The sequence below is a fragment of the Homo sapiens genome, chromosome X (genome assembly GCF_000001405.40).
Source record: "Homo sapiens chromosome X, GRCh38.p14 Primary Assembly".
NCBI lineage: Eukaryota > Metazoa > Chordata > Mammalia > Primates > Hominidae > Homo > Homo sapiens.
The window spans coordinates 100,877,811-101,166,168 of record NC_000023.11 but is presented as its reverse complement, the minus strand read 5'-3'; the positions used below and the strand labels follow the sequence as shown (position 1 = coordinate 101,166,168).

The window sequence follows — 288,358 nt, the reverse complement described above, 5'->3', positions numbered from 1 at the left end:
AAAAAAAAAAAGTTAAAAGAGAAATAGGCACAAAAAAAGGTATCCAGGTATGTCTAAGTATTTTATTTGTGGGGCAAAAAAAGATACCCAGGGAATCATTATTGAACAAAAAGACAAACCTAAGGGAAAAATTATTTTTCATAAATTTAAGTTTAGAAAAGTTTCTTTAATGATAAAATAATCAACTCCCTTCTCACAATGGAAAGTTCTACATGATCTTAAGGACCAAAATATCATGATCTGAAAAGCAATATGGAAAGTTATTTGCAGTACAAACTATCACATTTACTTAAAAAGCAGCTGAAGTTGCTTTTTTCCAGGTATATAGGTAACATTTCACACCATTCAATACTACCTTCCTTTTGTGAAACATTTTCTTCTGATGGCTTCCAGAATACCAGCCTCCTGATTTTTCTTCTAGGTCACTGGTGGGTCCTTCTCAGTCTTTTGCTGGTTCCTCTTCTCCTCTACTTCTCAATGCTGGCATACCTTAGGTCTCTGTCTTTTGCTACCTTCTCTTCTCTAGCTGTACTAGGTGATCTCATCCAAAGTCATGGTTATTCCCTAATGACTCCCAAATTAATTTTCTAGTCCCAAATTGTACTCTGAAGTCCAGACTTGGATATCCAATTGCCTACACAGCATTTCCAACCTAACATAGCCAAAACAGAATTTAATCTCAGAGTTCACCCAATTGACAGGTCAAAAATCTGAGTCATCCTTTACTCCTCTCCTTTTCCTCCTCATATCCAAGCTATCAGCAGACATTATCTTCTCTACTTACAAAACAGAGTCTGAATCCAACCTCTAACCCCTCCCACCTCAACATTTATCACACTTGTCCAAAACTGTTACCTAGGACACTATAATAACCTAACCAGTCTCTGCTTTCCTCTTTAATCTTCTTCAGTCTAACCTTGACATTGTAGCTCCATATTTCATAAAGGTAAATCAAATTATGTCACTCCTCTTCTCAATCTAATTGCTTCCCATTTACATATCCATGCCAGGCTATAAGGACCTGGCTTTCTTCCTTATGTCACTTCTTACCATTCTTCTCTCTTAATCACTATGCTGTAACCTTACTGGCCTCTTTGTTATTCCTCAAACATGCCAAGTAAGTTAACATTTTAGGGCCTTTTCACTTGTTTTTTACCTTTGTCCAGAATGCTCTTTCCCCAAATATTTATATGACTCATATGCTTACTTCACTGGGGCCTCTGCATATGTCATCTCTTCAAACAGGCTTTCCCAAACCATCTTATCTAAAGTTTCAACCCTCTCCACATTCTGTCCCAGTGGGATTCATCCCGGGATGCAAAGATGATTCAGTATACACAAATCAGTAAATGTGATATATCATGTTAACAGAATGAAGGACAAAAGCCATATGATAATCTCAAAAGATACAAAAAAAGCATTTGACAAAATTCAACACATTGTATCCCTATTCCCTGCCCTTTCTTTATAGCATTTGATATATGTTATTGTCTGTCTTCTCCATTGGAATGTAAACTCCATAAAAACAGGTACTTTGGGCTGGGTGCAATGGCTCACACCTCTAATCCCAACACTTTGGGAGGCCAAGGCGGGTTGATCACTTGAGATCAAGAGTTCAAGTCCAGCCTGGTCAACATGACGGAACCCTGTCTCTACTAAAAATACAAAAATTGGCTGGGCGTGGTGGTAGGTGCCTGTAATCCCAGCTATTCGTGAGGCTGAGGCAGGAGAATTGCTTGAACCAGAAAGTAGAGGTTGCAGTGAGCCAAGATCATGCCTCTGCACTCCAGCCTGGGCAACAGAGTGAGACTCCATCTCAAAAAACAAAAACAAAAACAAAAACCCGGGTACTTTGTATTGGTCACAACTGTATAACCAGCACACAGAAGAGTACCTGGCACAGAGAAAGGAGCTCAATAAATATTTATTGAATCAATTAATGAGTCAATGGACGAGTGGGATTTCTAGTCTGAACGCCATCCAATAATATAGTTTAGGGTTTGTTTTTTAAATGGGGAAAAAAAAGAACCCCAAGTATGCATCCTTAAAGACAAAAATTAATTCAGCTTGATTCTTCTCAAATGATACGAATTTTACTAGAAGGGAGAATTATTCAATAGCATTGAGGTAATTTTTTTTTTTTTTTTTGAGACAGAGTCTCGCTGGAGTGCAGTGGCGCGATCTTGGCTCACTGCAACCTCCGCCTCCCGGGTTCAAGCGATTCTCCTGCCCCAGCCTCCTGAGTAGCTGGGACTACAGGCACGTGCCGGCATGCCCGGCCAATTTTTTGTATTTTTAGTAGAGACAGGGTTTTACCATATTGGCCAGCCTCATCTCGAACTCCTGACCTCATGATCCACCCACCTTGGCCTCCCAAAGTGCTGGGATTACAGGCGTGAGCCACCACGCCCAGCAGGCAAAATTTTATAGTACATTTTCAGCAAGATATTCTAGCTATTATTAACTTTTTTAAAACTTCAGAATTCCTTCTGAAAGTAAAATTTCAGTTAGTTTATTTAGTCCTTACACTTAAAAACTGAAGCTACAGACACACACATACACGCACACATACACATATACATATACAATACACACAAACAAAATAGAGCAGTTCCATGAAATCAGACATATACGGGAATGTCTTGATTACCCAACAAATCCTCTCCCCTTCCTTCCCTCATCAAATTGCTATGATTGAAGGCCCAGGAAGTTACCAACTACTTAGGGCTTTTAGAGTCATACACATGTTGCATCCTGTTAACTTGGTGTTGGTGCTGTTGCTCACAGTAAGAAAAATGGCAATATCCCCAGAGACAGCAAAGTATTTTGCATGTTTATGTCTGTGAGTTAACTGTCACCACATATTGCCTGCTGTCTTCCATCAATGCAGCTCATAGTACCCAAAAATGTGAAAAAATCCTACCACAAAACAGATGTGTCTTTTTACATACAATTTGGTAGAACGCAGAGCCTGATGATGAAGGGGTCATTTTTCACTGGTAGGCTAAAAAAATCTAAATTTTGAAAAATCAGTTAGGCACACCAAGGCTCTCCTAAGCCATGAACAGAAGGCCAGTCTGAGTACTCCTTGAGGATGGCAGTCTGTCAGTGAAATGAAAATGGGAACTCAAGATGAGCCACTTTGCTCTAGCAATGAGGAGTGAGTTTAGTCCAGTGTGTTCAGTTTATGTCAACATTCATTTAATATTGATTGTTGCAGTTTATGCCCTCTGCTCTGGGAATGGAAGAATGATGAACACTACTTCTTATAAAAAGTTTCAAGCCTTGTAACCCCTGTGAAAATAAATAGTCCAAATACCAGCTCCATTTCTTTCCCTGCAGGCACAGAAAAAGGAAAATTACTTATCGAATATTTTACTATGCTTTTTCTCTATTTCCTCCTCTTTCCCTAGGAAGAGTTTGCAGCATCCCGCATGCACATATCAAAATTAGTTCGGGGGGGAAATGAGCTCAGTCACTAAGTAACATTTAAACCAGAAAGTACCCAATTCCAAGGGCTAAACGTCCATTTTATTATGTTGGCAAAAAAATTTAAGTACTGTGCAATGGAAATGTGTCATCATTCTCACACTCTAGGAGATAACATAGGAGCAGATATTATTATATTACTGCCTATATTAAATGTGTAAATAGCAGTTTTTGATAATGAGATAATTATATATATATATATATATTTTTTTTTTTTTTTTTTTGAGATACGGTTTTGCTCTGTTTGTTGCCCAAGCTGGAATGCAGCAGTGATCACAGCTCATTGTAGCCTCGACTTCCCAGCCTCAAGCAATCCTCCTGCCTCAGCCTCCCAAGTAGCTGGGACCACAGGCACGTGCCACTATGCCTGGCTAATTTTTTAAAATTTTAGTACAGGCATGGTCTTGCTATGTTGCCCAGGCTGGTCTCAAATTCCAGGCCTCCGGGTGCGGGGGCTCACATCTGTAATCCCAGCACTTTGGGAGGCCAAGGCGGGCAGATCACTTGAGGTCAGGAGTTCGAGACCAGCTGGCCAACAGGGAAAAACATCTTCTCTACTAAAAAATCAAAAATTAGCCAGGCGTGGTGGTACACACATGCAATCCCAGCTTCTCAGGAGGCTGAGGCAGGAGAATCACTTGAACCCGGGAGGCAGAGGTTGCAGTGAGCCGAGATTACACCACCGCACTCCAGCCTGGGGGACAGAGCAAGACTCCTTCTCAAAAAAAATAAAATAAAATAAAATCCAGGCCTCAAGAGATCCTCCTGCCTCAACCACTCCAAGTGCTGGGATTGCAGGCATGAGCCACAATGCCCAGCCTATGTATGGCTTTGTTACGCCAGTAACAAATCATACTTTATTTCATTACAATCATACTTTATATACATGCAACTGTAACTATCAAAAGTTATATCCTAGATAAGACTAGAAAGAATAAGTGCCAATAAATTCACATTAAAGTCACTGGAATGAATTTGGAAGGCAAACACTTCATTTTGACTTTGTGGAGGCAGCAGGCTTAAGGTTTGGAAAAAAGGAAAAGTATAAATTCTCTTGATGAAATTAAGCTGTATGAAATCCCTCAACACGATGAAAGTAAATTTATTTACCCGAATAGAGCTCACATTTACTGTCCTTTCTTCTGGGCTTTCCTTAAAAACAAACAAACAAAAAACAAAACAAAGCAAAACAAAAAAGAAGTGGGGAGATATGGTGATAGAAATACTTGGTTAGTACAAATCATCAGAAAATTAAGATGGCAATTCACTTGCTCATTTGCAAAGTTCTATTCCTACCATCACTCTTGGATTCCTTTCAAATATCCATCAGCTTTAAGAAATAACATTTTAAAAATTATTGCTAAGTGAAAACTCTTAAACTATGTAAAACAGGCCGGGTGCAGTGGCTCATGCCTGTAATCTCAACACTTTGGGAGGACAAGGCGGGCAGATCTCTTGAGACCAGGAGTTCAAGATCAGCCTGGTCAACATGAGACCTTGTCTCTATTTAAATAAATAAACTATGTATAACACAATGCCTTTTTAACAGAATTGTTATAATGATTAAAATAGTTGTTTCAGATGTAGGCAGGTTTTTATCATATATCATTTTTATAAACATAAGATAGTAAATATAAACAAAATAAACTGGTGAAAGTACTTCTAAAACTTCATATTCAGAGTAAACCCCTCTATTCAGAGTACAACTCCTCTGAGTTGTGGGATGTCTGTATTTTTTCACACATCATCCTCTGTGCCATAGAATGTTGGTTATGTACCATTTCTTTTTTCTTTTCACTGACACATAATAATTGTACATATCTATGTGGTACAGTGCAATGTTTCAATATGTGTATACTTTGTTTAATGATCAAATCATGGTAATTAGCATATCTATCACTGTAAACATTATTTCTTTGCTGTGGGAACATTCTAAGTCCTCTCTTGGCTATTGGAAATACACAATGCATTTCTTAAAGGAACTAAAAGCTAGGCTGGGCATGGTGGCTCACATCTGTAATCCCAGCACTTTGGGAGGCTGAGGCAGGTGGATTATAAGGTCAAAAGTTCGAGACCAGCCTGGCCAATGTGGTGAAGCCCCGTCTCTACTAAAACAAAAAAAAATACAAAAATTAGCCAGGCATGGTGGCGTGCACCTGTAATCCCAGCTACTTGGGAGGCTGAGGCAGGAGAAATGCTTGAACCTGGGAGGCAGAGGTTGCAGTGAGCCGAGATAGTGCCACTGCACTCCAGCCTGGGCAACAGAGCAAGACTCCATCAAAGAAAAAAAAAAAAAAAAAAAAAGAACTAAAAGCTAAGGGTGCTGGGGTCTCAATTATGTAAAGCTAACTACTTTTGGCTCCTGCTTCAGGAAAGTCCATTAACAAGTATGAATCACTGCTTCTGCCCTCCCTCCCTCCAAATCATTGGGTTTTTGAGGATTACAACAATGCTCCAATATTGTCTCCAGATTTTTTCCCCAAGCTGCTGACATCCATCCTGCAAAGTCTGATTCTGGCAGTCTGCCTGTGCACACTCCAATAGCAAATGACAAATATGCCATGACTCCTACCTGACTGACAATGATCACAACGATGTATCTGATCTCTTAGAAGCAGGAAAGTGAACAAAAAGTTTTTGAAATTGATGAATATACTACTCACTGATGAATTCCATATTCTATTTATTTCTCTAGCTTGAACATCTCTTCTGAACACCAAGCCCCAACTGACTACTTACATTTTTTTCTTGGATATCTAACAAGCATCTCAAATTTACGCAGGTCAAACAGAACTTGATTCTCAAATTGTCCTCCTCACAAAACAAAATAACCTCTCCTATTCTCTCATCAGTATTCCTCTTAATAATAAATGGAACCACCATCAACCCAACTGCTCAAGTCAAAAAACCAAAGAGTCAGCCAGGTGCGGTGGCTCATGCCTGTAATCCCAACATTTTGGGAGGCCGAGGCGGGTGGATCACCTGAGGTCAGGAGTTCGAGACCAGCCTGGTCAACATGGTGAAACCCCGTCTCTACTAAAAATACAAAAAAAATTAGCTGGGCACGGTGGCAGATGCACATAATTCCAGCTACTTGGGAGGCTGAGGCAGGAGAATCACTTGAACTCGGGAGGCGGAGGTTTCAGAGAGCCAAGATCATGCCATGGCACTTCAGCCTGGGCAACAAGAGCAAAACTCCGTCTCACAAAGAAAAAAAAGGCCAGGCGCGGTGGCTCACACCTGTAATCCCAGCACTTTGGGAGGCTGAGGTGGGCTGATCACGAGGTCAGGAGATCAAGACCGTCCTGGCTAACACGGTGAAACCCCCTCTCTACTAAAAAATACAAAAAATTAGCCAGGCGTGGTGGCGGGTGCCTGTAGTCCCAGCTACTCGGGAGGCTGAGGCAGGAGAATGGCGTGAACCTGGGAGGCGGAGCTTGCAGTGAGCCAAGATCGCACCACTGCACTCCAGCCTGGGCGACAGAGCGAGACTCTGTCTCAAAAAAAAGGGTCATTTTCTCATTCCCACTTCCAATCAAACTATCATCAAGTTCCATCTGTTCTACCACTGCAATATATCTCAAAGCAGTCCATTTCTGTCAATTTCCATTACTACCCCTTTCATACAAATCACTGTCAATATCTCTTGTCTAGACTTCAGCAGTAGCCACCTAATTGGTGTTCCTGTTTCCACTCGAGCCTCTTCTTATAACCCCATACTCCATAAAGAAGCCAAAGTGATCTCTATTGGCCAGGCATGGTGGCTCATGCCTATAATCCCAGCACTTTGGGAGGCCGAGGCGGGTGGATCGCTTGAGGTCAGGAGTTCAAGACCCGCCTGACCAACATGGCGAAACCCCGTCCCTACTAAAAATACAAATATTAGATGGGCTTGGTGGCGCAAGCCTGTAATCCCAGCTATTTGAGAGGTGAAGGCATGAGAATCACTTGAACCTGGAAGGCGGAGGTTGCAGTGAGCTGACATCATGCCACTGCACTCCAGCATGGGTGCCAGAGCGAGACACTGTCTCAAAAAAAAAAAAAAAAGTGATCTCTATCACATCAACTCAGACCACTTTACAACCCTACTTAAAAATCATTCCAGCCAGGCGCAGTAGCTCATGCCTGTAATCCCAGCACTTTGGGAGGTTGAGGCAGGTGGGTCACCTGTGGTCAGGAGTTCAAACCAGCCTGGTCAACATGGTGAAACTCCGTCTCTACTAAAAATACAAAAATTAGCCAGGCGTGGTGGTACGTGCCTGTAATCCCAGATATTCGGGAGGCTGAAACAGGAGAATCGCTTGAACCCAGGAGGCGGAGGTTGTGGTGAGCGGAGATTGCGCCATTGCACTCCAGCCTGGGCAACAAGAGCAAAACTCTGTCTCAAAAAAAAAAAAAAAAAAAAAAGCCATACTGCCCAAAGCAATTTACAGATTCAATGCTATTCTTGTTAAACTAACAATAACGTATCCATCAACAGATGAATGGATAAAGAAAATGTGGTAGATATACACAATGGGATATTATTCAACCATACAAAATAATGAAATTCTGTCATTTGTGGCTAGATGGATGGAAGTGGAGTACATTATGGTAAATGAAATAAGCCAAGCACAGAAAGACAAACATTGCATGTTCTCATGCATATGTGCGAGCTAAAAAAGTGGTTCTCATGGAGGTAGAGAGTAGAATGATGGTCATTGGAGGCTGGGAGAAGCGGGTGGGGGACAGGTATGAAGAGAGGTTGGTTAATGGGTCCAAAATACAGTCAGATAGACGGAATAAGTTCTAGTGTTTAATATCACAGTAGTGTGACTATAAGTAATAATTTATTGTATATTTCAAAGTGGCTAGAAGAGATTGGGGATGTTCTTAACATGAAAAAATGGTAAGTGTTTGAGTTGATAGATATCCCATTTACTCTAACTTGATCATTATATATTGTATGCTGTATCAAAATATCATGCGAATACCCCATATTAAAAAAATGAAACAACCAAAAAAAAGTCCTTTTTTTTTTTTTTTTTTTTGAGACAAGGTCTCACTCTGTCACCCAGGCTAGAGTTCAATGGAGCAATCACAGCTCACAGCAACCTTGACTTCCTAGGCTCATGTAATCCTCCCACCTCAACTTCCCAAGTAACTGAGAGCACAGGTGCATGCCACCAAACCCAGCTAAGTTTTTAAAATTTTATGTAAAGACAGCATCACACTATATTGCCAAGGCTGGTCTCAAACTCCTGGGCTCACGCAATCCTCCCACCTTGGCCTCCCAAAGTGCTGGGATTACAGGCATGCATCACAGTGCCCAGCCCCAGTGTCCTCTCTTGCTTGTTACTGATCTAGGGTCAATTTACTCCACCTCTTTGAGTTAAGCTTCTTCTCCTGTAAAACAGGGATAGTGATAACTAGTTTAGAGGCCTAACACATATATGTACATTATAGTCCAAGTCTGGTGAGTCATAAGTCTTCAATAATTGTTAATTCCTGGCCATAATAAAAAAAGTTAAAAAATAGATGTTGGCGTGGATGCGGTGAAAAGGGAACCCTTCTACACTGCTGATGGGAATGTAAAATAGTACAACTACTATGGAAAACAGTGTGGAGATTCCTTAAAGAACTAAAAGTAGAACCACCATTTGATCCAGCAATCCCACTACTGGATATCTACCCAGAGGAAAAGAAGTCATTATACAAAAAAAGGCACTTGTGCATGCATGTTTATAGCAGCAGAATTCGCAACTGCAAAAATATGGAACTAACCCAAACACCCATCAATCAATGAGTGGGTAAATAAACTGTGGCATATATATATACGATGAAATACTACTCAGCCATAAAAATGAATGAATTAATGGCATTTGCAGCAATCTAGGTGGGACTGGAGACTATTATTCTAAGTGAAGTAACTCAGGAATGAAAAAAAAAACATCGTATATTCTCACTCATAAGTGGGAGCTAAGCTGTGAGGATGCAAGGGCATAAGAATGACACAATGGACTCTGGGGACTCGGGGAAAGGGTGGGAAGGGGGTGAGGGATAAAAGACTACAAATTGGGTACAGTGTATACTGCTCGGGTGATGGGTGCACCAAAATCTCACAAATCACCACCAAAGAACTTACTCATGTAACCAAATAGCACCTGTTCCCCAAAAACCTATGGAAATAAAACATTGAAAATAATAAATAAATAAACAAATAAATAAATAATTGTTAATTATTTTTCCCTTTTAGCAATAAATCAATCTTCCTGAGGCTATTCCTTTCACCTTCCAGATGGGAATAATGGTGCCTAACCTTACAACCTCACAGGACTGCTTTGATAATCAAAGAGTCAATGTATATTGTGGTACTTAAAGAAAGAGGATAAGGCGGGAGCAGTGGCTCACACCTGTAATCCCAGCACTTAGGGAGGCCAGAGGGAGGATCACCTGAGGTCAGGAGTTCAAGACCAGCCTAACCAACATGGTGAAACCCATCTCTACTAAAAACACAAAAATTAGCTGGGTGTGGTGGCGGGTGCCTGTAATCCCAGCTACTCAGGAGGCTGAAACAGGAGAATTACTTGAACCCAGGAGGCAGAGGTTGCAGTGAGCCAAGATCATGCCATTGCACTCCAGCCTGGGTGACGAGAGTGAAACTCTGTCTCAAAAAAAAAGAAAAAAAAAAGAGGATAAGTTATTAAACAAAGGCAAGGCAAAACATTAGCATCATCATAATAATTATTATCATTGCAAATATTTATGACTGCACTTGACTCACTTGTCTTCATGAAGTTCAACATTACATCATAAAAGTCTTACATGACAATCTAGCCTGAGCTATTTTCCAAACTAAACTGGTCACTTATATGCTTTAACATTTTTCTTCAATAGTCAAATCTGTTTGTTTCCAAGAATCTATAAGACTTGTAAAAAGAGTTTTTGGTTGCCTTTCCTGAATTTAGTAAGCCTGTGTGCTATAGAGGGTTACAAAACAAAAAAAGTACCCAGTAATGTGTAAAAGGGAATTTTTATCCATCACCAAACAGGATTTATTCTAAGAATGCAAGGTTGGTTAAACATATGAACCTCAATTAATGGAATATACCATATCAGCAGAATAGAGGACAAAAACCACAAAACCATGTTTATAGATGCAGAAAAATGGTTTCACAACATCTAACACCCATTCATAATAGAAAACATTCGGCCAGGTGTGGTGGCTCACATCTGTAATCCCAGCACTTTGGGAGGCCGAGGTGGGCGGATCACCTGAGGTCAGGAGTTTGAGACCAGCCTGGCCAACATGGTAAAACCCCATCTCTACTAAAAATACAAAAATTAGCCGGGCGTGGTGGCGGGTACCCATAATCCCAGCTACTTGGGAGGCTGAGGCAAGAGAATTGCTTGAAACCGGGAGGTGGAGGTTGCAGTGAGCCAAGACTGCACTACTGCACTCCAGCCTGGGCAAGAAGAGCAAGATTCCATCAAAAAACACCACTCAACAAACTGGAAATAGAAGGGCAGTTCCCCAACCTGACAAACGACAAAGTGAAATGTTTCTCCCTACGATTAAGTGGCCATTCTTGCCATTTTTTTTTGACATAGTACCTGAGGTTCTAGGCAGTACAATTAGCAAGACAAAGAAAAGGCATTCAAATTTAAAAGGAAAAAACAAAACTTCTCTATTTGCAGAAGACATAATCTTGTATATGGAAAATCCTAAGGAATATACCAAAAAGCTATAAAAACTAATAAATGAGTTCAACATTATGAGATATAAGATCAATATACGGGTGCAGATCAATTGCATTTCTATATAATAGCAATAAGCAATCCAAAACTGAAATTAAGAAAAATATTCCATTTACGATAACATCAAAAAACACAGTACTTAGGAATAAATTTAGCCAAAGAAGTATAAAATTTATGATCTGAAAACTGCAAAACATTGTTGAAAAAACTGAAGACCTACATAAATGGAATGACATATGATGTTCATGCATTGGAAGACTTAATATTATTAAGATGGCAATACTACCCAAATTTCTACAGATTACAAGCCATTATCTATCAGAATCGCAGCTGGATCCGTTTTTTGTTTTGTTTTGTTTTTTTAGACAGAGTTTTGCTCTTTCGCCCAGGCTGGAGTGAAGTGGCACGACCTCAGCTCACCGCAACCTCCGCCCCCCAGGTTCAAGCGATTCTCCTGCCTCAGCCTCTCGAGTAGCTGGTAGCTGGGATTACAGGTGCATGCCACCACGCCTGGCTAACTTTTGTATTTTTAGTAGAGAAATGCCCAACATTTCACCATGTTGGCCAGACTGGTCCTGAACTCTTGACCTCAGGTGATCCACCCATCTCAGCCTCTCAAAGTGCTAGGATTACAGGTGTGAGCCACCATGCCCGGCCTGGATTCTTTATAGAAATTAATAAGCTGGTCCTAAAATTCATATGGAATTTCAAAGAACCAACAATAGCCAAAACAATCTTGAAAAAGAAGAACAAGTTGGGGAACTCACATTTTCTGATTTCAAAGCTTACTACAAAGCTATACGGATCAAGACAGCATTTACTGGCATGAGGATAGACATATAGATCCATAAAATAGAATTAAGAGTCCATACATCTATGGTCCATTGATTTTAGACAAGGGTGCCAAGACATTTTAATGGGAAAGAGTAGCCTTTTCAACAAATGGTGTGGGTACATTTGTGTACTCACACACACAAAAATGAAGTTGTATACTTAAATCACAACATATACAAGAGATAAAATTGATTTAAAAAACCCAAATATAAGAGTTAAAACTATAAAATTCTCAGACAAAACAGAGGAGTAAATCTTTGTAACCTTGGGTTAGGCAGTGATTTCTTAAGCTCTGACAACAAAAGCATAAGCAATAGGAAAAAAAAGTGAAATTTCATTTCATCAAAATTAAAAACCTTTGTAAATCAAAAGACATTAACAAAAAAGTGAAGACAACCCACAAAATTGGAGAAAACTTTTGCAAATTACATATTTGATAAAGGATTTGTATCTAGAATATAAAAAGAACCATTATAACTTGATAATAAAATCACAAATAAACTCATTAAAAAATGAGCAAAGGGCCAGGCATGGTGGCTCACACCTGTAACCCCAGCACTCTGGGAGGCCAACCTGGATGGACCATTTGAGCCCAGGAGCTCCAGACCAGCCTGGGCAATTTGGTGAAACCCTGTCTACAAAAAACGGTCAGGAGTGGTGGCGTGCGCTTGTAGTCCCAGCTACTCAGGAGGCTGAAGTGGGAGAATCAATTGAGCTCTGGAGTTCAAGGCTTCAGTAAGTTGTGATTGTGCCACTGGCCACTGCCCTCCATCCTGAGCTACAGAACGACCGTCTCAAAAAAAAAAAAAGAACAAGAAATATAAAAACTTTTTAAAAAATTTAAAATGAGCAGAGTCTGATAGACATTTCTCCAAAGAAAATATATAAATGTTCAATAAGCACATGAAAAGATGCTAAACATCAATAGCTACCATGGAAATGCAAATCAATACCACAATGAAATACCATTTCACACTTCCAGGATGGCTAGAACCAAAAAAACAGATAAAAAGTGTTAGGAAAGAGGTGGAGAAAATGGAACCCTCACATACTGCTGATGGGAATGTGAAATGGTGCTGCTACTTTGGAAAACAGTCTGGAAGTTCTTCCAGTGGTTAAACATAGAGTTACCATATGATCTAGTATTCCCACTCTTAAGTATATATACCAAAGGTATATATACCCAAGAGAAATGAAAACATATGTCCACACAAAACCTTTTATAAGAATACTTATTCATAATCACCAAAAAGTGAAAATAACAAAAATGTCCATCAATTGATAAATGAATAAAATGTGTCATATATATATATAGGAATATTATTTATCAGTAAAAACAAATAAAGTACTGATACATGCCATAAGATAGCTGAATGTTGAAAACATTATGCTAAGTGAAAGAAGCCAGTCCGGGCACTGTGGCTCATGCCTGTAATCCCAGCACTATGGGAGGCCAAGCAGATTACCTGAGGTCAGGAGTTAGAGACCAACCAGCCTGGCCAACATGGTGAAACCCTGTCTCTACTAAAAATACAAAAAATTAGCGGGGCATGGTGACACATGCCTCAGGAGGCTGAGGCAGGAGAATCGCTTGAACCCAGGAGGCAGAGGTTGCAGTAAGCCGGGATGGCACCACTGCACTCCAGCCCAGGCGACAGAGCAAGACTGTCTCAAAAAAAGAAAAAGAAAGAAGCCAGTCACAGAAGACCACATATTGTGTGATTTCATTGATTTGAAACTTCTAGAGGCCAGGCCGGGTGGGTCACGCCTGTAATCCCAGCACTTTGGGAGGATGAGGCTGGTGGATCACGAGGTCAGGAGTTCGAGACCAGCCTGACCAACATGGTGAAACCCCGTCTCTACTAAAAATACAAAAAAATTAGCCAGGCATGGTGGCACGTGCCTGTAATCCCAGCTATCGGGGGCTGAGGCAGGAGAATAGCTTGAACCCGGGAGGCGGAGGTTGCAGTGAGCCAAGATCGCGCCATTGCACTCCAGCCTAGACAACAGAGCGAGACTCCATCTCAAAAAAAAAGAAACTTCTAGAATAGGCAAATACATAGATATGTAAAGTAGATTAGTGTTTGCTTAAGACTGGGAGGTGGGAGGCCCTGGGGAATGATGGCTAAGGGGTGTGATGTTTCTTTTGGGAATAATGAAAATGTTCTAAAATTGATGATGGTGATGGATGCACAGCTCTATGAATAAACTAAAAGCCTTTGAACTGTATATTTGTTTTTTGTTGTTCTTGTTTTTTTTTTTTTTTTCTTTTTTTGAGATGGAGTCTTGCTCTGTCACCTGGGCTGGAGTGCAGTGGTGCCATCTCGGCTCACTGCAACCTCTGCCTGCTGGGTTCAAGCGATTCTCATGCCTCAGCCTCCTGAGTAGCTGGGACTACAGGCACGTGCCACCACGCCCGGCTAATTTTTTTGTGCTTTTAGTAGAGACGGGCTTTCCCCATGTTGGCCAGGCTGGTCTCAAACTCCTGACCTCAAGTGATCTGCCCGCCTTGGCCTCCCAAAGTGCTGCGATTACAGGCGTGAGCCACCCCGTGCCTGGCTTCATCATACTATTCTACCTTTGTTATGTTTGACATTTTCCATAACAAAAGGTAGATTTTTTTTTAAAGTAACAAGGTGCTAATGCTACGGTAAGGAGTTACAAGGCCAAAATATAGAAGATGATAACCCAAAGAAGTAAGTCTAATACTCAAAATCACTTTTGGCCTGAGGGAATTTGCCAATCCAGAGGAATTTGCTACCAAAGTGAACTGTACTTCCACGGTCTCAAAGAACTAAGGTAATTAAATTCAGAGCACAGGGTTTTCCAAAATTGGGAACTCTTATAAATCATGCCCCACTTTAAACTTGGAAACCCAATGGGCTATACCTTCAAGATAAGACATAACCAGAAGTAAATTAGTCCTCTCACAAGCTTGCAGTCTAACCTCCTATAGTTCAGGGAATCTCAGACACAGAACTTGGATTAGGGTAGTACCAGACAAAGAACACCACTGGGTACCAGTGAGAAGCAAAGAAAAGTCCTCTGTGCAGAAATATATCATTTCAGTGTTCAAATTATTTCTATAAAATAATATTCCAAGTATCCAGCACATCGTCAAAGATAACCAGGCACACAAAGAAACTAAGCAGTATGAGGAAGAAGCACACACACACACACACACAAAAGCAGGCAACAGAAACAGACATTCAAAAACTTCAGACATTGGAATTATCAAATACAGATTATAAAACAATGCTTACTAAGTTTAAAGAAAGGAAAACACTGGATGGAAAAAACAAAAAGCAATAGAAATGGTTATCTCAAGGCAGAAGATGGTAAAAGATGGAAGAGGAAAGGACAGAAGTGAGATTTTCATAGTATAGAATTATGTAAATTTTTACATATTTCAAAATAAAATTAAATAAAAAAAAAAAGTAGCCAGGCACAGTGGCGCACACCTTTAATCCCAGCACTTTGGGAGACTGAGGCAGGCATCTCGCTTGAACTCAGGAGTTTGAGACCAGCCTGGACAACATGGCGAAACTCCATCCCTACAAATACAAAAAAACTAGCCAGGAGCGTTGGCGCACGCCTGTAGTCCCAGCTACTTGGGAGGCAGAGATGGGAGGATCACTTGAGCCCCCAAGGTCAAGGCTGTAGTGAGCCGAGATTGCGACACTGCACTCCATCCTGGGGGACAGAGAGTGAGAATGACAACTTGTCTTAAAAAAAAAAAATAATAAGGCAATCTGTAAAACATGAAAACAAACAGAAACAACAAATGTACCTAACTGCATGTAAAATACAGTATGTGCACCTTACGTTTGTAGAAGGATTTAGTGCAGGGGGAAAAAGACCTGCAAACATTTAAAATTTCATCTAGTAGCCTCATATTAGTAGTAACATTAATATTATTAATTTGACACAGGTTATTGTATATTGTATGATAAATCAAGTTATTATGAAGGTAAGAAAAGAGAAAAAGACAAGAAATATCAGAAAATCACTATAATGTCTCTGAAATTCTTCTACGTAGTTAAAAAATATAATTCTTATTCAAATATTCTAATCAATCAATATGGTTTCAGAGGCTTATGTATTATTTTCCTCAGCATCTAGTCCTTGACTACATTTCAAAACCTCATCTCCTATCATGTTATAGTCTAGCCCAGTGGCTCTCAACTCTTGTTGTATATCAGAACTATTTAAAAGGTGGGTCCTGAATGTCACCCTAGAGTTATTAAATCGGAGTCTCAGCATGGGAGCAGCCAAGGATGTACACTTTGAAAAAGCACCACTGGCCGGGCGCGGTGGCTCATGCCTATAATCTCAGCACTTTGGGAGGCCGAGGCAGGCAGATCACCTGAGGTCAGGAGTTCAAGACCACCCTGGCCAACATGGCAAAACCCTGTCTCTACTAAAAATATAAAAATTAGCCAGGCGTGGTGGTGGGCACTTGTAATCCCAGCTATTCGGGAGGCTGAGGCAGGAGAATTGCTTGATCTTGGGAGGCAGAGGTTGCAGTGAGCCAAGATCGCACCACTGCACTCTAGCCTGGGCGACAGAGCGAGACTCTATCTCAAAAAAAAAAAAAAAAAGAAGAAGCACCACTGACAATTCTGCTGCTCAGCCAGTGTAGAATCACTGCTCTAGCCCTACAATTCTGCCTCATGTTCCTCAAACATGACAGGCTCTAACACAGAGTTCAGCCAACCACGGCCCAAAGCCCAAACTCTAGCTCAACACCTGTTTTGTAAATAAATTTTTTACTGGAATACAACTATAGCCATCTGTTTATGCTTTGTCTACAGCTGCTTTCATGCTACAATGATAAAGTTGAGTACTCTTGACACAGACCACGTGGCCTGTAAAATCTAAAATATTTACAATCTGGCCCTCTACAAGAAAAGTCTGCTGACTTCTGTTCTATCTTTGCTCTGCATCTTTGTACTTTTCCTCAAACTCTGCTCCTATCTTGACAAGCTCATGTTCGTGCTTCAAAATTCCAATCAGCATCATTTCTGCAAATCCTGAACTTAGCGCCCCTTTATATTTTTTCATCATCCTCTATACTTTCCCCTATTACATCACTTATTATTGTTTTTTCTAAGATGTCTGTTTAATGACTGCCTCCCTGACTAGATGTTAAGCTCTCTGAGGACAACACTCAGAGTGTCTTATTCACTGTAGTGCCTGGTTCATTGTATACATATATTAAAATTTATTCAATGAATATCTCCCCCACCCTGCACACTTTTTTTTCATTTTGTTAGATTTCTCAATGTTCCCGTCTGTTAAGGGAATCCTGAGTCCAAATTCTTTCAGGGTATTTGTAATTCCACCCTGTTGTCTCATCCATGCATTTCAGATACCACCATTTGAGTTCTTCTCCATGTCACACACACATAATGTTGAAAGTGACAGGGCTGAGAATGAAGTCCTGAAAGGACACACACAAACATAAACCCTCCTCCACCTGCCTGCATATTGATATCAATCCATTAAATCAGCAGTCTTTGACTAAGACTCTAATTGTACTATTAACTAACCTACATATTCTATCTTGTCTAGAAGGATTTTATGAGAGCTTCCACATCTATGAAGCGTTTCCTTACATGGCACCACCTCTACCCAGGCAGGACTGGACTAATCACTCCCCCATCTTTCTTACAACTGAACCTTTTCTCATTTTGCCACACTGTATTATAGTAATTTGTTTACAAGTCTGTCTCTGTTACAAGCTCAAGCTCTCTTAGAGGACAGAAACTTACTTAAATTAACTGGAATCCCTGAGCCTAGCACAATGCCCAAAATTTAGTTGTTACTTAAAAAAAATTACTAAACACACGTCTTACAATTCAGACACATTAAATTTATGGCACTTCCTATTTCTGCCACCACAGTATTAAGATACAAAATCTAAAAATTCTTTAAATACCCTTACCTGTAGCAAAAAGGAAACAGCGTAACTCAAGAAAGAAGGATGATGGACTACATTTAAACTGTTTTTATATTCAGCCACTCCAGTTTTTTCTAGGATTTCAGGGTCAATATATATTCCTTTCCCAAAGGGTTTGGACGTCCACAGGCAACCAACCATTGATGTCAAATAGTGATTAAATTCTTGATAAGTCTTGCTGCTGAAATTGAACTCTGATTTTGTCTAATGGGAAAGAAATAAAAAATTGTCACTATCACCTATTCTCCCTTTCCTTCTTACTCCCATCAGGTCATATATATCTAGACTTAATTTTTAAACAACAGTGATTTAACACAGAGCTTTCTCATTCATACCTTTTGTACCAACTCATTTTTCTTTGCGGCAGTCAAATTTTTACGATATCTAACAGAAAAAACAAACAGAATGAAACATTTAACATGCCTTTGAATATAATGCCTTTGAAATGGTAAAATTTAAAAAAAACATACATTTTAAATGTAAATATATGCAAATGTGCATATACACAAATATCCAGTTGTCTAGTTAAGGATTTTATCCTTTTGTGATACATTCTCCTCAAGTGAAAATAGAGGCTCAATAAGTTGTACACTTAAGATGTGTAGTTGACTAAATAAAAAATAAGCAATGAAAAATGCTTTCAATGTTTCACTATTAAAAATGTAATAGAGTTCTCACTCATAAATGGGAGTTGAACAATGAGAACACATGGACACAGGGAGGAGAACATCACACACTGGGGCCTGTCGGGGGTCGGGGGTCAAGGGGAGGAAGAGCATTGAGACAAATACCTAATGCATGCAGGTCTTAAAACCTAGATGATGAGTTGATAGGTGCAGCAAACCACCATGGCACATGTATACCTATGTAACAAACCTGCACGTTCTGCACATGTATCCCAGAACTTAAAGTAAAATAATAAAAAAAAAATTAACAGAGGCTCAAAAGCAGTCAGTCACTGATATAGAACATGTTTTCCTAATGTAAAAAAAAGGTGCAGCAGAAAGGATAAACAGGAAATTCTTGTCTGAGAACTATTAACAACTAATTAGTTTTTAAACATTTTAACCTTGACATAGTCCTACAAGTTATGCCAAGAAGGTCTACACTAAGCTGAGCATGGTGGCTCACGCCTGTAATCCCAGCACTTTGGGAGGCCGAGGTGGGTGGATTACCTGAGGTCAGGAGTTCGAGACCAGCTTGGCCAACATGGTGAAACCCCATCTCTACTAAAAATACAAAAAATTAGCCAGGCGTGGTGGCGGGCGCCTGTAATCCCAGCTACTCGGGAGGCTGAGGGGGGAGAATCGCTTGAACCCGGGAGGCAGAGGTTGCAGTGAGCCGAGATCATGTCACTGCACTCCAGGGTGATAAGAGCAAAACTCCATCTCAAAAAAAAAGTCTACGCTTATGGACTGAAGAAAGTAATTTCAGTCCACAAGTGAAAGAATTAGAGGAGACCAGAAATAATACTTACAGTTTCATATAATTGGCAATAGCTCCCCTTATCGCCCAGAAAATGTTATTTTTACCAGAGAAGCTACAAACACTTCAAGCAATTATCACCAAATGACTAATTTTTCCTGAAGACACAGCAATTAGAATGAACAATGCTGAGTGCAACAGTACCATTGCACAACAAGTCCTTAACTATGAATTTTTTTTTATTCTGTAGCCACAGCAGTGGAGGATTTAAAAAACACAGCTACCATGGCCCCATATCGGAAGGTCATGTCCAAAAGCAAGCCACATTTCCTATTTCCAGAGGCCCTGGCAGAAGACGAGTAGGAATATTTATTGTATTATAGCTGAAAGAGGAAGAGAGAATTATAATACACTGTTTCATAAAATGGTAAAAAGGCTTTGTACCTGTGCATAATAAAACACAGCTGGTTCAGGATGCTGGTATCCAGGCTGAGGAGTGCAGAATAGAAGATCCCAGGAGGAAACAATACCACTAATGGAAGGTTATAATTTATATATATGTCACACACCTTGGAGGAAGAATGATAACATCAGTATACAGAGTATTCCCCAGAACTCCTCAACTAAGTTCACCCAAAGAATCATCAGTACAAGATAAGCAATAACATAACATTAGCTTTGGACATGCCTGACTCCTAAATAAACATCTACAAGCTGGCTTAAAATATACTTCACCAAACATCAGCCACACTATAGAGGATTATTTCCAGAAGGCCATTACTCAAATCTTTCATTTTTTGGGGGGAAAGGTCTTAAAGTTAGGGGGACAGGGTAGATTAAGGAAGTATTTCTTTATCCTTAAGTCCCATAATATTTACTTACCATGTGAGTTAGCTGTCAACCTAGAAAACAAAGGAGCATGCTTCTAAGCAAATGCATAACACAAGACAACTAGGTATTAGTAAAGAGAGGAAGCTGGGAAAAGTGAGACTATAATGGATACTTCATGGATAATATTAAATTGGTGCAAAAGTAACTGCAGTTTTTGCTATTGTTTTCAATGGCAAAAACTGCAATTACTTTTGCACCAACCTATAGTTCTGTCCAGGTCATATACTATAAAACAATAAAAGCGTACTAGGTAGCAAGAGAAGTAAGGCAGCTGAAAGGTAGAAATGGAGATCTGAAGAAACAACAAGATATTTTTGGTTTCTGCCAGGAGTTGGGAATGGGATGAACAAAAAATAATGCTAACAATAGACTTCTCTCTAGGGCCAGTATTAACACAGGTCAATGTAGTGGTACCTGGCCCTAAATAAAAGCAATTGTTTTTCCACTTTGTTTATGAAAGTCAGTTATTCTGGTGAGAAAATAATCATGAACTTCAAAATGTGAGGTTATTTTAATGATGCTAATAAGATCATAGCCCACCTTAATGGTTGTGCATGAAATTTAAATAATAAGCCAATAAAGTGGATAGCCTTCACATAAATCCAAATGGGGAAAATGTAATGTGTACTACCTTCTCATAGAAATCCAAAATAAAGTGCAGCAAGAAAGTATTGTTGCTCTCCAAGCGCATTGCAGTAGTGGATAGCCACCCTACATAGTGGATCAGTTTAGACACAGAGTTCATGGATCCACCCAAAGTTGTCTCTCTGCAATAAGAAACCATAACATTCAGATATAGAGTAGCAATAGTGTTCACAATTTCCAAGCTAAAGCTGAATAATATAAAGCAAAATGTTGGTGAGGATTTTAAAAACTATCAGTGCTCCAACGTATAATTCACTTTTTAAAAAATCACAGTGAGTAATCATAAAACTACACTTAGCCCTCCAGGGAACCATTAAGACGAATTCATAGAACATTCTAAGCAATCAGACTCTACTAGTAAATACCAGAGAAATAAAGTATTAAGCTCCAAGCAGATATGAAAATTCTCAAGTGAGATATATAAAAACCATTAAAAAATAGGTATTCCATTAAAAGTTAAGTGGAGAAAAAAAGTTCACATAAAAGTGACATGAAAAATTCAGGGCCGGGCAGAGTGGCTCACACCTGTAATTCCAGCACTTAGGGAGGCGAAGGTCGGGGGCTCTCTTGAATCCAGGAGTTTAAGACCATTCTGGGCAACATGGCAAAAGCCCGTCTTTACAAAAAATACAAAAATTAAGTGCGGTGGTGGCACATGCCTATAGTTCCAGCTACTCAAGACGCTGAGGTGGGAGGATCACTTGAGCCTGTGAGGCAAAGGTTGCAGTGAGCGAGAGTGCACCACCTCACTCTAGCCTGAGTGACAGAGCAAGACTGTTTCAAAAAAAAAAAAAAAAAATTCAGGCGAGGTGCAGTGGCTCACACCTGTAATCCCAGCACTTTGGGAGGCCAAGGCAGTCGGATCACTTGAGGTCAGGAGTTCGAGACCAGCCTGGCCAACATGGTGAAACCCTGTCTCTACTAAAAATACAAAAATTAGCCAGGTGTGATGGTGGGTGCCTATAATCCCAGCTGCTTGGGAAGCTGGGGCAGGAGAATTGCTTCAGGAGGTGGAGGTTGCAGTGAGCCAAGATCATGCCATTGCACTCCAGCCTGAGCAACAGAACAAGACCCTGTCTCAAAAAAAAAAAAAAAAAAGAAAAAGAAAATATTCAGGATAAAATGTGAAAACGGACAAAATGATACAGTAAACTAGAAAAAATGAGAACTAATTTATCCCAACCAAATCAAAAGTGATTTAAAGGAATAAACATTAAAATGACTTCAGGAATCGTTTCCTATACTGTTAGTAACATTGCAACACAGATTGAAGGAAACCTACAGTACACAAATCAAAACTCAGTTTTGCCTGAATTCCTGAGCTAAAATGCTGTTAAACATATTTTCACTTGAATTTGGCTGGGGGCAGTGGCTCACGCCTGTAATCCCAGCACTTTGGGAGGCTGAGGCAGGCGGATCACCTGAGGTCAAGAGTTTAAGACCAGCCTGGCCAAGATGGTGAAACCCCATCTCTACTAAAAATACAAAAATTAGCCAGGTGTGGTGGTGCACGCCTGTAATCCGTTACTTGGGAGGCTGAGGCAGGAGAATCCCTTGAACCCAGGAGGTGGAGGTTGCAATGAGCCAAGATCGTGCTATCGCACTTCAGCCTGGCCTGGGCGACAGAGTGAGACTCCATCTCAAAATATATATATGTATATTTTTTTTTCACTTGAATTCAATTCAACCCTAAAAGGGAATTAGCAAAATTTTTGGCATCTTTTATTCTTCTAGCAAAAAACAGATCTAGCTATTTTATATTCTCCCTGGATCAATGAATGGAGTCTCTTACAGTACCTATGGGTATTAGTTCAATCCATCCATCTACTCACCCCTGTCCTTCAATCCAATGTTAAATGGATTAGGAAAAGACTTACAAATTTGAATTCATAGCTTTGCCCTCCTATCTAGGTAGTCAACAATGGTTACGCATAAGGAAAAGAACATGTATAATCTTAGAGTTTCAGAGATGATGATGACTCTACTACTGCCCACCACCATGATACTTCAGTGCCAAGGCAATCAAGGAAGGATCAGGAGACCATTCAAATAGGCGAGCATCTACACATAGCCAGCTGGCTATTTGCAAAACTATATGCTTTTTTTTTTTTTTTTTGAGATGGAGTCTCACTCTGTCGCCCAGGCTGGAGTACAGTGGCGCAATCTCAGCTCACTGCAATCTCCTCCCAGGTTCAAGCAATTCTCGTGCCTCAGCCTCCTGAGTAGCTGGGATTACAGGCGTGCACCACCACACCCAGCTAACTTTTGTATTTTTACTAGAGACAAGGTTTCACCATGTTGGCCAGGCTGGTCTGGAATTCCTGACCTCAAGTGATCCGCTGGCCTCAGCCTCTCAAAGTGCTGGGATTACAGGCATAACTGTATCTTAACTATGATTTTTGGTAGCACTTGGCAACTGTGTCTGAAATAATTTGAAACAAAGACGATTGCTCAGAACAGCCTCTTTTGAAGTGTTTCTCCACAAGACACTATCGGCATTTTGGATGAAACAATTCACTGTTCAGGACTGCCTCCTACTTCCCACCCACTGAAGCACATTGAGCATCCCCATCTCCCACATACTAAATGATGGTTGCAACCTCTTCCCAGTCGCTGTGACAACCAGAAATGGCCCCCTTCGAGAACCACTGTTGAGAAGTTTTCTACCCTTCTCTTTTTATGATATATAACTACAATTTACTCCCTTTTTGACAGTGATATGGCATATGGTCACATGATAAAAATAGGGCATTATACCTACACTTAATAAAAAGAATTATTTAAAACTTGAGCTATACTATATAATGCCAAATATTGATATGGCAAGCAAAATTATCCACATGTATCACCATTTTTATAAGAATTTTAGAAAACAGAATTCCTTTTTAAATTGTCTGCCTTAACTTATGACACTAATAAAAGAGGAATCCGAAGATTTTTGAAAAGATAATACAGAAATTGTAAGGCAGCTATTTCAGGGGTATCAGAGACTTACACTGCAAGTTGGCCAAATATTATAGATGCAAACCTACTATTTTGTTAAATCTCCTGCTGATCCAGGGAATAGAGAACGAACAAATATGGGTCCAGGCTCAGCAGCCCACAGAAGGGAATGCAGGTTAGGGAGAACCACAAGTAAAAGAGAGGAATTTCAGACTGGATGTGGTGGCTCACACCTGTGATCCCAATATTTTGGAAGGTCAAGGCAGGAGGATAGCTTGAGCCTAGAAGTTGAAGACCAGCCTGGACAACACAGTGAGACCTTGTCTCTACAACAAATAAAAAAATTAGCCAAGCGTGGTGGTGCACGCTTGTGGTCAGAGCTACTCAGGGGCTGAGGTGGGAGGATTGCTTGAGCCTGGGAGGTCGAGGCTGCAGTGAGCAAAGACTGCGTCACTGTACTCCTGGGAGACAGAGCAAGACCCTGTCTCAATAAAAAAGGGGGGGGCAGGTGGAGGTAATTTCAAACGTACTATTCTTAATGTAATTTAGGTAGAAGAGATTAAATGTTTAAGTGGAATTTCTTTATAATAGTGGTTCTTGGCCAGGCGCAGTGGCTCACACCTGTAATCCCAGCACTTTGGAAAGCTGAGGCGGGCAGATCACAAGGTCAAGAGATCGAGACCATCCTGGCCAGCATGGTGGAACCCCATCTCTACTAAATAAACCCCATCTCTACTTAGCTGGATATGGTGGCACATGCCTGTAATCCCAGCTGCTTGGGAGGCTGAGGCAGAAGAATCATTTGAAGCTGGGAGGTGGAGGTTGAGGTGAGCCAATATTGTGCCACTGCACTCCAGCCTGGGTGACAGAGTAAGACTGTCTCAAAAAATATATATATATATGTAGGAGAAGGCAAAGATTTTAGGTAGAAAGAGTCAAAACAACCTGATTATGCAGTTCCTTGAAATTTAGTCTTTTACTTTTACTTTGAAGGTAAAGCACACATTTAACAATTTAGGGCTCTTATTTTAAACTCCAAAGTTAAGATAAATTAACACATATAACCAAAATACAGCACAGAAACATAAAAACAAAGTTGTACGCAAAATTACGTTAGAGATTTTTCTAGCCATCATGAAAATTGGCTTTAAATATAAGAATATAATTTATAAAATGAGTTAAACTGAATGGAAGTCAAAGTTGCAAATTCTAGTCTCATCTCTCTAGTGTTTTGTTATATTAACTCTTGAAAGAAGTCATTTAGCAGATAAGGGTTGCTTTCTGATTTACACAATAGGAACTTAGAGAATTAGCCTTCCTTTCAGGATTGTGGGGGAAGAAGAGTGAAAAGTCACAAAAAAGTCTTCCAAAAAAGTACTACTAAGCATTTACATGAAAAAAATTGTTTCACGCCACACTATTAAACATATGCAAACATTTGTATACAGATCGTCTCTTGTGGAAGACCGTTAGATAACTCACAGAGGACTGTTTGTAACAGGTTTCATGTGAATGTCCATAGAAAGCCACAACAGCCAATTCTGCAATAGCTCTTTCAGACTCTGAAGCACACTACACTGAGGGGGACAAAATGAAAAAAGATTTCATGAAATCATTCAGACATAACAGTGTTCAGAACTAACAGAGGCTTAGAGATGAAAAGGACCATGGAGATGACCACATCAAATTTTGAACCCAACAGCTGCTTCTACACCATGATTAGTCTCCAGAAGACAGACGAATGCCAAGTACAAGTTTATTTTGCCATTTTCTCTACAAGAAACATACCTCAACAGGACTGCCTAACTTATCAGCCTAGAACAGACCTTTCTCTAAATTACATCAATTTATAACAACTATTACATCATCAAATAAAAACAGCATCTTTATCATCCCCCCTCAGAGAACTTTTGAAGTTGCTACAGATATGAATTTCTCTCCCTTTTTACCTTGTGGTCTACAATTACAATTTGCCACCTTTTTGATGGTCATAAAAATTTATCTTATCTTCTGTGACTTTGAAAAAAAAAGCAATTCTAGTCTTTCTTTTCTCAGGCCTTGCCTTGATTTCCCAAGCCTCAATCACATACAAAAACATACAATGATGGGCTGGGTGCGGTGGCTCACGCCTGTAATCCCAGCACTTTGGGAGGCCGAGGCGGGCGGATCAGAAGGTCAGCAGATCGAGACCATCCTGGCTAACGCGGTGAAACCCCGTCTCTACTAAAAATACAAAAAAAATTAGCCAGGCGTGGTGGCGGGCGCCTGTAGTCCCAACTACTTGGGAGGCTGAGGCAGGAGAATGACGTGAACCCAGGAGAAGGAGCTTGCAGTGAGCCAAGATCGTGCCACTGCACTCCAGCCTGGGTGACAGAGTGAGACTCTTTCTCAAAAAAAAAAACAAAAAACAAAAAAAAAAAAACATACAATAATGACATAAATTCGTCCAGGGCATTTATGATGATAAACCGTAATATCTATAAATTTGAAAGCAATCCATACCATCCCAAAATCTAATACAGCAAACCTTTCTTAAAAATTCTTACTACATAATGGTCTACTAATCATTTGAGTGTTTCCAGTAATAGAGTGCTCACTGCTACTTCAGAGAAAAGTTCAATTAATATACTTTTTGACAACTCACATTCAGGTTAGAAGTATGTTCTAGTTGAAAGCAACTCTGGAATCATCTAAGACAATAGTCTACTTTGGTGTCAACCAAGGAATTTTATCATTTGAAGATATTCAACATTACAATGTTATATTATCTTTTTTTAATATTTTATTTTTAATTTTTGTGGGTACACGGTAGGTATATACAATGTTACATTTAGAAAACAAAAATCTTGGCCAGGCGTGGTGGTTCATGCCTGTAATCCCAGCACTTTGGGAGGCCGAGAAGGGCAGATTACCTGAGGTCAGGAGTTCGAGATCAGCCTGGCCAGCATGGTGAAACCCCATCTCTACTAAAAATACAAAAATTAGCCAGGCGTGGTGGCACGTGCCTGTAATCCCAGCTACTCGGGAGGCTGAGAGGCAGGAGAATTGCTTGAGCCCGGAAGGCGGAGTTTGCAGTGAGCCAAGATCATGCCACTGCACTACAGCCTGGCCGACAGAGTGAGACACTGTCTCAAAAAAAAAAAAAAAAAAAAAAGGTCGGGCGCGGTGGCTCACGTCTGTAATCCCAGCACTTTGGGAGGCCGAGGCGGGTGGATCACCTGAGGTCAGGAGTTCGAGACAAGCCTGGCCAACATGGTGAAACCCCGCCTCTACTAAAACTAAAAAAAAAAAAAAAAAAAGTAGAAAACAAAAATCTTGGCCATGCACAGTGGCTCACACCTGTAATCCTAGCACTTTGGGAGGCTGAGGTGGGCAGATCCCTTGAGTCCAGGAGTTCGAGACCAGCCTGGGCAACATGGCAAAACCCTGCCTCTACTAAAAATATAAAAATTAGCCAAGCATGGTGGCACGTGCCTGTAGTCCCAGCTACTCAGGAGGCTGAGCCGGGAGGATCACTTGAGCTCAGGAAGCAGAGGTTGCAGTGAGCCAAGATCGCACCACTGCACACCAGCCTGAGCAACAGAATGAGATCCCATCTCAGGAAAAAAAAAAATCTTGGCTGGGCGTGGTGGCTCACGCCTGTAATCCCAGCACTTTGTGAGGCTGAGGCAGGTGGATCACAAGGTCAGGAGATCAAGACTATCCTGGCCAACATGGAGAAACCCCATCTCTACTGAAAATACAAAAATTAGCTGGGCATGTCTGTAATCCCAGCTACTCAGGAGGCTGAGGCAGGAGAATTGCTTGAACCAGGGAGTCACAGGTTGCAGTGAGCCGAGATCACGCCACTGGACTCCATCCTGGCGACAGAGTGAGACTCCGTATCAAAAAAAAAAAAAATCTTTAATTCCCCACCTACCCTACCCCTGTCACCACATTAAAGAAAGGTATGAGGGGCCAGTTGCAGTGACCCACACTTGTAATCCCAGAACTTCGGGAGGCCGAGGCGGGCGGATCACTTGAGGCCAGGAGTTCGAGACCAGCCTGGCCAACATGGTGAAACGCCATCTCTACTAAAAATACAAAAAGTAGCCAGGCATGGTGGCGGGCACCTGTAATCTCAACTACTCGGGAGGCTGAGGCAGGAGAATCACTTGAACCTGGGAGGCAGAGGTTGCAGTGAGTGGAGATCCTGCCATTGCACTCCAGCCTGGGCAACAAGAGCAAAACTCTATCTTTAAAAAAAAAAAAAAAAAGAAAAAACACAAACAAACAAGGTTGAGAAACACAGCTCTACCCTACATGTGAACCTTTTCTACATAAATATCCTGAATAGACAGCCATTAAACCTCTGCCTGACCTACTCCACTGTCAAGAAATATATCACCTCTGAAAGTCCTTTATTCCGTCATGAGTCTGCTCTACCTGTTACGAGATACTGCCCTATATCTACCTCTGTTTCTTGAAGCCACACAGAGATCTCCTTTCATGTAACAATCCTTCAAATATTGGAAGGGAACCAGAAAATCTTAGCCTTTTTTCCTCCAGGCAAAATATCCCTAGTTCATTTACTATCTCAAGTTGGAAAGCTTCAAGTCATCTTGCATCCTTTACACTTTATCTTCAGTCACCATATTCTATCAATGTTTTTTCCTTCAAAATGTCTTACTTATTCATTTCCTTCCCAATCCCACTGTAACTGTGAAGACCAGGCCTTCATACCTTTGAGGTCATTTTATCCTCCTAGCTAGTCTCCCTTATTCTAGTATCATCTCCCAAACCCCAATTCTTTTCCCATGGCTGCTAGACTCTTGTTATTTAAGCACTCCATCCACTGCATCCTCCTTCTTTCCAAGAACTTGCAGTGAACATCCCATTAGCCAAGGAACAGCACCTTACTTTTCACCCAGTAATCTCACTCCTATAAATGTACGCCAAGGGAAGAGTTTAAGAAAAAAATCTATATCATGAAGATGCTCGAGACTGTTATCTATTCCGACAAAAGAAACAAATTAGAAATAAATAATAGAGGCCAGGTATAGTGGCTCGCGCCTGTAATCCCAACATTTTGGGAGGCTGAGGTGAAAGGATCATTTGAAGCCAGAAGTTCGAGACCAGCCTGGGCAACATAGTGAGACCTTGTCTCTACAAAAACTTTAAAAATTAGCCAGGTTTGGTGGCACATGCCTGTAGTCTCAGCTACTTGGGAGGCTGAGGTGGGAGAATCCCTTGAGACCAGGAGTTCAAGGTTACAGTGAGCTATGACCATGCCACTGCGCTCCAGCCTGGGCAACAGAACAAGATCCTGTCTCTAAAAAAAGAGAGAGAAATAATAATAAATTATTAAATAAATTATGGTACTAAGGACTACAGTGCCACTATTAACAACATTATGTCGACTATGTGGAAACATGAAAATTATTATGCAATGTTAATTACGTATTCTGATTTTTTATGTCCACTATGTTTGCAACTCTATGGAAAATGATAAATCAATAAGGACAGATATTGAAAAATTAACACTCTAAAACAAATATAACAACATTAGTGTGGATTTGTGGGGCCTTTCCCATGCAAAATTCTTCGGTGAAAATAAGTTGTTTGCTGATAGGCATAACTGACCAGGCCCAAACAAAACGCACTGAAAATGTGAAAATATTTTAATAGACTTTAAAAATACTATTCATTTATTAGACTAAGCTGGGTAATCAAGCTATACAATAACAAGGCAATAACTAGTTACTACAGGCCTCAGAAACTAACGTTTAGCTAATTCTACCATATTTCACATTCCTGTTATCCTTAGTCACCTCCCAATATGTAAGCCCCTTTAGTCACTTATTCTTCCTTGTCTCTATGCTTCTTGTCCTCTTTCATTGATCCTATCCTTTCCAAATCTCTCAACTGCAGTATCCAGAACCTCTGTTCTGTGGTAACCTAAACATACACCTTCATATTCTACAAAGTATGCTTTCTCTGTCTTCTTACCTTAATCATATCCTAGCTCTCCTTCACCACCAAACCAGGACACTGTTTCCTCTGAATACATTTCCATATCTATCCCGCCTTAACAACTAGAAGTAAGCAGTGTCCTATACTAAGCTTCCCACTGCTAATGTGGAACAGAATATAAGCCCCTTCTTTGAGAAGGTAAATATAAAATCAGAAATAAATCCTACTTTAAGAAGGGAATCAGATTTAATTTAAAAGATAATATACAGGTCGGGCACAGTGGCTCATGCCTATAATCCCAGCACTCTGGTAGGCCAAGGCAGGTGGATCACCTGAGGTCAGGAGTTCGTGACCAGCCTGGCCAACATGGTGAAACCCCGTCTCTACTAAAAAATACAAAACATTAGCCGAGTGTGGTGGTGGGCGCCTGTTATCCCAGCTACTGGGGAGGCTGAGTCAAGAGAATCGCTTGAACCCGCTAGGCGGAGGTTGCAGTAAGCCAAGATCACGCCACTGCACTCCAGCCTGGGCGACAGAGCGAGACTCCATCTAAGAAAAAAAAAACCATAATATACAAAAATCAAATGGATCTTCTATTTAATCAAGTGCCATGGAAAAAAATTGCCTTAAGATTGTTTACAAATAATTTGTGAGCTACAGAAAGAACCTCATTAGTCAAGCTACTGCTAAAAGCTGAATTTGTTAGGCTAAATATTTGATTGCATTTTGCTACAGTCAGTTTTTCTCATGAGTCTGACTATCCCTTGCTTTTCTGAACACAACACAAAAGGTATCTTCAACCCTATTTCCAAACCATTATTCCTCTTTCCTTGTGTAAAAAACCCTTTCTCCTTTGTTCATACTATCCAGCTATACTACCCTCTATTTTTTTATCTTCTCATATCTCTGCTATCACTTGGAATCTTATCCAGATTCATTGAGGACCTTAGAACTCTGCATCATGTCCTGCCATCAATACCTCAGTTACACCAGTGTCCATGCAAATTATCCCAACATTTCAGCTTCACAGTTCCTTGACTTTGAATCAAATAACCTTCACCTTCACTCCACCTTAGTTACCCACTCCCACAGCCACACACTAGATTCTGTCATAACCTGAACTGAACCACACCAAAATCTATTATTTTTTTCTTTGTTATAACTTCCTATTCCAGCTTTTTCACAGACTCAACTCCAACTATAGCTACTCGTTTTTCAACATCAGAGACATTCAATCCCTTAATTCCTTTTTTAAATTTTGTAAATTTTTTTTTTTTGAGATGGAATCTTGTTCTGTTGCCCAGACTGGAGTGCAGTGGTGCAACCTCGGCTCACTGCAACCTCCACCTCCCGGGTTCAAGCGATTCTCCTGCCTCAGCCTCCTGAGTAGTTGGAATTATGGGCACGCCCGGCTAATTTTTGTATTTTTAGTAGAGATGGGGTTTCACCACGTTGCCTAGGCTGGTCTCGAACTCCTGATCTCAAGTGATCCGCCCACCTCAGCCTCCCAAAGTGCTGGGATTACAGGCATGAGCCACCGCACCCAGCCAATTCCTTAATTTTTAACCTCCTTTTTCAGGTTTATCAGCCTTCTCCTGGCCTTATTTTCCTATCTAGACTAGACCACACAGCTGATCACAACTTTCTTGTACTCCATTCAACCAGCAAAACCCAAACTGATTCAATCTCATAATTTGCTTTCTCTTCTCCAACATCTAAGTGGAAGAAAACACAACTGCAAAGATTGGCATCATTCCAAATTGATGATTGCCAACTTCTGCTGGGCCCTTAATGACGCTCAATAATCCTTTTACTTGTCTTTAACCAGCTCTTTTTTTCTCCCTGGCTGTCCTAAGCAGCTAACACCCTCCTGGAGTGTCCTACTTAATTCTATTCTCTAAATCATGCTTCTTATTTTGAGAAATTTAACATTCTTAGGCACAAAGTATTTTAATGTCTTGCCCTTTCTTCTAACTTTACAAATAAATCTATATATCCACCTATCCATGCATCCTCTCCCCAGTCTTAGAGGATAAATGGTGCCTCCCAATTCCTAACCACCCATTCAAGTAAATCTCACTACCTAGTTTTAACCCAATACCTTCATATTTCTTCTGGAATCTTGTACCATCAATTATTCCCAATCTTTTCTCCATTTTCAACTTCTCCCTCTTCTCCACTGGCTCCTTCGACTCCATCTATAAACACACTCACGTTTCTCTCATTTTAGAGGCAAAACAAACAAACAAACAACTTCCCCTGGTTGCCAGTCCCCCTACAGCTCTCTCTACAACTTTTTATTGGTCAAACATTTTGAAACATATTCTATACTCATTGTCTTGACTTGACTTTTCACTCACTCCTCAACCCACACAATCTGACTTCTACCTCCCCTGAATATATTTCCATATTCCACCTTAACAACTAGAAGTTGTTCCACTGGAACTACTCACAAAGGAAGCCAAAACCTCTGTATTGTCAATTCTAAAAGAAACGTTTCTTGTCCGTATCCTTCTGAACCTTCCTGGGATACTTGGCAACATCATTCCTTCATTCTTTATTGATATCCTATATTCCCTTTGTTTCCTTGGAACTATTATTCTCCTGGTTGTTTTTATACTTCTGGCAATTTCTTAAGATTCCTTTAGACTGTCCTCCTTCTTGGCCTGAGAATTAAATACTGTGCATTCCCGAGTTCTGTTTTTAGCTTGCTGTCTGTTCCCTTCCTTCCTTCCTTCCTCTCCCCACCCCTCTCATTCTCAAATATACGTGTCTGAATGTGTATATGCATATTAGGTTGAACCACAGCCAACTGCCAATCATTAACCATCTCTGACGTACAAAAAATAGCAATTTCCTATGGTCCAGCCTAATGTTTAAACAGCTCTTTAGCGTGGAAGAATAAGAGAAGAAACAAAGAATAACCCAATTAGAAGATTGAGACAGAATTGCAAAAAAAAAAAAAAAAAAAAATTCAAACTGAAGTCTCTGAAAACTTATTAGCTGGGAGAATTGGTGTGGATGTCATGTGAATGATGATATTGGTCAGGATGTAAAAGTTACAATTAGCATAAATAGACCTCAAATCCAAGTTAATATGATAGGTAATTAATCAAGTGCCATTCAATTACGACAAACGCTAACCAGGACAACATGTTTCCTGTCAATGTGGCCAACAGTAAGTGATTTAAGGTTAAAAAAAAAAGTTATAAAAGAAAAATTACTTAATTGCCCCTCTTCTAGAATAGGAATAACCATTCTATAAGAAAGTGGCTCTCAAACTCATTCAGGTAGAACTTCTGGAAGCCATATTGGTCTTCTTGGAGACCACTCCAAAATAGTAACATATTATATATAAGGTTGGAACAATTTTACTAGCAGAAAACGACTATTACTATAAATATAAAATATGAATGTCACAGGGAGTTTTGTTTGCTTTGGTCACTACTATATTCCCAGTGTCAAGAAGGGTATTTAGTAGGTGCTCAAAAAATATTTGTGAAATGAATAAATGTATCTACAAAAATATAAACCACAACAATCAAACTAAGTATTTCTCAGTTTGTTTGTTTTTATTAATATGCATCTGCCACTTGTTCGTTCACTATGTCATTTGCTACAAGTGGAAACAGGTCAGGAAAACTGTATGCAACACAGCCTTAAAAAAGGAACATTCTATGCATTAACTTTGAGTTGAGTGATGCAGTACCTCAAAGCCCAGGTCCAAGAAAATCCTGTTATAAAACCATTGCTGTAATATCAGTTTGGAATTGTGTACCACTAGCAATAGAATAATACATCCTATTGAATCTAAGCAAGACAAGTTTTTGTTACCTTGAAATAAATGGTTGATGTAAAGAAGAGCTGCGCTAGATGGTCAAAAAGAAGTGGTTTCACCTCTAGGAATCAAAAAAAAGATTATTCAAAATCCTTTCAATCATAGTACGTTGAATCAAATGACTCCAAATTTTCATGATACATACCAGAGAAGCTACTAAAAGGAATCCAGCTCACAAGCTGAAGGAACTGTGACCGACAACAAAGGCCATCCCAGAGAGGAAGGCTCTTATACAGGAATGCTTCACAGGAATAAAACCCCTCCTGTAACACAAGTGAATAGTAAATCCTTATATGGAACTCTTCAGTCATAAAATTATGCTCTAAACAACCAGTTTATTTTGTGCTATAGTTGCTTCACTCTTAGACTAATTTTTTGTCATGAATATAATAAAAGCCTTAAGTTAGGTGCCAGACTTCCTCAGAAAAAGGATGAGATGATTAGTATTTGCATACATTACCATTTTTATCAATACAGTTCTCAAATACCATAAAACTTCATCAATTGGAAAGAAAGTTAAAAGTTATAGAATATTTTTAAAAAAATAAGATTTATTATCTTGGGGTACATGCAGTAATTTGAACAGTCAATAAAATGTATACAATATTATGTAATAGGGCTAGAATTTCATTAGAGGCCATAGACCAAATCCCAACTCTGAGCAGCTCCATCTTTAGAGGCTCAAATGTCTAGGTTGCTTATATTTCCACCAGAGTGAGGATCTGGGACTTCCCTTTTTTCCATTGTCACCTAAGCTTTTCACAGTGACATGCACCAGGACTCTATCCTAAGACCTTCTTTTCATGACATGAATTCTCTGGACAATCTCATCCATATCATAGCTAAAACCACTTTTAACATGAGGGGTCCTAAATCTGTATCTCTAGCTCAAATCTCATTCCTGAGCTCTAGACTCATTATTTTACTGCGTACTGGATATGACCGCTTTGATGTCCCATTAGGCATCTCTTAAGTGAAACATCTTTCCTTCCAAGACTGCTCCTCCTATATTTCTTTTCTCAGTGAATGCCATCCATCTTCCCAAGTAGGAAACATAAACGTCAACCTAAATTGCTATCCTCACTACCATCTCTGCACCCAGCTTCCAATTAAATGGTTTCACACCAAATCCCTAAAACTTGGGCTGGGTGTGATGGCTCACACCTATAATCTCAGCACTTTGGGAAGCCAAGGCAGAAGGAATGCTTAAGCCCAGGAGTTTGAGACCAGCCTGGGCAACGTGGTAAATCCCCGTTTTTACAAAAAAATACAAAAAACAAACACACAAACAAAAAAATAGCCAGGAGTGGTGGTGCACACCTGTAGTCCTAGCTACTAACTAGACTGAGCAGGGAGGATCAATTGAGCCCAGGAGGTCAAGGCTGCAGTAAGCCATGATTGTGCCAGTACACTCCAGCCTGGGCAACAGAGCAAGACCTTGTCTAAAAAAAAACAAAGAATTATTCCACAAACATTTATCAATCAAGCTGAACATCTATACATGAAGAAAAGTTAGACATGGTTTCTGCCTGCTGGGAGCTCGTAATGTGTGGATGCTAAAAATGTCACGATAGAGGTAAGCACAGGGAGCCATGGGAGCACATAGAACAAGGAGCTAACCCACACTGGGCAATAAGTGAAGGCTTCTTGATGGTGCTGATACCCAAGCTGCAGCTTAAAATACAACTCAGGGTTACCCAAACCAAATAGTCCATTGGCTGGAACATATCTGATGCTCAAAAAATGTTTGTTGATTGTAAGAATATAAGTAGTGACCCTATGAAATTTACATTACTGGCTAATTCAGTTAACTGAATACATTTAATTACATCTTCAGTTTGTTCTCTTAAATTACAGGCTTTTCCCTTTTATTTGCATAATATAACATATTCTTTCTTCAAATCTAACAGTGCAAAGATAAAACTCAGCTTTATCTATAATGAGCTTCAAACTGAACAAATATTATTTACAAAAGATGTCAGGTACTAAAAAAAAGGGTTTTTTGTTGTTGTTGTTTTTGAGACAGGATCTCACTCTGTAACCCAGGCTGCAGTGCAGTGGCACAATTACGGCTCACTGCAGCCTTGACCTCCTGAGCTCAAGTGATCCTCCTACCTCATCCTCCTGAGTAGCTGGGACTACAGATGCATGCCACCATGCCTGGCTAATTTTTGTATTCTTTGTAGAGATGGGGTTTTGCTGTGTTGCCCAAGCTGGTCTTGAACTCCTGGGCTCAAGTGATCCACCCGCCTTGGCCTCCAAAGTGCTGAGATTACAGGTGTGAGCCACCGCAGCCGGGCAAGAAAAGGTTTTCAATGGATATCTAAATAAATTTTAGTAAAGAGTGGTGGAGAGTGGAAGAAGCAAGTGAAATCTTACTTGTAAGAAGCACTCTGCCCTGATGATGGTATCCAGGAAGTTGGTAAATTCTTTTCCATGTTCATAATTATTCACCTTGTACCAAATACATTCTAGAGCAGAAACAGTAAATATAAGCATCTAGTTGTACCACAATAAAAAAGTGCACAAAACATAATTATCACTAAAGTGACAAGTGACAAAGTAAAAAAGCCATAAGTCTCATACATCCTAGCTAACTCATGATGTAGACTGGAACAGTCACATGGAGATGATAGTGAGATATTCCTCAACAACTTGGTAATATAGGGAAAAGCTTATAGTGTAAATATAGGGAAAAGCTTATAGAAATGGAGAGAATTCACATATAATGAATATGATAAGCTTTATATCACATAGCAATCCAAGAAAGTACAAACATCTGAATTGAAAGTTTTAGAATACCCTAAACTTCAATTAGAGTATGCTGGGTATAATGTAAGAGTGATACAAATTTAGTACATGGAAATCTAATAAACTATATCATATTCTGTTTAAAAGATTCAGAGAAGAAGAAGAAGAATTGGCCTGGAACCAACTAAAAGCAACTTTAACCACCAGAAGAATCAGGAGTTGCTTATCCAGTATCCAGTAAAGAAACACTCAAATTTGGTCAAAAGAAATATTATCTCTAGAGAAATATACCCGCCCCTCCCCACCGACCCCCACCATTGGAGGAATGAAATGCTCAGGCTTTACTATGGCTTGGATGAAAGACTTCTCACTGCCCTTTCCTTTAATTCTATAATTAAGAAATCTTCTAATGACAAATTTGGCTCCCATATATGCTGATAGCAGAGGGGATACTCTAGTTGGCAGATATGAGCATTTCGCTTACCAGAAATAATTAATTTTATAATAAGCTGACATTCTGGCTTGTACATTTGTCTCTTCTGAGTTTCGTTACCATTAACAGGATGATTCTGGGGCCCTAACAGCAAGTTTCTGAACATACAAAGATGAAGAATCCTTGGATTGTGATAGTCATCAAAGTGGAGCCACCCAGTGAGTTTTGGTGGCCATCTAGCAGTGTTTCCTTAACAAAATCCCTCTACCTTCTTACTGCCTTAAAATTACAACAGAAACATTCATGCTCTAAATATAAGATTACCACAGACATAATTACAGCATATGAAGGCTCCTGCTGTCTAGAATTTGGCACCCTTATAAAAGAAACCCATTTGTTAACTATCTTGGTCCATCCTCACTCAATTCTTACCTTCTTGTAATGTTTGACTCAACCAGTAATAAAACCTCAGCAAGACTGGCTCATCTCTGACACAGTTAATGTAGTGAAGCAGCAGAGAGTTGTTTAGCACTGAGCCCATCTGAGAAGGCAGCTGCAATGACAGAACAACCGATCAACAGTTAAGTATCTGAAAAGTGGATAAGGGAATCGTCATATAGAAAATATATAACAAAAATAGGCTGGGCATGGTGGCTCATGCCTATAATCCCAACACTTTGGGAGGCTGAGGCAGGAGGATCACTTGAGCCTAGGAGTTTGAGGCCAGACTGAGCAATATATTTTTAAAATAATTTTTTTTTGTTTTGTTTTGAGATGGAGTCTCGCTCTGTCACCCAGGCTGGAGAGCAGTTGCTCCATCTCAGCTCAGTGCAACCTCTGCCTCCCAGGTTCAAGCGATTCTCGTGCCTCAGCCTCTTGAGTAGCTGGAACCACAGGCATGCACCACCAAGCCCGGTTAATTTTTTTTTTATTTTGAGACAGAGTTTCGCTCTTGTTGCCCAGGCTGGAGTGCAATGGCGCGATCTCGGCTCACTGCAACCTCCGCCTCCCAGGTTCAAGCAATTCTCCTGCTTAGCCTCCCAAATGGCTGGGATTACAGGCATGTGCCACCACGCCCAGCTAAATTTAGATTTTTAGTAGAGGTGGGGTTTCTCCATGTTGGTCAGGCTGGTCCCGAACTCCCAACCTCAGGTGATCTGCCCGCCTCAGCATCCTAAAGTGCTGGGATTACAAGTGTGAGCCACCGCGCCCAGCCCAATTTTTGTATTTTTTAATAGAGATGGAGTTTCACCATTTTGGCCAGGCTGGTCTTGAACTCCTGACCTCAAGTGATCCGCCCACCTCGGCCTCCCAAAGTGCTGGGATTACCGGCATGAGCCACCGTGCCCAGCCTGATATAAATTGTTTTAAAAATTAGCCAGGCGTGGTGATGCACATCTGTAGTCCCAGCTACTTAGAAGGTTGAGGTGGGAGGATCACATAAGCCCAGGAGTTCAAGGCAGCAGTGAGCCATGATCACACCACTGCCTGGGTGACAGGTAAGACCCTATCTCAAAAAAACAAAACAAACAAACAAACAAAAAAACAAAGGCCATGAAATTCAAATAGAAAATGCAAAGAAGCACATGGTCCAGTCACATACCTCTAAGCAATGGATGTTCTGTAAAAGTTGGGGGAAGCTTTGAAGTTGTTCTAGTGGAAATGATCCACTTCTATTCAGACAATCAGAAAGACTCATCTCTTTTTTTCCACATTCTTTAGTGTAGCTACTGGAATTGAGCACTGGTATAACTGAGAGAGAATTCCACTTCTGAAGAAAGATAATAAAATAATCTATCAATGGACTAAACAGACTACAAACCACAAATATAAAAGCAACTGGTAAGGTGTTTCAATTAAAGGAATCTGAATATGGCTTACACAGAATCCTGGGTAACTGACATATACTTAAATATCTATAATCTCCTCTAAGATCTGAATGGTTATTATTTGGATTTAATAAAAGAAAGCCATGCAAGTTGTTTGAGCTTTAGATACTTACTCTTTTTAGAGGACGAACATTAGCTGGACCTAACATCAACTTCAGAGGTTCTGGAGAAGGTCCCCGGTTTCTTTGCTTCACGGCAAGCAGAGCCGTCTTCCATAGATTCTCTGAATTCTTAAAATATATCTATAAATTTGGATATAAAGTACAAGAGAGTAGGTACCCATAAACTGAAGCAACATAAAGTCTAAAATGCCTCATTAATTGAAAATATATTATGAAATCCTTTACACCCATACAAATGCACTTAAAGTATTTTTTTTTCTGATTAGTAATCTATTAAATATACCAAATGGGATCAACACGAAGTACCAATTCCTAAAAAAAAACTTTCCCAAAACAGTACCACAATACTAGACAGTAAAACAGTAGGCTGTAAACATTTTAGTTGAAATCTGTAAGTTAACTTTACCAAAAATAACATATTTCAATCTTAATATGATTTCTCTCTCCTTAATCCCTTACCTTCTTCCTTACAGGCAAAGATACTGAAATCAGAGCAGGAGCAAAGAACTTATACAGTGACAACAAAGCCTGGAGATGAGGCTGCATTCCCTGAAATAAAATAAGTTTTCCATTTTCAATTCTGTGGCTATTAAGAAACTGAGGAAACAAATACCAATAAGAAGGAAAAAAGTATATTCAGACCATAATTTCGCTGAGATATAGCTATAGGAAGATGCTATCAAAAATCAAGGAATGAGTAACCAGACATTTAAGTCAACCACCATAAAACAACCCTCTCCAAACTGTGATCTTCTCTCTTAGGACCTTTTCCAACTTTACTTCTTCCTTGTATTTTTCTCTTCTCTTCCTATACCTTAGGCTGACCAGTCATACTTACTAGCATAGCATAGCTTATTCTCACTGGTAGCATACTCAGGACTCAAAGTTTACTCATCCTTGATTTAGACCTCAAGGAGACAGGACCAGAAGAGAAGCTAATACCTGATTATTATAATTCTTGGAAAATTATCTAGGAAATTACAATTGGTATGCCATAATCAAGCAGCTTTGATATAACTGAAACAAGTCTTAACAAAAGCACTAATTTCACAACGAAAGATGTGATTACTGCTAGATACCTGTTTTATACATCTGGCTATCCAGAGAAAACACACCACTAAAATGAATTCTAAGGAAGTAACCAAATTGTTTTATTATACTAAAATTTTATTGAATCGAATACTGCACAAAGGCAGCAAATGAGGCTTAGAAATACAATATTTCCATTTTATAACAGCTTCTTGAAATTAAATTTATTAAAACAAAACCAAAATGACCCAGTTTATCTATGTTGAAAATATCTCCTAACCTCTGTACACCCATTATTAATGAGTATCAGAGTGTTTGTTTTGAGCTAGAATGCTTTTTAGAGAATACTTAGTTGTGCTGAGGCCTTTAGAACTTATAGTCTAGTTAATTAAAACTATCTTTTTTGTTAAAAAGTTAATACTAAAAAAGGTAAGGGGGAGATTTCCAGTTAAAAATGGCATATCGAACATATGATTAATTCTGGGTTCTCCCAAAGCCCCATTTAAAAGACAGTAAAAGAATGAAAAAGGTGGCTGGGCACGGTAGCTCATGCCTGTAATCCCAGCACTTTGGAAGGCCGAAGTGGGTGTATCACTTGAGGTCAGAAGTTTGAGACCAGCCTGGCCAACATGGTGAAACCCCATCTCTACTAAAAATACAAAAATTAGGCCGGCTGTGATGGTGCACACCTGTAGTCCCAGCTACTCGGGAAGCTGAGGCAGGAGAATGGCTTGAACCTGGGAGGCAGAGGTAGCAGTGAGCTGAGATCGCATCACTGTACTCCAGCCTAGGTGATGGAGTGAGACTCCATCTCCAATAAATAAATAAAAGAAGAATGAAAAAGGATAAAGCAAAGCACAAGTTCAAAGAGAACAAGAGAGGAGATAACAGCATATGAGAAATCTAAATAAGATTTTGGAACCTAGAATGAAGATGGTCAAATAGTAACCAAGTTAGCAGAATAGATAAAATGAAATCTAAGGTATCAACAGAAAAAGCCTCAAAAAAATCAGATTCATGCTTGACAACTCCCAGAAAGGATCAAGAGTTGAGGGACCACATATCTCTAAAAAGTGGGGATGCAAAAGGGACAAGAAAACAGGAGTATTGCATGAAAGGCTACATAAGAAGCAGTTAGAACCCCAAATTCCTTCACTATACTGGCAAAACATTAGGGCTTTACTCTGAAAATGAAGCTGGACTCGGATACCAGGCACAGCCAAGGGAGGATACCAAGACCATTTCTCACCCCTTTCTAGTGCTCAGGTCTCAGAGTGCCAGTAGCCAGGTTTACACCCTGTGATGATGTATTAGCCCACTCTAACACTGCTATAAAGAACTGCCCAAGACTGGGTCATTTATAAAGGAAAGAGGTTTAACTGACTCACAGTTCCACGTGGCTAGGGTGGCCTCAGGAAACTTACAAACATGGCGGAAGGGGAAGCAAACACATCCTTCTTCACACGATGGCAGGAAGGAAAAGAATTAGAGCTGGGCGAAGGGGAAGCCCCTTATAAAACCATCAGATCTCGTGAGAACTCACTCACTATCACAAGAATAGCATGGGGGAAACCGCCCCCATGATTCAACTACCTCCCATTGGGTCCCTCCCACGACATGTGGGGATTATGGGAATTATAATTCAAGATGAGATTTGGGTGGAGACACAGCCAAACCATATCAGATGGTTAATTTTAAGTGTTGATTTGGCTGGTCCACAGGCTGCCCAGATATTTGGAGAAACATTATTTTGGGTGTTTCTGTGAGGGTTTTTTAGATATGTTTAACATTTAAATCAGTAGACTTTGAATAAAGCAAATTGACTGCCCTCCGCAATGTGGATAGGTCTCATCCAATCAGTTGACAGCCTGAATAGAAGAGGTCCCAGAAGAAGAAGAAAATGTCCAACAGACTGCCTTCAGACTTTATTTGCAACAGCAGTTCTTCCTGGTTCTATAGTAGACTGCCACTTAACTCAAACTGGAACATTGGCCCTCCTGGGTCTCCAGCCTGCTGGCCCATCCGGTAGATTTTGGACTTACCAGCCACCATAAAAAAATCAAATGAGCCAATTCCCTATAATATTATAAATACACACACACACACACACACACACACACACACACACACACACACACTTGATTCTATATGTACAACCGTGCAACCACATAAGACAGGAAACAGGAGAATTCTGTTTTGAGAATATTAACATAGTCATCTGGGAGGATCCTCAACAAAACATCAAGATCCTACAATGAACAAGTCCTGCTCATACACACAAGTTTCCAATCATCATGTTAGTGTTTTACTTTTAAATATGAACAAATAAGCTTTACCAAGCATTGGTGAGCAGTGGCTCACACCTGTAATCCCAGCACTTTGGGAGGCCAAGGCGGGAGGATTGCTTGAGCCCAAGAGTTTGAGACCAGCATGGGTGACATAGAGAGACCCTGTCTCTACAAAAAATTTAAAAATCAGCCAGGCCTGGTGGTGCATGCCTGTAGTCCCAGCTACTCCAGAGGCTGAGGAGGGAGGATCGCTTGAGCCCAGGAATTCACGGTGGCAGTGAGCCATGATCATGCCACTGCACTCCAGCCTGGGTGACAAAGTGAGACCCCCGTCTCTAAAAAAAATTAAAATAAAATTTAAATTTAAAAAGTATCATAAAAGACCAAACAATCTAAAAACAGAAACTATGAGGAAACAGAGACAAAGCTTGAAACAGAAAAAAATCACAGCCCAAAGTGCATACACACAGGCTCATGCCCGGTAGAGGGAGAACCAACCCTTAGGATGAGACCTAATTCCCCCTTCTTGTTCTAAAGATTGCTCTGGACAGGGCCTAGTGTATGTAGGAAAATGCCCCACTTCCTACTATTCATGTCTGCTACCAGAAATACAATTTTTGTGGTTTTGTTTCCTTCATAGATTGGGAGCTATGGGGCATGGAGGGGGATAGACGGGATATATGCCTTTGCAGGTATCAGAAATTCGCACATCCAATGTATTTCCTCACATATGTTGACTATGCCTGTTACTATCATGCATGTTAGGTTACATATGAACATAGCTATGCCTTCTTGGTTTGATATTGTTGGACTTACCCAAATTCATCAAAATTCAGCTAATCAAAACAATGTTATGTATGCATCTTTATAAATGGGTACTTACTGACAATGGAATAATTTAGTGATGTACTGTATAGAGTGGTAGTAATGAAACCAGACATTTAGTGTCTCCGTTATAAATTTTTAGACAATCATCTCATAAATCATTTTTTACTTGAACATACACTGTGTTTCAGCTAATACAAAACAAATCAGCAAGATCTTTTGTTTGTTTGTTTGTTTGTTTGTTTTTTTGGAGACGGAGTCTTGCCCTGTCGCCCAGGCTGGCGTGATCTCAGCTCACTGCAACCTCCGCCTCCCGGTTTCAAACAATTCTCCTGCCTCAGCCTCCCAAGTAGCTGGGATTGCAGGTGCCCACCATCACGCCCAGCTATTTTTTGTATTTTTAGTAGAGACGGGGTTTCACCATGTTGGCCAAGATGGTCTCGAACTCCTGACCTCGTGATCTGCCCGCCTCGGCCTCCCAAAGTGCTGGGATTACAGGTGTGAGCCACTGCACCTGGGTACTAAGATCTTTTATTATGGTAAGAATTGTCTTATTCCATTGAAATGTTTTGCTGTAACATGGGAAAAGGTACATTTTTTTCATAATTTCTATTAATGTGAAATAAAATTCAAATTGGACAAAAATATTACCATTAATATCTTCAGAGAACTAAGAAAAAATAATCGTACCCATGGAACTAAAACAGAAGGCTACAAAAAAAGAATAATCATTGAACTGCACTAAGAGGAGACCTCACATTGGAGAAGCACAAATGTGTTCTGTGTTTGTGTCTTTCATTCAATAAATGCCTATAGGTAGGCCATGAAAGCTCCAGTTAGACATGACCACTATTACTTCCATTGTTTCATATCCAGAGCTTCACAGACTTCTGTTACCTGGCAGGTAAAGTGGAAATAACAATGCAGAGAGCTGTAAGGACCAGAGATAACAGTCAGAGAATATACTGAAGTTTAAGCATCCAGAAGATAATGTCTTAAAATGCTTTCCTAGGCCAGACTCAGCGGCTCACACCTGTAATCCCAGCACTTTGGGAGGCCAAGGCAGATGGATAACCTGAGGTCAGGAGTTCGAGACCAGCCTGGCCAACATGATGAGACCACCATCTCTACTAAAAATATAAAAAATTAGCCTGGCGTGGTGGTGCGCGCCTGTAGTTCCAGCTACTCGGGAGGCTGAGGCAGGAGAATCGCTTGAACCCGGGAGACAGAGGTTGCAGTGAGCTGAGATCGCACCACTGCACTCCAGCCTAGGCAACAGAGGTAAACTCCATCTCAAAAAAAAAAAAAAAAAAGCTTTCCTAGATCACATCCGTACAAAATATAAATTCATTTATGACCACTCCCTAACACTTACTGTTCCAGCCATACCAACCCAGCTCCCTAAACAATGTTTGCTGTTTGACATCTCCATGTCTTTGCTCATGCTGTTCCCTCTGGGAGGAATGCCCTTCTCTCCCTTCTTTGCCTACTTAAATCCTATTCATCCCTTAAAAATTCTCTCAAGCAGGCCGGGTGCAGTGGTTCATGCCTGTAATCCCTGCACTTTGGGAGGCCGAGGCAGGCAGATCACCTGAGGTCAAGAGTTCGAGACCAGCCTGGCCAACATGAAACCCCGTCTCTACTAAAAATACAAAAAATTAGCCAGGCATGGTGGTGGGCGCCTGTAATCCCAGTTACTCAGGAGGCTTAGGCAGGAGAATTGCTTGAACCCAGGAGGCGGAGGTTGCAGTGAGCTGAGATTACACCCCACTGCACTCCAGCCTGGGCGAAAAGAGTGAAACTCCATCTATAAAATAAAAATAAAATAAATAATTCTCTCAAGCATCACCACTTCTCCTTGACCCCAAGTCTGATTCTGATTTTTCATTTTGTTCACTGAGCTCCCCAGAAAATAAGTTCCTTAAAGATAATGAGTGATAGGCCAGGCGCGGTGGCTTACGCCTGTAATCCCAGAACCTTGGGAGGCCGAGGCGGGTGGATCACCGAGGCCAGGAGTTCCAGACCAGCCTGGCCAACATGGTGAAACCCTGTCTCTACCAAAAAACACAAAAGTTAGCCGGGTGTGGTGACGCGTGCCTATAATCCCAGCTACTCGGGAGGGTAAGGCAGGAGAATCGCTTGAACCTGGGAGGCGGAGGTTGCAGTGAGCCAAGATCATGCCACTGCACTCCAGTCTGGGCAACAGAGTGAGACCCTGTCTCAAAAAAAAAAAAAAAAAGATCAAGAGTTATTTGATTTTGTATTCCCAATGCCTGGCTCAGTACCTGGCACATAGTACATTGGCAGGTCTTAGGTCTTTTCAGTACTCACCATTTTGGCCTGAAGATCAAGCAGTTTTCTCACACGAAATGGTTTGACTAGAAAACATAAAGGAAAGACGTACTATGCATTTGGATTCAGAATAAAAAGAAATTGGTTATATTTAACCACCATGCAATTCATACAGTTTCTTCTTGTAACATATCAAGGAAATAAATACCTGTTCAGTTAAGCCATTAAGCAGATGCTCTTAAAGTACTAAAAAGCAATTTCCACAAAATGACTTCTGTCATATAACTAATGCTAATAGTTATTTTAACTTTATAAAGGCCAATACAAATGCTAATTCTACAAAGTATAATACAACTGTAATGAAAATACTCACCATTCTCTTTTTTGGTAAGTAAATATAACAAATGGCAAACATAAGGGCACTGTTAAAACATAAAAAAATATTAAGAGAAATGATAATATGTCTTGAACAGAGGGGCAACACATTTTCCTCAAATGTCAATCTTACGCTGATTAAGTAAAAAACCTTCAGGACTTCACTGAACAATAGTTTTACAAAGAGTCTCTTTTTCCTACTGTATAGTGATAAAAAAACAATAGTTTTAATCAGCATTTCATTAGGTCATTTTTTAGTTATTTTTGGAATGTAAAGGTATTGCAGACAATTTGAAAAACAGAATTACCTATCATCCTCCTACCTAACAAAAATTAATGTATTCCTTTCAATATTTGCATGTATGTATTTAGTTACTAAATTCATACAAATATTGAAAGGAATGCATGAATTTTTGTTATTCCTTTCAATATTTTTATGTATGTGTATTGTTAGTTGGTGGAGACAAGGTCTCACTATGTTGCCCAGGCTGGTCTCTAACTCCTGGCCTCAAGTGATCCTCCTGACTCAGCCTCCTAAAGTACTAGGATTACAGGCATGAGCCACTGCACCTGGCCCATACTTATTAAGACATAAACTTGAAACTTTTATCCTGATTTCCTATTTAAAACCATTTTCCCATGTTGTTTAGTCTTCAAAATTATCATTTTCAATGATGCTTCATATTCCAGTCAGTATATATACAAGAATTTAGTTAACAGCTTAGTCTTCAGTTTGGCAAACAGTATGCACTCAATTTGCTAATTAAATTATTGTATGACTGATTCCCTTCTACCATTTCATTTTCAGTGTCCATCTGTTGAGGTCTTACTCTAGATCAGGGGTCAGGAAACTATGGTCTACCTGTTTTTGTAAATAAAGTTTTATTGGGACACAGCCACATCATTCATTTATTTATTGTCTACAGCTGCTTGCACACCACACCAGCAGAGTTGAATAGTTGTGACAGAGACAATATGGCCTTCATGCTCAGAATATTTACTACCTATCCCTTTAAGAAAAAGTTTGCCAATACCTTCTCTAAATAATAGGAAAGTGAAAAAATATTTAATAGTACTAGAGAAAGCAACAAGAGCAAAGACTTTCTTTAAACAAATTTGTATTTTTGTAGTCATGACTCTAAACTTTAAAGTCTAAACTACAGCATATTCCATACTGCCTCTTCTGTACTTAGAAATGGTTTGAGAAAGAATCTAAACATACTTTTAAGAAGCATGAATTTAGATATGGAATTTTTATTTTATTTTTTGAGACGGAGTTTCACTCTTGTTGCCCAGGCTGGAGCACAATGGCATGATCTCGGCTCACTGCAACCTCCGCCTCCCGGGTTCAAGCGATTCTCCTACCTCAGCCTCCCAAGTAGCTGAGATTACAGGCATGCACCACCACACCCGGCTAATTTTGTACTTTTAGTAGAGACAGGGTTTCTCCATGTTGTTCAGGGTGGTCTCGAACTCCTGACCTCAGGTGATCTGACCACCTTGGCCTCCCAAAGTGCTGGGATTACAGGTGTGCGCCACCACACCTGGCCGGAATCTTTTTTTAAAAGAAAGAATACATGTTATGACCACATCTGCCATATACTACACAGAGAATAGCAATTTTCAGTATAAAAAATGTGTTATGTCATATGCTTAAGGATATGAACTACTAGCAATACTATCATGTTGAATATGAAATGAGTGTTACACAATCACTTGCCCTAGACTCCATTATTATAGGAAATCTGACATTCTCTTTTAATCACATCTAGAAAGGAAAAACTCATATATTTTAATCATTTTACAATTGCCTTTCTGGCAAATATTTAGGTTGGTGCAAAAGTAATTGCAGTTTTTGCCATTTCAATGGCAAGAACTTTAATAAGTACTTGGGTTATAAAAGGCTCAGTCCCTGACTGGAAGAACTCAGTCTATTGAGCTGTTAGAAGAAAGCAGAAAGCGTCTCTTCTTATTTCCTATTCTTTACAAAGTATGTTTAAACACAGAATTCATTTGTATTGCAATTTGGTCAGTTTATGAACAGAAACAATATGAGGTTAAGAGAGATGTCAAAGGTAAGAGAGAGACAATGACATACCACTTGTCATTCAACCACACCTGTGCACCACAGGACATGGAACAGGGATGAGCATCCTGCATCCTTACTTTCTATCGACACTTCCAAGGTTACCACTCTTTCACCGTTGTATAGAAAAAGACCTCCTCTGAGACTTAGTTCACCCAACTTTACTACCTCTACCTTACCTATACCCTGTCAGCTCACTACTAACCTAGTACCTTCCCCAAAATTCCGTGAGGATTTGGGCATCTCACTCAGTTTTCAGCTCTAACTCTAATCCCAATATCATGCCAGATGACTTTAATGTCCATATCAACAAATCACCGTGGTCTTACAGTTTACTGACCTCAATTCCAATGACCTGATAACCATCTATAGAAATATTGTGTATTAGATACTCTGAATGACCCTGACCGCTTTCCTGCCAGCTCAGCAATGTTTTTGACATCATATCCAGCTGTTGAAGCATGTTTCAGAGCTGGCATGAAAGCAAGAATCTGCAGTTCCCAAAAACAAAGTGAAAGTAGAAACACTAAATATTGAACAAGCTTTCTCACCAAGATTTTTTGCCAAACCTTAGAAACTTTGAACTTACGACTTTAATAGCTACAAAGGGAGGCAGGGATAGGTTAGGCAGGGGATAAAGCTTAGGACCCACCCAATGTGTAGATTATGCAGAGGATCTATTATAATAAAAAACTGGAATCCCCAAGAGCTACACACTAAGTGTATGGTTGTGAAATTAAAACTCCACTGTGTTGAACAGGACAGCAAGAAAACTTGCTTGTCCTGACCTTGGAAATGGGTGAAAGGAAAATAAAACCTTTCCCAAGAATTTGTAACCAGAAGCCAGCTCAAAAAACGTCTGCAGTTTGGCCAGGCGCGGTGGCTCATGCCTGTAATCCCAACACTTTGGGAGAGCAGGCAGATTACCTGAGGTCAAGAGTTTGAGACCAGCCTGACCAACATGGAGAAACCCCGTCTCTACTAAAAATACAAAATTAGCCAGGCATGGTGGTGCATGCCTGTAATCCCAGCTACTTGGGAGGCTGAGGCAGGAGAATCGCTTAAACCCAGGAGGCAGAGGTTGCGATGAGCCAAGATCGCGCCATCGCACTCCAGCCTGGGCAACAAGAGCAAAAAACTCTGTCAAAAAAAAAATTATATATATATGTCTGCAGTTTGAATTTACACTAGTGGGATGGCCTGGAAAACCTAAAGAGAGTAACTTAAAGTGGCTCTAACTTTGTAACTCTCAGGTAAATCATATATCTTGTATCTAGGGACTTGTATCTAGAATACAGAAAGAACTCTTACAACCCTATAGGATAATGAACAACCCAATTTAAAAGAGGGCAAAGGATCCTAAGAGACATTTCTCCAGGGAGGGTATACAAATGGCCAATAAGCACATGAAAAGTTGCTCAATATCATTAGTTATCAGGGAAATGCAAATCAAAACCACAATGAAAGACCACTTCACACCTACTAGCATGGCTATAATCAAGTCAGATAAAATAGCCAGTATTGGTGAGGATGTGATGAAATTTGAACCCTGTTATAGACTGCTGGCAGGAATGAAAAATGGTACAGCCACTGTGGAAAAGAGTTTGGCGATTCCTCAAAAAGCTGAACATAGAATTGCCATATGATACAGTAATTTTTTTCCTAGGTATACACTCAAAGGAACTGAAAAAGCAGGAACCTGAACAGATATTTATATACCAATACTCAACACAGCACCATTCACAATAGCCAAAAAGTGAGAACAACTCAAATGTCCAACATCAGATGAATGGATAAACAAAATTAGATATAGTCATCCCTTGTTATCAGCAGGGGATTGGTTCCAGGACTTCCCTTCCCCGCCACCATATCAAACTCTGCGGATTCTCAGGTTCCTTATATAAAATTGTGTAGTACTTGCATATAATCTATGCACATCCTCCTGTATACTTTAATCAGGGGGTGCCCAGTCTTTTGTTATCCGGGCCACATTGGAAGAAGAATTGTCTTGAGCCACACATAAAATACACTAACGATAGCTGATGAGCTTAAAAAAAAAACCCCCCAAAAATCTCATAATGTTTTAAGAAAGCTTATGAATTTGCGTTGGGCCTCATTCAGAGCAATCCTGGGCTGTGGGTTGGACAAGCTTGCTTTAAATCGTCTCCGGATTAGTTATAATACTTAACATAATGCAAATGCTATGTAAATAGTTATTACACTATATTTTTTATTTGTATTATTTTTTATTGTTATATGTATCTTTTAATATTTTCAATCAATAATTGGATGAATCCATGGATGCAGAACCCTCAGACACAGAGGGCTGACTGCATATATATGAAGTAGAATATTATTCACCCATAAAAAGGAATGAAGTTCCGATACATGGTACAAATGGATGAACCTTGAAGACATTATGTTAAGTGAAAGAAGCCAGACACAAAAGGATAAATACTGTATGAATCCACTTATATGAGGTACCTAGAATAGGCAAATTCATAGAGACAGATAGTAGATTAGAGGCTACCAGGAGCAGGGGAAAGAGGGAATAGGGAGTTACTGCGTAATGGTTAGAAAATTTCAGTTTAGGGTAATGAAAAAGTTTTGTAAATAGATAGTGGTGATGCTTGCATGACACTGTGAATGTAATTCATGTCAATGAATTATACACCAAAAAAATGTTTTAAAATGGTGAGAGTCAGGCACAGTGCCTCACATCTATAATTCCAGCACTTTGGGAGGCCGAGGCAAGAGGATTGCTTAAGGCCAGAAAATCAAGGCCAGCCTGGGCAACATAGTGAGACTCTGCCTCTAGAAAAACTTTAAAAATTAGCCAGGCATGGTAGCACATGCCTGTAGTCCCAGCTACTCTGAAGGATGAAGTGGATGACTCATTGTATGATATGCGAAATAAATTTCAATAAAGCTGTGTTTGTCTTTGTTCTTTTTTTTTGAGACAGAGTCTCGCTCGTTACCCAGGCTGATCAATCGAGGCTGCAGTGAGCCATGATAGTGCCACTGCACTCCAGCCTGCACAAGAGTGAGACCCCATCTCAAATTTAAAAAAAAAAAATAGAAATAATGAAAAAAATAAATGGCCGGGCTCGGTGGCTCAAGCCTGTAATACTAACACTTTGGGAGGCCAAGGAGGGCGGATTACCTGAGGTCAGAGATTTGAGACCAGCCTGGCCAACATGGCGAAACCCCATCTCTACTAAAAATACAAAAATTAGCCAGGCGTGGTGGTGCAGGCCTGTAATCACAGCTACTCGGGAGGCTGAGGCAGGAGAATCACTTGAACCCGGGAGGTGGACGTTGCAGTGAGCTGAGATCGCGTCATTGCACTCCAGCCTGGGTGACAAGAGTGAAACTCTGTCTCAAAAAATAAATTAAAAAAAAAATTTTTTTATGTACTAATACACCAGGCGTAGTGGCTCATGCCTGTAACCCCAGCACTTTGGGAGGCCGAGGCAGGCGAATCACCTGAGGTCAGGAGTTCAAGACCAGCCTGACCAACATGGAGAAACCCTGTCTCTACTAACAATACCAAAAATTAGCCAGGCGTGGTGGCACATGACTGTAATCCCAGCTACTCAGGAGGCTGAGGCAGGAGAATCGCTTGGACCTGGGAGGCGGAGGTTGCATTGAGCCGAGATTGCACCACTGCACTCCAGCCTGGGCAACAAGAGTGAAACTCTGTCTCAGGGGGAAAAAAAAAGTACTAATACATGCTATAACACAGATGAAACTTGAAAACATTTTGCTAAGAGGCAAGTCATAAAAGACCACATTATTACATGAGTTCATTTATATAAAATGTCCAAAATAGGCAAACCTATAAAGACAGAAAATTAGATTAGGGGTTGCTTAGAGCTAGGGGGGTAATAGAGAGATGGGAGTGATAGCAAAGGGTGTGGGGTTTCTTTTTTTCTTTTTGAGGTGATGAAAATGTTCTAAAATTGACTATGCTGAAATGGTTGTACATATCTGTGACTATACTTAAAATCAGCAAATTGAATACTTTAAATGGGTGAATTGTATGGTATGTGAATTAAATCTCAATAAAGCTGTGTTTGTTTGTTGGTTGGTTTGTTTGTTTTTTGAGACAGAGTCTCGCTCGTCACCCAGGCTGGAAAGTGCAGTGGCGCAATCTTGGCTCACTGCAATCTCCGCCTCTCCAGTTCAAGTGATTCTCCTGCCTCAGCCTCCCAGGTAGCTAGGATTAGAGGTGCCTGTCACCATGCCTGGCTAATTTTTGTATTTTTAGTAGAGATGGGGTTTCGCCATGTTGGCCAGGCTGTTCTCAAACTCCTGACCTCAGGTGATCTGCCCCCCTCGGCCTCCCGAAGTGCTGGGATTACAGAGGTGAGCCACCACTCCTGGCCTAAAGCTGTTTTTTAAAAGCAGCCAGAGAGAAAAGAAAAAAAGGATTACAATTAGACTGATTCAATAACATGATGGAAGCAAGGAGCCAGTGGAATAATATTGTCAATATCCCGAAAAAATTTAACTGTCACTCTAGAATTCTACATACACTAATACCAGTTTTTGAGAACAAGGGCAAAGTAGAGACATTTTCAGACAAAGAGTTTGCCATCAAAAGATTTTCAATGAAAGAATAAAAAATACACTTTTAGCCAAAGGAAAATAATCTCATCTTGAAGGTGTGAGATGCAAAAACAAATGATGAGCAAAGATACTGGGAGATATGTGGGAAATCTAAACAATTATCAACTGTAAAAATAGTATCGGCCAGGCGTGGTGGCTCATGCCTCTAATCCCAGCACTTTGGGAGGCCGAGGCAGGCGGATCACCTGAGTTTGAGGCCAGCCTGACCAACCTGGAGAAACCCTGTCTCTACTAAAAATACAAAAAATTAGCTGGGCGTGGTAGCACATACCTGTAATCCCAGCTACTTGGGAGGCTGAGGCTTGAACCCAGGAGACAGAGGCTGCGGTAAGCCAAGATCACACCATTGTACTCCAGCCTGGGCAACAAGAGTGAAACTCCATCTCAAAAAAAAAAAAAATCTACTCTGTGTGTGTGTGTGTGTGTGTGTGTGTGTGTGTGTGTGTGTAAAGGGATGGAGAAAAACAAGGTAAAACTAAAACCAGACAACAACAGCATATAAGCCAGGAGCAGTATGATGAGAGTTAAAGCATTCTTCAGCACCATATGACAAGAAGAGAAAAAAAAGAAAAAGAAAAAAAGAGTTAAAGCATCCTAAGGTTTTTGTATCCTATAAGATAAAGGTACAGATGCCAGTCACTTTTAGACTTAAAGTATGCATGTTAAGTAGGTACGAAAACACTTAGGTGACTTCCAAACAAGAATAGGAAAGAAACTACGGTCAATCCAAAAAAAGGAGGATAGAGAACACTTAGAAAAAAAAAAAGCTTATTTAGAATATCTCAAAATAAGATATCTGAATTTATTTCTACTATATCAATAATCACTACACCAAGGTAAATAAACTAATTCTCAGCCGGGCACGGCAACAGAGTGAGACTCCGTCCCAAAAAAAAAAAAAATTAGAGGACCCCTTGGCCAGTGTGGTAGCTCACACCTGTAATCCCAGCACGTTGGGAACCCGAGGCGGGTGGATCACCTGAGGCTCACTGCTGCCTCCAACTCACAGCCCATTTCTACAAATCTTTTTAATGTCTCTGGCTTAAGAGAACACAGTTGGAATCTGTGCTTCTATATTAATTCTGTTATGTTTTGATTGAATTGCATGAAGAAAATCCAGCCTCACACAGATACATAGTTGGAAAAGGTAGGAATATTTTAAAAGCCTTTTCAGAAAATTGTGGATATTAGTTTTTGATACTACACCAAAACTTGACAAGTGGTACTTTCTTAAGGGTTAGCTGCAATGTGGAATCTGAAACACTCTCAATAAAAGCTCTGTACTCTGTTCCATTAAAATTCATTGATGTATCTTGTATTTTAAATGGATCTTTTATCCATGTATGAATTTAGAACATCGTACTTGTTCATCTGGAAAATATTGGCTCACTGAGTTATACTGAGCTTCCAAATGCTGACACATTTCATTATATGATAACTAAAAATCACAACATTAATACCATCACCAATTATTAGAAAAGTCTTTCAGGTATCTAAAAGCTGTCAGGTTCATAGTGGCAGATACAAATTTTCCAAACTTTGATTTTTCACTTGAATGCTCAAATTCTATCACTGGCAACAGATACGGCCAGTTGTTTTCTTTGAAATAACAGGACTGTTTTGTTCATTTTCAAGAAAACATCTTCCAAGTACCCAAGTCTGTATAACTACGGTTCGTACGTCAGTCATTCTTTTTTTTTGAGACAGAGTCTCACTCTGTCGCCAGGCCGGAGTGCAGTGGCACAATCTTGGCTCACTGCAACCTCTGCCTACTGGGTTCAAGTGATTCTCCTGCCTCAGCCTCCCGAGTAGCTGGGACTACAGGCATGTGCCACCATGCCCAGCTAATTTTTGTATTTTTAGCAGAGACGGGGTTTCACCATGTTGGCCAGGATGGTCTCAATCTCTTGACCTTGTGATCCACCTGCCTCGGCCTCCCAAAATGCTGGGATTACAGGTGTGAGCCACCGCGCTTGGCCATCAGTCATTCTTTCAAATAAAAATGGAGCTAGTTTGGCTCGCAACTCAATCACACAAATGCTTTTCCTCAGAATAACCACTGTACTTTAGCATGCAGGAGGACTTTGTTTGTACTTGCCATTTCATCATACAGAATATTAAAGATGTAGAGATTTAATAAAACTAATGAGTTAATTTTTACTGCTTCATTTGACATTAAGTGAAATTAGCATTTTTTTTTTTACCACAATGAAGAACATAATGAAGAATATGCTAGTATAGTTTGGTGCCACTGCCTTGATTCCTGTTAAATGGCCAGCAGTTTTACCCACCATTGCTTTAGCACCATCAACGCTAAGGTGAACAAAGTGAAAATGGCAAATAATACCTTGGTATTATTATGAAAATAATTTTGACCTCTTGGACTTCCTGAAAGGGTCTCAGGAAGCCCCAGGGGGTCCACAGACCATATTTGAGAATTTCTTGTCTAGGACATCATGTTATACCTAGATTATCATGTCAGCTTCCTAACTAGTATTCCTGCCTTCAGCCTCTCTCTTAATTCACATTGTTGGGAACTACTAGATATAGCTTCCTACAAAGCTGCTTTCAACATATTCTAGCCAAAAATTTTCAGTGATTTCCCCACTGAATAAAGTTCCAATTCCTTAGCATCACATTGGAAGACCTCTACAATCTGTCCTCACCCAACTTTTTCAGGCTTACCACCTAACACCACCTCTAATTAGGTCAGGCTGGTCTATTTAAGGTCTCCTAAAACACAATTTACACACCTCACAACTTTGCTTGAAATATTCCCATCATATCAAGTATCACTTTCTGTCATCAAATCCCAAATCCTATTCAACCTGTAAGGCCCAGCTCAACACCCACATACTTTATGGTGTTTTAACTAATCATTTTGATTTACAGTGCTTTCTTCCTTCCTGGAAATATTACAGCAATTATTATCCTCAAACTATCATATACTGTTTTTGATAATTTATGTGATTTCCTTAATTCCCCAATGAGATTTCAAGTTCGTGGAATATAGAAACCCTATGCTAAACTTTGAATCTTCTACAGTGGCTAGGACAATGCAATGAACACACTGGAAACATCATTTTTAAAAAATAAAATCAATAAATGAATTCCCTTCCCAAAGGCAAGAGCAATACAGTTAGATGAGTGATTCACATGGTCTGTGAACTACTGATGGTCCTTGAAAGTCTTCCAGGTGGACAGTAGATTGATTTCTTAAAGTTATTAATGTTTTTAAGAGAAATAATTATGCTATTTAATCAAAATCACTCCATTGGCACTCATGAAAAGTAATCCTCTCCTTCTCATTAATTCTGATGAGGCTTTTGCAGTGTTAATCAAGAAAATGTAGAGTAAATGACTCAAAGGACTCTGTTGAAGTGGTTTAAAAGGGAAAAGATGGCAATGAGTGCTCCAGATCAGCAAACAAGACTCCAACGTGGAATCAACTTTATCTGTAACATTTTTATTTCCTTAAAAGAAGACATAAAGTAAATACGATAAAAATTTTCTATTTGTTAATCTGAGAGACAGGTGCAAAATAGAATGTTATTATTTGCCCTTTTCTGTATATTTGATATGTCTACGTTATCTTGGTACATTTCTATATGTTTGATATATTTTTAAAATAAGGAAAAACATATTGTGTAGCACACTGAAGCATATATGGTGCATCAATATACACACATGTACTATTTGATTGATGCCTAATGCTGTCCAATTTTTACTTACCAGTGCATCATCTTGCAATGAAGCAAAAAAGAAGCCATAGAGCAAGTTAATTTGCTCCTTACGATCAATGAAGTCAAACATTGCAACCAGCCAACGATAAAAAAGTACCTATTGAAGAGACAAAATACTTATCTTTAAAGAAATATAACTGGTACAGAAGAGTTTAATTCCGCCCCCCGTCCCCCGCCACCAGGGCTATTTTAGAAGCTTCAGGCACAAAGTAGAATAATAGATTTTATTTCTCAGTAAAAATTTCTGTTTGAACATAGTCCTTGCATCAAGATATATTGTTCCAAAACTACAGGCTTTGCACAAAAGGCCAATGCCATTACTTCATAAGTGGCTCTTCCTTGCCAGCCCTTAAGTGGTTCTGAAGGACTTATCATCAAAGTGTTTAAAAAGATTACCTTGGTGCTACCAGAACACTTGCCAACACAAAGCCAGGAGACTGCCTTAACCACAGAATCTTCTGATATTACTGTTGCTGGGATCATGCACTTCAATATCCGTGTGTTTACAGCATTTCCTGGAAAGGAGACAAGCTAAATTAAACTACATTTTAGTGTCTCGATTGTTCTTTTACTATTATTCACTCTTGGATCTAAAAATCTCACATTAGGCTGGGCGCGGCAGCTCATGCCTGTAATCCCAGCACTTTGGGAGGCCATGGTGGGCAGATCACCTGAAGTTGGGAGTTCAAGACCAGCCCGACCAACATGGAGAAACCCTATCTCTACTAAAAATATAAAAATTAGCTGGGCGTGGTGGAGCATGCCTGTAATCCCAGCTACTCGGGAGGCTGAGGCAGGAGAATCGCTTGAACCCAGGAGGCAGAGGTTGCGGTGAGCCAAGATCACGCCATGCACTCCAGCCTGGACAACAAGACCAAAACTCCATCTCAAAAAAAAAAAAAAAAAAAAAAACACCACACCTCACGTTATATTGAAGGCAATAAAAACCAACAGTATGTAAAATTCAGTATCTCTTATCATTATTAATAAATTGTTCAAAACAAAAATGTACCTTTAACTACTAATATACAATAAGGCAATAGTTAGGCACAGTGGCTCATGCCTATAATCCTAACACTTTGGGAGGCCGAGGCAAGCGGATCACTTGAGCCCAGGAGGTCAAGACTAGCCTGGGCAACATGACAAAACCCCGTTATCTACTAAAAATACAAAAATTAGCCAAGGGTGGTGGGGCAAGCCTGTAGTCACAGCAACTCGGGAGGCTGATGTGGGGGAAACACCTGAGCCCAGGGAGGTTGAGGCTGCAGTGAGCTGTGATCGTGCCACTGCACTCCAGCCTGGGTGACAGAGTGAGACCCTCTCTCAAAAAAAAAAAAAACTATAAGGCAAATTATTTGGTCCAAATATTTCTATTTAAAAAATATAAATGAGTACAGGGTTTCTTCTTGGGGTGATGAAAATGTTCAAGAATTAGATAGTGGTGATGATTACACAACTCTGTGACTATGCTTTAAAAAAATGCTGAATTTGGGGCCGAGCGTGGTGACACATGCCTATAATCTAAGCACTTTGGGATGCTGAAGCAGATGGATCACTTGAGCCCAGGAGTTTGAGACCAGCCTGGGCAACATAGCAGGACCCCGTCTCTATGGGAAAAAAAAAAAGATTAGCTGGGCATGGTGGTGCCTCCTGGGAGGCTGAGGCCGGAGGACTGCTTGAGCCTAGGAGTTTGAGATTAGCCTAGGCAATATAGTGAGACCCCAATCTCTACAAAAAATATAAAAATTAGCCAGATGTGGTAGCACATGCCTATAGTCCCAGTTACTTGGGAGGCTGACGTGGGAGGATCGCTTGAGCCTGGAAGGTGGAGGTTGCAGTGAACTGAGATCACACCACTAGACTCCAGCCTGGGTGACAGAGTGAGACTTTGTCTCCAAAAACAAAAATGCTGAATTTTTAAAACAATGAATTTTGCCGGGCACAGTAGCTCACGCCTGTAATTCTAGCACTTTGGGAGGCTGAGGCAGGCAGATCACCTGAGGTCAGGAGTTCAAGACCAGCCTGGCCAAGGTGATGAAACCCCATCTCTAATAAAAAAAATACAAAATTAGGCCAGGTGTGGTGGCTCACGCCTGTAATCCAGCCCAGGTGACAAGAGCAAAACTCCGTCTCAAAAAAAAAAAAAAAAAAATTAGCCAAGTGTTGTGGTAGGCGCCTGTAATCCCAGCCACTCGGGAGGCTGAGGCAGGAGAATCACTGGAACCCGGGAGGCAGAGGTTGCAGTGAGCCAAGATCATGCCATTGCACTGCACCCTGGGCTACAAGAGTGAAACTCCATCTCAAAAATAAAAAAATAAAACAATGAATTTTATGAGGGCACGGTGGCTCACAACTGTAATCCCAGCATTTTGGAAGGCCGAAGCAGGCAGATCATCTGAGGTCAGGAGTTCAAGACCAGCATGGCCAACATGGTGAAACCCCATCTCTACTAAAAATACAAAAATTAGCTGGGTGTGGTGGTGGGAGCCTGTAATCCCAGCTACTCGGGAGGCTGAGGCAGGAGAATCGCTTGAACCCAGGAGGCAGAGGCTGCAGTGAGCCAAGATCACACCATTGCACTCCAGCCTGGGCAATAAGAGTGAAACTCCATCTCACAAAAAAAAGAAAAGAAAAAAAATGAATTTTATGGTATGTAAATTATACCTCCAAAAAAGCTTTCAATCACAGGGAAATTTCAAAGATTTTTTTTTAATGGCCTAATAGACTGATTTATTTAAAGCTACTGACGGACACTTTGCATGAGGTGTTACATTTAAGAATGTATTTGTTCATGAGAGAATGTGAACCAGAAATAAAAACATAAATATAAAATTAAAAATATATATATTTGTACCATCCACTCACCCCAAAAAAGTGGGGAGAGTAGCAGAAGAGAACAGATATTCTTTTTTTTTTTTTTTTTTTTTGAGACAGGGTCTGACTCTGTCACCCAGGCTGGAGTGCAGTGGTGCAATCATAGCTCATAACAACCTCAAATTCCTGGGCTCAAGCAATCCTCCCACCTCAGCCTCCAGAGTAGCTGGGACTACAGGCACGTGCCACCATACCTGGTTAAGTTTTTTATTTTTAGCAAAGACAAGGTCTCACTATGTTGCCCAGGCTGGTCTCACATCCTGGGCTCAAGGGATCTGCCCACCTTGGCCTCCCAAAGTGCTGGGATTACAGGCATGAGCCACTGTGACTGGCCTAGAACAAGATATTCTTGGAATTGGCTGGCAGTAATACCATTCTACACTAGTCCAATCTTTCCACTTGATCTCAGGCCTCTATGGTGTTCTCCCATCTGGTAATAGAAATGATGTCACAGAGATCACCTGAGGTCAGGAGTTCGAGACCAGCCTGGCCAACGTGGTGAAACCCCATCTCTACTAAAAATACAAAACTTAGCTGGGCATGGTGGCGGGCACCTGTAATCCCAGCTACTCAGGAGGCTGAGGCAGGAGAATCGCTTGAACCCGGGAGGCGGAGGTTGCAGTTAGCTGAGATCACACCATTGCACTCCAGCCTGGGTGACAAGAGCAAAACTCCATCTCAAAAAAAAAAAAAAAAGATGTCATAGAGACTGGCTTTGAATATATCCTATCTCAATTTCTGTTAATTAAGGCTTCAAGAATTAGAATATATCTCATCACTTTCTACACTATCATTCTGTGGAGAAGAAAGGAAGCAGTGATGATAGGTAATGAATCACAAAAATAAAAATCTCTGCTTTCCACTCTTGTGGTTTCTTGTTTTTCTTGTTTTCTTTCTCACTCCCATCCACTAACTCTTCGAAATTTAAAATAGTCTCACCACCAACACATTACATGTGCACCAAATTCAAAGGGAGAATTCAATATTAATTCTATTTTTACTTCCAAGTGACTTAATTTTTAAAGAGTCTAAAGTCCCTTTGTACCTAATTATGATGACATTTCTACCATACCTGCCTCTAAATATGCATCTCAACTTACCAAAAGAGCTGCATGTAAAGATCTAGTAGGGATGGGGACATCACAGAAATAACTATAATAAAAGGGAGAAAAGGAATTAAGGAGGCCACATTTGACCTCAGCAAATTCCAGCTTAACAGAAAAAAAAAATGAAAAGTAACAATAGAAAGCCAGAGATTATTTTTTAACTTGCTATATAAAAGTTTCCCGAGTCTGAGGCATGCATTTTGAGACACCTCAAGTCCTAGCAGACATCAAGATAACCTAATCATTAATTTCTGAGATATCAAAAGGAGGCTGGGTGCAGTGGCACGCACCTGTAGTCCCATCTACTTGGGAGTCTGAGATGGGAGGATTGCTTGAGTCCAGAAGGTCAAGGCTGCAGTGAACCATGATCATACCACTGCACTGCAGTCTGGACAACACAGCGAGACTCTGTCACGAAAAAAAAATTTCTAAAATAGAAAACATCTGTATACTCCATACATGTTGTTTTTTTGTTTTGTTTTTTTGAGATGGAGTCTCGCTCTTCACCCAGGCTTGAGTGCAGTGGCATGACCTCGGCTCACTGCAAGCTCCGCCTCCTGGGTTCACGCCATTCTCCTGCCTCAGCCTCCCAAGTAGCTGCGACTACAGGCGCCCGACACCACGCCCGGCTAATTTTTTGTATTTTTAGGAGAGACGGGGTTTCACCATGTTAGCCAGGATGGTCTCGATCTCCTGATCTCGTGATCCGCCCACCTCGGCCTCCCAAAGTGTTGGGGTTACAGGCGTGAGCCACTGCACCCGGCCCCTACTCCATATATGTTTTAAGGTGAGATGGGAGTGGGAGAATTGATCTTGACAGACATTGTTCAGTTAAACATGGATTCCTGGAAAGATATTAGAACCAAATAATCTAAAACCATCTACAAGAAAAAAGCCAATTTTATTAGGTCTAATTTAACTTTCTAGGGAAACAGAGAACTAATCAGATAAAAATAGAGAAATAAAATACTTGACAGTCATATGTTGAATTCGGTTAGTAATGTGTTGTTACTTTAAAATAAATACACACACACCCCTGCAAGTATGCTGCTAGGGTATAAACAAAGGAATCTAACATGCAACAGCCAGGAAATACTTAGTATATAAAGCATTTGGTTTTGAGAGCTGTCTTAATTTTTCTTTTTTTTTTTTTTTCCCAGAGACAGGGTCTTGCTCTGTGGCCCACACTGGAGTACAGTGGCACCATCATAGCTCAAACTCCTGGGCTCAAGTGATTCTCTTGCCTCAGACTCCCAAGTAGCTGGGACTACAGGCACATGCCACTGCACCTAGCTAATTTTTTTTTAACATTTTGTAGACAAGGTTTCGCTTTGTTGCCCAGGCTGGTCTCAAATCTGGCTTCAAGCAATCATCCTGCCTTGGCCCCTCAAAGTGCTGGGATTATAGGCATGAGCCACTATACCCAGCCTTAACTTTTTTTTAAGTAGGAAAAAAAGCAGCAATGTGGTACAGTATAAGCACTAGAATGGGAGTTTGGACATCTTTAAGCAAGTCTCTTTAACTACTCTGAGCCTCTTTTTCCTCACCTTTAAATGAGAGTGTTTAGAGTCTAAAATATCTTCCAAGTCTGAATTTAAATGAGAAAAACTTAAAAGGTTCAAGTAAATAAAATATTGACCAGGTGTTATTTCTAAGAACCTCTTCCAACCATCCCAACCACCACCAATGAATTTAGAACAGGAAAAGATATTTGCACAAAAGAAAAAGCATCTTAGCTGGGCACACTGGCTCACGCCTGTAATCCTAGCACTTAGGGAGGCCAAGGCGGGTGGATCACCTGAGGTCAGAAGTTTGAGACCAGCCTGGCCAACATGGCGAAACCCCGTCTCTACTAAAAATACAAAAATTAGCTGGGTGTGGTGGCACATGCCGATAAGCCCAACTACTCAGAAAGCTGAGGCAGGAGAATCGCTTGAACCCAGGAGGCAGAGGTTGCAGTGAGCCGAGATCATGCCATTGCATTCCAGCCTGGGTGAAAGAGTGAAACTCATCTCAAAAAAAAAAAAAGAAAGAAAGAAAGAAAATGAAGGTAATGAAGTAGACTAAGTGATCTTTTAAGATGCCTTCCAGCAACATTGTTTAAATTACTACGTATGCTTCTTAAGATAAATACTAAAAAATGGTTCTCATGTATTTGGTGACAAAAGTATGTATTTTGCATTTTATCTGTGATGATATATGGTAACTGGTTATTTTTGGCATATGCACACAGAAACTTTTGGCCCAAACACACACACAAAAAAACCCATTTTATAATCTTAACAGATTGGTCTTATGAAGAGAACAGTAAACATAAAAAACTGCAACTAATTCCAATGAACAATGTAATTCAAAGTCTAAAAGGAAGGTCGGACACAGTGGGTCACGCCTGTAATCCCAGCACTTTGGAAGGCCGAGGTGGGCGGATCACCTGAGGTCGGGAGTTCGAGACCAACCCGACCAACATGGAGAAACCCCATCTCCACTAAAAATACAAAACTAGTCAGGCGTGGTGGCGCATGCCTGTAATCCCAGCTACTCAGGAGGCTGAGGCAGGAGAATCGCTTGAACCTGGGAGGCAGAGGTTGCAGTGAGCCAAGATTGCACCACTGCACTCCAGCCTGGGCAACAAGTGCAAAACTCAGTCTCAAAAAAATAAATAAACAAAGTCTAAAAGGAAAAACTAACAGCAAAGTGATGACAAAAGCATCCCAGGCTGGGCGCAGTGGCTCACACCTGTAATCCCAGCACTTTGGGAGGCCGAGGCGGGTGGATCACGAGGTCAGGAGTTCAAGACCAGTCTGCCCAAGATGGTGAAACCCTGTCTCTACTAAAAATACAAAAACATTAGCCGGGCGTGGTGGCAGGCACCTGTAATCCCAGCTACTCGGGAGGCTGAGGCAGAGAACTGCTTGAACCCGGAAAGTGGAGGTTGCAGTGAGCTGAGATTGCGCCACTGCACTCCAGCCTGGGCGATGGAGTGAGACCCAGTCTCCCAAAAGAAAAAAAAATCCCCTCGGCCAGGCACGGTGGCTCACACCTGTAATCCCAGCACTTTGGGAGGCCGAGGCAGGCGGATCACGAGGTCAGGAGATGGAGACCATCTTGGCTAACACAGCAAAAACCCGTCCCTACTAAAAAAAAAAAAAAAATACAAAAAATTAGCCAGGTGTGGTGGCACGCACCTGTAGTCCCAGCTACTCAGGAGGCTGAGGCAGGAGAATTGCTTGAACCCGAGAGGCAGAGGTAGCAGTGAGCTGAGATGGTGCCACTGCACTACAGCCTGGGTGACAGAGCAAGACTCCATCTCAAAACAAAAAACAAAAAACAAAACAACATCCCCCTCGAGCCAGGTGCGGTGGCTCAAGCCTATAATCCCAGCACTTTGAGAGGCCAAGGCGGGAGGATCACTTGAGTCTAGGAGTTCGAGACCAACCTGGGCAATATAGTGAGATGCTGTCTCTATTATAAAAAAAAGTATATATATATATGTGTGTGTGTGTGTGTGTGTATATATATATAAGATTTATTTTTAAAAGAAAAAAATATAGGTGCTAGGTGAGTTAAAAGAAAAAAAAAGCATTTCCTCAACATACCAAATTTGCCACTGAGTGCAATATTTAATAGAATATCAATTTCTTCTGAAGCTAACCCATTCTTCCAAGCCACATTTTCCACAGTTTTCAAGTGTTTTTCCAAGGTTTTATCTTTATTCTGTGAAGCTTTAATGGGACCTGAAAAAAGAAACAATATTAAATAGTGAGACCTTTAAAATTATTTCAGTCTTCGGCCTCAATAATAAGAATTTGGAACTCTTTAAAGGAATAGCTTAATAACCAGGCGTGGTGACCCACATCTGTAATTCCAGCATTTTGGGAGGCCAAAGTAAGAGGATCACTTGAGGCCAGGAGTTTGAGACCAGCCTGGGCAACATGACAAGACTCCATCTCTACAAAAAAATTAAAAACTAGCTGGGCATGCTGGCACGCACCTGTGGTCCCAGCTCCTCAGGAGGCTGAGATGGGAGGATCACTTGTGCCCAAAAGGTTAAACGTACAATGATCATGCCACTGCACTCCAGCCTGGGCAACAGAGCAAGACCCCGTCTCCAAAAATAAATAAAGGAGTTTATGTAAGAAGTGTCTTCCCAAAAACTGTTCAAAGATGTTTTTAACTAAAGAATATTTAACAGCGATAGCAACTTCAGTGAGGAAAGCTGGATTATGCCCTGACATTCCTATTCTAAACTAAAAGCACTGAACTTAGACTACAACCTGTTTCAATATTAGGACAGTGGTTCCCAAACTTTACCATACATTGGAACCACCTAGGAAGCCTTTAAAAAAAATCCCTATGCCAGGTTGCATCCCATACCAATAAAATCAGAAAGTCTAAGAGTAGATGCCTGACATCAGTTTGTTTGTTAAAGATTCTCAGAGCCAAAGGGGTAGAGAGGGAGGAAAAAAAAAAAGAAAAAAAGGTTCTCAAGTGATCCCAATATGCAGCCGTTTGGGAACCACTCTGCTAGTAAGTTTTGTTGTTGTGTCCCTAGTGCCTAGCATACTGATATATAGTAATTGCTCAATGTCTATTAAATAAACAAAAGCATGAATGAGCAAAATTATGCTTTCCTTTAAAAATTCTTAAGAAAAAAAGACTAGAATATTTTTACAGAAATAGGAGTTTCATAAGGAAAACAATCCACCTTTACCTTTCTCAAAATATCCCACTGCCATTTGCAAAGCATCTTCTTCAGCTTGATCATCAGCATGTTCATAATCTCCCACTGGATTGTTTTGTCCATGTTTTGAGATGTTCTTCGAGTTGCTTGGATCCTGTTTTACTTTCCAGGCTGAAAGCGTGGTCTGAAAACTACTACTACCTTGTGAAGTCCTGTTTTGTGCCTGGACGTTCTTAACTCTCTTTTGAGGTGACATTACTGCATATGTTCTACACAGAAACAAGTGTTAAGTTATCATTAATCAGCCAAACAGTCCTTTTTTCTCCACAGAGACAGGGTGTGTTTCCAGTATTTAGTATACAATAGCTAGCATACAACAGGCATACAATAAATAAGTTGACAACAATCCAGGAAACAAAGTCTAGAGGTTGACTTTCTCAGAAAGTCCTTGCCCTAAATAGAAATAGAAACAACCTGACAAGGTAACATTCATCAGCTGAACTAGCTTTCTAGTGGAAAAAACCAGTAAGAGTACAGGCAACATATGCAAGTTCTCTCTTAGAATGGCTATGTCATATAAGTGGGTCCAAAACTAATCCATCTCGGCCGGGCGTGGTGGCTCACACCTGTAATCCCAGCACTCTGGGAGGCCGAGGTGGGCCTGACTTGAGGTCAGGCGTACAGGAGTTTGAGACCAGCCTGGCCAATATGAGGAAACCCCGTCTCTGCTAAAAAATACAAAAACTAGTTGGGCATGGTGGCACACACCTGTAATCCCAGCTACTCGGGAGGCTGAGGCAGGAGAATCACTTGAACCCAGGAGGTGAAGGCTGCAGTGAGCAGAGATTGCACTACTGCACTCCAGCCTGGGTGACACAGTGAGACCCTGTCTCAAACAACAAACAAAAAAACTAATCCATCTCAATAACTCAATCTTACTTTCTCCACTCCTATTTTCCCCACTTCTCCTTGATTTTGCTTTTAATCTTTATGCTCCTAAATTTGTCAGTGCTAAGTTAAAGCTGCACAGTTCAAAAGCCAAACTGGTGGCCAGACTAAGCATTTTCAGGAGACAAATATTCCCATTTATTCACTTAATAAATAATTACTAAATGTCATCTATTTGCCAAGCACAAGTCTAGTTACCAGGGATAAAATAATAAAACAATCAAGATCTCTGCTCTCATGACACTTACACTGAAGGGGGAGGTGAGAGTCAATAAATAAGTATACAACTAAGACTGGACATGGTAGTTCACACCTGTAATACAGCACTTCGGGAGGCAGAGGCTGGAAGATCCCTTCAACCTAGGAGTTCAAGACCAGTCTGGGCAACACAGTGAGACAATGTCTCTACTTAAGATTTAAAAAATTAGCTAGGCATAGCCGCACGTGCCTGTAGTCCTATCTACTCAGGAGGGTGAGGCAGGAGAATAGCTTGAGCCCCGGGGGTCGAGGCTGCAGAGAGCCGTGATTGCGCCACTGCACTCCAGCCTGGGTGACAGAGCAAGACTTTGTCTAAAAAAAAAAAAAAAAAAAAGGAAGAAAAGTAAACAATAATGAATATAATACACAGTGATGTGATAGAAATGAAGTGGAGATGGGAAGCTACATTGTAACTTTGTAATAAGTGTTCAGAGAAAACCTCTCTGAGGTGACCTTTAAACTGAGATTTGAATGCCAAGAAGGAACCAGCCCTGTGAAGATCTGGTGGAAGAGTATTTCATGGAGAGAGAAGAGGAAGACATGCTAAGACTAAGACCTTAAAGCAAAAAGAGCTTTATGTGTTAAAGAAACAGCAGCTTGGCTGGGCAAGGTGGGTCACACCTATAATCCCAGCACTTTGGGAAGCTGAGGGCAACATAGTGAGACATTGTTTCTTTTTTTTTTTTTTTGAGACAGTCTCACTCTGTCACCCAGGCTGGACTGCAGTGGCGCAATCTCTATCTCGGCTCACCACAACCTCCGCCTCCCGGGTTCAAGCAATTCTCCTGTCTCAGCCTCCCAAGTAGGTGGAATTACAGGCGCACACCACCATACCCGGCTATTTGTTGTATTTTAGTAGAGACTGGGTTTCACCATGTTAGCCAGGCTGGTCTCGAACTCCTGACCTCAAGTGATCCACACCTGCCTCAGCCTCCCAAAGTGCTGGGATTACAGGCGTGAGCCACCACGCCTGGCCCAACTCTGTCAAAAGAAAGAAGAAAGAAAGGAAAGAAAGAAAGAAAGGGAGGGAGGGAGAGAGAGAGAGACAGACAGAGACAGAAAGAAAGAAAGAAAAGAGAAAAGAAAAGAAACAGTAGTAACATCAGTCTGGAGGGAGTGGAATGAAAGAGGTAAAAGGTAATGAGCGATGAAGTCAGAACGTAGCCAGGGACTAAGTTCATATTGGGATTTGCAGGCCAGAGTAAGGAGTTTGGATTTTAAATGTCATGGGAAAACATAGGGGAAGGGGGAAAGGTTAGAGAGGGGAGCAATACCACCTGATTTGTGTTTGACGATCATGTTAGCTGCAGTGCAGAGACGAGAATGTTAGAGGTCAAGGAGCGGCAAGAAACCAAATAAAAGGCTGTCGCAGAAGTCCAGAAGAGGTTTGACTGTAGCCTGCACTAGGCCTAGGGTGTAGAGGTGGAAAATGATTGGATTCGTGCAATGTTTTGGAGTTAGACAAAGTAGGCCGTGATAAAAGAATTGGATGTAGGGAAAAGGGAAGAGGAACCAAAAATGACTTCTAAGTTTTTGGCTGCAAATAGGAAAAACTAAAGGAATAGTCGGAATGACACTTACTCAATCCCACCTCCCTGGAACAGATGAGGCCAGATCAGGAGAGGAATATGTCCAAACCAGTGGGACGTTACAGGTTCCGAGTTATTTCCTAGGTTCCTAGGAAAGAAGGGCAGGGGAGCAGCTTCTGACCCCACCCAGTTGAACCATCCCAGCGCTTCCCAAGGATCCCTGGTGCGAAACTGGCTACGGAAAACCCGACCGCAGTCACACCTTGCAGGATAGTCCCACCCTCAAAAGTAAAAAAATTCTCTTCGCCCCCATTTCGCGCGGTGCTTAAAAGTACCTCCTCACCTAAGACACTCTACCTGCAGCCGCACAGGCCTCTGACCACCGAATGCCGCCTCCGGAATTCAAAGAAGCTGACTCCACCCCACGCATGCGCTTCCGCGCAGACCCAGAGGGGCGGCTGGGCGGAGCAACGCACTCAGCTGAAGCCTGATTGGCTAGAGGTGGCGGGAGGCTCGGTGGCGGGAGGTGGCGCGCGCGACGACGCTGGCGTAGAACCAATTACGGAGAGCGGCTTGCCCCACCCACCTGGGCCTGTGAGGAGAGCAGCGAGTGGGCCGTTGCTGCTGGAGTCAGCTGATTGGCTGGCGTTCCCACTGTGCTAAGAATATAAGAATGTTCACATTCGTCATTTTGCGTATAACGGGACAATTCGTGTCTCGGTTCTTGAATTTAACATGATCAATTATAGTGATTATTTTGCCTAGGCTGACCCCAGATGTCGGGACTTTGTAGGAAAATGTGAAACCGCAAATTTCACAATAAAGGTGGCTTCTCCCTGGCCGAGACTTAAGTTAAAGGGCCTGTCGCTTTCCCCGTGTGAACCTAGGGCGTGGGAGGAAAGAAAGGCTGGGTCTGCCCTCCTTTTACCGACAATGGGTATGGATATCCTCCAAGGTTTTCTATAAACCGGCTGTCAACATGTAACTATTCCTAACCATGAGGAGTTAATTGACCTTGAAAACAGCCACAAGGGTTTAGTCTGAGCTCTCAGCTTAGTCCCTAATTTAATCTCTTATTAGAGTAGGAATAAGAGAGAAAAGATAAATTTAATGACTCTCACTGAGTTGTTGAGACCAAAACATACCTATAAACTTTAGGTAAACTTGGCGGGGGGCGGGGAGGACTGCAGTCTTAGAGATGAATAATCAAAGTTTAAGTTTATGTAGTTGGGAAAGGATACAGCAAAAATAACTTTACCACATCATATATGGTTTTCAGAATAGTTTCACCAACTCTTATTTAATCATGCATGACAACTGAGGCTCTTCAATTTTTTCTGATAGATGTTGTCCTTTAATAAAGTTGAAAATTTCTTGAATCATTTTTCATGTTTTTAATCATGTTTCATAGGCTCAAAGAAATGTAAATTGGAAGGAAATTTAAGGTTTCAACATTCTTCTTTTTGTAGATGATTAAACTGGAGCCCTGAGTGGTGAAATATCTTGCCTAATGTGACAGGTCTGTGGCAGTGCAACTTGTACCACTTTGTGGAGAGATATATATATGTAGTGAAAGATAGTGATTCACCTTTGATACACCTTCAATTTTCTCCGAAATCATTTTTCTAACTTCCCTTGGCATCACCTAATTAAGCAAAACTCCTAAAACCTGGACATTGTATTGAGATCCTAATTATGTGGCTTTCTGTCTTGCATGCTAACATCACAAAAGTGTGGGGGAGCGTAAATAAAATTGGAAAGTTGGGCCAGGCGAGGTGGCTCATACCTGTAATCTCAGCACTTTGGAAGGCCGGGCCAAGCAGACTGCTTGAGCCCAGGGGTCCGAGGCCAGACTGGGCACCATGGCAAAATCCCGTCTCTACAAAAAATAAAAAATTAGCCGGGCATGGTGGCGTATGCCTGTAGTCCCAGCTATTCGGGAGGCTGAGGTGGGAGGATCACTTGAACCTGGTAGATTGAGGCTGCAGTGAGCTGTGATCCCACCACTGCACTACAGCCTGGGCAACAGAGCAAGACCATGTCTCAAAAAAAAAATAAGAAAAAGAAAAAAAGGAAATTGGAAAGTTGGCAACCTTATTAGCATATTAAGTGATTAAACTCCCTCTTCTCTTTCCTCTCCTCCTTCAGCCAGACTCAGAAAAAGAGAGGCTAAATCCTTTGATATGATCCTTACTTTCCAGATTTTCAGTATTTGTCCAGACAGTTTCCTCCAAATTTCAAAAAGTTTTATTTTGAAAGAATGAGAGAAATAAAACAGAGAGGTATCAATTACCAAGAACAATTACACTGAAGAAAACACAATAATAAGTACTCTTCCCACACAACCCCCCCCATTTCCCCATCCCTGGCACAATAATATTAAAACCACCAAAGCACACCTAACAAGGAAAAACAACAGTACGTAATGAAAAAAGCAAATGTCCATACTGCTCAGTCCAACTAACCCTTATGAAATGTCCTTCCCCCAGCTAAACCCTACCCACTGGAATGATAAAGAAATGTAGAGACAACCCTAGGGGAGACTTGGAACTCTGCTTATACTAGCAAAGCTCAGTGAAGAATCAGTAAGAGTAGTGAATCTGTTTGGCAGTGAAACACTGGATATAGCTTCTTTTTCAAATTTTGGATGATTGCAGAGAACAGGTAGAGTTTGAGGCTCACAGACTTCTAACAGGACTGATCCCTGTTCCCTCAACCGTAACAGTGGAGCAGCTGCCAAATCCTGGTTGGCTGCTGAGAATAGTGGAAGTGAGGCAACTTTGGGCTTAAGACAATCTGAAAAAGATGTCTGGAAACAAGTTTACTGCTTCAGTTTCAAACTGTGAGTAAAGGGTTTTAATAGGTGGGGCTTGGACAAAGGCAAGGTGAAACTTCCTATATTATCACTTGAAGAATTAAACTATCAATTTGACTGCATGCATCCCTTGTTTTAATTAAATTCAATATGGACTATTTAAAATGTAAACAACTGTTGGACTAGAGCCTAATTAATTTCATATATAACTCAGTGTCCGAAATTGAATGTTTTTTTTTTTCTCCTAAAGTAGTAAGTTTAAGTTGTTAGTATCTGTGGAGAGATTCCCGGCCATGAGACTACATGACTTGTTTCATATCAGGATTCTCTTCATAGGAAATTTGTTTTATTCCGCCTTTGCTGGAATCAATCTATAAAGGGAAGGATGCCTGTGCAGGATTAGTTCAAGATCAGCGCCTTCTCTGCTTGTGTGTGCGTGAGTGTGTGCGCGTGCGCGCGCGCGCGCACACACACACACACACACACACAGAGTAGTTAAATACATTTTCCCACACACAATCTCACAGTCACATGCTTGTTGGAGTCCATCTCACAATTACACTTCAATAGTAGCCGTATACATGTACATGCAGCAAGATGTGAGAGTTGCCCCAGAGTGATTAAAGGTGGCGCACAAATGTCAATGTGGGGAAGTCATTTTAGCATATAGATGTACACAAGCCAATAGGGTCATTAACTTGCAGATTACATTTTTCACTTTCCCCAAGATAAATAAATCAAATGAAAAACACACACTGACATCTTCCTGGTGTCATGGACGCAACTGCCTGGAAGGTCCACTCTTTGCACTTCCACTTTTCTATGACACCTTCACTTTGCCCTGAGGGGCCTTCTCATATAAGGAGGGTTGCTCCTCAGCATTCCCTGGCAAAGGCTTCTTCTCAGAAGACCGGTCTTCGGGCTTGCGAGCAATCAGCAGGCGGCAAGTGAGCAGGATTCCAAACACCAGAGCATGGGCGTAGCGTTTGAGAGGATCACCGACCAGCTGGTGGAAGAAGAGCACAGCCAACACCAGCAACAGTAGGAAGAAGTTGGCCACATCTTTGGGACGCCCAGGCACAAGGGTCATGACGATGCCACAGGCCACTTCAAGGGCACCAATGCTTTTTCGGAGGAGAATGGAATTGATCCCCATTTTCTTCAGCAGAGGGAGGGCTCGAACATAGCTCTTGTAAGCACGTTTCTAGAGTGAGAATATTGTAAGGAAATTACTGCATTAACCATGATTTTAACATTAGAATGAAGAAAACACAAGCAGAGTCCTCTCCCCTTTCACACCAGCCACTGGTGTCCCATTATATATAATTTTTCTTATCTTAATTATATGTAATTAAACTAAGAGGCCAGGCACAGTGGCTCACACCTGTAATCTCAGCACTTTGGGAGGCCGAGGTGGGCAGATCACCTGAGGCCGGGAATTGGAGACAGCTTGGCCAACATGGTGAAACCCCATCTCTACTAAAAATACAAAAATTAGCCAGGAGTGGTGGCGGGCACCTGTAATCCCAGCTACTTGGGAGTCTGAGGCACAAGAATGGTTTGAACTCGGGAGATGGAGATTGCAGCGAGCTGAGATTGCACCACTGCACTCCAGCCTGGGCGACAGAGTGAGACTCCATCAAAAAAAAAAAATCCAAACACAAGCAATCTGCTGGAATCCCTGTGATTTAAACCTTAGTAGCATCTTTGCTATGGTCTGAATGTTTGTGTCCCCAACAAAAACCATATGTTGAAATCATAACCCCCAAGATGATGGTATTAGTAGGTGGGGCTTTGGGAAATGATTATGTCCATGAGGGTGGAGTGTTCCTAAATGAGATTAATTCCTTTATAACAGAGGCCTCAGAGAGCTGACTTGCCCCTTCTGCCATGTGAGGACACAGTTAGAAGGCACCATCTGTGAAGAGAAAGTGGGCCCTCAATAGACACCAAACTGCTCCCACCTTGATCTTGGACTTCTCAGCCTACAGAACTATGAGAAATAAATTTCTGTTGTTTATAAGCTACCCAGTTTATGCTATTTTATTATACCAGTCTGAATGGACTAAGACAAGCACCAAAGGTAATAAGGCGAATAATTTGATTTTATAGTTTAAAAGCATTTATGATTATAAATCATAAATAGCATTAATACTTTTTTTTAGCCGGGTGCAGTGGCTCACGCCTGTAATCCCAGCATTTTGGGAGGCCGAGGTGGGCAGATCACCTGAGGTCAGGAGGTCTAGAACAGCCTGGCCAACATGGTGAAACCCCATCTCTGCTAAAAATACAAAAATTAGCCGGGTGTGGTGGGGCATGCCTGTAATCCCAGCTACTCGGGAGGCTGAGACAGGAGAATCACTTGAACCCAGGAGGCAGAAGTTGCAGTGAGCCAAGATCGTGCCACTGCGCTCCAGCCTGGGCGACAGAGCAAGACTCCATCTCAAAAATAAATAAATAAATAAATAAGCAAATAAATAAATAAATAAAAAGAATTTTTTAAAAATTCACTAGGCCCATAAAAACTGGTACATGTTAGCCACATCCATATTTTCTAGTGCCTGCTTTGTCAAAACCCAGATGCATATGAATACTAAGCAAAATGAAACAAGGTAAGGCACAGTATGGTAAAGATTCACTAATTTGAACTTCCCTAAATTGGAATTTGTTATATTTCAGAAAAGAGCGAAGCTGGAGTTTATATTTGTAGAATCTATAAAAATGAAAGTGTTTGCTGAGAAAATAGAAAAATAAAAATGTATGCAAATGTCAGCCCTTTATATATCTTTAAAATATAGTAAGACAAAATCATTCTCATTTCATTGAGATAAATCCCCAAACCTTTATAAGAAGCTACTTTGGCTAGCTTCATTCCTTAAATTTTATTTTATTTTATTTATTTATTTTTATTCTTTTGAGACGGAGTCTCACTCTGTCGCCCAGGCTGGAGTGCAGTGGTGGAATTTTGGCTCACTGCAACCTCCGCCTCCCAGGTTCAAGCGATTCTCCTGCCTCAGCCTCCCACATAGCTACCATGCACTACCACACCTGGCTGATTTTTTTTTTTTTTTGTATTTTTAGTAGAGATGGGGTTTCGCCATGTTGGCCAGGCTGGTCTCGAACTCCTGACCTCAGGTGATCTGCCCACCTTGGCCTCCCAAAGTGCTGGAATTACAGGTGTGAGCCATTGCGCCCAGCCTCATTCCTTAATTTTGATTCAAGAAATATTTATTGTACACCTATTATGGGTTTTGCATCAATGATACAGAGATAAATTAGACAGGGTCATGAAGCTTTCAGACTAGTAGGGGGAAACAGATATGTAAACAACATAAAGCAGCACAGTTAGTGGTACATAAATAGAGATCTGTATAAGATCACAAAGTAACAGAATTATATTGATCTTAGAGTTACAGATCATTCATATTTTTCACTATCCATTTTGGCCTGTTCCTCATTTTGGAGTAAATTGATGAGATTTTATCAAGTGTCTTATTGGGTTGGTCCACTGCTTTGTTTTCTTTTAGTATCCATTCATTCATTCAATGTTTATTTTCTCTTTTTTCTTTTCTTTTTTTTTTGCTTTCCAGGAGGTGCTCTCATCTGAGTTCAATATTTATTAAGTGCCTCCTTGTGCTAGGCACTGTTCTGGATACTCTGGATATAAGTGTCAGTTATTCAAAGGTCCTGTCTTCCTGAAGCTTGAAGTTTATAAGGGGAAGAGCGGATATGTAAATACACAAGTGCAATAAAGTGTTATAAGTGCTGGATACAATTATGTAGCAGGAACAGTATAGGCACACCAGAGGGAGTGGTCAAATCTCCCTAGATGGTGACAGAAAATTTGGAGTGGAATCTTAAAAGTGGGTGGTGAGGCACTCCAGCCTGAAACTCCATCTCAAAAAAAAAGTAGAGCAGGTGTTTGCAAGATAAAAAAGGAAATGGCACTGCAGGCAGAGGAAGCTGGATGAGCAAAGACCCTGACACACCAAATATGGCCAAATACCACTTCAGTTCAGCATAGGGTGATAGAGGGAAGGGAAGGAGGGGAGACATGAAATAGGAGAGATAAATATGAATTAGATCATGGAGAACAATATCTGTTCTGCTGTGGAGCTGGACTTTGTCTTATAAGCCAGGAGGAACTTTTAAAGAAATTCCCTCTGGAAATAGGCCGGGCATGGTGGCTCACGCCTGTAATCCCAACACTTTGGGAGGCCAAGGCAGGAGGATCGATTGAGCCCAGGAGTGCAAACCAGCCTGGACAAGATAGTGAGACCCTGTCTCTACAAAAAGTTTTTAAAAAATTAGCTGGGCGTGGCAGTGTGTGCCTGTAGTCCCAGCTATTTGGGAGGCTGAGATAGTAGGATTGCCTGAGCCCAGGAGTTCAAGGCTTCAGTGAGCTGTGATCGTGCCAACGTACTGCAGCCTGGGAGGCAGACCAAGACCCTGTCTGGAAAAAAAAAAAAAAAAAGAGAGAGAGAGAAAAGATGGTCCCTCTAGAAATAGTGTGGAGGATGAATTGGGGGAAGTATGCCTGGAAACAAAGAGATCAGGTAAGAGATGTGGACTAGCATAATGGCAGTGAGGACACGGGAAGGGGACAGAGTAGAGGAATGCTTTGAAAGCAAAATCTGGCCGGGTGCAGTGTCTCACGCCTGTAATCCCAGCACTTTGGGAGGCCGAGGCGGGTGGATCGCCTGAGGTCAGGAGTTCGAGACCAGTCTGGCCAACATGATGAAACTCCGTCTCTACTAAAAATACAAAAAAAATTACCCAGGCGTGGTGGCACATGCCTATAAGTCCCAGCTACTCTGGAGGCTGAGGCAGGAGAATTGCTTGAACCCAGGAGGCAGAGGTTGCGGTGACCCGAGATCACGCCATTGCACTCCAGCCTGGGCAACAGAACAAGACTCCGTCTCAAAAAAAAAAAAAAAAAATTCTACAGAACTTGGTGTCTCATTGGATGTGGGCACTGAGGGAAAGGGAAGAGTCAAGAATGATTCTCAGGTCTCTGGCTTGGGTGCTGGAGAGATAGATAGGTGTTACCATTCTCTAAGTATGGGTATATATCAGATAATCAGGAGGAACAGAATGCGGGGGTCAGGGATCAGGAAAGAATGAGGAACTCAATTTGGGGGTTTTGAGTTGAAGTACCTCTAAGGCATCCAAGTGTAGATGACTGGTAAGGCAGCTCAGTAAGAGAAGTCTGGACTAAAGATAGAGAATGGATGGTCATTAGTATGCCCAGGGAGGGTATATACAGTGGGAAAAAAATGCATGACAGACATTTAAAAAATGGAAAGAGAGGCCGGACGTGATGGCACAAACCTGTAATCCCAGCAGTTTGGGAGGCCGAGGCGGGCAGATCACTTGAGGCCAGGAGTTTGAGACCAGCCTGGCCAATATGGCGAAACCCTGTCTCTACTACAAAAAAAAAAAAAAAAAATACAAAAATTAGCCGGGCGTGGTGGCATGCACCTGTAATCCCAGCTATCCGGGAGGCTGAGGCACGAGAATCACTTGAGCCCAGGAGGCAGAGGTTTCAGTGAGTCAAGATGGCACCAGCCTGGGCAACAGAGCAAGACTCTGTCTCAAAAAAAAAAAGAAAGAAAGAAATGGAAAGACAGAGTCCACAAAGCAGATAGAAGAAAGTATGGTTAGAAAAGCAGGAGGAAAACCAGGAGAGACCAGGTCATGGACACCAAGATAAGTTTTAAGAAGAGAATAGTCAAAAGTGCCAAATGCTAGACAAGTGTAAGAATGAGGCAGAAAGCCAACTTGACCTCTCAGAAGCATCTGGCACTTAAAATAGTGTTCACACACTCTAGATTTGGAACAAATATTAACAAGTGAATGCACCTTTACTTAATGGATTAATTATCATGAGTGGCCCAAGATAATCGCCTATGAGGACTCTTAAAAGACTAATGGTTTAGAAAAAAGCATGGTTTGGATGCAAACAGACTTAGCGTCAAATCCCAGCTCTGCCACTTTCTAGCCTTTTTTTTTTTTTTTCTTTGATATGGACTGTCATTCTGTCACTGAGGCTGGAGTGCAGTGGTGGGATCAGAGCTCACTACGGCCTCTACCTCTGGGGCTCAAAAGCAATTCTCCCACCTTGCCTCAGCCTCCTAAGTTGCTGGGACTACAGGGTATGCACCATCATGCCCGGCTAATTTTTTTTTTTTTTTTTTTAGAGACAGCCCCTGGCTATGTGGCCTGCCTTAACTTTCCAAAGTGATCCTGCCGCTTTCTAGTTGGGTGTCTCTGAGCAAATTATTTGAAAGGTCCTGAACAAGCCTGGAGTAAGGTAAAGTCAGCAAGGCTACTTACCTTGGGTGGAAAATTTAAGAGGGCACCAAAAACACTCACTGATTAGGTAAATAATATCCATGATGAACAAGATATGAAACTTTTAAATAAAGGTAGGCTCCGACGCTACACTTGCACGACCCTGCTTCACTCACTTCTCCCTAAACCTGCCTTGTCAGAGACTGTCCTTATTTAAAATTCCACCTCACCCTAGTTCCTACCCTATTCCTGAGCCTATATGGAAATACAAAGTGTTAGTCATTCTTCCTCTCTCTTCCCATCTTAGATTAAATCAAGGATTTTTCATAGAGAAATTAGGAGAGAGGTTGACCAGTAGGCAGAGTAAAACCTTGGGCTGAAAGGGGCCAGACCCATGTGGGGCAGAGCTGAGCTGAGGTTTAGGGTACCTGGTGGTGGTGAGAAGCCCACCCCTTTCCTCTCATTAACCTAAATACATGCCACTTGCCTTATCCTTCTCCCTTTGCATCCTGGTGATGGTAGCAGGGGGACATTACGGGGAAAAAATGTAGACCCCAGAGGCTTCCATAACACTTTTTTTTTTTGAGGCAGAATCCCACTCTGTCACCCACACTGGAGTGCAGTGGCTCGGCTCACTGCAAATTATGCTTCCCTAGCTCAAGCGATTCTCCTGCCTCAGCCTCCCGAGTAGCTGTGTTTACAGGCATGTACCCCACATCCAGCTAATTTTTGTATTTTTAGTAGAGACTGGTTTTCACCATGTTGGCCAGGCTCTTCTCGAACTCCTGACTTCAGGTGATCCACCTGCCTCGGTCTCCCAAAGTGTTAGGATTACAGGCGTCAGCCACCACGCCTGGCCTCTTAACACTTCTGAGGGTCTCGCTGTCACCCAGGCGGGAGTACAGCAGCACCATCAGGGCTCACTGCAGCCTCGACCTCCCAGGCTCAAGTGATCCTCCCGCCTCAGCCTCCCGAGTTAGCTGGGCCTACAGGCTTGTGCCACCATGCCTGGCTAATCTCTTTTAAGTTTTTTTGTAGAGACTGGGTCTCACTATGTTGCCTAGGCCTGTCTCAAACTCCTGGGCTCAAGTGATCCTCCTGCCTCAGCCTCCCAAAGTGTTGGGATTACAGGCGTGAGCCACCACGGTTGCCCAGTAAGGGCCATTTCTAATTAGCAACACAAAAGTTCTCAAGAGGCAATTCCTAAATCCTAAGTGTAAACTTCTGATGTGATAAACACAAAAGACAGGATGAGTTGTTTTGTTTTTTGTTTTTTGTTTTTTTTGAGATGGAATCTGGCTCTGTCACCCAGGCTGGAGTGCAGTGGCATGATCTCAGTTCACTGCAACCTCTGTCTCCTGGATTCAAGTGATTCTTCTACCTCAGCCTCCCAAGTAGCTGTGACTACAGGCGCGCACCACCATGCCCGGCTAATTTTTGTATTTTTATTTTTATTTTATTTATTTATTTTGAGATGGAGTCTCACTCTGTCGCCCAGGCTGGAGTGCAGTGGCACGATCTCGGCTCACCACAACCTCCGCCTCCCAGGTTCAAGTGATTCTCCCGCCTCAGCCTCCTGAGTAGCTGGGACTACAGGCGCTTGCCACCATGCCCAGCTAATTTTTTGTATTTTTAGTAGAGACACTTCACCACATTTCACTATGTTGGCCAGGCTCGTCTCAAACTCCTGACCTTGTTATGTGCCCAGCCCAGGATGAGTTTCTTATAGTCAGTTAGGAGCCAAGACTTCCAGATGCTGGCTGAATGGCTTCTGGAAACACTTCTTTTTTGACTAGGGCTTAACCACCCATTATTCAGGTACAAACTCTTATCTATACTATAGTGCAATCTGTAGCCCGGGGCCAAACTCCATGTTTTAAATCAAGTTCCTATAACTTCAGTAATCTTTTTTCTCTCCATTTAGTAGAACGGCGTATTACTTTTTTAGTTTAGCTAACCTCTTAAACTGCAGCTGTGTATATTTTTATGCCGCTGTTGCTTCTTTCTTTCCTCTGTTTCTCAAGAGAAAACTGCATGTGGATACACCATTTAATCAAATCTTTCATTGAAAACTGAGTAGGTACAGACAGGATTTATTTTCTAGGACTCCAAAGAGGGAATGTTTAGTTTATTGGAGATGGGACTAAGCTTGGATGGGTCTTGACATTATAGGAAGCCATCAATCTTCTCCTGTGGAGTAGAATAGCGACATCAAAAGAATCCTATTGGCCGGGCGCAGTGGCTCACGCCTGTCATCCCAGCACTTTGGGAGGCTGAGGCGGGCGGATCACCTGAGGTTGGGAGTTCGAGACCAGCCTGACAAACATGAAGAAACCCCATCTCTACTAAAAATACAACATTAGCTGGGTGTAGTGGCGCATGCCTGTAATCCCAGCTACTCGGGAGGCTGAGGCAGGAGAATTGCTTGAACCCGGGAGGCAGAGGCCGCAGTGAGCCGAGGCCACACCATGGCACTCTAGCTTGTGCAACAAGAGCGAAACCCCTTCTCAAAAAAAAAAAAAAAAAAAAAGAATCCTATTATTGCTAACCCCCTCATTATGCTTGGTCCAGGCCACCTCAAGTTAAACAATAGAAGGGTCACATGTCTTCAGTCTATAGTAACTAGGTCTCTAAAGACTTTAATTGTATGGATAGTAAGAATAAAGACAGTTGACAGATTCACTTTCTTAAAAGGCTCTTGCAATTCACTTTGTTAGGTCTGTGTTCTTTCCACTGCAATAACCCAGGCTCTGAAACCATAGTTTCCGTATAGGGGGAAGAAAAACAGGAAAAAGATGGGCTTAGTTAAATGTCTCAAACCCCTGCAATCAAAGGCAATCATCTAGCAATATCCTTGGACTGGGATTCTTAAGCTGAATTCCAATTTTAGTTTTGCCACTAAATTGCTTGGAGAAAATTACTAAGTATTTTATTACCTCAGTTTCCCCTCAGATTCAATAAATCAAATGAGCATTTTGGAGATTTAGGTAAATAATCAAAGTGTCATAGCATCAGCTGAGGGCAACACACACACATTTGATCATTAATGAACCACACAATTAGGCCGGGTGCAGTGGCTCACGCCTATAACCCCAGCACTGTGGGAGGCCAAGATGGGTGGATCACTTGAGGTCAGGAGTTCGAGACCAGCCCGGCCAACATGGCAAAACCCCATCTCTACTAAAAATACAAAAATTAGCCAAGCGTGGTGGCACACGTCTGTAGTTCCAACTACTTGGGAGGCTGAGGCAGGAGAATCACTTGAACCTGGGAAGCAGAGGTTGCGGTGAGCCGAGACCATGCCATTTCACTCCAGCCTGAGTGATAGAGCCAGATGCTGTCTCAAAAACAAAAACAAAAACCCACACAATTAGAAATCCATATTTTTGCAAGCCACGGTAATTATTTTAATAACAAAATCATTGATGAATCAAGCAGATCCATTCTTGTGGTATGAGGACATTATGATTCAGACATGAGTCAAAAGCATATGGAGCCTTTTATTTTTTGTTATTTTTAAATTTTATTTATTTTTATTTTTATTTTTGAGACAGAGTCTCGCTCTGTCGCCAGGCTGGAGTGCAGTGGCGCGATCTTGGCTCACTGCAACCTCTACCTCCTGGGTTCAAGCAATTCTCCAGCCTCAGCCTCCTGAGTAGCTGGGATTACAGGTGTGTGCCACCATGCCCAGCTAATTTTTTTGTGTGTGTGTATTTTTAGTAGAGACAGGGTTTCACCATGTTGTCCAGGATGGTCTCAATCTCTTGACCTCGTGATCCGCCCGCCTCAGCCTCCCAAAGTGCTGGGATTACAGGTGTGAGCCAATGCGCCTGGCCTATGGAGCCTTTTAATTTTTTTAATTTATTATTATTTTCTTTTTTTGAGATGGATTCTTACTCTGTCGCCCAGGCTAGAGTGCAGCTGCACGATCTCGGCTCACTGCAGCCTCCACCTCCCGGGTTCAAGCAATTCTCCTGCCTCAGCCTCCCAAACAGCTGGGACTACAGACGCCCGCTGACGCACCCAACTAATTTTTGTATTTTTGGTAGAGATGGGGTTTCACCATGTTGGCCAGGCTGGTCTAGAACTCCTGGCCTCAGGTGATCGGCCCAGCTTGGCTTCCCAAAGTGCTGGGATTACAGGCGTGAGCGACCGCGCCCAGCCAGAGCCTTTCTTTAGTCATACCTTTTTTTCCTTTTTGTCATTTATTCTTCACCACACAGCAGGATCCATGATCTCATATTAATGATATTATATTTGAACAGCTCAAAACTGTCAAATAATATTAATCTTTGATTACAATTAATAACCAGCCCAAGCCAGCTAACAGGACAAAATACAAAATGAGAACACAGGGCAAATAGTGTCCACTTCAGTTCACTCATGCCAATTAGGTAAAAGGAAAAGATAAATTGGCTAATATACTGTAGAATTCCATTTATATAAAATTCAAAATCAGGTACAATTGACTTATGTTGTTAGAAGTCAGGATAGTAATTACCCTTGATGGGGGTAGTAACTGGAAGGGGCCATGAGGAAGGTTTCTGGGGTGCTGGTCATGTGGGGTTTTTTTTGTTTTTTTTCTTTTTGTTTTGTGTTGTTTGTTTGTTTGTTTTTTGAGATGGAGTCTAACTCTGTCGTCCAGGCTGTAGTGCAGTAGTGCAATCTTGGCTCACTGCAACCTCTGCCTCCTGGGTTCAAGCAATTCTCCTGCTTCAGCCTCCCAGGTAGCTGGGATTACAGGTACCCACCACTAAGCCCAGCTAATTTTTGTATTTTTAGTAGAAACGGGGTTTTGCCATGTCGCCCAGGCTGGTCTCGAACTCCTGACCTCAGGTGATCCACCCACCTTGGCCTCCCAAAGTGCTGGGATTACAGGCGTGAGCCACAGCACCTGGCAATGTGCTTTTTCTTAATATGAGTGCTGGGTTACATGGGAATGTTCTGAAAATTCCTTGAGCTGCATACTTATGCTATGTGCATGTTTCAGTATATATGTTATACTTCAATAAGATTTACAAGGAAAAAAAACTATATGAAAGCAGAAGAAAGCACTGATAAAAATATATTTTGGCAAAAAATCTCAGCCTGGTTGCTATCTTAAACCATAAAGCCTACATAAGTGCTGCAAAATGTACTGACTCATGTGTGATTTTTCTGAATCTCTGTAAGAAATAAAGCCTGTGTGAATCATAGATCATTGTTTAAATGTAATAAAAAGCCATTACATATTTAATTGCCAAATTGCCACATGAATGCTAAACACCTTCTTTTTTTTTTTTTTTTTTTTTTTTGAGATGGAGTTTCCCTCTTGTTGCCCAGGCTGGAGTGCAATGGTGTGATCTCGGTTCAGCACAACCTCCGCCTCCCAGGTTCAAGTGATTCTCTTGCCTCAGCCACCAGAGTAGCTGGGATTACAGGCATGCGCCACCATGCCTGGCTAATTTTGTATTTTTAGTAGAGATGGGGCTTCTCCATGTTGGTCAGCCTGGTCTTGAACTCCCGACCTATTCTACTTTCCACTGTCATGTAATGCCCACCTAAAGAGGAAGCTGGCATGCTTGATCGTACCAGTCAAAGTGGACCCTTCCCAGATTGCATCTTAGGGCAGAAGACTGACTCCTACTGTCAGTCAAAGATCTGTCTGAAACAAACTCAGCTTTTGTCCATACTGAGAGGCTACAAGCTCCCCAACATAAACTCTAATATGTAGTTTAGCTTGTGATGGCAGGCTGTGTGAATTAAGCAAAGCTGCTTCACCTCTCAGGGTCTCGGTTTCCTCTCTGAAAATAAATGTACTGTACCACCTCAGAGAGCAGTCTAAACATCAGTAAATTACTATCTTATTACCTAGTTGGAAAGCAATTAATAGCAGTGATTGGAAGCTTAAAAGATTACCTATGGACATTAAATAAACTGCCCAAACATATTGGGAGTGTTTCCTCAGGATTACATAAACAGAAGGGCACTTAACTACACATAAACAAATAAATCAAATCAACAAACCTTTACTATGAGGGGATGCAAAGAATCAGGGACTTGCCCAGTCATCCTCAGGACCAAAATCTCTTGGCTTTATTGTCACCAGGATTTTGGTGTTTTCTTATCTTTTCATATGTGGTCCCCTGTGCTTACAGGATGAAGCCACTACTACAAAAAGCTGAACACCAGATTTAAAGCAAGCCAACTATTTATATGTTCCCAGTCACTGCACAGGAAACTGCGTCCCAGCACTTTTAAGGGCTGTCTCCCATTTTCAAGTGAACTAATAAAGGCATTTAGTCAAGGGAGTGGCCAGTCATGTTGAATTCACGTGGGATTTAGAGTACTCTATAATGATACTTGCTAAATCTGGAGGAGGTATGGGACAACACATGCCAAATGGGCTATTCAGAGATGCATCTGGAAGTTCTGCATGAGATCCACTGTACACTACACAGCAGCAAGTGTGGATTTTTCAATATTAATTGATTGCATAAAGGTCTGTCCACAAGGGCACATGAAAATAGCATCTTGTTCTTCTAAATGCTTGATTTCAGGCTGGGGGTGGTGGCTCACACCTGTAATCCCAGCACTTTGGGAGGCTGAGATGGGTGGATCACCTGAGGTCAGGAGTTCGCAACCAGACTGACCAACACAGTGAAACCCCATCTCTACTAAAAATACAAAAATTAGGCAGGCATGGTGGCACGCACCTGTAATCCCAGCTACTCCGGAGGCTGAGGCAGGAGAATCGCTTGAACCCGGGAGGCAGAGGTTGCAGTGACCCAAGATCATACCATTGCACTCCAGCCTGGGCAACAAGAGCAAAACTCCGTCTCATAAATAAATAAATATATATATATGCTTGATTTCAATCCCTTAAACTAGCTATTTAAATCAGTTAGGAAACCACTCCATAAAACAGAATTACTTATCATAATCACCTCACCCAAAGCATTTCTTGAACACATACTATAGCAAACACTGTACCAGACACTTTTATACATAATCTCAGTTAATGTTTACAGCCTTCTAAGGTAGGCACTCCTTCCCCCCACCCCCCGCCCTTAGGATGGTCTGTTTCTTAAGTGGTAGGCATTCTTATCCCCATTTTAAGAATAAAGAAACTGAGACACCAAGAGTAGCAGGACCTGAACCCAAGCCTGTGTGACCATAAAGCCTGCACTCTTTCCACTAACCCTTGCTGGCTTCTCCAGTAGAAACAGGAGAAAAGTTCATAGTCATTTGTTTGGTTTTTTAGCAATGATTCTCCCTGGAGAAGATAACACCTAAGAATTACACAAATGATTTTAAAACAAGAAAAAAAATAGTTGGCAGAAAAGCAAAAAAAAAAAAAAAAAAAAAAAGAAAGAAAGAAAAAGAAAAAAGAAATCAAATCAAAAATCTAAATTTTAAAAATTGATTTTGTAGTAAAACAAAATTGAAAATATGCATTGGGCAGTTAAACTGGTACAATAAAAGGAGGAAGACTGTGCCAGGTGTTCTCAAGAATCGGTTGTCAGTTCTGGCATCCATAAAAACCAACAGTTTTAACCATTAATGATCTTTCTATTGGGAGTATTGAGTCATGGACTTGGTTTCTCATCTCTGCTCCAACAACAGCTTACCTTTCTGGCCTTGGATATGTCATTAAACTTGTTCTGCTTTAGTTTATCCATCAGTAAAATAAAAATAACGAATACACTAAATCTACCTCACAGACATGTTCTAAAGAACAAATAATCTTAAAACAACAACAGCAGCAACAACGCTTTGAGATCTTATAAGAAATGCCACTGCAGTCAATACATGACTAACCTCCTCGATGCAGAGGAATCCACTCCTTAATGGAAAACAAAAAATCCCAGATAATCATCCCAGCTGATCTAGGGTTGGGGTTCTGAGAGACTCTGCCTCTGAGAGACAGGGGCTTCTTAGAGAGTCCCTCTAAGAGGCAAGAAATGGCTCCTGAACTGCATAATCAAGAGCCAAACAGAGAAATCTGAAGGGTGGTAACAAGCCAAGGCAATGCTACAATGACTCATTCATTCACCCAACCACTCCACAAATACATATTGAGCACCTTCTCTGTACTAGAACTGAATTTCCCTCCCTTTCCTATGGGAACGAGAATAAAGCTGGGCCAAGCCCAGGCACTATGCAGTAGGCTTTATGCCAGAGAGCAATCTCCAGTCTATGGCCCGATGCTCAATGCAGGAGAGGACCCTGGAAAAGGGCAGTCTGAAAATCCTCTTCAAACTATTGTGACGTCTACTTCTCAGTTAGATACAATCTTTCCATTCCCTCTAGATGCCCCTAGCACAGAAGTGCAGAAGTGTGCATACACACCCACACACAATGGTTCTATATTGCTGTGTTACACTATATCTATTTAAATATGTTCCTATGTATGATATGAAATCTTCATATTTGTTTCTTCTGCCTTTCATTAGGCTGCACTAGACAGCTCCATTTCTAGGAAGAAACATACTGTAAACCCATTTGTGGCTGGTCCTCCTTGTGAGCTCCTGCTAAGCTGGTAGGAAGCTTCCCGGTGACTCCATCTTAGTTGGATTGCCTGCAGAGCCTAACACTGTACTTAGGGTGCAGCTTGGGGGGGCCTCTGAAGCAGCTGACTAGGGTCTGGAGGGCAGGGAGTATACTGAAGAAAGGTAGTGTGTCCCTAAGGCTAGGGAAAGCTTACACATACCTATGATGCACACACACAAATATATAAATATATGTACATATGAAAAGTAAAGCAAGAGCATGTTCATTTATTCATAATCTAACACCAAACTGCTACCACCAAGACAGAAATATAATGGCATTTCCCCTCCACCCTGTCCCTCTGTCCCAACCTCTTCAAGCCATTTGGTGGCTTCTGCTACCCCACCCTGTCCCTCTTCTCCCAGTGCAGGCTGCCTCGGGTACTCATTTTGACCTGATTTCAATTCCATCTGGTCAAACATGCTGGGAGGAGGGGAAGGGAGAAGGAGAAGCATGTAAGGATTTGCCACTGGGGCTAGACCTAAGCCCTTGTCACCCTCCCCAACCCTAGGGTGATCCTGCGGTGAGGAAGAAATGGAAAGCTCCAGCTTAAACCCTGAGACAGAAGCCAGAGCTGCCTGCAAACATTTTCTGAGCATCTATTAATATAATTTGCCAGTCTCCATCCATTTGCAGCTCACGTTAAGGGGCCCTGGAAAGCTCTGCAGTGGGTTCAGGAGAGCTATGAATTCCTCGCAATGTGTGAGGCTGTTCCTCCCTGCCTCAGCCCTAAAAGGGCTTGCCTCTTTTCTCTTTCCCCTTCTGTTCCTCCCCTAAGCTCCTTTCTCTCTTGACCTTGAGAGCCCAATGATGTGCTCCTTCCCATTATTGGAAGTCTGGCAAAGGCGACGAGAAGCAGCTGGGGTGGGGAAAAGAAGAGGCAAAGTGACAGGGGAAGAAGGGACAGACCCGAAAGTGCTGGAAACATTCCCTGCCATCTCCTAGTACTCCACAGCATAAGAGCAAGTCCTCATCACGCCCAACTGGGGAAAGCAGCCCAGCCCCCAGGTTGCAGAGGAGATGTTTTGGCCAGTCACCTTCCGTGATTGATTCCAACTCTGCAGAGGGGAAAACCTGCAGAGGGCCTGGCTCTGGTCATCCACAGAAGGCAAGGTGGGGATTACGGACTGTTTGCGGGAGAGAAAAAGCAGACTTTGCAGATTTTGTAGATTACCCCACACACAAAACAAAATAAAACAAAACATCTAGCTCTCCCTTGAGAGAAGGGGAAGAAACAAGAGCTTAGTGACCTTTATTTGGGCCAAGAATGCTTTGTCTCAAGGATCCAGATACATACCCAGGTGGCTGGAGGAATACTATCAGCTGTCTGCCTGGGATGAGGAATACCAGTCAGCCCCTAAAAATTGCTTGTTTTAGTAGCCCATTTTTCCCAGCTCTTTTCCTCTTTCCCTTTTGTTCTGCTCTAAAATAAATAAACTCTCCGCTTGCTAAACTCTTAGCTCACAGGGAGGGAATCAGACTTGTATACTGGTTGCCCGGACTTTGGGTGTGTGCTGGAAGGAGGGAAGGGCTCCTGCCAATGACAGGTGCTACGCAGGTCTCAGCCTTCTGGTTTACTTGGGATGGGGGGTATTCGCTGCGCAACCCCTCCCCCAACTGGCATTCAGTGGCTCCAGAACAGCATAGCCCACAAAAGAAATCGCTCTTGCCCAGCTGCTCCTTCCGAGCTGCAAAGTTGTTGAGAACGGAGGGTCCAGGTGGGGATAGGGGCTAAGGGGGTGGGACCAGAAACTGAGAAGGAAAAAAGGGGAGAGGTCCTCGCAATCCCATGGGAGTGCGCTCCTCATCACCCGTTTGCTTCACTTACCATCTCACTGTAGGCATCCTTGCTGAGCCTGGGGGTCAGCTTGATAGTCCCCATGAAAACAAAGAAGAGTCCCAGGGCCACTGAGAGGGCCACAATAGTTACGGTTCTGGGGGATGCCATGGGGTCGCCAAGGCAGGTCCCAACTAATCCTTCTGATTTGCGCACCCGCTCTGTCCAAGGTGCAGGCAGTTAGCACAGGGAGAGCTGGGGGGACGCTGCGGAGGCAGCAGGCAGCTAGAATGACAAAGGGAGAGGAGGGAGCTCGAGAGAAAAATTGAGAGATCGAGATTCAACCACTCTCACTACAACAAACGCTGGGTCCTAATGCCCTACGTGTGCTCACAGGCCAAAAGGACAGTCTCGAAGTTAAATGAAGCCCTAAAGGAAAGACGGAAACTTCAAATCTTAAATGGGGAGAAGGGAGGTTATGTATGAGTTCAGTCACCAAGTGACCCCAGGAATGAGGAATTAGGGAAGACAGGCTTTGCTGCCACCTTCCCACCGGGCTCACTTTTCATCTCCCCCTCCCACTTATCATCCTTCAGTTATTCACTCCCTTTTTCCATCTCTTCCTTTGTGTCCCCCTTTCCTTTTCCTAAATCAAAATATTAGCCCTCAGAGAGTTGTTTCTGAAGTTCGTAACACTCAAGGATAAAACTGCAAATTTGTCAGCCTTCAATGCTGCCAAAGAAGGCTTCCTCTTTCTCTTGCTCAGAAATCTTTAATGACTCTCATAGCCAGTGGTTAACTCCAGTTTTAAATTTGGAATTCAAGGCCCTCCACATTTTGACCCCTGTCTCTCTTTGGAGATTTAGTTTTCAATGGCTCCCACTGCCACACGCCACCACTCATCTATCTACTCACGGCCTCACACAACCTACGCCTTACCACCTCCTCTACCTTTAACTCCCTATCTTTTGACCCCGCCCCCCACCATCACTCTTCATTAGCATTAAACCTTTTCTTTAATGTCACCTCCTCTATAAAGCCTTTCCTGATCCATTGTCAGTTAGATATGATTTCTCCCTCCTCCAATTTTCTATAACAATAACCAATAATTGTCAACTGTTTACTAGATGCTAGACGCTGCCCTCTACTTGTATTAACTAATTTAATCTTTACAGCAACACTATGGACTAGGTATGAGTCCCCATGCTATGAATGGGCACATTGAGGGGCTGGGAAGGTAGGTAACTTGCCCAGGAGTATACAGCTAGTAAGTGGAGAGCCAGGCCTCAAACCTAGGCAGTCATTTCTAGGGCCCAGGCTCTTAACAATTGCTCTGCTGCCTCTCCTGTAATATTTTTCACTATTAGTGTGGTACTTAAAGTTGTTTAGCACTGTAAATGCTCACGCACACACACACAGAGTTTTGTTTTGTTTAGAGACAAAGTCTCACTCAAGTGATCCTCCATCTCAGCCTCCGGAGTAGCTGGGATCACAGGCACATGCCGCCATGCCTGGCTAATTTTTTTATTTTTTGTGGAGTCAGAGCCTTGTGATGTTGTCCAGGCTGATTTCTAACTCCTGGATTCAAGGGATCCTTCCGCCTCGGCCTCCCAGAGTGTTGCGATTACAGGCATGAGCCACGGAGCCCAGCCCTACACGATTTTTTTTTTTTTTGAGACCCTGCAGAGGGTCTCCCTCTGCAACCTCAACCTCGTGGGCTCAAGTGAGAGGCTCTCTCTTGTAGCTGGGACTACAAGTCTCTCAAGTAGCTGGGACTACAGGCACGTGTCACCACACCCGGGTAATTTATTTTTTATTTTCTGTAGACATGGGGCTACCTTATGTCAACCAGGCTGGTCTTGAACTCCTGGGCTCCAGCGATCCTCCTGCCTTGGCCTGCCAAAGCATTGGGATTACAGGCATGAGCCACCATGCTCAGCCCTAAACAATCATTTTTAATGATTGTATAAAACTTTAGCATCACTTGAATGTACTATAGTTCTCATTCATTTTGCATCCTATTGCTAGATATTGATGTTGTTTCCATGGTTTTTACTTTTACAAATAAAAATGTGATGCATGGCCAGGCGTGGTGGCTCACGCCTATAATCTCAGCAATTTGGGAGGCCGAGGCAGGCAGATCACCTGAAGTCAGGAGTTCAAGACCAGCCTGACCAGCATGGTGAAACTGTAACCTCCCAAGGGGTTCACCTTGCCCGCTGCCTAGACAGAGCCCATTCATCAAGACAGGGGAATTGCAACAGAGAAAGAGTAATTCACGCAGAGCCCACATGCGGGAGACCAGAGTTTTATTACTCAAATCAGTCTCCCTGACCATTTGGGGAGCAAAGTTTTTTGTTTGCTTGTTTTGTTGTGCTTTTTTGAGACAAAGTCTTGCTCTGTCGCTCAGGCTGGAGTGCAGTGGTGCAATCTAGGCTTGCTGCAACCTCCACCTCCTGGGTTCAAGTGATTTTCCTGCCTCAGCCTCCCCAGTAGCTGGGATTACAGGCATATGCCACCACACCTGGATAATTTTTGTATTTTTAGTAGAGACAGGGTTTCACCATATTGGCCAGGCTGGTCTCGAACTCCTAACCTCAGGTGATTTGCCCGCCTCGGCCTCCCAAAGTGCTGGGATTACAGGTGTGAGCCACCATGCCTGGCCGGGGAGCAGAGTTTTTAAGGATAACTTGGTAGGTCGGGGAAAGCCAGTGAGCCAGGAGTGCTGATTGGTCAAGGATGAAATCATAGGGAGTCAAAGCTGTTTTCTTGTGCTGAGTCAGTTCCTGGGTGGGGGCCATAAGATCACATGAGCCAGTTTATTGATCTGGGTGGTGCCAGCTGATTTATCAAGTGCAGGGTCTACAAAATATCTCAAACACTGATCTTTGGAGCAGTTTAGGGAGGCTCAGAATCTTATAGCCTCCAGCTGCATGACCCCTAAACCATAATTTCTGATCTTGTGGCTAATGTTAGTCCTACAAAGGCAATCTAGTCGCCAGGCAGGAAGGAGGTCTGCTTTGGGAAAGGGCTGTTACCATATTTGTTTAAACTATAAACTATAAACTACATTTCTCCCGAAGTTAGTTCAGCCTACCCCCAGGAATGAACAAGAACAGCTTGGAGGTTAGAAGCAAGATGGAGTCAGCTAAGTTAGATCTCTTTCACTCTCTCAGTCATAATTTTACAAAGGCGGTTTCAATCCCTCCCTTTGGGTTTTATAATACCTTAATCTTAAGGTATAGGCTATGAAGATGGGAAAAGGCCATCAATCACTCTGGCCTCTTCCTGCTGACAGGGGATGTAGTGGGATTGGGAGTGAACCCCAAGGTGAGAAGAGTGGAACTGCTTTACAATTAATTGTCTGAGCATACTCATGCCGGCCTGGTTGAGCTTCCAAGGCTTGTATGGCAAAAACATTAGTACTCTCATCTATAGTTTTACTACAGTGTTTAAGTGAACAGCCTATTTTACCTTATAAGGTAAATAATGAGTCCTAGGATGAGGAGTACAATTCCCAATTTTAAAAGCAGAGATTTGAAAGCATTAGTTTGGGGACTTCTAACCCACAAACAATTTAGAATTTAGTCTAAACTGCAGAAAAAAACTCAAGAACAGCTAACAACAGTGTACTATAGTTTTTTGAAGCATAATTTTTCTCTCTCCAGTCCCCATTTTTATTAAAAACAACATGATAGAACTGATTTGTTTACAAAATAAGCTTTAGTCTTACTGTATGTGGCCTGATTATTTGCATAAAGTGCAGCAAGAATATTTTTCACTTAGGGTTTTTTAATTGGCTTTGCTAGAACTCTGTTCCATGAAGAATCTCAGATAAGATGTTTTAAAAGCCGAGCCCAGCCGTGGGTTTGCACCCTCAAATACCTATGAGTTGGGCAAATTCCTCTCCTCTTGAGGTCCCAAGATAACTTGGGGTTCCTGGGCCTGTTAGAAAGTGACATTCTTTACTTACCACAGGACAGGAACCTTGCACAGGGACTCTGTGTGGATAAGGTATGAGGCCAGATGCCTCAATGGGCTTTAATTTGCTCTATAAGTCAACTTTGATTATTTAAAGGAAGCATGCCATTCCAGTCAAAGCCTTGGTAAAGTAACCAATTTCTCCAATTGTGTCCTGTTACAAAAGAAAACAAATTCTTATTGAATTTATGCAATTAACTATACTGCCATAAATTGAGAATACTCACAGATAGTTTCCAAATTCTGGAGAAATCAGGTAGAGAGGAACAAATATGCTCCAAATTTTGTCCACAGCAGTATATTTTACTCACTTGTTAACAGTTGCAAATAGCTCTAAAGAAATAAGTTCTCTTGACTCTGAAAACAAAGGGTCTAGCAATGTTTAATACATTAGCTCTCCATGAGAGTCCTAGAAGATTGGTTTTTCCTCTATTCCAATAGCTCAATTTTTAAAGTTATCTGAGACCTGCATTCAGAGTCCTATATCTGATTATAAACTGCCTTTTGAAAAGGACCAAAGGAAGACAAAATGTCTGTGGATGACAAAAGTCTATAGCCACTATTAAAGCTACAATTGGCTAGGAATTTTGGTTACTTCTGTGGCATACAACAATTTTACATATCAATTATGATTATTGATAATGTACACTAAATTATATCAACATTATAGAAGTTTCCCGTAATTTTGGAACACATACCAATAACATATTTATACAAATACAGTCCAAAGAAAACCAAACACCATTCACTCTTCTATTTGAAAGTATTTTTCAATTCTAATTTTACAATCTCCCAGAGTAATTAATCAGAAACTCACATTTAGGAGCACCTGTTAAATTTTATAGCTGATTATAAAATCATCTTTTAAAGAGGACCAAAGTGAGACAACAATTGTCTGTGGATGACAAAAACATTTTAGGGCAGCCACAGTTAAAGGCACAATTGACAAGGAAATTTACCTCTGTGGCACACAGTCATTTAACGTAATAATTATAATTATTACTGATAACATATACTAAGTCATATTAGAATTATAGCAGTTTTTGGCCAGGTGTGGTGGCTCATGCCTGTAATTCCAACACTTTGGGAGGCCGAGGTGGGCAGATCACGAGGTCAGGAGATTGAGACCATCTTGGCCAACATGGTGAAACCCTGTTTCTACTAAAAATACAAAAATTAGCTGGGCATGGCGGCACGCGCCTGTAGTCCCAGCTACTTGGGAGGCTGAGGCAGGAGAATCGCTTGAACCTGGGAGGCAGAGGTTGCAGTGAGCCGAGATCGTGCCACTGCACTCCAGCCTGGTGACAGAGCCAGACTCTGTCTCAAAAAAAAAAAAAAGAAAGAAAGAAAGAAAGAAAAAGAATTATAGCAGTTTTACATAATTTTGGAACATATACCAATGACACATTTACACAAATACAGACCAAAGAAAGCCAAACACCATTTCATATTTGACAATGCTTCCTGTATGGTTTTTGTACCAAATAAGCCAAATGTCATTTTTGGACTTTAGAGGACCTAATATCTAAAATATTAGGTTAGAAAGAGACATAATTTATAATTTGATTTTGGAAAGTTTGTCAAATATCAAAGATTTTTTTTTTTTTTTTTTTTTTGAGACGGAGTTTCGCTCTTGTTACCCAGGCTGGAGTGCAATGGCATGATCTCAGCTCACCGCAACCTCCGCCTCCCAGGTTCAAGCAATTCTCCTACCTCAGCCTCCCGAGTAGCTGGGATTACAGGCATGCACCACCACGCCTGGCTAATTTTGTATTTTTAGTAGAGATGGGGTTTCTCCATGTTGAGGCTGGTCTCGAACTCCTGACCTCAGGCGATCTGCCTACCTCGGCCTCCCAAAGTGCTGGGATTATAGGCATGAGCCACCGTGCCTGGCCTTTAAATATCAAAGATTTAAAGCACCGGATATCACAAAATAGAATCCCAGGTTACTATAAGTCATTCATTTGACCAAAATGATAACTCCAAAAAATTGTTTAAAAAAAAAAAAACTGTGGCCTGGTGCGGTGGCTCACACCTGTAATCCCAGCACTTTGGGTGGCCGAGACAGGTGGATCACCTGAGGTCGGGAGTTCGAGACCACGCTGGCCAACATGGCGAAACCCTGTCTCTACTAAAAATACAAAAAATTAGCCGGGCGTGGTGGTGCACACCTGTAATCCCAGCTACTCAGGAGGATGAAGCAGGAGAATTGCTTGAACTCGGGAGGTAGAGGTTGCAGTGAGCCGAGATCGTGCCACCACACTCCAGCCTGGGCGACAGAGGGAGACTCCGTCTCAAAAAAAAAAAAAAAAGAAAACCTTTGCTCTGATGGAGGAGACTTAGCTTTCCAAACAAGACCCAATAAAGATGGCATTAGGCTAACTAAATTTGTCTCTTCTCTGTCTTCCCTTTTTTCCCTGCAATTTACTCAAAGGAAGAAATAAAACCCTTTCATTATCTTTTAACATTACATAAAAATCATCTTCAAAGGAGAAAACCAAATTTCATGTTTGCATTAGTGCATCTTTAATGTTAAGGCTAGTTTTTTAAATAACATTTTATATCTCTATCCAGTTTTAATTAGTTGACCATAAGGTAAGGTTTTCATGAACTTTTTAGAACGCTCTACAATTTTCCATCAAACAGATCCATTTTTTAAGAAAATCCTCTTCTAAGAAAACCCTGTTTTCTTAGAAAATTGATGGGCCTGGATTCTGGCCCCAGAACAGTATCATTTCAACGTTTTAACCTACGGAAAAAAGCTAAATAATTTCTTTTAAATCCTAGCCAACTTGTTTATATCCACAGAATTTTTTTTATAAGACTGACCCTTTACAAACCCTTTTCATTTTGCTTAAACCTTCGGTTTTGCTCTGTTACTCTTTTAGGTTAAAACAATCCTTAAGGCCAGGAGTGGTGGCTCACGCCTGTAATCCCAGCACTTTGGGAGGCCGAGGTGGGTGGATCACAAGGTCAAGAGATCTAGACCATCCTGGCCAACATGGTGAAACCCCGTCTCCACTAAAAATATAAAAATTAGCTGGGCATGGCGGCACATGCCTGTCGTCCCAGCTACTCAGGAGGCTGCAGCAGGAGAATCGCTTGAACCCGGGAGGCAGAAGTTGCAGTGAGCCGAGATCACGCCACTGCACTCCAACCTGGCGACACAGAGGGAGACTCTGTCTCAAAAAAAAAAAAAAAAAAAAAAAGACAATCTTTAAAATCCTCTGAACTAGACAAAATTACATTCCCTTTAACAAAAGCCATATTCCCAATGCTTTTACATGTATGTAAAACTGTTTCTCCAGTGTTCTTAATTACATGTTACAAAGTTAACTCTTAGCAACTTTTATTTTTAGTGAAAAACCTGATAAGTAAGTAATTTTAATTAGGTACTGGGGTGGAGCCTAGGACAGACGGAAATGAAGATAAGGTCTGACTCTTTTTAGCATAGCTAGCTGGCATAGCTCTCCGTATGTCCCCAGGCCTTATCTATAATCCAATGCTCCAAAGTAGGTAAATCGAACAATTTTCAAAAGTCAAAGAAAGTTTGACCTTAAAGCATTTAGCAAATCTGATATCTGACCTTAATTTAGAACAAATGTCTGCATTTTCAAGACATTTTATTTTACCAATAATCTTTAAAACTGTTTTTATTTCCAAAAGATTACTAAAGTCTTGAGAACAAAAAAGCATTAGTTTCTATTTTTCTGACAAAATATTTAAGTGCTTATTTTTCTAAGCCAATTAATCAAAGGGGTTTTTGTTTGTTTGTTTGTTTGTTTTTGTTGTTGTTTTTTGTTGGTTTGTTTGTTTTTTGAGACAGAGTTTCACTCTTGTCGCCCAGGCTAGAGTGCAGTGGCACGATCTTGGCTCACGGCAACCTCCACCTCCCTGGTTCAAGCGATTCTCCTGCCTCAGCGTCCTGAGTAGCTGGGATTACAAGCATGCGCCACCATGCCCGGCTAATTTTTGTATTTTTAGTAGAGATGGTTTCACCACGTTGGCCAGGCTGGTCTCAAACTCCTGACCTCAGGTGATTCCCCCCAACCTCGGCCTCCCAAAGTGCAGGGATTACAGGCATGAGCCACCATGCCTGGCAATCAGAGCTCTTTTATATATAAACATCACACACACACACACACACACACACACACACACACACACACACACACACGCAATATATATATATAAATACAGACAGACAGAAGATTCGGCACTTGTAGGAGCCACCGCACCCAGTCTCTATGCATTTTTTAAAGAGTTATTCCTGGCTGGGTGTGGTGGCTCACGACTGTAATTCCAACACTTTAGGAGGCCAAGGCAGGAGGACCACTTGAGCCCAGGAGTTCCAGATCAGCCTGGCAACATAGTGAGACCCCATCTCTACAATGAAATTAAAAAAAAAGTTAGCTGTGTGTGTGGGCATGAGCTCGTAGTCCCAGCTACTTGGGAGGCGGAGGAGGGAGGATATCTTGAGCCCGAGTTCAAAAGAGTTATTCTTAGGAGTTTTATGCTATTTTTGTCATCATTAATGCATTTTTATTCCATTATATCTTCTAGCTGGTTGTTGCTGGCTTACAGGAAAACTATTGATTGTTATTTGGCCGCTTTTCTGAACTCTCTTCTTAAATATCTGAGTGTTTCAATTGATGCCCTTGGGTGTTCTCTTGATAGACAAACAAATTAACTGGAAATAATGGTAATTTATGTATCTCTTTCAATAGTTATTCCTAATTTCTTTTTCAAATCTTACAGTATTAGCTACAAGTCAGCTTTTAACATTTACTTAGCCTGGGCCAAGAGTACGATTGGAGGCCTACTTACAACACATCAAGGAACCATGAATTGGAACACAAAGAGAAGCAAGAAAACCTATGCTTGTTACTACTGGGAAACAATCATTGTTATGGAAGAATCTATCGCTCTTGAGACAGAAAGGATTTGACAAGTTAATTTGTCTTTTCTCTCACTAAGCACATCTGCTACTCAGATTTTCCTTGTACTTCTAAGCAGTGTCTGATATAGTGAGCAGCAGCATAACTCACAAAACTTCATGGCTTGTAGATGGATTTGCCTTTTGTTCCAAGTATATAGATTGAGAGATAGGAAGTATTCCCCTTAAGTTTGAATGATGTTAATCATGAGAGTGGAGGTTTAGGATTATGTGGTGTGCTGTACCAACACTAAGTACTAGATCCCAAGTGACACAAGTGCCTGTGTCTTTTTAAATAAATTTGAGTATTTACAATATGAGATATCCTTTAAAGCATGAGCCCCAGGGCAGAAGCCCCTCTAAGGATGATACTGGTTATTCAGAACACTATTAAGCACTTGTAAATGGCAGCAGCCTAGCTTTGTCCTTGACTCCAGTGAGAATGCTTTTAGTTAGAAGAAAGCTATAATTTACAGAGGGTTTGGCCAGGCACAGTGGTTCACGCCTGTAATCCCAGCAGTTTGGGAGGCCGAGGCAGGCGGATCACCTGAGGTCAGGAGTTTGAGACCACCCTGTCCAACATGGTAAAACTCCATCTCTACTAAAAATACACACACACAAACACAAATTAACTGGGCGTGGTGGTGGGCGTCTGTAATCCCAACTACTTGGGAGGCTGAGGCAGAAGAATCGCTCGAACCCGGGAGGCAGAGGTTGCAGTGAGCCGAGATCATGCCACCATACTCCAGCCTGGGCGACAGAGTGAGGCTCTGTCTCAAAAAAAAAAAAAAAAAATTATGGAGGGTTTATCATGTATCAAGTGCCATTCTAAGTGTTTTGCCTACATAATCTCATTCATTCAATACAGCAACCCCCCAAAGTAGGAACCATTATTATTAGGTTTTGATTTATTATGTAATTTGCTCAAAGTCACATGCCTATATATTCCTGAGCTGGGATTTTTATATTTTTTTAATAAAAATAGAGACAGGGTCTCACCATGTTGCCCAGGCTGGTCTTGAACTCCTGGGCTCAGAGGATCCTCCCACCTGGGCCTCCCAAAGTGCTGGGATTACAGGTGTGAGCCACCTCACCCACACATAAACTGAAATTTTAAACCCAGGTTCGTCCGAAACCAAAAGCCCATTTTATTAACTACCACATTTTTACTAACTTCCTTTTTCTCATTTATCATAATGCTGGCTATTGGTTTGAGATGGATATGCTTTATCTTTACTTGGCTCTAGAGGCAAAATAGAATACTGGATTTTTTTTTTTTTTTATCGCTTCTTGGCCTTTTGGTTAAGATCAAGTGTAGAATACTGGATTTTTTATTTTTATTTTTTTCCAGATGGAGTCTTGCTCTGTTGCCCAGGCTGGAATGCAGTGGCACGAGCTCGTCCCACTGCAACCTCCACCTCCGGGGTTCAACCAATTCTCTTGCCTCAGCCTCCCAAGTAGCTGGGATTACAGGCACCCACCACCATGCCTGGCTAATTTTTGTATTTTTAGTAGAGATGGGGTTTCACAATGTTGGCTAGGCTGGTCTTGAACTCCTGACCTCAGGTGATCCACCCACCTCGGCCTCCCAAAGTGCTGGGATTACAGGCATGAGCCACTGTGCCCCGCCAGAATACTGGATTTTTTTACTTTATCTTGGAACTGAGCTGAGATCCAATACTTGATTCCCACAAAGGGGCGGCCTTCTTTATTGTCTGTTAAGGCCTAAGAAATTCTGCTGTTTTCTCTCTCATTCCTTACATCCTAATGCGTAGATTCTTGTAGTTTTTTGCTTAAACTATAAAGGTCTCTGGGTGGTGAGTGCACCAGGGTTCACCAATTCACATGCCTACTAGGGGTGAGGAATAAATGCATAAACCTGGTGAGACATTGGGCAATAGATATTGAGTTTTTTGGCTTGTGACTCCTGAATACTCTGGAAATTCTGGGTTGACCACTAATTAGGCCACCAGTTATAGTGCAGACCATCATGTACTCTTCAGTGGTTCTCAGAATGGGTCTGAGAACCCCAAGCGGTCTATTATTTCCTCAAGGTAATTAATGGGCTGGTCTCTAAGAATATTAGTGTTACTTTGTTTCTGCTTTGCTTTTACTTGGTGTCTTATCCAAAGAAGCATCATTTTCCCTTTTTTTTTTTTTTTTTTTTGAGACGGAGTTTCGCTCTTGTTGCCCAGGCTTGAGTGCAATGGCGCAATCTCGGCTCACCACAACCTCCGCCTCCGAGGTTCAAGCGATTCTCCTTCCTCAGCCTTCCCGAGTAGCTGGGATTACAGGCATGCACCACCATGCCCGGCTCATTTTGTATTTTCAGTAGAGATGGGGTTTCTCCATGTTGGTCAGGCTGGTCTCAAACTCCTGACCTCAGGTGATCCGCCCGTCTCTGCCTCCCAAAGTGCTGGGATTACAGGCATGAGCCACCGTGACCGGCTTTCCCCATTTGTTATGAAATAGGTTTCCTATGACATGTACCAGGTAGGTGGTCTGCATAGCCTTTTACCTTCTCACAGGTGGTCCCCATTGAAAGACCATGAAATCCATAGCAGAATAACATAACCACACCTCCCATAGGGTCACAACTTCATGACTTGCTCTGCAGGATGAAAGGGAGATGCCTTAATTTTTTTTTTTTCCTTTTTGAGGTGGAGTCTCTCTCTGTTGCCCAGGCTGGAGTGCAGTGGCATGATCTCGGCTCACTGCAACCTCTGCCTCCTGGGTTCAAGCGATTCTCCTGCTTCAGCTTCCCAAGTAGCTGGGATTACAGGCAAACGCCATCATGCCTGGTTAGTTTTTGTATTTTTAGTAGAGATAGGGTTTCACCATGTTGGCCAGGCTGGTTTTGAACTCCTGATCTCAGGTGATCAACCTGCCTTGGCCTCCTAAAGTGTTGGGATTACAGGCATGAGCCACCACACCTGGCCGGGATGCCTTAATTTTATCACTAGCTATCATCTAGGGAGTAATCACTCTGTGCTAGGCATTGTACAATTACAGTCCATTACATACACCAGTACATTCAATCCTTCATGACAGCCCATGAAACAAAGCCCAGTGGGTTCTATTAGTATGCCAATTTTTATAGATGGGAAAATTGGGGCTCAGAGCAGTTCGGCCATTTGCCCAAGGTCATCTTCTCATAAGTAGCAGAGCTAGAAATGAAATCTGCACAACAGCAGAGCCTAATTTTTTTTATTATACTTTAAGTTCTAGGGTACATGTGCACAATGTGCAGGTTTGTTACATAGGTATACATGTGCCATGTTGGTTTGCTGCACCCATTAACTCGTCATTTACATTAGGTATTTCTCCTAATGCTATCCCTCCCCCTGCCCTCCACCCCATGACAGACCCCAGGGTGTGATGTTCCCCACCCTGTGTCCATGTGATCTCATTGTTCAATTCCCACCTATGAGTCAGAACATGTGGTGTTTGGTTTTCTGTCCTTGTGATCGTTTGCTGAGAATGATGGTTTCCAGCTGCATCCATGTCCCTGCAAAGGACATGAACTCATCCTTTTTTATGGAACAGAGCCTATTTTCTTGAATAGGCTCTTAACCTTCTCTGGCATTAGTATCACCTGGAAATTTGTTTTTTAATGCATATATCTGAGGCCTGCCCACAAAGATTTGTGTTTAATTGGTCTAAAGTAGGGTCCCTGGGACAGGTATTTTGAAAAAGCTTCCCTGCCGGGTGCGGTGGCTCACACCTGTAATCCCTGTACTTTGGGAGGCTGAGGCGGGCAGATCACCTGAGGTCAGGAGTTCGAGACCAACCTGGCCAACATGATGAAACCCCATGTCTACTAAAAATACAAAAACTAGCCAGGCGTGGTGGCAGGTGCCTGTACTCCCAGCTACTCGGGAGGCCTGAGGCAGGAGAATCACTTGAACCCGGAAGGCAGAGGTTGCAGTGAGCTGAGATTGTGCCACTGCACTCCACCCTGGGCAACAAGAATGAAACTCCTCCGTCTCAAAAAAAAAAAAAAAAAAAAAAAAAGCTTCCCAATGACCTGATGTGCAGTCACCCTAATGAACACTGATCTTTGCTTCATTGCCTAAAAACTCAGTGACCTCAGCTGTACCTCAGGGAAATACAAGGCATAAGGTGGAAAAATTGAAATAAAAAGAGAAACAAGGTTATGGTAGTGTATTATATTCAATGTGTGCCTCTCTCTCTGTCTACTGTAGGCAATATATGTTCTTTATAAGGTAGGTGTGAATAGCAGCTCTGACTTGAGCTTGCACAGTAATGGCTCTTTCCTCAGCTTCACAAGATAGTGCTAATCGAGACCCTCCACAGGATCAGGCTGAATGTGTCAGATATATCAAAAACCTCAGCTGACAGGTAGCTATACTTGGCAAATACTGCTCTTCGATTTTAACTCTTTGAGTTTCTTCCAAAAGAGAACTAAGATAACATTGTACTTGCATCAGCTTTTGGTAGCAGTCAAGACTAAGAAACTGAGCCGAACTCGGGATATGCCCAGCTCTTTGCAGAAATACTGTGTTCTGTGAGCACAGCCTCTGTACTGTGTACTCCTCCAGAGTAGAATCTCTTGCCTATTGTCTGGTCTTCCTGGAGAGATAGGGACAGACCTGAGCATCCCCAAGGATCTCTGAACATTGAGCCCTAAGAAAAGCACAAGCTCCCTATTGCACACAAGTTCCTTCTCAGCTTCATTACAGTGATAGGCTCTTCTGCCCGTTAAGGGAGGCACTGGAGTACAAAGCAGAGTTCCTCTGAGTGTACTCTCCAGTCCAGCAACATCAGCATCACTTGGGAATTTTTTAGAAATGCATATTCTCAGGTCTACTGAATCAGGAAACTCTGGAGATGGGACCCAGCAATCTGTGTTTTAACAAGCCCTCCAGAGAATTCTGATGCACACTAATGCTTGAGAATCACTGGTTAAAAGTTGAAAGATAAAAAGTGGAGACATGGGGCCAGGCACGGTGGCTCACGCCTGTAATCCCAGCACTTTGGGAAGCCGAGGAGGGCGGATCACAAGGTCAAGTGTTCGAGACCAGCCTGGCCAACATGATGAAACCCCATCTCTACTAAGAATACAAAAATTAGCCAGGCGTGGTGGTGTGTGCCTGTAATCCCAGCTACTCGGGAGGCTGAGGCAGGAGAACGACTTGAACCCGGGAGGCGGAGGTTGCAGTGAGCCGAGATTGTGCCACTGCACTCCATCCTGGGCAACAGAGCAAGACTCTGTCTCGAAAAAAAAAAAAAAAAAGAAGTGGAGATATGGGCATCAGATAGCTGAATTCAAGTTTTGGTTCCACCACTTACTGTGTGGCCTTGAATAAGTTAGTTACCCCTCTCTAAGTCTCAGCTACCTCCTCTGTAAAATACAGGTACCACTTTTCTCACGTGTAAAATAAGGACCCACATGAGATAATGCACGTTGTGCACTTAGCACAGTGTGAGGCACAGAGTAAGGATTCAATACATGTTGAATATTTGTTATTATTACATGTGTAGTTCTCGATAATCATTTTCATTTCCAACTAATTGTTTTTCTTTGGCAAAATAAAAATTATAAGTTCAGAAACTGGGCAGATGTGGTGGCTCACGCCTGTAATCTAGCACTTTAGGAGGTCGAGCGGGGTGGGTCACTTGAGGTCAGGGGTTTGAGACCAGCTGGGCCAATATGGCAAAACCCTGGCTCTTCTAAAAATACAAAAATTAGCCGGGCATGGTAGCACATGCCTGTAATCTCAGCTACTTGGGAGGCTGAGGCAGGAGAATCGCTTGAACTCAGGAGTCGGAGGTTGCAGTGAGCTGAGATCACACCACTGCACTCCAGCCTGGGCAACACAATGAGACTCTGTCTCAAAAAAAAAAAAGTTCAGAAACCAAATAACACATATTGATAATGCAATGGGGATGGGGCAGAAAGTATTTCATCTACCAGTTTCTTCCTTTCTTTCTTTTTTGAGATGGAGTTTCGCTCTTGTTGCCCAGCCTGGGCGTGATCTTGGCTCACCGCAACCTCCATCTCCCGGGTTCAAGCAATTCTCCTGCCTCAGCCTCCTGAATAGCTGGGATTACAGGCATGCGCTACCACACCCGGGTAATTTTGTATTTTTAGTAGAGACGGGGTTTCTCCACGTTGGTCAAGCTGGTCTCGAACTCCTGATCTCAGGTGATCTGCCCACCTCGGCCTCCCAAAGTGTTGGGATTACAAGCGTGAGCCATTCAGCCTGGCCTCATCTACCAGTTTCTTTACAGAATCATGGAACATAAAAGTGAGGATAATAGCCAAGATATAGAGTCAACCTAAATGCCCGTCAACGATAGACTGGATCAAGACAATGTGGTACATATACCCCATGAAATTCTGTACAGCCATAAAAAAGAACGAGATCATGTCCTAAGTGAATTAACGCAGGAAACCAAATACCACGTGTTCTTACTTACAAGTGGGAGCTAAACATTGAGTACACATGGACACAAAGAGGGGAACAATAAACACCAGGGTCTGGTGGTGGAGGGTGGAGGGTGGGAGGAGGATTGAAAAACTTCCTATTGGGGCTGGGCGCGGTGGCTCATGCCTGTAATCCCAGCACTCTGGGAGGCTGAGGCAGGCAGATCCCTTGAGGTCAGGAGTTCAAGACCAGCCTGGCCAACATGGTGAAACCCCATCTCCACCAAAAATAGAAAAAATAGCCAGGCGTGGTAGCATGTGCCTGTAGTCCCAGCTACTCAGGAGGCTGAGGCAGGAGAATCTCTTGAACCTGGGAGGTGGAGATTGTAGTGAGCCGAGATTGTGCCACTGCACTCCAGCTTGGGCGACAGAGGGAGATCCTGTTTAAAAAAAAAAAAGCAAAAAGAAAGAAAGAAAAAAGAAAGACTACCTATCAGGTACTATGCTTACTACCTGGGTGATGAAATAATCTGTACACCAAACCCCTGAGACATGCAATTTATCTATATAACAAACCTGCACATGTACCCCTGAACCTAAAATAAATGTTAAAAAAAAAATTTAAAAAGGCCAGGTGCAGTGGTTCACGCCTGTAATCCCAACACTTTGGGAGGCTGAGCTGGGAGGATCACTTGAGCCCTGGAGTTCGAGACCAGTCTGGGCAACATGGCGAATTTGGTGTCTCTACCAAAAAATTTTTAAAAATTAGCTGGGGCCGGGCACAGTGGCTCATGCCTGTAATCCCAGCACTTTGTGGGGCCGAGATGGGCAGATCACCTGAGGTCAGGAGTTCAAGACCAGCCTGGCCAACATGGTGAAACCCTGTCTCTACTGAAAATACAAAAATTAGCCAGGCATGGTAGTGCACGCCTATAAACCCAGCTATTTGGGAGGCTGAGCCAGGGAGAATTGCTTGATCCTTGGAGGCAGAGGTTGCAGTGAGCCAAGATCGTGCCACTGCATTCCAGCCTAGGTAACAGAGCGAGAGTCCATCTCAAAAAAAAAAAAAAATTAACTGGGTGTGGTGGTGCGTACCTGTGGTCCCAGCTGCTTGGGAGGCTGAGGTGAGAGGACCACTTGAGCCCATGAGGTCAAGGCGGCAATTAACTGTGAGCACACCACTGCACTCCAGCCTGGGTGACAGAAGGAGATCCTGTTTCAGAAAAAAGAAAGTAAGTAGACTTCTCCACTCCCACTGCTTCGCTTGACTAGTCTAAGGAAGGAGAAAAAAAGGAAGAAAAGTAGAAAGTAGTGTCTTTATTAAGAGTTTACTGATGATGATTTGGAGAGGATGGAAATTATAGCCTCTGGGGAGTTGTAGAATTTGTGCCCTTGGTGTTGAGTCTCAGGCATGAAGCCCAGGTTCATGTACTGATGACATTCCAGTGTGGAGCAGGACCCAGGATAGAAGTTCCTATGCTATTTGTCTACATCTAGCTTTGAGGAATGAGCCACCAGTACTGGAATGCTATTAACATTCAATTGCAAATTTCAACACTATAAAAAGCAAAGGGTTGGGACTGTAAAAAGTGAGAAAATGAACATCAGCACCAGCCATGTAAATGTAAGGTAGTAAATATCTGTGTTACCCTAGAAACCAGAAGTATAAAGGTAGCTAGGTAGTTTGGTGACAGTTTCCAAGGTAATTCCTGCCACAGACAACATAAGAGCTTTCCTGTTATGTTAACTTTTTCTCTACATGCCTACTGGACCTTCACTCAATTCCACTATTTCCTCCCTCTCCCAAAAGACTCCCTCTCTGATTTCCCTATTTTTGTTAGTTTCAGTGCCATTCTCCTAAGTACTATCATCAGAAACCCTAGATGTTTATCAGTGAACTGAAGGGCCCCCAAAGTAATATGTGTCTCCAAACTTAAGAGACACAGTTTAGAGGAAAATCAGACACATAATTTGGGAAATGATAAACTCTTCAATTGAAAAAATTAAGAAAAAAAAAAGGCTCACAATGGATGAAACTAGCCAGCTGTGACTCTTCCCAGAAGCGACTTCTGGTAAATATAATTTGTAGATATATGCAAATAAGATTAAGATGCTTCCCAATATCTCACCTGGGAGCTACCAACCTAGAATGTAATTCATGTAAGACAGCTGTTACCTTGGAAACCGTGACATGTAATGAGAACAGGAGGCAGGTAATATTGTAATGACAGAAGATTCTGATAACTAGTTACAGATGGTGAAAAAAAAGAACATTGGAGAGTCAGTGTTTATGCACTACTATTCAAATGACAGGACACAAATAACCCAGTCTGGTATACAAATAACCCAGTCAAAGACCTCCCTTAAAACCATTCAGCCGGCCAGGCACCGTGGCTCACGCCTGTAATCCCAGCACTTTGGGAGGCTGAGATGGGCGGATCACATGAGGTCAGGAGTTTGAGACCAGCCTGGCCAACATGGCGAAACCCCATCTCTACTAAAAATACAAAAATTAGCCAGGCGTGGTGGCACATGCCTGTAATCCCAGCTACTTGGGAGGCTGAGGCAGGAGACTCGCTTGAACCCGGGAGGTGGAGGTTGCAGTGAGACTAGATTGCACCATTGCACTACAGCCTAGGCAACAAGAGCGAAACCTAAAAAACAAACAAACAAACAAACAAAAAAACCCATTCAGCTCCATTTGTTCAAGTTACAAATGACCATCTGATTACTAGTTTGGTTTCAAGGGTATGTTAATAGCTGGTAGGTATGACCCTAAATAATAGATAAGACAATTCCTGTCACTAGAAACTATATTTATCACTGGCATTTATTTGACTTGTAAGCCAATATCTTATTATTATTATTATTATTATTATTATTATTATTATTATTTTGAGATGGAGTTTCACTCTTGTTGCCCAGGCTGGAGTGCAACAGCGCTATCTCAGCTCACCGAAACCTCTGCCTCCTGGATTCAAGAGATTCTCCTCTCTCAGCCTCCCGAGTAGCTGGGATTACAGGCATGCGCCACCACGCCCGGCTAATTTTGTATTTTTAGTAGAGACGGGGTTTCACCATGTTGGTCAGCCTGGTCTTGAACTCCCAACCTCAGGTGATCCACCCGCCTTGGCCTCCCAAAGTGCTAGGATTACAGGCGTGAGGCACTGTGCCTGGGCCTTTTATTATTATTATTTTTTATTGAGACGGAGTCACTCTGTCACCCAGGCTGGAGTGCAGTGGTGTGATCTCAGCTCATCGCAACCTCCACCTCCGGGGTTCAAGCAATTCTCCCACCTCAGCTTCCCGAGTAGCTAGGATTACAGGTGTGTGCTGTCGCCCCCGGCTAATTTTTTTTTTTTAATTTTTAGTAGAGAAGAGGTTTCGCCATATTGGCCAGGCTCGTGTGGAACTACTGACCTTGAGTGATCTGCCCACCTCAGCCTCCCAAAGTGTTGAGATTACAGGAGTGAGCCACTGCACCTGGCCCATATCTCTATTTTCATAGAATAGATTCCTAGAGGGAGAATTTCTGGGGCAAATGCTATGAAATTTTTTAAGACTTGTGATTCTATTTGCTTTCTAGGAAGCATCAATTTACAATCCCACAGGCAGTGTATGAAGGTTTCTGCCTCACTGCTCATGGTCTACTTTGAGAAATATGTGTTCCTTTTTTTTTGTGTGTGTGTGACAGAGTCTCGCTGTCTGTCACCCAGGGAGTGCACTAGCACAGCACTGTCACGGCTCACTGTAGCCTTGACCTCCTGGGCCCAAGCAATCCTCCCACCTCAGCCTCCTGCTAGCTGGGACCACATGCATGCGCCACCACGCCTGGCTAATTTTTTAATTTTTTGTAGAGTCGTGGTCTCTTGATATTGCCCGAGCTGGTCTCAAACTCCTGGGCTCAAGTGATCCTCTTGCCTCGGCCTCCCAAAGTGCTGGGATTATAGGCGTGAGCCACGGTGCCTGGCACAGTTCTTTTTAAATCTTAATTAACTTCACAGGTAAAAGAGTATTATCTAGTTTGTATACTTTGCATGTTCTGTGATTACTAGTGAGTTAGAACAAAACACCTTACTGAGCAATCAGATTTCTTTTCCTGGAAATTCTCTCTCCATGCCTTTGTCAAAGTCTTTATTGAGGACATCGTGTTCTTCTTGTAAGTTTATGTAAGCTTTTTATCAAGAAAGATAATGACTCTTTGCTATACTTGTATATATTTTTCTGCTTGTTTTTTATGATTTCATTTTGTTAATTATATTTTTGTCATGTCAAGTTCTTAAGGTTAAGTAGTAAAATCTACCTACTTAGTGTTTTTTTTCTGCTGCTTTTAAGTTTATGATGTCTTCTCCCATCCAAATTTTAGATGCATAATCATCTACATCTTATTCTAGGGCTTTTATGGTTTGATTTGATTGTTGCCCAGGCTGGAGTGCAGTGGTGCCATCTCGGCTCACTGCAACCTCTGCCTCCTACGTTTAAGCGATTCTCGTGCCTCAACCTCCTGAATAGCTGGGATTACAGGCACCTGCAACCATGCCCGTCTAATTTTTTTTTTCTTTTTTTATTAGAGACAGGGTTTCACCATGTTGGCCAGGCTGGTCTTGAACTCCTGACCTCAGGTGATCTGCCTGCCTCGGCCTCCCAAGGTGCTGGGATTACAGGCGTGAGCCACTGCACCTGGCCTATGGTTTGATTTTTTTGATCTCCAACTAATTCATCTGAGATTTCAGTTGGTGTGTGGTAGTCGGAGCTCAGATTTTAATGGGCATCACCTGGTATGCTTGTTACAACCCTAGATATTCCTGAACCCTATAACTGCCCTATGGGTTCTTCCTGCCCACTGCACAAACAAAACAGACCACGACATTGCAGTAGAGAAAGAGTTTAATTGACACAAGGCCAGCCAAACCATCTCCTCAAAGTATCAAAGTATCAAAGGTTAGGGGTTTTTCAAAGGTAGTTTGGGGGAAGGTGTGGGGGTGGCTAGGCAATGGGTGCTGATTGCTTGGTTTGAAAATGAAATCATAGGGATTGGAAGCTCTCCTCTTGCACTGAGTCACTTCTGGGTGGGACCACAGGAGTGGTTGGTGGGTACAGGTGGAGCCATGGGTGTCAGACATCCAAAAGACCTGGAGACATCTCAAAAGGCCAATCTGAGGTTCTACAATAGTCATGTTATCTGCAGGAGTAATTGGAATAGTTGCATATTTTGTGACCTCTGGAATAATGGCTGGAAATCATTTAACTATGCCTACATCTTAGTATAATGCAGGCCCCTCTCATCCTCCTAACCTGGTTGGTGGCCTTTCATTAGTTTTACAAGGGTGGTTTAGTTTTTGGGAAAGGCTGTTATCATTTAAACTATAAACTAATTTTCTCTCAAAGTTAGCGTGGCCCATGCCCATGAATGGCCAAGGACAGCTTGAAAGTTGAAGGCAAGATGGAGTCAACCATGTCAGATTTCTCTTAATGTCATCATTTTGCAAAGGCAGTTTCAGTGACCTGGAAGCTGAGGGAGACTGTTGCATACATTCAGATGGGAGGTCATAAGTTTCTGTGCTAAGGCAAGCTATACTGCATACTGCAAAATTTTCTCAAAATATGGTCAGGGACATCTGCAACATAATCAGCTTGGATGATTGTAACACATATGGATTCTGAGTCCCACCCCACACTTACTGAATTGTCCCACCCCACACCTACTGTGGTCCCGACCCAGGAGCAGACTCAGTCCAAGAGGGCCATTTTCCATACCCCTATGATTGCATCCCCAACCAAAGGGGAAGAGGAGGTGATGAAAGGTGTAGAGCTGTGTATGCATATAACTATAACTGCCTACCAAACTATCTTTGAAAAATTCTAGCCTCCAAATTTTCAGGGAGATTGATGTGAGTAATAACTCCATCTCCTACATGTTGTGGCCGAGCTCTCATCAATTAAACTCTTTTTTTTTTTTTTTTTGAGATGGAGTTTTTCTCTGTCACCCAGGCTGGAGTGCAGTGGCGTGATCTTGGCTCACTGCAACCTCCGCCTCCTGGATTCAAGTGATTCTCTTGCCTCAGCCTCCCAAGCAGCTGGGATTACAGGCACCCACCACTATACCCAGCTAATTTTTGTATTTTTAGTAGAGATGGGGTTTCCCCATGTTAGCCAGTCTGGTCTTGAACTCCTGACCTCAGGTGATCCGCCCACCTCAGCCTCCCAAAGTGCTGGGATTACAGGCATGAGCTGCCGTGCCTGGCCTAAACTCTTTCTTTACTGCAATGCTGTGGTCTCAGTGAATTGATTTTGTCTGTGCAGTGAGCAGGAAGAACCGGTCAGGTGATTGCATCACTACATCCTAAAATCCATCTATATACAGCTCCTAGAGTTATCTTGCAGAAACATCTTATGAAAAAAAAAAAACCCAAAAACTCTTCATTAGCTTCCTATTGTTACAGGAACTAGCTCAAACTCCTCATCCCAGCCCTCCAGACCCTTTGTTATTTTCCCTGACCTGTCTATCTGATCAGCCAATGGCCAATGGCTTAAGCACCAAACTCTTATCTAGCCAGGTCTGCCTCCTCATGGGCCTTGTACAATTATTACTCATTTCCTCTTTTCATGCTGCAGTCCCAGTTCCTCTCAGATTATTCATATCCTATGCATTCAACTCAATTATCACATTCTTTTCCTTCCTTTGGTACCAAGATGGTGGCTGTTTTCTGAGACTTACCAAAGCCCCAATAGTTGTGTATTCTCACACTGAGTATTATCTTCCTATCAGGTCATACAATCTTTGAGGGTGTGGTCTGTGAATCTATCCCTCATAGCATATAGCACAGTCCTAGGTGCACCAAAGAACTTGTTTAATGGAACCAAACCAGCCCTAAATGCCAACTAATTTTTGTAAGAGTTAAAGAAAGAGGAAAGAAACATGAAAAGTGGCTCAACAGACAAAGACAGGTTTATTTTGGATAATCAACCGGAGAGGGTCTTCTGGCCGATTTTGGTCAGGAGTGCTCTCTCTTACAGACTAAGAGTATTTATTGGTTTTAGGGTGAGGGAGCTTATTACAGGCTTGGAATGTTACTGTGGTGGGGAGAAGTTTATTGCAGGGTTGGAATGTCTCTGGTTGGAGGGGAGGTTACTTGGGGCTGGCATGTCTCTGGTTGGGGAGGGGTTTATCTTATGGTTGGAATGTTTCTGGTTGGAGATGTCATTTACGGTTTATGGTCATGTTGACCTTAGCCATTAGGCTGATGCCCTTTGGATTTAGGTGTTTTTTTGTTTGTTTGTTTGTTTTTGTTTTTGTTTTGAGAGGGACTTTCGTTATTGTTGCCCAGGCAGGAGTGCAATGACGCGATCTCAGCCTACTGCAACCTCTGCCTCCTGCGTTCAAGCAATTCTTGGCCAGGTGCGGTGGATCATGCCTGTGATCCTAGCACTTTGGGAGGCCGAGGTGAGTGGATCGCCTGAGGTCAGAAGTTCAAGACCAGCCTGGCCAGCATGGCAAAACCCTGTCTCTACTAAAAATACAAAAAATTAGCCAGGTGTGGTGGCAGGTCCCTGTAATCCCAGCTACTTGGGAGGATGAAGCAGGAGAATTGCTTGAACCCAGGAGGCGGAGGTTGCAGTGAGCTGAATTCACACCATTGCACTCCAGCCTGGGCAACAAGAGTGAAACTCCATCTCAAAAAAAAAAAAAAAAAAAAAAAAAAAGGAAAAGAAAAGAAAAAAAGAAGAAAAAAAAGCAATTCTCCTGTTTCAGCTCCTGAATAGCGGGGATTACAGGCATGCACCACCACGCCCAGCTACTTTTTGTATTTTTAGTAGAGACGGGGTTTCACCATGTTGGCCAGGCTGGTCTTGAACTCCTGACCTCAGGTGATACTGCCCGCCTCAGCCTCCCAAAGTGCTGGGATTACAGGCATGAGCCTCCTTACCCGGCCTTAGGTGGTTTTTGATCAAGGAGAACTTTAGAATTGTGGTGCTTGTCCAAGATGGCGATGCTCCTGCTTGGTAAATTTTAATATGTTATTTCTGAGAGCGAATGCTGTAGCCTCTCAGCTATCTTTTCCTTGCACCAAAATGAGAATGTTTGACAAATTCCTAGGGATTTCACTTTGTTGTGATTTGGTTTGCTAATAACAAAATTAAGTAAAAGGTTATCTTGGTTCCAGCTCTTATTTGAGTTAACAATATTCCTTATCATCTATGACATATCCACTTACTGACTTTCTGGTTGAAGGGTCTAACCTTTCCTATAATACGGGGTATTTCTTTCCCCTCTTACAAATGTAATGATTTCGCTTTTATAGTAGAATATGCTTTACCAGATTAAATAAATATAAAGGGGTTAATGGCTAAATAATTACATTATAGCTGCTTTAATCTCTTTTCTCTCTCTACCCCTCAGGGTTTTCCTCCTTGAATGACAGGCCTGCTTTAAATGAATTTGCCTGGATGCTCAAAATAGGTGGGGGTGAGGGAGGAAATGCCTTCTCTCTTTCAGCAGACAAGATGGAATTCAGTTTAATTAATCAAATATTAATATTTATTGAGCTCGTATGGGACACCTGATTCTGTGCTAGGCACAACACAGAAGGCCAAAACGAGAAGTGATAAAGGAGCAGAAGGGCTTGGGAAGGGGAAGAAAGGGGAAGAGGAGGTGATAAAAGGTGTAGAGCTGTCTAGCCATATAAGAGGGGATTAAAAGATGAGAAAGGGAAAATAGAGCCAAAGGTAAATTCTCTGGCCTGGTCTCACTTGATAGCCCTGCATGGGCCTAGAAGGCTGAAGCAGTGGTTTGAGTTCAAATTTTGCTTATGAGCCATGAGAGCAGTTAGGATAGTGGCAATTTGAGTCAAACATTTACCTCCTCAAGGGTTTAGGATGGAAGTGAAATCTCTCTTTAAAAAACAAGAAACATACACGTGTGTGTTTGTGTGTGTGTGTGTGTGTGTGTGTGTGTGTGTGTGTGTTGTGGGGGCCAAAGTCATTGGCCCCTGAAGGTTCACTAAAATATCACTGATATGAGGCTGATTCATAGGAGAAAAGGCATACAAATTTATTTAACATGTACACATGGGAGCCTTCATCATGGAGACCCAACCTCCCAATAATTAACAGAAGCTTATATATCATCTTGAAATTACAGAAAGAGACCAGGCGTGGCTCATGCCTGTAATCCCAGCACTTTGGGAGGCCGAGGCGGGCAGATCACGAGGTCAAGAGATCGAGACCATCCTGGCCAACATGTTGAAACCCCGTCTCTACTAAAAATACAAAAATTAGCTGGGCGTGGTGGTGCAAGCCTGTAGTCCAGCTACTAGGGAGGCTGAGGCAGGAGAATCGCTCGAACCCGGGAGGCAGAGGTTGCAGTGAGCCGAGATCGCGCCACTGCACTCCAGCCTGGGTGACAGAGCGAGACTCCATCTCAAAAAAAAAAAAAGCCGGGCGTGGTGGCTCACGGCTGTAATCCCAGGACTTTTGGAAGCCGAGGCGGGTGGATCACGAGGTTGGGAGATCAAGACCATCCTGGCTAACACGGTGAAACGCCGTCACTACTAAAAATACAAAAAATTAGCCAGGCGTGGTGGCGGGCGCCTGTAGTCCCAGCTACTTGGGAGGCTGAGGCAGGAGAATGGCATGAACCCGGGAGGCGGAGCTTGCAACAGTGAGCCGAGATCGCGCCACTGCACTCCAGCCTGGGTGACAGAGCGAGACTCCACCTCAAAAAAAAAAAGTAAGAAATTACAGAAAGAATGTGGACGAACTCAGAGTATATACAAAAACAGGTTTTAGTGGCAAGATAGGTTATGGAAGAAAGGAAGAGACTTGGTTTGTGAAGGTGGCCTTGTCATGTAGAGGAAGCCTCCTTCCGAAAGAATAGCTGGTAAATGCTTCTTTTCAAACTTTTAAAGATGTCAGACTCTCAATCTCTCCTGGATCCAGGTAAGGCATAGAAATGGGAAGCTTGGCTGTATTCAAGGAGGTTCTCTACAGATGCAAATTTCCCCCATCTCAGTCCTCTGGTCCTGAGGCAGCCATTTCAAACATATGGCAAATACATTTATTTTGGGGTAAAATATTTTTATTTTCTTCAGAATGTATGAACACACAGTATATCAACTTATTTTGAATGATAATAGCTAACTTTGTGTACTTACTGTATTCTAAGCACTTTGTGTGTATTAACTCATTTAATCGTTGTCACAACCGTATGAGGTAGGTAAAATTATTGTGGACATTTTTTTTCAGATGATGAAACTGAAGCACTGAGTAATTAAATAACTTGCTCAGTGGACACAGCTTATCAGTGGCAGATCTGCTGGGGGTGGTGGCTTATGCCTGTAATCCCAGCACTTTGGGAGGCCGAGGCAGGCGGATCACCTGAGGTCAGGAGATCGAGACCAGCCTGACCGACGTGGTGAAACTCCATCTCTACTAAAAATACAAAAATTAGCTGGGCGTGATGGTGCACTCCTGTAATCCCAGCTACTCGGGAGGCTGAGGCAGGAGAATCGCTTGAACCTGGGAGGCGGAGGTTGCGGTGAGCCGAGATCACACCATTGCACTCTAGCCTGGGCAACAAGAGCAAAACTCTGTCTCAAAAAACAGAAAAATAGAAAATAAGTGGCAGATCTGGGCTTTGAATCCTATTCTGACTGACTCAATGTTTGCTGCTATTTGAAGTATTGGGCCTTGTTTAATTTACTACTGTACTCACTAAGGCTAACACATTGCCTTGCACATAATAGGCATGTTATGCTTTGAATAAATATTAATACATGAAATGTTGACTACAAAGTGTTTTCCACTTGAGCACAATTACTATTAAGCATAAAAATTAAATATCATTAAATGTACGTTCACTATTTTTTTTTTTTGAAACGGAGTTTCACTCTTTTTGCCCAGGCTGGAATGCAATGGCATGATCTCAGCTCACTGCAACCTCCACCACCTGGGTTCGAGTGACTCTCCTGCCTCAGCCTCCTGAGCAGCTGGGATTACAGGCGTGCGCCACCACGCCTAGCTAATTTTTGTATTTTTAGTAGAGATGGGGTTTCACCATGTTGGTCAGGCTGGTCTCGAACCCCTGACCTCAGGTGATCCTTCCGCCTCGGCCTCCCAAACTGCTGGGATTACAGGCGTGAGCCACTGCACCCACCTCGGTAGGTTCACTTTGCTGTAAATTTTACTCTATTAAAGCAACAATATTTTACAGCACACAGATGTGTGTATACTTCAAGTTTTCTTACTCGTGGCTGGGCTAATGACTCCTCTAAAAATTAGAGGTATTACTGAATGTAGTCCAGGAGGTAGTGAATCAACCAAAAAGAGACATCTGTCCTCTTTTTGAGTTCTGTAGTTGAAGAAAAAGATTATTTCTGAGGGTTTAGGATTTAATAGTCTTGAGTGGGATCCAGTGAAGAAACTATAAAGTATTTTTCTGATGCAGTGTTAAAAGAGAATGAATGCTTGAGAAACCCCACGGCCCAGAATAGATCTGGCTTTTACCAAAGGATGCCATTTCACGGAACCACCCTGTTTCTCATCTCCCAATCTTCCAACCCGTTAGGGATCTGATGTCTGCAATTCTATCATGAGAAAACTATTCCTTGAGTTGGAAGACTTAAACTGCAAGCACCCCTGGGATGGCTAACGCAGTTAACACTGCAGTGTGAACGTCTTCGTGAGTCTCTTATGTAGATCCACCAATGGGACGGTGAGGAAAGAGCAGGTGGTGGGCGGGGCCCCGGGGAGGGGAGGAGAGGAGAACTTAGAGAAGGAAGGCGGCGGGTGTCAGGGCTATGAGTGCTTTTAAGGAAGGTCTCCATAGAAGGTTCCCCCAGCAAAGTAGGGAGGGGTACTCCCCGAGAGGAGTCGAGGTGCCGGAGCCTGCTGCCTCGCCGACGCTGGGAGGAGCCCCGTGTCCCGCCGCGCTTGCCAAGGGTTGGCTGCGCGTGCGGCGGGAGTAGAGGCGCCTTGCGCACCAGGAAGTGACTGTTTCCCCGCCGCAGCAAACCAGGCCATCCGCTGGCCTTTTAGTTTGCCGCCTCAGGTTTGTAAGAGGATTTATTGGTTACGAAGGAAGGTAAGGTGGATAAATAGCCCGGAAAACCTGATTTAACCCTTGCTTTACAGAAAACTCCCTACTATGCCAAACTGTCCGCGGGGCGGGGAATGGAGGAGGCAGGCGGGGCTGGAGACGGGACCCGACGGTGACTGCGCAAGGTCGTGTACGGCCCAGCGTGGGCCTGTGCCCTAACTCCTCCCACTCCCTTACTTTCTGTCCTTCCCGGGCCCTGCAGACCGGCCAAGTTTAGTGGTAGCCTTTCCTAGTGTCTCCTCTTTGTTAACCCTTCCTACAGACACAGTGGGCAGAACTTGCCTAAAGAAGAAGGGAATGGAAGGGCTAGTGGAGTCTTGTTGGGGAGACAAGGACCTGACTGCCTGTGGGCTGCATTCGGGACACGACACAGCAGTCAACCCATTTGCTTGTTTGGTTTAGCAAGGAATAGTGTCTGGAGCCGGTCCAGCTGAAGGAAGGGTGAGCAGAGAGTGCAAGCAGGACCCTTGTCGGTGGGTGAACATTTTGCTCCAAAAGGGATCCTTGGCCCTGCGCAGGTGAGACCTACCACATAGTCTCTTTGATTTGAACCTCTCTGAGCACAGGAGAGTTAGCCTGCCTTCCTATTTGGGCTACTCTGGACTCCAGGACTCTTCCTGATCAATTCCTGAGGCAGGTATAGAACAGTCGAGCACGACTGCTCACACGCTTTTTTTTTTTTTTGCTGAGGAAAAAACTCCCAAGCATTTTTATTTTTTATTTGTTTGAGACGGAGTCTAGCTTTGTCACCCAGGCTGGAGTGCAGTGGTGCGATCTCGGCTCACTGCAACCTCCGCCTCCCGGGTTCAAGTGATTCTCCTGCCTCAGCCTCTGGAGTAGCTAGGATTACAGGCGCCTGCCACCACGCCCAGCTAATTTTTGTATTTTTAGTAGAGACTGGGTTTCACTCTGTTGGTCAGGCTGCTCTCGAACTCCTGACCTTGTGATCCGGCTGCCTCGGCCTCCCAAAGTGCTGGGATTACAAGCGAGAGCCACCGAGCCTGGCCCCCAAGCATTTATTTTTTATTTTTTATTTTTATTTTTGAGACAGAGTTTCACTCTTGTTGCCCAGGCTGGAGTGCAATGGTGTGATCTCGCCTCACCGCAACCTCTGCCTCCCAGGTTCAAGCGATTCTCCTGCCTCAGCCTCCCGAGTAGCTGGGATTACAGGCGTGCGCCACCACACCCGGCTAATTTTGTACTTTTAGTATAGACAGGGTTTCTCCATGTTGGTCAGGTTGGTCTCAAACTCCTGAGCTCAGGTGACCTGTCAGCCTCGGCCTCCCAAAGTGCTGGGATTGCAGGCGTGAGCCACCGCACCTGGCCCCAAGCACTTATTTAAAACAGGACAAAATATAAAAAGAAAATAGTCTCTTCTGTGAACAAATGTCTCCCCTGACATTAAGAAAGAAACAGAACTCACCTTGACTAGTATGAGTGTGCTGCCTTGAAAAAGAAATTTCACCACAGAAGTTACTAAATATGACAGGCTCTTTACCTAGAATGATGGCTGGTTGGCACCTTGAAATAATAAGGTCCTGTTTTAAACCATACTTGATAATTTGGAAGAGACCTAGATGGACAAGGACCCTCCTGCTGGGGTATAGGGCAAATGAACTACAGTCATGGCAGAGTCACCAGTGAGAGGACCCACACACTCACAAAAAAGTCTAAATGTCGTTGGGGTGGGAATAGCTATCTTCAAATTCCCCAGCTTCCTTGTCCCTCCTCTGCAAATCCTCAAATGGGCCTGCAGTTTCCTTCCTCCTGACTTTCCTGCTGACTGGAGGGACAGGACCCCTCTCCTGGATCAGCTCTACTCCCTTCCCCTGTAGTCTGGGCTTCAAGGCCACTGGCCTTCTCAGACCCACCATGTCATTCTTTATGTCTCTTGCCTCTTCATTCATTTCCTTTCTCTGGCTTTTGCCATCCTCCATATCGAATACGTACATTCTCACAGGCCACACACTTTTTTTTTTTTTTTTGAGAAGGAGTCTCTTGCCCAGGCTGGAGTGCAGTGGTATGATCTCGGTTCACTTTAACCTCTGCCCGGGTTCAAGCAATTCTCCTGCCTCAGCCTGCTGAGTAGCTGGGATTATAGGCGTGCGCCACCACACCCAGCTAATTTTGTATATTTTTGGTAGACAGGGTTTCACCGTGTTGGCCAGGCTGGTCTCGAACTCCTAACCTCAAGTGATCCACCCTCCTTGGCCTCCCAAAGTGCTGAGATTACAGGCCTGAGCCACCCCGCCTGGCTTTTTTTTTTTTTTTTTTTTTTTTTGGAGACAGGGTCTCCCTCCCGGGCTGGAATGCAATGGCACAATCATAGCTCACTGCAGCCTTCAACTGCTGGACTTGTGATCCTTCTGTCTCAGCCTCCTAAGTAGCTAGGACTACAGGTGTGTGCCACCACACCTGGCTAATTTTTAAAACTTTTTGTAGAGACCGGATCTCGCTATGTTGCCCAGACTGGTCTCAAACTCTTGGCCTTAAGCAATCCTCCTGCCTTGGTCTCCCAAAGTGCTGGGAGTTACAGTTGTAAGCCACTGCACCCGGCTGCCACACACTTTTGAGAGTATTAACAGGTAGTCCAGCACAGGCCATAACCTCACTACACTCCAGCAGGCACTCATGTAGAGGGTCAGAAAATTTATGTGTCTATGTGTGTGTATGTTGTTTTTTAAATTTCCCACAAACTGTACTCATCCTCACAGCACTTGCATGCATTGTTACATCTTGTCAGTTTTGCAGGTTGGAGATGTTGAGGCATGAAGAAACCAAGTGATATGCTTTGAATCAGAGCCTAAGAAAGAGCAGTGACACATGTTGAGCACTGGCTGTCTTAAGCACAGTCCTGAACATGTCATATATTTGAATGCTTTTAATTCTCACCAAAACTGTGAAAGATAGGTGTTCTCAGTCCTATTTGTATAGATGGTGACACTGAGATTCATAGCACTTAAGTATTAATATCTTACCTAAAACCGCATAGCTAGTGAGAAGTAGAGCTGGGATTAGAACATGGCTCCAGCCGAATGTGGTGGCTCATGCCTGTAATGCCAACACTTTGGGATGCTGAGGCAGGTGGATCACTTGAGGTCAGGAGTTCGAGACCAGGGTGGCCAACATGATGAGACCCCCGTCTCTACTAAAAATACAAAAATTAGTTGGGTGCAATGGGGGGTGCCTGTAATCCCAGCTACGCGGGAGGCTGAGGCAGGAGAATGGCTTGACACAGGCAGCGGAGGTTGCGGTGAGCCAAGAATGTGCCACTGCACTCCAGCCTGGGCGACAAAGTAAGACTGTTTTTTTTTTTTTGGTAACAAAGAACATGGCTTCAAAGCCTGTGTTCTTAACTGTACTGTCTTGTTGCTTCTTGATGGGGGTGGGTGTTGAGTGGAGAGTGCTATCATTAACACCTGAACTCTGGGCCAGCTTAAGTGTATATTCTGTAAAAAATTTGAAATCCCCCAAATGTCACATGCTATGACAGTCACTTTCTTTAGTACTTTGTAATCATACAAAATGGTGTATGGGCTAAATATTGCAGCACCTATGTCGTCATCCTCCATGTTGCTTATTGATCATGGAATGTTAATTTAGCAATAATTTTCTCTGTGTGTGTGTGTGTGTGTGTGTGTGTGTGTGTGTGTGTATGTGTATAAATGTAAAATTCTGAATTAGGCTATGACTTAACATTGGGATGAAATCCAAGGTAGAGCTTAAGGGCAAAATACAAATTTCACAGCAGGTTAACAGAATGTCAGGCCAAGTCCATTCAAGTGTCCCAAGTACTTAAAATAGGTGCTTATGGCTGGGCATGGTGGCTCATGCCTATAATTCCAGCACTTTGGGAGGCCGAGACAGGAGGATTGGTTGAGTCCAGGAGTTTGAGACCAGCCTGGAAAACATAGCGAGACCCCATCTCTGTTTTTTTTTTTTAAGATGGAGTCTCGCTCTGTCGCCCAGTTCTGCTCTGTTGCAATCTTGGCCTACTGCAATCTCTGCCTCCCAGGTTCAAGCAGTTCTCTTGCCTCAGCCTCCCGAGTAGTGGGATTACAGGTGCCTGCCACCATGCCCGGCTAATTTTAGTATTTTTAGTAGAGACGGGGTTTCACCATGTTGGCTAGGCTGGTCTCGAACTCCTGACCTCAGGTGATCCGCCTACCTTGGCCTCCCAAAGTGCTGGGATTACAGGTGTGAGCCACCATGCCCGGCCAACCCCATCTCATTTTTAAAACAAACAAAAACCAGGTGCTTTCACAGCAATGTAGACATAACATAGAGTCCTGTGTTGCAAAGGGAGGCCCTCTACTTGTGTTCTCAATGTCACCCATGTTAGCTCTTCCAGCTTTTGTCTCATAGTTACTCCCATTGTTCCTTCTCCCACTCCCCTCTTTCAGTGTTGCCACCTCTACTCAGTTAAATACTGTCTTTAAACACGTCATGACAGTTACTAGTAATGCTTACTGAAGATATTTTGCCAGGTGTTGGACTCTGCTCAGAGTTTCACAAACATACCTGTCTAATCTTCTGCTAAGTACTTTTTTTTTTTTTTTTTCGAGACAGGGTCTTGCTTTGTCACCCAGGCTGGAGCATGATCATGGCTGCCTGGGCACAAGTGATGCTACCACCTCAGCCTCCCGAGTAGCTGGGACTACAGGCGCATGCCACCATGCCTGGCTAATATTTTAATTTTTGTAGAGACGGGGTCTCACTGTGTTGTCCAGGCTGGTCTCAAACTCCTGGGCTCAAGTAGTCCTCTTCTCTTGGCCTCCCAAAGTGCTGGGATTATAGGCGTGAGCCACACTGTACCTGGCCTAAGTACTTTTTTTTGCTGGGGGGACGGAGTTTCGCTCTTGTTGCCCAGGCTGGAGTGCAATGGCGTGATCTCGGCTCACCGCAACCTCCACCTCCCGGGTTCAAGCGATTCTCCTGCCTCAGCCTCCTGAGTAGGTGGGATTACAGGCATGCGCCACCACATCTGGCTAATTTTGTATTTTTAGTAGAGACAGGGTTTCTCCATGTTGGTCAGGTTGGTCTTGAACTCCTGACCTCAGGTGATCCGCCTGCCTCGGCCTCCCAAAGTGCTGAGATTATAGGTGTGAGCCACTGTGACCAGCAGCCTAGGTACTTTTTATTAATTATCTTCAACTCTTACAACCACTATATAAGGTAGATACCATTGTCTCCATTTTACAAGTGAAAAAAAGGAATGTCAGAGAGAATGATTAACTTGGCAACGGCCACCTAGGTAGTGAGTGGTGGGGCCAGTGGACCACCCAGGACAGGTCTGGCTGTCTGACTAGGATCTGTACTCCTAAAATCTCAAAGCCTTCATATGTCCCCACTGCCTGCCACTTCCCATTGCCTCCTTTCCCTTCTTTCTTTTGTCCCAGACCTAATGGATGTGATACTATCTTCCTCAGAGGTATATGCCTTGGCCTCCAGGCCTCCAGGCTCTCTTGACTCTCCTTCTGAGACACCAGCATCTCTTCTTGCTCTCCAAATATTACCTTTCTCCCTGATACAGTCATTGGCCTTTTGCTCTTGCCTTTACTCAAGGTACTTTAAAGAAAATTTTGTTTTGATTGATTGATTGATTTTTTTTTTTTTTTTTTTTGAGACTGAGTCTCACTATATCGCCCAGGCTGGAGTGCAGTGGTGTGATCTCAGCTCATTGCAACCTCCACCTCCCGGGTTGAAGCGATTCTCATGCCTCAGCCTCCCGAGTAGCTGGGACTACAGGTACATGCCACCATGCCCGGCTAATTTTTGTATTTTTAGTAGAGGCGGGGTTTCACCATGTTGGCCAGCCTGGTCTCGAACTGCTGACCTCAAGTGATCTGCCCCCTCAGCTTCCCAAAGTGCTGGGATTACAGGTGTGAGCCACTGCGCCTGGCCTGTTTTTTTTATTTTTATTTTCTTAATTTTTAAAATTTTTGTTATATTATTAATATTATTATTTTTTGAGATGGAGTCTCACTCTGTCACCTAGGCTGGAATGCAGTGGTGTTATCTAGGCTCACTGCAACCTCTACCTACTGGGTTCAAGTGATTCTCCTGCCTTAGCCTCCTGAGTAGCTGGGATTACAGGTGCCCACCACCATGCCTAGCTAATTTTTTTTGTTTGTTTGTTTGTTTGTTTGTTTTGTATTTTTAGTAGAGACAAGATTTCACTATGTTGCTCAGGCTGGTCTCGAACTCCTGACCTCAGGTGATCTGCCTGCCTCAGTCTCCCAAAGTGCTGGGATTACAAGCGTGAGCCACCACACCCAGCCTGTTTTTTTGTTTATTGTTTTTTTTTTTTTTTCGAGATGAAGTTTCTTTCTTGTTGCCCAGGCTGGAGTGCAATGGTGTGATCTCGGCTCACCGCAACCTCCGCCTCCTGAGTTCAAGCGATTCTCCTGCCTCAGCCTCCCGAGTAACTGGGATTACAGGCATGTGCCACCATGCGCGGCTAATTTTGTATTTTTAGTAGAGACGGGGTTTCTCCATGTTGGTTAGGCTGGTCTTGAACTCCCGACCTCAGGTGATTCGCCCACCTCGGCCTCCCAAAGTGCTGGGATTACAGGTGTGAGCCACTGCGCCCAGCCCCCTTTTTTATTTTTAAGAGATGGGTCTCACTATATTGCTCAGGCTTGTTTCGAACTCCTGAGCTCAATTGATCCTCCTGCCTCAGCCACTCAAAGTGCTGGGATTACAGACATGAGCACCCCACCCCCCCCTTTTTTTTTTGAGACAGAGTTTTGCTCTTGTTGCCCAGGCTGGAGTGCAATGGCACGGTCTCGGCTCATTGCAACCTCCACCTCCCAGGTTCAAGCAATTCTCCTGCCTCAGCCTCCCAAGTAGCTGGGGTTGCAGGTACTTGCCAACATGCCTGGCTAATTTTTGTATTTTTGTAGGGTTTTTTTTTTTTTTTTTTTTTTGAGACCGAGTTTCACTCTGTCGCCCAGGCTGGAGTGCAGTGGCGTGATCTCAGCTCACTGCAACCTCCGCCTCCTGGGTTCAAGCAATTCTCCTACCTCAGCCTACCGAGTAGCTGGGACTACAGGTGCATGCCACCACGCCCAGCTAATTTTTGTATTTTTCGTAGAGACGGGGTTTCTGGTCTCGAACTCCTGACCTCGTGATCCACCTGCCTTGGCCTCCCAAAGTGTTGGGATTACAGGCATGAGCCACTGCGCCCGGTCCTAATTTTTGTATTTTTAGTAGAGACAGGGTTTCACTATGTTGGCCAGGCTGGTCTGGAACTCCTGACCTTGTGATCTGCCCGCCCTGGCCTCCCAAAGTGTTGGGATTACAGGCATGAGCCACCGTGCTTGGCCTCAAAGCCCTTTTTCATCTTACAGCTTGTATTTCTTATAGACACTCAATGAAATCTGTATCCCTGCCATCTCTCTCGACTTATCCTACTGCTTCTCTACTTACGTGCTACACATTTCCATTTGGATATTTCCCTACCATTCTAAACACAATATGTCTCAAACATGAACTTGCTTTTTTTTTTTTTTTTTTTCTCTTTTTGAGACGGAGTCTCGCTCTGTCACTCAGTCTGGAGTGCAGTGGCACAATCTTGGCTCACTGCAACCTCTGCCTCCCGGGTTCAAGCGACTCTCCTGCTTCAGCCTCCCGAGTAGCTGGGACTATAGGTGCCTGCCGCCACGCCTGGCTAATTATTGTATTTTTAGTAGAGACGGGGTTTCACCATATTGGCCAGTCTGGTCTCGAACTCCTGACCTTGTGATCTGCCCGCTCTGGCCTCCCAAAGCGTTGGGATTACAGGCGTGAGCTACTGCACCCAGCCGAACTTGCTTTTTATCAGCCTCCTTATTTCATTTTTAATTCTCTACATAAAGCCTCCATCATCTCACTGTTACCTTCACAATAAAGTCCATGTTTTATTCAGGCATGAACATTCTTTTAAATCTCACTTTCACTTAACTTTTCAGCCTGTTGCCTCTATTCCTTAAGGTGAACTACTGTTTTAGTCAGACTGGTCTCCCTGCTGTCCTTCAAACATCTAATTCATCTCTCTGCCATCCTTTAAGACTCAGTTTCTGGCTGGGCGTGGCAGCTCACACCTGTAATCCCAGCACTTTGGGAGGCCTAGGTGGGAGGATCACTTAAGCCCAGGAGTTTGAGGCCAGTCTAGGCAAGATAGCAAGACCTTGTCTCTACTATGTTTGTTTGTTATTTGAGATGGAGTTTCACTCTGACGCCCAGGCTGGAGTGCAGTGGCACGATTTTGGCTCACTGCAACCTCTGCCTCCCAGGTTCAAGTGATTCTCCTGCCTCAGCCTCCTGAGTACCTGGGACTACAGACGTGTGCCACCATACCCGGCTAATGTTTGTATTTTTAGTAGAGACGGGGTTTCACCATGTTGGCCAGGCTGGTCTTGAACTCCTGACCTCGTGATCTGCCCGCCTCAACCTCCCAAAGTGTTGGGATTACAGGCGTGAGCCACCTCTCCCCACCTTATTTATTTATTTTTTTTTTTGAGACAGAGTTTCTGCTTCTGTTGCCCACGCTGGAATGCAATGGCGCAATCTCGGCTGACTGCAACCTCTGCCTCCCAGGTTCAAACAGTTCTCCTGCCTCAGCCTCCCAAGTAGCTGGGATCACAGGCATGCACCACCACACCCAGCTAATTTTGTATTTTTAGTGGAGATGGGGTTTTGCCATGTTGGCCAGGCTGGTCTCGAACTCCTGACCTCAGGTGATCCACCTGCCTCGGCCTCCCTAACTGCTAGGATTACAGGTGTGAGCCACTGCTCCTGGCTGTCTCTACTATAAATTAAAAGAATGGTGTGGTAGTGCACACCTGTAGTTTCAGCTACTTGCATGGCTCAGGTGGAAGGATTGCTTGAGCCTAGAAAGTCAAGGCTGCAGTGAGCCATGATCATGCCACTGCACCCCAGCCTGGGCGACAGAATGAGACTGTCTTAAAAAACAAAGACTCAGCGCCATCCCTCCCTGCTCTGGGAAGCCTTTTCTGAGCACTCATCAGGAACCAAGCATACTGTGTTATTTCCTAATGTCTTCCTGTGTCAGCATTTAATCTCCTTAATTAGATTGTAACCTTTGTAACCCCTCTGGTGTCTAGTGTGGCATGATGTCTTGCACATAGTAAGCACTTACTAAATATTAGCTGCTTGATTGGCTGTTGGTTAGGAAGGTGGAATAGGGAAAGAGATTTGTCACAGAAATATATCCAGAGATTTGAACTCTTTCCTGGAGGACAGAGACTATATTTTCCTCATCTCTTTATTTTGGGAACCGAAACATACCTTGCATACAGTAATTCAGTTCTGCTCAACAGGCTTGCTTTTACTGTCTGCTGTGTGCCAGCATTCTGCTAGGCGCTTCAGTTCCATAAGGGTTTATAAGTGGATGAATGGGTTTGATAGTTGTGCTTCTATTTCCCAACCTCTGTATGTGTACCTTTCATGCAGGTGGATTTCAGTGTGTTCTTTGGATGGCAGGCCTTAAGAGAAGAGTCCCACTGCACAGCCTCAGATACTTCATCTCCATGGTGGGTCTCTTCTCCAAACCAGGACTGCTTCCCTGGTATGCCAGAAATCCACCAGGATGGTCACAGCTCTTTCTGGGCACAGTATGTAAGGGAGATTTCACCCGTGTGATAGCCACGAAATGTCAGAAAGGACAAAAAAGTCAGAAGAAACCAAGCCATCTTGGACCACTAGATGGTTCCTGGCAGGAAAGGTAAAGGCCAGGCTGATGTCCTCTCTCCTTAGCAGGTCTCAATCTGTACATCTGCTGAAATTCTGTATTCCTAGTGTAACTAATGTAGCATTACAAGGATTTGAGGGGCCACCTGAGGTAGGATACCCAGGGCAAATTTGAGGACGTCTGAAGAATATTGGTGGAAATGCTTTGGGGTTGCAGAAACCGTTCTCTTTGTCTTTGAGTGTGTTTTTATCAGAAAGAAGATACTAATCTGGGACCTTGTCTTTAATAAGTCCAGGACAGGTTTGCTGAAAACCAGGAACCCAGAATGATATTAGATGGATTAGAGATGAGTAGGCCCATTGCAGCCATATAAGCACAAATATACCTCATTTATGCAACAAATGTATTTTCTACATCAAATTATATTTTAAAAGCATTAGGAAGGTAAGCTATTTAAAGAAACCCAACAGTGAAGCCTTTTGTAATATGATTAATTACCTCCTGATAAATCTGGATTTTTCTTATATTAGGTTTGCCTCATCTGTTCTGCTTTGTTAAGTAGACAACATCAAAATGGGCTCTTCTCCCAGACTCCATCTCCCTAGAGAGCATGAGAGTTAGGTCTTCTGAAAGTACTTATGCATAGTAGGCACTCAGTACATATTTATATAATTAAAGAATTGCCTGAATTATTTTATTCAAGGCTGGCTGATGTTGTGACACCACTCTGGAGGTTGAGCTATGAAGAACAGCTCAAGGTAGGTGCCCAGCCTAAGTCTTTACCCCTCCTTTCCAGGAGAATGGTGCTGGACTCGTAGGAAGCTTGATTGGGCAGTTATTTATTTATTTATTTTTAATTTTAAGTTTTTTTGAGATGGAGTCTCGCTCTGTCGCCCAGGCTGCAGTTCAGTGGCGCAGTCTCGGCTCACTACAACCTCCACCTCCCAGGTTCAAGCAATTCTCCTGCCTCAGCCTTCTGAGTGGCTGAGATTACAAGCGTGCGCCACCATGCCCAGCTAATTTTTCTATTTTTAGTAGAGATAGGCCATGTTGGCCAGGCTGCTCTTGAACTCCTGACCTCAGGTGATCTGCCCACCTCGGCCTCCCAGAGTGCTGGGATTACAGGTGTGAGCCACCGCGCCGGGCCTTGACTGGACAGTTCTACGCAGAATCCCAAGCAGCTTCTTAAACTCATTATGCTATTGACTCCAAAATTGGAACTTTAGGCCAATTATATCTTCCTCACTCTAGACCCATAGATCCAAATGTCTGTTTCCTCTCTTCCTTGCGTTTTTGTTATACTTATAGCTCTGTGTATGTGAGTAGCAGTGCTCTTGCTGTTTCACATGTAGCTGTGCTTTCCAACATGGTAGCCAGTAGCCATATGTGGCAATTTAAATTTGAATACAGTCAATTCTACTGCTTAATTCTAAATAAGCTCTACTGCTTATTTAGAAAAGAGAAATTTGTTCTAACTAATTGACATATTAGGGAAAATTTGAGCATAATGAAAATTTCATGTTTACTTAGAAGTAATTTTGTCCATAAGAAACGCTAGATGAAAGGAGACCATACTCAGCTGAACCGAGCTATTTAAGAACATGTAAAATGAATGCATGCACGCACCTCAAACATCTACCAGCTCCCTCAGTTCCCCCAGTGTGTTTGTTATGAGCCATACCCATCCACATCTGGTGTTAGAACTTTCCATCTGACTCACATAGCCCTCTTTTTATGACTTCATGATAACTCCAAGCTGCAATTCTTTTTTTTTTTTTTTTTAAATAGAGTCTGGCTCTGTTGCCCAGGCTGGAGTGCAGTGGTGTGATCTCAGCTCACTGCAACCTCTGTCTCCCGGGTTCAAGTGATTCTCCTGCCTCAGCCTCCCCAGTAGCTGGGACTACAGGTACATGCCACCATGCCAGGCTAATTTTTATATTTTTAGTAGAGACAGGGTTTCACCATGTTGGCCAGGCTGGTCTTGAACTCCCGACCTCAGGTGATCTGTCTGCCTTGGCCTCCCCAAGTGCTGGTATTACAGGTGTGAGTCACTGCACCCGGCCCAAGCTGCAGTTCTTCTGATACCCACTTCCATAAGTAAACTTCAGGTCATTGTCAGGGTAAAGTGTTATCCTTATCGTAGTATTCATGTTTCTTTTCTTTTCTTTTTTTTTTTTAGATAGCGTCTCACTCTGTTGCCTGGCTGGAATGCAGAGGTGTGATTATGGCTCACTGCAACCTCTGCCTCCAGGGCTCAAGGGATCCTCTCACCTCAGCCTCCCTAGTAGTTGGGACTATAGGCGTGTACCACTATGCCTGGCTAATTTTTTTGTATTTGTTGTAGAGACAGAGTTTTGCCATGTTGCCCAGGCTGGTCTTGAACTCCTGGACGCAAGCGATCCGCCTGCTTCAGACTCCCAAAATGTTGGGATTGTAGGCGTGAGCCACCGTGCCTAGCTTACTATTCATATTTCTTAACCACTTGCCATGTACAAAACAGTGCTGCTGTTTTTATTAGGTTCTTAATCTTTTCTGTGGGTGTTATTGATAAAGTTTTGGAATGTTGTATGCCTAATCCTGTTTTTCCCATGAGCCTTGAGATCTTTTTGTGAGTGATTTTGCTTAGTGTGATATAGGAACACTTACGTCATGTTATAGCAGGGCTGACTCTGTAAATTAATTAAAATTTAGATTAAAAATTTAGGGCCGGGCGTGGTGGCTCACGCCTGTAATCCCAGCACTTTGGAAGGCTGAGGCGGGCAGATCATGAGGTCAGGAGATCCGAGACCATCCTGGCTAACATGGTGAAACCCCATCTCTACTAAAAATACAAAAAAATTAGCCAGGTGTGGTGGCATGCGCCTGTAATCCCAGCTACTCGGGGGGCTGAGGCAGGAGAATCGCTTGAACCCAGGAGGCGGAGGTTGCAGGTGAGCAGAGATCTCGCCACTGCACTCCAGCCTGGGTGACAGAGTGAGACTCCGTCTCAAAAAAAAACAAAAAAATAAAAAAACAAAAAGTTTAGGCCAGGCATGGTGGCTCACCCCTGTAATCCTAGCACTTTGGGAGGCTGAGGCAGGTGGATCGCTTAAGCCCAGGAGTTTGAGACCAGCCTGGGCAACATAACGAAACCCCATCTCTACTAAAAATACAAAAAATAAGCCAGGTTTGGTGGCGTGTGCTTGTAGTCCCAGCTACTTGGGAGGCTGAAGTGGAAGGATCACCTGAGCTTGGGAAATCAAGGCTGCAGTGAGCCAAGATCTTACTACTGCACTCCAGATTGGGTGACGAGAGTGAGACCCTCTCTCTAAAAAAAATTAAAAAAGTATTTAGTTCTTCATTCCCACTGACCACATTTCAAGTGCTCAGTAACCACATATAGCTAGTGGCCACTGTATACGTAGAACACAGGGCAAACAGAACATTTCCATTGTGGAAAGCTCTGCTGGGCAGAACTGACATATACCTTGAGTGTTCAGTCTGAAAGGTCAGATAAAATGATGAGCTTGCACAAGAGCTCATTCTTGACCTTTCCTCATTACCTTTTTAGGTCTGTTTTTGTTCCTTCATTCTGGGTTCCTCATCTGTTGAGACCATGAGCCAAGAATCTGTGGGACACTCTTCTTTTGTCCTGTTTGTTTACCATTCTTTGCGGTGAAGCTACAAAAGTATTTCATTTCTTTTTTTTTTTTTTTTTTTTTTTGAGACGGAGTTTCGCTCTTGTTGGCCAGGCTGGAGTAGTGCAATGGTGTGATCTCGGCTCACCACAACCTCCACCTCCTGGGTTCAAGCGAATCTCCTGCCTCAGCCTCCCGAGTAGCTGGGATTACAGGCATGCACAACCACGCCCCTCTAATTTTTGTATTTTCAATAGAGACAGGATTTCTTCATGTTGGTCAGGCTGGTCTCGAACTCCTAACCTCAGGTGATCCACGCACCTCGGCCTCCCAAAGTGCTGGGATTACAGGCGTGAGCCACCGTGCCCAGCCAGTATTTCGTTTCATAGCTTATATTCTTTTGCAGGTGAAATTTGCAGCTCAGAAGAAAATTTTACAAAGACTAGAGTCTTACATCCAAATGCTCAATGGAGTCAGTGTGACAACGGCTGTACCCAAATCTGAGAGGCTCTCTTGTCTTCTCCATCCTATTATACCCTCTGTAAGCCCCCACCTCCCTATTCCTTATCTATTAAGGCCCCTTAATGCTAATAACATCAGCTGATATTTACTGGGTACTTGCTAGGGACCAGGCCCTATGCTAAATTATTATCATGCATCATTGTCACATTTTACTGTTTATAATAACCTGGAGGGGTAGATACTATCATTTTATAGATGAAGACCTTGAGGCCCAGAGAGATTTAGTAATTTGCCCAGGACACACATCTAGAAAGGGCCAGAGCTGAGATTCACGCTCAGGTCTATCTGATAGAGACTCCATTGTATCAACCACTCCACTATTACCTCCTTAGAAAGGTTCCAAACTTTGGAAACCTTTCTCCCTGCCATCCCCACACAATTTGCCCATGTAACATTGGAAACCTTTCTAATGTGGCCTCAGAAGAGTGGAATTTAATTTATGGCAGGGGTTAGCAGACTACAGCTTTTAGGCCAATTCTGTCTTGCTGCCTGATTTTGTAAATAAAGTTTTATTGGAACACAGCCAAGCTCACTTGTTTATGTATTGTCTATGGCTGCTTTTGCACTATGATGGCAGAGTTGAGTAGTTGCAACAGGGACCATATGGCCTGCAAAGCCCTAAATTATTTACTCTTTGGCTCTTGACATAAGTAGTTTGTTGACTCCTGCTTTATGGCAAGATTGGAACTCCCCTTCTATGGACTGTCTTGATCTTCTTAGCCACAGACTTTCACATATGCCATACCCTCCAAGCAAACCTTATTTGTCCTCATCCAGAGAACATTCCTGCTTTCCCTTTATTGTTATCTTCCTTGGTTTCATTTGACCTCTCATCCCCCTCCTGTCCTTCTGCCCTCTCCAGCCTGTCATCAATGGTTACCGAAATAAGTCCACCTTCTCTGTGAACCGAGGTCCAGATGGCAATCCAAAGACTGTGGGGTTCTACCTGGGAACTTGGAGAGGTCAGTTGAAGGTTGTATAAACCAAAGACTGAAGAGGAATGAAAGGGTGCAGAGAAGTGTCAGTAGAAGTGGAAAATACGGTGGCCTTAAAGAAGAAGATTAAATTGGAAGTCTTTGATGCAGAACGTGATCACAAGGTTGATTACGGATACTGCTAATGGGTAGTCATTGTAACACAGTGATAGAAAATGCAACCCTCGCCCTTTCTTCCTCTAAAAGCCATATATGCCTGATACCTAGTAAACACTTAGTAAATGCTGGCGTTGTTGCTGCTGCTGTCTCATCATCATTGTTGTCATCATCATTTTATGCTGCTTTCTGCAGTGGGAGCAATCTCCTTGTTAGAGTTGTCTTCCTATTTCACATCCCCATATCTCTGAAAATTATTTCTGTGGTAAATCTACCTTAAAAGAATTGGTAGGGGAGGTGTGTATCGGTGAGGGGAATCACAGTGGCATATTTCTGAAACTTACTTTCAGTTATCCCTTCCCAGATTCCATTCCTGAGCTTTTTTTTTTTTTTTTTTTTTGAGATGGAGTCTCGCACTGTCACCCAGGCTGGAGTGCAGTGGTGTGATCTCGGCTCACTGCAACCTCCGCCTCCCGAGTTCAAGTGATTCTCCTGTCTGAGCCTCTGAGTAGCTGGGATTACAGGTGTGCACCACCACACCCAGCTAATTTTTGTATTTTTGGTAGAGACGGGGTTTCGCTATGTTGGCCAGGCTGGTCTTGAACTCCTGACCTCAGGTGATCCACTCGCCTTAGCCTCCCCAAGTGCTGGGATTACAGGCATGAGCCACTGTGCTTGGCCCATTCCTGAGCTTTCTGTTTGCCCATTTTCAATAAATCCACTTGAAATACCATCATTTGATATTAGTCACACAGTTTAATATCCATATGCCTTAAACTACAGTTCGTTAGGGCGTGCACTTGGCTTTTTTCCCTCCTGTGTGCTGAATTAAATGACTGTGACGTCAGTGTTCTATTATTCAGTAATAGAAAAATAAAACCCATTACATTTTATTTCCCTCTTAAAATCTGAACAGAAAACAGACGTCATATAGTGCATTTGTGGCGTGAGAGAAAATATTGAGTAGCTTCATAAATAATTAGCTGCTTAATGGCTAGACCAGGAAATAATTAGGTTTTCTCTGAAAAGTGGCCATGAGATTGTATTTGCTTCTTCATATCTACATATGCCACTTTGACGATAGAAATTTGAGTTGCCAGGCATTTTCTTTTAAATAATCTTTTAAGAATAAAACCATGCAAATTATTTTTCTTTCCATAGATGGGAACGTTGTCTGTGTGCAGTCTAATCATCTGAAAAACATCCCTGAGAAACACAGTCAAGTGGCGCAGGTAAAATGGAACAAGAGCTGGTTGAGAATGGCCTGGAGCATTGTAGTCTACAACAGCAACATCCCTGACATTTTGATAATAGAGCCAATTCTAGTGCTAGAGGGAAGGAGGGGCTCTGTACTGAAAGCATACCTTCTAACTATGGAGAAAACATTGCTAGGTTTTCATTTCAGAAAGAGTGGAGAGGGGAAGAGAGAACTGTGTCCATTATTGTAAGTATCAGGCATCTAAGGACTTTTTCATAGTAGGGATGTATTAGGAAGAAGTGCTGATGAGGGTACTATAGCAAGTGTCAGGTGTCTGAAGTATTTGGAAGGCTAGTGTTTTCAGCAGAACAGAATTGAGGAATATGAGGTGAAGTGGTGATAAGATAGTACATCATGAGCTTGGCCTCTGATACGTTTTTTTCTTTCTTTCTTTTCTTTCTTTCTTGGATGAGGTCTTGCCATGTTGTGCAGGCTGGTCTCGAATTCCTGGCCTCAAGCAATTCTGCCACCTTCTGTATCCCAGAGTATGCTGGGATTATAGGCATGAGCTACCGTGCCTGACCTCTGAGACACTTATTTTTTATTTTTTATTTTTTGAGACAGTCTCATTCTGTCGCCCAGGCTGGAGTGCAGAGGCATGATCTCAGCTCACTGCAACCTCCATCTCCTGGGTTTGAGCAATTCTCATGCCTCAGCCTCCCAAGTAGCTGGGACTACAGGCCCATGCCACCACACCCAGCTACTTTTTGAATTTTTAGTAGAGATGGGTTTTCACCATGTTGGCCAGTCTGGTCTTGAACTCCTGACCTCAAGTGATCCACCCACCTCGGCCTCCCAAAGTGCTGGGATTACAGGTGTGAGCCACTGCGCCTGGTCTTTTTCTAGTTCTTTATGTCAAATTACTGTGTCCCTTGAAATAATTCCACTCTGTAGTTAAGCCACTAACTGGATACTTGATACACAGGTTCTTTTTTTTTCCATTTTGCTTTCAAATTTTACAGATTTTTTAAAATTTAAATTTTGTTTTATACTTTAAAAAAATATTTACTAGGTTCCAAAATCAAGTCTACAAAATAAAGGTATATTCAGGGAGGTCTAGCTTTCACCTCTGACCCCTCTACCCAGTTCCCTCCCTGCCATGGGTAAAATTTTTTTTTTTATTTTTGCTGATTTCAGAAAATGTAGGCCAGGCATGGTGGCTCATGCCTGTAATCCCAGCACTTTGGGAGGTTAAGGCGGGTGGATCACTTGAGGTCAGGAGTTCGAGACCAGCCTGGCCAACATGGCTAAACCCCATCTCTACTAAAAGTACAAAAATTAGCCGAGCGTAGTGGCGCACGCCTATAGTCCTGGCTACTCAGGAGGCTGAGGTATGAGAATCGCTAGAACCTGGGAGGCAGAGGTTGCAGTGAACTGAGATCGCACCATTGCACTCCATCCTGGGTGACAGAGCGAGACCATGTCTCAAAAAAAAAAAAAATGTAGGCCAGGCACGGTGGCTCACGCCTGTAATCTCAGCACTTTGGGAGGCCGAGGCGGGCAGATCACCTGAGGTCAGGAGTTCAAGACCAGCCTGACCAACATGGAGAAACCCTGTCTCTACTAAAAATACAAAATTAGCTGGATGTGGTGGTGCATGCCTGTAATCCCAGCTACTTGGGAGGTTGAGGCAGGAGAATCCCTTGAACCCAGGAGGCGGAGGTTGCGGTGAGCCAAGATCATGCCACTGTACTCCAGCCTGGGCAACAAGAGTGAAACTCTGTCTCAAAAAAAAAAAAAAAAGGAAATGTTAATAGATATTTGTGTCTTCCCCGCTTTCATAGTTAAAAGGCAGCCTACTGTATACATTGTTCTGCATCTTGATTTTTTTTCACAGAATAATATACTTGACTTTTTTATAGTTGCATAGTCCTACATATTAATAGTATAATGTATTTTGCATCTTTTTGTTTTTATTGGCATGAATAATTACCTCATTTTTCCATTTGCTTTGTTTTCTTTCTTCTCTTTCTTTCTTTCTTTATTTTTTTGTGTATGGAGTCTCGCTCTGTCGCCCGGGCTGTAGTGCAGTGGCGAGATCTTGGATCACTGCAGCCTCCACCCACCAGGTTCCAGCAATTCTCCTGCCTCAGCCTCCTGGGTAGCTGGGATTACAGGCACACACCACCACGCCTGGCCCATTTTTGTATTTTTAGTAGAGACGAGGTTTCACCATGTTAGCCAGGCTGGTCTCGAACTTCTGACCTCAGGTGATCCGCCCGCCTCGCCCTCCCAAAGTGCTGGGATTACAGGTGTGAGCCACCGCACCCAGCCTCCTTCATTTTCTGTAAACCAATTGCTAATTTCTTTTCTTTCTTTTTTTTTTTTTTGACTTGGAGTTTTGCTCTTGTCGCCCAGGCTGGATTACAATGGCGCAGTCTTGGCTCACTGCAATCTCCACCTCCTGGGTTCAAGCAATTCTCCTGCCTCAGCCTCCCAAGTAGCTGGGATTATAGGGGCCCGCCACCACTCCCAGCTAATTTTTGTAATTTTAGTAGAGATGGGGTTTCACCATGTTGGCCAGGCTGGTCTTGAACTCCTGACCTCAGGTGATTCGTCCACCTTGGCCTCCCAAAGTGTTGGGATTACAGGTGTGAGCCACCGTGCCTGGCCGCCAATTTCTTCCCAAATGCTTTATAAGATCTGTCAGATATTCATCAATATTTTCCATATCTCAAAAGCTTCAGTTGAAGTTTTTCCCTGAAGACCTTTTTCCTGGAGTCTGCCATCCTAGGCCCAGCCTGTCTTCTGCATGGCTGTTATCCTGGGGCTTCTTTTGCTGGTCTCTAGTCTTTTTTTTTTTTTTTTTTGAGACGGAGTTTCAGTCTTTTTGCCCAGGCTGGAGTGTAATGGTGCGATCTTGGCTCACTGCAACCTCCACCTTCCAGGTTCAAGTGATTCTCCTGCCTCAGCCTCTCGAGTAGCTGGGATTACAGGCACCAGCCACCACGCCCAGCTAATTTTTTTTATATTTTATTTTATTTATTTATTTATTTTTTTGAGATGGAGTCTCGCTCTGTTGCCCAGGCTGGAGTGCAGTGGCGTGAACTTGGCTCACTGCTACCTCTGCCTCCCGGGTTCAAGCAATTCTCCTGCCTCAGCTTCCTGAATAGCTGGAATTACAGGCACATGCCACCACGCCTAGCTAATTTTTTGTATTTTTAGTAGAGACGGGGTTTCACTGTGTTAGCCAGGATGGTCTCGATCTCCTGACCTCGTGATTCGCCCACCTCAGCCTCCCAAAGTGCTGGGATTACAGGTGTGAGCCACCGCACCCAGCCCCTCTTCCTGAATTTTTTTTTGAGAGGGGTCTCACTCTGTTGCCCAGGCTGGAGTGCAATGGCGTGATCTCAGCTCACTGCAACCTCTGCCTCCTGTGTTGAAGTGATTCTCCTGCCTCAGCCTCCCGAGTAGCTCAGATTACAGGCACCTGCCACCACGCTTGGCTAATTTTTGTATTTTTAGCAGAGATGGGGTTTCACCAGGTTGGCATGAGTGGTCTAGAACTCCTGACCTCAAATGATCTACCCACCTTGGCCTCCCAAAGTGCTGGGATTATAGGCACCCCCGGTCCCCTCTCCCTCATTTTCTATGTGCTCTCTATTCTTCCTATTAGATTTGGGGACCTTATGGATTGCTTCTGTTATCTTCCGTTCATTTCTCTCTCCTGTTTTTCATCTCTTTGCCTTTTTGTTCTTTTTGTGAAATTTTATTGACCTACATACCAACAGCTTTATTGAATTTGTCTCTATCATTGTGTCTTTAATTTTCAAAAGGTTTTTCTTGTTCTCTAATTGCTCCTTTCATGTAGCATTCTGTTCTTTTTTAGTAATGTAACATTAACTTATCTTTCTATTTGCTTTTTTTTTTTTTTTCCTACGACAGAGTTTTGCTCCTGTTGCCCAGGCTAGAGTGCAATGGTGCAATCTTGGCTCACTGCAACCTCCGCCTCCCGAGTTCAAGCAATTCTCCTGCCTCAGCCTCCCGAGTAGCTGAGATTACAGGCACATGCCACCACGCCCAGCTAATTTTTGTGTTTTTAATAGAGATGGGGTTTTGCCATGTTGGCCAGACTGGTCTCGAACTGTTGACCTCAGGTGATCTGCCGACCTTTGCCTCCCAAAGTGTTAGCATTACAGGCGTGAGCCACCATGCCCAGCCTCTATTTGCTTTTTTTCCTGTTTGAAGTGTCTGCTTTCTTCTGGATTTTTTTCCTGTGTATTTGTTTTGGGCATTGTCTTTTATAATGGAGGTGTTAACCAAATAGCTGGTAATACTTGGCTGGCTGTTCATATTTAAGAGTGAGGCCTTAGGACCGGTGTGGTGGCTCATGCCTGTAATCCTAGCAGTTTGGGAGTGTGAGGTGGGTGGATCACTTGAGTTTAAGAGTTCAAGACCAGCCTGGACAACATGGCAAAACCCTGTCTTTACTAAAAATACAAAAAAATTTAGATGGGGGTGGTGGCACTCACCTGTAGTCCCAGCTCCTTGCAGGGCTGAGACAGGGGGATTGCTTGAACCCAGCAGTTCGAGGCTGCAGTGAGCTGAGATGATGCCACTGCACTCCAAACTGGGCGATAGAGCAAGACCCTGTGTCAAAAAAAAAAAAATAGTGAGGCTTTGACCAGTTAATAGTTCATCTTGAGTGGGTTTACTGATTCTTGGATTTACTGCTGGTGATTGCAGACAAGTCTTCCATGTCTCTGTCTCTTGAGTTATTTTCTCTGAGGTTATTCAGTTCCTATAAAAAATTATATCCAAATCTCCTGCCTGGCTGCTGGCCTTCTGGAATGAGGTATAGAAAGGGGCCCAGATCTCACACCATTAAGAATGCAGACTTATGCTTGGTGTGGTGGCTCACGCCTGTAATCCCAGCACTTTGGGAGCCCAAGGCGGGCGGATCACAAGGTCAGGAGTTTGAGACTAGCCTGACCAACATGGTGAAACCCTATCTCTACTAAAACTACAAAAATTAGCCAGGCACAGTGGCAGGCACCTATAGTCCCAGATTCTCAGGAGGCTGAGGCAGAATCGCTTGAACCCGGGAGGCGGAGGTTGCAATGAGCCGAGTTCGCGCCACTGCACTCCAGCCTGGGTAAAAGAGCGAGACTCCATCTGAAAAAAAAAAAAAAGAATGCAGATCTATATAGGCTTTTCCTGCTTCCATCTTTCTGCCACCATCAATGTGTCCGGTATCTCCAAGTTCTGAACTTTGATGGGTTCAGTTTCTCCTGAGAAAAACATCTTCAGTCTCCTGGTAGAGGAAGATGGAAGTTTTTGGTAGGATGAAGACATTTGCCAGTTTTTGTTTGTTTGTTTGTTTGAGACAAAGTCTCACTCTGTCGCCCAGGCTGGATGGAGTGTAGTGGTGTGATCTTGGCTCACTGCAACCTCCACATCCTGGGTTCAAGCAGTTCTCATGCCTTAGCCTCCCAAGTAGCTGGGACTATAGGCACGTGCCACTGTGCCTAGCTAACTTTTGTATTTTTAGTAGGGACGGGGTTTCACCATGTTGGCCAGGCTGGTCTCAAACTCCTGACCTCAAATGATCTACCCGCCTCAGCCTCCCAAAGTGATGGGATTACAAGTGTGAGCCACTGCACCTGGCCAACATTTGCCAGTTTTGCATCTAGACTTTTTAGCCAAACCCTGAGTTTAGTCATGCATCTTACCCCATCTCAGCTTCCTGCAGTATTTTGCACCTTTAGGTGTGAGCCTTACCAGGATTGTGTAGAGCAGATAAGCCTTTTGACTTATCAGGTCCCCCTCTGTGGTCACTCCAGATGTGGCTTCCTTCACCTTGCTAAGTCACTTGTCACTTCACTCTGCTGTCCATCTTCTGAGATTTTACTGAGTTTGCTTTTCTGTTGTCTTCTCTCCCATTATCTTTGTTCTTTCATTTATTTATTCAACAAGTACTTTTGCACCCCTATAAGTTCAAGGCACTATTCTAGATGCTTAGGATACAGTAATGAAGAAAATAAGTTCCCTTGTGTAATTTAAATTTTAGTTGTGGGGGAGACAGATTTTTTAAAAAATAAGTAAATCATATGATATGTTGAAAGGTGATAAGTGCCATGGGAAAAAATAGAGTAAGGAGGATAAAAAGTTGTGGGGGCTGGAGGAAGTATGGGTTGTAATTTAATTTAATTTAATTTAATTTTAATTATTACTTATTTATGAGAAAGAATCTTGCTCTGTTCTTTCTGAGCAGAAATGAATGAAATGAAATGAAAGATCCTACAGTGCATGGATCAGCCCCCTACAATAAAGCATTTTCTGCCCCCAAATGTCAGTAGTGCTGATGTTGAGAAACCCTGGAATAAGGACTTAAAGGAAGTGAAGGTGTTAGCCATGCAAAGGTCTGAGGGAAAAACATTTTAGGCAAAAGAAAGAGCTATTGCAAAGACCCCAAGATGAGCGTGTGGCTGGCTTTTTGGAGGAATTGACAGTAGACCCAGGCAAATAAGAGGAAGAATAGTAGGAGATGAGGTGAGAGTTAATGGTAGTGACTTTGGCTTTTATTCTGTGTATTAGTCTGTTCTCACATTGCTATAAAGAACTTCCTGAGACTGGGTAATTTATGAAGAAAAGAGGTTTAATTGACTCACAGTTCCACATGCCTGGGAAGCCTCAGGACACACTATCATGGTGGAGGGTGAAGCAAGCACATTTTACTATGGTGAAGCAGGAGAGAGAGAGAAGAAGGGGAATGTGCCACACAGTTAACAAACAACCATATCCTGTGAGAACTCCATCACCAGAACAGCAAGGGGAGGTCCACCCCCATAACTCAATCACCTCCCACCAGGCCACTCCCCCAACATGTGGGGATTACAATTTGAGATAAGATTTGGGTGGGGACATAGAGCCAAACCACATCATTCTGAATGAAATGGGGAACCATCAGAGGTTTTGATGGGGTGAGGGAGGAATGTCATGATATGATTTAATGATCAATCTGGCTGTTGTGTTGAGAATGGATTATTGGTGGGGGCGTGGTTGGATAGAAGCAGGGAGACAAATTGAGAGAAGCTGTGCAGCAGTAATCCAGGTGAGAGATGATGTAGATCGATCAGTGGTAACAGTGGAGATGGATATACATTGAGGGTAGAACAACAGGATTTCCTGATGGATTGAGTGAGAGGTATAAGAGACAGAGAGAAGTGGCTGGGCGCAGTGGCTCACGCCTGTAATTCCAGCACTTTGGGAGGCTGAGGTGGGCAGATCACCTGAGGTCAGGAGTTGGAGACTAGCCTGGCCAACATAGTGAAACCCCATCTCTACTAAAAATAAAAAAATTAGCCGGATGTGGTGGTGGGCACCTGTAATCCCAGCTACTGGGGAGGCTGAGGCAGGGGAATCGCTTGAATCCAGGAGGTGGAGGTTGCTGTGAGCCTAAACCGCGCCACTGCACTCCAGCCTGGGTGGCAAGAGCGACACTCCGTCTCAAAAAAAAAAAAAAAAAAAAAAAGAGCAAGAAGTAAAAAATGGCTCTAACAAGGACATTTTTTGGAGGTAATGAATGTGTTTAGTACCCTTGGCTGGTGGGGGTTGGTATCCCAAGTATATGTATATGTCCAGGCTCATCAAAATGTATACATAAAAACAGGTGCAAATTTTATATGTCAGTTATACCTTAATATAAAAAAAAAGCCCCAGGTGTTTTGTGTAGAGCAAGTGGAAGGATGAAGTTACTGTCAACTGAGACTGGAAAGACTGGTAGAGCAGATTTGGGTTGGAGGAGATGAGTAGTTCAGTTTTGGTCATGTTGTATTTGAGGTGCCTATTGAACATCTGAATGGGTATGTTAAGTAGTTGGATATATTCGACTGGGGTTCAAGAGAGAGAAATCCAGGAGTTGTTAGCATGTAGATGTCATTTAAAATTATGAGGCTGGCAAGAGATCACCAAGGGAGTGAGAGTAGATAGAAAAGTGAAGAGGAACAGGGACCAATCCCTGGGGCACTCTCATTTTAAGAGGTTTGGAAGAAGAGGAAGAACCAGTAAAGGAGACTGAAGGAACGGTCAGTGAGGTTGTAAGAAACAGGAGTCCGTGGCTCACGCCTGTAATCCCAGCACTTTGGGAGGCCAAGGTGGGCGGATCACAAGGTCAGGAGATCAAGACCAGCCTGACCAATATGGTTAAACCCTGTCTCTACTAAAAAAAAAAAAAAAAATGCAAAAATTAGCTGGGCTTGTTGGCGTGCGCCTGTAGTCCCAGCTACTCAGAAGGCTGAGGCATTAGAATCGCTTGAACCCGGGAGGCGGAGGTTGCAGTGAACCGAGATCGCGCCACTGCACTCCAACCTGGCGACAGAGTGAGACTCCATCTCAAAAAAAAAAAAAAGAAAGAAACTGGAGTAAGGTTTCCCTGGGAGCCAGAGGAAGAAAGTAAACAGAGAAGGAGTGGCTTATCACCTGTGCCCAATGCTTGCCGATAGGTCAAGGAAGTGAGGACTTAGAGTGGACCATTGGATTTCATAACAAGGAGGTTGGGGGTGACCTTAATGTGTACTGTTTTCGCGGAGTAGTGGTGACTTGATTCAGATGGGTGAGTAGAAGGAGAAGAATGGGAGGCAGTGAATAGGTTCAGTTCTTGTGATTAGTTTTACGACAAAGAGGAGCAGAGTTGGGGAATATAGGGTCAAGAAGATTCCTTTTTTATTCTGCTTAAAATGGGAGAGTAAAAGCAATCTGATAGTATATTGATGGGAATGATCCAGTACTGAGCGAAGGCAATGATGGTGCAGGAGAGAGAAGGGAGAATTGTTGGAAACAATGAACCTAAATAAGCTTATGCCTTTTTAATTCCTTTGTTTCATTTTAGTAGGATTTTCACTTAGTAGGATTTTTAGGTGGAATATTCTGTTATTTTAGGTGGAATATTCTGTTATTTTAACCAGAAGTTCCCTTTAATCTTAATACTTACTTAAGCATTCCCATATAAGAACAGGAGTTTCAGTTTCCATCTTACAGTGAAGAAACCAAGACCCTAGGTCATACAGTGGAGAAGCTGCATTTCATATTTACCCATTATCTTTTAGGTCAAGCTCAGTTTTTCAATTACCATCCTTCCAGAACCTATATGACTTTTTTTTTTTTTTTTTTGAGACGGAGTTTTGCTCTGTCACCCAGGCTGGAGTGCTGTGGTGTGATCTCGGCTCACTGCAACTTCTGCCTCCTGCGTTCCAGCGATTCTCCTGCTCAGCCTCCTAAGTAGCTGAGATTACAGGTGTGTGCCACCACGCCTGGCTAATTTTTGTACTTTTAGTAGAGATGGAGTTTTACCATGTTGCCCGGGCTGGTCTCAAACTCCTGACCTCAGGTGATCCACCTACCTGCCTTGGCCTCCCAGAATACTGGGATTATAGGCGAGAGACACTGCACCAGGCTTTATATGATATTTGAATCTTGCTTCCAAAAAGCATTTCTTTCTAACCAGCCAGTAAACAACAGTTGAACTAGTCAGAATTTCTTTCTTCCTTCCTCTCTTTTTTTCTTTCTTTCCTTCCTTCCTTCCTCCCTCCCTCCCTCCCTTCCTTCCTCCCTCCCTTCTGTCCTTCTCTCTCTTTCTGTCTCTCTTTCTTTCCCTCCCTCCCTTTCTTCTTCTTTCTTTCTTTCTTTTCTTTCTCTTTTGATGGAGTCTCACTCTCGCCTAGGCTGGAGTGCAGTGGCACAATCTCAGCTCACTACAACCTCCAGGTTCAAGCGATTCTTCTGCCTCAGCCTCCCAAGTAGCTGGGATTACAGGTGCCCGCCACCATGTCTGGCAAAATTTTGTATTTTTAGTAGAGACGGGGTTTTGCCATGTTGGTCAGGCTGGTCTTGAACCCCTGACCTCAAATGATCTGCCCACCTCGGCCTCTCAAAGTGCTGGAATTACAGGTGGGAGGGATCACGCCCAGTGGAACTAGGCTTTCTTTAAATCACCAACCTTAAAATTTGAAAACTATGTTGAGTAAAAATCAAGGACATCTTATATGAAATTATAGCAAAAGTGATCAAGTACAACCTTAATTGATCTTACCTCTCAGGTAGCACTGTTTTTTTGTATAATTCCCCCCTTTACTACATAATTTGTGGTTTGTTTGAGAACCCAGTGGACCCAGAACACATGCATTATGAGAACAAAAGGACCTAGTAAATCAGATGGTGTTTCCTGTTATGGCAGCAATTGGCTTTAAGGATTTTTGAGATCACAACAACTAAATCAGGATTGCATTTGACTTGTATATACCAGGAGGAAATGGAGGATCTGACTAAGCCATAATATAGTTGGTACCAGGTTATATGAAAAAATATAGAAATGATGTGCTTATATCAGGACATTAAAAGTAAGAGTGGAATCATAGCAGCTTAGTAATACATTAGGAATTCACAGAAAGGGAAGATTATTTTCCATAAATAAACTGAAGTTCTAAATAAGAATACCTTTCCTGTTCAGTCATTCATAAAATTTTTCAATAATATTTATTGAACACATATGTCAGACTAAGGAAACAACTCTAGCTCCATGGAGCTTACAGTTCAAGATATAATTGATAGCATCCTCTGTAAAGTTACAGGGCAGGGATCATGATTCTTTTTTTTTTTTCCGAGACACAGGTTGCCCAGGTTGGAGTGCAGTGGTAAGATCTCGGCTCACTGCAGCCTTGACCACCTGGGCTCAGGCGATCCTCCCACCCCACCTTCTTGAGTAGCTGGGGCTACAGGCGTGTGTCACCATGCCTGGCTAATTTTGTTGTTGTTGTTGCTGTTTTTTTGAGATAGAGTCTCACTCTGTTGCCCAGGCTGGAGTGCAGTGGTGCGATCTTGGCTCACTGCAACCCGCCTCCTGGGTTCAAGCAATTCTCCTGCCTCAGCCTCCCAAGTAGCTGAGATTACAGGTGCCTGCCCTGATGCCCGGCTAAATTTTGTATTTTTAGTAGAGACGGGGTTGCCATGTTGGCCCAGCTGGTCTCGAACTCCTGACCTCAAAGTGATCCACCCGCCTTGGCCTCCCAAAGTGCTGGGAATATAGGCTTGAGCCACTGCACCCGGCCTAATTTTTTTTATTTTTTGTAGACAGGCCATGTTGCCCAGGTGGTCTTGAACTCCTGGACATAAGCAATCCTCCCACGTTGGCCTCCCAAAGTGCTAGGATTACAGGTTTGAGCCACTGTGCCCAGTCAATCATGTTTCTTATATCACTGTATTTGTCTGCAAGGGCTGCCATTACAAAATACGGCAGACTGAGTGGCTTAACAGAAGTTTATTTCCTCCTTGTCTGGAAGCTAGCAAGTCTAAGATCAGAGTCTCCACTGATTTGGTTTCTGCTGAGACCTCCCTCCTCGGCTTGCATAGACACCTTCTTGCTGTGTCCACACATGGTCTTTTTCTTTGTGCACCCAACCTTGGTGTCTCTGTGTGTCCACATTTTCTCTTATAAGGACAGCAGGCATGGTGCGGTGGCTCACGGCTGTAATCCCAGCACTTTAGGAGGCCGAGGCAGGAGGATCACCTGAAGTCAGGAGTTTGTGACCAGCCTGGCCAACATGGTGAAACCTCGTGTCTACTAAAAATACAAAAATTAGCCAGGCTTGGTGGTGGGCATCTGTGATCCCAGCTACTCAGGAGGCTGAGGCAGGAGAATTGCTTGAACCCGGGTGGCGGAGGTTGCAGTGAGCCGAGATCATGCCACTGCACTCCAGCCTAGGTGACAGAGTGAGACTCCGTCTGAAAAATAAAAAATAAAAAAAGGACATCAGTGAGATTGGATTAAGGCCTGCCTTAACTGCCTCATTTTAAGTAAATCACCTCTTTAAAGGCCCTGTCTCAAAGTATAGACACATTTTGAGTACTGGTGGTTAAGGCTTCAACATAGGAATTTTTGGGGGACACAATGTAACACAAACAATCACCTAGCATGAGTAAACAGCTGTGAAACTTGCTAGTTTTGCTTGTGTAATAATTCGGTTCTCTTCCTAGTACTATGAAGTATTCCTTCGACAGTCTCCATTGGAGCCCTGCCTTGTATTTCATGAAGGTGGATACTGGCGTGAGCTCACAGTCCGCACCAATAGCCAAGGGCACACAATGGCTATCATCACTTTCCATCCCCAGAAATTAAGTCAGGTGAGCCTCACAAGATGTTAAGCAACCTTAACTTTTACTACTACTAACTATAACTGTAATTGGTTTTTTGGAAGTTTCAGGGCATATAGCAGAAACAGTACATCCACAGAATATTTGTGTCAATTGGGGAGAGGGGTTAGGGATGAGGAGAAGATGGCAAGGATACTATTTAACCATACTGCTCGCATAATCAAACCACAGAGACTGTGGCTAGGCTGCCAAGTTAATTACCATGTGAGAACTCCCAAGTAATTTCACAAGAACTTTGCCCATGGTAGTAGTTGCTCTTCCAAATCCAAATGCCAATTCAATAGAGACTGCAGTGTCAGAATTTCATAACCCAAATAGTACTTTACATTTGTCATGCACTTGGTGCTTTCAAACATACCTGTGTTAAAACATTCGTATACTTATGTGATCATCTCAACAAACTTGTAAAGTAGGCAGGAGGAAAGATATTGTCACCCTCATTTTACACCTGAGGAAATGGAGGCATAGAAATACCCAAGGTTAAAGAATCAGTAAATAGCAAAGCTAGGATTTGAACCCAGGTCCTTTGATGCCTGATGTTTTTAACCCTATTGTTCCTACATGGTTTATTGCAATATATCCTGGTATCAAGCTAATACTTAGGCTTTCTGTAGTTATGTAAGAATTTTATTTTTTATATTTTGAGACAGTGTCTCACTCTGTTGCCCAGATTGGAGTGCAGTGGTGCAATCAAAGCTCACTGTAGCCTCAAACTGCTGGGCTCAAGCAATCTTCCCACCTCAGCCTCTCAAGTAACTGGGACTACAGGCATACGTCACCACACCTGGCTAATTTTTTTGATTTTTTTTTTTTTTTTTTGAGACAGAGTCTCGCTTCTTCACCCAGGCTGGAGTGCAATGGCATGATCTCAGTTCACTGCAACCTCCGCCTCCCGGGTTCAAGCAATTCTCCTGACTCAGCCTCCCAAGTAGCTGGGATTACAGGCACGTGCCAGCACGCCCGGCTAATTTTTGTATTTTTAGTAGAGATGGGGTTTCACCATGTTGGCCAGGCTGGTCTGGAACTCCTGACCTCAACTGATCTGCCTGTCTTGGCCTTCCAAAGTGCTGGGATTACAGGTGTGAACCGCCGCTCCCGGACTTTTTGATTTCTTGTAGAGACAGGATGTTGCTATGTTGCCTAGGCTTGTCTTACACTCCTGGGCTCAAGCAGTCCTCCTACCTCAGCCTCTCAAAGTGCTGGGATTATAGGCATGAACTATCATGTCTGGCCTGCTTTATGTTAAGTGTTATTTATAATAAGATTTGTGAAATGTCTTCACATCTGACTACTGCAGGGCTGATTACTATAGAGCTTAGAGAGAAAATTTGTCAGAGATGAGTCTTTGCTTAACTGCTAATTTTATGGTCTGGGCAGGAGGAGCTCCATGTTCAGAAGGAGATTGTAAAGGAATTTTTCATCAGAGGTCCTGGAGCAGCCTGTGGCTTGACCTCACTTTACTTCCAGGAAAGGTAAACCTGGGACAGCCAAATAGGCTGATGGCTTGCCAGACTCTTGGTTTATGGATTGCTGATGCAGGGTTGCTGATTGATGGTGGAGGATATTGGCTAAATGGTTCTGGTCCTTGTACACCAGCTGGGTCTTGGAACACAGGCCAGAATGTAGATGTGAGAGTGTCCACATGGACTTTCATCCCCTGAGGGGGAAACCCTTGCAGAGCTCTCAGGGCCACGGCAAGGACTGTGTCTCCTAGCTGAGATGCTGGGGCCTCCCTGTCTACCCAACCACTAGGGATGTGATGGTCTGCCATTTCAAGATGCTTTTTTTTGTTTTGCTTTTTTTTTTTCTTTGAGACCGAGTCTCGCTCTGTTACCCAGGCTGGAGGGCAGTAGCACAATCTTGGCTCACTGCAACCTCTGCCTCCCGAGTTCAAGTGACTCTCCTACCTCAGCCTCCTGAGTAGCTTGGATTACAGGCATGTGCCACCACACCTGGCTAATTTTTGTATTTTCAGTAGAGATGAGATTTCACCATGTTGGCCAGGCTGGTCTCGAACTCCTGACCTTAGGTGATCTGCCCGCCTCGGCCTCCCAAAGTGCTGGGATTACAGGCGTGAGCCACCGCTCACAGCTCAAGATGCTTTCTTCTTTTATTCCTTTCCAGTACCATGACCCGTTGCAGCCATCAGCAGTCTCCCTATCAGCTTCTGTTTGGGGAACCCTACATCTTTGAAGAACTTCTGAGCTTGAAGATCCGCATCTCTCCAGATGCCTTTTTCCAGATTAACACAGCTGGTGCAGAGATGCTGTATCGGACTGTGGGGGAGCTGACTGGAGTGAACTCTGACACCATCCTTCTTGACATCTGCTGTGGAACTGGCAAGTGGAAGCCCAGGGCAGAATCTGCATGCTGCTCAGCTCCCAAGGCCCTTGTAGCTTGCGGAGGTGGTCGGGGAGAGGTAGTGGTAGTGGTGCAGGTATAACCTTGTCGGTCTAAAACCCTACAACTGCAGCCAAGTGTGGTTGCTTATGCCTGTTATCCCAACACTTTGTGAAGCAAGGCAGGAGGATTGGTTGAGCCCAGGAGTTGGAGACTAGCCTGGGCAACATAGTGAGACCCTGTCTCTACAAAAAATTTAAAAATTAGCTGGGCATAGTGGCGTGAACCTGTAGTCTTAGCTACTCAGGGGGCTGAGAGAGGAGGATTGCTTTAGCCCGGGAGGTCGAGGCTGCAGTGAACTGTGATTGTGCCATTGCACTCCAGCCTAGGCTACAGAGTGAGACCCTGTTTAAAACAAACAAACAAACTAAACTAAACTAAACAAAAAACAAACAAACTACCACACCTAAACCCTAAAATGCCTTCTTCTTCTTCTCGTTTACTTCTTCAGGTGTGATTGGCCTCTCTCTGGCTCAGCATACATCTCGGGTCCTTGGGATTGAATTGTTGGAGCAGGCAGTGGAGGATGCAAGATGGACTGCAGCCTTCAATGGTACACAGCTTACAGTCTGTGTAGAAATTAAGGGATGCAGTTGTTTCTGTGCTATGGAAAGAGTTGTGTGGGAAAAGGCAACTACTGTATCCCTGACCCACAGGGAGGAAGGGAGGGAATTCTGGAGGGGTCAGAATGGTTTTCTGAAATAGATCCTCATGGTTTTCTGGAATAGGTACCAATATCTAACTTTTTTCCTATCCAGAAGAGGAACCTAAGGGAAGATACATGTCTAGCTGATAGGAAACAAAGTTGCAAAACTTTGGACAGAATAGAAGAAGAATCTCCTTGGCATTAGACTCACGAGGCCTTATAGCATAATACAATAGGTGTCAAACCTATATTTTCAGCAACAAAACCTTTTCTTCAAACACAGTCTTCTGTCAAACTGCAATATAGAAAATAGATCATCTTGCCCTCACTGCTTCACCTACAGAAAGCTCCTGAGGCATTTGGTGAAAATGTCTGATATAGCAGGAAGAGCACTTGAGCAAAAGTCAAGGTTCTCATCTTGGTATAGGTCCTTGCATGCTATGTGAGTTGTGAAGTTGTAAAATAGCCGGGCATGGTGGCTCATGCCTGTAATTCCAGCACTTTGGGAGGCTGAGGTGGGTGGATCACGAGGTCAGGAGTTCAAGACCAGCCTGGCCAAGATGGTAAAACCCCATCTCTACTAAAAATACAAAATTAGCCGGTCGTGGTGGCAGGCGCCTGTAATCCAAGCTACTCGGGAGGCTGAGGCAGAGAATTGCTTGAACCCGGGAGGTGGAGGTTGCAGTGTGCCGAGATCGCACCACTGCATTCTGGTCTGGGTGACAGAGTGAGACTCTGTCGCAAAAGAAAAAAAAAAAGGTGTAAACACTAGTTGCTCAAGCTGAAAGGCTTACTGAGATATTCCAAGGGAAAGTACTTTGGAAAAAATGAAGTGGGTCTGTCCAAAAGCACTTCTTTCCTTGTTACTTGGAGTGATGCTAGATCCAAAGGGAAGATGGCAGAGCCCTTGGCTCCTGTGCGTTTCTGTGAAGCTGAAGCTTTCCCTTACTGCTGGGCTTGAGTTATGTCCTGTGGGCCTGTCTTCCATAGGCATCACCAACTCTGAATTTCATACTGGTCAAGCAGAGAAGATTTTGCCAGGGCTGCTAAAGTCAAAGGAAGATGGACAGTCAATTGTTGCTGTGGTGAACCCAGCCCGTGCCGGACTGCGTAAGGATGAACAGCTATTTTGATGTTCCCAGTATTGTCCATCAACTTTGGTTCTTCTTTTCCACACCATGCTACGGGTGCTCCCAGTGGGCTGGCTCTGAACCTGTTTCCCCTCTATTTCTAATCAATCCTGAGTTCTGGTCAGTTGGAAGTTTGTGATAACAGAGACCATGGTAGTTAATTATACTAATAGCAAGGTGTTTCTTCCTTCAGATTACAAGGTGATTCAAGCCATTCGAAACTTCAGGGCCATCCACACGCTAGTTTTTGTTTCCTGCAAGCTCCATGGTGAATCCACTAGGAATGTCATTGAGTAAGTCTTGACTTCTGTTTAAAATTTTTTGTTCTGATTATCAAAGCCATTCATGCTTATTGTACACACAATTGGAAAGTGATTTGAGCTTTCAAGTCATTAGAAGTGTAAAGAAACTGAAACAAAAAAAATACCACCTTTAAGACTCAATTACAGGGCTGGGTCAGGGATGAGGCAAGTCAGGTACTTAGTTTGGGTGCAAAATTTAAGAATGTGTCAGCCGGGTGCGGTGGCTCACGCCAGTAATCCTAGCACTTTGGGAGGCCGAGGTGGGTGGATTGCCTGAGCTCAGGAGTTCAAGACCACCCTGGGGAACACAGTGAAACCCCATGTCTACTAAAAAAATATAGAAGATTAGCTGGGCATGGTGGCGTGCGCCTGTAATCCCAGCTACTCGGGTGGTTGAGACAGGAGAATCGCTTGAACCCGGGAGGCAGAGGTTGCAGTGAGCCAAGAGCCAAGATCGCGCCATTGCACTCCAGCCTGGGCGACAGAGAGAGACTCCGTCTCAGAAAAAAAAAAAAAAAAGTGTTAAAAATCTCAGCAATCAAGATATTTTTTGTTTGTTTCTATTCCACTACAGCTTTTTTTAATGGCTAAATTTTTAGTGCAATATTTTCTTTTCTTTTGAGACAGAGTCTCACTCTGTCACCCAGGTTGAGCACAGTGGCACAATCACGGCTCACTGAAGTCTTGACCTCCTGGGGCTCATGAGATCCTCCTGCCTCAGCCTCCCAAGTAGCTGAGACTACAGGTGCACACCACCACACCTGGCTAATTTTTAATTTTTTTTGTAGAGACAAGGTCTCACTATGTTGCCCAGGCTTGTCTCAAACTCCTGGGTGCAGGTGATCCTCCTGCATCGGCCTACCAAAGTGCCTGGCTAATTTTTTTGATTTTTTTATAGAGACGAAGTCTCACTATGTTGCCCAGGCTGGTCTTGAGCTCCTGTGCTCAAGTGATCCTCCTGCCTTGGCCTCCCAAAGTGCTGAGATTACAGGCATGAGCCACCATGTCTGGCCCAATATTTTCAAATATCAAAATTAATCCAAAATAATTCATGATGAACAAAATATTACATTTTTTTAAAAAGGTGGGAAAGGTGGGATCTGCCCTTGTGCTTGTTGAACCCCGCCTCAGTGAGCCTTACCTGAATTCTGGCTTTGGTTCCAATAAAACCTTATAAAAGCAAGTGGCTAGCCTGTAGGCTGCAGTTTTCCAATTTGATATTCTAAAATATTGCATCAAAACATTCAATTACTGAGTTTTTTGGCACCCTATTAAATTTTGCACCCAATGCAAGTGCCTTTCACTTCACTCTAGTTCTGACCCTGGTCAGCTATTTTGATTTTTGAAATCTTTATATTTTGTAATCTTTTTCTCTCTCACTTTTTACTATAAGCAATATAATTTATTTGTAGCATTGAAACAACAGACAGGTATAAAGTACAGATTATATATTTGAATGAAACAAATGAGAATTAAAAATTATGTAATCATTATATGTCAATGTATAAAAAACGAAGTGATTTGAGCTTTCAAGTCATGAGCTAGAAAAAGAACAATAAACCCAAAGGAAACTGAAGGAAGAACTCAATAATGATTTTAAAAATCCATAAATTAATGACTTACAAAACAAAAAAACCTGTAGATTTGATGAGAAAGCGAGAAGGTGTTATTGGAAGAAAAAAATTAAATAAATAAGCCTAATCAACAATATTAAGGGGCAAAACACAAAAATATAGTCTTAAATGAGAAAGAGAGCATAACTACAGATAGGAAGAAATTTTTTTTTTCCTGAGACGGAGTCTTGCTCTGTCGCCCAAGCTGGAGTGCAGTGGTGTGATCATGGCTCACTGCAACCTCCGCCTCCCGAGTTCAAGCAATTCTCCTACCTCAGCCTCCCGAGTAGCTGGAATTACAGGCACGTGCCACATGCCTGGCTAATTTTTGTATTCTTAGTAGAGACAGGGTTTCACCATGTTGGCCAGGCTGGTCTTGAACTTTTGACCTCGTGACCCGCCCACCTTGGCCTCCCAAAGTGCTGGGATTATAGGCATGAGCCACCGTACCCGGCCCGATAGGAAGAAATTTTTTAAAATTAAAAGAAAATATTTCTGGGCACAGTGGCCCAGGCCTGTAATCCCAGCACTTTGGGAAGAGGTGGTGGGCAGATCACCTGAGTAATCCCAGCTGCTCGGGAGGCTGAGGCAGGAGAACTGCTTGAACCCAGGAGGTGGAGGTTGCAGTGAGCTGAGACTGCGCCATTGCACTCCAGCCTGGACAACAAGAGTGAAACTCCGTCTCAAAAAAAAAAAAAAAAAAAAACCACGAAAATTAGCTGGGCGTAGTGGCACATGCCTGTAATCCCAGCTACTTGGCATGAGAATCGCTTGAATCCAGGAGGTCAAGGCTGCAGTAAACTGAAATCACGCCACTGTACTCCAGCCTGGGTGACAGAGTGAGACCCTGTCTCAAAAAAAAAAAAATCAAAATTTAAAAAGATGTTTTGTGCTACAAATACCATTGAGAAAGGTGAAAGACAAGCCACAGAATAGGAGAAACTATTTGCAAATCATTCATAAGGGACTGGTATTCAGAAGCCAGACACAAAAGACCACATATTATATCATTCCATTTATAGGAACTATCTAGAACAGGCAAATCTGTAGACAAAGAAAGTAGATAGGTTGTTGCCTTGGTCTGGGGGTGGGGCTTTGGAGATTAAATGGGGCTTGATTGCTAACGGGTGTTTGGTATCTTCTTCAGCTAATGAAATGTTCTGAAATTGATTGTAGTGATAGATGCATAACTCTGTGAATATACTAAAAACCAGTGAACTGTATGAATGGGTGAGCTGTATGGTGTGTGAATTGTTTTTTTGTTTTGTTTTGTTTTTTTGAGACTGAATCTCACTCCGTCACCCAGGTTGGAGTGCAGTGGCATGATCTTGGCTCACTGCAACCTCCACCTCCCTGGTTCAAGCAATTCTCCTACCTCAGCCTCCCATGTAGCTGGGATTACAGGCACCTGCCACCACGCCTGGCTAATTTTTGTGTTTTTAGTAGAGACAGGGTTTCACCATGTTGGCCAGGCTGGTCTCAAACTCCTGACGTCAGATGATCTGCCCACCTTGGCCTCCCATAGTGTTGGGATTACAGGCTGAGCCACTGTGCCCGGCATGGTATGCAAATTATCTCAATAAGACTATTAAAAAAATCATTAATTTATGCATGATGAAAAGCACTGTAAGCAAAGACAGGAGACAGCATACAAACTGGAAAATAATTTGCAGTTCACATCACAAAGACTTTTTTCCTTAATCTAAGAAACTCCTAGAAATTGGTAAGCTGAGACTGCACCACTGTACTCCAGCAGCCAATAGAAAAATGAACCGAGGATATGAAAAGGCAATATTATAAAGGTATTTACAAAATATGAGAGGACGCTGTCTCTCTCATAATGATAGAAATGCAAATTAGAAGTACCCTGAGGTACTTCTTTTTATACCTCAGATTGACAAAAGTACAAAAGCTTGATAATGCATTATTGGTAATAATATGGGAAAATAATTCTAAAAAATGAGTTGTGTAAATTGAGTACTAACCCTGTGTAAGTTGGTGCTATCCCTATGGATGGAAACTTAGTAATATAGATTAAAATTACAAATGTATATATACCCTTTCACATGGTAATTCCATTCCTGAGGTTTTATCCTGTAGATACTCTCACACACATAAAATGACATATCTACAAAGTTACTCATTGCAATATTTAACAGGAAAAGTTGAAATACTCCCAAAGTCCATTAGTGGGGAACTGGTTAAATCAACTATGCCACATCCATTCAATGAAACACTACACTGCTATAAAAAATGCAGATGTTCTCTATGTTCTGATAATAAGAGATCTCTAAGGTATTTTTTTAAAATAATAGCTTTATTGAGATACAACTCATATATCATACAATTCAACTTTTTTTTTTTCTAAAGAGATGAGGTTTTGCTGTGTTGCTCAGGCTGGCCTTGAACCCTTAGGATCAAGCAGTCCTCCTGTGTCAACCTCCTAGTAGCTGGGACTATGGGCATGTATCACTTTCCCCGCGTACTTCACCCACTTAAAGTGTAGAATTTGGCTGGGTGCAGTGGCTCACACCTGTAATCCCAGCACTTTGGGAGGCTGAGGCGGGCAGATTCCTTGAGCCCAGGAGTTTGAGAACAGCCTGGGCAACATGGTGAAACCCTGTCTCTAGTAAAAATACAAAAATTAGCTGGGTGTAGTAATGTGCCTATAGTCCCAGGTACTTGGGAGGCTGAGATAGGCGGATCGCTTGAGCCTGGTGGGGTCAAGGCTGCATGCAGTGAGCTGTGATCACTCAACTTCACTCCAGCCTGGGCAATAGAGGGAAATCCTGTTTCAATTAAAAAAAAAAAGTCAGTATGTGCATATGGTAGAAAAAATTCAAATAAACCAGACACAGTGGCTCATGCTTATAATCCCAGCTACTCAGGAGGGTGAGTTGGGAAGATCACTTGAGTCTAGTAGTTCAAGGCTGCAGTGAGCTATGATTGTGCCACTGCACTCCAGCCTTAGTGATAGAGTAAGACCCCATCTCTAAAACAGTAAAAAAAAGAGAGAGAAAGAAAATTCAAATAATACAAAAGAATATAGGGTAAAAATGAGTTTCTTACTCCTGACCCCTAGTCTTTCAGATGTCACCACTCTGAGCAGTTTCTTGTGTGGACTACCAGAGATATTCTGTGACACTACAAGCATGAGTGCATGTGTGTGCACACGTACGTGTGTACATACTAGCTCTCCTTTTTTATCAAACAAGTAGAAGCATACTATAAGCACTATTCTATTTGATGCTTTTTTTTGCGGGGGATGGAGTCTTGCTCTGTTGCCCAGGCTGGAGTACAGTGGTGCAATCACAGTTCCCTGCAGCCTTGACCTCCTGGGCTCAAGCAATCCTTCCACCTCAGCCTCCTAAGTAGCTGGGACTATAGGCGTGAGTCACCACACCAGGCTAATTTTTAAAATTTTGTAGAGTCAGGGTCTTACTATGTTATTCCAGCTGGTCTTAAACTCTGGGGCTCAAGCTATCCTCCCACCTCAGCCTCCCAAAGTGTTGGGCTTATAGGCATGAGCCATTGTGCCTGGCCAGCTTTTTATTATGAATGGGATCTTTTCATGACATTTTCTTTTCTTTTTTTTTTTTTTTTTTTGAGACGGAGTCTCATCTTGCTGGAGTGCAGTGGCATGGTCTCGGCTCACTACAGCCTCCACCTCCCAGGTTCAAGCGATTCTCCTGCCTCAGCCTCCTGAGTAGCTGGTATTACAGGTATGCACCACCACGCCCAGCCAATTTTTGTATTTTTAGTACAGACAGGGTTTCACCATGTTGGCCAGGCTGGTCTTGAACTCCTGACCTCAGGTGATCCAACCGCCTTGGCCTCCCAAAGTATTAGGATTACAGGTGTGAGCCACCGCACCCAGCCTTCATGACATTTTCTCATTAGTTATTGCCAATCTGGTATACAGCTACCTTACTCTATTATTAGTTTTATTCATTTTTTAGTTGATTCTCACATTGTTGTGGTAGCTGACCATATGATCACCATGTAAAAATAATTCTGTCCCTCTCCTTCTAATACTCATTTTTTCCTTTTGCTTATTATATTGCATAAGAAAATGTTCCATTGTAGATGTGATAGTGAATATTTTTGTCATGTATTTGATTATAATGGGATAATGCTATTTAAACTACAGTCTTGTGTCGCATAATAACATTTCAGTCAACAATGGACTGAATATATGATGTTGGTGCCATAAGATTATAATGGAGCTGACCGGGCGCGGTGGCTCACGCCTGTAATCCCAGCACTTCGGGAGGCTGAGGTAGGCGGATCACTTGAGGTCAGGAGTTTGAGACCAGCCTGGCCAACGTGGTAAAAGCCCGTCTCTACTAAAATAGAAAAATTAGCTGGGTGTGGTGGTGGTGTGTGCCTGTAATCCCAGCTATTTGGGAGACTGAGGCAGGAAAATCGCTTGAATCCAGGAGGCGGAGGTTGCAGTGAGACAAGACTGTGCCACTGCACTCCAGCCTGGGTGATAGAGTGAGACTCCGTCTCAAAAAAAAAAAAATAATAAATTTCCAATTTCATCCATGTCCCTACAAAGGACATGAACTCATCATTTTTTATGGCTGCGTAGTATTCCATGGTGTATATGTGCCACATTTTCTTAATCCAGTCTATCATTGTTGGACATTTGGGTTGGTTCCAAGTCTTTGCTATTGTGAATAATGCCGCAATAAACATACGTGTGCATGTGTCTTTATAGCAGCATGATTTATCATCATTCTCAGTAAACTATCGCAAGAACAAAAAACCAAACACCGCATATTCTCACTCATAGGTGGGAACTGAACAATGAGAACACATGGACACAGGAAGGGGACCATCACACTCTGGGGACTGTTGTGGGTTGGGGGGAGGGGGGAGGGATAGCATTGGGAGATATACCTAATGCTAGATGATGAGTTAGTGGGGGCAGCGCACCAGCATGGCACATGTATACATATGTAACTAACCTGCACATTGTGCACATGTACCCTAAAACTTAAAGTATAATAATAATAAATGAAAAAAAAATTATAATGGAGCTGAAAAATTCCTATGGCCTAGTGACATCATAGCTGTTGTAACATTTCAGCACATGGGTTACTTACATGTTTGTGGTCATGCTGGTGTAAACAAACTTACTGTGCTGTCAGTAGGTTTGTTTACACCAGCATCACCACTTATAAAATTAAGTACATATAGTTATCTATAGTACATAATACTGGATAATAAAATGACTGTGTTACTGGTTTATATACTTTCTATACTATACTTGTATTATTTTAGCAGATACTCCTTCTACTTATGTTTTAAAAGTTAACTGTAAAACAGCCTCAGGCAGATCCTTCAGGAGGTATTCCAGAAGAAGGCATTGTTATCATAGGAGATGACAGCTCCATGTATGTTATTGCCCCTGAAGACCTTCTAGTGGGACAAGATTTGGAGGTGCAAAACAGTGATATTGATGATCCTGTCCCAGGCTAGAGTATAGTGGTGTGATCTCAGCTCACTGCAACCTTTATCTCCTGGGCTCAAGACATCCTCCCGCCTCAGCCTCCTGAGTAGCTGGCACTACAGGTGCGAGCCACCATGCCCGGCTAGTTTTTGTGTTTTTTGTAGAGACAGGGTTTTGTCATGTGGCCCCGGCTGGTCTCGAACTTCTGAGCTCAAGCAATCCTCTCACCTCAGCCTCCCAAAGTGCTGGGATTTCAGGCATGAGCCACCATGCCCGGACCTTATTTTATTTATTTTTTATTTTTTGGTAACGACAGAGTCTCGCTATGCTGCCCAGGTTGGTATTGAACTCCTGGTTTCAAGTGATTCTCTGGCCTCAGCCCCCAGAGTAGCTAGAAGTACAGGCATGTACTACCACACCCAACTAATTTTAAAATCAGTTAAAAATTAAAATTAGAATTTTGTAGAGATGGGGTCTCACTATGCTGTCCAGGTTGACCAGTTTTTCTACTATATTTTTACAGTACTTTTTAATGTTTAGATATATAAATACTTACCACTGTGTTACAGTTGTCTACAGTATTCAGTACAGTAACATGCTGTACAGATTTGTAGCTGAGGAGAAATAGGCTATAGCATAGAGCCTAGATGTGTAGTAGGCTCTGTCATCTAGATATTTGTAAGTATGCTCTATTATGTTCACACAGTGAAGAAATTGCCTAACAATGCAATTTTCAGAATGTACCCCCATCGTTAAGTGATGCATGACTGTATTGAATATTACCCAGGCAAACAAATACTCTTCTACTTTGCTGGTTGGGATATAAATTGGTACAACCCTTTTTAGAACAGTTTGGTGGTTATGTATCTTAAGGCCTTATAAACATACAGGCTCTTCAGCTCCATTTACCAAATATGTATTGAACCCTTATTCTGTGCCACATACTGGGAACCCAGAGATGAATATTAAGCAGTGTTTACTTCATTTCTACCCTTAAAAAGATTAAAATTCAGTAAGGAAGATGGTGAAGAAAAACGATTATATTAAATAAGATAAATGCTGTATAAGAGAAACACAGGGGGCCTGTGGGAACACAGTGGAAGGGCCTCTATTTTAGGCAATTGTATTCCTGTGGGTTCTTCCTTTTATTCCTGGGAACTGATGCTATGTTCTGTTTCTACAGGCTGTGCTGTCCTCCAGACCCTGCTAAGAAGCTCTTAGGCGAGCCCTTTGTCCTGCAGCAAGCTGTACCTGTGGATTTGTTCCCTCACACCCCACATTGTGAGCTGGTGCTCCTCTTTACTCGATAAGCAGCCTCCTAGAAGACAGCAGGCTATTTGTTAAGGCTGAAGTTTCAGAAACTTTCAGGTTTGGCATATTGCTACATTGCAGACCCTGGGAGCATTACAGTGGAAACCAATCTTTGGTTTGTGAATAGGAAGAATCTATTAGGCCTCTGGTCTGAGGCAGATTTTTTTTTTGAGATAGAGTCTCACTCTTGCCCAGGCTGGAGTGTCGTGGCGTGATCTCAGCTCACTGCAACCTCCGCCTCCCGGGTTCAAGTGATTCTCGTGCCTCAGCTTCCCCAGTAGCTAGGATTAAAGGTGCGTGCCACCATGCCCGGCTAATTTTTGTATTTTTGGTAGAGACAGGGTTTCACCATGTTGGCCAGGCTGGTCTCAAACTCCTGACCTCAAGTGATCCACCCGCCTCGGCCTCTCAAAGTGCTGGGATTATAGGCGTGAGCCACCACACCCCGCCGCGGCTGACTTAACCTTAGATTTCAGATTCCCTTTCAATCATGCCCGTTTGCTTGGGTTTGACCACTCCCCACTCCTGGATCTGGACTGTTTCTTCCTGTTGCTGTCAGCCTTGGTTCTAGTTTATAGTCTTGTCTCCTCCGTTTCTGCTTATGGTGTGGACAAATGACCTTTTTTAAGCAGCTGGTAATAATTTTACATTGACTGGAGCCTGTGCATTTGCTCAGAGATGCTACAATTTTTAGATATTTCTAAGACTTCTGGATTCTTGAGGTAGTTAAGGATTAAAACCAGAAACAGTCGAGGTTTTTTAAAAGCAGGGTAAGCCATGAAGTGAATACAGGGTGACTGAGTGATCATCAGATGAGATTAATTCTTTTGGGTTTTCTTGGTTTTAAGGCATCTCGAATGCCCCTTGAAAATGTAGTTTTCCCTGGTGGTGGGCACCTGTAATCCCAGCTACTCGGGAGGCTGAGGCAGGATAATTGCTTGAACCTGGGAGGTGGAGGTTGCAGTGAGCTGAAATTGTGCCACTGCACTCCAGCCTGGGTGACAGAGTGAGACACCATCTCAAAAAAAAAAAAAAAAAGAAAATGTAGTTATCCCTAGGAGCAATAGCACCAATTAACTCTCACCCGTGGAGGAAGAATTGGTTATTGGAGAGACCCTAAGGGAAAGGAGATTTTCAGAGAGACTGAATACCTATAATTGTGCTGTGTAGTGTGGAGGCAAAAAGCTCCAAAATCTAGTATAACATAATAAACTGGATATTGAAAACTGACTGTATTTAACATTCTCTAGTCCATGATTTCATCAACTCTGGAGTTGTTCTTGGGTACTTGCCCAACAATTTAGATTATGTTTTGATAATCTAAAGGCCTAAGGATGTGTAACTTAGTAAGTGTTGTCTGATTCACAAAGTGATATCAGGTTAACTGGTATTTTTAATTCTTCTCAATCAAACATTCTAGAGAAGCCTCCTTCTTAGAAAAATATGGCTGTTAAAGCTACTATATAATGTTTTCTATTCTTTTTTTAGATGGTGGGTCAGGTATAGCCACAAGAGGAGACACAGGAGAGGCTCAGGAAAACAAAGTCTATTATGCTTACAGGTCCTAGAGACAGGAGACATATTATGCCACATAGGACTACATGGGAAAGACACCAGGGTGGGCAGGAGGCAGAAGACAGAAGAGGGGAAGGTTTAGGCCACTGCCGTTACTTGAGTTTCTTTGGGAAAGGCAATGCAGGGCTGAGTGAACAGTTTAGGATTGGCTACTTTGAATAAGGTATAGGGGTGCTCCCTAGTTGTCTGGTACCTGGCCATGGGGTGATTAGGACACTGGAATGTTGTCTCTTGGGGTGTCCATGCCAGATAGAGGGAATATAGCTCTGAATTGGTTAGTTTGTATATCAAAGAAATCTTCCAGCTGAACCCTTGCTATCTATAAGAATTATCTAGCCCAAGGAGGAGCAGCCAGAAAGATTTATTTTATTTTTATTTTTTTGAGATGGATCCTCACTCTGTCACCCAGGATGGAGTACAGTGGCGTGATCTCAGCTCACTGCAACCTCTCCGCCTCCCGGTTCAAGCGATTCCCCTGCCTCAGCCTCCTGAGTAGCTGGGATTACAGGCGCCTGCCACCACACCCAGCTAATTTTTGTATTTTTAGTAGAGATGGGGTTTCACCATGTTGGCCAGACTGGTCTCGAACTCTTGACCTCAGGTGATCCACCTGCCTCGGCCTCCGAAAGTGTTGGTTTATGGTAGTTGCATAAATTTTTTCCTTTCCTTATTTTTAAATTTTATGTGATGGGTTATATTATTTTTATAATGAAATTTTCAAAAAAGCAATTTTTTTCCATTTATTCCCTGTATCAGCAAATGGCAATACCATCTATATCAATCACTTAAGCCAGAAAACAGAGTTCCTTTTCATTCCTGTATCCAACTACCTATAAGGTAACTTCCTCTTGGATATCTTCTAGATTCTTCAAACTCAATATATCTAATGTTGAATGCTTTCCATCTTTCCCTTAAACATGTTCTTCCTCCTCTATTCTCAGTCTTAATGAATATAACAGTTTACTCAGTCACCCAAGCCAGAGTCTGGGAATGATTTTTGAGTCCTTCTCCTGTACTATTGGCCTCATCCAATTTTTCACAAAGTCGCCATCCCTGCAGGCTTCCATCATCTCTCTCCAGGTTATTGCTGCAATAGTCATCTTCACAACTGTTGCTGCTTGTATTCACTCTTGCCCCAGTTCATTCTAGCACCATGGCACACACCTGAAATACCAGCTAGTGGGGAGGCTGAGGCTGGAGGATTGCTTGAACCCAGGAGTTCAAGACCAGCCTGGACAATATAGCAAGACCCTCTTAAGAAAAAATGCAAATCTCATGTTTCTCCATTACTTAAAATCTGTCATTGGCTTCCTGTTGCTTTTATTTTATTTTATTTAGTTAGTAATTTTGAGACACAGTCTCATTCTGTCACCCAGGCTGGAGTGCAGTGGTGCAATCTCAGCTCACTGCAACCTCTGCCTCCTGGGTTCAAGCAATTCTCGTGCCTCAGCCTCCCAAGTAGCTGGGATAACAGGCGTGTGCCATCATGCCTGGCTCATTTTTTTTCTTTTTGTATTTTTAGTAGAGGCAGGGTTTCATCTTGTTGACCAGGCTGGTCTCGAACCGCTGACCTCAAATGATCCACCCACCTTGGCCTCCCAAAGTGCTGGGATTACAGGCATGAGCCACTGCACCCAGCCAACTTCCTATTGCTTTTAAAATAAAGTCCAACATTATTGATGAAGCTCAAAAGCCACTTCATAATCTGAAGAACTCCATTTCTCTAGATATATTGGATTCCTTTCCCTGAAAAGGAGAAAGTTCTTCCCTTTTGGTCCTATTTACATTCTGTTTCCTCAGCTTGGAATATTCTTTTCCCTAACTCTTCTGGTTTACTCTATTTACCTTTCTGTTTTTAACTTAAATATTCCTCCTTCAAGGAATATTTAATGAATAAATACAGGATTGGCTATGGAAAATCAACTTCCTCATAATTTTGTTACTTGTTTATAGTTATGCCCTCAGAGATATTGCAGGTTTGGTTCCAGATTGCCACAACAAAGTGAATATCTCAATAAAGCAAGTAATGTGAATTTTATGGTTTCCCAGTGCATATAAACATTGCTTATACTATAGTCTATTAAGTGTGCAATATCATTATATCTAAAAAACCAGTGTATGTACCTTAATTAAAATGTACTTTATTGCTTTAAAAATGCTAAAAATCATCTGAGTCTTTAGTGAGTCATAATTTTTTTTTTTAAGACAGAGTCTTGCTTTGTTACCCAGGCTGTAGTGCAGTAGCGCCATCATGGCTCACTGCCACCTTGAACTCCGGGGCTCAAGGGATCCTCCTATCGCAGCCTCCCAAGTAGCTGGGACTACACGTGTTTGCTACCATGCCTGGCTATTTTTTAATTTTTTTGTAGTGATAAGATCTCACCATCTTGCTAAGGCTGGTCTCAAACTCCTGGACTCAAGCAATCCTCCCACCTTAGCCTCCCAAAGTGCTGAGATTACAGGCATGAGCCACTGCGCCCGGCCAACTCTTCATCTTTAGATCCCTCATCTGTCTGTATAAGGTATACAGATACATGTATACCTTATACATCTATCTTCTAAGCATAAGGACATTTTTCTACATAACCATTATATTATGAGTTCAACTAAGAAAATTAGCAGTACCTCACTAATCTTCACTAATGTCATCTAATGTAGTTCAGTGCTTCTTGAGGTGTGGTCTGGAGACTGCCTGATGTTTCACAAAAAGATAAGGAGTTTATACCAAAGTGTGTATCATAGTACCACATTCTTTTTCTTTTTCTTTTTCTTTTTGACATGGAGTCTCACTCTGTCACCCAGGCTGGAGTGCAGCAGCGCGATCTCGGCTCACTGCAACTTCCGCCTCTCCGCCTCCTGGGTTCAAGTCGTTTCTCTCGCCTCAGCCTCCTGAGAGGCTGGGATTACAGGTGTGTGCTACCACACCCGGCTGATTTTTGTATTTTTAGTAGAGACGGGGTTTCACCATGTTGGCCAGGCTGGTCTTGAACTCCTGACCTCAGGTGATCCACCCACCTCGGCCTCCCAGAGTGCTGAGATTACAGGTGTGAGCCACCGCACCTGGCCCACATTCTTTTTCTTTTTTTCTTTTCTCTCTTTCTTTTTTTTTTTTTTTTTTTTTTTTGAGTGGGAATCTTGCTCTGTCACCCAGGCTGGAGTGCAGTGGCACAATCTTGGCTCACTACAACCTCTGCCTCCTGGGCTCAAGCAATTCTCGTGCCTCGGCCTCCCGCTTAGCTGGGATTATAGGCATGCGCCATCATGCCTGGCTAATTTTTTTTTGTATTTTTAGTAGAGATGGGGTTTCACCATGTTAGCCAGGCTGGTCTTGAACTACTGACCTCAAGTGATCTGCCCGCCTCGGCCTCCCAGAGTGCCAGAGTACCACATTCTTTATCAAAAAAGTCTTTTTCAAAAAAAAAAAAAAAAAAGGCAGCTGAATTACACAGTGTACTGACTTAGCGACATTGTTCATTTACATCTGTGGACTGGCAGGGTAGCACTGCTTTATATTCAATTTCCCCAACTGTCCCCAAAATGTTTTTTATGGCCAATTCACATGTTACATTTGGTGGTTTTGTCTGTGTCTCTTTAGTATCTCTTTTTTTTGGGAGATGGTCTTGCTCTGTCACAGCCCAGGCTGGAGTGCAGTGACACGATCTCAGCTCACTGCAACCTCCACCTCCTGAGTTCAAGTGATTCTCCTGCCTCAGCCTCCCGAGTAGCTGGGATTACAGGTGTGTGCCACCACACCTGGCTAATTTTTGTATTTTTAGTAGAGATGGGGTTTCACCATGTCGGCTAGGCTGGTCTTGAACTCCTGACCTCAAGTGATGCACCCACCTTGGCCTCCCAGAATGCTGGGATTACAGGCATGAGCCTCCGTGTATGGCCTCTTTAGTCTCTCTTAATCTAGAATGATCTCCTCACTTTTTCTTTTTACCCAAGGCACTGACTTTTTAGAAACCAGGTCTGTTCCACATTATGGATTTGTCTGATTTTAAGGTGACCAACTGTCTTGGTTTGCCTAGGACTCTCCTAGTTTGAACACTGATCTTACATCCTGAGAAACCCCTCAGTCCTGGGTAAACCAGGATGTTTTGTTTACGTGTGTTCATGTTTAACTTTTTCTTGACCTAAATTTCTTATAAACTTGAAGTTAGGTCTAGTGGCTTGATTAGACTCACATTAAAACATTTTTGATGGCCGGGCACGGTTGCCCACATCTGTAATCCCAGCACTTTAGGAGGCCGAGGCGGGCAGATCACCTGAGATCGGGAGTTTGAGACCAGCCTGACCAACATGGAGAAACCCCATCTCTACTAAAAATACAAAATTAGCTGGGCATGGTGGTGCACGCCTATGATCTCAGCTACTTGGGAGGCTGAGGCAGGAGAATTGCTTGAACCCGGGAGGTGGAGATTGCAGTGAGCTGAGATTGTGCCATTGCACTCTAGCCTGGGCAACAAGAGCAAAACTCCATCTCAAAAAAAAACAAAAACAAAAACGAAACAAAACACATTTTTGACAAGAATACTTAAGTGGTCTGTGGGCAGTGGCTCAGGTGGAGGCAGGAGGATCACTTAAGCCCAGGAGTTGAAGACCAGACCCAGCCTGGGTAACGTAGAGAACCAAATCTTGAGAACCAAAATATGGTTTTTTTTTTCTGTGTGATAGGGTTTTATATCAGTTTTAAACATTTTTTTGAGGGTTTGTTGTTGTTGTTGTTGTTGTTGTTGTTTTCCCAAAAACAGTGTCATGAAGGAAAGTTTTAAAATCTTTTTCTCCAACTTGGGCAATATGGCAAAACCCTATCTCCACAAAAAATAAAAAAATTATCCAGGCACAGTGGTGCACACGTGTAGTTCCAGCTACTTTTGGAGGCTGAGGCAGAAGAATTGCTTGAGCCTGGGAGGTGGAGGCTGCAGTGAGCCATGGTTTTACCACTGTATTTCAGCCTGCATGACAGAGCAAGACCCTGTCTCAAAAAAATCCAAAATTTAACAATTAGCTGGACGTGGTGGTGCATGTCTGTAGTCCCAGGTACTTAGGAGGCTGAGGTGGGAGGATTGCTTCAGCCCAGGAGGTTGAGGCTGCAGTGAGCCATGATGGTGCCACTGCACTCCAGCCTGGGTGACACAGCAAGATCCTGTCTCAAAAAACAAAACAACACAAAACAAAAACAAAAACACCCCCAAAACTTAAAGTGATGGTATGTACTTCATGTTGCATCCCATTAGGAGGTACATTATTTCAGTTGCTCACTTGTAGTAAAGGTGATGGTTAGGTTGATGGCCCTCAGAACTCTCCATGTAATTTTCCTCTTTGTAATTAATAAGAAATCTGTGGGATGTTGGCTGGGTGCAGTGGCTCATGCCTGTAATCCCAGCACTCTGGGAGGCTGAGGCAGGTGGATTACCTGATGTCAGGAGTTCAAGACCAGCCTGGACCAACATGGTGAAACCTTATCTCTACTAAAAATACAAAAATTAGCTGGGCGTGGTGGCACACACCTGTAATCCCAGCTACTTGGGAGGCTGAGGCAGGAGAATCGCTTGAACCCAGGAGGCGGCGGTTGCAGTGAGCTGAGATTGTGCCATTGTACTCCAGCCTGGGCAACAAGAGCGAAACTCCATCTCAGAAAAAAAAAAAAAAAGCTATCGGATGTCACTCTAATGCCATGTGACTATCCTGTTTCCCAATAACCTCTTCCCTAAAGATTTTAGCATCCGTTGATTACTGTTTCCTGACTCAGTCATTTAATATTTTTTAATTTTTTAATTTATTTTGGTCAGATGCAGTGGCTCACACCTGTAATCCCAGCACTTTGGGAGGCTGAAGCTGGAGGATTTCTTGAGTACAGGAGTTTGAGAACAGCCCTGGGGAATATGGTGAGACCATGTCTCTACCAAAAAAAAAAAAAAAAGCTTGGCATGGTGGCACGCACTTCTATTTTCAACTACTTGGGGGTCTGGGGTAGGAGATTAGCTTGAGCCTGAGAGGTAGAGGCTGCAGTAAGCCATGACCAGATTGTGTCACTGAACTCCAGCCTGGGTGGCAGAGCAAGACCCTGTCTCAAAAACAAATGATTGCTTTCTAACTTTTTTATTTTCGTGTACCCACTGATGGTAAATTAATAATTTAATTGGGGATTGAAAAGCCATGATTTCCTAATTCTGTCAATCGGTCTGTGTTTATTAGCTGTCACTTTTTTTTTTTTTTTTTGAGACAGAGTTTTGCTCTTGTTTCCCAGGCTGGAGTGCAATGGTGCGATCTCGGCTTACTGCAACCTCTGCCTCTCGGGTTCAAGCAGTTCTCCTGCCTCAGCCTCCCAAGTAGCTGAGATTACATGCACCTGCCACCAGGCCCAGCTAATTTTGTATTTTTAGTAGAGATGGGATTTCACCATGTTGGCCAGGCTGGTTTCGAACTCCTGACCATAGGTTATCCACCCACCTCGGCCTCCCAAAGTGCTGGGATTACAGGCGTGAGCCACTGTACCCAGCCAGCTGTCACTCTTTTATAAAAATGAGCTTTTCCCTTTCTAGAGGGTATGAACTAGAGTTCCTCCAAAAAAGCCAGGTAAAGACCTAAGTCTTTCCCTTTTAATACCAATTTTTAGAGCAAGAAGTTAGTATAATAATTGCTTCCTAATAATTACTATGGTGACTGTATGGTAAATGCACCTGATAGCAATAACTGAAGATAGCAATAGCCTGAGAATGGCCCCGTATGGCAGATGCACCTGAATGCGATAGGGAGTTTCCAGCTCAGGAACCCAGAGATCCATTTCTGATCTATGGGGAACATCTGAGCTCCTGGCCTGTCCCGTGAAATGCAGGCCATACGGGGAATTGAGGCCCTTTGTTTTGGTTTAAATGAAGGTTGCCAGCTGCAGGTTGTTAGGGGGAGGGTGTTAGGTGAAAATGCTATATAAACCCCATGCATTTGCAAGTGGTTGCAGTTCCGTCCAGCCCATCACCACTGGAGTCTCCCTTGAATGTAAGACCCCAGTTAAAAACAAAAAAGCAAACAAACAAAAAAACACCATGTCTTGTTTGCTGTCTCTGGATCTGTTCTTTGGCCTCTTGAATCTGGTTCTGTCCAAATTGGAGTTGACAGTGGTCTGGCACAATAGTGGCAAAGTTGTTTCCCCCTGCTTTTTTTTTTTTTTTTTTTTGAATATCACTTGATTCGGTGATTTGCTTATTTGAATTCCGTGTTTTAAGCTCAGTTCAATTATTTTCCTTTTGATGCTCAAATTTTCTACAGTTTGACCAGTGGGAGTCCCTTCAGCTGGCTCTCATGTCACTTAACATGCCTCCATTAGTATTTGAGTACTTCCTTAGATTCTGGCACAAGATTCCCAGGGTCACTTTACATTTTCCTTGCCCTAGTCCTGGAACCAGCCATTTCCAATGAACCCTGGTTCCTTTCAGTGTAGAATGGTGTTTAGAAACCAAGATCCGGGCTGGGTGCAGTGACTCACGCCTGTAATCCCAGCACATTGGGAGGCTGAGGTGGGAGGACTGTTTGCATCCAGGAGTTTGAGACCAGCCTGGTCAACATAGCGAGACCTCCATCTCCACACACACAAAAAAATTTTCCAGGCATGGTGGTGTGTGCCTGTAGTCCCAGCTACTGAGGAGGATGAGGCGGGAGGATTACTTGGGCCTGGGAGGTCGAGGCTCCAGTGAGCCATGATTGTACCACTGCACTCCAGCCTAGGTAACAGCGTGTGGCCCAGTCTCAAAAAATATATAAAAAATATTGATGCCTGGGCCCCAGACATTCCAATTTAATTGGTTTGGGGAGGGTCTTAGTCATCAGTCTTTTTAAAATTACTGTCCACCCTGCCCGGTGATTCTAGTATGCAGTCAAGGTTGTGAACCAGTAGTCAAGATTTACCTGTCAAAGTGTGATCCCTGGACCAGCAGCTTTGGCATCACCTGGAAACTTGTTAGAAATGCACACATTTGGGCTCTCCCTCAACTGAATCAGAAACACTGGGGCTAGGGCAATCTAATTTAACATGTCTTTCAGGTGATTCTGGTGTGCATTCAAATTTAGGAACCACTGGTTCAGAGCAACTATTCTCAGCCTTGGTTGCACATCACCTGGAGACCGTCAAAAACAAGTTCCTGAGTGTCATCACTTCACATTCTGATTTAATTCATTTTGGGTGTAGCCCTATCATCATTATTTTAAAAGCTCTCCAGATGACTGTTGTGTAGCCAAGGATGAGAATCACGTTGGATTTTTGGTCTCTAAGCCTGGTGTTTGGTGTGATGAGTAAAAGTGCACACCAGGTTGCAGATAAAACGTAACTACAGTAGTTGGGTAATACATAGGCCAGATAGCTTGTCTTTCTGCTTGCTACTCTTCTAGACTTACCCAGGTGTTCTGAGCACTGGTTTGCAGTCCTTTGCAAAGGTTTTTATTTCTTTAAAGCACTTCCTTTCTCATTCCTTCTGCCATTATTTTGGGGGGTGTGGTAGAAAGTAGGGCTAAGGTATCATCAGCTACTAGTAATTCTAGCGAAAGATTATAATTCCTAGCCTAAGTTAATAAAATTAGCTCTCAGGCCGGGTGCGGTGGCTCGCGCCTATAATCCCAGCACTTTGGGAGGCCAAGGCAGGTGGATCACCTGAGGTCAGAAGTTCCAGACCAGCCTGGCCAACATGGTGAAACCCCATCTCTACTAAAAATACAAAAAATTAGCTGGGCACGGTGGTGGGCGCCTGTAGTCCTAGCTACTCAGGAGGCTCAGGCAGGAGAATCACTTGAACCCAGGAGGTGGAGGTTGCAGTGAGTGGAGATTGCGCTATTGCACTCCAGGCTGGGCAACAAGAGCAAAACTTCATCTCAAAAAAAAAAAAAAAATTAACTCTCATACATGTGAGAGAAAAGTGAACTCATTTTAATATTAAAGTAGAACAGTTATCCTCAGCCTGATTCCCACTCCTCTTCTAGAACAGGCTTCTTCTCATTAGGCTCATCTTAGAGTTGCTGAACCAATGAGTGCAAATTTTGTCATTGCCTTTTCAGATTTGGAGTTTCACCTACTATGGTGGTTTCCAGCCTTGGCTGCACATCATTGGAATCACCTGAGGGATCTTTTTACAAAACTTCCTAGTTCCTGGGATTTGATCCTCCAGAGATTCTGATTTAATTGGTCTGGGGTGTGGCCCAAACATCTGAATTTTTAAAAGATCCCCAAGGTGATTCTAATTTGCAGTCAGTCAGGGTTATGATCCTCTGATAAGGGCTGTGGTTCCCAAACTTGTATGTATATTAAAATCTCCCAGGGATCTTTCCAAACTTCCAAGTGCAGACCATGTCCAGACCAGCTGAGTCATCACAATCACTGGAGGTGGGACACAGGCGTTGGTAATATTAAAATTTCCCCGGTGATTCCCATATGCAGCCAGCATTGAGAAGTACAGTATTATGGTATTAGATAATGCCCTTTGATTGTTTTTGGGCTGGAAGGGAGAAGATGATTGTCATTTGTTGAGATGTAAGTCTTCCAACCCTTTATCTTCAAAATCACATTGGAAATTTATAGCTTACAGGGGCATCATTGTCACTTTCCTAAGGAATATATTTCAAAATGGCATGCCCATAAAGTGCAGTCATGAAGCTCCCTTAGTACTTGCCAATTAATGTTAGTGCAAAAGGACAATTGAAATGAAATACAGCTATTATGTCTGACACTTAACAATTTTCCATCAGGTGATTCTATTTCATTAATACATGTATTTCCACATTGTTTCTCATTGTCTCTCTTCAAAGGAGACTAAGCAGGGTGGCAGTGCCCACATGTGGCCCAGAGCCACACAATGGAGGAACATGTAAATATCCTCAAGTCCATTTGTGACTGTTAGGGACATTCATGATACATGGAGGGGAGAGGCCTTTGCTCTGAGGATCTACAAAAGGAATTGAAATATTTCAGGATATTGGTATTTACCATTTGCCTTTACTGATTACCTTTATACGTAACCAAGCCAAGGAATATCAGAGAGGGCTATACTAAACTGTTTAGTAGTCTGTCTCCTCCAACTAGACTGTAAGGTTTAAGAGGACAAGAGCTATATCTTGGTCACTGTTGTATATGTAACACCTAGCACAGTGTCTGAAATATGGCAGGTGCTTAGATAGGCGATATAGCATACTGGCCAAGCAGAGCAGTTTTGGAGTCAGGCTGACCTGGCCTAAATCCTGACTCTATCACTTACATGCTCTGTGATCTAGGACAAGTTACTTGACCTCTCCAATGCTCTTTTTACCACCCATCTCCATGTAAAATAAGGATAATAATAGCACTTATCTCATGGAGATTGCTGTGACCAATTAGTGAAACAATCTGTGTATATATAAAACACTTTGCAAATTGCTTGGCACATAGCATGCATGAAATGGGTGTCGTTTTTTTTTTTTTTTTTTTGCGACAGAATCTCGCTCTGTCGCCCAGGCTGGAGTGTGGTGGCACCATCTTGGCTCACTGCAACTTCCACCTCCTGGGTTCAGGTGATTCTTCTGCCTCAGTCTCCCGAGTAGCTGGGATTACAGGCATGCGCCACCACGCCTGGCTAATTTTGTAATGGGTGTCATTCTTAATCATCCGATTATTTGTTGACAAATAAATGAATGTCATAGCCTGCTTTCCCTTCCCATTATTGAGATTAACTGGCAAAAATAATTTGTTTCCTGTAAGTTTTCTTCTTTTTTTTTTTTTTTTTGAGATGGAGTCTCACTCTGTCACCCAGGCTGGAGTGCAGTGGCATGATCCTGGCTCACTGCAACCTCTGCCTCCCGGGTTCAAGTGATTCTCCTGCCTCAGCCTCCTGAGTAGCTGGGATTACAGGCATGTACCACCACGCCCGGCTAATTTTTGTATTTTTAGTAGAGATGGGATGGGATTTCACCATGTTGGCCAGGCTGGTCTCAAACGCCTGACCTCAAGTGATCCGCCCACTTCAGCTTCCCAAAGTGCTGGGATTACAGGCGTGAGCCACTGCACCAGGCCAATTTTCTGTGTTTTCAATAATTAATTTTAGGCAAGTCAAACCAAACACATCGCAGAGTCCCTTCCCTGTTGGTGTGGGTGTTTCTCAGCATTTATGTTTTAGTCAAATATTACAGCTTTTAGTAAAAATTTATATACGGTTTGAAGAAAAATGAAGCATAGAAAGCAGACAAGGAAGGCTATTTCTCTCATTTTGTCACCTTCATAATGTTGGTTGCTAAAAATAACCTACTTGTCAAATCATTTTGTACTACTGCGAGAAGTGCTAATGTAAGACATGTTTTCTGAAAATAACTGTGATGAGGCGTCTTGGATTAAGGGCTTTGGTACAGAAGTGATGGAGTTCCCTTCTGGGTAGAGTGGCTCAGGATCATAACTTGCTTAGAACACCTACTAGCTTACCCTTTCAACTCCTTAAGAGGAAACCTGTTTGTAGGATTTTTTTTGTAAACTAACCAATCTATAAATGTTGTATGGGATCCTGAATTAAATCTTGAACAACAACAACAAAAAGGACATTAGTGAAAACACCGAAGTCTAAATAAAGTCTGTTGTCTAGTAACTAGTATGATGATAATGTTAATGTGATAGTTTTGATCAGTGTACCAGAAGATGAGATGCTACCGTTAGGGGAAGCTAGGTGAAGGGTATACATGAACTTTCTGAACTACAGTTACAACTCTTGAGTAAATCTAAAATTATTTCAAAATGCAAAGTTAAAAGAAACTAACTATAGTCTTTGGAAAACTAAATATACTGATTGAAAGCTAATTCTAGAAAAACCAGGTCTGGAAAGGTGTTAAGGCCACATCTCGAGGGAGAGAATTTTACTCACTCAGATACCCAGATATGTGCTAGATGTTTGACTGACTGTAAGTACCAACCCTGACAAGGTGACAAGAGGGGTAGTGTGCAACAATTCTTTTACAAATATGGAACTTATAGAAGCCTATCAAAAAAAAAATCTAGTTCCTTTCTTTCCATATAAGCAAGGCTAGTTCAAAACACAGTGGCCCAACTAAAAGAGGTTCAATATAAGTTATTTTTTGGTTTTTTGTTTTTTGAGTAGCGTCTCACTCTGTTGCCCAGGCTGGGTACAGTGCTGTGATTATAGCTCACTGCAACCTCAGTCTCCTGGGCTCAAGTGACCCTTTTTTTTCAGCCTCCTGAGTAGCTGGGACTACAGGCATGTGCCAACATGCCTGGCTAATTTTTGATCGTTAGTAGAGATGAGGTCTCGCTATGTTGCCCAGGCTGGAAATGTAAATTTTCTTAATCTCCCATCTTAGACTTATTTGGTCGGCTTGGAGTTAGGAAGGAATTTCTCACTGTAGTGCCAAACCTGAAATGGTAATTGTGTTTGAGCAAGTTCCCTGAACATAAGGGGGCGAGGGGAGGAAGAGGAACGATCCAGGCCATTTTTGTTGATACATAATAGTTGCACATATTTTTTCATGTGATGTTTCGATATATGCATACAATGTGTAATGATCAGATCAGGGTAATTGAGATATTTGTTGCCTCAAACATTTTTTCTTTGTTGGGAATGTTTAAACTCTTCTAGCTGTTTTGAAATATACAATAAATGATTGTTAACTATAGTCACCCTACTGTGCTATTGGACATTAGAACTTATTCCTTCTATTATAACTGTATGTTTGTATTCATTAACCGACATCTCTTTCTCCGCTCCCCGCTCCACCCTTCCCAGCCTCTGGTATCTATCATTCTATTCTCTACCTCCATGAGATAACTTTGTTAGCACCCAAATATGAGTGAGAACATACGATATTTGTCTTTGTGTGCCTGGCTTATTTCATTTAACATAATGACCTCTAGTTCCATCCACGTTGCTCCAAATGATGGGGCACCAGCCCCCTTAGTATTCAGTTCTCCTTTAGTCCCTGAACCACATTATCAGTGGAGTTAACTCCTGTGTTAGCTAAAAGACAGGTGTCTTTGTAACCTAGTGTAATCAGCATGACAATTTTCTAAAAAAAAAAAAATGTATATTAAGAATGTGTTGGAGTAGGGGGTGTGGAATGTAAAAGAACTGTGGAACTCTTCATTCTTTTAAGTTCTTTAGAGAAGTGCTCTTATATGTATGCTTTACATAGTTAGGATCAGCATGTATATCTGCTCTTTCCTATTCTGCTGTTTTCACTTAACATTATTTCACATTCTGGTTTCCACCCACACAGTGCACATAATTGCCATCTTTAATGGCTGTGTAACATTCCATTGTATTGAATAGCATGCCAGTTGTTAGGACCGGGCTTATTTTTCTGAGCAGATCTAAAGGCCTGCTGTCTCATAGCACCAGAGGTCTATTTTAGTTCCTGGATGTGGCGACTAGCATGAGCGTGGGATCGCGTGGGATTCCTGAGTCATCAGTGCACAGCACAGCCTGAGTGCTTTGTTAACATTGCTCTCCCACCACCCAACAGCAGAGCCACCTCAGCCTCCCTGGACCAGATCCTGGCACTTACTGGGCACAGGGGTGGAAGTACATTCCCCCTGAGCTGATATTATCTATGTGCCAATAGCAGAAAGCATCTGCCACCTTCTCCTTCCTGGGATAACAATTGTTTCCTCCAGAGCTTGACATGAGAAAAAAGGCAAGGGGAGTGGGAGAACATTTTATTACAGCTGAAGGAATAAGGTACAGATCAGGGGTGCCATGGCTATAGTTCTTTTAGTTGCAGCTATAAAAATACAGCGGGATGAGGGGATGGTTTCAGTATTGGAAAGTTGGGTGACAGTTCTCATTCTCTATACACTTTCATGTCAGAAATTTAAGTTTTGGTCTTCCAATAAAGGGTTTACAGGGTTGAGTAACAAAGCAGTGAGTCCAGGCTTGACCCTTAAGTCAGTCATAGCCATCTTATGGTTAAGAATACTAGTTGGCAGGATTCTCCTGAGAAGAGTGATGTTGTGTTGAGTGCACTTATTACATCTTGCCAGTAGCAACTGCCTTGAAAATAAGTGATTTGAAGATGTTATTGAGAGGAAAGAACAATATTCAAAACACAACTGGGGCTGGGCACAGTGGCTCACACCTGTAGTCTCAGCACTTTGGGATGCCAAGGTGGGAGGATTGCTTAAGCCCAGGAGTTCGAGGTTGCAGCAAGCTATGACTGTGGCACTGCGCTACAATCTGGGTGATAGAGCAAGACCCTGCCACTAAAACAAAAATAAAAACACAACTGGTATGGCCCAAACACCCAACACTTGAATCTCTGGGGGATTTATAACTAGTTTAGCTACTACTGGTTTCCATGCTCCAACCCTGAATTATCACTGTTCTTTCTTAACCTTTGCTGCGTGCTAACTATATGACTCATTTCCTACAGAGGTCATAGATTGCTTAACAACCCTGCTGACAGAGTGCTACTGGCAGGTAGACCTAACACATGAATGACAAGTGAGGACTGGAGTGCAGGAATTGAAAACCATTCAGAGCAGAAGGACCTCTCTACCTATTCATAGTGAATTCTCTAGTCAGAAAGCCCAGGTCTGTCCCTGAAAGATAAGATAGAAACATACCCAGAGCCATATGAGTGAATGATAGGCCAGGGTCATTCATAAGCTGCAAGTGCCTCTGACGGGAGCTACATTCTAAACATCTTGGAGAGTGACCAAGACATTGACAACTAAAGAAAAGAAACCCCAAGGCAACCACTTGCCTTTAAGAAAATTTGCCCTCCAGGCTCAAGAAACTATCCATTTCTTGGTCCCTGGGCTGCCCCACTGAGAAAGAGATTTGTAAAACCTCTTTGGCAGATTTAGGATTCTGAAAGAGAAAAATATGGGAGGCGTTGGTTGTAATTACCCTAGATTCTCTATTCACTTTGTACTTGACAGTCTAAGACATCTCTCTTTGGGTTGTTTTCTACAGAAAAGTGGATACCTATCCCAGAAGGGGGACTATAGCTTTCTAATGATCTCACCGAGCTCCTTCCCTAAATCAACATAATAGTAGCTAATATTTAATATCCTACTTAGGGTGTGCCAGGCACTATTCTAAACATTTTTGTGTGTATCATCCCTTTTAAACTTTACAGCAGGCCTTTGAGGTAGGCACTGTTATTCCTGCCTTCACTGGGGGAAATTGCCTGGTCACCCAGCTTGGTAAGAGGTTTGGAAAGTATATTAACAGCCTGTAGCAACACAATTAAGATTCACTCAAAAAGAGATTTTTTTTCTTTACATGACTAAGGGTACACTGATTGTATTGGGAGGAGGGTATCTAAATAACTTTTTGTGATTGATAGATTCTATGTAGGAAAATTTGGTTGACACCCAGGAACACCTACATTGCACAAAAGGAAGTATGCCAATATACTGAAATTCAGTTGTGTTAGATGTTGTTCAACTTAGATTCTTCACCCAGCTCACCTTCATAGGGTACAATCCCATCCCTTTTTCCCATCCACTTTCTCTTCTCTATTGGCTGAGAAAGTATGCCTGCCTCATAAACACACATGTTATAAAATGTGCATGATCCAATTTTCTTACGGTTTGTTGATTCGTAGTCTCCTGCCTCATAAAACTCTTATTCAGGAGAGAGATTTGTTGCATCCCCAGGTGAGAATGATTGTCAGCAGAATTCTCCAGCGATATTTATCAGGCAAATTGGAGGAAGGTAGATGGGCTGAAAGGCCAAAGAAGACCCAGGGAGGATACAGTATTTTTGAACAGAGTAGAGCACTGGCTTGGGCACATGAGATCTGGATTTTTAGGAGCAGCTCTGCCAGCCATCAGCTGTACCATCTTGGGCAAGCCACTTAACCTCTCTGCACCTCAAGTTCCTCATTTTTATAACAACAGGGGTTGGACCAGAGGCTCTGTAAGGTTCCTTTCAGCTTCATAATTCTAAGCTGTGCCTCAGTCAGAATCCTATCAAAGACCTATAAGGTGCTTGGGATGGTTTCCTTGAAGATAAGAGCAAATGATGCAACCATCTACAGTGTCAGACCTTCCAGATGGGGTTGTAAGAGGGATCTTTCTGTACAAAGTTTCTATCCCTCAGAAGCAGTTATGAGTTAGTTCATTTATACTGCTTGGTGAGATGGTATAGGGTAGAGCAAGGGTTATGGAGTAGGACCTTAGTTTGAAAACCATTTCTGCCACCTCCTGTCCCAGGGTCCCCAGGGAAAAATTATTTAACCTCTCTGAACATCATTTTCTGCCTCTGTAAGATGGTGGTGGTAGAATCAACTTCAGAGGGTTTTGAAGATGAAAGGTAATTATATATATAAAGCACTTAGCCCAGCACCTGGCAAAATGGAAGTGCTGAATCAACAATGTGTGCTACCACTATTGGTGTGCTTATTGATATTAACTTAATTCTCCTGACACGGGCATGGATATACTTCAACATTTTTTTTTTGAGACCGAATCTTACTCTGTTGCCCAGGCTGGAGTGCAGTGGTGCAATCTCGGCTCACTGCAACCTCCACCTCTGGGGTTCAAGCGATTCTCCGACCGCAGCCTCCCAAGTAGCTGGTGTTACAGGCTCGTGCCACCATGCCCGGCTAATTTTTGTATTTTTAGTAGAGATGGGGTTTCACTATATTGGCCAGGCTAGTCTTGAACTCCTGACCTCAAGTGATCCACCTGCCTTGGCCTCCCAAGGTGCTAGGCATGAGCCACTGCACCCGGCCAGCATTTTTTCTTAAATAAAGCTTTCTCTTTCTTTCTGGCTTTAAGTAGCTCTAGAGTCAGAAAGATCGGGATTGAATTCCCTGCTCTGCTTTTTTTTTTCCTCACCCCCAAATTTTAAAATTCAATTTAATTTCTAAATTGATATATATGTACACATTTTGTGGGTATGTATGATAATACATCATCTAATTTATGAAGATCAAATCAGTGTAATTGGGATATCCATCACCTTTAATATTTGCCTTTATGCTAGAACATTTGAGTTATTCTCTTCAAGCTATTTTGAAGTATACAATAGATGATTATAGTCACCCTACCAATCTGTCAAACTGTATATATGTATCCATTAATCAGCCTCTCTTCATCTCCCGCCCCAACCCCCACCGCCCCGCACTTTCCTGTCCTCTGGAAACTGCCAGTCTATTCTCTATCTTCATGAGATCCACTTTTTTTGTAAGCTCCCACATGTGAGTGAGAACATCCTGCTCTGCTTTTTGTAGGCAGTGGGACCTTGGGCAAATTTGACTTTTCTGCCCCTTAGTTTCCTCATCTGTGAAATGCAGTCAGGTATAGTGCTTACCCCCAAGGGTTGTTGTGAATAAGATAATGGAAATAAAGAATTTAGCACTGTGGGCCGGGCGCGGTGGCTCATGCCTGTAATCCCAGCACTTTGGGAGGCCGAGGCGGGCGGATCACGAGGTCAGGAGATCGAGACCATCCTGGCTAACACGGTGAAACCCCGTCTCTACTAAAAATACAAAAAGCTGGCCGTGGTGGTGGGCGCCAGTAGTCCCAGCTACTTGGGAGGCTGAGGCAGGAGAATGGCGTGAACCCAGGAGGTGGAGCTTGCAGTGAGTCGAGATCACGCCGCTGCACTCCAGCCTGGGAGACAGTGAGACTCTGTCTCAAAACAAAACAAAACAAAACAAAAACTTAGCACTGTGCCTGGCATCCAGAATGCACTCAATAAATGGTGGCTGTGCTGCTCATGGTGAAGGTAATATAGATTGAGCATCCCTAATGTGAAAATCCAAAATCCAAAATCTTCTAAAATTAGAAACTTTTGGAGTCCTGACATGACACTCAAGGACATGCTCATTGGAATGTTTCAGATTTTTGGATTAGGGATGCTCAACCAGTAAGTACATATAATGCAAATATTCATAAATGAAAATAAATCTGAAATCTGAAATGCTTTTGGTCCCAAGCATTTCAGATAAGGGATACTCAACCTATAGTAGTAGTAATGGTAAATAACTACTACCACTACCACTGCCACCCTTGGGATAGAGGGATCAATGCATTCAAGTGCCTACATTTTTTTGCATAGCTAACCAAATTGTTGGTAGAGGCAGCAGTTGCTGTTCCTGAAGGGACAGCAAAGCAATTGTTCTGGGCTTCACAGACAGTGTCTGGGGCTTTAAAACAAAGTTGTTTATGGAGGTATGACTGAAAATGATTCAGTAGAGCATAATTCTCAGCAAAGAAGTTCTATTTATTTTTGCCAATCCTTTTCTGCCTAAGAACCTTAAAGAAAAAAATACTTATTTCTAAATGAACCCTGTATTTCTAAGGCTCAGTTTTGGTTGATCACCCATGACTTATTGTCCACAAGCTTTGTCAGCAGCATCTCGGTACAAAGATGTAAAGTCTCTGTTCTTTTTTACCAAGGTGGTCTTCATTCTCAATGGATGCCATCTCACTCTTCTTGAGCCTCTCAGTGAGTATAGGATTGATTTGATGGCTAGAATATAGATATACAGGAACAACAGGGGTTCTCAGGGATGTGATATTAGAGTAGGTGGAGTTGTATGGGGAGTGTAGAAATATTATCAAATGGAAATTTAAAAACCGGGTAGTCCTGATAGTTCTGGAGATGAACCTGTTTGCTAAGGGAGGGATATCAACTGTTTCTTTTGGTTTCCCTCTGTTTTTCTCTTTACTTTCTCTGTTACTTTCTTTTACTTTCTCTGTTGAAAGTAAAAAGAGAAAAAGGTCAGTTATTGTAAGTGAAGCCAAGTGCCAGGCTTCCTGTCCTTCCCAGACCATTTCATGGTAGGAGGGTATTGGCCAGTTTCCAACAGGGTATAGACTGCACCCCATGAGGTGCCCATCCTCTGCCCTGGCCTCGTACTTTCTCTCACTCTTGCTCTCTCCCCTCTGCCCTTCATTTAAGTAGTATTAACTATAGGAACCAAAGGCTTCTTCACAGGAATTTTCCAGTAACATCTTATCTGTGTCCCAGGTATCCATTCTCTTTTTTGCCATAAGTTCTGGAGTTATAGAAAGGAAAATGGATTTAAATTTTGGACAAAGATTTAGGGGTAGTTATCTAAAAAAACACTTCCTCTTCTACCACTTCCTTCCGCTCTACTCTCTGCTCTCATCCTCACCCCTTGTCCCCAGAGCAGTGTCTGTCTCCTTGTTAGTGGCCCAGGCCAAGTCCAAGCCCCTCCATGTAGGTGTGACAACCCAAAGCTCCAAGGTAGCCAGGGATATAAAAGGCCATGTCCCTTTCAGAGCTGAGATGACATTATAATATTGACAGTTGACAATCTTGGAGACTGAGGTGCTAAGGAATACTGAGAATGAGTGGCCAGTAACTACAGCCTTTAAGCCCTCATAGCTTATTTTTGTATTGGGAGAAGTGATATCTGCTTATTATAAAAAAAGAAAATGTCTTTTTTTTTTTTTTTTGAGATGGAGTCCCGCTCTGTTGCCAGGCTGGAGTGCAGTGGCGCTATCTCGGCTCACTGCAAACTCCGCCTCCTGGGTTCAAGCGATTCTCCTGCCTCAGCCTCCCCAGTAGCTGGGAATACAGGCGTCCGCCACCATGCCCGACTAATTTTTGTATTTTTAGTAGAGACCGGGTTTCACCATGTTGGCCAGGATGGTCTTGATCTCTTGACCTCATGATCCGCCCGCCTCAGCCTCCCAAAGTGCTGGGATTACAGGTGTGAGCCACTACGCCTGGCCAAAAAGAGAAAATTTCTAATAAAACAAAAATCCAAAGGAAAGGCACCTTGGCCTTTTACATCTCACAACCACCTAGTATCTTTCAGTGATATTCCTCCAGGTATTTCTATATCTGTATATGTATCGTGCTATACGTGCTGTATTCTAACTTGCTATTTTCCCTAACAAAAATGCCAGGTTGTGGAAAACTTTCCATGTCAGTAAATATAAGTCCACATTAGCCTTTTTAATGTATGCATAGTATTCCATGGCATAGATGCATCCTAATTTATTTAGCCATTCTCCATTGTTGGACATATAGGATGTTTCCTACTTTTACTTATTGTACACAGTGCTGTGATTAAACATCCTTGAGCATCGTTTTTTGGGTACTTGCGTAATTATCCTTGGAGACAGCTCAAGAATTGAGATTACTGGTTCATAGTGTATTCATGTTTTTAAATTCTTGATATATATATATATATATATATATATATATGAGATATATTATCTCATATATATATAAAGTTCTTGTACTTTCACCACTGGAATAATAAACTTTAAGATAACCCTATAGCCATCTAAAGATCTTATGTCAACCAGTGCTGGGGCATCATGCTGGACTACCAGAAGATGGTACCCAAGCACCCTTCCTACAGGAAGGTGCTTTTCTCCTAATCACCAACCATAGAGTGAGGAAAGAAATTCAGGCTCAAAATTGGAATACTATTGTAGAAATTGTTAGGGAAGGCCTATGTAAATTTTCTTCTCTAACCACTGATCCAGCATTACCTTCAAAAATATTGTCATCAGCATATGGAGCTGGAGTCTATAAGCCACTCCTTCAATTGTAGCAAAGCTTCGTAGTATTCTGAGCTCTCATTCTCCTAGAACATTCACCTTCTTTCATGGGTTCATCTAAAGCAAATGTTACTGACATATTCTTTTTAGACCATAATCTCGTACCTTCTTTCTGTACAGCAAGAAGATGATGGGGGGGAAAGTTAGTTGGTGCCCACGTGTTCAGGGATTGGTCACTGAATATTAACATTTAAAGGGCCATTTACCTGTAGGATTGACTTTAGAGGCTTAGCTTCGATTGAGCATTGTTCTAGATGCTGTCTTTTCTCCTTTGACATTCCTGTTCTGGTGGAGAAGCTGGTGGAAGATGGAAAGGACAGCAGTAGTAGAAACGGACACACTTCAAGCTTCTTTATCTAATGCAGCTACTACCCCATCCCTGCCATATGCCTTTGGGCAATGAAAGTGACAACAGAGCAAGAGGATGTTTAGGCCTTTTGCTCCTCAAAACTCTGATCACCTCCTATTTTCTTTTTCTTTTTCGTCTTTTCAACATTTCTGTCCTCTCCCATCATTCCTCATTATTGGGAGGATTATAGAACTAGAGGCTGAGAATATTGAGTAGGTTCATGGCATTTATCCATAGAATAATGCCAGTAGGCTCCTTAAGGGGCTCATGTTCCTTTTCTCCTCCACATGGCAAATCAGATATTAGAAACCCTGTTTTGGGGAAGCTCTAATGCTGATAGGTTGGCTTACCTTTATGAAAATCATTCCCCTCATATGACCACTCAAGTTATGCCAGGGATGGGGTATACCTAACAATGTTGGAGTGTTGGTGGGCACTGCCCTAGCCCCATTTGAGCCAATGATATCAAGAGACTTGCTCAATGCCACCCAGGATCCAAGCACCTCCCAGAACTCCTTGCTCGTGAGAAAGACTGATCCCTGCAGCTTTTCTTATCAGCAAATCTCATAGCGGCATCTCAGTACCTGTGTGATGAGCATCTTTCTCCAGAGCCTGTGTTATTCTTGGAGATTGAGATGCTCGAGGTAGGTGGTAGTTGGCAAGTATCAATGACAGCTAATAGCCAGCGCAGTCCTTCAACTATGGGCTGATGGTTTCTTCTTTCAAGGTTTCTGATGGCTGAACATGGCTCCTGTGACAAAAGAGAAGAGAAGGCTGCAGACCTGGAGCCTGGGACCCCTGGGGCCCGCAGAACCAGTCACTCTCATTCAAAGAGTGAAGGAACACATAAACTCTGCTATGCCTAGAGAGGCTCTGAGACTTCTAGGAGACACACAGCATTCACATCTGAGAAGGCAAATGACAGACATAAAATCTGAGGTCCTTTAATAAAGTGGCTGTGGTGTCTTGGGTGTGTGACCTTGAGCAAGTCACGTAGAGTCTCTGAGCCTTGGCTTTTTTATCCATAAAATGGGGATATTCATGTGTCCCCTTTACAGAATTATTTTGAAGGCAGAATGCAATATTTATTATCACCATCAAGTCAGGAATCACTGTGGGTGTTGCCTGACAGGGAGAGACTTTGCCCCAAACCCAACATATGGGACTGACTATAGAATGGGCCAAGGGCTGCATCAGCTGGGCTCCAGAGGAAGAGGGAAGGAAGAGGTTGACACTTACTACTCGGCATGGGCACTTATTCTCTTTCACTAGCTTCTTTAGAAGTAGATAGTCAATAATATCACAAGGCATGAGGGCTTTCTTCTTGTCTTGTTTGTTTGCTAAACTAAAACAGCATATGAGAGAGGGAGGAAAAGAGTGGAAGAGTGAAACCAAAACAGAAGCAAAAGGCGAGAAAAGAAGGGAAAGAGGAGGAGAACAAATTCTACTATAACTGCTACATATCCAGGAATTAGGTTTAAAGACATACCTAATGAGATGAGCTAGACATTTTTCTAGTCAACTTCCAATGATGGAAAGTATAGCACAAATCATTTGAATCCAAGATAGTCCCCCCAGGGCTCATTTCTCACTTCCCCTACATTATGCTATCAAACTTTAATTAGAATTGCTAACTGGGCTATGAACATATTTGGAGTTTTTACATCCTTTCCCAAACTCTGTTCATGCTCTAGTTGGGGTTGCTAATGAGGAATGAAAGAAGCATAAAGGGAGATGGGGGCGGGGATGAGAATTGACTGGCCACCTGCATTATCACCCTGGAATAAGTGCTAGTTATGTAACTTTTGAGCAATCTGATCAGAGAGGAGGTCATTGGCATCAATTATACAAGATAGGAGTTCTCTGCTATCATGAGGTTTCAGGATCAGAGACCGAAACCAGAAAAGATGATAAGCAAATTCAGGAAGATAGTCTTCAGGAAGAGTCAAGGGGTGGAGGTGGTGGATACCACTTTTCATTTCCCTTTGATGCTTCCCTTCAAAATTACCTTTGTACAGTTAGGTAACTTGTCCCCCATGGCAGTGTGTGGTAGAAAGTAGCTCTTGAGAACAAACCTCAGAAAATTGGGCCGCTCTACCTCACTGAGCCTAAGGGAACAGGAGGCCTAGCTGGGTGTGACAAAGGGACCACCCCACCCTTCATTTCTATACTTTTAAGGGTACAAATTGGGAAGCAGAAATAGGACAGAAAGGCAGAATCTTACATTAAGATGGGTTTCCCTGCCACTCTTTTATCGGACAGCAGATGTGTTAAGATGATCTTCACTTCCTGCATGCGTCTTATGTCACTGGAATCCAGGACGAAAACAAGCCCATGGGCCTGTGCATAGTAGTTTGGCCATGCTTCCCGGCCCTTCAGGTCTCCATTCAGGTCATAGATGGAAAGTTCATACTCATCTAACAAAAGTGTAGTCAGTTCCGATTTCATGCAATGGTCTGTCTTACTGGGAAGTACTGTGCATAGGGGAAAAGAGGAGAAGCAATCACTTAGATCGAAACTCCATACTCATCTAACAGGAGTAGAGTCGGTTCCGATTTCATGCAGTTGTCTATCCTGCTGGGAAGTACTATGCAGAGGGGAAGAGAGGAAAAGCAATCACAAAGTAGGGAAATATAGTTAGATCAAATAATTTGTTGAACCCTGACTAGAGCCTGCTCTGAGAAATCCCACTGAAGCATCCTGCCACCCTGCCCATACTTGGGGGCTATCTTCCTAAATCATCGCTTTACCCATGCTATCCTCTCCTGGCTCAGTAACCTTTAGTGAGTGTCCACTGCTTCCAGAGATAATACAGACTCCTTCACCTCCTAACCTGCCAGACCTATCTCCTAGCGCTGTAACCTGACAAGTGTCCACACTGTCCCTAGTACATACCCAATCTGTTCTTCCCTTGGCTCCTTTGCCCTTACTTCTCCCACTCTACATCAATGTCTTGCTCTCTCTTGCCCTGGGATGTTACAAGATGCCATTCTCTCTGCCTAGAACACTTCTACTCTTTGCTTAGTTAATGCCTATTTTTTAAAATGTCAATTTTGATCTTGTTTATTCTGGAGTTTTCCCACACACCAGCCATCTGGATAAGGTACCTTTCTTCTGAGTTTACCATTGTCATAGCACATATTACAGTGTTGTAAATTCTATGGTTTATTTATCTGGGTTGTAAACTGCAACAGGACAGGAACCCTTTCAATTTTATTGAAATTTATTCACCATTACATTCATGATGCCAAGCACATTCATTATTGGATTAATCTGATAAATGAATGAATGAACAGGAGGTCCTTCTCTCCCACCCTTCAATACCCAGCTCAAGTACTGTTTAGGAAGACTTCTCTGGTCTGTCCACTTCTCACTTCTCTCTCTCTTTCTTGTTGAGCACATGGTCTGTTGAGCTGGTCCTTCACCTCTTTTTGTGCTTGCTTTGTCTCTCCAACTAAAACGTAAGCTATATGAGGGAGGATGTCTGTATTACCTTACACACAGTAGGTGTTCAATAAATGTTTATGGTGGTTGTTACTGTAGATGAGGGTATGAAGTTGTCTCCCACATATCTCTTCCAAGAAACCATGCTAGACTTAGACACATTTTCCTTTGAAAAGCTATAGCCAGAACACAAAATCTCATAGGGAATTCCATACCTCATTCAACTCCCATAGAAATGGAGTTGAAAACGGTAGTCTTGGCTGGGCACGGTGGCTCGCGCCTGTAATCCCAGCACTTTGGGAGGCTGAGGCGGGCAGATCACCTGAAGTTAGGAGTTCAAGACCAGCCTGGCCAACATGGCAAAACCCCATCTTTACTAAAAATACAAAAAAAGAAAAAAAAAAACAAAAAACAACTTAGCCGGGTGCGGTGGCACACGCCTGTAATCCCAGCTACCTGAGAGGCTGAGGCAGGAGAATCGCTTGAGCCCTGGAGACAGAGGTTGCAGTGAGCTGAGATTACGCCACTGCACTCCAGCATGGGGGACAAGAGTGAAACTCCATCTCAAAAAAAAAAAACAAAAAACAAAAAAAAAAGAAGGAAAATGGAAAACAGCAGCCTTTATATGCGTTCCAGTCTGTTGAACTGACCGTTCTAGCCTAGCTCTCTTCCCACATTAGTAGCAAAATGACTTTATACATTCTCTGCACCCATACCTGGGAGCACTAAGACTAGAATGCATAACTTCTTATTTGTAGTCTTAGATCTGCATGTGACATTTTCCATAGCATTGCTAAAATGAGTCATTAACGTGAAAAGTTAGTAATATACTTTTGGGTCTTTGGAAATGAGAGTACATATATATGTGTGTATATGTATATATTATTATTATGTTTAAATGTGATTTTCATAACATCTCTTCTGATTTCATGTTAGGCAATGAACTGTTAAATTATAGTTTTCAGATAAAATAATTTTCAGCCAAAACTTTGATGTGATATTTGCTATATCTGTATTAGACTACTCAAAAATAACAAGTGGGCCAGGGACGGTGGCTCACACCTGTAATTCCAGCACTTTGGGAGGCCGAGGCAGGCAGATCACCTGAGGTCAGGAGTTCGAGACCAGCCTGGCCAACATGGTGAAACCCTGTTTCCACTAAAAATACAAAAATTAGCCAGGCGTGGTGGCGGGCACCTGTAATCCTAGCTACTCGGGAGGCTGAAGCAGGAGAATCACTTGAACCCGGGAGGCAGAGGTTGCAGTGAGCTGAGGTCTCACCATTGCACTTCAGCCTGGGTGACAGAGCGAGACGTCTGTCTCAAAAAAAAAAGTGAATAGGTTAAAACTCTAAAGGTAATATTAGAGTTTCCTGCATCGAGAAAAGCTTTATATATTTTTTTTGCCCTGTCAGAGAAAAAAATTTTTTTCCTAGTTTTCTTTTTCTTTTTACTTGAAACCTTACCAGTTCCTTCAGTTAGTGCATTCTATTGTTGGTGAACCCTAGATGCTGTGAGCGGTTGTTCCCTGACAATTTACATTTATCTTATTTCCTCTATTAACGTATAAACACTCTAAGGACCGGTACTGAGTCTGATTTCATTTCTGTATCCCTAGTGGAGTGTTTCATAAAGCATGGTCCGGGCACCATATAATTGAGAATTACATGGGGGTGATTGTTAAAGCCTAGTCCAGACCAAATGAATCAAAACCTCTAGGCTTGGGACACAAGCATTTGCATGTTTAATGAACTCCCTATGGTTAACAAAATCCTGAGGTGATTCTTCTGCACTTTAAAGCTTGAGTACCACTACTCTAGAGAGCCATGAAACCCATGCCTGATTGTGTCTCAGCATCATCTGGTGAGTTTGTTAAGATACAGATTCCATGCTACACACCTGTAGTCCCAGCTACTTGGAAGCCTGAGGTGGGAGGATCGCTTGAGCCTGGTCAATCGAGGCTGTAGTGACCCATGATCACACCACTGTACCACTGCACCCCAGTCGGGGTGACAGAGTGAGACTCTGTCTCAAAAAAAAAAAAAAAAGAAAACTGTAGATTCCATAGGCCCTTCCCAGACCAAACTTTTGAATCTCCAGGTCCCGTCAGTAGGTTTGAAAGCTCCCCAGGTGATTCTGGTTATTGGTTCTCAGTATCCACTGTTCTCCATGATCACCTGTAGAGCATTTTATTTATTTATTTATTTATTTATTTATTTATTTATTTTTTAAGCCTGGAGTGCAGTGGCACCATCTCGTCTCACTACACCCTTTGCCTCCCGAGTTCAAGCAATTCTCCTACCTCAGCCTGCTGCGTAGCTGAGATTACAGGCCCCCACCACCACACCCAGCCAATTTTTGTATTTTTAGTAGAGACGGGGGTTTCACCATGTTGGCCAGGCTGGTCTCGAACTCCTGACCTCAGGTGATCCACCCGCCTTGGCCTCCCAAAGTGCTGGGATTACAGGCGTGAGCTACCACACCCAGCCACCTCCAGGCCTCGTTCTCTCAAGGTTTGAGTCCATAGATCTGGGGTGGGGCTGAAGCATCATGATTTTTTTAAAAAGCTCCCCAGCTGATTGAAATATATAGCCAGGTTTGAAAGGCGCTAGTCTAAATGTCCTCATTTAGGACACCTGCTTGTGCCAGTGGTTGGGTTTCTTCTTGCCTTTCATGACCATGCCAGACAAAACAGTTTTAGTGAATGGTCAATAATAATGACTTGGAGATGGCGGCATAAGATGGCCAAATAGAATCCTTCAGTGATGGTCACCCCTGCAGGAACACCAAATTGAACAACTATCCACATGAAAGCACCTTCATAAGAACCAAAAATTAGGTGAGCGATCACAGTACCTGGTTATAACATCTGTATTTTTTTCTTTTTTTGAGACAGGGTCTCACTCTGTCATCCATGCTGGAGTGCAGTGGCTCAGTCTCAGCTCACTGCAGCCTTGACCTCCTGGACTCAAGTGATCCTCCCACCTTAGCCTCCTGAGTAAATGGGATTACAGGCATGTGTCACCATACCTGGCTAATTTTTTTTTTTCTTTTTTTTTTTGTAGAGAGTTTTGGCATGTTGCCCAGGCTGGTCTTGAACTCCTGGGCTCAAGTGATCTGCCTGCCTTGGCCTCTCAAAGTGCTGGGATTGCAGGCATGAGCCCCCGCACCCCACCTTGGTTATAACATCATGTCAAGGAAAGAGGCACTGAAGAGGGTGGGAAAGAGTCTTGAATCACCAGCACCACCCTTTCCTCATCCCCTGGCAGCACCACATGGCACAGAGAGAATCTGTGCTTGAAAGAGAGAGTGCAGTGATTGTAGGACTTTGGATTGGAACTCAGTGCTGCCCTGTCACAGCAGAAAACTACATAGGGCAGAATTTGCCCAGCACTTACGGAGGAAGCATTTAGACCAGCCCTAGCCAGAGGGAAATTGTCCATTCCAACAGTTGGAACCTGAGTTCCAGCAAGCCCTGCCACCATGGCCTGAAGTGCTCTGGGGTGCTAAATAAATTTAAAAGGCAGTCCAGGCCACAAGGACTGCGGTTCCTGGACAAGTCCTGGTGCTGTGATGGGCTTGGAGCCAAGGACTCAGGGGGCATGCAACCTAGTGAGTCACCAGCCAGAGTGACCAAGGGAGTGCTTGTGTCACCCCTCCCACCAGTGCCGGGCAGCACAGCTTGCAGCTCCAGGAGGAGAGGGAAGAGTAAAGAGAACATTGTGTTACAACTTGAATACCAGCTCAGCCACAGGAAAATAAAGTACCAGGCAGAGTCCCGAAGCCCCCATTTCAGGCCATGGCTCCCCGATGACATTTCTAGACCCATCCTGGGCCAGAAGGGAACCCAGTGCCCTGAAAGGAAGGACCCAGTCTTGACAGGATTCACCACCACCTGACTAAAGAGCCCTTAGGCCTTTAGTAAACATCCCAAGCAAGCGCCAGGCAGTAGTCACCATGGGCCTTGGCCAAGACCTGGTATTGTGCTGGCTTCAGGTGTGACCCAGCACATTTTCAGCAGTGGTGGCCATCAGGAGAGACTCCTGCTTGAGGAAAGGAGAGAGAAGAGTAAAAAGGACTTTGTCTTGCAACTTCAGTACTAGCTCAGCCACAGTAAAATACAGCACCAAGCAGACTCCTGAAGTCCCTGATTCCAGGCCTTAGCTCCTGGAGGGCATTTCTAGACTCATCTTGGGCCAGAAAGGAACACACTGCCCTGAAGGGAGAGACCCAGGCCTGGCAGGACTCACTGCCTGCAGACTAAAGAGCCCTCGGGCCTTGAATAAACATTGGTGGTAGCCAGGCTATAGTCGCTATGGGCTTGGGGCTGTGGTGGCCAATTCTGCTTGAGGAAAGGGGAGAGAAATATAAAGAGGACTTTGTCTTGCAACCTGGGTACTTGCTCAGCCCCAGTAAAATAAAGCACCAAGCAGATTTCTAAAGCCCCTGACCCCAGGCCCTAGCTCCTGGTGGCATTTCTAGACCCACCCTGGACCAGAAAGGAACCTGCTGCACTGAAGGGAAATACCCTGTCCTGGCAGGATTCATCACCTACTGACTAAAGTGCCCTTGGGCCTTGAATAAATATCAGGGATAGCCAGGAAATAGTTGCCACAGGCCTTAGGTGAGACTCAGTACTGTGTTGGCTTCATGTGTGACTCAGCACAGTCTCAGTGGTCGTGGCCACAAGAGTGCTTGTATCACCCCTTCCCCAACTCCAGGCAGCTCAGCACAGAGAGAGAGACTCCATTTGTTTGGGAGAAAGTAAGGGAAAAGAACAAGAGACTTTGCCTGGTAAACCAGGGAATTCTCTCAGATCTTACCCAAGACCACCAAAATGGTACCTCTACAGCTTTACAAGAGTCACAGCATTACTAGGCTTAGGGTGTCCCCTAATGCATATACAGCTGCAGTGACCAAATATTTGATGACAACACTCAATTCCCTTTGAGTCCTTCTCAAGAAGGATGGGTAAAAACAACCCCAGCCTGCATAAATACCTAACTCTTCAATGCCCAGACACTGATGAGCATCAATAAACATCAAGACCATCCAGGAAAAATGACCTCACTAAAAGAGCTAAATAATGCACCAGTAACATATTACAGAGTGACAGAGATAAGTGACCTTTCAGACAGAGAATTCAAAATAGTTGTTTTGAGGAAGGTCAGTGAAGTCCAAGATAACACAAAGAAGGAATTCAGAATTTATCAGATAAGTTTAACAAAGATTGAAATAAGAGAGTGGCATGATATACTTAAAGTATATCAAGGAAAAAAACTTTTATCCTAGAATATTGTATCCAGCAAAATTATCCTTCAAACATGAAAGAGAAATAAAGTATTTCCCAGACAAACAAAAGCTGAGGGATTTTTGTCAACACCAGACCTCTCCTACAAGAAATGCCAAAGGGAGTACTTCAATCTGAAAGAAAAGGATGTTAATGAGCAATAAGAAATCACCTGAAGGTATAAAACCCCCTGGTAACAGCAACTCATACAGACAAATACAGAATATTGTTATAATACTGTAATTGTGGTATGTAAACTACTCATAGCTTGAGTACAAAGACTAAAAGATGAACCTATCAAAAGTAACAACCACAGCAACTTTTCAAGACAGTATAATAAGATATAAATAGAAACAACAAAAAGTTAAAAAGCAGAGGGGATGAAGTTAAAGTGTACAATTAATATTAGTTTTCTCTTTGCTTGTTTTTGCAATCACAGTTGTCATCAGTTTAAAGTAATGGGGTTTCCAGGGGGCAGTGGGTGAATATTAAAAAAAAATGGGTTATAAGATGTTATTTGCAAGCCCCATGGTAACTTCAAATCAAAAAACCTACAACAGATAGACAAAAAATATAAAGCAATAAATCAAAACATACTACCAGAGAAAATCACTTTCACAAAAAGGAAGACAGGAAGGAAGGAAGGAAAAGACCAAAAAACAACCAGAAAGCAAATAACAAGGTGACAGTAGTAAGTCCTTATTAATAATAACATTGAATATAAATGGACTAAACTCTCCAATCAAAAGACATAGGGTGGCTGAGTGGATTTAAAAAAAAAAACACATGATCTGTTTCCTACAAGAAACACACTTCATCTATAAAGACACATATAGACTGAAAGGGATAGAAAATTATATTCTATACAAATGGAAACCCAAAAGAGCGGGAGTAGCTATACTTCAGACAAAACAGATTTCAAGACAAAAACTATAAAAAGAGACGAAGAATGTCATTATATAATGATAAGGGGATCAATTCAGCAAGTGTATATAACAATTATATATGCACCCAACACTGGAGCACCCAGATATACAAAGCAAATATTATTAGAGCTAAAGAGAGAGAGATAGACCCCAATACAGCAATAATTGGAGATTTCAGCACCCCACTTTCAGTTTGGACAGATTATCCAGATCAACAATGAAACATTGTACCTAATCTGCACTATAGAGCAAATGGACCTAATAGATATTTACAGAACATTTCATCCAATGAATGTAGGATATACATTATTCTCCTCAGCATATTGATCATTCTGGCAAGGCTGTGGAGAAAGGGGTACCCTCATACACTGTTGTTGAGAATATAAATTATGTTCCACTATGAAAGTTCCTCAAAAAACTAAACATAGAACTACCATGTGATGCAGCAATCCACCTGCTGTGTATGTATCCAAAAGAAGGGAAATCAGTATGTTGAAGAGATATCTGGTGTCCCATGTTTATTGCAGCACTGTTCACAATAGCCCAGATTTGGAAGCAACCTAAGAGTCCATCAACAGATGAATGGATGAAGAAAATGTGGTACATATACACAATGGAGTACTATTTAGCCATAAAAAAAGAATAAGATCTTGTCATTTGCAGCAACACGGGCAGAACAAGTACATTATGTTAACTGAAATAAGCCAGGCACAGAAAGATAAATTTCGTATGTTCTCACTCATTTGTGGAAGCCCTAGAGTAAAATAATTGAACTCATGGAGATAAAGAGTAGAAGGACACAGCCGGGTGTGGTGGTACATGCCTATAATCCCAGCACTTTGGGAGGCCGAGGCAGGCAGATCACCTGATGTCAGGAGTTCGAGACCAGCCTGGCCAACATGGTGAGACCTCGTCTCTAATAAAAATACAAAAATAAGCCAGGTGTGGTGGCACACGCCTGTAATCCCAGCTACTTGGGAGGCTGAGGTAGGAGAATTGCTTGAACCCAGGAGGTGGAGGTTGCAGTGAGCCGAGATCGTGCCACTGCACTCCAGCCTGAGCAACAGAACGAGACTCCGTCTCAAAAAAAAAAAAAAAAAAAAAAAAAAAAAGAAGAGAGTAGAAGGATAATTACTACAGGGTGGAAAGGATAGTGAGGGGAGGGAATGGGATGGTTAATGGGTACAAAAATATAGTTCGAATGAATAAGATCTAGTATTCGATAGCACAACAGAGTGACTATAGTCAGCAATAATTTGTTGTACATTTAGAGTAAGTGAGGGAGTACAACTGGAATGTTTGTAACACAAATAAATGGTGAATGCTTGAGGTGATGGATACCCCATTTACCCTGATTTGATCATTACACATTGTATACCTGTATCAACGTATCTCACGTATCTCATAAATATATACACCTACAATGTACCCATAAAAATTTAACAAATTCTAAAAACCACTAAAAAATGGCTTGTGTGCCAAAATGTTTTATAGCTAGTGTCTTCAAGTGTTCACAGTTCTTACTTACAGACGGGCATTTCCTTCCTAGGCAATTATCTGTTCTTGGCAAAAAACATTCGCAGCAGCTGGGTGCAGTGGCTTAAGCCTGTAATCCCACCACTTTGGGAGGCCAAGGCGGGTGGATCACCTGAAGTCAGGAGTTTGAGACCAGCCTGACCAACGTGGTGAGACCCTGTCTCTACTAAATACAAAAAGTTAGCACATGCCTGTAATGTCAGCTACTTGGAGGCTGAGGCAGGAGAATCGGTTGAATCCAGGAGGCTGAGGTTGCAGTGAGCCAAGATTGTGCCATTGCACTCCAGCTTGGGCAACAAGAGTGAAACTCCGTCTCAAAAAACAAAAAACTAACTAACAACAACAACAAAAACATTTGCAGGGACAAGGGAGGTGAATTATTCAATTTTGGGCACAGAGCAACCTACTAGGTTGATTCTGATGGTCCTGCGTAGACAGAGGTGGCCTGAGACATTCTTCAGAATGTGATATCAGTGCCCATTAAAAAAATTATCTGTGAATGTAGTCACAACCAATAGATTTATGAATAATCCCCCAGGTATTCACTGAGCACAGGGCAAGTTATGCAGTAACAAAATAAATAGACTCTAGGCAGTGTCCTCTAGGAATTAAAATGGGAAACACACCATTCTCACAGGCAAAATAGCATACTGGTAATTCCAGGTGAGTGCTTCCAAAAGCTGGCTGGCCATCAGAAACCCCTGAGGAGTTCTTAAAATATAGATTCCTAGGGCCCACCGAGACTAAAGGGAATCCAGGGATGAGGTTGAGTTGGGGCTCTAGAAAATTATCCCCACGTTTTTCAATAATCTTGTGATTTTTGCTGGCTCCTGGATTTTTCCTGCTGCTATTTACCTTCTTAAACATTTCTGCCTATCAGAGAACTGGGAGAAGCAAGGAGTTAAGTTTGTTTCCTACAAGGGGGGATAAAAGGCTGAACCCATTGGCTAAAATGTGAGGCTTGGAGCTGCTAATGGGACAGAGGAAGTTGTTATAGAAAATGGCAACATGTCGCCGGGCGCAGTGGCTCACACCTGTAATTCCAGCACTTTGGGAGGCTGAGGCAGGAGGATTGCTTGAGCCCAGGAGTTCCAGACCAGCCTGGCCAACATGGTGAAACCCCATCTCTACTAAAATCCAAAAAAATCAGCCAGGCGTGGTGGTGCACACATGTAATCCCAGCTACTCGGGAGGCTGAGGCATGTGAATCGCTTGAACCTGGGAGGTGGAGGTTGCAGTGAGCTGAGATCGCACCACTGCACTCCAGCCTGGGCAACAGAACAAGACTCTGTCTCAGAGAAAAAAAAAAAAAAAGCAAAGAAAATGGCAACATGTTGTCTCAGGTGAATGGCGGAATGGGGGAGAACATCCATTCCATGAATATTTATTGAATACCTACCTGAAAATGCTAAAAGGCCACAGGCTAAAGATACAGAGAGGAAAAAATCCATTATTTCTCCTCAAGAGGCTCACAATTTAGGGGATGGACTTGCAATTGCCTGATGATGTTGTAATAAGTGCATGCCAGAGCGATGCGTGGAATAGAGTGGGAGCTGAGGAAGGAGGGCACTGATAGGGAAGGCTTTCCTGAGGTCAAGCTGGGCTGTGACTTGAGGCTTTTGATTTAGCAGGTAGATAATGATGGAGATAAAATGCTAGGTAGTGGGACAGCATGTACAGAACTAGAAAAGGGGGATGGCAAGTCATTTGTTGTGGCTGTATCAGAGGGCATGTGCAGAGAGCATGGGAAATGAAGTTGGAGGAGGACTCAGGGACCAACTCATAGAGGGCTTTGTGTGCTGCTAAGAAACTTAAGTTTTATCTTGAAGATAATGGCATTGAACAGTTTTGAGCAGGGAAGTGCCATGATCAGACTTTTATATTAAGTCCTTTCTGGTAGCTATGTGGATTGAATACTGGGGGGGACAAATGGAGATGACAAGATCAGCTAGAAGGCTGTTGCTGTAGTTCAGGGAAATTGATGAGCACTTCAGGTAGGTCAGTGGCAGAGGAGTCAGGTTAGCTTTTTTTGTTCAGGGATGCCAGGTTAGCTAAAACTCAACCACGTCATCATACTACTTCATTTATCCAATAAACATGGATGGAGGGCATCCTGTGACAGACAGTGCTGGCTTCTTTGATTGGTCCTTAATAAGTAGTGTAGTAGCTTTCTGAAATTCTGTGTAACTGCTTCTTGAAATGTCAAGATACTGAACTAGAGACCTGGTATTAAACTTGGACATATCGGAACTGACGACATTTCTCAAGCTCCAACTCTCTATATTAGCTGTCACAGAATTTCATGTTATTAAACTTCTTTATCATCCCACACTTGTCTCTCTTATCTAGACCAAATTCCACTTTAATTGAGCCCTGAAACTAGACATCATTTCAAACATGCTATCCTTCATAATTGACTGCAATGCTTTACGTAGTTTGAACTCACGCCTACTGACCCTATGAAAGGACTTTCAATTAGGATATCTTGTAAAGGGAGCAGGTGACAGACATTACATAAACAGGCTGTTTATGTAATGTGGGGAAGGGAGGGAGGGAAGGGGGAGAGAGAGAGAGAGAGACAGAGAGAGATAGAGTATGTGTGTGTGTGCGTGTGTGTTAGGAGGTGTTTATGCACAAAAAGAGGGAAATTGAGGGCCATGAAGTAATGCTAGGAAGGAAGGATTATTTCACTGGATTCTGGGGTCCATGGGAGACCCACGCCAGTATCTAATGCTCTTAGTTCCTTACATTTTTGGAATGCCTCCACAAGAACAGTTTTGCCAGAGTTGTTCAAGCCAATGATAGGGATGGTCACATTCCTAGAAATGAAAAAGAAAAATGAGCCCAAAGTCTTAAAACAGGTAGGTTTTAGGCTAAACAGAGAGTTATACTCTTCCTTATTGTTTGGGACTCTGCCTGCAGTAATCTCAATGCATGTACCATAAAAGGCCCAGCCAAAGCAGTAGAAGGTGGTATGGGAGCCCCTCACCAAAGCCCCCAAGGATGCTTTTCTTCCCTGATTCACTTAACCTTGTACAATTGGCCATCCCTCCTCAACCCTGCCCCCAATCTTACAAACACTGCTTAATCACTTCACCTAACAATATATATTATGAAGATTTGTCCCTTGAGGGACTATGGGCAGATTTGTGGGAGGAAATAGTGGAATAGGCCTAGGGAAATAATTGTAATATTACCTTCGTGTCTCTTCTGTTGTCCTTAGGCAAGAGCAGCAGGAGGACAAAAGCCGGAACATGATTCATCTTAGTTCTTAAATATTAAGAGAAGAAAGAAAATAAGAAGTAAGTCCTGTTATAAACACTGAGCCTTTAGTCAGCTTATGACTAAACAGGTGCTGATAAACAGAAAGCCTGGGATTGTTAGAAGTCTATTACTTCATTCTATCCAACTGTGTCTATAAATGTCATAGAAGGCAGCCGCCGCCGCCCGACCGCCGGGAGGATGGAGTTCAGCGGGCAGCGGAGCTGTCTCAGTCTTTGCCGCCGCGCCGGCGAGCGCCGCCCGGGAGGCAGCGGCTGGAGGAGCGGACGGGCCCCGCGGGGCCCGAGGGCAAGGAGCAGCCGCCTGCCTTGGCCTCCCAAAGTACCGAGATTGCAGCCTCTGCCCGGCCGCCACCCCGTCTGGGAAGTGAGGAGTGTCTCTGCCTGGCCGCCCATCGTCTGGGATGTGAGGAGCCCCTCTGCCTGGCTGCCCAGTCTGGAAAGTGAGGAGCGTCTCCACCCGGCCGCCATCCCATCTAGGAAGTGAGGAGCGCCTCTTCCCAGCCGCCATCACATCTAGGAAGTGAGGAGCGTCTCTGCCTGGCCGCCCATCGTCTGAGATGTGGGGAGCGCCTCTGCCCCGCCGCCCCATCTGGGATGTGAGGAGTGCCTCTGCCCGGCCGAGACCCCGTCTGGGAGGTGAGGAGCATCTCTGCCCGGCCGCCCCGTCTGAGAAGTGAGGAGACCCTCTGCCTGGCAACCACTCCGTCTGAGAAGTGAGGAGCCCCTCCGCCCGGCAGCTGCCCCGTCTGAGAAGTGAGGAGCCTCTCCGCCCGGCAGCCACCCCATCTGGGAAGTGAGGAGCGTCTCCGCCCGGCAGCCACCCCGTCCCGGCCAGCCGCCCCGTCCAGGAGGTGAGGGGCGCCTCTGCCCGGCCGCCCCTACTGGGAAGTGAGGAGCCCCTCTGCCCGGCCAGCCGCCCCGTCCGGGAGGGAGGTGGGGGGGTCAGCCCCCCGCCCGGCCAGCCGCCCCGTCCGGGAGGGAGGTGGGTGGGGGTCAGCCCCCCCGCCCGGCCAGCCGCCCCGTCCGGGAGGTGAGGGGCGCCTCTGCCCGGCCACCCCTACTGGGAAGTGAGGAGCCCCTCTGCCCGGCCAGCCGCCCCGTCCGGGAGGGAGGTGGGGGTGTCAGTCCCCCGCCCGGCCAGCCGCCCCGTCCGGGAGGGAGGTGGGGGGGGTCAGCCCCCCTGCCCGGCCAGCCGCCCCGTCTGGGAGGTGAGGGGCGCCTCTGCCCAGCCGCCCCTACTGGGAAGTGAGGAGCCCCTCTGCCCGGCCAGCCGCCCCGTCCGGGAGGGAGGTTGGGGGGTCAGCCCCCCGCCCGGCCAGCCGCCCCGTCCGGGAGGTGAGGGGCGCCTCTGCCCGGCCCCCCCTACTGGGAAGTGAGGAGCCCCTCTGCCCGGCCACCACCCCGTCTGGGAGGTGAGCCCAACAGCTCATTGAGAACGGGCCAGGATGACAATGGCGGCTTTGTGGAATAGAAAGGCGGGAAAGGTGGGGAAAAGATTGAGAAATCGGATGGTTGCCGTGTCTGTGTAGAAAGAAGTAGACATGGGAGACTTTTCATTTTGTTCTGCACTAAGAAAAATTCCTCTGCCTTGGGATCCTGTTGATCTGTGACCTTACCCCCAACCCTGTGCTCTCTGAAACATGTGCTGTGTCCACTCAGGGTTAAATGGATTAAGGGCGGTGCAAGATGTGCTTTGTTAAACAGATGCTTGAAGGCAGCATGCTCGTTAAGAGTCATCACCAATCCCTAATCTCAAGTAATCAGGGACACAAACACTGCGGAAGGCCGCAGGGTCCTCTGCCTAGGAAAACCAGAGACCTTTGTTCACTTGTTTATCTGCTGACCTTCCCTCCACTATTGTCCCATGACCCTGCCAAATCCCCCTCTGTGAGAAACACCCAAGAATTATCAATAAAAAAATAAATTAAAAAAAAAAAAAAAAAGAAAATGAAAGCTGCAATAGAAACTCATAAATGAAAAAATTATCTCCTGACCATTTTTGAGAGAATGAGAGACATATTCTGCTCAGTGTAAAAGTGGTTATTAAAGTTATTTTGAAAAATTTCATTTAAAAAAAAAAAAATGTCATAGAAGGAGGAACTGGTTATTCTCAACTGCAGCGACAAGTTCTGTGCTAATGAGTAACTTTCTTCAAAATGGGGTGATTTCTTAGTATAGCAGACTACACAGACATAATCAGATGTGACCTATCCCTTCAGCCATAGTTCATCCTTGTTAAGAATATGTTTATTCAACCTTGCGGAGGTTGGGATGATGCCTAAGAGAAGAACCAACTTAGGCTTCTAGACGGACCTATCGGGAGACCTGTTCCAAGTACCAATAATGTCTCTTCTTCAAAGATGTGGGCATTGGTGACCCACTATTAGAGATTTTATACAAGTTTTGGGGCTATCAGGGACCTTAGAGATCGTCTAGTCTGGATTCAAACATTAATCCAGGTATCCCATCCTCAAAGATTGCCAGGGAGCTGCATAAGCTTCCCAGGTGATGTCAATGCGCAGCTGGATTTGGAAGTGAATGCCTAAGTAAAAAGGATAATTTAGGCAATCACTTCAAGGTTCATCCTTGGAAAGTGGATTGTTTCTACTTTTTGGCTGTTATGAATAATGCTGCTATAAACATTTGTATATAAGTTTTTGTGTGGATATGTTTTCTTTTCTCTTGGGTATATACCTAGGAGTATTACTGCTGGGTTATATAATAAATCTATATTTAACCTCTTGAAGAACTGCCAGACTGTTTTGCAAAGTGGCTACAACATCTTACATTCCCACCAGTAATGCTTGTTTTTTGTTTACAGCTATCCTAGTGGGTGTGAGGTAGGTATTTCATTGTGGTTTCAATTTACATTTTCCTAATGACTAATTATGGTTGACCCTTGAACAACATGGGTTTGAACTGCATGAGTCTACTTATACCAGGCTTTTTTTTTTTCAACCAAATGAGGATATTTGTGAATGTGAAACCCACGTATATGCAGGGCTAACTTTTCATATACATGGGTTTCGCAGTGCCAACTGCAGGATTTGAGAATGCACAGATTTTGGTATATGAGGGGGTTCAGGAACCCATTTCCCCCGAGTTTACTGAGGGACGACTGTATGTTGAAGCCCAAAATTGGAGGAAGCCCTGGTTGGGTTAGCAAAGTACTTCAGTTAATGCTTCGATGGGCTTTGCTTAGCTATCTGATGAGCACAGTTTATGTGCCAGCTTATCAATGGATAATTTATCAGGGTTCTGCAGAGTCATCCAGTCATTTACTGTTCTGGAGAGTTGCCATTCCAAAATACTAACATTTCATAGCATTTCTTATAGCACAGCTCAGACCCTAGGAGATCATTAGGTTTCCCATAAGGACCTCCTGGAGAATGGCTCTGGCTTATGCCAGACAAAAAAGAAACTTTATATATGGCCTGTGATCAAAACCAGCCTTACTCCAGTTTTGCACATGAAGCTGATATGACCAGGAGCCTGAAACATCAGAGCCTAATTGTCTGGGTTCCTTGATAGCCATCTCCCTTGGAGAAGAGGCCAGTAACCGCTTCATGTCTGTTTCCTAATAATTGGCAGAGCCTTCTAACTTGATGTCAGGCTCTCTGTGTTTGTCAGTGCCACCAAGAAGTGTCAAATTGGCATCACACAAGTTCTTCCTTTATAAGGAAGGGTAGGTATGAAAACCCAACTGGGAAAATGATTGAATTAGGGATTGCTGGACTGATCCTTTATTTCTAGTGCCTCTTCTGGGTAGCCTGAAGTGAAATCACCTCAACTAAACCTACCATTTCCAAATTTCTTATCTGTAAAATGAAGATAGTGACATATTTTGCTTACCATGAGGTGGTTATTTATCTGATAAGTTGATTCTTTTTGGATGGAAGACATAAGATATGCAGAGTAATAGGAAGACGCATTGAGCTTTCTAGCCTTCTTGTCAGATTAACACAGCTTAGGTTGTCCATTTATAAAAGCTATGGCAATGTCCTAATAATGGTTGTCACGGTACTGACATGTCTGTGGCAACCACTACCTGGTTCATAGCAACCAAACTCATATCTCCTTACCTTGTATGATTATAGATAATTACTAAAGGAACTTTAAGTCATCATAGTTTTTATTCATTTTACAAAATATTTATATAGAATTTACTTTGTGCCAGGGCTCATTAAAGCACTTTATACACATTAATTCATTTAATCCTTACTACAGCATGACAAAGTAGGGGCTATCATTCCTACTTTTCAGAGATGAAGTTGTTCACAAAGGGGTTACATAACTTGCCAAAGGTTACCTAGCTAATAAATGGTAAAGCCAGAATTCAAACCTAGGCATTCTGGCTTCAGGGTCTGTATTAGGTCAAAGGTCTTGCAGACCTCAGATACCAGAGAAACTGCCTCTGCTCTGCGTATCTCTATCTCTTCTAGCCAAACTGTATCATACTTAGTGAACTTTTTATAAAATGCTTTATTTTTCAGAATGGTTTTAGATATACAGAAAAATTGCTAAGACAGTACAGTGAGTAACCATCCCTAACACCCAATTTCCCTCATTGTTAACATCTTACGATGCTGTATTTGTTACAATTAATGAACCAGTATTAATACATTGTTATTAACTAAAGTCCATACTTCATTCAGATTTCCTTAGTTTTTAACTTAAGCTTCTCAGATTTTGTTTTGTTTTGTTTTTTGGAGACAAGGTCTGGCTCTGTGGCCCAGGCTGGAGTGCAGTAGTGTGATCATGGCTAACTGCAGCCTCAAACTCCTGGGCTCAAGCAATCCTCCTGCTTCAGCCTCCCAAGTACCTAGGACTGCAGGCATGCACCACCATCCTTGGCTAATTTATTTTTTATTCTTTTTAGAGAAGGGTCTTGCTATATTGCCCAGGCTGGTCTTGAAGCCTGGCCTCAAGTGATCCTCCCACTGTGGCCTCCCAAAGGGGTGGAATTATAGGCATGAGATACCACATCCAGCCACTCTATTTGTCTTTGATGACCTTGACAGGAGTGTTCATCAGGTATTTTGTAGAATACCCCTCACTTGTTGTTTATCTGATGTTTTTCTCATGATTAGACTGAAGTTATGTGTTCTTGGGAGGAAGGCCACAGAGGTAACGTGCCATCCTCATCACATCATATCAAGGATACATGCTGTCAACATGACTTATCACTGATGATGTTAACCTTGATCACCTGGCCGAGGCAGTGTTTATCAGATTTCTCCACTGTAAAGATACTCCCCCTACTTTCTATCCTGTACTCTTTAGAAGGAAATCAGTATGCATTGGCCATACTTATAGAATGGGGAGTTATCCTCCACCTCCTTGAGGTGGAGTATCTACAAAAGTTGTTTGGAATTCTTCTGTATGGGGGGGGGGTCTGTCTATTCTTACACATTTGTTTATTAAATCATTCATTTATACAGTATGGGCTCACATATATTTATTTTATCCTCTGATTATAATCAATACCTCTTTATTTTCTTGCTCAAGTCGTTCCAACTTTGGCCTGGGGAGCTCTTTCAGTTGACTCCTCCCTCTGACATACTCTCATCATTGTAGGTTTTTAAAAATTTTTATTATTCTTATTTTGAGACAGAGTCTTGCTCTGTCACCCAGGCTGGAGTGCAGTGGCACGATCTCAGACCACTGCAACCTCTACCTCCCAGGTTCAAGCAATTCTACTGTCTCAGACTCCCAAATAGCTGGGACTACAGGCGCACACCACCATGCCCGGCTAATTATTGTATTTTTAGTAGAGATAGGGTTTCACCATGTTGGCCAGGCTGGTTTTGAACTCCTACCTCAGGTGATCCACCCACCTTGGCCTCCCAAGTGCTTGGATTACAGGTATTAGCCACCGCATCCGGCCCACATACTTACTCTTAATTCTAAATTTTGAATTGGATCACAGACCAGGCCTTCAGCTAGGGTGACTTATGTATCTATTTGACCAGAACAGACTTGATGTGTGTTTTCCCCCAAGCCCATAGCCAAACTTGTATCCTAGCCTGTTTTCTTTCTTTCTTTCTTTCTTTTTTTTTTAAGACCAAGTTTTGCTCTTGTCGCCCAGGCTGAAGTGCAATGGTGCGATCTCGGCTCACTGCAACCTCCACCTCCCGGGTTCAAGCGATTCTCCTGCTTCAGCCTTCTGAGTAGCTGGGATTACAGGCTTGTGCCACCACACCTGGCTAATTTTTCTGTATTTTTAGTAGAAATGGGGTTTTGCCATGTTGACCAGGCTGGTCTTGAACTCCTGACCTCTGGTGACCGCCCCCGTCGGCCTCCCAAAGTGCTGAGATTACAGGCGTGAGCCACCGTGCCCGGCCTCCTGGCCTGTTTTCTTACGGTGTCTGGGCTTAGAATGGTTTTTACATTCTTAAAGGGTTAAAAAGAAAAAGAATATATGACAGAGACCGTATGTGTCTTCTAAAACCTAAAATATTTACTATCTGGCCATTTTTAGGAAAAATTTGCCAACCTCCATCCCAGAATCATTACTAATAGTGCCTCCTTTCATGCACAAAAGTGTCCAGGCTTGGATGATACTCTATATGAACACTTATCTTTATCTGAATGAGGCACTTTACAGTCCTTTGAAAGGTCTCAGCTGAAGGCTTTTCTAAATATGTAGATTGATTTTTGGCCAACTGGAGGTTGCGTTTTCCCTTTCTTTTCTCCATACTTGCCATCCAAGGGGAGCTGTCTATAGCTGAGATCTTGTGCTAGCCATCAAGGGAAGTAACCCAGTTGATACTGCTGTTTTTCTGTCATGCCCAGAAATGTGTTAGGTAGAGGAATAATTTACTGTACCTTTCCCCTATCTTGATTTAGTTGTTTTCTTATTTTATAGATGACTCTGAATTCATGTTATTTTCTTTGGTACCTGCTTAGAAGTATGGAGGAAAAGTTTTGACTGAAGAAGGTGAATGGAAATGTGACTGAGACAGGAAACGTGACTGAGACAGGCTAAATTCTGATTAGACCTTGTATTAGGCCATTCTCACACTACTATAAAGGAATACCTGAGAGCTGAAAAGAGTTTTAATTGGCTCTCAGTTCTAGTGGCTGTACAGGAAGCATGGCACCAACATCTGCTCGGCTTCTGGGGAGGCCTCAGGGAGCTTTTACTCATGGCAAAAGGTGAAGCTGGAGCAGGCACATCACATGGTGACAGCAAGAGCAAGAGAGTTGGGGGGACGTGCCACACACTTTTAAACAACCCGATCTTAGGAGAATTCACTCACTATCATGAGGACAAACCATGAGGGATCCACCCCCATGACCCAAACGCCTCCCAGCAGGCCCACTTCCAACATTAGGGATTACATTGCTTTTTTTTTTTGAAACGGAGTTTCACTCTCGTCACCCAGGCTGGAGTGCAGTGGCGTAATCTCAGGTCACTGAAACCTCCGCCTCCTGGGTTCAAGCAATTCTCCTGCCTCAGCCTCCCAAGTAGCTGGGATTACGGGCACCTGCCACCATGCCCAGCTAATTCTTATATTTTAGTAGAGACATGGTTTCACCATGTTGGCCAGGCTGGTCTCAAACTCCTGACCTCAGGTGATCCGCCCACCTTGGCCTCCCAAAGTGCTGGGATTACAGGTGTGAGCCACTGTGCCCAGCCAGGGATTACATTTCAACATGAGATTTGGGTGTACGAATATCCAAACCATATAATTCTGCCCTGCCCCCTCAATTCTTATGTTCGTCTCCCATTTCAAAATACAACCATCCCTACTCAATAGTCCTGCAAAGTCTTAACTCATCCCAGTATTAACTCAAAAGTCTCAATTTCAAGTCCAAAGCCTCATCTGGAGATAAGTTTCTTCCACCAATGAGCCTATAAAATTAAAACAAGTTATTTACTTCCAAGATACAGTGGAGGTACAGGCATTGGCTAAACATTCCTGTTCCAAAAGGAATAAATCAGCCAAAAGAAAGGGGCTACAGGCCCTAAGCAAGTCCAAAACCCAGCAGGGCAGTCATTAAATATTAAAGCTCCAAAATAGTCTCCTTTGACTCCATGGCCCACATCCAGGGCACTCTGGTGTGAGGAGTGGGCTCCCAAGGCCTTGGGCAATCCATACCCATGGCTTTGCAGGGGACAGCCTCTGTGGCTGCTCTCACGGGTTGAAGTTGAGTGCCTGTAGCTTTTTCAGGCTCAAGGTCCAAGTTGCTGATGGATCTACCATGCCAGGATCTGGAGGATGGTGACCACCTTCCCACAGCTCCACTAGGCAGTACCCCATTGGGGACTCTGTATGGGTCCTCCCACCCCACATTTCTGCTCTGCACTGCCCACTGTAGTAGAGGTTGTCTGAGGGCTCTGCCCCTGCAGCAGGCTTCTACTTAGGCACCCAGGCTTTCTCATACATCTTCTGAAATCTTGGCAGAGGTTGCCAAGTCTCCTTCACTCTTGCACTCTATGTGCTCACAGACTTAACACCACATGGAAGCCACCAAGGCTTATGGCTTGCACCTTCCAGAGTGGTGGCCCACACTGTATCTGGGGCCCTTTGAGCCAAGGCTGGAGCTGGAGCAGCCTGGATGCAGGGAGCAGTGTCCCGAGGCTGTGCAGGGCAGCAGGGCCCTGGGATGGCTCAGGGAACGTTATTTTCTCTTAGGCCTGCGGGCCGGTGATGGGAAGGGCTGCCTCAAATATTTCTGAAATGCCTTCAAAGTCTTTTTCCCATTGTCTTGGCTATCAGAACCTGGCTCATTTTTAGTCATGCAGAACTCTGTAACAAGTGGTTGGATCTCTGCTGCCTGCTTGGATCCTTCCTCCAAAAAAGCTTTTTCTTTCTTTGCACGTGGCCAGGCTGCAAATTTTCCAAATGTTTACACTCTACTTCCCTTTTAATTATAAATTCCAACTGTAAGTTATTTGTTTGCTCCTGCCTCTGAGCATAAGTTATTAGAAACAGCCAGATCACATCTTAAATGCTTTGCTGCTCAGAAATTTCTTCTGCCAGATACCCTAAGTCATCACTCTTAAGTTCAAACTTCCACAGATCCCTAGGGCATGAACACAATACAGCTAAGTTCTTTGCTAAGGCATAACAAGGGTGACCTTTGTCCAGTTCCCAACAAGTTCCTCATTTCCATCTGAAATCTTGGCAGCCTGTACTTCACTGTCCATATCACTATCAACAATTTTGTCACAACAATTTAACTGGTCTCTAAGAAGTTCCAAACTTTCCTTCATTTTCCTGTCTTTTTTCTGAGCCCTCTGAACTCTTCCAAACTCTACCCATTACCCAGTTTCAAAGTTGTTTCCATGTTTTCTTTATAGCAATGCCTCACATCCGGTACCAATTTTTTGTGTTAGGCCGTTCTTGTGTTGCTATAAAGGAATACTCAAGACTGGGTAATTTATAAAGAAAAGAGTTTTAATTGGCTCACAGTTCTACCAGCTGTACAGGAAGCATGGCACCAACATCTGTTTGGCTCTGGGGGAGACCCCAGGGAGCTTTTGCTCATGGCAGGAGGTGAGTGGGAGCTTGCACATCACATGGTGAGAGTAGGGAGGGAGATGCCACACACTTTTAAACAACCAGATCTCACGAGAATTCACTCACTATTGCAAGGACAGCACTGAACCATGAGGGATCCACCCCTGTGACCCAAACACCTCATACCAGGCCCCACCTTCAACATGGGGATTATATTTTAACGTGCGATTTAGAGGGGATAACATCCAAACCATATCAGACCTCATGCAAGGTAAAATATTAGCAATAACTGGGATCATTTTCTTGTTACTAATTGGCTAACATTAGATTGGTTAGCATGAGGACTGGTGAAGAGCAGGCTTATGACGAGATTGGATCTAAGCAGATGAGCATATATGGTATTATTTAATATTATCTTGACAATTAGTAGAGATAGAATCAGCAAAGAGTGAACAGAATTGCCTAGTGTTATGTGTCATCAGGAATAAATTATAGCTTTTAAACTGAAATATTAGAGGGGCATAAGTAAATACGGCAGTTCCCCCAGTGGGTATAGTTTTGTTGGTTGTGGGATTCTACTGATCTGACCCTGGTATGACACTTCCCTTTTAACCCAACCTGAGTTGCCTATTAGGGTTCTTTCATGACTCAGAAAACAAAGCTATTTTTCTTTTTTTTTTTTTTTTTTTGAGATGGAGTCTCGCTCTGTCACTCAGGCTGGAGTGCAGTGGCGCGATGTCGGTTCACTGCAAGCTCCGCCCCATGGGTTCACGCCATTCTCCTGCCTCAGCCTCCTGAGTAGCTGGGACTACAGGCACCCGCCACCACGCCCGGCTATTTTTTTTTTTTTTTGTATTTTTAGTAGAGATAGGGTTTCACTGTGTTAGCTAGGATGGTCTCCATCTCCTGACCTTGTGATCCGCCCGCCTCAGCCTCCCAAAATGCTGGGATTACAGGCGTGAGCCACTGCACCCAGCCCAGCTATTTTTCTTTTGCACCTTTTTTCAAATGTTTTTATTTTATTTTCTTATATTTACCACCAACCTAGTAGTACTGCCTGTCACAATATCTCTAGGTCTCTGATTTATTGGTCTTTTAGTTTTATTGATCAATTCTGCTGGGATTTTTTGACAATTTATTTTCTATTTCATAATTTATTTTGTTTTTGTAATATTCGTTTATTTATTTATTTATTTATTTATTTATTTATTTATTTAGAAATGAGGTCTTGCTATGTTGCACTGGTTGGCTTCAAACTCCTGGGCTCAAAGTGATCCTTCCACCTCAGCCTCCTGAGTAGCTGCGACTACAGGCATGCACCAGCAAGCTCGGCTATTTTTATGGGATAGTTATATTTCTGCAAAACATAATTAACCCTTCCAATCTATAAACATGTATATATATTTGTTAATGTCTGTATGAGCATGGAGAAATGATTTGACAACATCAGAACCACATTTGTTACCTTGGAGGGGCAGAGGTGGGAAAGCAAAGTGGAATAGTGAGGAAGATTATTATTATTTTCTTTGTTTTGTTCTAGTGGTTATTTTGAATAGTTGATAACTGTGGATTGTTGTGTAATATTATAAAAAAGAGAATTTAGAAACTACCCGTATCTCTCAGATCTATGGCTCTCATCTACCTGCAAGTTCCTATCACCTCTTCCCTGCATTTCTGCAATAGCCTCATTGCATTTCTATTTTTGCCCTTTTCCAAATATTTTCCCATCTAATAGGCAAGATAATTCTTTGGAAACCTAAATGAGAACATGGCACTCTCTTGGTTAAAAGCCTTCAGTGGCCGGGCATGGTGGCTCATGCCTGTAATCCCAGCACTTTGGGAGGCCGAAGTAGGTGGATCACTTGAGGTCAGGAGTTCGAGACCCGCCTGGCCAACATGGTGAAACCCTGCCTCTACTAAAAATACAAAAATTAGCTGGACGTGCTTGCTTGAACCTAGGAGGTGGAGGTTGCAGTGAGCTGAGATTGTGCCACTGCACTTCAGGATGGGTGACTGAGTGAGACTCTGTCTCAAATAAATAAATAAATACCTTCAATGCCTTTCCTTATACTTTGAATAAATTTCAAACTTCCTTTCTCATGCTAAAATGCGCTGAGCAATCTACACCTACCCACCTCTCAAGTTCCTCCTCTTTGTTCAAGCTTTCCCCATGCCCACTGGACTCCAGCCCCAACCGTTAGCTACTGGAGTAGGAACAACTACATAGTCTTGCCTCAGGGCCTTCTTATATCCTACTCCTTATATTCTGCCACCTATTCTCTGCCTCAGATACTCTCTTCCCACCCTTTATTTTAAAAAAAATGTTTTTTTTTGAGTTGGAGTTTCATTCTTGTTGCCCAGGCTGGAGTGCAATGGCACGATCTTGGCTCACTGCAACCTCCGTCTCCTGGGTTCAAGGGATTCTCCTGCCTCAGCCTCCAGAGTAGCTGGGATTACAGGTGTGCACCACCATGCTTGGCTAATTTTTTATTATTAGTAGAGACAGGGCTTTACCATGTTGGCCAGGCTGGTCTTGAACTCCTGAGCTCAGGTGATCCACCTGCCTCAGCCTCCTAAAGTGCTGGTATTACAGGCGTGAGCCACCGTGCCCGGCCCCACCCTTTACTTTAGTAGCCCTTTCTTATCTTTCAGTGCTCGATTTAAATGTTACCTCCTCAAAGAAGCCTTCCCTGACTCATCTTGGTTCCATCTCCCCTTTCTATCTCTGCTATTTTTAACAAGTTTTTAAATATAAAATAAAGCACAGTTAGAGAAAACTACACAAAACAAAGCTTAAGGAGTTAAAGTGAACACCCTTGTAACCACCACCCAGGTCAAGAAATAGAATGTTGTGAGCCATCCCAGAGGCTCCTCCATTTGCCACATTCAAATCACAGCTCCCTCCTTCCCTGCAAAAGTAGCCACGATTCTTTTTTTTTTTTTTTTTTGCTGATTATTTCCTTGTGTTTCTTTATGGTTTTTATCATCTATGTATGCATTTCTAGACAGTATAGGGTTTTTAAAAATATATTTTCTTAGTGGTTACTATGGGGACTACAGTCAACATCTTTTTTTTTTTTTTTTTTTTTTTTGAGACGGAGTCTCGCTCTGTCGCCCAGGCTGGAGTGCAGTGGCGGGATCTCGGCTCACTGCAAGCTCCGCCTCCCGGGTTCACGCCATTCTCCTGCCTCAGCCTCCCAAGTAGCTGGGACTACAGGCGCCCGCCACTACGCCCGGCTAATTTTTTGTATTTTTAGTAGAGACGGGGTTTCACCGTTTTTTAGCCGGGATGGTCTCGATCTCCTGACCTCGTGATCCACCCGCCTCGGCCTCCCAAAGTGCTGGGATTACAGGCGTGAGCCACCGCGCCCGGCCCTACAGTCAACATCTTGAATTTATAACCCTCTAGTTTAAATTGATACCAGCATAGTTTTAATAGCATATAAAAATTCTGTACCTTTGTAGCTCCACCCCACTTTGTTGTCACAGCTTACATTTTTGTACATTGTATGCCCAGTAATATAAATTTAAAATTATTTTTAAGCATTTGCTTTTTAAATCATGTAGGAAATAAAATGGAGTTACAAACCAGACTTGCAGTATTACTGGCTTTTATTTGTATGCAGTTACTTTTACCGGAGATCTTCATTTCTTCATATGGCTTCAAGTTACTATCTAGTGTCATTTTGTTTCAACTTGAAGGCTGCCCTTTAGCATTTCTCACAGGGCAGGTCTACAGGTAACGAGCTCCCCTAACTTTTGTTCGCCTGGGAATGTTTTATTACTCCATTTTTGAAGGGCAGTTTTGCTGGATATAGAATTCTTTGTTGATAATATTTTGTTTTCTTTCAGCACTTTATTATTTATTTTTTAATAGAGACAGGGTTTTGCCATGTTGCCCAGGCTGGTTTTGAACTCCTGAGCTCAAGCAATCCACCCACCTCAGCCTGGGATTACAGGTGTCCACCACTATGCTCAGCCTCTTTTGAAGCAGTTTATTTTATTTTTATTTTTATTTTTATTTATTTATATTTTTTGAGATGGAGTCTTGCTGTGTCACCTAGGCTGGAGTACACTGGCACGATCTCGGCTCACTGCAACCTCTGCCTCCCAGGTTCAAGTGATTCTCCTGCCTCAGCCTCTCAGGTGGCTGGGATTATAGGCTTGCGCCACTATGCCTGGTTAATTTTTGTATTTTTAGTTGGGCCGGAGTTTCACCATATTGACCAGGGTGGTCTTGAACTCCTGACCTCAAGTGATCCGCCCACCTCAGCCTCCCAAAGTGCTGGGATTACAGGCATGAGCCACCGTGCCTGGCCTAAACCTTTTTTCTTTGTAAATTACCCAGTCTCAGTCATTTCTTTATATTAATAGCAGTGTGAGAATGGACTAATACACAGACCTACACAATAATTTGTGAATAAGATTTGCTCTGCTGTCTCTGGAACCAGAGAACAGGGTCTTAAACTGGGAATGCAGGGTGCCATCTTCTAAACCACCACCAAGCCAGAGGAGTGGGGCAAGGATGAGTAAAAATGCCACAAAGCTCTCCTGCCATTTTAGTTTCTTTTTTTGTTGTTGTTTCAGTGTTCACCTTTGACTGTTTTTCAAAGTCCTGAAAAAGTTGGCTTTGACAGTTTCTGTTTGTTTTTCTATGTTTCTGTGGAGGAATAGGAGTTTAGAGCTACCTAATCTGCTATTTTGCTGATGTCACTCCCCTATATACTATAGTATTGCCCATTTTTTAAAAACTTGATATTTCAATATCTCTCTTAATCTGGTTTCCTATCTCTTTTATCTTTTCTTTCTCTTTAAAAATTATCACATATTAAAATTGACTTTTTAAAAACACATCTATACCATTTTTAAAAATTTATTTTTTCTGGCAATAAAATACTTTATTGGTACTGTTTAATAAACGTCAAAAACATAGTAACATTTCCATTGGTTAGCTTCCATCTTTAAACTAAAAGCTAGTTTAAAAACAATAGGAGGAAAAGTAAACTCATTTGATTCTCTCGAAAAACAAGCTGTAACTTACCTTTGCAAATAATTACGTTATCTCACTTTAAATATTATAATTCACTGGTCTTTGTAATACACAATTGTATTAATATATAAAAGGAGACAGTGGCCTGATTTTGCAGAGAATATTTCACACATCTTTAAAAAAATCCCTAAACACTACCACAACTCAAAACTTGTAAGAATAATTAGGTAAGAGTTATTATAATATTGAATTAATATAGCACCTAGAAATTTGAAATTTGTAATATTTCAGATGATATGATTTACTGAGAAAAAGAGTAATGATTTTTCTTCAGTGAATTTTCAGGGGTTTACATACTAATAGAATTCAACATAGGTCTCTTTTAAAAGCTGAAGGTTAAAAAATTTATGCATGCTAGGAATTGACCTGATGGTAACAGATCCATGTGTGACAAATAATCACACATAGTGCAGTCCTATCTGAATATAATTTCTTCTTCACTTTGTCTCATTAATTTATACCTCAAAACATTCTATATGCAAGTGATATATTTCTCTAAAACATTCCATATTTCAGATTTCCATTCAGACTATCTTCCCCTCCTCCTCTCTTTTCTCAAATCAGAGTGACCTTGTGGTATACCATTTGCTTTTTCTCCCCACAATGAAACTCTTTTTCAACTCAAAGTATTATAGTAATGCAAATACAAATGTAGCATATATTAATATATTAGAAAAAAGGATAGCAAATACATATGGGTCCATGCCAAATGAGAAAATCGAAAGCAAAAACAAAACCTTGCTATGCTCATCTATTCTGAACCACCATGGGAAGACCCTGATGTAGCTGGCGCACATAAACTAATGTTCCCAGACACAGCTAGGATCCTGTACTCCAACATAATTAAATGCTCTGTTAAAAAGGTTTCCGTGTTCTTTTCTGTTTGTGCAAAATAGTCTATAGCAACTCTGACTACTAATCCTGAGCATGATGATAATGTAATAGCATTATATTTTTAATCAAGCCATAGATTCTAACCTGTTTTCTACTATTACCCATTTGCTTAAAAACAGACTTTCAGGAGGCTAAGCAACAGTAAGTTAAGGAGTTTTTATTTCTACCTTTCTCTTGATTGATTGATTGAGGATTTCAGATGTGTCAAATAATTATCCTCTGCTTCAGTGGAAAAGGATTCTTCAAGCTATCAAATCAAGCACGCTGACTCAGGGGTGGGCAGATGAAGATACCTGTCCACACACTATGCTCATAGCACTCCATCTCCTCTGTAAGAATGTGCTGCTCTTCACCCAACAGCAGCCCAGCACATTCCATCCGCTCCACCTAGATGCAATCAGGACACCATGCAATCCCACACACAATCAGAACATGGGCACCAGGTAGAACTAACTCAAAACAACTTTTGGGACAAATACGAGATTTTAATTTGTCAATTATTCCATAGTGCAGTATTTTCACAAAACAGAGACTTTGTGTTGAAACATTTGTTTTTTTCATCTCTCATCAAGTTGAACTGCTAAAGTAATGTCAGAAAGGAAAAATAAACATGTCTTCTCCAAAAGAGGCACTGCATCCGGAAGTGGAATTAAGGCTAAATAAATAGTGCTGGTTTGCGGTTCACACAGTAACGCATTAATTATGATTTCAACCAACAGCTTCGCTGTTTGTCCTGTATGCCTGTTTATGAAGATGCGTCTCTATTTCCTCCCTGAAGACCAGCATTCCCAGGTGGGAGCGAGAGGCCTCATTTATGGCTTTAGACTGGATGCACATGCGGTACTGCTCGGGGGTCAGCTCATCAGCACAGCGTTTTTCAGGCCAGAGGTGGAAAAGACCAGTAACCGGAGTCCAAATCACAATGAGGTCACCATGTAAGTATTTTTGACAAAGATGAACATCTTCTCCACCCCAACCTTTCACTTCCATGTCAAATCTACCAATGATCAGGAAATCAGATCGATACTGACAAGTCATTCCAAAGCCAAAATCTCTCCAAAAGCCAGAATCCTTTTTGTGAACCAGCTGCTGCTCCACAGGTGATGGCACTTCCTCGTTGGCATAAACAATGGCAGGATTGTAAAGACTGAACACCACAGGGTAAAACACCTTCTTACCAGGCTCAGCATTTAACTGTCAGCTGTTAAGGAATTCGGCTGAGAAATAGATATCAACATCACAGAAAAACATAAAGACCTCTCCCTTGTCCCAAGCTCGGGCACCCACATTTAGTCCTCATCCACGATTAAATTCTTCATTCAATGGACCACAGTGTAATTGTGAAAATTAGACTCACTTGTGACAAATTCTAGGCTAGACTTGACTTTAGACAGTCCTTCGTTACCAAAATACACTACTGTGAGATGAATCTTGTCTTGATGAATACAAACCTCCCTGAAGTTCTGCATAAACTGTACAAGTGCTTCAGTTCTTTCAGCAAGTGGCATAATGATATTAATAATAATTGATCTAATGATGTCAATCATCTTGCTCTTCACTTTCATGAGAGGTCCAAAAGGGCGGAAGAGGGTCACATGTCTATATTCCATAAAATCTGCTTTCTTAAAAAAGAGTTCATACTGCATGCCTTTATCTCCAGTCTAACCCTCCTATCCACTCCCCTCACCTCTAACTTCTGACAACCAATAATCTGTTCTCTAATGACAGTGTTGTCATTTCAAGACTGTCATATAAATGGAACCATCCATTTTAGTTTAGTTTTGGTTTGGTTTGGTTTTTGCTTTAGAGACAGGGTCTCACTCTGTTGCACAGGCTGGAGTGCAGTAGGGCAATAACTTAAAAAAATCATAATTTTTTAAAACTTTTATGTGAAGTACAGAGGTATACATGCAGGATGTGCAGGTTTGTTATATAGGTAAACATGTGCCATGGTGATTTGCTGCACAGATCATCCCATCACCTAGGTATTAAGCCCAGCATGCGTTAGCTATTCTTCCTGATGCAACTCCTCCCCCCACCTCCTCCCACATGTGCCCAGTGTATGTTGTCCTTACCATGAGTCCATCTCTCATCATTTAGCTCCCACTTATAAGTGAGAACATGTGGTATTTGGTTTTCTGTTCCTACATTAGTTTGCTGAGAATAATGCCTTCCAACTCCATCCATGTCCTTGCAAAGGACATGATCTCATTCCTTTTTGTGGCTGCATAGTAGTCCATGGTGCATATGTACCACATTTTCTTTATCCAGTCTATTATTGATGGGCATTTAGGTTGATTCGATGACTTGGTGCAATCACTTTTGAGGCTGGCTTTTTTCATTCATTGTAATGGCTTTGAAATTCATCCAAGCTGTTGTGCGTATACATGGTTTGTTTTTATTGCTGAACAGTATTCCATTGTATGGATATACCCACAGTTTATTCTGTTCTTTGAAGGGCATTTGGATTGTTTCCCAATGTTTGTCAATTATAAATAGAGCTGCTATAAACATTCATATCGAGGATTTTTGTTTTTGCTTTTTTAAAAAGAAAACTCTTTATTTATTTATTTTTGAGACAGAGTCTTGCTCTGTCACCCAGGCTGGAGTGCAGTAGCATGATCTCAGCTCCCTGCAACCCCCGCCTCCCAGGTTCAAGCTATTCTCCTGCCTCAGCCTCCTGAGTAGCTGGGATTATAGGTGCCCGCCACCATGCCTGGCTAATTTTTTTATTTTTAGTAGAGATAGGGTTTCACCATGTTGGCCAGGCTGGTCTTGAACTCTTGACATCAGATGATCCACCCGCCTCGGCCTCTCAAAGTGCTGGGAGTACAGGCATCAGCCACTGAACCCAGCCACTCTTTGTTTTCAAATAATTATAGATTCACAGAAAGTTGTAAAAATAGTATAAGGAAGTCCTATGTACCCTTCACCCAGTTTTAGCTAATGGTAATCACTTGTGTAACTATAGTACAATATCAGAACTATGAAATTGGTGTTGATAAAATGTATAAACTGTATTCAGATTTCACCAGTTTTGCATGTACTCATTTGTGTGTATATAGGCCTATGCATTTTTATTATTTTAAAACAATTTTTTTTCTTTTCCTGTCCACGCCCACACCAGTGGCCAGGAAGCAGGCCGCATTTTTTAAAATAACAGTTTTATTGAGACATAATTCACATATCATACAATTCTCCCATTTAAAATGTGCAGTTCATCGTTTTTTAGTATATTAAAGAATTTTGCCTCTATCGCTGCCAGTAATTTAAAAACATTTTATCACTCCCCCCGTGCCCCAAACTCTGTATCACTTAACAGCCACTAGCCTTTTTTCCCTACCCTTGCCATAGACAAAAGGAATCTACTTTCTGTTTCTATGGATTGCCTATTTTGGACATATCATATAAATGGAATCATACAATATGTAATCTTTTGTGACAGGCACTTTTCACTTAACAGTGTTTTGAAAATTCATCCATGTTGTGGCATGTTTCAGTAATTTATTTTTTACTGCTGAATAATGTTCCATTGTATAGATATACCACATTATGTTTATTCATTTATTAGTTGATGGACATTTGGGCTGCTTTCATTTTTTGGCTATTATGAATAATGCTGTGATGAATATCCATGTACAAGTTTTTTATGGGCATATATTTTCATTTCTCTTTGTTATATACCTAGGAGTGGAATTGCTAGGTCATATGTTAACTCCATACTTAACCTTTTGAGGAACTGCCAGATCAGTTTCAAAGCAGCTGTATTATTTTACAATCCCACCAGCAATGTATGTAGGTTCCAATTTTGCCACTTTTTTTTTTTTTTGAGACAGAGTCTCACTCTGTTGCCCAGGCTGGAGTGCAGTGGCACAATCTTGGCTCACTGCAACTTCTGCCTCCCAGGTTCAAGTGATTCTCCTGCCTCAGGCTCCCAAGTAGCTGTGATTACAGGTGCCTGCCACCACACCTGGCTAAGTTTTGTATTTTTAGTAGAGATGGGGTTTCACCATGTTGGCGAGGCTGGTCTCAAACTCCTGACCTCAGATGATCCGCCCACCTTGGCCTCCCAAAGTGCTGGGATTACAGGCGTGAGCCACTGCGCCCGGCTGTCATTTTGATTTTAGCAATCCTAATGGGCATGAAGTGGCATCTAACTGTGGTTTTGATTTGCGTGTTTCTGATGTTTAATATGATATTGTACATCTTTTCATGTGTTTATTGGCCATTTGTACATCTTCTTTGGAGAAATGTCTATTTCAGCCTTTTGTTCATTTGAAATTTGGTAATTTGTCTTTTTATTTTTGAATTTTAAGAGGTTTTTTTTTTTTTTTTTTTTTTTTTAGAGTCTCACTCTGTTGCCCAGGCTGGAGTGCAGTGGTGCGATCTTGGCTCACTGCAACCTCCACCTCCCGGGTTCAAGTGATTCTCCTGTCTCAGCCTCCTGAGTAGCTGGGATTACAGGCACATGCCACCACCCCTAGCTAATTTTTCTATTTTTAGTAGAGACAGGGCTTTGCCATGTTGGCCAGGCTGTTCTTGAACTCCTGACCTCAGGTGATCCGCCCACCTCTGCCTCCCAAAGTGCTGGGATTACAGACATGAGCCACCACGCCTGGCCTTAAGAGGTATTTATTTATTCTATATATTCAAGTCCCTTATCAGATATATGATTTGCAAAAATTTTCTCCCATTATGTGGGTTGTATTTTCACTTTCTTGATAGTATTATTTGCAGCAGAAAAGTTTTTAATTTTGATAAAGTCCAATTTACCTTTTTTTTTGCTTGTGCCTTTGGTCTCATATCTAAGAAACCACTGCTTAATTCAAGTTCATGAAGATTTATGCCTGTTTCTTCTTAGAGTCTTAAAATTTTATCTCTTACACTTGAGTCTTTCATCCATTTTAGTTTAGTTTAGTGTTTTTTGTTTGTTTGTTTGTTTGTTTTGTTTTTGTTTTTTTAGACAGTGTCCCACTTTGTCGCACAGGCTGGAGTGCAGTGGTGCAGTCATAGCTCACTGCAGCCTTGAACGCCTGGGCTCAAGTGATCCCCTGACCTCAGCCTCCAGAGTAGCTGGGACTACAAGCATGTGCCACTATACCCGGCTGATTTTTAAAACATTTTTTGTAGAGACAGGATCTCACGATGTTGCCCAGCTGGCCTCAAGTGATCCTCCCCTTGGCCTCCCAAAGTGCTGAGATTACAGGTGTGAGACACCATGCCCAGCCCTGTCGTCCATTTTCAATTAATTTTTGTATGTGGTGTGAAGTAAGAGTCCAACTTAATTATTTTGCAGGTGGATATCCAGTTGTCCCAAAATTCTGTGCAGTTTTAACACGTGCATAGATTTGTGTAACCACCATCAAAATAAAGATATAGGACTTTTTGTAACCACAAAGATCCTCCTACCTCTGTATAGTCACACTCACCTCTTCTCCTCCCATGTCCCTAAACTTGGCAACCATTAATCTGTTCTCCATCTTTGTAATTTCATCATTAAGGATGTTATATAAATGGAATCTTTTGAGATTGGCTTTTCCACTCAACATAATTCCCTTTAGATCCATCTAATTTGTTGTGTGTATCAGTAGGGTTTTTTTTGTTTTGTTTTGTTTTTAATGTGTGTTGATTCTTTGAGAGTTTCTACGTAAACAGTCATGTCGTCTGAGGATAGGGATGATTTTATTTCTCCCTTTCCAATATTTATTCCTTTATTTCATTTTTCTTGCCTTATTGAGCAAGTTAGAACTTCCAGTACTATGTTGAATCACCGTGGTGAGAAGCACACATTCTTGCCTTTTTTTCTGATCTTTGGAGAAAGCATTGTCTTTCAACTTTTTTTTTTTAATGGAGGCCAGCGACCCCCATGCCACTGCCACTGCCACCCCTAACCTTAAGTATGATGTTAGCTCTAGTTTTTTGGTGGATATTCTTTACTAGGTTAATGAAGTTACCTTGTATTCCTAGTTTGCTAAGAGCTTTTATCATGAATGGATGTTGAATTTAGTCAAATGCTTTTTCTACATTGTTTGATATGATCATGTGGTTTTTATTTTTTAAGCCTGTTGATATGTGGATTACATTGATTTTCAAATATTGAACCAGACTTGTATACCTAGAATAAACCACAATTAGTTGTGAGGTATAATTATTATTATTATTATTATTTGTACTGTCTTTGTCTGATTTTGGTCTCAGGGTAATACTGGCCTCATAAAATCAGTTGGAATTCCCTCCCTTTTTCTGGCAAAAATTATGAAGAATTTGTATTAATTCTTTAAATGTTTGGCATAATTCTTAGTGAAACCATCTGGGCCTGGAGATTTTTCTTTTAGGAATTTTTAAACTATAAGTTTAACTTCTTTAATGGTTATAAAGCTATTCACAAATTATTTATTTTGTATTGGATGAGTTGTGGTAGTTTGTGCTTTTTGAGAAATTGGTCTATTTAATCTAAGTTATCAAATCTATCCATGCAGAGTTGTTCATAGTATTCTCTTATTATCCTCTTTTATTCCTGATATTGGTGAATTGTGTCTTCTCTGTTTTTTCTTTGTCAGTCTTTCTAGAGGTTTATCAATTTTATTGATTTTTTTTCCCCAAAGAATCACCTGTTTGTTTCAGTCATCATCTGTATGGTTTTTCTGTTTTCAACTTCCTTGATTTATGCTCTTAACATTGTTACTTCCTTTCTTCTGTTTGCCTTGCTATTGTTGTTCTAGTTTCTTAAGGTGAGATGGGTACTTAGATTATTTGTTTGAGTGTTTTCCTTTTCTTCTTTTTCTTCCCCCCCACCCCCCACCCCCGGGGGATTCTCTTTAATTTAATTTAATTTTTAATTTTAGAATCGGGGGTACATGTACAGGTTTGTTACATGGGTATATTGCATGATGCTGAGGTTTGGGCTTCTAATGATTCTATTGCCCAAGTGGCAAATGTAGTACCCAATAGGTAGTTTTTCAACCTTTGTCCCCCTCCCTCCCTCTGTCCTCCTTTTTTTTTTTTTTTTTTTTGCGATGGAGCCTCGCTCTTGTCGCCCAAGCTGGAGTGCAATGATGCGATCTCGGCTCACTGCAACCTCCACCTCCTGGGTTCAAGCGATTCTCCTGCCCTAGCCTCCCTAGTAGCTGGGATTACAGGCGCCCACCACCATGCCTGGCTAATTTTTTGTATTTTTAGTACAGACACGGTTTCACTATGTTGGTCAGGCTGCTCTCGAACTCCTGACTTCAGGTGATCCGCCTGCCTTGGCCTCCCAAAGTGGTGGGATTACAGGTGTGAGCCCCCGCACCCAGCCCTGTCCTCCTTTTTTCTAATGTAAGTGTTTAGTCCTATAAATTTTGTTGTCACCACTGCTTTAGCTGCATTCCGTACATTTTGATATATTGTATTTTTATTTTCATTCAGTTTTATATATTTTTTAAATTTCCCTTGAGACTTCTTCTTTGACCTATGGTATATTTATGTGTGTTGCTTAATTTTCAAATGTTTGGAGATTTTCCCATTGTCTTTTAGTTATTAATTTCTAGTTTAACTTGTGCTCAGAAAATATACTCTATGGCTTTAGTTCTTTTAACATAGTTTCAGTCCTTTTGTTTAGGTTTATTTTATGACCCAGGATATGATCTGTTTTGGTGAAGATTCCATGTGCTCTTTAAAAGAACATCTGCTCTGCTGTTGGTGGGTGAAATATTCTGTAAATGTCAATTAGACCTTGATGGTTGATGGTGGTGTTCAGTCCTTCTATATCCTTTTTGATTTTGATCTGTTATTTGTTGAGAGAGAAATGTTACAAGTTTTAAATACAATTGTGGACTTATCTATTTGCACTTTCCTATCTATTAGTTTTTGCTTCATGTATTTTGCAGTCTGTTGTTTGGTGCATATAATTCCATTTTCATTTATTTATATAGGTTATGAATATATATTTTATATGGATATTTAAGTGGTTGTTCTAATTATTGCATTATACATAAGTAATTTACCACAGTCTTCTACTGTCAACATTTTAACCTTTGGGAAGTTTTCAGCTATTATTTTTTCAGAACTTTTTCAGCCCCCTAGTCTTTCTATTTTTCTGCTGGAACTCCAGTGATACGAATGTTCTGTTTTTCTTCATTGTCCTTTAGGACCCTGAGGCTCTGTTCATTTCTTTTTAGTCTGTTTTCTCTCTTGTTCACATTGGGTAATTTTTGTTGTTCTATATTCAAGTTCACTGATTTTTTTCTTCTGTCATATTCATTCGGCTATAGCCCATCCAGTGAGTTTTAAAATTTTTATTGTTTTATTTTTTAATTCTAAAATTTTCATTTGGTTCTTTTTTATATGTTCTGTTTCTTTGCTGAGACTTCTTTTCATTTGTTTCAAGCATACTTTAAATTGCTTGTTGAAGCATTTTTATAATGATTGCTTTAAAATCCTTGTCAGATCATTCCAACATCTGTGTCAGCTCAGCACTGGAGTCTGTGGATTTTATTTTCTCATTCATATTGAGATTTTTCTGATTCTTGGTATAAGTGATTTTCTATTGTATTTTTGACATTTTAGGTATTGTGTTGTGAGACTAAACATCTTATTTCTGGCTGGGCATGGTGGCTCATGCCTGTAATCCCAGCACTTTGGGAGGCCGAGGTGGGCAGATCACCTGAGGTCAGGAGTTTGAGACCAGCCTGGCCAACATCTAGTGAAACCCCGTCCTACTAAAAATACAAAAATTAGCTGGGCATGGTGGTGCACGCCTTATAGTCCCAGCTACTTGGGAAACTGAGGCAGGAGAATCACTTGAACCAGGAAGGCAGAGGTTGCAGTGAGCTGAGATTGCACCACTCTACTCCTGCCTGGGCGACAGAGCAAGACTCCGTCTCTCTCAAAAAAAAAAAAAAACAACCAAAAACATCCTGTTTCTTTTTCCTTTTTTGCAGGCAGTCACCCTGGGTTAAATGTGGTGTGCAGGTCTGTGTTGGAGTGGATATACAGCTTTCTGCTGGACCCTGCTGACACTGGCAAAAGTGAAGCACCTTGCCCCATCTTGTTGCCAATGGATGGAAGTGAAAGTTTAGTTCCCCACTCAGCCTTGCAGATACCTCCCTGGCAAAAGCATAGAACTGACTCACATCACTTTGTTGCTGCTGGGTGAGATTGTAAGTTCTGCTCCCTGTCGGGCCTTGTCGACTGACACAGGGATTAGAGAGAAGCAGAATACTGCCACACTGTTTTGTTCTACCTTGTTGGCACTGTGGGGAAGGAGGGAAGTTCACCTCACTGCCAGACCCCTTCCAGGTGGGGGAATGCGGAATGGAGGGATGACTTGCACCAACTCATTGCTGTCAGGTAGGGATGGCCCCACTAATACTACCCCAGTGGGGAAACTGGAGGGCCATCTAGCACCACTTCTCATAGCCTGGTTCCACCTCTTTGCTACTGGGGAGATAGGGTGGAAGTTCACTCCTGTTTGGTCCTGCTGATACCACCCCTGTGGGGGAGGCGCAGGGCCTAGTTGCCCTGCCTAACTGCTGCCATGTGGAGGCAGACATGGGTATCTCTGTTTGGCACAGCTGACACCACAGGGAAGGGGGAAATTTTCCTTTGATGTTTGATTAGGGTAGAGTGGATATTATCAAAAAGATTTTCTCTTCTGCTAGGCCACCCTTTTCCTAGTCATTTAACTAAAGGAAACAGAAAGGGGCTCTTTTTTTGGGTCTGGGCCTATTGGCAGTTTCAGGTTGCAGGCTTCTCCAGCGCCCCATCTGGGATTTATGGTAGACAGCTCATTAGTGTAGTGTTCTTTAGGTCCTAAGGTCTCTAGGTAATCCACCTTGTCCTTTCCACCTTTCAAAGTCTTCCCATGCTTGATTGTTTTTACATCAAGGTTTTCTGTTTTATTTTAAGAGGGAGGAGTAGTGAGAAATGGGTCATTGATTTTTTTAAAAAGATACTTAATTCTTTCTTTCTACTTTCTTTGGTTATGCTATTTTGTTACTTACCTGTATTTTTGAGGTGACTGTTTAGTGCATTTATTGTCAATGAAAATAATTCATGTATTGGCTGGTCGTGGTCACTCACGTCTGTAATCCCAGCAATTTGGTAGGCTGAGATGGTTGGATCACTTGAGTTCAGGAGTTGAAGACCAGCCTGGGCAACATGGTGAAACCTGTCCCTCCAAAAAAAAAATACAAAAATTAGCTGGGCGTGGTGGCTTGTGCTTGTAGTCCCAGCTACTTGGGAGGCTGAGGTAAGAGGATGGATTGAGCCCAGGAGGAGGAGGTTGCAATGAGCCAAGATCATGCCACTGCACTCCAGCCTGGGCAAAAGAGCCAGACCCTGTCTCCAAAAAAAAAAAAAAATTCATGTATTATCAGTTGAAATACATTTGAATATATTGGAATAAATAAGTGAATGTAATGCTGCAACTTTCTTATGAGTACCACTTTAGCTGCATAGTATAGGTTTTGATGGGTTCCGATTTTCCTGCTGATTATTTTTACAGTTTGTAATTTCTGTTTTGATTCTCTGTTTAACTCAAGGGTTATTTAGAAGACTGTTTTTCAAATGCCAAGTGGATAGATGATAAGCAGAGCTGCGCTTTGTGCCTGTAGATTTCCACATAAGCCCAGGCAGGCCCTCAGAGAGCTAGGGTTTTCCTGAAAAGCTTTCATGTACAAATGAGATTGGAAATTTGGTTCCCTGCTATTTTTTCCCTATCTTTATTCTTCAGGTGTTTATTGTATACTCATTATATGCAATAAGTCTAAGTTGCTTTCCTTTGATGAGGAGGAAAAGAAAGTTAATACATAGTTCCCACCCTTCAGAAGTGTAGTATTTAATTAGCGTGATGATATGTATACACAAAGCAGTTAAATAGCAGTACTTGACAATAGTGACTAAATTACTCACCACGGGAGTTCATACACAAGGAAAATCAGTGGCGGCTAAAGTAATTGGGGGAAAGACCTGTTGGAGGAGGGAGAAGTATTTGAGTTGGACCTTAAAGGGTAAGTAAGATGTAAATATGCACAGAGGAAATGAAAGGATGTTGCTGGCTGAGAAACTGGCATATCCAAAGGCTACCATGGTAGGGAAATGGGAAAGCTAAATTAGGTTGGCAGTGGAAGATGAATTCAGTTTTAGTTGTGTTGGGTTTTAGATGATATAGGACATGTAATGGGGAGATACTCTGGAAATTATTGATCCCCATTTCGTGATAAATTAGTTGAGCTTAACCTTGTCCAAAACAGTAGTCTGTTCTCTCTTGGCTTGGTCAGAGGAATACAGTGTTCTGGTTTGGATGTATTTTAGTTGAATGTATGTGTCACAGGTGGTGTACCAGGTATCTTCTACTTAACCCTCCTGATCTACTCTTCACCCTTTTATACCCTGCTCTGTGCTGCCGGAGAACAAACTATGTGGATTACATCAGTGAGTTCCTTTCCCATTTTTGGCTTCTGGTAGGGTTTGAGCAGTGGAGATCCCTGGCAGGACATCACAGGAAGGGAAGAAATTGAGGTCAGGGTGTGTATTTCTGGCTTCCTCCTTGCAGGATTGCCTCAGGCTAGCTACTGTCCCTTAACTAAAGGTCACAGCTTTCTCGTGAGGACTCTCTGTATCACATTCTTCTTTTTTCTTCTATGTGTTTCTTCCCTCATCCTCTTGTGCATTGGGTAGTAATGGCCCCAAGTTATGCATTCTCTCTCTCTGCTGGTTTTCCTACACCCTGCCCACACCTTTGTAGATAGTCCTTTTGTTAAACTTTCCACCAATTATGCTAATTTGAATGTGCCATCTGTTTCCTGCTGGGACCCTGACTGATACAGATGAGGTCTCAATTTTCAAAGAATTAGAATCCAATGAAATAAGCCTAACAAAATATGACTAAATGTGATTCAATCTGTCTCTCTCTGATTAATGTAGGCTCTTGCAGTGCTTTCAGATAATCATTCTGAACTGCAGTCTTTAGCGTATAGATGTGTTGAGAGTGACAGTTCATGGAATATTAATAATAAGTAGCATTTATTACTTACTTACTCTTTCCATGCACCATGCTAGGCTTTTTTTTTTTTTTCTTTTTAGACGGAGTCTCACACTGTTGCCCGGGCTAGAGTGCATGGCACCAACTCGGCTCACTGCAACCTCCGCCTCCCCGGTTCAAGCAATTCTCCTGCCTCAGCCTCCCGAGTAGCTGGGATTATAGGCACCCACCACCATGCCCAGCTAATTTTTTGTATTTTTAGTAGAGACAGGGTTTCACCATGTTGGCCAGGCTGGTCTCGAACTCCTGACCTCAGGTGATTCGTCCGCCTAGCCTCCCAAAGTGCTGGGATTACAGGCGTGAGCCACCATGCCTGGCTGCTAGGCATGTTTTTATGTGCGTTGTTTCACTTAATCTCCACAGCAACCCTAGGAAGTGGTAATTGTATCTCTTTTTTTTTTTTTTTTTTTTTTTTTGGAGACAGAATCTCACTCTTTTGCCAGGCTGGAGTGCAGTGGCACGATCTCGGCTCACTGCAACCTCTGCCTCCCGGGTTCAAGCAATTCTCCTGCCTCAGCCTCCCTGTTTATCTCCTTTTTATGGGCAAGGAAACTAAGGCTCAGAGAGATTAAATAGCCTACTGAGATTTCATAGCTAAAAAACAGTGGAACTGGGATTGAAATTCAGGTCTGCCTGACTGCATAGCTCATGTTCTAAAATAAAAATGTGGTCTTCAGATTAGCAGCATTGGAGAGCTTGTTAGAAATGTAGAGTCTCAGGCTTTACCTCATGCCTACTAAATTAGAATCTGCATTTTAGAAATATCCCAGGTGATTCACATTCATATTAAAGTTCGAGAAGCAGGGCTGGACATGGTAGCTCATGCCCATAATCCCAGCACTTGGGGAGACCAAGGCAGGCAGATCACTTGAGTTTGGAAGTTTGAGACCAGCCTGGGCAAAATGGCAAAACCTTGTCTCTACAAAATAAACTGTGTGTGTGTGTGTGTGTGTGTGTGTGTGTGTGTGTGTGTGTATCACCCAGGTGTGGTGGTGCATAACCTGTAGTCCTAGCTACTTGGGAGGCTGAGGCAGGAGGATCACCTGAGCCCAGGAAGGTCGAGGCTGCAGTGAGCCACGTTCACACCACTGCACTCCAGTCTGGGTGACAGAGCAAGAACTTGTCTTAAAAAAAAAAAGAAAAACAAAAGAAAATTTGAGAAGCAATACTATAAACCATGTTGTTATTACAGTCTGCCTATTACAGACTGCTATAGAAAGTTCTGTTTGATTGATGCTGGGTACAAAGAGCATTTACCCTTCTATGCTCTTTAACACTGATGTCATATGGCTTTCTAGCTGGAATCTGACAAGCCAGTGCTGCCATTTTTGAGACAAGGGCATTGAGATTCAGTTGGGAAACTAACTTGGTGAGAGATGCCAGGAAACAGCATGAACTGCTGTTGTTGTGGAAAGGAGAGCTTGGCCTCAGGTCACTGCCAGGAATTTTTTGTGGTTGGAGTTCAAGGATGCACCATTAACTGCTGTGCTTAGAAATTCCCAAATTCATGTATACTTGGCTAGTTCTCAGAAAAACTGGTGCATTCAAAAAGTTTTATTTGGCTGGGCATGGTGGCTCACGCCTGTAATCCCCGCACTTGGGGAGGCCGAGGTAGGTGGATCACCTGAGGTCAGGAGTTCGAGAACAGCCTGGCCAACATGGTGAAACCCCATCTCTACTAAAAATACAATAATTAGCTGGGTGTGGTGGCGGGCGTCTGTAATTCCAGCCACTTGGGAGGCTGAGGCAGGAGAACCGCTTGAACCCAGGAGGCGGAGGTTGCAGTGTGCCGAGATCACGCCATTGCACTCCAGCCTGGGTGACAAGAGTGAAACTCAGTCTCAAAAAACAAAACAAAACAAAAACGTTGATTTAATGTCCTTAGACTCTCCTTTCTAGTGTTCACTTCCCACCCTCATTTCATAGTCACTACCTCTCCTCCATGTCCATCATGCCACCCTTTTCTTGTTTCTGTTGATACCTGCTTTAAGAAAGCATATCAGATGATAAATCTATGAAAAGTGCTCTATCTCACTGGTAATGAGGGAAATTCAAACTAAAACCACAATGAGATACTACTGCACACCCATCAGAAGAGCTCAAATGAAAAAAGACTGACATTACCATGTATTGGTGAAGATGGGGATTTATTGGAACTTTTGTACACTATTGGTGGTTATATAAATTGGTACAACTGCTCTGAAAAGCTATTTGGCAGTGTCTACCAAAACTGAACTTAGGCATACCCCAATGACCAAGTAATACCACTCCTAGATATTTAACCAAGAGAAAATCTCCCACATGTACATAAGGATACACGTATATATGTAGATGTCCATTGAAGGATTTTGTTTGAGACAGTAAGAAACGAAAAGCAACCTAAATGATCATCAACAGAATGAATACATCAACTATGATGTATTCATCTGATGGGATTCCATGCAGCAGTTAAAATGAATGAATTATAGCTGTATGTAGCAACACAGAACTATAGCAAAATATATGAAAACCATACTGTTGGCCAGGCACGGTGGCTCACACCTGTAATCCCAGCACTTTGGGAGGCCAAGGCGGGCGGATCACCTGAGGTCAGGAGTTCGAGACCAGGCTGGCCAACATGGTGAAACCCTGTCTCTACTAAAAATACAAAAATTAGCTGGGCATGGTGGCAGGCACCTGTAATCCCAGCTACTCGGGAGGCTGAGGCAGGAGAATCGCTTGAACCCAGGAGGCGGAGGTTGCAGTGAGCCGAGATTGTGCCATTGCACTCCAGCCTGGGAGACAAGAGCAAAACTCCATCTCAAACAAAACAAAACAAAACAAAACAAAAAACACACAAAAACACAGAAACATACTGTTGAGGAAAAAAGGTGAAAAAGTTATAGAAAATTCTGTATAATAGTATTAACGTAAAGTATAAAAACATAAAACAATATCCTATTATGTTATAGGTTATATTATTTGTGGTACATGCATAGATAGTAAAAGGAAAGTTAAGAAAAATATTTATGTTTATGGTACATGCATAGATTTAATGTTTATGGCATGCATATAGAGAGTAAAAGGAAAAGAGCTCTCACTAAATACACACACACACATACACACACACACACAGTCAGTTAGTTGCATAACTAGGATGAGAAGCCAGTTTTCCTTATTCTTCCTTAGTCTAACAAAATCTAAATGGTCTGCATGGTCATTAACTTGGCTTCTTGTCTCCTGTAGCTAGGCTTTGTATAGCTCAGAACATGTTATGGGAGCATGGTGAGTTTGGGGGGAGTGGAGTTAGTATCTCTTTTACATGAAGGCAGGGGGCAAGGTTGCTATAAACTTTTTTTTTCCACATTCAGACCCCCTGTCTACTGGCCAGGAATGCTGAGTTTCACCTGATTAAGGGTATCAGTAAACAAGGTAATGTGAAACACTAGTAAGCTGGTGACAGTTTGAACCTAAAGCTGAACTCCTCTAGCACTTCTCAGTCATGTTTGACTAGCTCTGGCAGGAGCTGCTGGACACAGAGATAAACCCAGAGAACCAAAAAGCTATAAATGGCCTCCAGTGTGATTAAAATGGACTATTGGCATAGTAGTTGGATCAAAATTCTAAGTTCTGAACAACATAGGTTTTCATGTACAGGGTCTACAGGGTATAGGATAAGACAAAATTCTGGAAAATGAAAGGCAGTATATGGCCCCTGCTCTCCCAGATTGACTGTGGTTACTTTTTTCTCAATTACCTAATAATTGCCTTTAAATTCCCCAGGCTGTTAAGACCTCGAAAATCTACCAGAGGGTATGTGAGATAGAGTAAGAAAGAGAGTTTTAGAAGGGCAGGCAAAAAGGAGGAAAATAAAAGAGGAGACTCTCTTGAATGTGTTGTTTCTGTTCTTTGATGATCTGACCTGCTGTTTTTTATGCATTTGACCTAGTAATGACTCATGAGGAGAGCCTCGGAAGATGTTTGGGTTCTAGTCCTAATACCTCTATTTCAGTGACCTTGAGCAGATCAGTTAACTTCTTTGAACTTCATATACCTCATCTGTAAAATGGAGATAATAATAGTATGCTGAGTGATAAGCCGGGCGCAGTGGCTCATGCCTGTAATCCCAGCACTTTGGGAGGCCGAGGCGGGTAGATCACCTGAGGTCAGGAGTTCAAGACCAGCCTGGCCAACATGGTGAAACCCCATCTCTACTAAAAATACAAAAATTAGCCGGGTGCGGTGGTGTGTGCCTGTAATCCCAGCTACTCGGGAGGCTGAGGCAGGAGAATCGCTTGAACCCAGGAGGCGGAGGTCGCAGTGAGCCAAGACCAAGTCTCAAAAAAAAAAAGAAAAGAAACGCTGAGTGATATTTACATTTGAAACCCATCTTCTGAGCTCCTTATTTTTACTGGAAATGGGAATCAGAGTTTAAGAAGAAATTCCATCACTTTTTGTTCTCAGGATACATATTTAGTTAAGTTCACAGGAAGCAATGTTTATAGGGAGAATATGTAAGAAGGTAGCTGCAGCTGTGACAGCCACAGCAGACTCTTTATGCTTGTCCATTAGAACTTTCTGTCATGTGGACATCTTCTATATCTGCGCTATCCATACATGTGTGGCTATTGAGCACTTGAAATATGCTAGTGCTCTAGTGTGACTGAGGAAATGAAATTTTAATTTTTTTTTTTTAAGACAGAGTCTGGCTCTATCACCCAGGCTGGAGTGCAATAGCGCAATCTCGGCTCACTGCAACCTCTGCCTCCTGGGTTCAAACGATTCTCCTGCCTCAGCCTCCCAGGTAGCTGGGATTATAGGCGTGCACCACCACGCCTAGCTAATTTTTGTATTTTTAATAGAGACGGGGTTTCACTATATGTTGGCCAGGCTGGTCTTGAACTCTTAACCTCAGGTGATCCACCCACCTTGGCCTCCCAAAGTGGTAGGATTACAGGCATGAGCCACCACACCAGGCCTGAAATTTTAATTTTATTTAATCTTAATTAGCTTAAGTTTAAATAGCCCTATGTAGCTTGTGGCTACCCTAATGGACAGCTCTAGCTGCCCTGAAAAAGCCATCATTGTTATTAGGGAAGCAAGGCATATACTCTTGAGACCAGTTAAATACCAAAAGAATTGGGGTCAGACAGTAGAGACTTAATTATTCAGAAAACAAATATCCACTGGGCCGGAGAATTTAAAGAGAGTCTTATAAAGTAAGTGAAACTTGGGCTTGAGCTAGAGGGATGTACAGTGGATAGGAGAAAAGAAGGCAAGAGGTTATTCTGATGGGTTGGAGGGGGTGGGCAAATGTTTGCAGTTAAAAAATATCTCCTACATGAGAAGTTTGAGGACAATGACTATTCTAAAATAGAGCACTCATATTGGGAGTTAGGCGTGTTTGGGCCAGGTCATGGACAGTCTTGAATGCTATCACACAGAGTTTGGGCTGTCCACATAGGCTGATGTTTTGCCAGGCTTGCTTAAAACATAGATTCTCAGGCCCCACCTTGACCTACTACATCAAATTTTCTGGGTTGGAGCCTAAGAAATCAGTATTTTGAGCAAGCTCCCCAGATGTTGATGATGCACATTCAAGTTTGAGATCTATTAGATAGACAGAAAGGAGCCCATGGGAGCTTTTGCTGAAGGGAGTGATGTGATAATAGCAGTATCTTTGGAAGCTCAATAGGGTGGGACAGTGTAGGATGTAGAAACTAGAGTAAGGAAACCAGTTAGGTGACTGTTAAAGTAGTTCAGATATGAACTTCACAAATTCAGATTTTCTTTCTGGCTGGTACCCTTGGAATTGTCAAATTGACTCCTAAAATTTCCCTGCAGGCCATATTTTAATTTTCAACACAATTTGTTTGCTGTTTTAAATGACTAGGGCCCAGGGACCAAAGCCTGACTTCCTTGGTTCAAATCTGAGCTCTACTACCTAAGTGATTTTAGCTTAGACAAGTTTTCATAACTTTTCTGCGTTTCAACTTCCTTTTCTATAAATTGGAGATGATTATAGCTCCTAAATCATAAGGACATTGCAGGTGTTAAATTAGATCATAAAGGGCTCACAACAGTACTTGGCACATAGTAAGCACTCAATAAATGTTGGTATTAATATTATTTAAACTAAAGAGCCCCTTAGTTTATTACAATTTGTATAATAGTTAAAACCAGTCAATTACCTTTCACACACACAAAAACATGTTAAATGTGCCCATTTGGTATGTTAAAACTGAGTGCTAGGCTTTTTGCTGAATGAGTTGTATTTCAAAGCATAGTGCTTCAGTTAATTTTATATATGATTATCCTTCATAAAATAAGTCTAAACAGGATGAATTGTTTTTCCCACTGATTGTGTTAATCTGTGATTAGTTCTTGGCTATGAATGATATATCTTTTTAAACTTTGTCCTTTTTAGATTGCTACTAGCTTTCAGTGGATGCTATTTGTGATATTTATTTCTGAAGAAAAGAATGGACACTCTTTTGCTCTTCAGGGGGACTGATAGTGGAAATAAAATTTGATTTGTTATCTGGGCATGTGGCCTGGTGTCAGCTGATCCCATGACTTACCCTGGAGGTGTGGCAACAGGTTTCTGAAGGGGTGAGAAAGTCTCTTCAGGTGCCTTACTTGGGAATACGTGAACTTCCGGTTGCTGCTTCACTCTTCTTCCAGGCCTCACTGACACAGAGGCTTCTAGCCTCTCCAGTTTCCTTTGCATTGTCAGCTGCCTGAAGCAACTCTCAAGATGCACCTGCAAGTCAAGGGCGGGGAGGGAAGGAAACAGCTAAGACCCACGATAGCTACCTACACACTTCTGAGCCAGGCTGAGCCAAAACATTGCCTCAAAATCTTCTTTCTGCTTTAAGAAACAAAGTCACTCCTAACTTTGATCTCTTAGGTTCTGTTAGATAGTTGAAAAAGAGAGGTCTATGGCACAGTTGGTTAAGATTCTTTTTTTAATGTTTTGACAAGATTAATACATATATTCCCTGCCATCTCCCTAGTTGTCCATTTCACTTCCCTGGAGGCAATCAGCTACCAGTTTCTTGTGTATCCTTTCAGAGATCTGCTATACATGTATGTATATGTATAACCTTATATTTTTTCTTTATATCCTTAAGTTTTATACAAATTGTAGCATACCATAAATGATATCCTGCACCTTGCTTTTTTCCTTTAATATATACTGGAGACTGTTTCATATCAGCACATACAGAGCTTCTTTATGGCTATAGGGCAGCACTATGTGGAATCTAAGTATTTCATAATTACTGCAGATGTACCAGAATGTATTTTAGCAGTTCTTTATTGATGGATATTTGCATTGCATCTCATCTTTGGTGATTATCAACATGATTATACATATTTCACATGTGAGAGTATATCTTTAGGAGAAATTGGTTAGGACACTTTGGTGATTGACCTCTTCAAGTGGCTGTATAACCACAGTGCTGTGTGTAGAATCAATTTGCCATGCTTAAATAGGGAGTCACAGGATGTTAGAGCTAGAAGAGATCTTAGAGATTCCAGAGAAACCCAAGATTACATGAAGACTTAGAGGCAGATTCAAGACTAAATCCCACAGTTGTTTGTTTGTTTGTTTGAGACAGAGTCTTGCTCTGTTGCCCAGGCTGGAGTGCAGTGACATGATCTCGGCTCACTGCAGCCTCTGCCTCCCGGGTTCAAGCGATTCTCCTGCCTCAGCCTCCCGAGTAGTTGGGATTACAGGAGCATGCCACCACGCCCGGCTAATTTTTACGTTTTTAGTAGAGACGAGATTTCACCATGTTGGCCAGGCTGGTCTCAAACTCCTGACCTCAGGTGATCCGCCCGCCTCAGCCTCCCAAAGTGCTGGGATTGCAGGCATGAGCCACTGCACCCGGCCAATCCCACAGTTTTTTACTCCAGTCCATAATGTAGCTCTTTGTACTATACCACACTGCTGTTTGTGAGAGAGATTTGGCATGGCCTGATTTCTGTCCTAAAAAGCAGGACTGTGCATTTTCCGGCCCACTGTGATGTCACTATCCGGTCTACCTGATTTCTCTTTCTAGGGTCTGACTCTGTCAGCCTGACTTTCCCTACTTTCTCTGCTGCTCTGGACACTACTAATAACTACTCTAATAATAACTACTTTTTTCTTTTAAAATTAAAACCAAAGTCCTTTATGGTTTCGGGATCCTTTCTTTAGTAGTAAAGGCAAATAAGTGAGGCAGGAGTGCTAGGGAGGTGATCTGGTAATGGCCCAAGATTCATGATCTTTCCCATTGCTTTCTACTGTTAGCTGGTCCATTGAGTCATCATGATGTAGTCTAGAGAGAGTCCTTTTCTTCTCTTGGCACTGCTGGAATATCTCCTTTTCTTGACCATAAGATTGAGCAGCTTAAGGTCCAACAAGTGCTTAATGTACCCAATAAGGAAGAATATGAAAATGTGCACACAGAGTTTCATTATTACTGAATTATATTAGGGAAGTAATATTCTTTGTTTGCAGCCCAAGGAAATCAAGAGCCTTGGTGTCAGGGACAGACCCTTGTGTGCGAATGACTCTGAAGTTGACCTTAACTCTGGCCCAGGACACAGAGGTGTAAACTGCTACAAACGTTTTTGAAATCAACACTAGGATGATGGATAAAACTGTACTAGGAGTAGACTGTAGAGCTATCCCTAGGACAGTTTTTCTCGAAGTATAGTCCTCTGACCACCTGCATTGTTCAAAAGTTGGCACTCTGGAGTCTGCAAGTAGTCCTTCTCTGCCCTCAAGTTATTCTTATATGAACTTAACTATGAAAACTACTGCCTAAGAAATGGTAAACTGGGGAGATGGTCACAAGTCTTTCAATTTGAAGCAGCTTATAAAATTAGTGATAAGAGCTGACTAGCAATTCCAGGTCGTGTACAGTTAATGTCATTTGGGGAGATGTAAATACTACTTTTAGGTGGCCGGGCGCGGTGGCTTATGCCTGTAATCCTAGCACTTTGGGAGGCCAAGGCGGGTGGATCATTTGAGTTCAGGAGTTCGAGACCAGCCTGGCCAACATGGTGAAACCTCGTCTCTACTAAAAATACAAAAATTAGCTGGACATGGTGGCACGTGCCCATAATCCCAGCTACTCAGGAGGCTGAGGCAGAGAATCGCTTGACCCTGGGAGGCAGAGGCTGCGGTGAGCAGAGATCTCGCCACTGCACTCCATTCTGGGCAAGAGAGTGAGACCCTGTCTCAAAAAAAAAAAAAAAAGGCTGTGTTAGGTGCCCCATGTGCTCCCACAGACCCTGTGCTTCTGTTACAACCTGACATGGTTTGGCTCTGTGTCTCCACCCAAATCTTATCTCGAATTGTAATTTCCACGTGTGGGGGGTGGGGGGACCAGGTGAGAAGGGATTGGATCATGGGGGTGTTCTTGTGATAGTGAGTTCTCATGAGAGCTGATGGTTTTAAAGTGTGGCACTTCCTCGTTCCTGCACTCACTCTTTCCTGCCGCCTTGTGATGAAGGTGCCTGCTTCCCCTTCTGCCATTATTGTAAGTTTCCTGAGGCCTCCCCAGCCATGTGGAACTGTGAGTCAATTAAACCTCTTTCCTTTATAAATCACTCAGTCTTGGGCCAGCCGGCCTGCCTGCCTTCCTTCCTTCCTTTCTTCTTTTTCTTTTCTTTTCTTTTCTTTTTTTTTTTTTTTTTTTTTTTTTTTTTTGAGACAGAGTCTGGCATTGTTGCCCAGGCTGGAGTGCAGTGGCATGATCACAGCTCACTGCAGCCTCTGCCTCCTGGGTTCAATCGATTCTCCTGCCTCAGCCTCCCAAGTAGCTGGGACCACAGGTGCACGCCACCATGCCTGGCTAATTTTTGTATTTTTAGTAGAGATAGGGTTTCACCATTTTGGCCAGGCTGGTCTTGTACTCCTGGCTTCAAGTGATCTGCCCACCTCAGCGTCCCAAAGTGCTGGGATTACAGGTGTGAGCCACCTTGCCCGGCCATGGGTATTTCTTTATAGCAGTGTGAGAATGGACTAATACACAACCTTTATCATGCTGTATTGTGATTGAATGTTTTTGTCACTTCCCTGTATAATCCAGAGGGTTTTCAGTTGTGAGCAACAGAAATTGACTGGCTAATTTAGGCAGAAAACGTATATATTGAAAGCATATTGAATAGCTCACAAAATCACCAGCTGGACTGGAGAACTAGACTCAGGCCTATATAGCCAACATCACAGCTGCCACTGTTACTACCACCAAGAGGAGAAAGGGACTCTCCCTGGACTACATGATGACTCAATGGACAAGCTAAGAGTTGAAAGCAACAGGAAAGTTCACGAATCTTGGGCCATTACCAGATCACCTCCCTAGCACTAGTGAGTGCCTACCACCACCACTCTAACTGCCATCAGTGTTAACTCAGATTCTCCAAGGAGCAGATACTAAGATGGAATTAGATATGCAAGAGATTGATTGAGGGAAATGCCCATGACAGAAAGCGTGAGAACTGGAAGAGGCTGGAAGAACTGTCAGACTGCAATGTAAATCTGACATTTATGGATAAGAGAAGGCAAGAAGAAGTTTCGGAAGGAAGAGTCTTGGCCTGAAGAGCAGTTCTAATAAAATTTGCCCTAGCTGATGGGAGTCCTTTAGCCAAAGCTGCCTATTGGAATAGTTCTGTCTTCCGGAAATGGATCTGACTTAGTATCACTGCTGTGCTCAGTCACTGGCTGGAAGCAATGTGGCCTCAAAGAAAAGCTGCGAATATTGGGCTGAATTTAGAACCTAGCAGCTAGCTAGGGCCAAGGTCATTTACATTCCCCATGCTGGGAGAACTGAAAGGCACATTTTCGTAGCTGTCTCAATCAGAGATTTTCCACTGCTTTGGGTCGCTGGCTCCCAGTCCAAGGGATGGATCCTTGGATTGGGTGAGCCAAGGTCATGTGCCTGTGTTCTGACTGCAAGGGGGACCTGCTTCCCACCAAGATTCCTAAGCCCCCTCTCCCAAATAAAGGGGTTCATATGCTGGACAGCAACCCCCACAAAGGACAAATGTCCACTATACTGTGTGACCTCCTTAAGAGCAAAGATCTTTGTCTTGCTGATTGCAATTATAAATATTTACAAATAAATGTTTATTGAAGTAACTGAATGCCCCACAATGCTATATCTGACTAAGTAAAAAAGAAGAAAAGTGAAATAACTGAATGAACGTAACCAGCTGGTGTTCAAATGCCCTTACATACTCTCTCTCTCTCTGTCTCTCTCTGTCTCTCTCTGTCTCTCTCACACACACTCTCTCTCAGTCAATCAATTTAGCTCTCAGGGAAATGCAAACCAAATCCACTAGGATGACTATAATTAAAAAGACAGATAAAAATTGTTGTCAAGTATGTGGAAAAAGTGGAACCATCATACACGGCTGAACACGGCTGATGGAAATGTAAAATGGTGCAGCCACTTTAGAAGAGTCTGGCGATCCCTCAAAACATAGTTACCATATGATCTAGCATTTTACTCCCAAGTATGTACCCAAGTGAACTGAAAACACATATTCATGCAAATGATCCTCATAAGAGCCAAAAAGTGGAGACAATCCTGTTGTGGTTAATATTATGTGTCAACTTGGCTAGGCTATTGTGCCCAGTTGTTTGGTCACACACCAGTCTAGATGTTGTAGTGAAGGTATTTTTCAGAGGGGATTAACAAAATCAGTAGATAGATTACCCTCCATAATGTCAGTGGGCTTCATCCAATCAGTTTAAGGCAATAAGAGCAAAGGCCGAGGTCTCCTGAAGAAGAAGGAATTCTGCCTTCAGGCTGCGATATAGAAATTCTGCCTGCATTTCAAGCCTTTGCATCCAAGACTGCAACACCATCTCTTTTCTGAATTTCCAGCCTGCCAGCCTGCCCCAAGTTTCAGACCTGCCAGTCCCCTAAATTGCATAAGCTAATTTCTTAAAATATATCTCCACCCATCCCCTTGTGCCAATTGGTTGTTTCTCTGTGATAGATCCATACAGTGTAGTATTACCATAAAAAGGAATGAAGTACTAATACATGCTACGACATGGATGAACCTTGAAAACATCATACTAAGTGAAAGAAACCAGATACAAAAGGTCATATATGATCATATATTGTATGATTCTATCCAGAATAGACAAATATATTGAGATGGAAAGTGGATTCATGGTTGCCTAGTGCTGCGAGGAGTGGGGAATGGGGAATGAGTGCTTAATGGGTATGGGTTTCTTGGGGTGATGAAATGTTCCGGCACTAAGTTGTGGTAATGACTGCATGACTTTGTACTAAAACTACTAAATTGTACACTTTAAATGGGTGAATTGTATGGCATATGAGTTATTTCCAAATAAAGAGTATTATTTAAAAAATTAAATAATATCATTATATTCCCCTCCCTGACCCTTCTCTTCCACCAGGCAATATAAATAGAGCTTGCCAGCTGCCTGGCAACACCCAACATCCCAAATGCCATGCTGCATTATGTGGCAGCACTTCTTTCCCTTCAAGACTAATTTAGATGTCATTTCTAACCAGATTTGTTGAAGAAAAATGCTAGGGGTGAGGGCTGCAGGGAAGTTACTTCTGTTTTAACTCCAGGCCCAAATCCCAGCTATGGATGATACTGATGAGGGAGTGGCTCAGAACTAACAGGCAAGGGTCTTTGTTCTCAGGGAGTTTATAGCAAAAAGAAAAATAAGACCTAGATGATACGACTGATTTTGCATTCTGTTTTTTTTTTTTTTTTTTTTTTAGACGGAATCTCACCATCACCTAGGTTGGAGTGCAATGGCACAATCTCGGTTCACTGCAACCTCTACCTCCTGGGTTCAAGCGATTCTTGTGCCTCAGCCTCCGGAGTTGCTAGGATTACAGATGTGTGCCACCACACCTGGCTAATTTTTGTATTTTTAGTAGAAATGGGGTTTCACCATGTTGCCCAGTCTGGTCTTGAACTGCTGACCTCAGGTGATCTACCCACCTCGGCCTCCTAAAGTGCTGGGATTAACAGGTGTGAACCACTGCGCCTGGCTTTTTTTCTTTTTCTTTTTCTTTTTTTTTTTTGAGACAGAGTTGCTCTGTTGCCCAGGTTGGAGTGCAGTGGCACAGTCACAACTCACTGCAGCTTCAACCTCCCGGGCTCAAGCGATCCTCCCCACTTCAGCCTCCAGAGTAGCTAGGACTACAGGTGTGTGTCACCATGCCCAGCTAATTTTGTTTTTACTTTTTTGTAGAGACAGGGTCTCACTTTGTTGCCCAGGTTGGTCTCAAACTCCTGGGCTCAAGCAATCCTCCCACCTCAGTCTCCCAAAGCGCTGGGATTACAGGTGTGAGCCACCATGCCTGGCCTCTAGATATCTTTTAAGCATTCTAACAGCCCAAACTGAGCATTCTTTAGAGGGAAGCCATCTTCCATTCTGGCTATTGATTCTCTGGGCCTTGCCCATCACCTCCCACCAATAAGTGTTCTGTGACTGGACTGTCAGCCACTTGCTGCACATCTCTGTCCTTCCTCTCCTCTTTCCTCATGGATGCCACGCACCTCTTACACATCCATTCCTTGGAGGCTTTTGGGCAGTCTTCAGGCTGCAGAGGCTTGGAAAGCTCAACCCCATCCCTGAGCCTTATAGAGGGATTCTGAATGCTGATAAAGATGCCAAGAGCTTTTAGACCACATGGCTTTTAGATGCGCTCTTTGTTCCTGTTGAGTCAGTGGTTGGAAATAGAGTGGTAAGGAGTCAGATCTTGTTCTTCCCCTTTCTTGCAGAATTCTAGTGCTTCTCAGGAGGAGAAATTTATGCTTGAACACTACCTGGCATTCAGGAGGCAGCCTAGGTGTCACCTCAGATGACTAGTCTGTGGGAGATCAGTGCTTTTAATGGGACAGGGGTTCCTAGAGCCTCAGCAGCCTTATGACTGCCAACATTTCCAGCATCTTTAGTCCCAAGAAGAGTAAAGAGCTGGAATCTTGAGATGGCCTGAGAGAGCAAAGAGTGTTTGGACAGAAACAGCAAATTCTCAGTTAGCTACTCCCAGCAGGGCAAAGGAACGGGGAAATAAGAGACCAGAGGATTTAGTGACCTAAAGCGCCAGAGAATCCTAGGGCTGAAAATAGAGAAGTTGGTGGGTGAGGGTGATCAGATGACAGGAACTTTACAGGTCTATACCAGTCATGGGGGAGTCCAACAAAAGTACAGTAATAAGGGCTCTGCCCTCAAGGAGCCCGTGATAATTTAGTTGGGGAATAAAAATTAATATACTTGAAATAATTTTGGTGCTACACTCTGGTATAAACAAAAGAATGCTATAGAAATCCTTGAGAAGGGACAGATCATGTGGTCTGGGAACCTCTGTGAGCTGATGGCTGAATGAGACAGTGCTCATTCAGCCAGAGGAGTTTATGCCCCAGCTACAGTGGCCACAGCTTTTAGAGATGAGTGTGTCTGAGTCTTGCATGGTTTCAAGGAGGAAGTATGGGGGAGGAAGCGTCATCATCATCACCATTTGTCAATCACCATTGTCATCAACAAGTGCCACAATAAACAGTCATTGAGCATCCTTCCCTCACTAACTTTACATTTTTGGGGGGAGGCAGGACAAACACAGAAATAGTTGAAGGACTAGTATGAGAGAGCATGTGCCAGTAGCATGAAGAGAGAAAAATGAGGGTTGGGGAGGTGACAGAAGGCTTCTTGGAGGTGGGAGCACTTCGGCTGACCCTTGAAAGAAAGTTATGGTTTGGACTAATGGAGAAAAGGGTGAAGGGGGTTGTAAATCGCATCAACAAGGCAGAGGTGGGAGTGAGCAACGCAAATAGGAGAAGTGAGAAAACTGGCTGGCCTTGTGGAAGGAGTAGTGTGGGCAATAAAATCTGAGAGGGAAGTAGTGTGATGATTATATAGAGCCTTGAATGACAGACAGAAGGAGTCATTTTGGAACAAAGTAGGAAGGCATTGTAAATTTTTGTATTTGGGGAGAGACAAGGCCATGGAGAAGAAGGAGGAAAGGCTAAAAGGTAAACGTTGGGATTCTACATTCTTCTTCTTAGCTTTACTCTCCCATGTTTTTTTTTTTTTTTATTTTTAATTTTTATTTTTTTGAGATGGAGTTTCACTCTTGTCACCCAGGCTGGAGTGCAATGGTGCTATCTTGGCTCACTGCAACTTCTGCCTCCTGGGTTCAAGGGGTTGTCCTGCCTCAGCCTCCCGAGTAGCTGGGATTACAGGTGCCCACCACCACGCCCAGCTAATTTTTGAATTTTTAGTAGAGACAGGATTTCACCATGTTGGTCAGGCTGGTCTCAAACTCCTGATCTCAGGCCATTCACCCACCTTGGCCTCCCGAAATGCTGGGATTACAGGCATGAGCTACCGCGCCCGGCTGACTCTCTCATGTTTAGGGGGACCAACTCACCCTATCCCAGTGAAATGGGATTAATTGGTCACCTTGCCTGAGATTCACCTTGTGAACAGTTACCTAGAGCAGCCCCAAGAGGTTCTGCACCATATACTGGTGGTGGAGAACCTTGTCCCAGTTGGAATGTCCCAACTAATAAGAAAAAGAACACTCTCTGAAGTTGTTCTCAATAGTGTTGACCTCCTTCATGAAATGGAAAGGAGAAAGGAGCAGCCTCCTAGCCCAGCTGCTAGCATAGGTGCAGACCAAGATGCGGAGTCTGCTTCAGAAGGTGACAACCTTTAGATGTTGAATCTGTCCCTGAATCAGCCCTGGGGAAAGGAGGCAGCAATCATGGAAACCTTAAAAAAACAAAAAACAACATAATGACAGGACAACCTGGAGGCCATTATTTTGGTGGCTGCTACTTGGCCACTCCTCACATAGATTTGTTTTACTGACTTCCTGCAGCAAAAGGAGATTGGCACAGGCTCTGCTACATAATCATCATTATTATTATTATTATTATTATTATTATTATTATTATTAAGACGTAATCTTGCTCTGTTGCCCAGGCTGGAGTGCAGTGGCGTGATCTCAGCTCACTGCAACCTCTGCCGTCCGGGTTCAAGTTTTTCTCCTGCCTCAGCCTCCTGAGTAGCTGGGATTACAGTCACGCACCACCACGACCAGCTGATTTTTGTATTTTTAGTAGAGATGGGGTTTCACCACGTTGGCCAGGCTGGTTTCGAACTCCTGACCTCAAGTGATCTGCCTGCCTCAGCCTCCCAAAGTGCTGGGATTACAGGCGTGAACCACTGTGCCTGGCCTTCATCTATATTATTACCAGGAGGCAGATGTGTTCTCTTTTTCTCTGAGGTTTAGAATTATGCAAATGAAGATATGAAAACAAAAGCTCAGTGAGGTGGGGAGGATTACACTTAAGAATACAGGTAATTTTCAAAGCTCTTTAAGACACCCCTCTCAGTTTTTACTAACAGCTCTCTCTTGGCTCTTTGCCAGTCTGTTTAGAATTTGGCACCTCTTCATAACCTTTCAACCAAAGACCTGTAAGTTCATTCTAAAGCTCCTATCCTGGCCTCATTTTGCAAGTGGAGAAATCAAGGCATAAAATATGAGCTTTCAGTGTCTGTGGGCTGACCTTGAGTCTTGACCTTTATCCTGTTCTATCTTCCCTCCGCCGAAAACTCTGACCCTATTCCTCCCAGGTTCCCCCTTCATGATATTATCTGGAGGGCAATAGGACCTAGGGAGGTTCCACCCTGCGGCGGAGGGAGACACACCTGCCTAACAGCGTGGGTAGAGTGAGTGTTGAAGCAAGTCACTTAACTAGTTAGGGAGGGCGGGGTAGAAGTGGGGGCCTGCTGCTCCTAGGGAGGAGTAAAGCTGTGGCTCCTGCCTGGGTCTGGAGGTGGTGGTCAGAAGTGCTTCTGAAGAGCGGCCCAAGCCCCTTTTTGTCCCGCCACTCCACAACGAGCATCCCTCGGCTGGCCGCCTGCCCGGGAACTCTCCGGCTGGTTTTGTTTGGCCGCAGCCGTCCCGCCCATCTCGCCCGCCCCCGCCGTCCCGGTGCCTTAGTTTTTGAAGCTGCCGACCTCTCGCAGCTGGAATCGCAGACCAGGCAGGACCCTGGCAGCAGACGGCGTCCAAGAGTTTGGCGACCTCCGTCCAGCCAGGTTGGCGCCCCGCACATCGTGCCTCTCACTAGCAAAGTTTCTCCGAGGAGAAGCAGCCCCTCCAGCCTTTTCTTCATCCTGTAGAGCGAGCGCGCTCTGCTTCTGTCCCTCAACACTGCATTCGGAGACAGGGTGGTGACAATACTCCACTCCCGGGCCAGGCGGTCTTGGGGGCGGGGCTTGGGGGAATCCGAGGAGCTATCCTGAGAACCCTGGACTCGGCAAAGGTCCTGAGAGCGCGCAGGTGAGCGGGCCAGCTGATAGCTACAGCCTAGCAATAGCTAGGATACCTAGGCACTGAACTGAATCCCCTCTTCTGCCCTCCTTCTTCTGCGCCCGCTCTTCTGCCCTGGCTCAGCTCTCCGCTGACTTGAGAGGACACACTGGTCAGGACTCTTTGTGAGGAGCTGCTGAGTGTCGGTGCCCCCGACAGATCGGCTACACCCTGCCTGAGGGGCTGCGAAAGGAGCCGCCACGGAAGCCGCTGTTCTCATGACTCTTCACGTCCCTGGAGTTGGACTCTGGATGGGGCGCTGGGATGCTTGCTTTTGTCTTGTTCAAGTTTCACAGCAAGTATGTTGACGATTGGAATCGGGGCCAATCAAGAGTCAAGTTCAAAGTGGTACTCCTGGGCTTTCCATCCCAGACTCCAAGTCGAATCTGAGTCTAGAAGAGAGCGGTTTCTTGCTCTAACTAGTGAATCTCTGTTCCCAAACTGGACTTGACAGAGCTCTCCTCACCTATACTTGGACTGTAGCGGCCATAGGGTTCTCTTGGGGATGGGTGGGAGGGTGCTATGAACACAAGACCACAACATTCAGAAAGAACCTCGACAATGGACAGAGTTTATGAAATTCCTGAGGAGCCAAATGTGGATCCGGTTTCATCTCTGGAGGAAGATGTCATCCGTGGAGCCAACCCCCGATTTACTTTTCCATTTAGCATCCTTTTCTCCACCTTTTTGTACTGTGGGGAGGCTGCATCTGCTTTGTACATGGTTAGAATCTATCGAAAGAATAGTGAAACTTACTGGATGACATACACCTTTTCTTTCTTTATGTTTTCATCCATTATGGTCCAGTTGACCCTCATTTTTGTCCACAGAGATCTAGCCAAAGATAAACCGCTATCATTATTTATGCATCTAATCCTCTTGGGACCTGTTATCAGGTGAGCAACTTTTAAATCTTTTCCTTACCCCCCTAACCCCACCCCAGACTTGGGCAGAGAAAGATGAAAGATTTACAAGATGGATACTATGGCTCTAATCAATTCTCTCATTTCCTCCCACTCTCGGCTTCCCTGTCTACCATTCAGAAAACTTACCTGAAATCTTAAATGCCACCATGATGAACATGTGGTATGTACTTGTGTTCCAAAACAATGAACGATGCTATTTGGCCTGTGTAAACTAGAATGGGAACAACAAGACGTGATCACCCTGTGCATGAAGGCCATAGCTGCAGAGTGTGTAATTTTATTTAAAAAATTTTTTTTTTCTGAGACAAGGTCTTGCTCTGCCTCCCAGGCTACAGTGCAGTGGTGCGATCATGGCTCACTGCAGCCTTGATCTCCTGGGATCAAGCGAACCTCCCACCTCAGCCTCCAAGTAGCTGGGACCAAAGGAATGTGTCACCATGCCTGGTTAATTAAAAAAAAATTTTTATAGGCCGGGTGTGGTGGCTCATGCCTGTAATCCCAGCACTTTGGGAGGCTGAGGCGGGTGGATCACCTGAGGTCAGGAGTTCAAGACCAGCTGGCCAACATGGTGAAACCCCTGTCTCTACTAAAAATCAGCTGGGTGTGGTGGCGCATATCTGTAATCCCAGCTACTCTGGTGGCTGAGGCAGGAGAATCACTTGAACCCGGAAGGTAGAGGTTGCAGTGAGCCAAGATCGGTGCCACTGCACTCCAGCCTGGGCGATAGAGTGAGACTCCATCTCAAAAAAAAAAAAATTTTTTTTGTAGAGACGGGATCTCGTTATGTAGACTGGGCTCAAGTGATCTTCCTGCCTCAGCCTCCCAAAGTGAGCCACCGCGCCTGGTCTGAGTGTGTAATTTTGACTCTACCTTTTGGATGCTTTGTAAATTGGATAAAAGTTTCTTTACCCTGAGCTGCTTGGGCTGGTGCTACTGCCATTTTCAAATTTTCCAGAGTAATGTGACATCTGGAAACTATTTTAAACCATCTGTGGTAATCTGTACCCCAACCCAATATAGTTCAGTTCTCTGTCGGTTTATCAGTTTCCTATTTATCTCTTTGTATATTTCTGCAATAAAGATACGAAGTTGGGAGGGGGCAAAGGAAGGCAGTTCATCTCTCTATGTGGATGCAGTAGCACAATTTAATAGTATCAAGTATTTCCATTCAGATTGCCTTGAAGTGGAAAGAATGCACTTAATCCTAGCGAGATAGGCACCTGTGTCAACAGTCTCATCTGGATGCTATGGGGTTTTCAAGGTAGAGAGATGTTGCAAAACTTATGAGTTCAGGAGTAAGGAATGGACCAAGTTTGTCTTGATTGCAAGAGAGGCAGACAACTGCAGTCAGCCGAGGAATATGGGTCAGAGTGTTGCAATGGGAAGATACCTCATCATTAGACAACTAAAAAGTCTGTGAAACTAATTAAGGATGGAACTCACTCCTTTATAAAATTTCATATCTGTACACATGTATAATTTTTATTTGTCACTTATACCTCAATAAGGCCAAAAAAATTTTTTATCAATAAATTTTTAAGTGGGGAGGAATCGATTAGGCTCTATCAGAGAGAATATGGGATATCAATGGAAACAGTGGCCTGAAATTTGGAGTCTAGTCTTCCCCCTGTCATTGACTGGTTGTGTGTTCTTGGTAAAATCTCTGAAGATGGCTTCACAGGAAGGCATATAGAGTTCCCTCATCTGTAAAGCAAATGGGTTAGTCTAAATCATGGGTCTCAAACTCAAACACTTGCAGGGACCAGGCAGGTATCATAAATGAATGAAGCAGGCCTAGTATAAGAAAAAACAGTAGCCTTGTGTGAGATGATAAATGAAAACAAAGTCTCAGAGAAATACTGAGGAGTAGTGAGTACCATGGTAATCTGAAATCTTCATGACCTGCCTGAAGGAGGTAGCCCCTCTAGAGCCCTGGCGCATTGTTTCCATGTTGGAATTCAGACCCAGTATTGCCAGATCCACTAACTTTTCGGGAGATGCTCCCAAGACAGGATTTTTATATGAAATGTCATGATTTTAAATTTTCACAGCTGACTAAAACAATAACAACAACAACACAGGATGGACCAAACCATATCTGTTGGTCAGATATAACTCAGCTGGCCTATATGCATCTTTGGACTGGGTGATGTAAAGGTCCTTTACGGTTCTAAATCTTTGAAGTTAAGCTGTAAAAGGAAGACCTCATCTTGACCTTGAAACCAAGAAATTTAAAGTTGTGACTACAGGAGCAAATAAACCATTCATCCCTCCTTTTTCAAATACAATATATTGAGTTAACCAATCGAAAACTCTCAAGATACAAATTTCAGAAAGTACCCAGCTGCACCCTCCCCTCTTTTTGACTTCCTTTGTTTGCTTTGTGAACCCTCTGTGTAGAGTGTTGAGTACTGTTTTTCATTTTTGTTGTTTAGCTTCCACTAGAAATGATTGGGAAGCATTTATAACCTCAGGCAGCTTAGCCCACAGCAGAGAAAAGATAAAAACTCATAAATTATACTCTGGATTCGCTTATTTTCAAGGCCAATTACTTGTTAGATAGGTAGGAACTTGATTAGTGTTATCAGGCACATGAAGGTGCTTGTAGAGTCTGGGTGCCTTACATGAAATGCAAGCATACTTCCGAAATGAAAATGTACTCTAATTTATTGAAGCTTATAAATGGACAAACACCCTTACTTAAACCAGAAAATAGCCCTGAGAATAGAAACAGAACATTTATGTAAATGTAAACGGAACATTTCATGCCACCACCTTCTCCAATACTGTTCTCCAATTTAGCAATAGTACTGATGGGTTGGGGTTAAAATCTAAAATTTTTCATTGAAAATGCACTTATGCAGAACAAGAATAGGAAAAAAGTGTTGCTTTTTCTTCTCTGTTCTTTCTTTGCATCTTTTTCTTTCCCAGGTCTTAGAGTTTGTCCCTAGAAGGTGACAATTTCAAACTACATGCTTCAGAGTGGTACACATGCATCAGTCTTAGGGTGATCTATGGAGACTGGCAGCCAGCATATGTTCCAAATTTTCCTATCAGGAACTAAAGGCTAGAGAGCATATCAACCTCTGGGCTTGTCTTTGGTCTACTTTTCTGTTAAATTTCATTGCTGTTATTATTATCCTCTCCTCCCATAATTGCTTACCCTGTATTATTTTCTTCCTTCTTATTCTTTCATTTACTCAGCAAATATTTCTCAAATACCTACTAAGTGATAAGAGCTGTAAACAAGATAAATACAACCCTTGACCTCAGTCTCTTGGGCAAGACGTGTTAATGTCCACTACAAATGTTCTTACTAGTCATAAGTAGTCCACAGTTTTTATTCATTAAAGGTGAGTGGCGAAGTGGTAACTCAGGTGTTCCAGAACAAGATGTTCTAGTTGCTTCTCTTCCACTTACCACATCAGAACTGCTAAAGACTTCTGATTTGTATGGGGGAGGTGGGAGGGGCAGAGCAGGAAATGTCATCTTACCCTTATTCCAAGGATGATAGGCTTTCATAAGGATGTTTTTCTCTTCGTAAAGAAAGAATCCAGTTTAAAAGGCTTTTGTCCACAAACAGGACAAGAGGCACAAAAAGTAACTATTACAGTGATCTTTCGAGGGCCTAGTTATGTAGTTCATTCAGGTTTGAGTTGTCGTCTTTTAAGTACTTTTGTTGCTTTGATGGCTTCCTGTGTATATGAGATATTTTTTTTCCTCTGATCTGTCCCAAGACTTTTTGGCTGAGATATGGTTGTGAGCCCTTTCTTGAAAAAGCAGAATCTGGCCAGGCGCAGTGGCTCATGCCTGTAATCTCAGCACTTTGGGAAGCTGAGGTGGGTGGATCACCTGAGGTCAGGAGTTCAAGACCAGCCTGGCCAACATGGTGAAAACCCGTCTCTACTAAAAATACAAAAAAAAAAAAAAAAAACCTTAGCCGGACATGGTGGCACATGCCTGTAATCCCAGCTACTCAGGAGGCTGAGGCAGGAGAATCGCTTGAACCCAGGAGGCAGAGGTTACAGTGAGCTGAGATCGCGCCAGTGCACTCCAGCCTGGGCGACAGAGCAAGACTCTGTCTCAAAAAAAAAAAAAAAAAGAAAGAAAGAAAAAGAAAAAGCAGAATCTAAAACTTTGGTTATGGAGCTGAATGCTTTGAGGGAGGAATGCTTTACCTCACGAATTTGAGGTAAGAAAACAGGGCCTTTGGAACCTTCATTATTTTGCTAGGAAAACAGTATCGACTTAATACCTTTGTGTTCAAGGCACTTTTCTACCTGCCACAGGCCTATTCTTAAAAAGACAAAACAATTCCTCGAGTCCTCAAACAAGTACTTCTGAAACAGTGTTCTTAGGTCAGTCGATGACTGAACAAAAATGGATTTAGATTCATGTAACTTGTAGAAGGCATGATCCACCCTTTGACTTATGAGAAATGATCAGAACAGAAGAGAGAAAAAGACAAAAAGTAGTGCAGGCTGGCCATGGTGTCTCACACGTGTGATCCCAGCACTTTAGGATCCCAGCACTTTGGGTCAAGGCAGTAGGATTGCTTGAGCCCAGGAGTTTGAGACCAGTCTGGGCAACATGTCTAGATCTCCTCTCTACACAAATTAAAAATAGCTGGCATGGTGGCATGCGCCTGTAGTCCTAGCTACTCAGAAGGCTGAGGTGGGAGGATCATTTGAGCCTAGGAGGTCAAAGCTGCAATGAATTATGATTGTGCCACTGCACTCCAGCCAGGGTGATGGAGTAAGACCTTGTCTCAAAAATAAAATAAAGTAGCACAACCTCCCCAAGTTATTTTTTTCCCTCACTACAACCTCCCTTCCCAGGACAGCTTAGTTAAGTTTGCATGATGCTTTACTTCTGCAGATGTTTGGAGGCCATGATTAAGTACCTCACACTGTGGAAGAAAGAGGAGCAGGAGGAGCCCTATGTCAGCCTCACCCGAAAGAAGATGCTAATAGATGGCGAGGAGGTGCTGATAGAATGGGAGGTGGGCCACTCCATCCGGACCCTGGCTATGCACCGCAATGCCTACAAACGTATGTCACAGATCCAAGCCTTCCTGGGCTCAGTGCCCCAGCTGACCTATCAGCTCTATGTGAGCCTGATCTCTGCAGAGGTTCCCCTGGGTAGAGGTGAGTGGGGTCAGGAGAGGGGAGGGCTCCAGTTAAATCAAGGGTCTTAGAAGTCTAGACCCAAGCTGTCTAATAAACTGGCCACTAGCTTCATGTGGCTATTTAACTTAAAATTAAATAAAATTAAAAACTTGTTCATTAATACTAGCTACATTTCAAGTTCTCAGCAGCCGTGTGTTGCTAGCAACTACTGTATTGGATGGCACAGGTATAAACATTTCCATCATCACAGAAAGTTCTATCGGACAGCACTGGGAGATAGTTAAATAACTTGTGGAGTCAGACATCTCAAGCCTGCCAGATTTCTTAAACAGGTAAGCTGTTTAGACTAAAAATGTCACAGATAAACCTTCTCTGGGCCCAGAAGAAGCTAGTAATACCAGCAGTCAGTAGGATATTTTCCCTTGCCCAAAATGTTTAAATTATGCTGTTGTTTTGTTTGTTTAAGGATGGCAGTCTTTAATAAGAGGTTCCCAAATAGTACTGATCATCAGAATCATGTGATGAGCTTCTTTTTGAAATTATATTCACTCCCCAGACTTGAATCAATCTTAATATGTATTTCTAAAAGGTACCCAGTTGATTTTGATCAGCCACATTTGGGAACCAATGATTTAATCATTTCTGCTAATGCCAGTGGAGAGAAAGAAAAGGAGCGTGGGCTGGGCACGGTGGTTCAAGCCTGTAATCCCAGCACTTTGGGAGGCCAAGGCGGGTGGATCACAAGGTCAGGAGATTGAGACCATCCTGGCTAACATGATGAAAACCCGTCTGTACTAAAAATACAAAAAATTAGCCGGGCGTGGTGGCAGGCGCCTGTAGTCCTAGCTACTCGGGAGGCTGAGGCAGGAGAATGGCGTGAACCTGGGAGGCGGAGCTTGCAGTGAGCCGAGATCGCGTCACTGCACTCCAGCCTGGGTGACAGAGCAAGACTCCGTCTCAAAAAAAAAAAAAAAAAAAAAAAAAAAGCGTGGGGTTAATACTAATGAGAGTCAGGCCTGGACCAAGTTCTGACCTTCACTGTGATCTTTGGAGGAAGTTACAAAGCAATCACTGACCTAATTTCCCACTTGTAGAAGAGGGATCCTGAAATGAGTAAGACCTCTAGCAGAAGATGAAATGTGAGTCAGTGTTTTCAAAGTTGAGATAAATTGTTGTTAATGAATTTTAACAGCCTGAGATTTGCTTCATCTGCTTGGGCAGGCACTGGTATAGGTGTGGGTACAGGTTTGGACCATTTCCTATTAGATTCTAACCCTGTTTGGCAAAGTCCCATGTCTCAAATAAGGTAAGGAGAAAATTTGCCCTCTTTTGTCTTTTTTCCCCACTCAGAATTGTTCTTGAAGTTCTGTTGGTCTTGAAGCTTTTCACATACATAGTAGTTTGAGGAGAAAACTCTTTGGAAATGATGATGCTTTTCCTTTAAATCATCTAATAAAAATAGGTGTACATTACGGCTGGGCATGATGGCTCACGCCTGTAATCCTAACACTTTGGGAGGCCAAGACAGGCGGATCACTTGAAGTTGGGAGTTCAAAACCAGCCTGGCCAACATGTTGAAACCCCATCTCTACTAAAAACACAAAAAAAATCAAGGATGGGCATGGTGGCTGATACCTGTAATCCCAGCACTTTGGGAAGCCGAGGCAGGTGGATCACCTGAGGTCAGGAGGTTGAGACCAGCCTGGCCTGGCGAAACTCTGTCTCTACTAAAAATACAAAAATTAGCCGGGTATGGTGGTGGATGCTTATAATCCCAGCTACTTGGGAGGCTGATGCATGAGAATCACTTGAACCTGGGAGCCGAGATCTCACCGTTGCACTCCAGCCTGGGCAACAGAGCGAGACTCTGTCTCAAAAAAAAATTCAGCCAGGCGTGGTGGTGGGTGCCTGTAATCCCAGCTACTTGGGAGGCTGAAGCAGGAGAATTGCTTGAACCTGGGAGGTGGAGGTTGCAGTGAGCTGAGACTGCACCACTGCACCCCAGCCTGGGCGACAGAGGGAGACTCCCGTCTCATAAATAAATAAATAAATAACAAAAGTAATACATGCACAAAATGACATATAAGTAATTGTATTTGCACAGAAAATTTCTGGAAACTATGCAAGAAACTACCTCTGCGGAGTGGGAATGAAAAGTCAGCAGTCTTACTTTTTAAAATTCTTCTGTATGGTTTGAAAATTTTTTTTGTGATCATGCATTACTAGTTTTGGTCTTTATCTTTTTTTAATTACAAAAGTCAGACATGGTTATAGTAAAAATTAAAAACCATACAGAATAGATATAAAATAGGAAACGTAATCTCACTCCCCAAAGATAACCTCTGTTAATCATCCAGTATATATCCTTCTGGACTTATTTTTACTATGTAAACATAAACATACATACAATATATATTGTACATGTTTTTGCCCCAAAATGGACTGTATGAAACATTCTGTCAACAAAGTATTTTTCAAAAGTACAGTATGCCAGTATGTCTTTTCTCAAGTTATTTATATATACATGTATAACAATAATAAATATATAATATACATTTCCTTTATATGAATTAGACTTTTTATTCTCCTAATTTTCTATTGATAGGATTCTATTGATTGTCTCAAAAAGGAAAAAAAAAGGTAGCACAACCTCCCCTAGTTATTTTTTCCCCTCATTACAACCTCCCTTCTCAGGACAGCTTTAGTTAAGTTCCCATGATGCTTTACTTCTGCAGATGTTTGGAGGCCATGAGTAAGGACTTCACACTGTGGAAGAAAGAGGGGCAGCAGGAGCCCTATGTCAGCCTCACAAATTTTAATTTTTCACAAAAAAGTTGTTTCCTAATTGCAAATTATGCCACAGTAAACATCTTTATAAATACCTGTGTACATGAATGAGACTTTGTAGGATAAATTTATAGCAGTAGAATTGCTGGGTGGAAGGATATGTATGTTTAAAATTTTATTGATATTGCCAAATAACTCTTCCAAAAAGATATATGAATTTATACTCTCACCAACAGTATACAAATGTGCCTGTTTCTGTTTCTTCATATCTTAAACTCAATATTCTTTATTTGTATAATTATAAAATAATTGGCTTTTAAAATAATTGACTTTTAAAATAATTCGCTTTCTTTGGTTATGAATGAAGCTGAGCATCTTTTTGTGTTTGGTCATTGTGTGTTCTGTGAATTGCTTGTTTATATATTTTACTCGCTTTTTCTAGTGGGTTGTCTTTTTCATATTAATTTTTAGGAGCTATTTACTTATTCTTGTTATTAATCCTTTCTCTGCTGTGAATATGTATGCATATATTTGTATAATTTTTTGCTTGTACATACACACATTTTAAATATGTATATACATGTCATACGTGTAATATGTGTGTGATATATTTAATATCCACAATACACTTTGTAGTATCTTCTGGCATTCTGAAGTATTACATTTTTATGTATTCAAATTCTTTATTGCTTTTAGATTTTGTGCCTTTCTTACAAAGGCCTATCACATCTCTCATCTGGTAGAACAATTTTCCCCAATCTTTTAAGTAGATTAATTTTCAAGATAATTTTTTAATTCATCCTACAAAAAACAAAGCAAAATAATAACAGCAAAAGAAAAAAACATTTCATTGAGATTCCGATTGAGATTTGCATCAAATTACTTAGGTTATTTTGGGAGAATTTACATCTTTATAGGATTGTTGGATTTCATATTGTGAAATGATAAATCTCTCCATTTTATTAAATATTTTAACATGTACCTCAGTAAAATTGTATAGTTTTCTTCAGTAAAGTTGTATAGTTTTCTTGCTATGAGTCTTACATTTTTATAAGGCTTACTTTCAGATGTTCTATCAGTTTTAAAATGACCTGATTTTCTAAGTAGCAGGATAGTATCCAGGTAAAGTAAACCCACCTACCATACTTTTGGAAATAGGGGGATGATGAAGATGACAAAGAATAGGAAGAAAGAGGAGGAGGGGGAGGAGGAGAAAAAGGAAAGGAAGAAGGGAAGAAGGAAGAAGAAGAAAGAAGAACACAGCTAAAAGAATTTACTAGGTTCTAGGCATTTCTCTAAGCCCTTTACATGTAAATGTTTATTTAATCTTTACCACAACCCTATGAGATAATTATCATTCTCATTTTACAGACGAAGAAACAGACGCACTGAGAGTTTAAGTATATTCCCCCAAGGTCCCATAAGCAAAGATTGGATTGGAATTCAGGGTGTTTGCCTCCAGAGCCTGTGTATTTTGTTCTCTTATGGCATGAGTGTATTTGTAGGGACACAGATTGAAAATGTTTTGACATTTATTGGAAGCATCAGGTTTTTTTCCTTCTGTTACACTACTAATCAATAAATGAGTTCTAATGTAAGGGAAAGCATCGCCACACAGCTGGATGTATGCTCTCACATTCCCAGTTACATAAGGTGCATCAGCTCTTGAGGATGGGACTGAGAATGGTTGAGAAAGACAAGAGTCACCACTTCAAGAGTCTCCAATTCCAGTCTCTGAGATTCCAACACTCTACTTAAAACTGAAGAACTCAGAGCTGTGCTTCCTTTTGGGTTTACATGGGGGAAATCTTAACTTTTCCTCCACTAAAAGTAAAAGATTAAGTTGACATCTCTATGGCCACCTTTTCCCTACATCAAGTGTTTTAATAGGAACAGAAAACTCCAGCTTTCCTTTTGGATGAGTATTCCTCAGCCATCCCACTTCTCTTGAGAGCACTGGATTTTTCTTAGTAATCAGCATCCTTTGACATAAAGGAAGAAAAGGAAAGGGCCACCTGTGTCATCTATAGTTGAGGCTTAGGTAGGTTAGGGAGCATCCTGGCTCTTTAGGGCCACTACTCTAACATATGGTTCCATGGATGTCATGGGTGAGGCAACAGGGTTTGGAAATTTTTGAACTACTCTGCTGCAAACTCAGAGATTCCTAACATATGGGGGTAATGAATTGACATTGCTGATGACAAATATAAGCAACTCTTGAGTATCTCAGTGAATTGAGAACTGAGGTACATAGATATTCAGTGACTTCCAAAAGTTCCCATACAGCTGAACCAAGGATTTCTTTCTTTCTTTCTTTCTTTCTTTCTTTCTTTCTTTCTTTCTTTCTTTTCTTTCTTTCTTTCTTTCTTTCTTTCTTTCTTTCTTTCTTCTTTCTTTCTCTTTCTTTCTCTCTTTTTCCTTTTCTTTTTCTTTCTTTTCTTTCTCTCTTTCTTTCTCTCTCTCTCTTTCTGTCTTCCTCCCTTCCTCCCTTTCTCTCTTTCTCCCTTTCTTTCTTCCCTTCCTCCTTACAGGCATGCACCACCATGCCCAGCTAATTTTTGTATTTTTAGTAGAGACCGGGTTTCACCATGTTGGTCAGGCTGGTCTTGAACTCCTGACCTCAGGTGATCCACCCACCTCAGCCCCGCAAAGTGCTTGGGATTACAGGTGTGAGCCACCGTGTGCACGGCTGGAACCAAGGATTTCTAATTAGTTTTATTTTTTATTTTTTTTCTTTTTGAGAAGGAGTCTCACTCTGTCACCCAGGCTGGAGTGCAGTGGGGCAATCTCAACTCACTGCAACCTCTGCCTCGTGGGTTCAAGTGATTCTCGTGCCTCAGCCTCCTGAGCAGCTGGGATTACAGGCATGCCATCATGCCTGGCTAATTTTTTTTTCTTTCTTTTTGAGACAGAGTCTCACTCTGTTGCCCAGGCTGGATCGCAGTGGTGCAATCACGGCCCACTATTACCTCTGCCTCCCAGGTTCAAGTAATTCTCCTGCCTCAGCATCCCAGGTAGCTGGGAATACAGGTGCACGCCACCACGCCTGACTAATATTTGTATTTTTAGCGGAGATGGGGTTTCATCATGTTGGCCAGGCTGGTCTCGAACTCCTGACCTCAGGTGATCCATCCGCCTTGGCCTCCCAATGTGCTGGGATTACAGGCATGAGTCACCGCGCCCAGCCTAATTAGGTATTTTATGCACCTCTCTAATCTCAGAAGTCTTCATTAATTCCACAAACATTTATTGAGCACCTGCTATGTTCCAGGTAATATGTTAGGCTATGGGAATACAGCAGTGAAGAAAACATGGTCCCTCCTGCCTTCATGGAATTTTCAATACACATTTTGACACATCACTGAAGCTAAGTGTTCTAGAAACACACAAACAATGTTAGTTCCTTGAAGAAGATATACATCAAAGAAGGGACTTCTATTAGCAAGAGCGTTCTCTATGAGTCTCCTAAGACTGGATTTTTTCAGATAGAGTTCTTTCCGCCTTATTCAATGTTTGCTCCGAAGCCTGCTTCATCAGCAAAGTCTGCCTGATACCTTTATATGTACTCTTCTCACGTTAGTGACTTCTCAATGTTCTAAGACCCATGCTTTTTAAGGAAGTTTATTTTGTATATTTATATGATTATTAAAGTGTTACAGTATATGTTCATCATGAGAAATTTAGAAAATAGAGAAATGTAGAGAAAAAGATTTCTAAAACTGATATAAGACTATCACACACAAAAAAAGATATTTTGGTTCATTTTTTCAATTTTTTGTGCATCTATTTTGTTTTATTGTATATATTCAAGGTGTACAATGTGATGTTTCGATGTATGTACACATTGTGAAATGATTACCACAACCAAACTAATTAACACATTCATCACCTCACATAGTTATCATTTTTGTACGTGTGTGTGTGTGTGTGTGTGTGTGTGTGTGTGGTAAAACTTAAGATCTACTCTCTTTAAAAATTTCAAGTACACAATACATTATTGTCAACTATAGTCATCATGTTGTACATTAGAGCTCTGAAACTTATTTATCTTATAACTCTAAATTTGTAGCCTTTGATCAAAATCCTTCTATTTCCCTAAATCCCCATCCCCTGGTAACCACCCATTCTACTCTGTTGCTAGGTGTTCAACTTTTTTAGATTCCACATATAAGTAAGACAATGCAGTATTTTTCTTTATGTGTCTAGCTCATTTCACTTAGCATAATGTCCTCTAGGTTCATCTGTGTTGTCACGGATGGCAGAGTTTCTGTAATTTTATGGTTGAATAATATTCATACACACACACACACACACGCACACACACACACACACACAGACACACCCACCAGATTTTCTTTATCCATTCATCTGTCAACAGATACTGAGTTTGTTTCCATATCTTGGCTATTGAGAATAATACTACAATGAGCATGAGAGTGCAGATATCTCTTTGAGATACTGATTTCCTTTAGGTATACACCCAGCAGTGGGATTATTTGATCGTTTGGCCGTTCTGTTTGTAATTTTTTTGGAGAACCTCCATGCTGTTTTCCATAATGGCTGTGTCAGTTTATGTTCCCACAAACAGTGTACAAGGTCCTTTTTCTTACATCCCCACCAACACTTTTTTTTTTTAATAATAGCCATTCTAACAGGTGTGAGGTGATATCTCATTGTGGCTTTGATTTGCATTTTTGTGATGATTAGTGATGTTGAACACCTTTTCATATACCTGTTGGCCGTTTGTATACCGCCTTCGGAGAAAGTCTATTCAAGTGCATGCTATTTGTTTACATAGCTGTGATCATATTTGCATTTGCTCTTAACTGGAGCTCTCAAGTCTCACCCGTCATCTCTCTGGACCTCTGGGTTATAAGTACAGCCTTCATTACCAACATTGACTGATTGCCTGTTTTTGTTTTTGTTTTTGTTTTTAACAGTTGTGCTAATGGTATTTTCCCTGGTATCTGTCACCTATGGGGCCACCCTTTGCAATATGTTGGCTATCCAGATCAAGTACGATGACTACAAGATTCGCCTTGGGCCACTAGAAGTCCTCTGCATCACCATCTGGCGGACATTGGAGATCACTTCCCGCCTCCTGATTCTGGTGCTCTTCTCAGCCACTTTGAAATTGAAGGCTGTGCCCTTCCTAGTGCTCAACTTCCTGATCATCCTCTTTGAGCCCTGGATTAAGTTCTGGAGAAGTGGTGCCCAGATGCCCAATAACATTGAGAAAAACTTCAGCCGGGTCGGCACTCTGGTGGTCCTGATTTCAGTCACCATCCTCTATGCTGGCATCAACTTCTCTTGCTGGTCAGCTTTGCAGTTGAGGTTGGCAGACAGAGATCTCGTCGACAAAGGGCAGAACTGGGGACATATGGGCCTGCACTATAGTGTGAGGTTGGTAGAGAATGTGATCATGGTCTTGGTTTTTAAGTTCTTTGGAGTGAAAGTGTTACTGAATTACTGTCATTCCTTGATTGCCTTGCAGCTCATTATTGCTTATCTGATTTCCATTGGCTTCATGCTCCTTTTCTTCCAGTACTTGCATCCATTGCGCTCACTCTTCACCCATAATGTAGTAGACTACCTCCATTGTGTCTGCTGTCACCAGCACCCTCGGACCAGGGTTGAGAACTCAGAGCCACCCTTTGAGACTGAAGCAAGGCAAAGTGTTGTCTGATTCTATTTTCTGGGTATTTTAGGAAGAGTTGGGAGTTGCCAAGAGTAACCATGAAATTGAACGAAAGGATGAGGTTCATGGGTGAGATACCCATCAGTACATTTTCTTGACTTTTCTGTTAAGCCTATCAGAAGAAAGAGCAACTCCCAAATAGGTTTTATTTTCTTAAGAGTTACCACTATGTTTGGAAACAGGGGGTATCGACTATATAGTTGAAAGGGTCAGAAATACCATTCACACCCTTCTTACCCAAGTCAATTGGAATAACTTGTCTTCAAACACTTTAGGCTCTCTAAAGTGACCTTCTAGCTCTGCTCATTTGCTTGATGCATTTCTGAGCTTTCCTGGGCTGAGCTGAAGGCCCAGAATCCCGCTAGAATATATCCTGACTGATCAGAGGATATGACAGCTTACCAGCTAAGAGTACCTCCCAGGAAACAGTCTGACTAATGTGGAACCTGCAACTGTCAGTGTGGCTGGGGTCTTTTTAATTCCAGTGAGAAGCTCTGGCTGAGAAGAAAATCACCACTATTAAAAAAGCTGCTCCCCAAGCAGATTAGCTCTCTGTTAGGATTTTACTAGTGGCCATTCAGCAAGGACCTCTCTTTACAGTGGCACTTCATAGGCACACTCTAAGGAGAAAGTGCAGAGTAGAATTCCTTCAGGGCATAAGCCAAAATGACTCTTTTTCTCAGGGACCTGCATGGGCCTCCAGCTTGTCTATTGGAATTGTTAAGTGAAGCCTCTCACTTAGTGCCTCATTAGCAGAGATTTCCTCCAACCCAGCTTTTCTGTGCTCTTGGTATTTTACTACTTGATGTGGACCTCAGAGAAGCTGAACTGTAATTGAAAATGTTTCCGATGTGTGGAAGAAATGAAGACTGCTTTGTGTCTGCTGTTGTCCTGAGTATTTCATTAATGTGTGTGTGTGTGTGTGTGTGTGTGTGTGTGTGTATGTGTATGTGTGTAGGGAAGAAAGTAATAATGGCTGAGACATCACCTTCATGTTGTTTGCGATTGGGATGGGTGACTAACACTCCAAGGTAGAGTGAAGGCAGAGGAGGGAAACAAGATCACATTAAATCATCATCAGTACTGGTTTCTGCCTACAGGAGTTTACTTTTTTTTTTTTTCTTTTTTGAGATGGAGTCTCGCTCTGTTTTCTAGGCTGAAGTGCAGTGGTGTGATCTTGGCTCACTGCAGCCTCTGCCTCCTGGGTTCAAGCAGTTCTCCTGCCTCAGCCTCCCGAGTAGCTGGGATTACAGGCGCCCGCCACCATGCATGGCTAATTTTTGTATTTTTAGTAGAGATGGGGTTTCACCATGTTGGCCAGGCTGGTCTCGAACTCCTGACCTCAAGTGATCCACCCGCCTCGGTCTCCCAAAGCACTGGGATTACAGGCATGAGCCACCTCACGCGGCCAGGATTTTACTTTATAACAAGGAACATATGTTTATCAACCCTCTGTTCGTTCCTATACCCCCAGTGGACGAATGCATGTCTCCTTTTCTCCTATATCTCAATGTTTACATCTCATATCAGTTGGGTATTTTGATAGGAATGTCAGCCAGCTACCTCTGAGGTAACCAAGGGATTGAAGTTACTATGGCCACTGCCTATTGGGACCAAATATCCCAGCATTTACCTAACTAATGCTTGCCCCTCACAGACCAGGAAAATTAAAAGAACTCCTAGTCGTGGCCACCACAACACTTCAAGAAATTGTGAACAATCTGACCTAGGGCTTCCTGTCCTCATCCAATTTTACTCTTGGTAGCATGCTAAGAATTTATCTTTAGTCATTTCCTCTCCTCTTATCCAATGTCAGGACATTATGTTGAGGGAGTTCTCTCTTCTAAGTAGCAGGGCTGTTAACCAAAGTATCTTATTTCTTGGCATGGCTAGCATGGTTTTCCCTTCATCAGCCACTGTTTGGGACTAAAAGGATTATATAACTTAATTTGGGAGAGACTGTATGGACTTGCTTTGGAACAGTGGAGAGCTCCTTTCTTCAACCCCAACTCCCCCATTCCATTTTTCATGATGAAGAGACTTAGTTATTGTCATATAAAGCTCACCTGCTGTCTTCTAACTATGTTATTCAAGGTGAGGCTTGAAAGAACTAATCTATCAGACCTCCAGAAGAACACATTACTTCTTTGGAATTCAAGCAAGAATTTCTCCCCAATAGTCACTGTACCCTCAAGTAAAATCAAGAGCAGCATGGAACAATAATTTGGTCCATAAAAGCCATGTGAATCAGCTACTTAAGGAGTGGGTGCTATGGAAACATATAGACACATACTGATCTAAGGAAGTCAATTGGAGATAAAATGACGCTACACAGGGCAAAAAGTGTGCCTCAGTACTGGACCAGGCAAAATTTTCCTTCTGTATATTCTCCCCAGCTTCCTCAGTGACTTAACATCCTGGGAATGCAGAGAGTTTAGGGGTGTGGAGTAGTTTCTGACCTGAAAAACCTGCTGCCCTCACCCAAGGAGAAAAGACTCTAGTGATACATTATGTAAATGAACCCTTAGAACTTCCTACAGATGGTGGCCTTTTGGTTCTGTAAAAATCCTCCAGATACACAGGAGAAGATGGAATTGTGAAATATGGTAGTGGGGCAGGGAACTTGCTCCCTTCCATTTGCAAACACTTTTAAAATTGACTACTCTCTTCTTACTTTCTGAAATCTTTTTTTAACCATTTTAATGTTTGCAATTTAATAAATCTCTTGATGATTGCAGACATATAAGGCTGTTTGGTGGTATTCAGAAACATCACAGTAATGGCAGTTTTTTCAATTGGTTTGTAGTCCTCAATAATTATATATTAAATTGCTGTCAAACCAGTAAGACTGCATTTATGCATCCATCATTTTCAGGATTGTTGGTAACCTGGGCATATTTTCCCCAAATAACTTTGCCTCTTTGCGTCACAAGTCCCAGTTTGCTCACATTTACCTCAATGACAGTACCTTTGGTAATAACACCCAAAGTTGTATACAGTGGGAATGAGGGATTCTTCTTTACACCAAGTATTGGTAAGCAAAAGGTGGCTTTCAGTTCAGGATGTGTTACATGGGCTTTCTTGAAATGCAAGCCCATTGGCCTGATGAGTCTTTCATATTTAGGTGGTTTTCTTATAAAGCCATCTCCAACAAAGCAGACTTTAGTAACCATCCTCTTCCATGCCTTCTTCTTTCTCTTTCCTGTTCGAATAACTTTTAATACTTTTGTTTCTCCTTGGGCACATACTTCAGGCAGAGGGACTTCCCATTTTCCCACCTTCTCTTTTCGTTTCTGTTTAATCATATTGGAAAGTACTGTAGCTCGAGATTGTGCCTCTCTGTCCAGCAGATAGGCAGGTACTGATCCCCGTGGAGTCTTTTCATTATTCTTGTGTTTGGTGTTTCTCTTTTCATGCATCTTGATAGTCTTTTTCATTTGTATTTTCTCAGCATGGCACGGTTTATGGTAAAGCTTAGCCTTCAGACCATCATTTTCTTTGCCTTCTTTGAACGTTCGTAGCCTCTCGACTTTCCTTCTTTCTCTTTTTCTCATGGTAATCCAAACGATATCCATAGCGTTTACAGTGTAATTCAATATATTCGTTCTGTGGCATGGTGAAGGCCGCAGAGTTGCCAGTAGCAGCCTCTGGGGTGCGAAAATGCTCTCAATTTTCAGGTCTCAGAGACCCACGAGCCGAGGCCGCACAGTCCTCTCTGAAATCTTTTTTTTTTTTTTTTTAAGACGGAATTTTGCTCTTGTTGCCCAGGCTGGAGTGCAGTGGCATGATCTTGGCTCACCGCAACCTCCACCTCCCGGGTTCAAGTGATTCTCCTGCCCTAGCCTCCCAAGTAGCTGGGATTACAGGCATATGCCACCATGCCTGGCTAATTTTGTATTTTTAGTAGAGACGGGGTTTCTCCATGTTGGTCAGGCTGGTCTTGAACTCCCGACCTCAGGTGATCCACCTGCCTCGGCCTCCCAAAGTGTTGAGATTACAGGCATGAGCCACCACCCCTGGCCTACTCTCTTAAATCTTAAAGCAACATAGGGTACATGTGTAGGGACAAGTCTTGCTGAGTGGAGAGGAGGCAGAGACAGGGCCAGAAAATGGTTTCTGGAAAAGGCAGACATAACTATGAAGTTTGGGGAAAAGAAGTAGGCCATTGTAACAACAGCTATTCTCATATTATTGGAAATTTGGTAGGCTAAGTATGGGCAAATTTGCATGTTAGGAAAAGAAATAAACTAATAGTTTTCAATTTCATTTGCTCCACAAGAACTTCAAAGACTATGGGCATAGGACTGTGAGGCACTGTGGGAGAACTAAATAATAGCTTATATTTATGAGCACCTACTATATTCCTGGCACGGTACTAGGTGTTTTATATGCTTTTTTTTTTTTTTTTTTTTTTTTTTTTTTTGAGATGGAGTCTCGCTCTGTCACCCAGGCTGGAGTGCAGTGGTGCGATTTCGGCTCACTGCAACATCCGCCTTGTGGGTTCAAGTGATTCTCCCGCCTCAGCCTCCCAAGTAGCTGGAATTACAGGCACCCGCCATCATGCCCAGCTGATTTTTGTATTTTTGTAGAGATGGGGTTTCACCATGTTGGCCAGGCTGGTCTTGAACTCCTGACCTCAGGTGATCCACTTGCCTTGGCCTCCCAAAGTGTTGGGATCACAGGCGTGAGCCACTGTGCCAGGCCTATATGCATTATTTCATTCGATCCTCACAACAACCCTTATGAGGTAGGTATTGTTATCTCCCATTTTACAGATGATTCTAAGGCATAAGAAGGTTAAGAGGCCTGTCCAAGGTCACAGCTAGTGTCAGAGACAGGATTCAGTCCTATGCCCTTAGGCTCCAGAGCTTATGCTCTTAATCATGGTACAAGCCTCTAAGTCCTCTTAGGTCCTTATGAAAGCATTTTAATGTGTTAGTGGTTTCAGCAGTATTTTCTGAGCTATGGTTGGGTTCATCCCAAACATTTTTTCCCCTTAAACACTCCTTATCAGGAGGCACCACTGAATTCTCTCTAGAGAGAAGTCCTAAAACGCCTGGGATGAAAGCTGAGCATATGCTCACATGTACTTATAGATTCGTACTGGGATAGTGAGGAGAAGGATGGTAGAGGGGCCCATTTCCTTTCTAATTTCAGGACATTAACTCCTGTATGCTCTTCCTTACACACCTTTCAAACCGTGGTTGTGGGAAGAAAACTGGAGAGGGCAGTTCCTGCTAAGGGTTGTATGAACTCTGACTCCAGGAACAACCAATCAGGCCAGTGCTGAAGCCCATTCCCTTCCACTTCATCTTGCCAGCACTGCTCTTACTCCTGCTAGGAAGCTGACTTCTAGTTCTAGAGCAGGCCAAGGGAAGTGGACAGTAGAGAATAGTGCCCCTCCCTAGAGCCTAGGTCAACCTTCAGTGCCCTTTCAGCTAGCCCCTTCATGCCTGCATCTCATATGGTCATGGTCCTTAACATTACAGAGTTTATTGTCATGTTCCAGGGTGGGGGTGGGGCAGGCATCTGTGGGGTAGGGTACTCACCAGGACTTTCCATCTAAGCCCATGGGGCTTTATATCTAGGAAATTCTTTAGTACATAATCAGCTGACTCTGCCCTGTGAAATACTTACCTACTTAAGAGTGGGAACCCTTGTTCTCTGAAGCCTTTGCTATTGGGCTGTCTTACTATCTTCAGAGGACACATATGTCCATAATCTTACCATGTCTTTCCTCCTGAAGGATTGGCACAATCAGTCACACACTTTAGACCTTAGAGCCTCTGGGGTACATAGCGGAAATATGTTGAGTCTTGGCAAAAGAACGTACACTGTGTGAAACTGGCAAGTAGTGAGGCCAACCTGTGTGAGATATGTGAACTAAGTATGAAAAGAACACACATTCTGGCCGGGCGCAGTGGCTCACACCTGTAATCTCAGCACTTTGGGAGGCCAGTGCAGGTGGATCACCTGAGCTCAGGAGTTCGAGACCATCCTGGGCAACATGGTGAAACCCTGTCTCTACTAAAATACAAAAAATTAGCCAGGCGTGGTGGCACGCACCTGTACTCACAGCTACTTGGGAGGCTGAGGCATGAGAATCGCTTGAGCCCAGGAGGTTGCAGTGAGCCGAGATCATGCCACTGCACTCCAGCTTGGGCTACAGAGTGAGACTCCGTTTCAAACACACACACACACACACACACACACACACACTCCATGCATGAAAATAATATCTGAATAGCACTTTATAATATGAAAAGCACATTTACATACATTATCTGTTACCAATGCATCATTGTTAGGATAAGCCCTCTGAGTTATACATATGGATTTGCATTGTTTTAACATTCAATTCACCAAGGATTAAGCTTTTATTTTTTGCCAAGAAAACCTATATGGATATCTCAAAATGCTGTGTAGATCCTGAAAGATTTAAAAATGAATTCCATATAACTAGTGTAAGAGATGTGGGAGATAAACAGTTACTCTCACACATTATTGGTATGAGTGTAAGATATTGATGTACATTTTGAAAGGTGATTTGTTAATATTTGTGAAAATTAAATTGACATGCATTGTGTCTCAGAATTTTAACCACCAGAAAATTTTCCTATGGAAACATAGTCACAATTACACGAAGAGTTATGCATAGGGGTGTTCATTGCCCCTCTATTTATCATGGTGAAAAACTGGTAACTTAAATTTTCATCTATGGGGAAATGACTAAACTGTAACAGTTCCATAATTGGAATACTATCTACCCATTAAGAGGAATGGGGTAGCTGCATACAGCATGTGCTGAATGAAAAGATAAGGGACAGGTCAGATGTGGTGGCTCACGCCTGTAATCCCAGCACTTTGGGAGGCCAAGGCAGGAGGATTGCTTGAACTTAGGAATCTGAGATCAGCCTGGGCAACAGAGTGAGACCGCAACTCTACTAAAAAGAAAAAGAAAAATCAGTCAGGCATGGTGGTGTGTACCTGTCGTCCCAGCTACTTGGGAGGCTGAGGTGGGAGGATCACTTGAGATCAGAAGATTGAGGCTGCAGTGAGCCATGATCGCACCACTGCACCCCAGACTGGGTGACACAGCAAGACCCTGTCTCAAAAACTAAAAAAAAAATTTTTTAAGTGACAAAAGCAAGTTGAAGAATAAAATGTCTAAGATGAGGCTATAAAAAATCATTCAAAATTTGGAAGCAAGAGTAAGACGGGAAGAATAATGACTACCCCTACTTAAGATCTCCATGTCCTGCTCCTCAGAACCTGTGAATATGTTATGTTACATAGCTGGGGGAATTAAGGTTGCAAATCAGTTTACCTTGAAATAGGGGAGTTACCTTGAATTATCCAGGTGTGCCTGGTGTAATCCCAAGGATCCTTATAAGAGAAAAGGTGATGCGAAGATGGAGGCAGAGAGATTTGAGGATGCTATGCTGTTGGTTTTAAAGATGGAGGAAGAGGCCACGAACCAAGGAATGCGAGAAAGCAGCTTCAGAAGCTGGAAAAAGCATGGAAATATTCTCTCATAGAACCTCCAAAAGGAACATGGCCCTTCTGACATGGCTGTTTCAGCCCTTGTGAAACAGATTTCTAACTTCTGATCTCCAGAACTGTTAAGAGAATAAATGTGTGTTGTTTTAAGCCACCTAGTTTTTGGTAATTTGTTACAGCAGCACTAGGAAACAAATACAAAAGGAAAGATGACTACTTGATGCTTTAATGTCATGTTAAGATAATTTTTTTAACAGGCCTCTCTGAGGGTCATCTGACTCTCTAGGTCTAGATAATTGCAATTTAACACAATTGATGAGATTCCAGTGATTTTACAATTCTGTAAAACTGGCAAGATGCAGTGACATTGTTTTCTGTCCACCTAAAGAAGACACCACAGGGAGAAGGGGAGGGATGAATAAGTGGAGCACAGAGGATTTTTCAGGGCAGTGAAATTACTCTGTAGGATACTACATTGGTGGGTACATATCATTACATATTTGTCCAAACCCATAGAATGTACAACATCAAGAGTGAACCTTAATGTAAACTATGAACTTTGGGTGATTATGATGTGTCAATGTATCTTCATCAATTGTAACAAATGCACTACTCTGATGAGGGATGTTGATGAAGAGGGAGGCTATGCACTTGTGGGGGGAGGGGATATATGGAAAATCTTCCTACCTTCCTTTCAGTTTTGCTGTGAACCTAAAACTGCTCTTAAAAGTAGTCTTTTTTAAAAGAAAAACCTGGAATATAACATTATTGGATGAAACAATCAATTATGTTAATATTGACAATTGATTTAATAGAACTGTCTTGGCTCTAAAATTGTAATTTTAAATGCATCTTTGTAGAAATGAAACTATATCTTAAACTATATGTTCATTAAATTATTTTTTAAAAGACACCACTATTTTGGTTCTTATTGCCCTGTAGAACATTAACCAGCTTTGATTCTAATTTAGCAATCTTATTTTAGCATTCCTTTGGTGTTTTTACTGACTATATATAAAATACCTGTTTTCATATCCTCTTTTGAGTTGGCTGCCACCTTACTGGTTTCCTCCTCAATGAGTTAAATAAATCTTTGATACATATGAATTCTCTATTTGTATGAAACTTATGTTTATTTGTTTTAGATTTATTTTGAGAATCATATGTTAACAATGATCCCATTTTTGTAAAATACAAAACCAACAATATGGGGGGGTAGAGGAAAATGTTTCAAGCTTTTTTCAGCAGTTCTGTTTGGGAAGGTGGGAGAGAATACTAGAGATTTCTCCTGTGTTTAGTGTTTTGCAACATTTAGATTTTGTATAAATTTACACGATATTTGTAATCAGAAAAATACATTGCTTTAAAAAGTAAATATGTATGAAAATGATTCACACACAGTGTGTGCCCTCAACAAGTTTAAGATCTGGCTAAAGATAGAGACATGCTTCATTCAACTAAATAGAAATACAAGGCCAGTTATGATAGATGCCTTTGAAGGAAGAGGGCTATCATCTGTTGAGTGCTTATGAGATACCAAGGGCCATCTTGGATCATTAATATAGATTCATTTTATCATCACAATGACTCTGTGAGGTAGATTCTGTCTCTCTTTTTCATATAAAAAAGCTGAAGCTGAGAGTAACTTGCCCACGGTCACACAGCTACTAAGACAAAGAGCCAGAATTTAAGCCCTGGTCTTATTCCAAAGCTCATATTCTTTCCATTTTACTATACTACCTCCCATAGATGTTGGGACCCATGGTCTGGACTGGGTAGGACTGAAGTCAGTGAGCATTTTATACTCATTGTTGGTTCTTTAAATTGGGGCAGATCTATTCATACATCACACAGAAAACAGGCAAAAGGCGTCTGTTTCCAATATTTATCCAAACCAGCTCATGGTTTAGCCTTCTCTATATGGTTCCCTGCCCTCCATGTGCTTATATTCTTGGCTTTGGGCTCCAGCCCTTCTTCCTTTCCTGACCCGTTTGGCTCTGCTTCTCTGGTTTACCAACTTCTACCTGCCTCACTTGATTTTCCAACTTGCTCTTCTCCATCGGATTGGCTCACTTACCCATAAGACCTTCCTTCTGCCAGCCTCAACCCCCAGGTATCAACACCTGCTGGACAAGCTTCCTTGTCTCCCAGCCAGGAGAGTAGGATTAAACAGGCATAGCCAGGTCAGAAAACTTGAACTTCCCTGGGAGTGGCATGGAAGAATCATGTGCTTAGGGCGCCAAGCCAGGAATTCAGCACCAGAGCAGGAAAGCAGGAACTTATTTAATTAAGAATGAAGTTGAAAGCTTTTTAATTTTAATGAAGTCCAGCTTATCAATTATTCCATGGATCATACCTTTGGTATTGTATCTAAAAGGTCATCATCATATCCAATGTCATCTAGATTTTCTCCTATGTTATCTTCTAGGAGTTTTATCATTTTGTGTTTTACATTTAAGTCTCTGATCCATTTCGAGTTAATTTTTTGAAGGGTGTAAGGTCTGGGTGTTTTTTTTGTTTTTTGTTTGTTTGTTTGTTTGTTTCTGCATGTGTATGTCTGGTTATTCCAGTATTATTTGTTGAAAAGACCATCTTTGCTCCATGGTATTGCATTTGCTCCTTTACCAAACATCAGTTGACTATTTATGTGAGTCTATTTCTGGGCTATCTCTACTGTCCCATTGATCTATTTGTCTACCCTTTCACCAATACCACACAGTCTTGATTACTGTAGCTTTATAGTAAGTCTTGAAATTTGGTAGCGTCAACCTCTTTGTTCTTCCTTTCCAATACCAAGTTGGCTATTCTGGGCCTTTTGCTTCTCCATAAATACTTTAGAATCAGTTTATTGATATCCACAAAATAATTTGCTGGGATTTTGATTGGGATTGTATTCAAGCTATAGAAGAATTTGGGAAGAACTGACAGCTTGACAATATTGATTCTTCTTATCCATGAACATGGACTATTTCTTCATTTATTTAGTTATTATTTGATATCTTCCATCAAAGTTTTGTAGTTTTCTTTATATAGAACTTGTACTTATCTTGTTAAATTTATACTTAAGTATTTTATTTTGGGGGGTGCTAATGTAAATGTGCATATGAAAAGATATTTGACATCATATGTCATTAAGGAATTGCAAATTAAAACAACAACAAGATACTACTACACACCTGTTAGAATGTCCAAAATCCAAAACACTGATAATACCAAATGCTGTAGAGCAACAGGAACTCCATTTCATTGAAGGTGGGAATAAAAATGGTACAGTCAGTTTGGAAGACAATTTGGTAGTTTCTTACAAAACTAAATATACTCTTACCATACAATCCAGCAATCATGCTCCTTGATCTGTTATAAATTTCAAATTCTACTTGTTCATTGCTGGTATATAGGAAAGCAATTAATTTTTGTATATTAATTTTGTATCCTGCAACCCTGCTATAATTGTTTATTAGTTCCAGTTCCAGCAGTTTTTTGTCAATTATTTCAGATTTTCTGCATAGAAAATTATGTTAACTACAAAGACACTTTTATTTCTTTCTTCCCAATCCATATACAGTTTATTTCCTTTTCTTGCTTTATTGCATTATCTAGGACTTCCAATATGTTGGAATGCAGTGCTGAGATGAAACGTTCTTGCCTTTTTTTGTTGTTATTTGTCTTTTTGTTTTTTTCCTTGTTTCTGATCTTAGCAGAAAGCTCCAAGTTTCTCACCATGAAGTATGATGTTAGTTGTAGGTTTTTTGTTTTTTTTTTTAAATAGATGTTCTTGGCCAGGTGCGGTGGCTCACGACTGTAATCCCAGCACTCTGGGAGGCCGAGGTGGGTGGATCATGAGGTCAGGAGATCGAGACCATCCTGGCTAACACAGTGAAACCCCATCTCTACTAAAAATGTAAAAAAATAGCCGGGCATGGTGGCGGGCACCTGTAGTCCAGGTACTCGGGAGGCTGAGGCAGGAGAATGGCGTGAACCCTGGAGGCGGAGCTTGCAGTGAGACGAGATCACGCCACTGCACTCCAGCCTGGGTGACAGAGCGAGACTCCATCTAAAAAAAAAAAATAGATGTTCTTTATCAAATTGAGGAAATTCCCCTCCATTCCTAGTTTGTCAAACATTTTTATCATGCATGGATGTTAGATTTTGTCAGCTTTTTTCTGTATGTATTAATAGGATCATATGGTTGCTATTTAGTCTGTTAATATGATGAATTACATTAATTGATTTATAAATGATAGAACAGACTTTCATTCTTGGGATGAATCCCACTTGTTCTTGATATATTATTATTTTTTATATTGTTGGATTAAATTTGCTAATACTTTGTTAAGAATTTTTGCACCTATGTTCATGAGAGGTATTTGTCATTTTCTTGTAATGTTTTGTCTGGACTTGGTATTACGGTAATGCTGGCCTCATAAAATAAGTTGGGAATTGTTTCATTCTTTTCCACTTTCTGGGAAAGGTTATAGGCAGTTGGTATCATTTTATATCTTTCATTTCTAATATATGCATATAATGCCATAATTTTCCCCCTCAGCACTGCTTTCACTGCATTCCACAAATTTTGATAAGATGTATTTTAATTTTCATTTAGTTCAAAATATGTTTTAATTTCTAGACTTATTCTTTGACCTGTGAGTTATTTAGAACTGTATTGTTTAATTTCCAAATATCTGGGAACTTTTCAGCTATCTTTCTGTTACTGATTTCTAGCTTAATTTTTTTTTTGTCTGAGAATGCATTTTGTATGATTTCTATTCTTTTAAATGTGTTGAGTGTATTTTATCATCTAAAATGTGATATCTTTTTTTTTTTTTCAGATGGAGTTTCGCTGTTGTTGCCCAGGCTGGAGTGCAATGGCACAATCTCAGCTCACTGCAACCTCCACCTCCTGGGTTCAAGCAATTCTCCTGCCTCAGCCTCCCAAGTAGCTGGGATTACAGGCATGTGCCACCATGCCTGGCTAATTTTGTATTTTTGGTAGAGACAGGGTTTCACCATGTTGGTCCGGCTAGTCTTGAACTCCTGACCTCAGGTGATCCACTCGCCTCAGCCTCCCAAAGCATTGGAATTACAGGTGTGAGCCGTCATGCCCAGCCTCAAAATGTGATATCTTGATGAATGTTCCATGTGCACTTAGGCAGAATGTATTCTGCTGCTGTTGGGTGAAGTGTTTTGTAAATGTCCATTAGGTCAAATTGGTTGATAGTACTGTTAAGGTCATCTGTATCTTACTAATTTTCTGTCTGATCTTTAAATTACTGAAAGAAGGGTATTGAAATCTCTCACTTGTGGATTTTTCTGTGTCTCCTATCAGTTTTACTAGTTTTCTTTCATGGATTTTTAGGCTCTGTTGTTGCATGCATGTTTAGGATGGTATGTCTTCCTGGAGAATTGACCATTTTATTATTATGTAATGCCTCTTTTGTTCAAAGACTTTTTTTCTGAAATTAATATAGCTACTCCAGTTTTATTTTGCTTAGTGTTTGCATGGTATATCTTCATTCTTTAATTTTTAACCTAATTCTTTAAATGTAAAGTGAATTTCTTATAGACTGCTTACATTTGGGGCTTTTTCTCCCATTATTCTTTCTTTATTATTTACACTTATGACACATGATATATACACACATATGTATATAGATAGATACATACACACAAACCAATGGCACCAACTTTGGTGTACATCAGAGTTACTTAAGGAGCTCGTTAAAAATGGAGATTGTGGGCCAGGTGCGGTGGCTCACGCCTGTAATCCCAGCACTTTGGGAGGCCAAGGCGGGCAGATCACGAGGTCAGGAGATCGAGACCATCCTGGCTAACACGGTAAAACCCCGTCTCTACTAAAAATACAAAAAAATTAGCCAGGCGTGGTGGTGGGCTCCTGTAGTCCCAGCTACTCGGGAGGCTGAGGCAGGAGAATGGCGTGAACCCGGGAGGCAGAGCTTGCAGTGAGCCGAGATCGTGACACTGCACTCCAGCCTAGGCGACAGAACAAGACTCTGTCTCAAAAAAAAAAAAAAAAAAAGGAGATTGTGAAGCTGGGTCTCGAGGATAGGGGCCAGAGGTCCTACATTCTCAAACCCCCCTTCCCCTTAAGGTGTTTTTATATATATGATAGATTCAGTCTTTGAAAACCAGTAGGACATACATTCTTTTTTTTCTTTTTTTTAATTTTACAGAAGCGAGGTCTCGGTATCTTGCCCAGGCTGGTCTCGAACTCCTTAGCTCAAATGATTCTCCCACCTCGGCTCTGCAAAGTGCTGGGATTTTAGGTGTGAGCCACCATGCCCTGCCAGGACATACATTCTTAAAATGATATCAAATATTAAATTATGGATATGATCATTCTTTATTACTTGAGGACAAGAAAAAGTAATTGTCAAAGACAACTGAGATTTTGAGTCCAGGTAGCTTGGAGAGGAAAGGTAATATTAGTGAAAAAATAAGGACTGGGGCTGGGTGTGATGGCTCACACCTGTAATCCCAGAACTTTGGGAGGCCAAGACAGGAGGATCACTTGAGCCTAGGAGTTCGAGACCAGCCTGGGCAACATAGTGAGACCCCCATCTCTACAAAAAATAAAAAATTATCCTGACTAATGGTGCACACCTGTAGTTCCAGCTACACCAGAGGCTGAGGTAGGAGGATCACTTGAGCACAGGAGGTTGAGGCTGCAGTGAGCTGAGATTGTGCCTCCCAAAGTGCTGGGATTACAAGCATGAGCCACTGCACCCGGCCAAGTCTTTCAGTTTTGTTTTTCTTTTCCAAGATTATTTTGGCTATTTGGGGTCTTTTGCAATTCCATTTAAAATTTACATTCATGTTTTCCATTTCTGCAAAAATGATGGCTGAGATTTTGATAGGGATTGCATTGAATCTATAGATCACTTTGAGTAGTATTGTCATGTTAATATTAAATCTTCCAATCATAAACATGGGATATTTTTCAATTTATTTAGGTCTTCTTTAATTTCTTTCAACAACGTTTTATAATTTTCATTGTACAAGTCTTGCCCTTCCTTGGTTTAATTCACTCCTATGTATTATTTTTTATGCTATTGGAAATGAAATTGTTTCCTTAATTTCACTTTTACATTGCTTCTAGTGCATAGAAACACAACTGAATTTTTGTGCTGATCTTACACAGCACAACAGGTTACAACCTGTAACTTTGTTAGTTCGAATTGCTTTTGTGGATTCTTTAGAAGTTTCCATATATAAGATCAAGTCATCTGTGAATAATTTTACTTCTTCCTTTTCCATTTGAATGGGCTTTCTCAATTTCTCTCTCTCTTTTTTGAGACAGGGTCCCACTCTGTCACCCAGGCTGGAGTGCAGTGGCATGATCTCGGCTCACTGTATCCTTTGCCTCTCAGGCGCCAGTGATCCTCCCCCCTCAACCTCTCAAGAGGCTGGGACTACAGGCCAGTGCCATGACACCCAGCTAGCTTTTGTATTTTTAGTAGAGATGGAGTTTCACCATGTTGGCCAGGCTGGTCTGGAACTCCTGACCTCAAGTGATCCGCCTGCCTTGGCCTCCCAGAGTGCTGGGATTACAGGCATGAGCCACCACGCCCGGCCTGTTCTTAGTATTCTCTTAAGACAGTTTATTTAAAATCTTTCGCTAGTGATTCCACTACCTGGGTTTCCTCAGGAGCAGTTTCATTCATTTCTTTACTCTTGTATACATATGGGCCATGCTTTCTTGTTTCTTTGCATGTTTCATTATTTTTTTGTAGAAGACTGGATACTTTGAGTATTAAAAGTTGGAACTCTGGAACTCGGATTCTTCTCTATTGCAGGATTTTTGTTTCTGCTTGTTGTGGATTGTTGTTTGTTTAGTGACTTTTCTAAACTACTTGTTAAAGTCTGATTTCTTTGCTACATGTGGCCATGAAGTCTGTGTTCCATTAGCTTAGTGGTCAGCAAGTGTTTTGATGAAGTTTTCTTCTTAATGCCAGGAGTCAAAAAATAAAGAAAGAAAGAAAAGAGAAAAAGAAACTAATGCTCTTCCAAGCCTTGTAGATTGGCTCTTTTTTGGGGGGTAGTCCTTCAATGCTTAGCCAACACATTTGCAACTATGCCTCAGACTTCATGTCCTGCTTATGTGGAGTCTGATGGTCACCCACCCATGAAAGCTTAAGGTTCTCTCAAACCTTTACAGAGCATGTGTTCAACCCTGGGCATGTGCATGGCCTTCTTGTTTTTTTTTTTTTGTTGTTGTTGTTTAGGTGGGAGCTTTTGAAATCCATTATTCCCCTCGGTATCTCCTTTCCTAGCCTCCTCCTTCCCATTCTTTTCAGTCTGTCTATTGCTTGTCCTAAGTGCTATCTCTTGCCAAGGCTGCTGTGAAATGCTTTTGGCAAATCTTCCCAGTAAGCTGCCCCAGACCTTGGAACATTTCAAGTCAGTTGAAAAAAAAAAAGGCAAGCCCTTGCACCCTTCCTTCAGGGAGTCACCAGACAGATCAAAATACACATCCACAATGAGAAGAGGTCTGTATTGTTTCCTCTGGCAAAAGCAACTTGCACCAAGAATGTAGGCTGCCATTTTCATAGGTGCCACTGATCTGGTGAGTGAGGACAGCAGACAGGCAATTTTAAATGCCAGAGTCTTCAGTTATTACAATGTAGCAGCTTCTTTATTCATTAAGCTTTCCCTTGGTTAGTGTAAATTGTTGACTAGATTCCAAAGTATTGTGAAAGTTGCTTCTGACAGTTTGACAGCTTATTAGTTACCTTTATGGAGGACAGAACCCTGGAATTATCTACTCCACCATTTTTAGTGACCTCGGCTTTTAATTTTTGTGTAAGGACAGCACTGCCACTCGTAACATGCCTGAGCCAAAACCAGATGTCCCTTCATTATTTTTATGCACAAATTGTCTTATCATTGGCCAGTAGAATCCCCTCCAAAGTGGTTCCTTGTTTTTTTGACAGAATCCCAGTAATCTTTGATAGCTTCCTTGCTTTCTGCTGCAAGATGTCCTAGGCTCATCTCATACATTTACTGACCCCGACCTGGATAGCAATTTCTCCAAAGGATTCTGACTCCTTCAGTGGGAAATGGTATTGAAAGACCAAAGGCTGGGTGCTAAAGGTCTTTTTTTTTTTTTTTTTTTTTGCTGTTGAGTTGTCATTGCTTCTGGGCTTTTCGGTAGAAAGAACTAGGAAACACACACACACACACACACACACACACACACACACACACACACACATATATATATTTGTGGGATTTTTTTTTTTTTGCCCAGGCTGGAGTGCAGTAATGTGATTTCAGCTCACTGCAACCTCCACCTCCCCGGTTCAAGCGATTCTCTTGCCTCAGCCTCCCGAGTAGCCAGGACTACAGGCATATGCTACTATACCCAGCTAATTTTTGTATTTTTTGGTAGAGACAGGTTTCACTATGTTGGCCAGGCTAGTCTTGAACTCCTGACCTCATGTGGTCCACCTGCCTTGGCCTCTCAAAGTGCTGGGATTACAGGTGTGAGCCACCGCATTTGGCCGAAAAAGATATTTTTAAATGTGAAAAATATAATGAGTTTATAAAGCTATTTCCAATTCAAATTTAATGGTACAGGGTTTTACCCAATTTCTTTATCTTGTACTTGTGTCTTTTTTCTCTTACCCTGACAATCTTTGTTTCTAAGTATATTAACTTCATACTTATTTGCTTAATTCTAAACAAACCAATAATAATTTAAAAATAACAATACCAATATTACTATTAACATTAAGACTATGGAAAGCAGTTTAAGATTTCTTTGTGCTTCATTTTGTCCTTAGATCATATATCATTAGGGATGTACGGTCAAAATATTGTTTTAAAGTAATTTGAAGGTATTCTATTTGTATGATTATGCCACCAACTTGATAAACAGTGAAGTTCATTTGTTTCAGTTTGTTTTTAGTTTTTTGGGATTGATTCTTATTTTCCCTTTGAGTTAATATTATTAAAAATTTTTTCTAATAATTTTTTTACATAGGGTGTCACTCTGTCTCCCAGGCTGGAGTACAGTGGCACAATCACGGCTCACTGCAGCCTCAAACTCCCGGGCTCAAACAATCCTCCTGCCACAGTCTCCTAAAATGCTGGTATTACAGGCGTGAGCCGCTGTGCCTGGTCACTTAATTTTATTTTTAATTATGCTTCCAAAGATGAAACTAGTTAACAAGATACATCCAGAGAAATTTAGCTTCCGTTCCTATTACTTCATCCTGTTCCCTCCTTCCCCCAGTTTTGTAAGATTGTGGTTCATACTTTTAATGTTTCTTATTTAAAAATATAAGCAAATATATGTATAACCACACATGTATGTGTGTATTTCCCTTTTTGTACACAAAGATGATACATGATAAAAACTGTTCTTTACCTTGATTTTTTTCACTTCATACATCCAGAGATCATTCCATGTGAATATATGAGAATTATTTTCCTTTTTACAACTGTGTATTACTCCATTATGTGGTTATATTGGGTTTTTTCAGTCTTTTAATATTATAAATAATGCCAATAAATAGCACTGGGCATATGTCATTCTGCATTTTTTTCCAGTATGTCTTTGGAATAGATTCCAGGAAGTGAGATTGCTCTATGTATTAACAAGTTCCCCTCCAAATGGGCTATACAATTTTGCATTCCCAGCAGCAATGTGTGAGGGAATCCAGGTCTTTTTATATCTTTCCACAGAGCCAGTGTGGACCAAATTGGTAACTCTGAGTTTTATGGCCTGGGAGAGACTTCACCTCCCTCACCACTCATCCCACAGAAATACACCACAGCTCACATCCTATTATTTTTCCTATTACATACCCTGTGCTTAAAACAAATGGGTTGCCTAGCAGGAATGAGCAACCCTTTGTGGCAAGCCTTGTCTTGTTATGAGCCACTTCTCAAGTTTGCCTGGCTGCCTGTGGCTGAGGAAGGTTCTGAAACATGTTAAACAGCCCTGACAGCCTGATTGCTAATGAGTCTACATTGTCAGCTGTCTACACTAACCAAGTGATCTCGCCCATGAACCTGTGTCTGGAGGGTATACCCCAGTATACACAAGGCAGAATGGAACATCAGATGTTCATCTTTCTGCTTCTCTGAAGTGCTTGCTTTCTATTCATTATTACCAACATTGAAATAGACCCAATGGAGGCCCCGCAAGACAGACCCATCATTGTTTTTGTTGTTGATCTTTCACCTGTGGTGCTGGCCTTCACTTCCATTTGCTGCCTCTCCCTGTGTCTCCTTGGAGCTCTCGCCATCTTGTGGCAGGTCAGCAGGCTTCAGAACGGAAATGTCGACTTTACCTAAGTGTGAAGAAAATCAAATCCAAACTCCTTACCATGCTATACTGTATATGTGCAATGTATACTGTTCATAATTTGCTTCAAAATGCTTCAGTACCAGCTGTGTGATATACCTTATTTCATCTATTCTAAAATGCATATCTTTTTCACTTTTAATCACCTCTGAAATTAGGATGAATTTTACCATTAATAATATGTCATAATTTAATTAACAGCAAATTTTCTTTCTGGGTGCAGAAAAGAATGATGAGTCTTACAACCTATGACATTTTGGATTCATGAATTAATTATTTAACAAAATATTGTGTCTGTCTATGAAATGATCTTTTGAAATACCAGCCTAGGCTGGGGACAGTGGAGGTAGGAAGAAGGGGTGGATTTAGTATATACTTTGAAGTGGAGGAGAAACCGGTAATGTTTATTCATACTGATAAACAATTTTTACAATTCATTGTTAATTAGTTTTAATCCACACTCTGGGGGTGGTTAGTTAACATCCGAATTATTCTAATCAGGAATACATACTCAGGAGTGATTAGTTATTATTTGAAAGATCCTACTCAGGTGTTTACATCCCAGAAGTAATTATACCCCAGGATATTCACTTTTTCCTGTCTGAACTTGCACTAACTCAGAAATTCTTATACTTTATTTTTGCCATGGTCCCCTTTGGCCAACTGGTGAACCCATTTCAGAGTCATGCTTTTAATACCCAAAATAAAATACATAGGATTACAATCAAAACCAATTGTGTAAGCCTGTAGTTACAGCACTTTGGGAGGCTGAGGTGGCAGGATTGCTTGAGGCTAGGAGTTTGAGCCAGTCTGAAGAACATTGGAAGACCAGCCCCCCATCCCATCCCACTCCTCCCCACTGCCTCTACAAAACATTTAAAAATTAGCTGGTCATGTTGCTGTGCACCTGTGGTCCCATCTACTTGGGAGGCTGATTACTCCCCTGCCATCGCTTGAGCCCCGGGAGTGGAGGCTGCAATGAGCTATGGTTACACCACAGGCTGAAAAAAACATAAATGCATTCAAATGCAGATATCAAAATATTAAAGATGCAATTTATGACATTAACATGTGCTTCTTCACCCTCAGGTTTATTAAGGTATGATTGACAAAATTGTATATATTTATGGTGTACAGCATGATGTTTTGATATCTGTATGTATTGTGAAATGACCAAGTCAAGCTAATTTAAATATAATTATCTCACGTACTTATTATTATTATTTTGAGACAGAGTCTCGCTCTGTTGCCCAGACTGGAGTGCAGTGCCGCAATCTTGGCTCACTACAACCTCCCCCTGCCGGGTTCAAGCAATTCTCCTGCCACAGCCTCCTGAGTAGCTGGGATTACAGGCATGCGCCACCATGCTAGGCTAATTTTTGTATTTTTAATAGAGATGGGGTTTCACCATGTTGGTCAGGCTGGTCTCAAACTCCTGACCTTGTGATCCGCCTGCCTCGGCCTCCCAAAGGGCTGGGATTACAGGCATGAGCCACCGCACCCGGCCTACTTTTTAAAAAATTTTTATTTTAGATTCAAGTAGTACATGTGTATGTTTGTTACATGGGAATTAAATGTGTAATGGTGAGGACTGGGCTTCTAGTGTACACATCACCAAAATATTGAACATTGTACCCAGTAGGTAATTTTTCACCCCTTCCTCCTCTCCCACTCTCCCTCCTTTGGAGTCCCCAGAGTCTATTTGCCCCATCTTTATGTCCATGTGTGCCATTTGTTTAGCTTCCCCTTGTAAGTGAGAACATGCACTATTTGATATTCTGCTTCTGTGTTGGTTCACTTAGGATAATGGCCTTCAGCTGCATCCATGTTGCTGCAAATGACATTATTTTGTTCTTTATTGTGACTGTGTAGTATTCCATGGTGTATCGCCACCACATTTTCTTTATCCAATCAACTGTTGGTGGACACTTAGGTTGGTTCCATGTCTTTGCTATTGCACATAATGCTGTGACAAACATATGTGTGCAGGTGTCTTTTTTATACAATGATTTCTTTTCCTTTGGATAGATATACAGTAGTGGGATAGCTAGATTGAATGGTAGTTCCCTTCTTAGTTCTTGGAGATATCTCCATACTGTTTTTTTGTAGAGGTTGTACTAATTTACATCCTCACCAACAGTGATATACTTACCATTTTTGTGTGGTGAGAACATTTAAGATCTACTCTCTTAGCAATTTTCAAGTATATAATACATTATTATTTACTATAGTCACCATGCTGTACAATAGATCTCCAGAACTGATTCATCCTCACCGAAACTTTGTACATGTTGACCAACATCTTTCTATTTCTCCCACCCCAGTCCCTAGTAGTCACTATTCTACTCTCTGCTTCTACCAGCTCAAATTTTCAAGATTCTACACATAAGTGAGATCATGCAGTATTTATCTTTCTGTGCCTGGCTTATTTCACTTAGTGTAATATCCTCTAGGTTTGTCCATGTTGTCACAAATGAAAGGATTTCCTTCTTTTTTTAAAGCTGAATAGTATTCTGTTGTGCATACATACCACATTTTCTTTATCCATTCATCCACTGGTGGACACTTAGTTGATTCCATATCTTGGTTAATGTGAAGAATGCTGCAATGAATTTGAGAGCGAAGGTATGCCTTCAACGTATTGATTTCAGTTCCTTTGGATATATACCTGGAATAGGGATTGCTAGATCATATGGTAATTCTGTTTTTAACTTTTTTAGGAACCACTTACTGTTTTTCATAATGGCTGTACTAATTTACATTCCCACTAACAGTATGCAAGGGTTTCCTTTTCTCTATACCCTCACCAACACTTGTTATCTTTCCTGTTTTTGAAAGTAGCCATCCTAACAAGTACGAGGTGATACCTCATTGTGGTTTTGATTTGCCTTTCTGTGATGATTAGCGATGGTGGACATTATTTTTTTATATCCCTGTTGGCCACTTGTTTGTTGTCTTTTGAAAATATTTATTCAGATCCTTTGCTCATTTTTAATTGTTTTTTTTACATTTATTTTAATTTTTTTTAGCTTTAATTTTCATGGGTACATAGTAGGTATATATATTTGTGGGGCACATGGGATGTTTTGATACAGGCATGCAATGTGTAATAATCACATCATGGAGAATGGGGTATCCATCCCCTCAAGCATTAAACCTTTGTGTTACAAATATTCCCATTATACTCTTTTAGTTATTTTTACTTATACAATTAAATTATTATTAACTATAGTCAGCATGTTTTGCTATCAAATACTAGGTCTTATTCATTCATTCAAGCTATTTTAATTGAGTTATTTGTTTTCTTTCTAGTGAGTTGTTTGAGTTCCTTACATATTTTGGATATTAACCCCTTATCAGATATACTGTTTGCAAATATTTTCTCCCATTCTGTAGATTGTCTCTCTTTGTTGATTATTTCCTTTGCTGTGCAGAAGCTTTTTAGTTTAGTGCAATTCTATTTGTCTAGTTTTGCTTATGCTTTTGGGGTCATATCCAAAAATTTATTGTCTAGACCAATGTCAAGAAGCTTTTAAATTATGTTTTCTTCTAGTAGTTTTGCAGTTTCAGGCCTTATGTTTAAGTATTTAATCCATTTTGAGTTTTTTTTAATATAGTATAAGATAAGGGTCCAGTTTCATTCTTCTGCATGTGGATATCCAGTTTTCCCAACACCATTAATTTTTTTAACTTACTTTCTTTCTTTCTTTCTTTCTTTCTTTCTTTCTTTTCTTCTTTCTTCTTTCCTTCTTTCCCTTTTTTATGAATAGAGATGGGGTCTCACTATATTGCCAAGGCTGGTCTCAAACTCCTGGGCTCAAGTAATCCACCTGCCTCGGGCTCCCAAAGTGCTGGGATTACAGGCATGAGCACCATGCCTGGCCCCCAAAATCATTTATTGAAGAGACTGCTGTTTCCCCATTGGTACCTTTGTTAAATATCAATTGACCATAAATGTGTAGATTTATTTCTGGACTCTTATTCTGTTTCCTTAGTCTATATGTCTTTTTTATGCCATTACCATGCTGTTTTGGTTACTATCTCTCTGCAGTATAATTTGAAATCGGGTAACATAATTCCTCCAGTTTTGTTCTTTTTGTTCAGGATGGCTTTGGCTATTCTGTGCCTTTTGTGGTTCCATGTGTATGTTAGTATTTTTTATTATTATTGCTGTGAAAAATGTCCTTGGAATTTTGATAGGGATTGTATTGGCTCTATAGATCACTTTGGGTAGCATGGACATTTTAACAATATTGTGTGTTCTTTTTTATTAACCTAGCAAATAGCACGATCTAGAGCAGGTCTATAATCATCACAATTTTTAAATAGTGATGAGCATAACTGATCTTATGAGATATTTGCAACAGCTATAATGTGATATGAAAATATTTTTGATATATGTTGGTGAGAAAGTTGCAGACACTGATAATAAGACTATAATTTGTTGACTACATTCAATTAGAAATGAATAAAAATAAAGGTTTAATTTTTCCCATCAAAGTCCAAAGAGCACCCCTAAATTCTATTCACAGAACCTCAGGGGAGGAAATCTTGTACCAGAGAGTCCATTAATTAGTATAAAGGATGTAAGAAATAATATTTCATTGGTGAAATGAATTCTGTTAAAAATATGTGCAATGGCTAGAAATTTTGTCCATGTATGAAGGTACATGCTTGCATGAATAAAAGATAAAAATCTGGCAAGCCAGCCCAACAGTTCAGCATGTTCTGGAATGGCATCTAGGCCTCAGACTTTGTGTGATCCTATAAAGAGCCAGCTTGCCAGATGTCCCTAGTGATAATAAATGTTATTTTCAGCCACTACATGTTGGGGGTAATTTGTAACACAGCAATAAATAAATAAAATAAATAAATAGTATCACGTAATAGAAGATTTTCCTGTTCCAACCAGAAGATAGGTTGATCCTGTTACCATAATATTAGGCCAACTATTTCATGTGGATTTTTTATGTAAAGGACTTGCTGGAGTTCCTAAAGATCAGAGCATGTATTAGGTTGGTGCAAAAGTAACTGCAGTTTTCGTCATTGCTTTTAATGGCAAAAACCGCAATTACTTTTGCACCAACCTATACTTGACCCACTTTACAAGGAAAGACTGTGTGACTGTTTTGGTCCCTGATTGCTAATAACTGTATGTGTCATAGAATTCAGTCTGACAATTACTTTCATTTTAATATTCTACCTAGTAAGGAGGTTGTAGGAGAGGTGACTTATGGCCCTCGCCTACCTCTAATATTCAGACGCTTCTTAAATCTACCAAAAACAACGAGTTTAGGTCCATTTGCAAAGCCCTAGGTAATCTGACTTTTATCTACCTCTCTGAACTTACCTCTCCCCACCTACCCTCACTTCTGTCCAGCAACTCTGGTTGTATTCATTTGCTGGGATGCCATAGCAAAGTATCACAAATTGAGTGGTTTAAATACCAGAAATGTGTTGCCTCATACTTCTGGAGGCAGGGTTTGTTCCTTATCAGGGTCTCACTCTGTCGCCCAAGCTGGAGTGCAGTGGCACAATCATGGCTCACTGCAGTCTCGACCTCCTGGGGTCAGGTGATCCTCCCACCTCAGCCTCCCAGGTAGCTGGGACCACAGGCATGCATCACCACGCCCAGCTAATTTTTGTATTTTTTGTAGAGATGGGGTTTCACCATGTTGCCCAGGCTGGTCCCAAACTCCTGGGCTCAAGCTATCCACTCACGTCAGCCTCTCACATTGCCGGGATTATAGGTGTGAGCCACCACATCTGCCTGGGTTTGTTCCTTTTGGGGGCTGTGAGGAAGAATCTGTTCCATGCCTGTCTCCTATCTTCTGGTGGTTTGCTGGCTATCTTTGGCATTCCTTGGCTTATAGAAGCATCACCCTGATCTCTACCTTCATCTTTATATGGTGTTCTCCCCATGTGCATGTTTGCATTCAAACATTCCCCCTGTTTTTAGCCAGGCACAGTGCCTCACATCTGTAATCATGGCTACTCGCAAGGCTGACGCAGGAAGATTGCTTGAGGCTAGGAGTTCGAGACCAGTCTGGATGATCTAGGAAGACCCTGTCTCTGAAAAAATTTAAAAAAATAAATAAATAAATAAGTAAAAAAAACTTGCCCCCTTTTTATAAGGACACAGTCATATTGGATTAGGAGCCTACCCTACTCCAGTATGACCTCATCTTAACTAATTACATCTATAAGGTACCTATTTTCTTTTTTCTTTTTCTTTTTCTTTTTTTTTTTTTTTTGAGATAGAGTCTTGCTCTGTCACCCAGGCTGTAGTGCAGTGGTGCGATCTCAGCTCACTGCAGCCTCCACCTCCCGGGTTCAAGCAATTCCTGTGTCTCAGCCTTCCTAGTAGCTGGGACTACAGGCACGCACCACCATGCCCGGCTAATTTTTGTATTTTTAGTAGAGATGGGGTTTCACCATGTTGGCCATGACTGGTCTCGAACTCCTGACCTCACTTGATCAGCCCACCTCAACCTCCCATAGTGCTAGGATCACAGGCATGAGCCACTGCACCCAGCCAGTTCCCTATTTTCAAATAAGGTCATATTCTAGGGCACTAGAGGTTATGTCTTCAACATATGAATTTTTGGGGAGACACAATTCAACATATAACTCTTGCCTTCTTGCTGTTCCTCTAGCACACTAAGCTGATTTTCATTTCAGGTCCTTTGTACATGGCAAGTCTTTCTGTCTAGAACCCTAAAGAAGCCTGGCTGTTCCCGTCTCAGCATACACATGTTATCTCATATGCCACCTTCTCAAAAAGGACTTCCCTGATCACTCTATTTAAAATAGCCTCTCCAGATACGTTTGTCAGCTTGCTCCTTTCTGCCTGTGGATGCCAACAAAGAAGCATCATTAAAGTCTCTCTTCTCCCTTCCGTCGTGTCTAAGTCAGAGTCTCCTAAAGAGCCCGAATAGCTGAGGAAGCTCTTCATTGGAGAGTTGAGGTTTGAAACAACCGACGAGAGCCTGAGGAGCCATTTTGAGCGATGGGGAATGCTCACAGACTGTGCGGTAATGAGAGATCCAAACACCAAGCGCTCCAGGGGCTTTGGGTTTGTTACATACGCCACTGTGGAGGAGGTGGATGCAGCCACGAATGCAAGGCCACACAAGGTGGATGGAAAAGTTGTGGAACCAAGGAGAACTGTCTCAAGAGAAGATTATCAAAGATCAGGTGCCCACTTAACTGTGAAAAAGATATTTGTTGGTGGCATTAAAGAAAACACTGAAAAACATCAGCTAAGAGATTATTTTGAACAGCATGGAAAAATGGAAGTGATTGAAATCATGACTGAGGCAGTGGCAAGAAAAGGGGCTTTGCCTTTGTAACCTTTGACGACCATGACTCCATGGATAAGATTGTCATTCCGAAATACCATACTGTGAATGGCCACAACTGTGAAGTTAGGAAAGCCCTGTCAAAGCAAGAGATGGCTAGTGCTTCTTCCAGCCAAAGAGGTCAAAGTGGTTCTGGAAACTTTGGTGGTGGTTGTGGAGGTGGTTTCTGTGGGAATGACAACTTTGGTCATGGAGGAAACGTCAGTGGTCGTGGTGGCTTTGGTGGCAGCCATGGTGGTGGTGGATATGGTGGCAGTGGGGATGGCTATAATGGATTTGGTAATGATGGAAGCAATTTGGAGGTGGTGGAAGCTACAATGATTTTGGCAATTACAACAGTCAGTCTTCAAATTTTGGACCCGTGAAGGGAGGAAACTTTGGGGCAGAAGCTCTGGCCCCTATGGTGGCGGAGGCCAATACTTTGCCAAACCACCAAACCACAGTGGCTATGGTGGTTCCAGTAGCAGCAGTAGCTATGGCAGTGGCAGAAGATGTTAATTAGGAAACAGAGCTTAGCAGGAGAGGAGAGCCAGAGAAGTGACAGGGAAGCTGCAGTTTACAACAGATTCGTGAACTCAGCCAAGCACAGTGGTGACAGGGCCTAGCTGCTACAAAGAAGACATATTTTAGACAAATATTCATGTGTATGGGCAAAAAACTTGAGGACTGTATTTGTGACTAATTGTATAACAGGTTATTTTAGTTTCTGTTCTGTGGAAAGTGTAAAGCATTTCAACAAAGGGTTTTAATGTAGATTTTTTTCCTTGCACCCATGTTGTTGATTGCTAAATGTAATAGTCTGATCGTGACGCTGAATAAATGTCTTTTTTTTTTTAATGTGCTGTGTAAAGTTAGTCTACTCTGAAGCCATCTTGGTAAATTTCCCCAGCAGTGTGAAGTTGGAATTCCTTCAGGGTGATGCCAGGTTCTATTTGGAATTTACATACAACCTGCTTGGGTGGAGAAGCCATTGTCTTCAGAAACCTTGGTGTAATTGAATTGATAGTTACTGTTGTGACCTGAAGTTCACCATTAAAAGGGACTACCCAAGCAAAATCATGGAATTATTGGTTATAAAAATGATTGTTGGCACATCCTATGCAATATATCTAAATTGAATAATGGTACCAGATAAAATTATAGATGGGAATGAAGCTTGTGTATCATCCATTATCATGTGTAATCAATAAACAATTTAATTCTCTTGAATGAAATGACAACTCTATGGATTTGGGAATGGCAGAGATTTGGACTTTCCTTACCCACTACCCCTGATTATGTTGAATGCTTCTATCACAATTCAAGTTCAAAGCTCTGCCAGGAATAGAAACTAGCTGCTGGCTAATGCTGCTCCATAAACCCACAGATTTGAAGTGTTTGGGCGGCCTTTTAAAAATGACCATATCAGAAAGCATTTTAATGAGCATAAAGATAGGCTTCCATTAAAGGAGAAAAATAAAATAGCCTCTCTACCTCACACACATCATTCCCTACTCCCTTTCCTGTTTCAGTTTTCTTCATAGCACTCATTACTACCTGAAATACTTTTATTTTCAGTTGTTTTTATCTGTCCCTCCCACCAGAATATAAGTTCCTTGAGGACAAGAAACTTGTTTGTCTTACTTACTTCTGTATCATTAGCTCCTAACATAATGCCTGTTCAAAATTAAATATTTAATAAATGTTGAATGAACATTGAATGAACACTCACTTTGTTCTCCAATTGAGTCTCTAAAAAATCCAGTAGAATCAAGTTTCCACTGAGAAAATACAGCTTATTTCAAACTCCTAAAGACATTCATTTTCCCCCTTTGAAATAAACTACACCTATCTAAGAGACCAATTATAAAACAATAAAATACTCCTCTCTCCCACAGTTGCCTTTTTTCTCTCTTCTTGTACTACCAGGAAACTACTTAATGGTAGCAAAAATCAGAGTGAAGAGAGGTTAGTTCCAAGACAGAAACACATTGTCAATCTTTACTCAAAGATTGTCCATCACCTGCTCTCTCTCCAGCCTAGCTAGCTCTTTTCAGGCCCGATAGGCACACATTAATGGGCCTGGCTGGACCACCTATGAGACAGAAAAGGGTGATCCCTTCCATTAGATTAACAGGCTCAGAAAAGACTAGGGAACTAAGCTGACTCCTTTTTTTTTTTTTTTTTTTTTTTTGAGGCGGAGTCTGGCTCTGTCACCCAGGCCTAAGTGCAGTGGTGCGATCTCAGCTCATTGCAACTTCCACCTCCCAGGTTCAAGCAATTCTCGAGCCTCAGCCTCCCGAGTAGCTGGGACTACAGGGACTACAGGTATTAACCACGTCTGGCTAATTTTTGTATTTTTAGTAGAGACAGGGTTTCACCATGTTAGCCAGGCTGATCATGAACTCCTGACCTCAGGTCAGCCACCCGCCTTGACCTCCCCAAAGTGCTGGAATTATAGGCGTGAGCCACTGCACACAGCCTAAGCTGATTTCCTCTTCTTCTTTTTTTTTTTTTTTTGAGACGGAGTCTTGTTCTGTCACGCAGGCTGGAGTGCAATGGCATAATCTCGGCTTACTGCAACCTCCACCCCCTGGGTTCAAGCGATTCTCCTGCCTCAGCCTCCTGAGTAGCTGAGATCACAGGCGTGCCACCACCATGCCCAGCTAATTTTTATATTTTTAGTAGAGGCGGGGTTTCACCATGTTGGCCAGGCAGGTCTTGAACTCCTGACCTCGTGATCCGCCCACCTCGGCCTCCCAAAGTGCTGGGATTACAGGTGTGAGCCACCCCACCCAGCCCTAAACTGACTTCTAGCTGAGATTTCTGAATGTAAGAGCTTTAAGTCAGAGCAATGGCTGTTTTGTTCCTCAGAGGTTTTTCAAAAGAGAATTGTCCACTTCGAGTTCTGACCTGCCTGAAAATTGAGTGGTGAACCTAATGACCTCCTGCCTGCTGCCTCCCAGCTCTTATATGACTTATGACAATTACTAAGACAAATTGATATCTAAACAAAGTCTCTTGGGGATTTTTTGATTATTGTTTGCTTTCATATCTTCTGAATGATCAAAAGAGGACTCTAACAGGAACCTTTGATGTTTATCCAAGTAAATTCAGGTTTTTCCTGCAATAACGAAAGTAAGCTTGTTTGTGGTTTGTGAAGATTTAAGCAAAGGAGGAGAGAAAAGTTGATTTTTAAAAACTGTTTCTTAAAAGACAAATCTTTAAATGAACACAAGAAAGAATTTAATTTAACAATTTTCTGAGATCAGGTTCCAACTTTTTTCTATTTAATCTTTTTCCAAACCTGCTTAAGTCAGTAGTTTTTAAGCCCTTGTGAGTTGCAGACACCTTAGGACAAAGCATCTCAAATTTAATATGGGTATGAACCACCTGGTGGTCCTACTAAAATGAAAATTCTGATTCAGTAGGTCAGGGGAGGGCATTGTTGGATGGATCAAATGCATCTCCAAGCTTCCCCACTTGGGCACCCACTTTGGCTTCAGCCCACCTCCAAATGCCCAATGCACTCCTGTTTTTCAAAGTCCACTGCTGCAGTATCCCATTCTAACTATTAATTCTTGTCAGATGCCCCTGCTACAAATCTTTCTGTTTTTACCTCACCTTCAAGTTTACCTCTCTTAGGTGTGTTTCTCTCTGGACCCTACTCTCAGTGAAAATATAATGAGCAACAGGTGATCGTGGGTTGATGAGTTATTTCTCTTTCTCCCTTGGACAGAAGACCAAGTCCACTCATCCCTCCACCACCACAAGGTAACAATGGAATTTAACTATAGCTTTCAGGAACAAAGCTTTTCTCAAAGGAAAAATTCCAAATGGTAAAATTTTTCTGCCTTATAACACACTAATGGAAAGGCTATTTTTTAGTGGTTTGGAGAGGAGGAATAGAATTTCTAATTTCTCAGAAAAAAAAATCCATACAACCTACTTAGATAACTGCCAATCTGACCTGCTTACACTCTGCTCTGCCTCTCATCTGCTCTGGTCCCATTAAAAGCAACATTGTCTTATTTTAGAAATGGAACCATGAAACTGTTAAACGACCAGTTATTTCATGGTTATGTCCAAAGTGGTTGAAATTCCAAAGTAAGGGAAGCAACCAATTTATCTTTTTATTTTCTTTTTTCTTTTTTTTTTTTTTTTACTGAGAGACCTTGATGACCCATGGTTAAGAGCTTCAAAGCAGCGTCCAAAGTCTTAACCATGAAAATATTTTTCTTAACTGCAAAGAGGGCTCAGTCTTCACAATTCAAATTGTCTCATCTTGTACTCTCCGGAAGGGAGGGCAAATATTTGCATTCTGTTCTGGGAGAGGTCCCTTCCGCTAAGAATGTGTTAAGTGCTCCTAATACAACAAAGGAAAAGGATTTTTTTTTAAAGCAGTTGCATTTCCTTATTTAAAAGGCCAATCATTTACACACTGCTTTACTTGCAACCGAAATAGTTCCAATGCATTTATCCACAGCACATTATGCTGATGGTAGGGACTGTACATTGTCAACCTTTAGCTCTGAAAACTTGTGACTTTATCTTCTTCTTCTTTTTTTTTTTTCTCGAGACGGAGTCTCGCTTTGTCACCCAGGCTGGAGTGCAGTGGCGTGATCTCAGCTCACTGCAACCTCCGCCTCCAGGGCTCAAGCAATTCTCCTGCCTCAGTCTCCCAGGTAGTTAGCTGGGATTACAGGTGCCCGCCACCATGCCTGGCTAATTTTTTGTGTTTTTAGTAGAGATGGGGTTTCACCACGTTGGCCAGGCTGGTCTCAAACTCCTGAGCTCAAGTGACTCGCCCGCCTCGGCCTCCCAAAATGCTGGGATTACAGGTGTGAGCCACTGCACCCGGCTTATCTTCTTTCCCAGGCAGAGTAGTCAGTTCAGAGCCAGTAAATATGGTTGCAGGAAAGTCTTTTCTTTACCATCTGTATTACTTTCCTATTGCTGCTATAACAAATTACTATAAACTTGGTGGCTTAAAGCAACACACACTTATTATCTTATGGTTCTGGTTGTCATAATTCTGCATTGGGTCTCACTGGGTTAAAATCAAGGTGCTGACAGGGCTGCATTCCTTTCTGGAGGCTCTGGGGGAGAAGTTCCAGCCCACATTCCTTGGCTCCTGGCTTCCTTTCTCTATCTTCAAAGTCAGTAAGAGTGGGTCATGTTCTCATATCTCATCACTCTGACTTCTGTGTCCCTCTTCCATTTTTAAGGATCCTTGTGATTACATTAGGCCACCCATAGAATCCATAATAATCTCCCTGCTTTGGGGTCAGCTGATTAGCAACCTTAATTCCACCTTCATTCCCCTTTGCCATGCAAGGTAACGTATTCACAGGCTTAGGATGTGGACATCTTTAGGGGGCTATTATTCTGCCTACCACACCATCACATGACAAATGTTTATTGAACATCTACTGTGCATAGAGAGCTTTGTGCTCTGCCTTAAGGAGCAATCTGGATAAGATAGGACTTGCTCAGAAAAGGGTAAATAACAATGGGAGGTTTCACAGGCTATGAGAGAGGTAAGAAGATGAGGAACTCATGCTATGTCATGCTATAAAAATTGGAAGACAGTGTGGTATGATGACTGAGGTGGTCAGAGAAGACTTCCTGGAAGAGGCAGAGCTTAATCGGTCTTCAAGAAAAGGCAAGAGTTGAATATTGTTTCTGAGCTGAATAAGTCTCACATATACACTTTTGAGGGCAGATTTCCAAAGTAGCAGATGTAACATGAAAGTACTCATTGCTATTCTAGTGATGTCTCCATGATACTTACTGGCCTAAAAATCACTGTTATACATACCAGCTCATTTGATGCTCACCACAGCCCTGTGATGGAAGTAGGGAGAACAGGGAACTACATAAACCTTTCCATCATTGAGTCCCCAGGCCCCTTTCCAGGCCTAGGGCCACCCCCAGTGTTCTTTCTTCCTTATGGCCATGGGGATACCACCTGTTTTCTTCTTTGGTAATTACTCCCCAAGCCTAGCTGCAGAATGAGACACAAACTCTGCACCTTCCCAGTTTCTTGCTACTATTGAAGCCAAGCACACAGGCTCATTTAAAATTTGCTAAACTCTGGAGAAAACAGGGTAAAACCGACGGACATAAGGTAGTGACAAAAGTTTCATAATCTTACAAAGTTTGTATAATAATGGTCTCTGATCTATAGTTTCTGCTCCCCTTTTCAATAGCAAAAGAAAGTACCATTGAGTTTAGGTCCTCTGCTTATATTTTCTTAGGGCTCATCATCATCATCATTATTATAGCAAGCAACTATGGAGTGCTTTTTATATGTCAGGCAGTGTTCTCATTGCTTTCCATACTTTAACTCATTTAATTCTTATAACAACCCATTTTATGGATAATGAGGCAGGCTTCAAACCTAGGTAGACTGGCTCTGGAATCTATATCTAACCAGTACACCATACTGCTCTACCATCTCTTCCGTACCACCACTTTGCCTTCTGCCTATCAATATAGGCTACAATTTGAACACTTTCTCCATGAGGGATCAGTACGCTAGGTTACAGATGAAGAAACTGAGGCTGAGCAAAGTTAGACTTTTCCAAGGGAGCATTAATAGTGAGTGGGGAGCTGGAGGTCAAATCCAGCTCCATCATACCATATTGCCTTTACAAGGTGCTACTTTGGTGAGGTCTGGTTCTGCTCCAACATAGTAAAAAGAATTGATTTCAAATAATTCCACATGTATCAGTCCCTCTTATCATTATGGGATGTTTCATTTTTGGACGCTGTAATCAAGACCAAATTAATACCTTTAAAGGCTCTAAGATTTAAAAGAAACAAATGGGCCAGGCGCGGTGGCTTACGCCTGTAATCCCAGCACTTTGGGAGGCCGAGGCGGGTGGATCACGAGGTCAGGAGATCGACACCACAGTGAAACCCCGTCTCCACTAAAAATGCAAAAAAAATTAGCCGGGCGCGGTGGCGGGCGCCTGTAGTCCCAGCTACTGGGGAGGCTGAGGCAGCAGAATGGCGTGAACCCGGGAAGCGGAGCTTGCAGTGAGCCGAGATCGCGCCACTGCACTCCAGCCTGGGCAACAGAGCAAGACTCCGTCTTAAAAAAAATAAAATTAAAATAAGTAAATAAATAAATAAATAAACGAATGTCCTCCCAACACCATCCTCTATGGATTCAAATTAAACGTAATTATAAACAATAAAATAAGTAAAACAAACTATCATTTTCCCCATGACTACTTAAATTTTTGTTTTTGAAAACCAACCATCAAATTCTTTTATAAATTCTTAAAATAATTCTCAAAACAATTTTTTCTGATGTCCTAAGCACATGTTTAAACTGTTAAGTAATTCAACACTCTCTGTTATATATTAATTCCTGGAAGAGGTGTACAAGAGTTGTAACTGTAAAGGCAAATTTGGGACAAATGAGGACAGACACAAGTGATCAGGGAGAAGACACAACATGCAGGTCAGGTAAGGGCTTTGTGTTTACAGTTTGCAAGAATCCACCTACCATGGGTGGGATCAACCGTCTACAGGAAATCTTTCCAAAAGACTGCAGTCTATGGTAAAACTGTGAATAAGTTACTGATGACATTTAAGTACTCCCTAGAGATCTCCAGGAAGCAACCTCAAATTTAGTCAATGCCGCATAATCCATAAACCTGGGAAATGCAAACATTAAGACAGGTGAAGCAATACAGGGTGGAGGGGACTATTATAATGTCTAGAGCCAACAGAAGGAAAGCAATTCTGGGAGAATTTACAAAAAAGGGAGGTTGATGGTGAGAAGTTTTGTTTATTTATTTTAACTTATTTTTATTTTACTTTAAGTTCTGGGATACATGTGCTGAACGTGCAGGTTTGTTACATAGGTATACATGTGCCATGGTGGTTTGCTGCACCTATCAACCCATAATCTAGTTTTTAAGCCCTGCATGCATTAGGTATTTGTCCTCATGCTCTCCCTCCCCTTGCCTGCCACCCCCCAACAGGCCCCAGTGTGTGATGTTCCCCTCCCTGTGCCCATGTGTTCTCATTGTTCAACTCCCACTTATGAGTGAGAACATGCAGTGTTTGGTTTTCTGTTCCTGTGTTAGTTTGCTGAGGATGATGGTTTCCAGCTTCATCCATGTCCCTGCAAAGGACATGAACTCATTCTTTTTTATGACTGCATACTATTCCATGGTATATATGTGCCACATTTTCTTTATCCAGTCTATTATTAATGGGCATTTGGGTTGGTTCCAAGTCTTTGCTATTGTAAATAGTGCTGCAGTAAACACACACGTGCATGTGTCTTTATAGTAGAATGATTTCTAATCCTTTGGGTATATACCCAGTAATGGGATTGCTGGGTCAAATGGTATTTCTGGTTCTAGATCCTTGAGGAATCACCGCACTGTCTTTCACAATGGTTGAACTAATTTACACTCCCACCAACAGTGTAAAAGCATTCCTATTTCTCCACATCCTCGCCAGCATCTGTTGTTTCCAGACTTTTTAATGATCACCATTGTAACTGGCGTGAGATGGCATCTCATTGTGGTTTTGATTTGCATTTCTCTAATGACCAGTGATGATGAGCTTTTTTTCGTATGTTTGTTGGCCACATAAATGTCTTGATGGTGAGAAGTTTTTAGTGTGTCCGGCATTGCCCAAGAGAGGGAGGTTTCAGATTTGGGGCATGGATATTTTAGTTGAATTTGCTGGTGTAATCTTACCTTGAAAAGGGCCAAGTGAGTTTGCTGCTGCAGCTTAATAGTAATATTCCGTTAAGATCATCTGACTATCTTAGCTCAGATTCTGTGATCACCAGCTTATCAAAAGACTTCCTAGTACTCTGATATTGGGAATGGGGGTCCTACCTCACAGACATAAGGGTCCAATCAGCATGGCATATATAATTCTTTAGATAATACATAAATTGTCATCCAGATTATAGATCATTCTTTTATGAATCACAGGATCTCAATGTTGGAGTATATTTAAGGGACATTTAGTTAACCATCTACCTGGTGCTGATATTCCCCTTATAAAAAGCTGACAAGGGGTTGTCCATTTTTCCTTGAGAGTCTCAAGTAATAGGAAACTCATTACCTCTTTACTTCTCTGAATACCCGTGTTGGAAAATTCTGCTTTATATTGAAAAAAAATTGTGTTACTTTATTTATTTTTATTTTTATTTTTTGACACAGAATCTTATTCTTTCGCCCAGTCTGGAGTGCAGTGGCGTGACCTTGGCTCACCACAACCCTCGCCTCCTGGATTCAAGCGATTCAAGTGCCTCAGCCTCCCGAGTAGCTGGGACTACAGGCATGCACCACCATGCCAGGCTAATTTTTGTATTTTTGGTAGAGATGGGGGTTTGCCATGTTGGCCAGCCAGGCTTGTCTCAAACTCCTGACCCCAGGTGATCTGCCCGCCTCAGCCTCCCAAAGTGCTGGGATTATAGGCGTGAGCCACCATGCCCAACCTAAAGTGTGTTACTTTAGAGCCTCTATTCCTTGGTTGACTCCTTGGGTCACATACAAAACAATCTAAATCTTCTTAAAAAAAATGTAGATAAACTCATGTCCCCGATAAACCTCTTTCCAGGCCAAATTCCCTACACTCTTTAAATCCTCCTAATATAGGATGCTTTCAACTCATTACATCATCTTGGTCACCCTTCCATGGACAGGCTTTAGTTTCTCTTTTAATGTGTGGTCTTGGGCACGGGCAAGTGTTTTTGTAAAATTTACAAATGTAAAATATTTTCATTGCTAGTGATTGACTGTCTCTTACCACTCCAACTTCCCTCTGTCACACTTCCCCTCAGGTCAAGTGATGCTGGAGTGGCCATGAGCATTTCTGGAATACAGATAAGAGGTTGTTGTGTTGGTGGTATATTTAGTTTGGATTTAGGAGAATATATATTATGTGGTTCACTGACACTTCTATATCTAGTTAACTGATTGATAGCTGCCTTAGTGTAGAAATGGCTTCCAGGAAAACTCCTACCACCCACTGTGCCAATTTCACCTGGCATTATGATACTAAATTGCAGGTGTGTTCAGCAGCTAATGAAAATGTTGTTTTTATGGGTTTTGTGATGTTGAAGAGATTTTTCAGCTTTTTACAATAAATATAAAATGTGCTGTGCATTGCGCTATACTCCTTATAATGGGAACATTTCATGGCATATAAATTATACCTCAATAAATCTGTTAATTGTGCTGTGCTTTCTTTTCTGTTTTAAATAAATATTTGCTTTTGTGCCTAAAGTAAAGTAAAATAAAAATATGTAGCAGTATATCTACAAAACCTATACAAAACATTCTACTTAAGGGTGAAAT

At 42.4% G+C, this 288,358-nt stretch overlaps 5 protein-coding genes and 4 pseudogenes across 39 annotated transcripts in view, besides 5 other annotated features; 4 read left to right on the top strand and 5 right to left on the bottom strand.

The window, feature by feature from the left end:
- Positions 1–67,965, bottom strand: part of CENPI (centromere protein I) — an 83,656-nt gene extending 15,691 nt beyond the window's left edge. The window contains exons 1-23 of one of the 17 annotated variants that reach the window (XM_047441948.1): positions 67,921–67,965; positions 67,630–67,725; positions 66,039–66,360; positions 64,873–65,111; positions 63,758–63,895; positions 56,578–56,696; positions 56,171–56,278; positions 45,719–45,767; positions 45,385–45,431; positions 39,371–39,460; positions 38,903–39,031; positions 38,504–38,671; positions 37,333–37,453; positions 36,096–36,187; positions 33,862–33,979; positions 33,713–33,777; positions 25,409–25,503; positions 20,970–21,105; positions 19,892–20,016; positions 18,358–18,406; positions 18,008–18,226; positions 4,600–4,641; positions 43–3,336 (exon numbers count right to left, since the gene is read on the bottom strand). In XM_047441948.1, coding sequence (XP_047297904.1) covers positions 3,202–3,336; positions 4,600–4,641; positions 18,008–18,226; positions 18,358–18,406; positions 19,892–20,016; positions 20,970–21,105; positions 25,409–25,503; positions 33,713–33,777; positions 33,862–33,979; positions 36,096–36,187; positions 37,333–37,453; positions 38,504–38,671; positions 38,903–39,031; positions 39,371–39,460; positions 45,385–45,431; positions 45,719–45,767; positions 56,171–56,278; positions 56,578–56,696; positions 63,758–63,895; positions 64,873–65,098 — 2,271 coding nt within the window. In that variant the 5' untranslated portion in view covers positions 65,099–65,111; positions 66,039–66,360; positions 67,630–67,725; positions 67,921–67,965 and the 3' untranslated portion in view covers positions 43–3,201. Of the gene's footprint in view, positions 1–42; positions 3,337–4,599; positions 4,642–18,007; positions 18,227–18,357; positions 18,407–19,891; positions 20,017–20,969; positions 21,106–24,878; positions 25,504–28,205; positions 29,238–33,712; positions 33,778–33,861; positions 33,980–36,095; positions 36,188–37,332; positions 37,454–38,503; positions 38,672–38,902; positions 39,032–39,370; positions 39,461–45,384; positions 45,432–45,718; positions 45,768–56,170; positions 56,279–56,577; positions 56,697–63,757; positions 63,896–64,872; positions 65,112–66,038; positions 66,361–67,325 lie in introns of those variants that run through there. The other 16 variants (XM_011530895.3, XM_047441947.1, XM_047441951.1 and 13 more) reach the window with 16 other exon arrangements.
- Positions 68,202–68,261: an enhancer, noted in NCBI's record as "active region_29807". NCBI's record gives its function as "activates an Ori minimal core promoter by ATAC-STARR-seq in GM12878 lymphoblastoid cells {active_cell/tissue: GM12878}" and the evidence as "EXISTENCE:reporter gene assay evidence [ECO:0000049][PMID:35858748]".
- On the bottom strand, positions 69,802–87,290 carry TMEM35A (transmembrane protein 35A). The gene is made up of 2 exons (NM_021637.3): positions 87,047–87,290; positions 69,802–71,596 (listed from the first exon to the last, which is right to left on the bottom strand). The coding sequence occupies exons 1-2, from the start codon at positions 87,164–87,166 to the stop codon at positions 71,213–71,215; spliced, it is 504 nt and encodes a 167-aa protein (NP_067650.1). The 5' UTR covers positions 87,167–87,290; the 3' UTR covers positions 69,802–71,212.
- Positions 87,291–97,194: 9,904 nt separating this feature from the next.
- On the top strand, positions 97,195–97,328 carry LOC124905285 (uncharacterized; annotated as a pseudogene).
- Positions 114,058–192,803, top strand: TRMT2B (tRNA methyltransferase 2B). Of its 13 annotated transcripts, none has more exons than NM_001167970.2 (14): positions 114,058–114,352; positions 114,436–114,525; positions 123,857–124,127; positions 124,798–124,852; positions 128,118–128,252; positions 129,096–129,195; positions 130,486–130,556; positions 142,553–142,699; positions 144,107–144,201; positions 144,854–145,068; positions 145,581–145,682; positions 146,766–146,885; positions 147,099–147,198; positions 155,462–156,819. In NM_001167970.2, the coding sequence occupies exons 3-14, from the start codon at positions 123,880–123,882 to the stop codon at positions 155,586–155,588; spliced, it is 1,515 nt and encodes a 504-aa protein (NP_001161442.1). In that variant the 5' UTR covers positions 114,058–114,352; positions 114,436–114,525; positions 123,857–123,879; the 3' UTR covers positions 155,589–156,819. The 13 variants fall into 13 exon arrangements, 12 of the variants coding, with proteins under 12 accessions (NP_001161442.1, NP_001161443.1, NP_079193.2 ...); NM_001167971.2 differs by lacking the exon at positions 128,118–128,252 and adding an exon at positions 114,803–114,918; NM_024917.6 differs by having other exon boundaries at positions 114,436–114,918.
- Positions 174,632–174,827: a silencer, noted in NCBI's record as "fragment chrX:100246331-100246526 (GRCh37/hg19 assembly coordinates)". NCBI's record gives its function as "represses an EF-1alpha promoter that drives an FKBP-Casp9 reporter gene in an ReSE screen in K562 erythroleukemia cells {active_cell/tissue: K562}" and the evidence as "EXISTENCE:reporter gene assay evidence [ECO:0000049][PMID:32094911]".
- ARL13A (ARF like GTPase 13A) lies at positions 175,338–196,461 on the bottom strand. 4 transcript variants are annotated; one of them, NR_103709.2, is made up of 9 exons: positions 196,360–196,461; positions 192,421–192,493; positions 191,972–192,042; positions 180,253–180,502; positions 179,268–179,373; positions 178,613–178,779; positions 177,886–177,976; positions 177,611–177,791; positions 175,338–175,833 (listed from the first exon to the last, which is right to left on the bottom strand). NR_103709.2 is itself a non-coding variant. In NM_001162491.2 (8 exons), exons 2-8 carry the CDS (start codon positions 192,477–192,479, stop codon positions 175,581–175,583), a joined length of 771 nt encoding a protein of 256 aa, NP_001155963.1. In that variant the 5' UTR covers positions 192,480–192,493; positions 196,360–196,461; the 3' UTR covers positions 175,338–175,580. The 4 variants fall into 4 exon arrangements, 2 of the variants coding, with proteins under 2 accessions (NP_001155963.1, XP_011529253.1); NR_103708.2 differs by having other exon boundaries at positions 175,338–175,607; NM_001162491.2 differs by lacking the exon at positions 177,611–177,791 and having other exon boundaries at positions 175,338–175,607.
- A 10,364-nt stretch (positions 196,462–206,825) lies between these two features.
- On the top strand, positions 206,826–279,253 carry XKRX (XK related X-linked). 4 transcript variants are annotated; one of them, XM_011530955.2, is made up of 4 exons: positions 206,826–208,856; positions 216,843–217,061; positions 243,108–243,376; positions 251,086–252,724. In XM_011530955.2, the coding sequence occupies exons 3-4, from the start codon at positions 243,121–243,123 to the stop codon at positions 251,829–251,831; spliced, it is 1,002 nt and encodes a 333-aa protein (XP_011529257.1). In that variant the 5' UTR covers positions 206,826–208,856; positions 216,843–217,061; positions 243,108–243,120; the 3' UTR covers positions 251,832–252,724. The 4 variants fall into 4 exon arrangements, with proteins under 4 accessions (XP_011529257.1, XP_011529256.1, NP_997724.2 ...); XM_011530954.4 differs by lacking the exons at positions 206,826–208,856; positions 216,843–217,061 and adding exons at positions 237,252–238,199; positions 277,357–279,253 and having other exon boundaries at positions 251,086–251,548; NM_212559.3 differs by lacking the exons at positions 206,826–208,856; positions 216,843–217,061 and adding an exon at positions 237,252–238,199.
- CSGALNACT2P1 (CSGALNACT2 pseudogene 1) lies at positions 208,433–209,582 on the bottom strand (annotated as a pseudogene).
- Positions 236,606–236,655: an enhancer, noted in NCBI's record as "active region_29806". NCBI's record gives its function as "activates an Ori minimal core promoter by ATAC-STARR-seq in GM12878 lymphoblastoid cells {active_cell/tissue: GM12878}" and the evidence as "EXISTENCE:reporter gene assay evidence [ECO:0000049][PMID:35858748]".
- Positions 237,849–239,048: an enhancer, noted in NCBI's record as "CDK7 strongly-dependent group 2 enhancer chrX:100182110-100183309 (GRCh37/hg19 assembly coordinates)". NCBI's record gives its function as "activates an origin of replication core promoter dependent on BRD2, BRD4, P300/CBP, MED14 and CDK7 cofactors, with strong dependence on CDK7, by STARR-seq in HCT116 cells {active_cell/tissue: HCT116}" and the evidence as "EXISTENCE:reporter gene assay evidence [ECO:0000049][PMID:35650434]".
- Positions 254,926–255,555, bottom strand: NSA2P3 (NSA2 pseudogene 3; annotated as a pseudogene).
- Positions 270,275–270,776: an enhancer, noted in NCBI's record as "NANOG hESC enhancer chrX:100150382-100150883 (GRCh37/hg19 assembly coordinates)". NCBI's record gives its function as "activates a minimal SCP1, AML or CMV promoter by ChIP-STARR-seq in naive H9 embryonic stem cells {active_cell/tissue: H9 hESC(naive)}" and the evidence as "EXISTENCE:reporter gene assay evidence [ECO:0000049][PMID:30033119]".
- Positions 277,496–278,540, top strand: HNRNPA1P27 (heterogeneous nuclear ribonucleoprotein A1 pseudogene 27; annotated as a pseudogene).

Bases quoted from the DNA above. Each gene is read 5' to 3' on its own strand.
- TMEM35A (NM_021637.3), bottom strand. From the start codon at position 87,166: ATGGCATCCCCCAGAACCGTAACTATTGTGGCCCTCTCAGTGGCCCTG. The intron at 71,597-87,046 runs GTAAGTGAAGCA...TTCTCACTCTAG, and splicing joins AGGATGCCTACAGTGAGATG to AAACGTGCTTACAAGAGCTA.
- TRMT2B (XM_005262196.3), top strand. From the start codon at position 123,880: ATGGCAGGCCTTAAGAGAAGAGTCCCACTGCACAGCCTCAGATACTTC. The intron at 145,069-145,580 runs GCAAGTGGAAGC...TTACTTCTTCAG, and splicing joins TGACATCTGCTGTGGAACTG to GTGTGATTGGCCTCTCTCTG. The intron at 145,683-146,765 runs GTACACAGCTTA...TGTCTTCCATAG, and splicing joins ATGGACTGCAGCCTTCAATG to GCATCACCAACTCTGAATTT.
- ARL13A (NM_001162491.2), bottom strand. From the start codon at position 192,479: ATGTTCCGGCTTTTGTCCTCCTGCTGCTCTTGCCTAAGGACAACAGAA. The intron at 179,374-180,252 runs GTAAGATTCTGC...ATGCTGTTTTAG, and splicing joins GCAGGGAAACCCATCTTAAT to TTTAGCAAACAAACAAGACA. The intron at 178,780-179,267 runs GTAAGTGTCAAC...CTTTTGTCACAG, and splicing joins ATAAGTGCCCATGCCGAGTA to GAGCCATGTTCAGCCATCAG.
- XKRX (NM_212559.3), top strand. From the start codon at position 237,865: ATGGACAGAGTTTATGAAATTCCTGAGGAGCCAAATGTGGATCCGGTT. The intron at 238,200-243,107 runs GTGAGCAACTTT...TTACTTCTGCAG, and splicing joins CTCTTGGGACCTGTTATCAG to ATGTTTGGAGGCCATGATTA. The intron at 243,377-251,085 runs GTGAGTGGGGTC...TGTTTTTAACAG, and splicing joins AGAGGTTCCCCTGGGTAGAG to TTGTGCTAATGGTATTTTCC.